Source organism: Eurosta solidaginis, chromosome 1 (assembly GCF_040869045.1).
Source record: "Eurosta solidaginis isolate ZX-2024a chromosome 1, ASM4086904v1, whole genome shotgun sequence".
Classification (NCBI taxonomy): domain Eukaryota; kingdom Metazoa; phylum Arthropoda; class Insecta; order Diptera; family Tephritidae; genus Eurosta; species Eurosta solidaginis.
In genome coordinates this window covers 256,605,208-256,834,869 of record NC_090319.1, presented here as the reverse complement: position 1 = coordinate 256,834,869, position 229,662 = coordinate 256,605,208, and the positions used below count along the sequence as shown (strand labels likewise).

Here is a 229,662-nt window from a genome sequence, read left to right as displayed (position 1 = left end):
TTTTCAGCCTCACAAGATGCCATTTTTGTACTATCAGATATTTTTGAACGCATTTTACCAAATTTGAGTCGACATAAGTTTACGATGATTTTTGGCACTTTTTTCGTTCTAGTTTGTAAATTTTTTGTATATTAAATAACGACATCATATCGCTTCGGTTAAAATCGAATTAAAATTTATTTTGATAACTGCAAGTGTTTCTACGAAAACGATAGAAATTTTTTGATTAACGTGTAACTTAACGTGAGAGCAAAAAAAGTTAGAGTGTAAAGACTCGTATCAAGTCATCTTAGACAGAAAAATTAAACTTATGTATATACTCTTGAAAATCTAAAAATCGATATTTTTATTTGTGAAAAGTGCTGCAAGGCATAGATTCTTTTTCACGTCACTTTGTGATACATTTGAAGTTGAATAATATTGTAACGAATTTACTTGCAAATCCTCTTATTTGCCCTTTTGCTAAGTTCGTATCACTAAACTGTTGAATAAATAACTCCAATATTGAATAATGGAAAAATGGCCTTTATTAAAGTACTTCACAATAACACTTATGTTTTGCAACTAGCTGGCTTAATAACCAAACTGATAGCTTAAATGAAACTGACATTCAAAATAATACTGCTATTGCTCGCTAGATAGCGTCTTAACCGAAACTCCCTAGAGGCGCTATCCGTTGATGCTTTTATACTCTGTGATTTCCTCGTGGCATCTTCTAGGCGCTTCCAGAATTGTACTTAGTTAGTTATAAATTTCTCAGCTACAACTACAGATGTATAATTTCTCATTTGAGTAATACTTGCACAAATTATTGCCCTCTCTTGTGACAACTCAGATAAGATATATGGATGTGTTTGTGCATTACTTCCCCGCTGCTCGTATACGTACATATGTGTAGACGCAATTATTGATTCGTTTATGTAGATACATAATGATTGAATTATTGATGTGAATTCACGTCACTGCTTAGCATCGGCCTAGAGATGGCAGCACCCCTTAGTTTTGCTAATATTCGTAACACTGCCCTCCACCTAAGTCTGATCGTCCCGATCAGACAAATATCTCGATCTAAACGCTGCTAGCATCGCCAAATGTACCACTCTTCTATTTCGTGATTTCCCAATGGCTTGTATGCGGTAGATGACATCACTGATCGTCTTCACAACTCTGTACGGGCCTTCCCAACTGCACCGATATTTGGATGGAACACCGCCGGTGAGGGTTGTATAGCAGTACCAAATCCCGGAAACCTTCCGAATTATTTTCCTTGTCGTACCTGTGTTTCATCTTACAACTCATTATCCTGGATCGTTCCCTCGCACTCTGTCGCCTTGCCAATGAAGAACTACTTCGCTGAGCTTGCGCTTGACGGATTGGCTTCGCATAATCAGTATCGTTCCCACGTTTCACAAAAGTAGTGCGCTCTGGCTTGAAACTACCCTCGCATTGTTTCTGGGAAATTCGTTGCTTCGGTTTTGTGCGTCCATTAGGTTTTGTCAATGCCAGTGTTTCTCTCGCAGGTACCTTCGGTTTTGATTTATTTGGCCCATTCCTTCCATCAACCCTTTCCCGATCTGCTGCCTTTGACTTTTGCGGTTTTTGTCGAATCTCTTTCACCAGCACTTGATTACTGCTGAACCCTTTCTCCAAACTAAAGTTGAATAAGCGCGAGGGAAAAAGTTTACATCAGAAGAAAATTGAATATGAAGAAGCTAGGAGAAGGATTTTTTGTGAAACTATAAATAGTAATAGGAAGAAAAGAAATTTTAAGAAAATAGAGAAAATGCGGGAGAAGAGGAAATATTTTAAGCGGCTGAAAAATAAAATAATTGCCACCATAGTCACCGTGAAAGGTGATAATCGATTTTTTGCGAAAACTACTATAGGAGGTCTTGAAGTCCTGGCTCTCTTGGACTCAGGGGCGAGCGCCAGCTGCTTAGGAAAGGACTCAGCTGCACTCCTTCGGGGAAAGGAAGCATTGATTATGCCAATCAAGGGCCAAAATATCCGGACCGCGAACGGGGAGGAAACCGCTGTGGTAGGGGTAATAAAGTTACCTGTGGTTTGGGATAATGCCACAAAAGATTTGGAATTTTTGATAGTACCAGGCTTGCAGCAACAGGTTTATCTCGGCATAGATTTTTGGCAGGAATTTGGTATGAGTGTGGTGAGCAAGGGTGTGAGTGCGAATGCGAATGTTGCCAGTGTGGCGGAGCCCGTGCCCGCCGAGGGTGACTTGTCTTTCTACGCTGTGCAGCACATTTTAACGCCGGAGCAAGATGCGAGGTTGGAGCGTGTAAAAGCCCAATTCCCGTCCTTCGCGGTATTAGGGTTAGGCCAAAAAGATAAGGAGGAACACGTCATCGTGGTGGTTGACGAGAATCTGCCAGCAAAGCAGCGCCATTACCCGATTTCACCAGCTATTCAAAAACTAATATATGCTTAGCTGGACAGGATGCTGAGCATGGGTGTCATCGAGGAGTCCAACAGCAGTTGGAACTCTTCAGTCTCTCTGGTGATCAAAGGGACCAAAAACCGTCTGTGCCTCGACGCCCGCAAAGTCAATGAAAGGACGATAAAGGATGCCTACCCATTACCCTACTTCGACGGAATACTTAGCCGATTACAAAGTGCAAGATTTATTTCCGCGATCGATTTGAAGGACGCTTTCTGGCAGATTATTCTGGAGAAGAAGTCAAGAGAAAATACTGCTTTCACTGTCCCTGGCCGGCCCCTATACCATTTCACGGTCATGCCTTTCGGGTTGTGCAATGCAGCACAACGAATGTGTCGTCTCATGGACAAGGTCACTCCGGCCGATTTACGTGAGTGTGTTTTTGTTTATCATGACGATTTGTTGGTGTGTTCCGAAGATTTGCGCGTCATATGTGTCTGTTGGAAAAGGTCGCTCGGTGTCTTCGCGAGACTAAGCTAACAATTAATGTAGAAAAAAGCAAGTTTTGCTTTAAAGAAGTTCGATATCTAGGGTACGTAGTCGGGGATGGTTGCATCAGAACAGACGCCAACAAAGTGGCAGCTGTGAGGGACTTTCCAGTTCCGAAAACCCCGAAGCAACTACGACGGTTCCTGGGTATGTCGGGCTGGTACCGACGTTTCATACAGGACTATGCGACTATTGCAGCCCCGCTGCACGACTGCCTCAAGAAAGACAAAATCAAAAGGTTTGCGATGACTGACGAAGCAACGAAATCATTTGAAATTTTAAAGCAGAATTTGGTTTATGCACCGGTGCTCACACATCCATACTTTAATCGTTGCTTTTATATTCAATGTGATGCATCAACGGATGGAGTGGGAGGGGTGTTGTTCCAACTAGACGATGACCAGAACGAAAGACCGATTGCCTACGTTTCGGCAAAACTAAATAAAGCGCAGAAAAACTACAGCATAACAGAACTGGAATGCTATGCTGCGATCGTGAGTGTTAAAAGATTCCGACCTTACGTGGAGGGAACCCCGTTCACCTTCATAACTGATCATGCCAGCCTCAAATGGCTCATGAATCAGAAAGATCTTTCTGGAAGGTTGGCAAGGTGGAATTTGAAACTCCAGGGTTATGACTTCGATATTCAACATCGAAAAGGAGCACAAAACGTGGTTCCCGACACACTCTCACGAATGCACATGGACGAAATCCTGACGAATGACCGAGTCATAGACGTATGTCACGATTCACCGTGCTTCGAGTCGGAGGAGTATACGGAGTTGAAAAAGACGGTGACCGAGAACAAGGACAAGTTACCAGATTTATGCATATCGGACGGTTACGTTTATAAACGGACGCAATTCTACAGGAGGGACGATCTCCTAGCGGACCAGACCTGGAAACTCTGGGTACCGTCGGAATTGCGACCGGAGCTGGTAGAGTCGTCTCACAGCTCACCGTCCGCTGGACATGGCGGTATACATAAAACTCTATCCCGACTACGTCAGAAATATTACTGGCCAGGAATGGTCACAGATGTATGCGCTCATATACAAGATTGTGAAACTTGCAAAACTAACAAAACTCAAAATGTGTTTAAACAACCCATGATGGAAAAGCAAAAGCTCACAGAGCGACCTTTCCAGCGTCTTTTTATTTATTTTATGGGTCCCTATCCTCGTTCTAGTGATGGTGACGTGTATGTCTTTGTTTGTCTAGATCACTTTACTAAGTTTGTGTTTTTAAAACCTATGAGAAGGGCCACTTCAGCTGAGGTTATAAAATTTTTAGAGAAGGAAGTCTTTCACGTGTTTGGTGTGCCCGAATATGTCCATTCGTACAACGGCAAACAATTCATCTCGGAAATGTTCAAAGAGTTTTTGGAGAAGTACGGCACGACACACGTGAAAACTGTATTTTATTCACCTCAGGGTAACGCTGCGGAAAGAGTCAACCGATCTGCGCTACAGATAATTAGATCCTTCATAAAGGGCAATCAAAAGAACTGGGACAAATGCGTCAGCGATGCCGCATTTGCACTACGCAGCGTTACTCACTCAGCTATCAACATGTCACCATACTATGCCACTTTCGGTATGCCTATGATACAGCATGCTGCATCATATGAGCTATACCGAAAGTTGGCGGCGTTAAAGATGGTGACGTGGAGATGGATACGGCTGGTGATAATATGCAGCTCATAAGAAAAAGAGTTATGAATGATAGAAGTCAAAAGGACTACGACACCAGAAGTAAGGATGTGAAGTTTGATATTGGACAAGTGGTATATCGCCGAAACTTCAAACAAAGTTCCCAAGCCGAAAATTACAACGCTAAGTTAGCTCCCAAACAAGTCAAGTGTATTGTTTTAAACGTTATAGGAAATTCAATGTATGAACTTGGCGACAGCAATGGGAAAAAGATCGGCGTATACCACGCTAAAGAAATTTTTTGAAAATAGTTTAATGTTTTTTTTTCTGTAGTGCCAGTCCTTTTTTTATATGTTATTTATTTATTAATTGACGTAGTCTATCTATTTATTTAATGACGTATTTTATTTACTAACTCATTGAAGTATGTAATTATTTTATTAAATTATTTGATTCTTCTTGACTTTTTATTTATTTGATTATTTTTGCATTTATTTAATTTATTTATTTGATTTATTTATTTATTTTACATTTTTTTTACCTACTCGACTATATGATCTGTGATATTTTTTTAATAAATTTTTTTGCCATCTGTGATATTTTATTTTATACAATTTTTTTTTTATAATTGTTCTGCTAACTGTGATATTTTATTTTATTTTATTTTTTTATTAATTTTTTATCTGTGATATTTTATTTACTATTAGATATGTAGAGTAGTATCTGTAATATAGGTTTAAGTAGCAGCATTAATTAGCCCAGTGATTTAGTTCGTAGCTAACCAGTACATGAGTTTAAAGGCGTGAAGAAAATAGGCCCGGCATTGAGTCGTGGGTCGAGGCCACACGTTGGACGCGGAAAATAATACTTTACATGCTGCGTTTGAATTCTTTACGCACAAGCTCCATAGTGCAGGCACCATCGGCGGTTGCGAGCCTGTAACGACAGCCTGTCTCCATACTGGCTTAAATGATTGGCAGTATATATGCGTCTATGTGTTTATGTGTTTTGTATCCAGGTCCGTGCCTTAGCCGCAATGTTGCCATTAACCTAATAACATTGTGTATTGACAACATTGTAGCTATAGTGAACACAATGTTGCAGCGGAAATAAGATGTTGCGCGTTGGCATCAGGTTGTTAGCAGCAGTCACTATGTTACTAACAACCTAGCAACATTGATGAATGCCATGCACCTATGTGTTTGTTTTGTTCTGTATTATGTATGCGGATGTGTATGTGTGTAAGGCTATGAGCGTGTGAATGCATCAGTGCGAGCGGTCAAGGCACGAACCAAATGTATCTGTGTAGGTGTTCGTTTTGTGGAGCGGTAAACGTGTGAATGTATGAGTGCCTGATTGTATAGATGGAAAATACGGGAAAGCCGAAAAGAAAATTTGGCATGTGATTGTAAAAATTTTCCGTTTCTGGGTAACGTTCCCTACCACGGCGGTGGCTATAAGAAGGGGAAAAATTAGTCAACGGGCCAAAGTCTTGTTTTAACAGTGTCCAGTGCAAGTCTAGTGGTGATAGTCAAAAGTGAAGTGCGCGCTTTTAAACGAAAGTGAAAAAAAAAGTTCACAAAGTTTGTAGTGCGCGAATTTGAAGGCATTTTTGAAAAATTTGGCCGCGTCGAAAGTTTCCGCGATACGTAAAAAGGGATAGCAGTTTCCAGCAAGCATATGTTGCGAAAGGTAAGACATGTCCACTCTGGTTTTTTTTGTTGGTACAGGCATGCTTGACGGGAGCTGGGTCTCCAACCTGGCCTATCTCCCAAGCAAGCCAAAAGAAAACTTGCATCGACATATATATCCCTGTATACAAATATATGTATGCAGACGAATATATAACTATGCAGACAAGAAATCCATAGGCAATTATGTATATGTACGGGTGCATAGATAAAATTTTTCTTAGGATTCCGATAATAAATTTCATTGACATCTCATTACAGAGCACGCAATTTAATCTCCGTTGGAAAAGACCCACTGGGCGCTGGTTTTGGCTACATACCGCCCGGCAACAACTATCACGTACTACACTACATTTTTAATTTGGTGGCGCACACTACAACAACAACCAATACAGCACTTATTATTGGCAACGTACGGCCGCAACAAGCACAACATCATCTTTTTTATATTAGCGGCGTAACGCCCAACAACAACAATATTACATTGGCGACATACCGCTCAACAACACCTACAAGAAATTGGCAACTTTTAGTATAGAAATTGTCACCGGCGGCATTGGGCCGCAACAACAACCACAGCCATCTCGGCAACAACTACCACGCACTACACTACAATTTTAAATTGGTGGCGCACACCAACAACAACAACAAATTCTTCGTACAAATTCTTCAAAAACACAATAAAAATTGTAAACATCGATATCAATTTTCACCGGCGGCATTGGGCCGCAACAACAACAGCCACTACACCATACACTACAAAAAAAAAAAAAACAAGTAAGGAATGCTAAGTTCGGGTGTAACCGAACATTACATACTCAGTTGAGAGCTGTGGAGACAAAGTAAGGGAAAATCACCATGTTTTAAAAAAAACCTAGGGTAACCCTGGCATGTGTTTGTATGACATGTGTATCAAATGGAAGGTATTAAAGAGTATTTTAAAGGAAGTGGGCCATAGTTCTATAGATGGACGCCATTTAGGGATATCGCCATAAAGGTGGACCAGGCCTGACTCTATAATTTGTTTGTACAATATGGGTATCAAACGAAAGGTGTTAATAAGTGTTTTAAAAGGGAGTGGGCCTTAGTTGTATGGACGCCTTTTCGGGATATCGCCATAAACGTGGACAAGGGGTGACTCTAGAATGCGTTTGTACAATATGGGTATCAAATGAAAGGTGTTAATGATTATTTTAAAAGGGCATTGGCCTTAGTTCTATAGGTGGACGCCTTTTCGAGATATCGCCATAAAGGTGGACCAGGGGTGACTCTAGAATTTGTTTGTAAGATATGGGTATCAAATGAAAGGTGCTAATGAGTATTTTAAAAGGGCGTGGGCCTTAGTCCTATAGGTGGACGCCTTCTCAAGATATCGAAATAAAGGTGGACCAGGGGTGACTCTAGAATTTGTTTGTACGATATGGGTATCTAATGAAAGTGTTAATGAGTATTTTAAAAGGGCGTGGGCCTTAGTTCTATAGGTGGACGCCTTTTCAAGATATCGCCATAAAGGTGGACCAGGGGTGACTATAGAATTTGTTTGTACTATATGGGTATCAAACGAAAGGTGTTAATGAGTATTTTAAAAGGGAGTGGGCCTTAGTTCTATAGGTGGACGCCTTTTCGGAATATCGTTATAAAAGTGGACCAGGGTTGACTCTAGAATGCGTTTGTACAATATGGGTATCAAACGAAAGGTGTTAATAAGTGTTTTAAAAGGGAGTGGGCCTTAGTTGTATGGGTGGACGCCTTTTCGGGATATCGCCATAAACGTGGACCAGGGGTGACTCTATAATGCGTTTGTACAATATGGGTATCAAATGAAAGGGTTAATGAGTATTTTAAAAGGGCGTGGGCTTTAGTTCCATAGGTGGATGCCTTTTCGAGATATCGCCATAAAGGTGGGCCAGGGGTGGCCCTAGAATTTTTTTGTACGATATGGGTATCAAATGAAAGGTGTTAATGAGTATTTTAAAAAGGAGTGGGCCTTAGTTCTATATGTGGACGCATTTTCGAGATATCGCTATAAACGTGGACCAGGGGTGACTCTATAATGTGTTTGTACGATATGGGTATCAAATTAAAGGTATTAATGAGGGTTTTATAAGGGAGTGGCCCTTAGTTGTATATGTGAAGGCATTTTCGAGATATCGACCAAAATGTGTACCAGGGTGATCCAGAACATCATCTGTCGGGTACCGCTAGTTTATTTATATATGTAATACCAAGAACAGTATTCCTTCCAAGATTCCAAGGGCTTTTGATTTCGCCCTGCAAAACTTTTTCATTTTCTTCTACTTAACATGGTAGGTGTCACACCCAATTTACCAAGTTTTTCTCTAAAGTTATATTTAGCGTCAATAGACCAATACAATTATCATGTTTCATCCCTTTTTTCGTATTTGGTATATAATTATGGCATTTTTTTCATTTTTCGTAATTTTCGATATCGAAAAAGTGGGCGTGTTCATAGTCGGATTTCGGCCGTTTTTTACACCAATACAAAGTGGGTTCAGGTAAGTACGTGAACTGAGTTTAGTAACGATATATCGATTTTTGCTCAAGTTATCGTGTTAACGGCCGAGCGGAAGGACAGACGGTCGATTGTGTATAAAAACTGGGCGTGGCTTCAACCGATTTCGCCCTTTTTCACAGAAAACAGTTATCGTCCTAGAATCTAAGCCTCTACCAAATTTCACAAGGATTGGTAAATTTTTGTTCGACTTATGGCATTAAAATTCTTTTAAAATTAATCCTAGACAAATTAAATGAAAAAGGGCCCATTTTGAAATTTTATTTTATTTTTGTATTTTGTTGCAACATATCATTACTGGAGTTGAATGTTGACATAATTTACTTATATACTGTAAAGATATTAACTTTTCTTTTAAAAGTTGAATTAAAAAAAAATTTTTTTTTAAAAAGTGGGCGTGGTCGTTCTCCGATTTTGTTAATTTTTATTAAGCAGACATATAGTAATAAGAGTAACGTTCCTGCCAAATTTCATCATGATATCTTCAACGACTGCCAAATTACAGCTTGCAAAACTTCTAAATTACCTTGTTTTAAAAGTGGGCGGTGCCACGCCCATTGTCCAAAATTTTACTAGTTTTCTATTCTGCGTCATATATTCAACTCATCTACCAAGTTTCATCGCTTAATCCGTATTTGGTAATGAATTATCGCACTTTTTCGATTTTTCGAAATTTTCGATATCGAAAAAGTGGGCGTGGTTATTGTCCGATATCGTTCATTTTAAATAGCGATCTGAGATGAGTGCCCAGGAATCTACATACCAAATTACATCAAGATACTTCGAAATTTACTCAAGTTATCGTGTTAACGGACAGACGGGCGGACGGACATGGCTCAATCGAATTTTTTTTCGATACTGATGATTTTGATATATGGAGGTCTATATCTATCTCGATTCCTTTATACCTGTACAACCAACCGTTATCCAATCAAAGTTAATATACTCTGTGAGCTCTGCTCAACTGAGTATAAAAAAATACAAGACGATTTTTGGCAAAGCAGACAATAGAGGAAGACACTAGCAACAACCACAAAAAAGCTGGTAACAACATTATTATATTTTTTGGGGCTAGATCACATACTTTGGCAACATAAACAACAACAAACACTGGCGTAGGGAAGAGCTTTTCAAACAACACATTTAGTCATATTATGAAATTTGTATATTTTGGATATATTATTACGTTTATTTAAATATTGGTATAAGGGTCATAATTTTGACAGGGAAAGGGCAAAATGGTGAGTTAATTTCGGGGCCAGGCATTTATTTTTCGAACATAGAATTTTTGAGTTTTACCTTAACTCCATATTTCAGGAGTTAATGGTGGCACTTTTGCCTCCATCACTTTTTCTCTTCGTTTCTTCATTTTCTTCTTTTTTTTAATTTTTCTACTTCAGTTTGACATTTAATTTTTCTTTGTATTTTTATATCTCCATCTTCTACCATATACACATTTTTCTTTTGCACATGGTTTCTGCTACCTATGGTAACACCAAATTAGAATCTTTAAATTTTCGAATTTTTGCCATTTTTTTTTTAAATTTTTTTTTGTACTCACTCTTTTATGATTATTGGCGATATCAATACCAGTATAATCCTTTTGTTAGCTTCACACCCAGAAATTATGCATTTGATAGGGTGCCTGCAGCACTAATACATTTTTCCTCGGCTAATATACTTTTTTTATATTTTTACATTTAATCATCGCGCTTGTAGATTTGATACTACCAAAGCACTCAATACTAAAGACCACTAGCGAGTGATCTTGGCTGAGTGGTTGAGTGTGGCTAAAGTGAGCGTGGCCTAGGGTATATATTGTGACGAATATCAGTGACACTAAGTGATACTCCCATCACTAATCTGATACTAAGTAAATAACTGCTCTTGCAAAAATAGAACAGGAATTAGCAAATCAGAAAAATAAAAACAGATTGCAACGAACATATGTACATGCATGAAAAACGTCACAAACGTACATTTGCACTTACATACGTACCTTTTGTTTTCATATACACATAAATTCTAATTCAATTTCATAATTGATCTTATGTTTACTTGAGCGGTTGCGGTAGGTCAGGGATTAGGGTTTTTGAATTTTTGTTTCTTTGTTTACACCTACATCATACTTTATTTGAATTCTGAATCGTTAGACTTTAAGATATGGGCTGGTAGGATAGCGCATGAGGGTTGGCTCATAAAATTGATTTTGTTCAGAAATAAGCAGAAATACTGATGTTTTTTCTCTTTACAAACAATTGTATTTAATCAAATTGAATTGAAATCTTATATTATTATTTTACGTTGTTTCTTTTAAAAATTAATTTTAAGCGGCTTCTTTTTATTTATAGCTTTGGGTTACATTCGATAGATTAGAAACCTTTAGAGTGGTAGGGAAATTATAACTGGCTTTAGCCAACATTCGTAGCATATATGTATGAATAGCATTTAACCTTCGTTTGTTTGAATTCTTTTGGGTATTGCGTACATTTCCCTAAGGGTGAATATCTACGTATTTGTAACTAACTTTGTAATTGCTTTGAAGAAGTTATAATTATGCGCTCCATGAGAAGTTACCGAAAAGTCGGTCGAAAGATTCCTCATGCCCTAACTGGATTGTCTTTATATCTCGATCCGGCTCTATCTGGAAATTTTTTGTTTTCTGAATATTACATCCTAGTAAGTCTTTGAGCTATGTGCAAAGTTTCAGGTTCCTCGGTTATCGGGAAGCCACGATATCAGTATTCCAAATCTCAGTTAAAATTTTTAATTATCTTGATTAGTGCGGAAATTTTTTCTAATTTGTTGCATTGTCACGTTAGCTTAACTATATGTAGGCTTTCAAGTGTCAAGCTTTATGGCAAGATTGCACACTTTCCGTACAGAATTTCTAGTCACGATCCCTGTCTAATCTTTTAAATTTGTGTAGCCTAGATAATGCATTTTAATAGGAGACTGCACTAAACTCAAAGTTTTAAGTCTTTAGCACACTGGAAAGTTTTTTAAAACTTGCTCACAAATTTTCCAAATTCGGACGACTCTTTTGATTTTCATGATCCAGGCGCAAAGCAGCGAAGTATATTTCAAAACTCAAGATCCTAGCTCCACGGGAAGAAACTCGTTCTATTGCAAGATTCTTCAATTTCGTACTGTAATTCGCGGAAAATATGAAGCGCAACTAAGATAAAGGAGGTAACAAAAATAATGGTGGAGGGGCAAAGTTTTTGTGCGAAACGTAAAATTTTTTAATGATAATAACTTCCTTAAGCACCAAAGCAGTAAAATTTCAAGTTTTTGTTAATCTGGTACAAAGAAACCGTTTGTTACAGCTTAAAGTCCTAATAAAAAAGCACTTAGATGTGCACCGAATCATTTCGAACTAGTTGTAAGACCTTTTTAAATAAATAATACTTACTATGCAAGGTTCGAATGGTGATTGTGATTGGTTATTGTTTTTTTAAATTTTCTATAAAAAAAAGACAATAATAATTACAACAAGTAAAGGAGTCTAAGTTCGGGTGTAACCGAACATTATATACTCAACGTGATCTTCAATTGTACATTTCATTTCATATAAATTACTTTTCTATATAACACGTGGCACCGCCCGTTTAAAAAAAATGTCGCCGTGTGTCGGGTGTAACCGAACATTACATACTCAGTTGAGAGCTGTGGAGACAAAGTAAGGGAAAATCACCATGTTGTAAAAAAAACCTAGGGTAACCCTGGCATGTGTTTGTATGACATGTGTATCAAATGGAAGGTATTAAAGAGTATTTTAAAGGAAGTGGGCCATAGTTCTATAGATGGACGCCATTTAGGGATATCGCCATAAAGGTGGACCAGGCCTGACTCTATAATTTGTTTGTACAATATGGGTATCAAACGAAAGGTGTTAATAAGTGTTTTAAAAGGGAGTGGGCCTTAGTTGTATGGACGCCTTTTCGGGATATCGCCATAAACGTGGACAAGGGGTGACTCTAGAATGCGTTTGTACAATATGGGTATCAAATGAAAGGTGTTAATGATTATTTTAAAAGGGCATTGGCCTTAGTTCTATAGGTGGACGCCTTTTCGAGATATCGCCATAAAGGTGGACCAGGGGTGACTCTAGAATTTGTTTGTAAGATATGGGTATCAAATGAAAGGTGCTAATGAGTATTTTAAAAGGGCGTGGGCCTTAGTCCTATAGGTGGACGCCTTCTCAAGATATCGAAATAAAGGTGGACCAGGGGTGACTCTAGAATTTGTTTGTACGATATGGGTATCTAATGAAAGTGTTAATGAGTATTTTAAAAGGGCGTGGGCCTTAGTTCTATAGGTGGACGCCTTTTCAAGATATCGCCATAAAGGTGGACCAGGGGTGACTATAGAATTTGTTTGTACTATATGGGTATCAAACGAAAGGTGTTAATGAGTATTTTAAAAGGGAGTGGGCCTTAGTTCTATAGGTGGACGCCTTTTCGGAATATCGTTATAAAAGTGGACCAGGGTTGACTCTAGAATGCGTTTGTACAATATGGGTATCAAACGAAAGGTGTTAATAAGTGTTTTAAAAGGGAGTGGGCCTTAGTTGTATGGGTGGACGCCTTTTCGGGATATCGCCATAAACGTGGACCAGGGGTGACTCTATAATGCGTTTGTACAATATGGGTATCAAATGAAAGGGTTAATGAGTATTTTAAAAGGGCGTGGGCTTTAGTTCCATAGGTGGATGCCTTTTCGAGATATCGCCATAAAGGTGGGCCAGGGGTGGCCCTAGAATTTTTTTGTACGATATGGGTATCAAATGAAAGGTGTTAATGAGTATTTTAAAAAGGAGTGGGCCTTAGTTCTATATGTGGACGCATTTTCGAGATATCGCCATAAACGTGGACCAGGGGTGACTCTATAATGTGTTTGTACGATATGGGTATCAAATTAAAGGTATTAATGAGGGTTTTATAAGGGAGTGGCCCTTAGTTGTATATGTGAAGGCGTTTTCGAGATATCGACCAAAATGTGTACCAGGGTGATCCAGAACATCATCTGTCGGGTACCGCTAGTTTATTTATATATGTAATACCAAGAACAGTATTCCTTCCAAGATTCCAAGGGCTTTTGATTTCGCCCTGCAAAACTTTTTCATTTTCTTCTACTTAACATGGTAGGTGTCACACCCAATTTACCAAGTTTTTCTCTAAAGTTATATTTAGCGTCAATAGACCAATACAATTATCATGTTTCATCCCTTTTTTCGTATTTGGTATATAATTATGGCATTTTTTTCATTTTTCGTAATTTTCGATATCGAAAAAGTGGGCGTGTTCATAGTCGGATTTCGGCCGTTTTTTACACCAATACAAAGTGGGTTCAGGTAAGTACGTGAACTGAGTTTAGTAACGATATATCGATTTTTGCTCAAGTTATCGTGTTAACGGCCGAGCGGAAGGACAGACGGTCGATTGTGTATAAAAACTGGGCGTGGCTTCAACCGATTTCGCCCTTTTTCACAGAAAACAGTTATCGTCCCAGAATCTAAGCCTCTACCAAATTTCACAAGGATTGGTAAATTTTTGTTCGACTTATGGCATTAAAATTCTTTTAAAATTAATCCTAGACAAATTAAATGAAAAAGGGCCCATTTTGAAATTTTATTTTATTTTTGTATTTTGTTGCAACATATCATTACTGGAGTTGAATGTTGACATAATTTACTTATATACTGTAAAGATATTAACTTTTCTTTTAAAAGTTGAATTAAAAAAAAAATTTTTTTTAAAAAGTGGGCGTGGTCGTTCTCCGATTTTGTTAATTTTTATTAAGCAGACATATAGTAATAAGAGTAACGTTCCTGCCAAATTTCATCATGATATCTTCAACGACTGCCAAATTACAGCTTGCAAAACTTCTAAATTACCTTGTTTTAAAAGTGGGCGGTGCCACGCCCATTGTCCAAAATTTTACTAGTTTTCTATTCTGCGTCATATATTCAACTCATCTACCAAGTTTCATCGCTTAATCCGTATTTGGTAATGAATTATCGCACTTTTTCGATTTTTCGAAATTTTCGATATCGAAAAAGTGGGCGTGGTTATTGTCCGATATAGTTCATTTTAAATAGCGATCTGAGATGAGTGCCCAGGAATCTACATACCAAATTACATCAAGATACTTCGAAATTTACTCAAGTTATCGTGTTAACGGACAGACGGGCGGACGGACATGGCTCAATCGAATTTTTTTTCGATACTGATGATTTTGATATATGGAGGTCTATATCTATCTCGATTCCTTTATACCTGTACAACCAACCGTTATCCAATCAAAGTTAATATACTCTGTGAGCTCTGCTCAACTGAGTATAAAAAAATACAAGACGATTTTTGGCAAAGCAGACAATAGAGGAAGACACTAGCAACAACCACAAAAAAGCTGGTAACAACATTATTATATTTTTTGGGGCTAGATCACATACTTTGGCAACATAAACAACAACAAACACTGGCGTAGGGAAGAGCTTTTCAAACAACACATTTAGTCATATTATGAAATTTGTATATTTTGGATATATTATTACGTTTATTTAAATATTGGTATAAGGGTCATAATTTTGACAGGGAAAGGGCAAAATGGTGAGTTAATTTCGGGGCCAGGCATTTATTTTTCGAACATAGAATTTTTGAGTTTTACCTTAACTCCATATTTCAGGAGTTAATGGTGGCACTTTTGCCTCCATCACTTTTTCTCTTCGTTTCTTCATTTTCTTCTTTTTTTTAATTTTTCTACTTCAGTTTGACATTTAATTTTTCTTTGTATTTTTATATCTCCATCTTCTACCATATACACATTTTTCTTTTGCACATGGTTTCTGCTACCTATGGTAACACCAAATTAGAATCTTTAAATTTTCGAATTTTTGCCATTTTTTTTTAAATTTTTTTTTGTACTCACTCTTTTATGATTATTGGCAATATCAATACCAGTATAATCCTTTTGTTAGCTTCACACCCAGAAATTATGCATTTGATAGGGTGCCTGCAGCACTAATACATTTTTCCTCGGCTAATATACTTTTTTTATATTTTTACATTTAATCATCGCGCTTGTAGATTTGATACTACCAAAGCACTCAATACTAAAGACCACTAGCGAGTGATCTTGGCTGAGTGGTTGAGTGTGGCTAAAGTGAGCGTGGCCTAGGGTATATATTGTGACGAATATCAGTGACACTAAGTGATACTCCCATCACTAATCTGATACTAAGTAAATAACTGCTCTTGCAAAAATAGAACAGGAATTAGCAAATCAGAAAAATAAAAACAGATTGCAACGAACATATGTACATGCATGAAAAACGTCACAAACGTACATTTGCACTTACATACGTACCTTTTGTTTTCATATACACATAAATTCTAATTCAATTTCATAATTGATCTTATGTTTACTTGAGCGGTTGCGGTAGGTCAGGGATTAGGGTTTTTGAATTTTTGTTTCTTTGTTTACACCTACATCATACTTTATTTGAATTCTGAATCGTTAGACTTTAAGATATGGGCTGGTAGGATAGCGCATGAGGGTTGGCTCATAAAATTGATTTTGTTCAGAAATAAGCAGAAATACTGATGTTTTTTCTCTTTACAAACAATTGTATTTAATCAAATTGAATTGAAATCTTATATTATTATTTTACGTTGTTTCTTTTAAAAATTAATTTTAAGCGGCTTCTTTTTATTTATAGCTTTGGGTTACATTCGATAGATTAGAAACCTTTAGAGTGGTAGGGAAATTATAACTGGCTTTAGCCAACATTCGTAGCATATATGTATGAATAGCATTTAACCTTCGTTTGTTTGAATTCTTTTGGGTATTGCGTACATTTCCCTAAGGGTGAATATCTACGTATTTGTAACTAACTTTGTAATTGCTTTGAAGAAGTTATAATTATGCGCTCCATGAGAAGTTACCGAAAAGTCGGTCGAAAGATTCCTCATGCCCTAACTGGATTGTCTTTATATCTCGATCCGGCTCTATCTGGAAATTTTTTGTTTTCTGAATATTACATCCTAGTAAGTCTTTGAGCTATGTGCAAAGTTTCAGGTTCCTCGGTTATCGGGAAGCCACGATATCAGTATTCCAAATCTCAGTTAAAATTTTTAATTATCTTGATTAGTGCGGAAATTTTTTCTAATTTGTTGCATTGTCACGTTAGCTTAACTATATGTAGGCTTTCAAGTGTCAAGCTTTATGGCAAGATTGCACACTTTCCGTACAGAATTTCTAGTCACGATCCCTGTCTAATCTTTTAAATTTGTGTAGCCTAGATAATGCATTTTAATAGGAGACTGCACTAAACTCAAAGTTTTAAGTCTTTAGCACACTGGAAAGTTTTTTAAAACTTGCTCACAAATTTTCCAAATTCGGACGACTCTTTTGATTTTCATGATCCAGGCGCAAAGCAGCGAAGTATATTTCAAAACTCAAGATCCTAGCTCCACGGGAAGAAACTCGTTCTATTGCAAGATTCTTCAATTTCGTACTGTAATTCGCGGAAAATATGAAGCGCAACTAAGATAAAGGAGGTAACAAAAATAATGGTGGAGGGGCAAAGTTTTTGTGCGAAACGTAAAATTTTTTAATGATAATAACTTCCTTAAGCACCAAAGCAGTAAAATTTCAAGTTTTTGTTAATCTGGTACAAAGAAACCGTTTGTTACAGCTTAAAGTCCTAATAAAAAAGCACTTAGATGTGCACCGAATCATTTCGAACTAGTTGTAAGACCTTTTTAAATAAATAATACTTACTATGCAAGGTTCGAATGGTGATTGTGATTGGTTATTGTTTTTTTAAATTTTCTATAAAAAAAAGACAATAATAATTACAACAAGTAAAGGAGTCTAAGTTCGGGTGTAACCGAACATTATATACTCAACGTGATCTTCAATTGTACATTTCATTTCATATAAATTACTTTTCTATATAACACGTGGCACCGCCCGTTTAAAAAAAATGTCGCCCCATTTCCTCTTACAATAAAACTTGACAAGTGAAATATCATTGATTCAAAACTATTTTTTGCCAAGTTATAGCTTATTATTCTAGTCTACGACCCTTTTAAATTTTTTTATATAAAAGTGGGCGTGGTCTTTAACCGATCCCGTCAATTTTTATTAGGAATCTTTTCTGCTATAAGGAAAATATGTGTACCCAATTTTATTACGATCTGTTAATTTTTCTTCGAGTTATGGCTCCCGAAACATAGACAATTGCTTAGTCATAAAAGGGGCGGTGCCACACCCATTTTCTAAAATTTTAGTGTTTTCTAATTTAATATTATAATTCAATTTAGAAAGTAAAATTCTATTGATACAAAGCTCTTTTTCGCTATGATATAGCTTATTATTTTCGTCTACGACCATTTTAAAAATCTTTTATATAAAAGTGGGCGTGCTCTTTAACCGATCTCGTCCACTTTTTTTAGAAATATTTCCTGCTATAGGGAAAATTTGTGTACCAAATTTTATTACGATCCGTTAATTTTTCTTCGAGTTATGGCTCCCGAAATATAGAAAATTGCTTAGTCATAAAAGGGGCGGTGCCACGCCCATTTCTTTAATCTTGAGGTTTCTCCTATTTATTGTTATTAATACACGTGAGAAATGAAATACCATTGATACAAACCTCTTCTTTGCAAAGATATAGCTTATTTTATTCATCCACAACCCTTTTAAAAATCTTTTATATAAACGTGGGCGTGGTCCTTGACCGATTTCGTTAATTTTTCTTCAAAGCATTCTTTATAGTAAAGGCAACCTCTCTGCCGAATTTTGTTACGATAGGTTTAGCGATTTTTGATTTATGAATAATAATATTTGTAAAATTCATTTTATCACAAGTGGGCGGTGCCACGCCCATTTAAAAAAAATTTTCCAAATTTTTGTCAAGAGTTTCAATATCAGTCTGTTTGTCAAATTTCAACATTCTAGGTGTATTATTTACTAAATAATAAGGTTTTTTGTGTTTTCCAAAATGATATGTATATAAAAAGTGGGCGTGGTTATCATCCGATTTCGCTCATTTTCAATACCAATCTATTCTGGGTCCAGATAAACTCGTGTACTCTAGTGAATATATCTCAATATTTACTCAAGTTATCGTGTTAACGGACATACGGACGAACGGACGGACATGGTTCAATTAAATTTTTTTTTCGATACTGATGATTTTGATATATGGAAGTCTATATCTATCTCGATTCCTTTATACCTGTACAACCAACCGTTATCCAATCAAAGTTAATATACTCTGTGTGCAAAGCACTCTGAGTATAAAAAATTATTGTTCTGGCCTTCAGCTCGTTTCGAACCTTGAATATTTTATCAATAGGCCGATAAAACAAAAACAATTGTAAGTAATACTTACGTTTCTGCTAGTCTTTCGATAGAATTAGACAGCATGATAAAGACTGCTTCCACGTTTTCAAAATGTTGTGTATACATTGGCATTATAGCGATAGTTGCATATTCTTTAGAAATATTCCCTTCCAAAATTTGATTATAATGTTGGCGGAAGAAATATGTCGTACAACCCATTACTCTTACCAATTTCTGCTTTACACTGTTTAAAGTTTCTTCATCAAAGCATTTCTTTAGTGTTTGATATAAGGCAATAATACCATTTCCCATCGCACTGGAATAAAGTGCTTCACGAAAATCTGGCATTGGTTTTTCGCCCGAGATTTTTAAATCGTCGAATAGCTTTTGTGTCAACTTTTCACAATCGAATAGATGATACTTACATGCCCAAATAATGACTTTATTGCGATTGTAAATACCGAGAATGGTGTCATTGGTCCTCGCAAATTCTAAATACTTATAATCAGTGTTCATGGTATTATTCAAATAACCTCCGAGATCGTTTTGTTGGCGCAACTTTAATGGAGATGAAAAGTGTCGTAAATTAGAAAACATTGCACACCAAGGCAAATAATCTCTTTCATTTGCTAAATACTCCAAAACCCGGAAAATTGTTTCACAGTCCATTTTGCCAACTCTAGCAAAATTAAACATATCATCTATTAGTTGCGCACGATTTGTGTTTGGTATACCACAACGTTCTAGTTGGAATAGAGCCTTTTGTATGTTAAATAAAGTTTTCTCATTATAGAACACCTGATAGAAGTTGGATTGCTGCACATTGAAGATAATCCATTCGATTGGATTCACCAACGAACGCAATCTTATTACTTTTGGGCAAATAAATTCGTACTGTAAGATTATGGAAATAGGGTTCGGTATCGGTGGCATATGTAATGGGAATGGTGTAGGTCAGCGTACTATTGCTGCCATCTATAGGGCGAAAGTAGAAAATGATCCAAATTAACTTGTGGTTTTGTTGGCCAGTGACTTTTCAAATGATTAAATAAATCTTTTGAAAATTTAAGATGTGATTAGTATTACTTTTTCATAAAAAAAAATGTCTCCAAATTTCCTCTTACAATAAAATTTGGTAAGTGAAATATCATAAAAACAAAACTGTTTTTCGCTTAGATATACTTATTATTCTAGTCTTAAACCCTTTTAAACATCTTTAATATAAAAGTGAGCGTGGTCCTTAATCGATCCCGTTTTATTACAAAAAATTTCTTGCCATACGGAAAGTCTGTATCCTCAGTTTTATTATGATATGTTAATTTTTCCTTCGAGTTATGGCCCTCGCAACACAGAAAATTGTTTGGTCATAAAAGGAACGGTGTCACGCCCACTAACAAAAATTTAAACTTCTTCCTTTTTTTGTCATAATTCTACTTGAAATGAAACACCATTGATGTAAAGCTTTTTTTTCAAAGCTATAGCTTATTTTATTCATCCACGACCATTTTGAAAATCTATTATATAAAAGTGGGCGTTGTCTTAAACCGATTTCGTAAATTTTTCTTCGAAGCAGTTTTTTTTAATAAAGGCTCTCTAAAATCTCCCTCTGTTATGAAACGTTTAACGGGTTTTATACTCAGTTGAGCAGAGCTCACAGAGTATATTAACTTTGATTGGATAACGGTTGGTTGTACAAGTATAAAGGAATCGAGATAGATATAGACTTCCATATATCAAAATCATCAGTATCGAAAAAAAATTTGATTGAGCCATGTCCGTCCGTCCATCCGTTAACACGATAACTTGAGTAAATTTTGAGGTATCTTGATGAAATTTGGTATGTAGGTTCCTGGGCACTCATGATCGCTATTAAAAATGAACAATATCGGACTATAACCACGCCCACTTTTTCGATATCGAAAATTTCGAAAAATCGAAAAAGTGCGATAATTCATTACCAAAGATGGATAAAGCGATGAAGCTTTGTAGGTGAGTTGAACTTATGACGCAGAATAGAAAATTAGTAAAATTTTGGACAATGGGTGTGGCACCGCTCACTTTTAAAAGAAGGTAATTTAGAAGTTTAGCAAGCTGTAATTTGGCAGTCGTTGAAGATATCCTGATGAAATTACTATATGTATGCTTAGTAAAAATTAGCAAAATCGGAGAACGACCACGGTCACTTAAAAAAAAAAATTTTTTTTAAGTCAAATTAAAAAAAACATTTAATATCTTTACAGTATATAAGTAAATTATGTCAAAATTGAACTCCAGTAATGATATGGTGCAATAAAATACAAAAATAAAAGAAAATTTCAAAATGGGCGTGGCTCCGCCCTTTTTCATTTAATTTGTCTAGGATACTTTTGATGCCATAAGTCGAACAAAAATTTACCAATCCTTGTGAAATATGGTAGGGGCTTAGATTCTAGGACGATATGTTGTGTTTTGTGAGAAAAATGGCGAAATCGGTTGAAGCCACGCCCAGTTTTTATACACAGTCGACCGTCTGTCCTTCCGCTCGGCCGTTAACACGATAACTTGAGCAAAAATCGATATATCTTTACTAAACTCAGTTCACGAAATTATCTGAAGTCACTTTATATTGGTATGAAAAATGGCGGAAATCCGACTATGCCACGCCCACTTTTTCAATATCGAAAATTACGAAAAATTAAAAAATGCCATAATTCTATACCAAATATGAAAAAAGGGATGAAACATCGTAATTGGATTGGTTTACTGACGCAAAATATAACTTTAGAAAAAAACTTTGTAAAATGGGTGTGACACCTACCATATTAAGTAGAAGAAAATGAAAAAATTCTGCAGGGCGAAATCAAAAGCCCTTGGAATCTTGGCAGGAATACTGTTCGTGGTATTACATATATAAATAAATTAACGGTACCCGACAGATAATGGTCTGGGTCACCCTGGTCCACATTTTGGTCGATATCTCGAAAACGCCTTCACGTATACAACTACCACCACTCCCTTTTAAACCCCTCATTTATACCTTTAATTTGATACCCATATCGTAAAAACTCATTATAGAGTCGCCCCCGGTCCACCTTTATGGCGATATCTCGAAAAGGCGTCCACCTATAGAACTAAGGCCCACTACCTTTTAAAATTCTCATTAGCACCTTTCATTTCATACCCATATCGTACAAACAAATTCTAGAGTCACCCTGGTCCACCTTTACGGCGATATCTCGAAAAGGCGTCCACCTATAGAACTAAGGCCCACGCCCTTTTAAAAACTAATTAACACCTTTCATTTGATACCCATATCGTACAAACAAATTCTAGAGTCACCCCTGGTCCACCTTTATGGCGATATCTCGAAAAGGCGCCCAGCTATTAAAATACTCATTAACACCTTTCATTTGATACCCATATCGTACAAACAAATTCTAGAGTCAGCCCTGGTCCACCTTTATGGCGATATCCCTAAATGGCGTCCAGCTATATAACTATGGCCCACTCCCTCTTAAAATACTCTTTAATACCATCCATTTGATACACATGTCATACAAACACATTCCAGGGTTACCCTAGGTTGATTTTCCTACATGGTGATTTTACCTTATTTTGTCTCCATAGCTCTCAACTGAGTATGTAATGTTCGGTTACACCCGAACTTAGCCTTCCTTACTTGTTAATTTATGATTAATCATATTTGTAAAATTGATGTTATCACAAATGGGCGCCAATTTTTCAAACATTTTTTTTTTAATTTTTATCAAGGGCCTGAATATCAGACCACGTCAAATTTCAACATTCTAGTTGTATTATTTACTAAATAATCAGTTTTTTTGTGTTTTCCAAAATGGTATATACATATATAAAAATATGTCATTTGATTTCGCCCATTTTAAACAGCGATGGACGATGAGTTACAAGGAACCCATATACCAAATTTTAAAAAGATATCTCAGTGTTTAATCAAGATATCGTGTGCATAGACAGACGGAAGGACATGGTTAAATTAATTCCTTTATTCATCCTGTTACGGTCAACCGTTATGTTACCAAAGTTAAAATACTCTGTGTGCAAAGCACTCTGAGTATAATAATAACTTTAAGGCTGACGGCAGAGTGGAAGCGAGAAGATTTGCTACAATATAAAGATAGAAAGTCATGAAAATTAAATCTTATGTAAAAATGTGAAAGATCTCAGAGTGAAACGTTTGAAGTTTGTAATATATATGAAAATAAAAATTGCTTTTCGCCCGGCATAGCTTATAGCGACCACTCTGTCGGCCTAATAGTCAAAGGTAATCAAAATCATATTTCATTTTGATAATCTATACTATAATAAATCTCTAGAATTTCGTGTCTGTACATCCAAGATTTCTAAAAAAAATGAGTGTACTTGACGTTTGGAATGTCGTAGGATCCATCGGCACCACTTTTTTCTGTTTGTCTGTTTGTCTGTATGATATCGATAATCTCGGAAACTAACGAATGGATTTTTATGAGACTTTCATAGATGGATAGCCTCTAATCCAGAAGGGAATCTAGAACTTATTTCATTAAAATCGCGTGAGAAACAAAAAAGATATAGTTGTTTAAGCTATAATTAAGCTACTTTTAAGGAGTTTTTTTTGAAAGAAGGAAAATGCACTTAGTTTCCAAACAAATATCAAAGAATGCCTTTGCAAAGTTTTTTTTTCAATTTCATATAAATTAAAAATCAAATTCATGAATAGATACAGTGGCGTACCAAAAAAAATTATTTCACGCTGCCATATTACGATAATCGGTTAAAATGAGGTTACCTAAAACCTCTAAATATGCGTACAATATGGGCATCAAACAATAGAGGAAGGTCACGGGTTTCATTTGAATTTTGTGATATTTCGATAAATTAATCGATAACTGAGTTATCGGTTAAAATGTATTTGCTCCAAAATCTTTAAATTTACCTACATTATGAAATACTTTTATCTAAGATTTTAAACCTTTTACACGCGTTAATAAGGGACTTAAACCTTTTGGTGCAATTCGGTTTATCTATTCGCTGACAGGTGGCGCAAAGTTTTCGTGTGTACTGCGATGCTTTGGTAGGTGTGCGATTGGTTGTCGTACACATACAATAAATAAAATTAACAAAAAAAAAAAATAAGGGCCACTTTAATATAAATACGCATCCCAAACAACGTCGGTTACCCTGCTAGTAATAAATAAATGAGATGGCTCTTGGAGAGTTTGAGAGAAAATCTCTATGGAAAATTTGTGGTCCTCTCCGAGAATAACACGAATCTCCATTTTTACAACCAAAACTTTATTTATAGATTTGGATTCCAATTAAGAGCGAAAAGGGGACCTGTACATAAAAACAACAATTAGAAATAATATATAAGATATTGAACAACATTTTTAAGAAAACTCTCATATTGCTTTATACAATTGTCTCGCTAATTAATTTTTCTCTAATATCAATAACAAAAAAAATTGTATAAAGCAATATGAGCATGTCTCGCTAATTAAATACAGTTAATAATATTGATATAACAGTGAATAGCGGAAGTACTGTACTACTATAAAAATCTAATTTTACTAAGCTCTAATAATTAAAAAACATATAGAATTAGTATGTACCTAAATGGTGAATAAAGGAATAGCAACAAAAGGCAATACTTACGGGCCGATTCTGAGCGTTACCGGTAAAATAGTCCCCAGAACATTATGTAACCGAAAATCGTTTCCAGTTCTTTTATTCGCGATTCTGGCCAAAGTGGTAACGCTGTCATCATCGAAAAACTCACCAATGTCTGTGGCGAAATTTAAAAGTTGGTTTTCTTCGCTTTATCCATGGCGGAACGATACAAAATGGCAGCATGCGACAGCTGAATAGAAACTTTTTTATTTGATTTGATACATCAACTTCCGGCGCAGTCAGATTTTGACATTCGTCCATCGAATTTACAAAAACAAAGTACATGGAATTTTTATTTATGTTTGTAGGTATGTCACCATGCAGTCACCTTGTATGGTTCCGCCATGGCTTTACCGAAAATGTGTCACTCGTAGATACGAGGTTAACAAATAAACGAAACGATGTGTATATATGTACATACATGCATAAGATTTTACGTAGTTATATTGTAATTTATTCTGTGAAAGTACATAATGTAAACAAATATATAATATATAGCAAGAGGCAAAACTATTTTACTATTATCTTTACTTATTTGCGCTTACAATTCTTTATTTTTCAGTTTTGCGTTTTTCTAAACAACAGCTGTTGTTTGGTTATTTCGATGTAACCACCTACTTTTGTGGGTAAAAAATTATCCGGCTACTTTCGCGGATAGAATACCAAAAGGGTGTAAAAGTTTCCACATGATTTCGTTACCGTGGTAAAGAATGTTGTTACCACACTAGAATCGGGGCGTTAGAGACCAATTGCAAAGCGAGCAGCCGGGCATTCATAAGGCTGAGTGGTTAAAGGCATCTGTCTTTACACTATTATACAGTATGAATGTTGGAGATTTTGAGTTCAGTAACCATCGCCGTTTGTAAACTTTGCAAATTTTCGCTAATATCAATAAAAAACAAGTAAGGAAGGCTAAGTTCGGGTATAACCGAACATTATATACATATTCAGCGTGAGCTTTAATTGTATATTTCATTTCAAATAAATTACTTTTCTACATAACACGTGGCACCGTCCGTTTAAAAAAAAATGTGTGCCCATTTCCTCTTACAATAAAACTTGATAAGTGAAATATCATTGATTCAAAACTATTTTTTGCCAAGTCATAGCTTATTATTCTAGTCTACGACCCTTTTAAATTTTGTTATATAAAAGTGGGCGTGGTCTTTAACCGATCCTGTCCATTTTTACTAGGAATATTTTCTGCTATAAGGAAAATATGTGTACCCAATTTTATTACGATCCATTAATTTTTCTTCGAGTTATGGCTCCCGAAACATAGAAAATTGCTTAGTCATAAAAGGGGCGGTGCCACTCTCATTTTTAGAAATTTGAAGTTTATCCTATTTATTGTTATAAATCCACTTGGGAAATGAAATACCATTATATTAAGCTTTTTTTTGCAAGGATATGGCTAATTTTATTCGTCCACGACCCTTTTAAAAATCTTTTATATAAAAGTGGGCGTAGTCCTTAACCGATTTCGTAAATTTTTTTTTCAAAGCATTCCTTATTGTAAAGGAAACCTCTCTGCCGAATTTTGTTACAATGGGTTTAAAGATTTTTGATTTATGATTAATAATATTTTTAAAATTGATTTAATCACAAGTGGGCGGAGTTGCGATCATTTAAAAAACTTTTTAAAATTTTTATCAAGAGTCCAAATATCAGTCCACATGTCAAATTTCAACATTCTACGTGTATTATTTGCTAAATAATGAGGTTTTTGTGTTTTCCAAAATTTTATATATATAAAAAGTGGGCGTGGTTATCATCCGATTTCGCACATTTTCAATACCAATCTATTCTGGGTCCAGATAAGCTCGTGTACCAAATTTGGTGAAGATATCTCAATATTTACTCAAGTTATCGTGTCAACGGGCGGACGGACGGACGGACGGACATGGCTCAATCAATTTTTTTTACGATACTGATGATTTATATCTATCTCGATTCCTTTATACTTGTAAAAACAGTCGTATAAACAGTGGTATAAAGCAACATGAGCAGATAATAAATTTGTTTGGCTTGTGAGGTCTTCATGTTTTGAAACTGCAAAAACTAGTGTGCCGTTAAACGCGAACTGCTTCATATATCTACAGCAGCGACCACAAAAAATTAGTTCTCGATAATTTAAGAAAAAACTCCCATGAACGGTGTTACTGACACTATTCAAACCAATCTTAGAAATTTTTTGGAAACAATTCAAAAGCTTTACTAAAACTCCCATCTTTTCATTTAGAGTTTTTTGAATTTTTTCGAGGAATTAGCTTCAAAGCCCAATCAATTTTAGTCTTACATAGTGTATGTTATAGGCCTCTCAAAACTATCATTGATTTTTCAAAATTTTTTCGACTTATCCTTGAAACTTTGTTCGATTAAATTTTGCTCACCATCTCAGCTTAAGCGGCCAAAGTGTTAGATTTAGGTAAGGTTGAACGGGCCGGTCCATGAGGACCTCACATAGACTGATTGAGTCCGTAGTATTACCAGAAGTTTGTTTTAACTACCAAACTGAAAAACCCTATCAAAAACCAGGGCCTATGTTATAAAATAACTCCGTCCTCTTGGCAAATACTAGAAGCTTCCTAGGATTTAAGCCACTTGCTGCTTCTAGATCTGACAGCTGTATCACTCCTAATAGCTGAAGTCTTAGCCTGGCAAGTGCAGGACACGAGCACAGAACGTGCTCGATCGTTTCCTCCTCCAACCCGCACTTCGTACATCTACTATCACTGACCAAGCCTAATTTAAAGGCATGTGACGCCAGAAGGCAGTGTCCAGTCAGAATACCAGTCAAGAGTCTACAGTCCTTTCTTGTTAATGATAGAAGGAACTTTGCTAGTCTAAGGTTGTAAGACCTACACATAATCTCCGACACTTTACAGCCCCGCGCTTGAACCCACGCCTTTCCCGCTTGGTCGATCATGTCCACCTCTCGCCTTCGCTTAACCTCGCCCAGCAAGCTTCAAGGGATGCGCCCTTTTTAGTTAGTTCGACCGCTTTTTCATTCCCATCTATTCCCATATGCCCTGGGACCCAATAGAGATGTGTGCTTATCCCTGTCCCGATTCTCTCCAGATACTGCTTACACTCTAACATGCATTTAGATGCTGTGCTATGCGAGATTATTGCCTTAATTGCTGCTTGACTGTCAATATAACTGTTAACACGGTTGCAGCTTAAGCTATTCTTTTCCAGGCTTTCTACTGCTTTGGTTACGGCTAATATTTCCGCTTGGAACACGCTACAGTAATCCGGCATCCTGTAGGATCTGCTTATTTCCGGATCAGCACAGTATATCGCAGACCCTACTCCTTCCACTACTTTGGAACAATCTGTGTACACATGTATCGCCTCGTCCGCCATTTGCGCACACTTGCGCCAACCGTCCACCTCTATTGTGGCCTTACGATTTCCCTCGAAGCTATACTAATATGGCCATATGGTCGGCGCTCAAGCTGCCCCGAGGCACCGAGCCTGGTTGCGGTTGTTAATGCCATGTTCTTTGCTACCAGGTCTACAGGTGGAATGTGCAGAATGGCATGCAGTGCAGCCGTCGGGGTTGTTTTCAGGGCTCCCGTAATGCTAAGCATCGATAGTATGCATACTCCACCAAACAAGAACTCCATAGTATAGAATGGGGCTTACAATCGCTGTAAAACCCCTATGAGAAAGAGAGGGCGATAAGCCACACGTACACCCCAGCATTCTTTTACATGCATAGAGTGCCGGGAGGCCTTCTTGATCCTCTCCTCCACGTTGAGCTTCCATGACAGCTTACTGTCTAGGATTATTCCTAGATATTTTATGCAAGGTTTTTCCTGTAAGGTCACCCCTCCTAACTTAGGCCTGGTCCAATTTGGGACCTTGTACCTCTTTGTAAACAAGACCATATCCGTCTTCTCCGCATTGACTTTCAACCCGATATTAGATGCCCAGGTATGAATATCCCGAAGCGCCCGATCCATCAAGGAACTAATCGTTGGAAGGCACTTTCCACTTATGACAATTGCAACGTTATCTGCGTAAGCCGTAAGCTTTACGGGTGCCTCATCGAATCGCCTCAGCAGTTGGTTGATGACCAGCGTCCAGAGCAGAGGTGATAGCACCCCTCCCTGCGGCGTGCCCCTGTCCACTGATTTCGTGGCCTCGTACAATCCCCATTGTGATGTAATCTTCCTGCAATTTAACATGCAGCTGATCCATCTGATTAAGGCGGGATGTACTTTAATGTAATTAAGACCATCCATAATCGCCCATTTAGAAACATTATTGAACACCCCGGCAATGTCCAAGAAGACTCCTAGAGCATACTCCTTATATTCCAGGGATTTCTCTATGCTTATTACCACCCTATGTAATGCGGTGTCTACCGACTTGCCTTTGGTGTACTCATGCTGTGTTGTGGAGGGCAGCTTTTCATCCACGTTGGAGTTTATGTAGGTTTTGAGCAGAAATGATGTTAAGCTAATGGGTCTATAGTCTTTGAGGTACACGTGACCGATCTTCCCCGCCTTTGGTAGGAAAGCTACACGAGCAGTTCTCCAAGAGTGCGGTAAATGATCAGCCTTATTATTTCAAGCCATTCCACGACCGCCATACTTGGAACTTGTAGCATGGCCGGGAATATACCCTCTGGGCCCGGCGATTTAAACTTAGAAAACGTTTTCACTGCCCATTCGATCTTTGTATCGGTCACCAAGCCCAGCACTACCCGCTCCGTGATCGAAGTGTGAGTGATGTCTGCTGGCTCTTCTAAACCGCCTTTCGATGGGAAATGTGTGTCAAGAAGCACATCAAGGGATTCCTCACTATTACTTGACCATTCCCCGTTCTCTTTCTTTATTAGTCCCTGGACTATGTTTCCCCTTGCTAGGAATTTTTTCAACCCTGCTGTTTCGCTGGAGCACTCTACGTCCGTACAGAAACTTTTCCATGAGATTCTCTTCGCCCTGAAAATTTCACGCCTGTAGATCCTCAGTAGATCCCTGTACTCGTCCCGACACGCTTCGCTTTCCGTGGTCTTTTCTAGCTTAAACATTTGTTTTACCTGTCTTCTTAGAAGACTCAGCTCATTGCTCCACCATGGTGGCTTTGCTTTTCCTCTGAGTCTTTTAAGAGGGCAAGCTTTGGTATACGCAGTCATAAGCGTCCTTGTTAGGAATTCATTCAAATCCTCCAGTTCCTCCACATTGGCAATTTCTTTGGGATGTCCCAGTTTTTTTTCAACCTATTTTTGGAATTTAGTTCAGTTCGTTGACCTAGGGTTTCTAAACGTTCCTCCCTTCTCTACCCTCTTTAGGAGGATGCTGAAGCTGATATACGCATGGTCGGAGAAGGATGGTCTATCAAGAACCATCCAATCATACCTTGATATATCACGCTCGGAGCTCAATGTAATATCCAGAACGTATGTAGGGACATTTCCCCTGTTGGCTATCTGCAAATTGGTTTGCAGGATGTAACAAATTAGCGATTCGCCTCTCTCGGTCGTATCTGCTCCTCTCCATGCATTGTGGTGCGCATTTGCATCTGCGCCTATGACCAACTGCCCTTTGCGCCCTTCCTCCTGTACTAGCCTTTTGCACTCCATCGGGGGAACCTCCGCAGCATGGGCCATGTAGCAGGACGCCAGGATACATGCCTGCTTATTCTTTTGCTCAACGGCCACCGCTACGAGGTCCTCAGTGGTGTAATTAGGCAGCATATATGAATGCAGCTGTTTCCTTACCATTACTACAGCTCGCACCCGTCCTTCCGTTTGCGCGTAGTAAACGCCAAACCTGCGCGCGCTATGTCCAGAAACCTTTCCTCCCGATGAGAGCCACGGCTCCTGGATCAGCGCCACGTCAAACGAAAGTACTCTCACGTATGTACTCTATGGAATACTCACAAACAAAGCGAGAGTGGGATCACCTACTCCTCTCCTAGGACATCGCAATGTTAATTGGAGCACATTTTTTGTATGAATACAGATTAGTTTTGGAACACTCCTATACTCCCAAAGGAATATTCCTTACATTATTTATGGAGTACTCGCGTTTTTTGTTGGGTAGTATACATAAAACCAGTGCGCTGTTGCATTTTATCAGAGTTGCCAAAGTAAAATTTTATTATTAGTTATTTGCAAGCAATATTTTACTCTTGGCAACTCTGTTCGATCGTCATCGTGTCGTGATCACTGTCGTTAAAAAACAAGCTATGATCGGCTGATGGTGGTCTGCAAACGCATTGCAAAGGAGTATTGTTAGAGTACTCCAACATGAAGAAAATGGAACACGTAATCCAACAATTTTTGCAGGGAAGAGTTTTGCTTGCATGAAGAGGAGCGATATACGGGGAATGCATGTTCAAAGGCAGCGGAGAATATTAAAAAATGTCAAAAGTACAATAAAAATCGAAAAGATCGCAATAGGGCTTCGAACATTTATAGGGAAGGAGATTTCGTGGTTGTTAAAAATGTCGTTAGTGATTCGGGAGCTTGTAAGAAAATGATTCCTAAATATAAAGGGCCGTATCGAGTATCCAAAGTTGTGCCCAATGACCGATATTTGGTAACTGATGTTGAAGGGCTCCGTGTTAGTCAGATACCGTACGAGGGTGTGTGGGAAGAGGCGAAACTGAAATCATGGTGGGTAAATAAAGACTTGGAAGCAATCGGGGCGATTGCAAATCAGGATGGCCGAATTGTGGCACTGTAACTTTAACTCTTCAACCTTTTATAAATGAATTGTGTATTCAAAGAGATTGTTTTAAGACAAGACTTCAAATGAAGAAAAAAAAAAGTCAGTCGAAAAAATAAAGGGTTCGAGTTGGAAACATATAAATATATCATGTTATTTATTATGTCGAAGGCTACTACAATTCTTTGTTTTTTGCGTTTTTACAAAGTAAGACCTGGCCTTTCAGGGAGTGTTTGAACTCTAAAAGCTGGTTAGAGTTTAACATTGCCACTTTGGTCGATAACATAAAATTAAGCTGCTCAACTTAAGTCAAGCGATCCAAGTGACAGGATTAAACTGTAGTCAATTGCTGCCGCATTCTAAACTCGCAGTGAAAAACCGAACCGAAATTTAACAAGTAAGGAAGGCTAAGTTCGGGTGTAACCGAACATTACATACTCAGTTGAGAGCTGTGGAGACAAAGTAGGGGAAATCACCATGTTGTAAAAGGAACATAGGGTAACCCTGGAATGTGTTTGTATGACATGTGTATCAAATGGAAGGTATTAAAGAGTATTTTAAGAGGAAGTGGGCCACAGATCTATAGATGGACGCCATTTAGGGATATCGCCATAAAGGTGGACCAGGCCTGACTCGAGAATTTGTTTGTACGATATGGGTATCAAATGAAATGTGTTAATGATAATTTTAAAAGGGAGTGGGCCTAAGTTCCATAGGTGGACGTCTTTTCGAGATATCGCCATAAAGGTGGACCAGGGGTGACTCTAGAATTTATTTTGTACGATATGGGTATCAAAAAAAAAGGTATTAATGAGTATTTTAAGAGGACGTGGGCCTTAGTTCTATATGTGGACACCTTTTCGAGATATCGCCATAAACGTGGACCAGGGGTGACTATAGAATTTGTTTGTACTATATTGGTATCAAATGAAAGGTGTTAATGAGTATTTTAAAAGGGAGTGGGCCTAAGTTCTATAGGTGGACGCATTTCGGAATATCGTTATAAAAGTGGACCTGGGTTGACTCTAGAATGCGTTTGTACAATATGGGTGTCAAACGAAAAGTGTAATAAGTGTTTTAAAAGGGAGTGGGCCTTTGTTCTATGGGTGGACGCCTTTTCGGGATATCGCCATAAACGTGGACTAGGGGTGACTCTAGAATGCGTTTGTACAATATGGGTAACAAATGAAAGGTGCTAATGAGTATTTTAAAAGGGTGTTGGCCTTAGTTCTATAGGTTGACGCCTTTTCGAGATATCGCCATAAAGGTGGACCAGGGGTTATTCTAGAATTTGTTTGTACGATATGGGTATCAAATGAAGTATTTAAAAAGGGAGTGGGCCTTAGATCTATAGGTGGATGCCCTTTCGAGATATCGCCATAAAGGTGGACCAGGGGTGACTCTAGAATTTTTGTGTACGATATGGGTATAAAATGAAAGGTGTTAATGAGTATTTTAAAAGGGTGTGGGCCTTAGTTCTATAGGTGGACGCCTTTTCGAGATATCGCCATAAAGGTGGACCAGGGGTGACTCTAGAATTTGTTTGTACGATATGGGTATCAAATGAAAGGTGTTAATGAGTATTTTAAAAGGGAGTGGGCCTTAGTTCTATAGATGGATGCCTTTTCGAGATATCGACATGAAGGTGGACCAGGGGTGACTCTAGAATTTGTTTGTACGATATGGGTATCAAATGAAAGGTGTTAATGAGTATTTTAAAAAGGAGTGGGCCTTAGTTCTATATGTGGATGCCTTTTCGAGATATCGCCATAAACGTGGACCAGGGGTGACCCTAGAATGTGTTTGTACGATATGGGTATCAAATTAAAGGTATTAATGAGGGTTTTAAAAGGGAGTGGCCCTTAGTTGTATATATGAAGGCGTTTTCGAGATACCTACCAAAATGTGGACCAGGGTGATCCAGAACATCATCTGTCGGGTACCGCTAATTTATTTATATATGTAATACCACGTACAGTATTCCTTCCAAGATTCCAAGGGCTTTTGATTTCGCCCTGCAAAACTTTTTCATTTTCTTCTACTTAATATGGTAGGTGTCACACCCATTTTACCAAGTTTTTTTCTAAAGTTATATTTTGCGTCAATAGACCAATAAAATTACCATGTTTCATTCCTTTTTTTGTATTTGGTATATAATTATGGCATTTTTTTCATTTTTCGTAATTTTCGATATCGAAAAAGTGGGCGTGGTCATAGTCGGATTTCGGCCATTTTTTACACCAATACAAAGTGAGTTCACATAAGTACGTGAACGGAGTTTAGTAAAGATATATCGATTTTTGCTCAAGTTATCGTGTTAACGGCCGAGCGGAAGGACAGACGATCGACTGTGTATAAAAACTGGGAGTGGCTTCAACCGATTTCGCCCTTTTTCACAGAAAACAGTTATTGTCCTAGGAGCTAAGCCTCTACCTTTGTTTTGTTCGACTTATGGCATTAAAAGCATCCTAGACAAATTAAATGAAAAAGGGCGAAACCACGCCTATTTTGAAATTTTCTTTTAATTTTGTATTTTGTTGCACCATATCATTACTGGAGTTGAATGTTGGCATAATTTACTTATACGCTGTAAAGATATTAACTTTTCTTTTAAAATTTGAATTTAAAAAAAATTTTTTTTAAAAAGTGGGCGTGGTCGTTCTTCGATTTTGCTAATTTTTATTAAGCAGACATAAAGTAATAAGAGTAACGTTCCTGCCAAATTTCATCATGATATCTTCAACGACTGCCAAATTACAGCTTTCAAAACTTCTAAATTATCTTCATTTAAAAGTGGGCGGTGCCACGCCCATTGTCCAAAATTTTACTAGTTTTCTATTCTGCGTTCATCGCTTAATGCGTATTTGGTAATGAATTATCGCACTTTTTCGATTTTTCGAAATTTCCATATCGAAAAAGTGGGCGTGGTTATTGTCCGATATCGTTGATTTTAAATAGCGATCTGAGATGAGCGCCCAGGAACCTACATACCAAATTTCATCAAGATACCTCAAAATTCACTCAAGTTATCGTGTTACCGGACAGACGGACGGACGGACGGACGGACGGACATGCCTCAATCGAATTTTTTTTCGATACTGATGATTTTGATATATGGAAGTCTATATCTATCTCGATTCCTTTATACCTGTACAACCAACCATTATGCAATCAAAGTTAATATACTCTGTGAGCTCTGCTCAACCGAGTATAAAAAGCATGACGTACTTAATAAATGAAGCACATGGATGTACAAATACATACATATGAGTAAAAAGTACAGGCCGTGTAGTGGAATTCACTAACTTATAATGATGCGATTTGTCGGGATTTTAATTAAGGATTTTGCTGCTTGCCTTATCGATTGTACTATTCACTAACTTAGTTTTAACGACTCGAAGTAGTTGACATTTAAATTTCGTTTTAATAGTAGAAAGGTGGCAGCATACCTTAACAAAACCTAAAAAATGCGATAAGCATAAAAGGAATCCCAAAAATAAACAAATTCCGTATACTAACGGTGGCGGCCACCGTGGTGTGATGGTAGCGTGCTCCGCCTACCACACCGTATGCCCTGGGTTCCCACCCCGGGCAAAGCAACATCAAAATTTTAGAAATAAGGTTTTTAAATTAGAAGACAATTTTTCTAAGCGGGGTCGCCCCTCGGCAGTGTTTGGCAAGCGCTCCGGATGTATTTCTGCCATGAAAAGCTCTCAGTGAAAACTCATCTGCCTTGCAGATGCCGTTCGGAGTCGGAATAAAACATGTAGGTCCCATCCGGCCAATTTGTAGGGAAAATCAAGAGGAGCACGACGCAAATTGGAAGAGAAGCTCGGCCTTCGGAGGTTATCGCGCCTTACATTTATTTTTTGTTTAACTGCTTCTAAAAGTCATTATTTTGCAGGTTTTTACCTACTTTATTTCATGTTTCTCGACATAACCAATTTCTCACATTAAATAGAATGGCGTTAACAAGTAATATCACTCAAGGAAGAAGCCGGAACACAGCAGAGTAGCTATTGTCAGATGGTGGACAATTGGGAGTACCACGAAATCCCCAAAAAAAAAAAGTACCCAAACACAAAATCCCCAAAGAAAAAAAATACGCAAACACATACATAATCCCCAAATTCAAAATCCACAAAATCAAAATTCCCAAAATCAAAATCCCCAAAATCAAAATCCCCAAACACAAAATCCCAGTGCTATGATAGACATCATGACCGTGTAAAAAATAGCAATATCTCTTTCCTCTTTCATTCATATTTATGTATGTATAACTATATATTCACGTTTTGGCAATACATATTTTTACTTATCCATATATAGGACTGCTAGTCGCTCTAATTCGAACAAGCTAACAGAAGCGGGTACTACGCAGAATGAACATCACCGTGCGGTAGCCACGGTTATACCACACACTCGGACTTGGCATGGCGTAGCCCAGGGTTATTTTTTATAAGCGCGACCGAAGACCGCCTATGCAGAAAGTTGGTATGGATTATTTGCCTTTTTTGGTCGCGGCGATTTTAAACCTAATTTGAATTTATTTCACACATAAAATGGGGATTTTGTGTCGGGGATTATGAGTTTGGGGATTTTGATTACGGGTATTTTGATTTGGGGATTTGGTTTTGGGGATTTTGATTTTGGGGATAACGTGGTAGACCCGGACTATTTGATAGAAACTCCTATATGATTGCAAAATTTACTTTTGCGGAAAACAAAGAGTGGTTGATAACATTTGTTACGCGATATGTACAGTAGAGCTGCAAAAGTATCGATATTCGGTATACTCGATATTTTCGATATTTAAAAGGGAGGGTATCGATATATCGCGATATATATCCAAATTTTTTTAAAGTGTAAAACGCCTACCCAATTTAAAAGCAATATCAGGTATATTTCAGTCATTTATGTAAATACAATTTATACATGTATATATATACATATTTCAAAAAAATTAACAAAAAGGAACGTTTTAAATATTACTTTTGTATATAAATAAAAACAAAACTAAAAGCTAATTCATTTCTTTCATAAAAAACTTTCTTAATATAAACAGTTTCACGGTTTTTATTGTTTTATTTATTACGGTGAGTTCAAAACATGCATAAAATTCGTTCATGATTTTATTTCAAGACATAATAGAAAATTGATCCGAATTAGAATAAATCAGAACAGATATAAATCAGCCATATGATCCGTTTTAAAACAATTTAAACTTTCTCAAAACTAGAGTTATTTATTGCTTAAAACTTGTATGCCAAGGTGTGTCAGTACATAAAATGCTAAATATAAAAAATTGGTCGTTAAATATAATAGAAAGTGCAATGCAAAAATTTTATAAGGAGCGACGAAGATTAGCACCCGTTAATTTATTTATATAACCCATAAGGGGCCAGGTTTTTAATTTATGAATATTACGATGGCCGTTGTGGATTTTTTGTTTCTAACGGTTTAGCATTTTATATACCGACATAGTTCTGTATACAAGTTTTATAACCACTTAATATTGCATTTTCTGAGGAAATTTAAAACTTTTCAAAAAGACCCGATTACTTTTCCTCTCATCCAGAACATTTTTTTATTTTGTCCTAAAATATAATCGTGAAGGGATTAATTGACTTCGAATTTTGGGAAAAATGTGTTCAAACTCTCCGTGATTAATACGACTAGTCTGAGATCTTAATCAAACTTTACTTTTTTTATATACGCATATATTATATATTTTTACTTACCAATATTTGATTTATTTAAAAACAGATTTCAAAAACATATCAAACACTAACCGCAAAATGAACTGGAATGAAAAATTTGAAATGAGTAATTCCAGCCTATAGTATAAGGGATTGTTACGACAATTAGTGAAATCGATAACTAAGTTATTTAGGTCGAGTATTTTCATGCGCCGAATTATTAATTACAAACATTTAGTTATACACTATGAAAGTCTCACAATTTTATTACATTCCAAAAACTTGTAAATTTTACGAATGGACAACTATCAGTTATGACAACTATCAGTTAGTTTAATTAAATGTCAACTTACTTCCCTAAGCTCCATATGTTGGTATGTAGTTAAATGGTTAGATGTCGTTCTCAAATTGAACATATGCCTCTAGTGTTCAACGGTAGAAAATTACCTTGGTGAGATATCTTTTTTCTACGGTGAGAAATCTTTCTAAAAGTAATCTGTGAGAAATTGCAATTATTCATTTCATATTTGCCAAAAATGTGCATTTAAATATATTTTGCTAGAATTTGCCACGGTGCCTTGATATTGCATTTCAATTTTATTAGCGTGTATGAAATTTTGAAAATTAAGTCGAATTATGTGTAAGATTTTTTTACGAAGATTTTTAACTTTAATGTTCTCCTGTAAAGTTTAATATAATATGAGTAAGGAGGGTATTATTTCGTCTAACTACCCCAACCCTAAATGGTAACCCAACTAAAAAATTACCCTATTGTAATGCGGAATGAAATACCTTTCGTTTGATACCCATATCGGCATATTTCATGCAATTTTTTTAGTTTCGAATAGGTGGCAACCCTAATTGGTAACCCTACTCAAAAATGTCCCTATTGTAATGCGGAATGAAATACCTTTCGTTTGATACCCATATCGGCATATCTCATGCAATTTTTTTTTAGTTTCGAATAGGTGGCAACCCTAATTGGTAACCCTACTCAAAAATGCCCCTATTGTAATGCGGAGTGAAATACCTTTCGTTTGATACCCATATCGGCATATCTCATGAAATTTTTTTAAATTTCGAATAGGTGGCAACCCTAAATGACAACCCTACTCGAAAATGTCCCTATTGCAATACGGAGTGAAATACCTTTCGTTTAATACCCATATCGGCATATGTAATGCAATTTTTTTTAATTTCGAATAGGTGGCAACCTTGTTAAACATTCTGAGTGGCAACACCTAGGCAGAAAGTCTTAGAAGGTGATACATTATTTCTGTGCCAAATTTAATTTAAATCGGCAACCCCACTCAAAAATGTCCCTATTGTTATGCGGAGTGAAATACCTTTCGTTTGATACCCATATCGACATATCTCATGCAATTTTTTTTAATTTCGAATAGGTGGCAACCCTAAATGGCAACCCTACTCAAAACATTTCCTATTGTGATGCGGAGTGAAATACCCTTCGTTTAATACCCATATCAGCATATCTCATGCACGTTTTTTTATTTCGAACAGGTGGCAACCCTAAATGACAACCCCACTCAAAAATGTCCCTATTGTAATGTGGAGTGAAATACCTTTCGTTTGATACCCAAATCGACATATCTCATGCAATTTTTTTTTAATTTCGAATAGGTGGCAACTCTAAATGGCAACCCTACTCAAAAATGTTCCTATTGTAATGAGAGTGAAATACCTTTCGTTTGATACCCATATCGGCATATCTCATGCAATTTTCTTTTTTAGTTTCGAATGGCTGGCAACCCTAATTGGAAACCCTACTCAAAAATGTTCCTATTGTAATGCGGATTGAAATATCTTTCGTTTGATACCCATATCGGCATATCTCATGACATTTTATTAAATTTCGAATAGGTGGCAACCCTAATGACAACCCTACTCAAAAATTTCCCTATTGTAATGCGGAGTGAAATACCTTTCGTTTGATACCCATATCGGCATATCTAATGGAATTTTTTTTAATTTCGAAAAGGTGTCAACCTTGTGAAACATTCTGAGTGGCAACATCTAGGTAGAAAGTCTTAGAAGGAGATACATTATCTCTGTGCCAAATTTAATTTAAATCGGTTGAGCAGTTCCCGAGATCGTTCGGCTATACAAACAAACAAGAATTGCTCGTATAAAGTTATGTACATATAAATTCACCTAAACTTCAAATTATATTATCTTCCAGTATTGTAAAGTGTTACTTCACGAAGAGAATGTTCATTTTCCAAATACTGCCGTATGGTTAAATCCACATCAAGTCTATTAGCTCTTGACAAACTAACAATATTTGATTCAAAGAACTGGAGCAAGTTATTTGATGACTCTGGCTTTTCGGTATATGTTGGCGGCTCTGAAGTTCCAATATCGTGAGTAAACGTACTTGTCGTGCTTAAAAGATCCAGTTCGTTTTGAAGGTCCCTTTCAGCTTGTTAGGCATTGACAGGAGAATGGAATCCTACCTTTTTATATCTGGGGTCCAGCAATGTTTCTAATTGAGGAATAGTGCGTTCCTCATACTACAAAAGTCTTTTGTTGACACGTTCGATCAAGAATGTACATGTTTTAGACTTCAAAAGTTTTAAGTGTAGCTTTTGAATTTTCCGATGTATGTAAAATTCCACATACAGCTGGAACCACAAAAGATATTGTTACTGTGGTATTTGATGACGACTGCATGGTGGCTTCGTGAAATGATGATAACAAGCCTTTTATATCCCGCAATATTGCGATTTCATCAGCGGTTAACGGTGCTGGTGCTTTCTCCGTGTTTAGGAGAACTTTGCCAATCGCATCCTTGGTTAACAAAATTCGATTGATCATTTCGTAGGCGCTGTTGCATCTTGTAGGCACTTGCTGTTTTAAGCTGTATTTTCTTTCTGTGTTTTGTGCCGCCTTAAATTTCGCATATGCAATTGTGCTGCTCTTAAAGTACGTGACAATGCGCTTGCATTTTGCTAAAACAATTTGAATACAGCCCAACAATAAACAATCTTGCACTACCAAATTTAGCGAGTGTGCGAAGCAGGGCAGATTTTCCTTTCGTAGAAGCTCGCATGCTTTCATCACTGACCTTGTGTTACTTACTTACGGTTGGACAATTAACGATGGAAACTAAACCATTATAAATAAATCAACGATAAACGATTTAGTTTTAAAAACACGGTAGATTTATTCAGTTAATTTTACAGAATCTTTTATTTTTCGTATTCACGACACGTACGACTATGTCAGGATGCGATTTCAAACTCTAACTCTCGTGTTGAATGCAGCGTTGTATTATGACGTTTTAGTAGTTGCCAGATCGTGTGACAGCTCGGCCAATTCTGACGACAAATCATCCCCGATTTCCGAGAACGAATCAGAATCGTCTAGCTCAGGGGCACTAGCGCTCCAACGCTTCATTTTGTCGGAAGTATAAACTGAACAGAACTTTTTATTTGTAATTTGCATACCAGGTACGTCGGCGATGAGATATCGATCATTACCCTAAGCTTTGGATACGATATACGGACCTCGATATCGTGGTTCTAATTTTCATGATTCACCAGTTGCGTTAGGTTCGTTTTCAAGCACTACTAGATCATTTTCATTATATACTGTAGGTTCAGAACGACGTCGATCGAATCTAGCTTTCCATTTGGCTCGTTCACTATTTATGTTTATTACGGCTTGTTGACGTTTATGAGACATTGGCATCGTAGATTTATCGTCGGTTAAGTCGTCTTGAATAGTAGCGAGTAATTGATTTTGAATTACATCCCGTAGATTAAAGTCAAGGACTAATTCATTTGGGCAAAAATCCTTAGTTGAATTGCGTTGAGAATTTATAGTCCACTGTAGTTCTATTAAATCTAAGTCCCAGTCTTTCGGGTTGTCGGTTGTAGTACGGATGAAATTTAAAATTGATTGATTGGCGCGTTCAATTTGCCCGTTTGCGCGAGGTGTTCGGATGGCTGTTTTATATGACAAATTCCGTTTTGGCTGCAATAGTTTCGAATGCTTTCGCGGTAAATGCGGTTCCTCGATCGCTAACGATTTGGCTGGGCAAACCGAAATAACTCGACATTTCATTTATTGCGTTTAATACGGAAGCGGTTTTAGTATTTCGTACGGTCTTTACAATTAGAAACTTCGAAAAAGCGTTAGAGATTGCTAAGACTTAAGTATTACCACGTTTACTGCGCACGAACGGACCCATATGGTCAATATGTATTAATTTGAAAGGTATAGGTTCTACTGTGCCAAAATGCATACGACCTTCAGTTTTACCAGCGTGGTGTTTTTGGTAACAACATTGTACACAAGCTGATATATAACTTTTCACATAACGTCTGAGATTTGGGAACCAATATGATTTTTGTATACGTTCAATTGTCTTTTCGAGAGCGGGATTACCGTAGTCACCATGACACGATTTTACGACATGCCAGCGTACGGATTTTGGTACAGCAAACACTGATTCACTAGATATTTACGGAATAATCTGAGATTTTTAAGTTCGAATTGGGTTTTTAGTTGGTTTAAGTGCGGAGATTTTAAGTCACTTTGAGAATACGGATATTTTCACATAACGATTTGACTTGTAATTGCATAGTTAATAGCCAATCTTGCTGATTTGCGGTTACGTTTACTACAAATCCGGCAGGTTCTATATCGGTTGGATTTTCGACTAAGAGTGTCTACGTGAGATAGTAAGCTACCATGACGATGGATACATTCGAAATTAAACTCTAGTAGCCTAAGCCACCAGCACCATTTTCGCGAGCGCGGAACAGTCGGTGATTAAACGGAAATTTTTTCCGAGAACATACATTCTAAATCGATTTAGAGTTTCTACCATAGTGTACCTATACAAGTGTGTTCACTAAGCGATAAACGTCAAAACTACAAACAGCCTCGCTCACCTGATGGAAATCTCAGGTCTAGAGTCGCATTTTTGGGCTCAACGACAACATTTTTGACTACCAATCGTATCGACTTTTTCAATTTTTCAATCATTCGGCGCATTCGGTAATGGTATCCATTTTGAATTCGCTGTCATTCCGAATCCAGCGAGTGCCTGTCAGAATGCTTGACAGATAAGTCAACACACTTGTACTTGTACACTATGGTTTCTACTACGGCAAGCGCTTCTAGCTCGTAGCTATGGTAGCGGCTTTCGGCGTCGGTACAATGACGGCTTTAATAAGCGACGGGTTTCCAGTTTTTACCATCATTTGATTGCAATAATATACCTGCGAGACCAACACTAGATGCGTCGGTATGTATTTCCTATTGTGCGTTTAAATCGTATAATACAAGTATGAGTTCATTAACAAGCTTTTTTTTTTAAAGTTTCGAAAGCTTGTTGTTGCGTGCCGCCCCATACGAAATTATTTATTTATCTTTTATGTAAGAGTCTTGTTATCGGTTTTGCGATGAGCGAATAATTCGGTACGAATTTTCGGAAGAATCCGGTAGGTCTTAAAAATCTTGCAACTTCGGTTACGTTTTTCGGCGGAGTAAATTCATTAATCGCGGATAATTTCCGTTTTCCCGGCGTTATACTGTTTTCATTAATTACATGACCCAAATACTCGATTTCTGTCTCAAGAAACCTGCATTTGTCCATGCGAAGAGTTAGCCCGTTTTGTTTTAAAATTTTAAGGAATCTCTCGAGTCGTTCGAGTCCTTCTTCGATCGTCTTACTAGGAGTGATAACGTCATCCAAGTAAGCTAGTGCTTCATTTGGCGGCATTTGAGAAATGATTTTGTCCATCGTGGACTGAAAAAGTGCGGGAGCGTTAACCAATCCGAACGGCATTCGGTTATACTCATAATGACCGTCGGTGGTTACAAAAGCAGTAAACTGTTTAGATTTTTCATCAAGTTCGATTTGATGATAACCACTACGCAAATCGAGTGTTGTATAAAATTTATTTCCGGATAGTTGGGCGTATTGTTCTTCCATGATCGGCATGAGATACGGTCTTTTTATTGTCACCTTATTAAGACAACGGTAGTCTACACATAATCGATGTTCGCCATTACTCTTCTCCACGAGAACTACAGGAGATGCATACGCAGATTCACTAGGGCGTATAATTTCGTTTTGTAATAGTTCATTTACGATTTGCGACACAATTTCGCGCTTAGCGAAAGGAACACGGTAAGGTTTAAGATATACCGGCGTATCGGTATTCAGCTCAATTGTCATTTTGGAAATACCACATTTTCCGATTTCGGCAAGATTATTTGCAAACACGCGGGAATATTTGTTTAATAGCTCTTCAAATTTTTTTCGATCCCTCACATTTAAATTATTAGTGATTTTAATGTTTCGAATTTGTTCGCTGCGACACTGATTCTTTTCTATAACTAAACGTTTGCCTCTTGAGCAAAGAACATCTCTACCCAGGAGTATCGGTTCACATAACAATTCATCGTCAGTTAGAAGTATATCTGTCGGAATTTTGTTATCATCAATTTCAATAACAGCGTTTAATTTTTCGGCACTCACGTATTGTCCACCAGCAAAGCTCTGTAAAATCGTTTGGTGCTACACCGGTTTTCCAAGTTCACTCGCGAAGGTTTTTCGGATCAACGTATGACTACTTCCAGGGTCAACAAAAGCAACGGTTTCAATTTCATTAACCTTGATCACTTTATTTATTTTATTATCGTGCATAAAGTTTTCTACTTTATTCACGGGATTGCTTATTTTCATTGAGCATTCGGCGGTTTTGTGTGTGGTACGTTTACATTTTTCGCACCGAGGTTTACGTTGGGGCTCTTTACAATTAATTGAGTAATGCCCCAATTTCAAAAAATTGTAGCACTTTACTTTTTCGAGTGATACCGGCTTTGATTGCACATCGGTTGCATTTGACGGCAATTTTCGGCTCTGTGGTTTGTCTTGCGGCACCTTATTCCCGATTTTAGGCGGAACATTAGGATAAACATTATAGTTCGTAATGTCACGGAGTAAATGTTGAGAGCGTATATAAATAATTTTCTTGCGAAGATCGGAATCGTTTATTCCATTTATTATGTGACGACATATGCTTGCCTCGGATAAGCCACCTTTGGCTCCTAGCGCTAGCATACGATCAAAGAGTATATATTTGTCAAGAGGCGTCACTCGATACTTTTGTTGTTGCCAAAGCAAATTACTCGATGTTTTCTCAAGGTAGTCGTTGGTTTTTTTTATCAGATGTATTTATAAAAACGCCTTCTATATATTTTCGTGGGGTATTTGTGTTTATTTTATTGATTGTATTAAATTAATTAATTAATTCTCTTTCCAAAAATCGTAATTATGCAAAGTCACTTTACCGCATAACTATATAGGATTCAATTAAAAAAAACTAAACAAAACTTCCTTGAGAATCACATTCGACATGACAGGGTTGCTTTGGCAACAACAAAGTATCGAGTGACGCCTCTTAACAAATATATACTCTTTGATACGATAATAATATTCTTGAGCGGATTCGTTATAACTACGTTTTGTCTGTGCCATCTTAATATGCACATCGGCTTCGTTTACAAGACACGGAAAATCGAATAGAAATTGATTCACAAATTGGGGCCACGAAAAAAAAATTCTTGCAGAGATTCGACCCAATACTTGGCAGATCATCGCATCTTTTGTTGAACGGCAAACAAAATTGTGTTTTCTTTCCAATTATATACGTTTTTAAGATTTTCGACGCGTTTATAAATTGCTTCTCATTCAGCGATTTATCTGACGAAGGGTCAAAATACGGTAAAAGTTATACTATATCGCGTACATTATCAAATGGATTATAATAATTCGGCATCGATGGAAAAACATTATGTCCTGGCATATACGGTGCATATGGATATCGTAGACTTGTATATCCCGCGGTTGTACTGGGTACATACGTTGACGGTTGCGAATGCGGATTCATGGTTGATTGCGACCCAAATGTTACATGTCTCGATCGCGAAAAATCTAAATCACCGAAACTAGTTTGATTTTGCGCGGTAGTCCACAAAGAACGTTGACTATTGAACATGATCGTTGGTATTTGCGTATGTGCGCACGTATATGTACAAGTCGATGTATGATTAGTTTGCGATGTTGTTTTCACCGCACTTATTGGTGGCGATGACATTGGCGGCTTAAAATTTTGCGCGAGTCGCGTGTTTCTATTTTCCGACACAAATTCTATAATTGTTTTTTCAAGCGATGCGATACGTTTTAACACTACAGTGCCATTATCGCTATCCGAGAAACTATTTTCTGTTAAACGTTCAATTAATTGTTTCTTAATACCGGTAGATGGTAATCCTGCCTCACGGCACTTCTTTTTCAATTCGCACACTTTCATATTTGTTAAAGGCATTTTCGTTTTTGTTTTGATCACTTCTCTCGTACAATTGACAAATATATTTTATCTTCGATTTTCGTTTCACACATATACTTTGGATTTGCGTTTCAAATGTTCGGAATTCAAATACATATGTATTTATTTCGTTATGTGTATGTACTATACGGCGTTATATGCGCACGACGATTACACACACTACACACGCTGAGTCCGATTATATACACGTTTGGTTTTTTCTAGAATGTTTGGACTTCTTATTGGAATTTAGATATATTCTCGTTTAGCATTTTATGTTCGGTTATACAACAAGAACGTTTTACGTATGTGTTTGTGGCAACTATAGCGGCTGCTACCACTTATAACGGCACTTTTCAGCGGAGTCTCAAGCTTAAATTCACCAACCCCTTCTGAAATTGTCACTTACTTACGGTTTGCTAATTAACGACGGAAACTAAACCATTATAAATAAATGAACGATAAACGATTTAGTTTTAATAACACGGTAGCTTTATTCAATTAATTTTACAGAATCTTTTATTTTTCGTATTCACGACACGTACGACTTTGTCAGGATGCGATTTCAAACTCTAACTCTCGTGTTGAATGCAGCGTTGTATTGTGACGTATGAGTAGTTGCCAGATCGTGTGACACTTGTGTTATCTGTGACAATCGCTGCTCTTTTTCACATATTTTCCAGGATTCGAAAACTTTTAGCAACGACGCAGAAATATTTTTGGCTGAGTGGTTTGTTTCTTCTAATAATGATTGCGTGGAAAAAACTGCTGATCGCAAAACAAAATCTTTGCATATAAAATGACATGTTACTGTGAGATAATTTTCGTTAGCCAGCGAGGTTCAACCGTCAGTCGTAATGGAGCAATGTTCGGTACTATCCAGAATTAGCTTTAATTTTGTTTTCATAGCTTCGAAACGATTTGTCCGCGACGGTAGCTTATAAAGTGGATGGAGGGTATATACAAAGTCACAAAACCCTTTGTCATTCACTATGGAAAAAGGTCGAACGTCTGCGGTGAGTAAACCTACTAGGGCGCTGTCAATAGCCTTTTTACGTAATGATGAATTTTCATATGTTTTTTTCATATAAAAATCAATCTTATTTTGCTAGCTTTGTGAATCTACACTTGCAGTTGGATGCGATCGTTCTAGATGGTGAAACAAATTGGACGTATTACCACTAGTTCTATAACTTTTTTTGCAATAATGACTTATTGCACAAGTATTGCTGATTTTGTTAAAATGGATCCAGATGCTTGACCTTGTACTTCGTGGCTTTTTGGCAACACAATTTTCGTCTTCCAACTCAATAGTTACGTTCCATTGAGACTTGAGCGAGATACGGATAGAAATTTAACATGCAAATGCAACAACAACGTTGTGATCCTCATATTTATCTGGTTCAATTTCTGATCCGTATAGCAGTTCTGTTCGTTTCGTTTTCTGTAGTAGATTTTTTGACAGCTAACCACTTTTGAGTTGGTAGCACTCATGGCTCAACTATATGGTTGGCTCATCTCTACAGCAACAACACACCTTTGTTCACATTGCCAAAATCAGCATGTAGGTGTTAGACGAATGGAATGGAGTGAAAACATAAAACTTAGCTGCATTTTTATGTAGTAAGAAAATGTTGTAAAATCGTTGGTTTCATTTTAAGTTTGCCATCTCCTTCTGACAATCCCTACTCCAGTGAAATGAAAAAAATAAAATCAGCTGGTGAGATGAGCGAACCATATAGTTGAGCCATTGTAGCCTGAACTAAATATGTGTACATTTGTGTATACATACAAGATTTCGCCATATTTAAAAGCAAAAACAATGACAGAGTAAACAACTTGAAGATGATGTAAGGAAAATAAATAGTTTGACTTTTAAATGCTTTTTAAATGTTAATAATTCTATCAGTATCTTAAAATTTTGTGTACGTTTCTACTTATTTTCAACAAAACAGATGTTTTTTATTAGTGCTGCCAGCTCTCATAAAGTTGATCCAGATCGTTCCAATGAGATTTGAGCCAGAGCCAGAGCTCGATAAACCAATGGAACGGCCCTAATGATGTTTTCTGTTGCTTATAGATTTACGTATACGAATAGATGTATGTATGTGTATTAACCTGGGTCCATTTGTATGACGAAAGTTAACCGATATCGCGCCATCGATTTTCCGATAGTATTTGGGCTCAGGAAAAAAAGTTCCACTACGCATACCCAAAAAAATAATTTTCGAGCCTGCAAAAAAAAAATGGCGAAAAGGTAAATTTTTCGACCAAAACACTCCCCAAAACCCCAAAAATATTTTTTTTTTCAAAAAACTGTTATCGCGTTGTGCTTCTTACATTCGACTTAACCTTCCATACAATGTATTTAATTGTATAAACCTTTTGCTTGCCATTGTGCGCATTAAAAATATAATAACAAACGATTTTATCTTGTTGCTTGCTAATAAGCGAATGAACTACATACATCTTCATTTCCAATTTGCCGATGCCTGCTCTACAACAAATTCACTACTTCTCAATAACTTTCTCTCTCAACTAAATATCATCTCTTTTCTATTCACAAATCATTGATCCCCTGCTGCTGCTTGAACATATAGCCTCTACTACACTCAAATCAAAGAATCATCTCTCTGTGCTTACATAGACTTTGGGAAAGCTTTCGATCGCATAAGCAGGTATATTGTATTACGAGAGCTAAAACGGTGAGAAATCGGTAAAAAAATATTTAATATTGTAAAACACTTTCTCCTTAACCGTACATTTTTTACTAGCGTAAATAACCACAAATCCAATCTCCACCAGTTCTTCAGCAGCATCCCACAAGGCTCGCTGTTATCGGTGATTTTATTCATAATTGCATTTAATGAACTAAGCTCCATTATATCATCATTCTCCCCTGTCAATCATTTCATCTACGCAGATGACGTCTTTATATTTTCCGATCTAAAGGATCTAAGGCGTCAACAATCGGACGTTGTATAGCATTAGCAAACGAACTGGACATTATTAATCCATCGACACCGCTTTCAATTGACTACAACCCCGTCTGGCAAATACATTCTTTCATAAACAGGCTGCATTCATACAACAAAAGCTCAACTAGTAACAGCGAATACCTCCAACTTTTCCATGAAACAACCGATCCGTATAAAGCTGAATGGGAGTTCTTATATACTGACGTAGAAATATAGCACCAGTACTACATTTGCAGTTGCTAGCGAACTTGGTGACACAGTTATTATCCCTACATACTGCTCTGTAATCACTGCTGAAGCCGCAGCATTGCACGAACCCGTAAAATTTGCTTCTAATGCAAGGTCTAAATATGTCATATGCACCGGCACCTAGTCAACGATCAAGGATCTGTTAAACGGGAACAACGACGACGTGCTGATTAAAAAAATTAGAAAGTTAATCTACGAAAATACTGGCAACCTAAAAATAATGTGGATACCAGGTCACGCAGGCATTAAAGGTAACGAAATAGCGGTTGGTAAAGCGAAGCTAGCTGCTAAACAACCATTGCACCTTTTCGACCACGTAACGGCCCTAGACTTTCTTAAAGCGGGGAACGCCTATACCCACACGATATTTGCAAATGAATGGACAAATTTCCAACATCGCTACAAACACTTTAACCCAACTGGCAGTAAACCTATCTATCCATCCGATTGCTCCTGTTACAAACTAAAACTTTATGTACGTCTTAGGATAGGCCATACTACTATGACACACAAACACCTTCTCAAGGGCACTGCTGAACCACCATGCACCTTTTGCAACTCTCCATCCGTAACTACTGCGCATAAAATCGACGACTGTCCTGGACTTGCTTCTCATAGAAGAATTGTATTTGGAGATACTAAACCATCAAACTACCTTAAATCGATCACTTTGGATAACATCTGCGCAATTTTCAAATTTTTCAAAATAGCCAACATTAAAGATATTTAAATGAAGTATACATATCCAACAAAGTAGCAATATTAATTTAGTAAAACTCATGTACAATAGCTTAGTTTAACATAGAGCCGATGGCCCAGGCAGCCAGTGCTTTACATAATGTAATAACTATTTATGGTTGTTTCTCTTTAAATAAATAAAAAATAAATAAAAAAAACATTAAAAACTCGACCGAAAAGTTTCCAAATTAGGAGACATTTTTAAAACACCACGATCCATGCGCCACCTAGCGAAAAGTTTTTCCACCATGTTGCATTTTCATCAGGTTCTGAAGTATGTTCCAAGCTTCAAGACTCCAGCCCCATGGAAACCTCTGAAAAATAACATTAAGAAATTGCCTGATGATGATTGCGGGGTAGTTTTTGTCAGCTCATGAACTCCTTAAAATTAAATCAAATTGACATTATAATTAAAACATAAAAAACATAAACTCATGGTCTTAATACCGGTTAATCTAGTTAGTATTTCCTGAATGGAAAAAAATCAAATGTTGCGACTGAAGGGGTGTAAAAATCGCACTTTACCTTTCCTAATTTTCCAAAAACTTTCCGGGAGTCACATTAGCTGTTCGGATAGTCAAGAGGTTGAAGAAATAAAATTTTAGTTCTTTTGTTTATTACAGCATCAGACGGACCAAACATTTTAAAGGCCTGGAGGATTTGCCAATAGGCTTGATGATAGGTTTTCATTGAGAAATTTCGGTACGTGTTTGTAAATCGATTTATGCCAAAAAGAGTAATATTTCTTTGAGTGATTATCTTTCGGTTAGAGTACCAAATATAGATCATTATCATCACAGAAAATTTTTTGTATATTTAAATTACTTTAAAGTTAAATACATATACTTGCGTCTTACAGATTAATTGTATGTATGTATATTCAATAACTAAGTATGCTAAGGGTAAATTTTACTATAAGAAAAGCCCAAAAACAGAACATAGAATAACAACTTGTAAGGTAAATGAATTTTTTGCAGCCCTGTTTATTTTGCGTAAATCCAAATAAGTTTTGAAGCTACCTAGCCTAGCCTTAGCCCAAGCTAGATTCTCTTCAACTGTCTTTTCAGATGCCTCCAATGTCGTCACGGAACTACCAAATTTTAATTTGTTCTTTTGGTTGAACATTGTCAAACTCTGCTGTTCACTCTCCTTAGTAAAACGTGAAGCCATGTCGGAAATGGCTGAAGCAACCTTGGAATGGTCACCCAAACTGCAAAATAAGATTTAAAAATATCAATCCACTTAACGGTACCTACGTTATATATTTCCGAAAGGAAATACTTACGAAGTAGCAAGCTTCTCAAAGTTATCGGTGACCAATTTAAAGACTGGTGCCACATTTTCGTTGTTAGATGTGTATAGGCTGCTGAGTGCAGATGCCTTATCCTGCCGACGAATATCATCGCTTATGATTGCCCAAAAGTATTTCTCTATTAAATCAATATTCTTCACACACCCTAATGAACTTATGATAAGGGTTTTCTCGGTTGCAGAATTGCTTTTTAAAAATTTTTGAAACAATGTATCATAATCACTTTCATTACCATAACGCAAAGCATTACAATACACAACCGAACGAATATTCACAGGCACTGCAGTCGTGTCAATTTTGGCAAAATGTTTTTTTGATTTTTCAATGCAATCTACATTACCGAACTGACACGACCATGATAAGATTTTATCTCGGGTGTAAATATCCGATGCAGTATCGGAAGTGAGCTCATCGAAACCAAGTTCCTTGTACGCCTTATCAGTAAGTTCAAGAATGTATTCGGCAAAGCTTTGAATATCACCACCGAAACGAATGTGGATATATGAATAACCACTAAAGGCCGAGCTCCACGGCACGTATTCGATTTCAGTCGCTAAATACTCGAGTATTTTGAGGGCTAAGTCATATTCTATGACATTAGCGCGCGCTAAGTTGAAAAGATCATCAACTATTTGTGCACGATTTAGTAAGTGGATACCACCCCAGTTATCAGAAGCTAAAGCTTTTTTGATGGCAAGCCAATTACTTTCATCATAGTTGACGCGGTAGTAACCAGATTGTTGTATATTAAAAATTACCCACTCGACTTTGCTATCCAAAGAAAATTTTTCCTCCGATTTTGAGGGATTCAAATAAAACTTAGGAGCTGTGGCCCTGAAGTTTTTAGCGTTACTGGTCGTATAAGATAGGGGAACAGTGTAAAGTAAGGAAGTATCAGAAATTTCCTGATCCCTTAGTAAGAAACGTTCCTGTTTAATGCTGTAAAACTTTTTATCATCAGACAGTTTTACTGTTATAAGAGGATAGCCAACTTGTTTTGTGAATCCATTGAAAACGGCTTCGGCAAATTGTTTAGTATCTTCAGGCCAATGTTCAAACCAAACTTTGAACAAATTCGCTGGTACGGTGTTCTTATATTGGCTATGAAAGTAGAGGAAAATGTGTTTAGTATATGGCGCAAACTTTCAGCTCGAACTTATATTATATATATACTTTTTCTTGAGATATGCTTGTAACGAAGCTTTGAAACTTTCTTCACCCATTGCATATTTTATCATGCGGATAAAAGTGGCTCCCTTACTGTACGTAATACTGTTGAACATACGGTTTATGTCAGCAGCTGTATTAGTATTTTCATCGCTCATGGGATTGGTGCAGTTTGTAGAGTCCATTAACATCACTGATTGAACTTGATCGAACACAAATTGTTGATCCAAGCCCAATTTGGTTTCAACCTGTTTGATTCATATAAATTTTATTTTCAAATATAAAGCACCGACGTACAAATTACTTGCGAAAAACATACCATAGCTGATCCAAAATATTGAAAGTATCGTGCGAATCCTTCATTCAACCAAGTGTAACTCCACCAATCACAAGTCACCAAATCACCAAACCACATATGAGTCTGTTCGTGCGCTATTAAAGCGGCAATGGATTGCTTAGCATTAAGCGTTGTAGAGCTAACATCGTAAAGCAAACCTCGCTCCTTGAAGCTCAAAAGACCCCAATTCTCCATAGCACCAGCGGCAAAATCGGGAATGGCTGCCATATGCATTTTATCAATGCCCATATTATAATAATTAATACCAAAGTAGCTTTCTAATTTGTTTAAAATTTTTTGACCGACATTAAAACTATATTCCGTCTGATCGTAGTACTCTGGACGCGAAATTACACCAAATTTACCGTTATTTCGTTGCGTGAACTCGGAAACGATAAATGCCAGTAAATATGTAGACATGCGTGGTGTTGTTACGTATACGTCGTCTTGATAATCTCTGTAATATGAGTAGAAAATTGAAGTAGGTGTATTTATTTACTAGACTGAATCGAAAAAAGTTATGAAATTATTCCCATAAATTTCAAGGTTATGTCATTCCTTATATGTTTAATACCATCGTACCTTGCAAACATTGTCCTGCCCAAAATTTGGCTTGCCTACTTTTAGAAGTTGGTTCTCTCTTATCCTTATCTCCCTCTATCAATTTCTCGCCTACTTTATCTTCAATTTTTCCTTAATATTACCATCCGCCAATTATTCTCTTTTCCTCCATTCCCATCTCAACCTACTTCACCCTTCCACATCCATTCTCACTCCAATCTCACTCTTAGTTCTAATTCCACTCCCATACCAAATCCCAATTCCACTCCCACTCCCATTATCACTCCTCACAAGCGTCTATAAGAGCGAATAGAGAACATCCTCTAGTGTCCACAATTGACTCTGTTGTTGATCCTATTTCCACAGAATTTTTTTTCTCTTACACATGGACAGCACCAAGCGAATGATCCTAGGTCTATTGTCCTTGAAAACCTCTAGTTCGATAGCCTGATGCGTCTTGTAATCAAAAGCTCCTGAGATGTCTATAACGGCACATATGGATATGCTTTTAAAATTACGTTGTGAAAAGATTATCCGTGGATTTTCCTCTCTGGTAGAAAAATTGACTCCTACACATGGGTCAATATGACGATGGCGGTTGCTCGCGTTTTGCCGGTTTTGGTATAAATACGACTTTGACTTTTGCCTATCTCTTTGAAATGCGGTCTAACAGCGGAAGATTTTATAAAATATATTCTTGCTATTTAGTCAGAAAGATGAGTTGTAAGCAAAAGTTTGCGCGCCTCTGGCGGTGCTTAGTGTAGCTCCCATCAGGTTTTTTCAAAGTGCCTATAGTGTTTCTGTGACCCATCGCAAGAGATTTTTGGAGTCACACTGCTGTCGGAAGGTAGTTAATCCTCGCATATTGTTCACTTCAAGTAGCCCTCTGAGGTGTTGTGGTTGTTATTATTGTAGCAGTGCTTCGCCTTATCGAAAAGGCGGGACCCTTCGCAAATCTTCATCAATATCCTCTAACGGGAGCGCGAGGAAGCTTCCTTCAACAGCGTTGGATCAGAGGCATTCGGCTTTTGGAAGAATTGGTTACACATTGCAATTGAAAAGATGATTTGTGTCATGTGCGGATAAGTTCAAAGAGGTGCATACATTGGATATGTCGGGGTTGTTAGGTTGTGGAGGTTTATTTCCATAATTGCGAGTTGCAGATATTTGTCTTTAAGAACGGAGTTCTCTCGGAAATTGCTCCCATAATAGTCCGAACACTTTTGTGGTTCTTTGAGGGCTTTTTCATGCTGATTTTCTTCATACGGCTGAATTCTTAAGTGCCACATTTCTTCACTGAGCTTACGGAGACGACTCCTAAGTTACGGTGAGGTGAGGCTTCTTTAATCAGATGTCTGTAGGGATGCCCAGGTTAGTGGAAATCCAGCAAAAACTGTTTCTTCAGCATTTTTTCTCTACTTTAGAGGGATTATTTCTCTCCTTTAGGGAATTATTCTCGCCTCACTGGGTAGATCGTAATATGGAGACATAAGAAGACATCCCGTGGCTGTTCTGAGAGCAGTGTTTTGATAGGTCTGAAGTTTCCTTCGGTGTGCTTTTTTAAGCCTCGGGTACCATATTAGGGACGTGTAGGAAACAAGCGATCAGTCAATTGCTTTATAAGTGGTTATGAGCGTTTCTTTATCTTTGCTCCAAGTACTACCGACAAGAGACTTGAGGGTCATTTTACGGCCCTGTATTTTAAGTTTGGTGCAGCTGAATGCTTCCAAATATGTAGGTACTGATCGAACGTTACAGCCAGTATTTTTGGATGTAAGATAGTCGGTTGCGTAAGGTCACCGACATGGATGTTCAATATGGTCGACATTTGCTTTGTTTACTTTGTAAATAAGGTCGCCGAGGATGTAGCCGTTGAGTTTGTCAGATTTCGCGAGGTGAAAAAACTGGAAGGACTAGGGAGATAGTTGTTGATTTTAAAGCATAGCTCATCAATAGATGAGGTCTTCTTAGCTCTTTGTTGTATGACATTTGAGGGGTTCTGTACGGATCGTAATCGCCCTCAACTCCTGCTTTATTGAACAGCTTCTTATCTTGGCATCTTAACTATCCAAGTATTTTGTGGTATCTAACTTGGTTATTTCTACGTAATGATATTTTAAGTTATTTGCGCCAGCTAATTGAGTTTTAAGCGTTTAATGTAGTCTTTCTGTTTCACCGAGCTTTGAAGAAACGATTTTTAAAACTTGTTACATCGATTTGGGTTCCTTTGTGAAGTCTTGTTGAATATTAATCGTTTTTCTAAATATCAGAGTGGTAAGGAATATGCATTGCGATTATATGTGTAATCGATTACTTTAATCATAATTCGCATTTGTATAAATCACGACTACTGTAGTCATTAACTTAGGTAACAGCGATTATAATTGTAATGACAATCTAAATCACCATATAATTATAATGGTTATTGCTTATATAGTAGAAAAACAGTAACTAAGGTTATCAAATTGCTTTTTTGCTTTAGTCGAGGGACGCCTCTGCAAGGAGAGCGACAGTCATGATGGCAGAAAAAATTTATTAAAATGTATACACTGCTCAAAACTTACCCGTAATTAATCGTCTTCGAAATGCGGGTATTACTAAATGTATTATAGTGCCTCGGACGTCTGATTGTTAAGTCGAAGGTGGCTTTGAACTTTGGCTCGTCGAATGAGGGGAAGGCACGGCTTGCCTCATTCGCTTCGAATTGTGTAGCGCCGATCCATCTGTATGAAGAAATTAATCATCTTTAATATATCATTCTTAATACAGGTATATCACAGGTTTTATTGTAAACAGATTTAAATCAAAATTTCCATTATTCGAGATTTTATGATACCCCAATACAGCCTACTTGTGATATTATGTTTACATACATACATGGAATACTCCTAGAGGCAAAAAATCGGCATTGTGGTTTTTGACTTTCATTTTTGTAATGAAGCTGTATGAAAAAACAAAAATATAGCTTTCCCAGGTATAGGGTGTTTGTATTGGGTTGAGTTTGTTACATTACTTTTATTTAGTTTTAAAACTATATTACTTTGAACTTTTGTTATTTAACTTTATATTAAATTTTTATACTCAGTTGAGCAGAGCTCACAGAGTATATTAACTTTGATTGCATAACGGTTGGTTGTACAGGTATAAAGGAATCGAGATAGATATAGAATTCCGTATATCAAAATCATCAGTATCGAAAAAAAATTCGATTGAGCCATGTCCGTCCGTCCGTCCGTCTGTCCGTTAACACGATAACTTGAGTAAATTTTGAGGTATCTTGATGAATTTGGTACGTAGGTTCCTGGGCACACATCTCAGATCGCTATTTAAAATGAACGATATCGGACAATAATCACGCCCACTTTTTCGATCTCGAAAATTTCGAAAAATCGAAAAAGTGCGATAATTCATTATCAAATACGCATTAAGCGATGAAACTTGGTAAGTGAGTTGAGCTTATGGCGCAGAATAGAAAACTAGTAAAAATTTGGACAATGGGCGTGGCACCGCCCACTTTTAAATGAAGGTAATTTAGAAGTTTTGCAAGCTGTAATTTGGCAGTCGTTGAAGATATCATGATGAAATTTGGCAGGAACGTTACTCTTATTACTTTATGGCTGCTTAATAAAAAATTAGTAAAATCGGAGAACGACCACGCCCACTTTTTAAAAAAATTTTTTTTTTAATTCAAATTTTAAAAGAAAAGTTAATATCTTTACAGCATAGAAGTAAATTATGCCAACATTCAACTCCAGTAATAATATGGTGCAACAAAATACAAAAATAAAAGAAAATTTCAAAATGGGCGTGGCTCCGCCCTTTTTCATTTAATTTTTCTAGGATGCTTTTAATGCCATAAGTCGAACAAAAATTAACCAATCCTTGTGAAATTTGGTAGAGGCTGAACTCCTAGGACGATAACTGTTTTTAAGGAATTTAGCAGTTCCCGAAATGGATCTATACAACGAGCTTTGGCAGTTGTCTAAATTTTTTCTTTCTTCTATTCTAATTTAAAAAAAAATTTTTTTCAATTAAGAAAAAATTTATCATAAAAATTATAATGATAAAAAATTATTGTTAGGCCTTGAGCTCGATTCGAACCCGCGATCTTGAGAAAAAATCGATATATCTTTACTAAACTCAGTTCACGTACTTATCTGAACTCACTTTGTATTGGTGAAAAAAATGGCCGAAATACGACTATGACCACGCCCACTTTTTCGATATCGAAAATTACGAAAAATGAAAAAAATGCCATAATTATATACCAAATACGAAAGAAGGAATGAAACATGGTAATTGTATTGGTCTATTGACGCAAAATATAACTTTAGAAAAAAACTTGGTAAAATGGGTGTGACACCTACCATATTAAGTAGAAGAAAATGAGAAAGTTTTGCAGGGCGAAATCAAAAGCCCTTGGAATCTTGAAAGGAATACTGTACGTGGTATTACATATATAAATAAATTAGCGGTACCCGACAGATGATGTTCTGGATCACCCTGGTCCACATTTTGGTAGATATCTCGAAAACGCCTTCACATTTACAACTAAGGGCCACTCCCTTTTAAAACCCTCATTAATACCTTTAATTTGATACCCATATCGTACAAACAAACTCTAGAGTCACCCCTGGTCCACGCTTATGGCGATATCTCGAAAAGGCATCCACATATAGAACTAAGACTCACTCCTTTTTAAAATACCCATTAACACCTTTCATTTGATACCCATATCGTACAAACAAATTCTAGAGTCACCCCTGGTCCACCTTTATGTCGATATCTCGAAAAGGCGTCCACCTATAGAACTAAGGCCCACGCCTTTTTAAAATACTCATTAACACCTTTCATTTGATACCCATATCGTACAAAAAAATTCTAGAGTCACCCCTGGCCCACCTTTATAGCGATATCTCGAAAAGGCATCCACCTATAGAACTTTAGGCCCACTCCCTTTTAAAATACTCATTAACACCTTTCATTTGATACCCATATCGTACACAAAAATTCTAAAGTCACCCCTGGCCCACCTTTATGGCGATATCTCGAAAGGGCATCCACCTATAGAACTAAGGCCCACTCCCTTTTAAAATACTCTTTAACACCTTTCATTTGATAACCATATCGTACACAAAAATTCTAAAGTCACCCCTGGCCCACCTTTATGGCGATATCTCGAAAGGGCATCCACCTATAGAACTAAGGCCCACTCCCTTTTAAAATACTCATTAACACCTTTCATTTGATACCCATATCGTATAAACAAATTCTAGAGTCACCCCTGGTCCACCTTTATGTCGATATCTCGAAAAGGCGTCCACCTATGGAACTAAGGCCCACACCATTTTAAAATACTCATTAACACCTTTCATTTGATACCCATATCGTACAAACAAATTCTAGAGTCACCCCTGGTCCACCTTTATGGCGATATCTCGAAAAGGCGTCCACCTATAGAACTAAGGCCCACACCCTTTTAAAATACTCATTAACACCTTTCATTTGATACCCATATCGTACAAACAAATTCTAGAGTCACCCCTGGTCCACCTTTATGTCGATATCTCGAAAAGGCGTCCACCTATAGAACTAAGGCCCACACCATTTTAAAATATTCATTAACACCTTTCATTTGATACCCATATCGTACAAACAAATTCTAGAGTCACCCCTGGCCCACCTTTATAGCGATATCTCGAAAAGGCATCCACCTATAGAACTAAGGCCCACTCCCTTTTAAAATACTCTTTAACACCTTTCATTTGATAACCATATCGTACACAAAAATTCTAAAGTCACCCCTGGCCCACCTTTATGGCGATATCTCGAAAGGGCATCCACCTATAGAACTAAGGCCCACTCCCTTTTAAAATACTCACTAACACCTTTCATTTGATACCCATATCGTACAAACAAATTCTAGAGTCACCCCTGGTCCACCTTTATGTCGATATCTCGAAAAGGCGTCCACCTATAGAACTAAGGCCCACACCATTTTAAAATATTCATTAACACCTTTCATTTGATACCCATATCGTACAAACAAATTCTAGAGTCACCCCTGGCCCACCTTTATAGCGATATCTCGAAAAGGCATCCACCTATAGAACTAAGGCCCACTCCCTTTTAAAATACTCTTTAACACCTTTCATTTGATAACCATATCGTACACAAAAATTCTAAAGTCACCCCTGGCCCACCTTTATGGCGATATCTCGAAAGGGCATCCACCTATAGAACTAAGGCCCACTCCCTTTTAAAATACTCATTAACACCTTTCATTTGATACCCATATCGTATAAACAAATTCTAGAGTCACCCCTGGTCCACCTTTATGTCGATATCTCGAAAAGGCGTCCACCTATGGAACTAAGGCCCACACCATTTTAAAATACTCATTAACACCTTTCATTTGATACCCATATCGTACAAACAAATTCTAGAGTCACCCCTGGTCCACCTTTATGGCGATATCTCGAAAAGGCGTCCACCTATAGAACTAAGGCCCACATCCTTTTAAAATACTCATTAACACCTTTCATTTGATACCCATATCGTACACAAAAATTCTAAAGTTTCTCTTGGCCCGCGTTTATGGCGATATCTCGAAAGGGCATCCACATATAGAACTAAGGCCCACTCCCTTTTAAAATACTCATTAACACCTTTCTTTTGATACCCATATCGTACAAACAAATTCTAGAGTCACCCCTGGTCTACCTTTATGGAAATATCTCGAAAAGGCGTCCAGCTATAGAACTAAGACCCACGCCCTTTTAAAATACTCATTAACACCTTTCATTTGATACCCATATCGTACAAACAAATTCTAGAGTCACCCCTGGTCCACCTTTATGGCGATATCTCGAAAAGGCGTCCACCTATAGAACTAAGGACCACACCCTTTTAAAATACTCATTAGCACCTTTCATTTGATACCCATATTGTACAAACGCATTCTAGAGTCACCTTTGGTCCACGTTTATGGCGATATCCCGAAAAGGCGTCCTCCCATAGAACAAAGGCCCACTCCCTTTTAAAACACTTATTACACTTTTCGTTTGACACCCATATTGTACAAACGCATTCTAGAGTCAACCCAGGTCCACTTTTATAACGATATTTCGAAATGCGTCCACCTATAGAACTTAGGCCCACTCCCTTTTAAAATACTCATTAACACCTTTCATTTGATACCCATATTGTACAAACGCATTCTAGAGTCACCCCTGGTCCACGTTTATGGCGATATCCCGAAAAGGCGTCCACCCATAGAACAAGGGCCCACTCCCTTTTAAAACACTTATTACACTTTTCGTTTGACACCCATATTGTACAAACGCATTCTAGAGTCAACCCAACGAAATTCCGAAATGCGTCCACCTATAGAACTTAGGCCCACTCCCTTTTCAAATACTCATTAACACCTTTCATTTGATACCCATATCGTACAAACAAATTCTAGAGTCACCCCTGGTCCACGTTTATGGCGATATCTCGAAAAGGCGTCCACATATAGAACTAAGGCCCACTCCCTCTTAAAATACTCATTAACACCTTTCATTTGATACTCATATCGTACAAACAAATTCTAGAGTCACCCCTGGTCCATCTTTATGGCGATATCTCGAAAAGACGTCCACCTGTAGAACTTAGGCCCACTCCCTTTTAAAATTATCATTAACACATTTCATTTGATACCCATATCGTACAAACAAATTCTCGAGTCAGGCCTGGTCCACCTTTATGGCGATATCCCTAAATGGCGTCCATCTATAGATCTATGGCCCACTTCCTCTTAAAATACTCTTTAATACCTTCCATTTGATACACATGTCATACAAACACTTTCCAGGGTTACCCTAGGTTCCTTTTACAACATGGTGATTTCCCTTACTTTGTCTCCACAGCTCTCAACTGAGTATGTAATGTTCGGTTACACCCGAACTTAGCCTTCCTTACTTGTTATACTCAGTTGAGCAGAGCTCACAGAGTATATTAACTTTGATTGCATAACGGTTGGTTGTACAGGTATAAAGGAATCGAGATAGATATAGACTTCCATATATCAAAATCATCAGTATCGAAAAAAAATTCGATTGAGCCATGTCCGTCCGTCCGTCTGCCCGTTAACACGATAACTTGAGTAAATTTTGAGGTATCTTGATGAAATTTGGTATGTAGGTTCCTGGGCACTCATCTCAGATCGCTATTTAAAATGAATGATATCGGAAAATAACCACGTTCACTTTTTCGATATCGAAAATTTCGAAAAATCGAAAAAGTGCGATAATTCATTACCAAATACGCATTAAGCGAGGAAACTTGGTAGGTGAGTTGAGCTTATGACGCAGAATAGAAAACTAGTAAAATTTTGGACAATGGGCGTGGCACTGCCCACTTTTAAATGAGGGTAGTTTAGAAGTTTTGCAAGCTGTAATTTGGCAGTCGTTGAAGATATCATGATGAAATTTGGCAGGAACGTTACTCTTATTACTTTATGTCTGCTTAATAAAAATTAGCAAAATCGGAAAACGACTACGTCCACTTTTTAAAAAAAATTTTTTTAAATTCAAATTTTAAAAGAAAAGTTAATATCTTTACAGCATATACGTAAATTATGCCAACATTCAACTTTAGTAATGATATGGTGCAACAAAAAACAAAAATAAAATAAAATTTCAAAATGGGAGTGGCTCCGCCCTTTTTCATTTAATTTGTCTAGGATGCTTTTAATGCCATAAGTCGAACAAAAATTAACCAATCCTTGTGAAATTTGGTAGAGGCTTAGCTCCTAGGACGATAATTGTTTTCTGTGAAAAAGGGCGAAATCGGTTGAAGCCACGCACAGTTTTTATACACAGTCGACCGTCTGTCCTTTCGCTCGGCCGTTAACACGATAACTTGAGCAAAAATCGATATATCTTTACTAAACTCAGTTCACATACTTATCTGAACTCACTTTGTATTGGTGTAAAAAATGGCCGAAATCCGACTATGACTACGCCCACTCTTTCGATATCGAAAATTACGAAAAATTAAAAAAATGCCATAATTATATACCAAATACGAAAAAAGGAATGAAACATGGTAATTGTATTGGTCTATTGACGCAAAATATAACATTAGAAAAAAACTTGGTAAAATGGGTGTGACACCTACCATATTAAGTAGAAGAAAATGAAAAAGTTTTGCAGGGCGAAATCAAAAGCCCTTGGAATCTTGGAAGGAATACTGTACGTGGTATTACATATATAAATAAATTAGCGGTACCCGACAGATGATGTTCTGGATCAACCTGGTCCACATTTTGGTAGATATCTCGAAAACGCCTTCACATATACAACTAAGGGCCACTCCCTTTTAAAACCCTCATTAATACCTTTAATTTGATACCAATATCGTACAAACACATTCTAGAGTCACCCCTGGTCCACGTTTATGGCGATATCTCGAAAACGCCTTCACATATACAACTAAGGGCCACTCCCTTTTAAAGCCCTCATTAATACCTTTAATTTGATACCCATATTGTACAAAAAAATTCTAGAGTCACCCCTGGTCCACCTTTATGTCGATATCTCGAAAAGGCGTCCACCTATAGAACTAAGGCCCACGCCCTTTTAAAATACTCATTAACACCTTTCAGTTGATGCCCATATCGTACAAACAAATTCTAGAGTCACCCCTGGTCCACCTTTATGGCGATATCTCGAAAAGGCGTCCACCTATAGAACTAAGGCCCACACCCTTTTAAAATACTCATTAGCACCTTTCATTTGATACCCATATTGTACAAACGCATTCTAGAGTCAACCCAGGTCCACTTTTATAACGATATTGCGAAATGCGTCCACCTATAGAACTTAGGCCCACTCCCTTTTAAAATACTCATTAACACCTTTCATTTGATACCCATGTAGTACAAACTAATTCTAGAGTCACCCCTGGTCCACGTTTATGGCGATATCTCGAAAAGGCGTCCACATATAGTACTAAGGCCCACGCCCTCTTAAAATACTCATTAACACCTTTCATTTGATACTCATATCGTACAAACAAATTCTAGAGTCACCCCTGGTCCACCTTTATGGCGATATCTCGAAAGGGCATCCACCTATAGAACTAAGGCCCACTCCCTTTTAAAATACTCATTAACACCTTTCATTGGATACCCATATCGTACAAACAAATTCTAGAGTCACCCCTGGTGTACCTTTATGGAGATATCTCGAAAAGGCGTCCACCTATAGAACTAAGGCCCACGCCCTTTTAAAATACTCATTAACACCTTTCATTTGATACCCATATCGTACAAACAAATTCTAGAGTCACCCCTGGTCCACCTTTATGGCGATATCTCGAAAAGGCGTCCACCTATAGAACCCTTTTAAAATACTCATTAGCACCTTTCATTTGATACCCATATTGTACAAACGCATTCTAGAGTCAACCCAGGCCCACTTTTATAACGATATTCCGAAATGCGTCCACCTATAGAACTTAGGTCCACTCCCTTTTAAAATAATCATTAACACCTTTCATTTGATACCCATGTAGTAAAAACAAATTCTAGAGTCACCCCTGGTCCACGTTTATGGCGATATCTCGAAAAGGCGTCCACATATAGAACTAAGGCCCACGCCCTCTTAAAATACTCATTAACACCATTCATTTGATACTCATATCGTACAAACAAATTCTAGAGTCACCCCTGGTCCATCTTTATGGCGATATCTCGAAAAGGCGTACATCTATAGAACTTAGGCCCACGCTCTTTTAAAATACTCATTAATACCTTTTATTTGATACCCATATCGTATAAAATAAATTCTAGACTCACCCCTGGTCCACGTTTATGGCGATATCTCGGAAAGTCGTCCACATATAGAACTAAGGCCCACGCCCTCTTAAAATGCTCATTAACACCTTTCATTTGATATTCATATCGTACAAACAAATTCTAGAGTCACTCCAGGTCCATCTTAATGGCGATATCTCGAAAAGGCGTACATCTATAGAACTTAGGCCCACTCCCTTTTAAAATTATCATTAACACATTTCATTTGATACCCATATCGTACAAACAAATTCTCGAGTCAGGCCTGGTCCACCTTTATGGCGATATCCCTAAATGGCGTCCATCTATAGATCTATGGCCCACTTCCTTTTAAAATACTCTTTAATACCTTCCATTTGATACACATGTCATACAAACACATTCCAGGGTTACCCTAGGTTCCTTTTACAACATGGTGATTCCCCTTACTTTGTCTCCACAGCTCTCAACTGAGTATGTAATGTTCGGTTACACCCGAATTTAGCCTTCCTTACTTGTTTTATAATAAAATAGGGATCCAAAGCAAAATCTCAATTAGATCAAACTTAATGGCGAAAAAAATTGCAAAGTTTACTATGGAAGAGTATTAGTATAGTGCCATGAGAGTTGGTTTTCGTTTTGTATGATAAATGTCTGCTATTAGTTATAAAAACTTTCGAATAACCATATAGATTTCAAATCTAGAAATTATGAAGAGTCTATTGCTAAGAAACCCGTTTCATTTGGATGAGCAGTTCAATTGATATTAGGGCCCGACATTTATTTGTCCTAAAAAAAAAGTTCTAATTTTTCTTTTATTTGTAGATATTTTTGAAAAGGGCACGAAAAATAAAAAGGATGCATGATTCGTTATGAAATGACTATCTTCAGTCATCGAAATCTAACTTGCTCAGAAACTTTTGTATACAGCAAAAGGATTTAGTGTATTAATTTCAATGTAAATATGAGCCGTTTATTTTGAAAGTGGCATAAGCCATTTCCAACTCATGGTCTTAAATGCATTGTTATTTTTGAACGAATGCATATATAGATGGTTCTACAATTATAAAATAATAATAAGAATTGCATCTTTTGGATATTGGACTCTAAAAAACTGGAGGCGAGGAGAGACACAAACAAATTACCACTGAACCTAAACGACATGAAATGACTTATGCCACTTTCAAAATAAACGGCTCATATGTTTGTTCTAAATATGAACGGAACCGGATTCTAAACATGAATTTTCAAATTATTTGGATGCATCTTCTTTTTGCCATAGCCGCCAGTCCCTGCCTCATCTGGTACTACCTTCGTTTGGACTAAAAATATACATTTTTAGGTTAGCTTTGCTGGTCTATTTTGTTCTAGTTTGAACATTTTTCGTTCAAGTGTTTGCTATTATGGTAACAAAAATATTTTATTCGCGATATTAGAATCTACAAAAACCAACAACTTAATTGATTTTCTTTCCAACGCCCATTAAGTGCGGTTTTTTCAAATATACCGGATGCAACTCCTGTACAGGCGTTCGATATATGAGACTTGTAAAATAATTTTAGTTAAAATCATTAAAATTAATCCATCTAAAATAACGGTGGCCGCCGTGGTGTGATGATAGCGTACTCCGCTTACCACACCGAAGATCCTGGGTTCACGCCCAGGCAAAGCAATATTAAAATATTAGAGGTTTTTTCAATTAGAAGAACATATTTCTAAGCGGCGTCGACCCTCGGCAGTGATCTCAGTGAAAACTCATCTGCGGAGAAAAACATCCCACTCAGATTGAGTTATCGCCAAGATAACGGTACAAAACATAATTTTAGGTTGGTATTTGAGTAACGCAGAAATGGAATCGTCGTCACATGTATGCATCGACCAAATAAATTCACTGACCTCAACCCGATTGAGAACATGTGGAGTGACCTTAGAAGAAGATTGGCTTCCTTTTCATTTCAAAACTTGGATATGGCTTAGTGAATTTCTTCATTCACCTGATAATTTTGATATGTGGAAGTCTTTATTTAGTCCTATTATTTTAAGCCGTTATAAGCTACCGTTATGCGGACACAATTTATATAATGTCAGCTTTGCTCATCTAAGTAAACAATCCCTGTTATTGTTAATATTGTAACGAATTTAGTGAAACTCCGCGTATTTCACACCTTCTACTAACGTTCGTATCGCTAAATTGTTGAAATAATAACTCCAATATTCAATTATGCAAAATGGTCTTTATTAGAATAATTTCACAATAACACTTCTACTTCTCGACAGATAGCGTGCTTAAATCAAACTGGTTACTGATTCTCAGTTTTACCTCCTTTTACACTCTGTGATTTCCTCGTTCGTATACTTCTAGGCGTTTCTAGAATTTAAACTAGTTACCAGCTATAAAACTACCAGCTGTATATACAGATGCACGTATAGCTTCTCATTTGCGCGTGTATATGTTAGTGATACTTGTAAAAATTATTGCCTACTTTTGTGAGCATCTCAGATAAGATATATGCATGTGTTTGTACATTTTCTCTCCGCTGCGTGTACGTGCATATATATACACATAATGACTGATTCGTGTATGTAGATACAAGTGACTGCTTTCTTTATTGTTTTTGTGGCTTTATTTACTTAGTATCAGATTAGTGATGTGAGCATCACTTAGTGTCACTAATATTCGTCACACTGCCCTCCACCTAAGTTTGATCGTCCCGATTAGACAAATATCTCGTTCTGACCGCTGCTAGCATCTCCAGATAAACCACCCTTATATTTCGTGGTTTCCCAATCGTTTGTATGCGGTAGATGACATCACTGATAATCTTCACAACTCGGCCCGTGCCCCAACTGCACCAAAATTGGGATAGAACACACTTCCGCCGCTGAGGGTTGTATAACAATACCAAATCTTCCTCAATAAACCTTCCGAATTTTTGTTCTCATCGTACCTGTGTTTCGTCTTACTACTCATTACCCTGGGCCGTTCCCTCACATTCTGTTCTTTGGCCAATGAAGAACTACTTCGCAGAGCTTGATCCTGGCGGATTGACTTTGCATCATCAGTATCGTCTTGACGTTTCACAACAGTCGTGTGCGCTGGCTTGAAACAACCATTGCATTCTTTCTGAGAAATAATTTCGTTCGCTTTCTGCATTCATTAGGGGTTGTTAATGCCAGTATTTTTCTCGCGGGCCCTTTGGTTTTGTTTTGTTTGGCCCATTCATTCCATCAACCTTTGCCCGCTTTACTTTCTTTGACTTTTGTGGTGTCTGTTGAATCTTCTCCACCAGCACTCGCTTACTGTTGAACCCTTTCTCCAAACTGAAGTTAAGTGATATATCCTGGTTCATATAGCGCATAATCCTTCTCTGCATATCGATCCTTATATCATGTGATGCTCACATCACCACTAAGAAGTCCCTCCCAATATGACTTCATCAACGATCTCCGCCACAACGAATTTTTGTAGAATCGTGACCTTTCCAATTAACACCCCGGACTTGGTTATACTCGCCAGTGACCGTACGGAACCTCCAGGTAATGTCTTTACTCTCCTGTTGACCAGATCAGATCGAATCAAGGAATGAGATGCGCCCATATCTACAGTCAGTACACATTCTTTGGCATCCACATTCCCTCTGGCGGTAAGACTGCTTTATTTCCTTCCAATTTGCGACACAGATATCACAGGCCATTCAAAAGCTGGAGCTAGCTCTCGATCTCTACATTTTACTCGCTCTTGCTCATCCCCTCCAGCCTTGTTATTAAGACCACCCATGCTGTTGAAACCACTAGGATAAAGATCGCAATGACGTGCAATGTAACCGGGCTTCCCACATTTGAAGCATTTGGTAACTCTTTGCCTCCGCTTTTGCGGTCCTTTCAGCGCCTCCAATATTGTGTTCAACCAGTCTGGCGTTTCTACCTCCACACGGCGTGCTTTGAACGCTAGCTTACACAGAAGAGATGCTGTTTCCTGAATCAGAGCATGTGATATCCTTTCTGTGAATGTAGGTTTTGGGTTTGCGTATGTCGCTGGCTTCGTTTCCACGTCCCGTATGCCATTTATAAAGCTCTGGATTTTTACCCTTTCGGTGTATTCCACGGGTGCGTCCGCATTCGCTAAATGTGCCAGCCTTTCAATATCCGTCGCAAACTCTTGCAATGTTTCACCAGGCCTCTGAAGTAACTCCAATGGTTTGTAAGATCTCAGCTGCAGGCCCTTTCAACGCCGTGAACAGTGCAGCTACTTTATCATCCGCATACCAGTTGTTCACTGCTGATGTCTTTTCAAATTGAAGCTTAAATACCTGGAAAGGCACAGAGCCGTCAAAAGATGGAGTTTTACCTTTGGACTACTCGCTAAAACAGCTGGAGGATTTAATTGCAACTCCTGTATATGACCTCTCAAAGCATCCACCTCGGCTTCGATATTTTCCTCAAACTGCGTTATTTTCTCGTCCATACGCTCTTCAAGTTTTGATGATATACGCGCCTCTTGCGCTTCGAGTTGTACTGTTATGCGTGACTCTTGCTCTTTCAGTTGTGTTTGCATCTCTGATGTACTCTGTGTCGACTTTTCTGAAATACGCGTTTCTTGTGCTTCAATCTTCGATATTATTTCTGACGTGTATGCGTTTCTGCATAAGTGTCTTGTGTTCTTCCATCTTAGATGTTATACGGTTCTCTTCCGATTCCAGTTGAGATGACATCTCGGTTGATATTTGTGACGACATTTGCTTCAACACTGCTAGTATCGCGTTAGTGTCAACACTTGCCAATGGATTCGGAGTCTCTATCTTCTCCTCCATTTTAGTCGCTGGCTCTTTCACATCAGGATAAAAGACATACTTGTCCACATCAATTCCTTACGACTCCGTTACCACTCGTAGCCGTGCTTGAAGTTCGATCTTATTGCCGGTTGTATTCAATCCACGGTCTTTCAACTCCTTTTTCAGGTGCTGCATCTTTAATTCACTTAACTTTGCCATGTCCGAGTTGTATTCAAAATTTTCGGAATTTATTCAACACTCCCACTTCTGACACCAACTGTAACGAATTTAGTGAAACTCCGCTTATTTCACACCTTCTACTAACGTTCGTATCGCTAAATTGTTGAATAAATAACTCCAATATTCAATTATGCAAAATGGTTTTTATTAGTCTACTTTCACAATAACACTTCTACTTCTCGACAGATATCGTGCTTAAATCAAACTGATTACTGATTCTCAGCTTTACCTCCTTTTACACTCTGTGATTTCCTCGTTCGCATACTTCTAGGCGTTTCTATAGCTATAAAATTACCAGCTATAACTACAGATGCACGTATAGCTTCTCATATGCGCGTGTATATGTGAGTGATACTTGCACATATTATTGCCTACTTTTGTGAGCATCTCAGATAAGATATATGCACGTGTTTGTGCGTTTTCTCTCCGCTGGGTGTACGTGCATATGTGTAGACATAATGATTGATTCATTTATGTAGATACAAGTGACTGCTTGCTTTATTGTTGTTGTGGTTTTATTTACTTAGTATCAGATTAGTGATGTGAGTATCACTTAGTGTCACTAATATTCGTCACAATATAGTAATGTTCGAATTGAAAGCCCGTGCTTGCCAACAGTGCGAACGAACATTATTTCGGTTCGGAGGCTGCATTTAATAAATCAAAATAGTGAAACGATGTCATGCCTTGAAACCACTGCTTTCCAGCCATCCAGGCAGTGGCTATATAGGCCTATCAGTAGAACATACAACGACATTTTACTGTAAGCAATATATTTTAATTTGACCAGACTGATTATCCTTGAAGGATTCTCAAGCTATCCCCAGTTGAGAACTACTAAATGAGATTACGTGCTTTGGTTAAGATGCTTTCTCCTCGTTTAAAGACCAAAAAAAAAAAAACCCAAGCATCACAAATGCGATAGAATGAATGAATAACAAGTATTTAAGGTCTCTTTGTGTTGGACGATAAATGTCGAGTTTCATTTAAAAAGTTAAAAATTCATTAATACTCTAATTTCTATATGCTAGAATTGTTCTCGAAGGCTTATGGGACAAGGAAATACATCTTGGAAAAACTATGGAGCATCTGTGCACTTCAACTAAAAGTTTCAAACAAGATTTGTGAATTTTTTAAGAGCCGCATACTGTAAGATAAATCTTGACAAACGACCATTTTTAGAGGGTTTTTTTATATATCTCTTAACAACTTTTTATGTTATTTACCTGGTAACATTATTGGAGTCCACATAGTAACTGCGGTAGAAGCCTATCATGTCATCGTTCATTGATCCATTATAGACGAAGTGTAAAAAATAGGTTTTACCCGCTACCAATTCTGTTGTTAAGTTGTATTGAATTTTACTTGTTACGCTATTGACTGTTCCGCTGCCCAAATCGACTTTTTTGGTATTGACGGCGGCCCAGTATTCACTCGTGGTGTAATTCAAATTCTTTGAAAGCAAAGTTAATGTTTTTGTATTAACGGTTGAATTAATTTTTATTGTAACTTCTCCATCAAATGTGAATCTTTTACTCCCATCGGTTTCTAGCAAATATGGCGTCAATTTGATGTTGTAATTCCATGGACGAGTTTCAAGTGGGAGCCGATAATCATTGCCATCAGGCCCAACTGCTCTTCCGGGTCGGAATCCTAAAAATACCACCAAAGTGGCAGCAAGGTATAGCCTGCACATCCTGAAATAAATAAATACATCAAACTTTTGAATACATGGCAACTCATCGCATATAAATAGCAATCAATTAGAATCTACTTAAGCCTAAAAATTAAAACCTGAAAGTAAAAGATCTCGGGCACATGCGAAACGTAACCTTGGTATTAGTCACGTTTGTAGAAACATGGCTTTGTAATATCGTTTGCTTACACATATGTAGCTTGTGGACTCTACTCGGGCGATTTTATTCAAATTTGAATTTCGATACATATATCGAACATAGTTTGGGAATGTCAACGCATTTGTAGACCAAGTTTACAAATCTCTGTCAAAAATACGTGTATAGACACTTCAAAAAAGCCGACTTGTTGGCAAGGCTGATTCTCCGGATTTTTTCGCTGCTTATGTGGTTCCCTCTAGACGAAGTCTAACAAAAGTACATTGTCTTGTCCTCATTCAGGGCATGATCCACTTTTTTCGTCCTTTTATCTTAACTGAAAAGTGATTTTTTTTCATTCAGCGACTGTTCAAGTGAATGTAACTGTAGACATATACGGAGCGTATTGAAAACATGAAAATAAGTCTGGCAAATCTTTACGAGCAGCTAGAAACCGCAATATCTTTGAGGGCATCGGTGGAGAAATTGCTAACAGAGGGCTAAGTTTAGAAACTGATTAGTCTAAATTAGAACTTGTTGGCAAGATGGATTCTCAATGGGATTTTTGGGGAAAATAAATTTGGCTGGCAGGTCTTTGAGGTCCTTGCCCATTCCATGAACATACCTCTATTTATTTCAATCCCTTTTGGAGGATTTAAGAAACGTAATCTGGTTTTTGAGTTAGATACATATACATAAATACATTATCCAAAAATATACTTTGATCTACAAGGGTTAATGAGCTTGTTTACTATTTTTTAAGTAAAAGCTCCTTCAAAAACAAAATATTTCAGTTGTAACTTCTACTTTGTTTGATTTGGCTTGATAATATATTGGAGAATTCCAATAAGGTCCACCATGAAACAATAAAGGTGGTCAAACTTTATTTTTATCACTTTGCATTGAATGTTTTCCTCTTATACTGGACATAGAAATATAATTTTTAAAAAGGCTCTTTAGGTTTTTCTAATTTAACCTTAATCAAGAAAACTTGGCGCGATTTTCCCCCGAAGGGATTATGGCCGAACTTCTCTTCCTATTTACGTTGTGCTCCTTTAAAATTTTTCTATAAATTGACGGGGTGGCACCTTCACGTTTTTTGGCGATTGGAATGGCAACTGCAAGGCAGATGAATTTTCACTTTCATGTCAGAAATACATTCGGAGTATTTGCCAAACCACTGCCGAGAAGCTACCCCTTTTGTAAAACTTTTAATATCTTTCATGAAAATGGAATGGTATATTAAGTTTGTCACCAATCTCAAAATTGTAAGTCCTTAAAAGAGAAGATATATAAGTATACCGAATTGATCGGAAAAACGAGCTGAGTTGATTTAGCCATGTCCGCCTGTCTGTCTGTTTGAAAGCAAACTAGTCCCTAAATTTTTGAGATATCGTGATAAAATTTGGTGAGCGGGTAAATTAAACTGTGCAATAAGACATTTGTTCGGCCGGCCGGATATATAGCATATATCCCCAATGCAACCGATTTTTCAGAAAAGAGGATTTTTGTTATATATTCCCAAATTTATCAGATTATAGCTCAAAATTTCACCATATACTTTCGTATGTAGCACATATTATTGAAAATCGATGAGATCGGTCATATATATAGCGCATGTCCCCAACAACCGATTATTTAGATAAGACAATTTTCCCAATTTCTACACCATTTTAACTGCTAGACGCTTCAAACTTTAGCAAATGCTTAATTTTACGTCATATACTGTTACGCTATGGATAAGATTATTGCTCAGTCCCGTCTTTTCTTGTTTCTAATTGAAAAAACCCTTTTTTCAAAATTTTTTATATTGCTTTGCCCGTGACTTGAACCAAGGACTTTTGGTGAGAAAGGTGGAGCACGCTATCACCACACTACGGCGGCTCTTATAGGAACAAAATATAACGTATTTTCTTGCTTTAGGTACGTTGTTCAACTTAGATCCGTGTATATCCTATGTACTTTCAGACATTCTTTGAACATAAAACAAGTAAGGACGGGACTATCTTCGGCTGTGCCGAAGGCTTCATACCTTTCATGAATGGGGCTGATAATGCAAAATACTGCAAAGTACTTTGAAAAATAACACCGCTACTGCTCGACAGATGGAATGCTTAAATCAAACTGATTATCGCGCCTCTACTGTTGCTGCTTTTATACTGTGCGGTTTCCTCGTTCACCAATTTTTAGGCGCTTCCGTTTCCAGAACTTACTAGTTAGTTATCAACTATAAAACTATAACTACAGATGCTCGTGTATAGCTTCTCACATGCGCGTGTATTTGTGAGCGTCACTTCCACAATTATAATTGCATACTTTTGGGAGCATCTCAGATAAGATATCTGCAGGTATTTGTGCGTTGCTTCTCCGCTGCGTGTACGTACATATGTGTAGACATAATGATTGAATTATTGATGTGCATACAAGTCAATGCTTAGCATCGGCTTAGAGATGATAGCATCCCTTAGTGCTGCTAATTTTCGTTACAATATATTAGAATATATATCACCAAGTTTCACGTTTTTATATTGGAAGTTAAGGAAGAAATGGCAAAAACCTTTCTATCTGAACGATTGGTTGTATGGGATATATATTATATAGCTACGATCGAAATGATTTTTTCATGAGATCCTCTATGATATATTAGAATAAATATCACCGAGTTTAACGTTTTTATATTGAAAATTAAGGGAGAAATTGCCAAAAATCTTTCTATCTGAACGATCGGTTGTATGGGATTTATACTATATATAGCTCCGATCACAGTGATTTTTTCAGAAATTCTTCTATGATATATTAAAATATATATCACCGAGTTTCACGTTTATAATTTCTAAATTAGGGGGAAATGGCCAAAAATCTTTCTATCTGAATGATCGGTTGTAGGGGATATAACTATATATAACTCCGATCTAAGTGATATTTTCAGCATATCTTCAATGATATATTAGAATATATATCACCGAGTTTCACGTTTCTAAATTGCGGCAGGAATGACCAAAATCATCTTATCTGAACGATCGGTTGTATGGGAGATATATGTTATAGTGGTCCGATCCTACCGGATCCGACAAAGGTCTAATATAATACAAAAATACATCCTTGTGCCAAATTTCATTGAGATATCTCAAAATTTGAGGGACTAGTTTGCGTTCAAGACGGACGGACGGACGGACAGACGGACATGACTATATCAACTAAGTTCGTCGCCATGATCAATTCGGTATACTTAATGGTGAGTCTATCTTCTATATTTCTCAACGTTACAAACATCGGACCAAAGTTAATATACCATTTCATGTTCATGAAAGGTATAAAAATAGTAGGTACTTTGTGTGAGGGCGCAAAGTTTCACGTTTTTTGTGGTCTGGATGTAAAAACTAAGACTACGAGTCACGTAGTTCAACAATATATGACGTAAACGTAAGTATTTGATGAAATTTGAAGCTTCTAGCCGAGTTTTTTTCATAGGTCTCTTTCTATTCTTTTGCGTATTATGTATTCCAAATATGGGCCATATCGGACCCCAAATACGATTTTTTTGATTATCTCGATCCTTGCGCCACCTGGCGGCGATTTTTTTCATACGCCGCTTTCTGTTCATGTATGTAATATGTGTTCCTAATATGAGCAAAATCGGACCACAAATACGATTTTTTTAATATCCCGATCCTTGCGCTACCTGGCGGCGATTTTTTCATATGTCTCTTTCTATTCATGTATGTGATATGTATGTGTTCCAAATATGAGCAAAATCGGTCCACAAATATGATTTTATTTTAATATCTCGATCCTTGCGCTACCTGGCGGCGATTTTTTTCATAGGTCGCTTTCTATTCATGTATGCAATATGTGTTCCAAATATGAGCCAAATCGGGGTACAAATACGATTTTTGAAATATTTCGATCCATGTGCCACCTATCGGAGTTTTTTTTCCTATTATTGCATTGCTATTGGGATCTGAACTATTTTCCCAGTTTGAAGCTTGTAGCTTATAGGGAACTTACTAAGATGTTAATTACAAAATTCGTGTCGGCCGGCCTGTCCAGTCAAGCCAAATAAAACCGTTTAAAACTCTCAGATGCTAAATAGGTTTGTGTACTTCTTTAGGAAAATAAAATAATTTTTTCATTAGCGTTAGACTAACATATTTTTTTGGTATATGTAGGATGAATCGTGTGTTGGTCTATGATTTACTTTTGTTTTTTCTATCTCGCCAAAATGAGGACATATTTGATATTCAAGCGGTGTACCAAATGTTAATTTACTTTTGGAAATGTTACAGAAATCTAACAGAAAATATGGAATCTTTAAAGTTTTGCATATTTTTTATTTTGTTCAACGGTTTTCTAAAATATTTTTTGTATGAGTATATAGGGGGATAGGGGGTATTCCATCCCATTTCAACCAATTTTGAACCCGACCCCTTTAGAATTGGCTGAAAGTTTTTCTTCTTTTCTAGCTTACGAAAGAAGTTTTTCAGAATTTTTTCAAATTTTTTCGTCCAACTCAAAAAAAGTTATGAATTTAAAAAAAAACACCGTTTTTGTTTTCAAAATGCTATAACTTTTTCAAAAATTGACCGTTTGGGATCTTTTTTTTTTAATTTGTTTTTAAATGTACTTTTCGGAAAAAATACAAAAAAATGTTTAAAGTTTTTTTTTCTGTAATTTTTCAGTTTTTCTAGATTTTTCGAATTTCGCCATTTTTTTTTCTCATAAAAAACTTCAATTAAATGCTGCAATCATCCTCACTAATCCCGGAGTGGGCCGATAATTTTTTTTTTTATTTAATTAAAAAAAAAAAACTTTAAACATTTTTTTGTATTTTTTCCGAAAAGTACATTTCAAAAACAAATTAAAAAAAAAAGATCCCAAACGGTCAATTTTTGAAAAAGTTATAGCATTTTGAAAAAAACACCATTTTTTATTTAAAAATTCATAACTTTTTTTGAGTTGGATGAAAAAATTTGAAAAAATTCTAAAAAACGTCTTTCGTAAGCTAGAAAAAGAAGAAAAACTTTCAGCCAATTCTAAAGGGGTCGGGTTCAAAATTGGTCGAAATGGGATGGAATACCCCATAGATATGACTATATAAGGATAATTCTATAACGAATTCTGCTTCCAAGATTTCCAATTTAAAGATTACTTAGGTTTAGTTTTTGTTTTCTACTATTTCATATGAAGTGACGGAAAAAACAGTAAAAACTAAATGCCTTGCATTTTTCTTTCATTTTCATTTATCAGCTTTTGAAATCGTCCACAGCTGTCAAAATATTTGTCGTTTCTACACGAAATGGTCAAAAGTGGAACGTCTCAGCCAATTTTCGTTGGATTTATTATATTTGTGAGTTTTTGAACACAAAATTATTTACGGCTTCTTAATGAATACCCTTTGCACATAGTGCAAGTAAAATAATTGAGAAAAGGTTTACTCAAAATGAAAAACTTTAGCGAAAATTCAAGGTCTTGGATAATTTTGAACTATTTCTCAGGTGTTGCCATCAATAAAACTAACATTTGGGCATCGTAAGAAGCACATATGTAAATCTGCTAATTTTAATGATATAAAATGGGGTGTTGATGAAAAATACGGTGTTGGCCCCTAACTGTAGATTTTAAGGATGTATTTCAAATTCCAAGTGCGCTGTTTTTATAACTCGACTAGACGTACAACTAAAGGTAAATATCGCACGTTTAATTGTATGCAGATGTAATTCTAAATTTAATTTTGTTGGGAAAACGTACACAGCTTCATTATAAAAATTAAATTCAAAGACCACAGGTCCGACCATTTTTGTGCCTATTTTATGTATGTGAACATAATCAGCCGTCTAATTTAGGGTATAATAAAATCTCAAAAAACGAAAAATTTGATTTACATCAGTTTACAATAAAACGTGCGATTGGTTTGGAAAGAGTGTATTTTCACTCTCACAAAGTGTTAGCCATTGAGAAAAATGTTACGCGTTCCTTCGTTACCTTAAATTAACTTACATAGAAAGTTGTGAAAAGATAATATAAAACAAGTAAGAACGGCTGTGCCGAAGACTTCATACCTTTCATGAATGGGGCTGAACAATAATCTTATCCCGTTCGTAATCTCCGAATAATCGGATGTATAAGATAAGAAATATATAGTGAACATATTTACATACCTTAACGATTCTTAAGATAAATATAAAATAAAAAACAGGTAGGTACTTTGTGTGAGGATGCAAAGTTTCAGGTTTTTTGTGGTCTGCGTGTAAAAACTATGACTACGAATCACGTATTTCAAAAATATATGACGAAAACGTAACTATTTGATGAAATTTGATGAATTTTGAAGATTCTAGCCGTAAAAAAGGGGTCAAAATGACAGTTTATATGAAGTATATAATATATATTCGACCGATCTCTATGATTTTTTCAGACAACAATATATGCTATATACGTAAGCATTTTGCGAAATTTGAAGCTTCTAACTGTTAAAACGGGGCAGAAATTGCGCAAAGTTTCTTATCTGAACAATCGGTTGTATGAGATATATACTATGTGTACCACCGATCTCAATGATTTTTTCAGACATCAATATATGCTATACACGTAAGCAGTTGGTGAAATTTGAAGCTTCTAGCTGATAAAATGGGGCCGAAATCGTAAAAAAAATATATATATACTATATATATATACTATATATACCATCATATATATATTATATATATCACCGATGTCTATGATTTTTTGACACAACAATACATACTATATACGTAAGCAATCGGTGAAATTTGAAGCTTATAACTGTTAAAATGGGGAAGAAATTGCGCAAAGTTTCTTATCTGAACAATCGTATGTATGGGATATATACCACCGGTATCTATGATTTTCTCAGAAAACAATATATGCTATACACGTAAGCATTTGGTGAAATTTGAACATATCTAAACGATTTTTAAGATAAATATAAAATAAAAAATAGGTAGGTAATCTGTGTGAGGATGCAAAGCTTCACGTTTTTTGTGGTCTGCATGTAAAAACTATGGCTACGAATCACGTATTTCAAAAATATATGACGTAAACGTAACTATTTGAAGAAACTTGATGAATCTTGAAGCTTCTAGCCGTAAAAAAGGGGTCAATATGACAGTTTATATGAAGTATATAATATATATACCACCGATCTCTATGATTTTTTCAGACAACAATATATGCTATATACGTAAGCAATCAGTGAAATTTGAAGCTTATAGCTGTTAAAATGGGGTAGAAATTGCGAAAAGTTTCTTATCTGAACAATCGGTTGTATGAGATATATACTATATATACAACCGATCTCTATGATTTTTTCAGACAACAATATATGCTATATACGTAAGCAATCAGTGAAATTTGAAGCTTATAGCTGTTAAAATGGGGTAGAAATTGCGAAAAGTTTCTTATCTGAACAATCGGTTGTATGAGATATATACTATGTATACCACCGATCTCAATGATTTTTTCAGACATCAATATATGCTATACACGTAAGCAGTTGGTGAAATTTGAAGCTTCTAGCTGTTAAAATGGGGTAGAAATTGCGAAAAGTTTCTTATCTGAACAATCGGTTGTATGAGACATATACTATATATACAACCGATCTCTATGATTTTTTCAGACAACAATACATGCTATATACGTAAGCAATCAGTGAAATTTGAAGCTTATAGCTGTTAAAATGGGGTAGAAATTGCGAAAAGTTTCTTATCTGAACAATCGGTTGTATGAGATATATACTATATATACAACCGATCTCTATGATTTTTTCAGACAACAATATATGCTATATACGTAAGCAATCAGTGAAATTTGAAGCTTATAGCTGTTAAAATGGGGTAGAAATTGCGAAAAGTTGCTTATCTGAACAATCGGTTGTATGAGATATATACTATATATACAACCGATCTCTATGATTTTTTCAGACAACAATATATGCTATATGCGTAAGCAATCGGTGAAATTTGAAGCTTATAGCTGTTAAAATGGGGTAGAAATTGCGAAAAGTTTCTTATCTGAACAATCGGTTGTATGAGGTATATACTATATATACAACCGATCTCTATGATTTTTTCAGACAACAATATATGCTATATAAATAAATATTCGGTGAAATTTGAAGCTTCTAGCTGTTAAACTGGGGCTAAAATTTGCGAAAATATATATATATATATATACTATATATATATACTATATATACCACCATATATATACTATATATACCACCGATCTTTATGATTTTTTCAGACAACAATATATGCTATATACGTAAGCATTCGCTGAAATTTGAAGCCTCTAGCTCTTAAAATAGGGCAGTAATTACGAAAAGTTCCTTATCTGAACAATCGGTTGTGGGGGATATATACTATATATACGACCGATCTCATAAATTTTTTCAGGCAACAATATGTGCAATATACGAAAGTATATGGTGAAGTTTGAAACTTCAATCTGTTAAATTGGGTAAGATATTACAAAAATCCTCTTTTTCTGAAAAATCGGTTGTATGGAGGATATATGCTATAGTGGTCCGATCCGGTCAGTTCCGACAAATGTCTAATCGGACACCCAAATACACCTGCTCACCAAATTTTATCAAGATATCTCTAAAATTGAGGGACTAGTTTGCATACAAACAGACAGACGGACAGACGGACATGGCTAAATCAACTCAGCTCTTCAACCTGATTATTTCGGTATACTTAATGGTGGGTCTATCTATTTTCCTTTAAGGACTTACAATTTTCGGTTTCGTGACGAAATTAATATACCATTTCATTTTCATGAAAGGTATAAAAAATATCGAATATCTACGAACTAGGGCTCTTGAAAAAAGTAGACTTATTCGGCTATTCGGTTAACCGAATAACCGGTTGTAACCGTTTGCACGGTTTTTAACAGAATATCGATATTCGGTTAATCGCCTAGTAGCGATTAATGGACTACTGGCTTTGCTGTGACTAGTCGATTGTTGCCACATATTCGGCTACCATTAACCGAATATTCCATTTGAAACTTTTTCACAATCACTTTTAAGAAATTTTGCACTCCTAATATATTTTCTGAATGGTAACAATGTGTAGTATACTGTATTTTCCATTCTAGCACAGTTGATGATGGTCAAAACATATGGAGTCAAGAAATTTACCTCAGGAGCACAAAATTTCTAGGAAGTGGATATCAAAAATTTTATTAAAGAGTATTTGGTAATTGGTAACATTTGGAATTTCCTTCAGTTACTTATAACTTATTTTTCAAGATATAGTTACCAGCATGAAAGTTTTAATATAAATATTTGTTGATATTTTTTTCAATCTTATCAAAGGATTTAAAGTAAGAAAAATAAAAAATTAGTTGAGCATTTGCAAATAGAAAAATGTATACATTTAAGTTTCAGGAAGCTGTTATAAAAATGTTTGCCTTCTTACGCTTCCTTCAGTGAGACAAAAATAGCCAAACGAATTTGGAAATGCTTTTCTTTTGTGGTTTCTTCCGAATTGATGAATAATAACAATAGTTTACAAGATTTCAGGCAGATGCTCGACCTAAATACTTGTAGAGCTCCGATTTATTATTTTTATACCCAGCTGTACTTGTACACAGGGTATTATAGCTTTGATTGGATAACGGTTGATTGTGCAGGTATAACGGAATCGAGATAGATATAATAAAATAAATGTAAGGCGCGATAACCTCCGAAGAGATCTAAGGCCGATCTTCTCTTCCAATTTGAGTCGTGCTCCTCTTGATTTTCCCTACAAATTGGCCGGACGGAACCTACATATTTTATGCCGACTCCGAACGGCATCTGCAAGGCAGATGAGTTTTCACTGAGAGCTTTTCATGGCAGAAATACACCCGGAGCGCTTGCCAAACACTGCCGAGGGGCGACTCCGCTTAGAAAAATATTCTTCTAATTGAAAAATCTTATTTCTAAAATTTTAATTTTGCTTTGCCCGGGGTTTGAACCCAGGATATACGGTGTGGTAGGTGGAGCACGCTACCATCACATCACGGTGGTCGCAATCGGGATAGATATATACTTCCATATATCAAAATCATCAGTATCGAAAAAAAATTTGATTGAGCCATGTTCGTCCGTCTGTGCGTCCTTCTGTCCGTTAACACGAAAACTTGAGTAAATATTGAGATATCTTCACCAAATTTGGTACACGAGCTTGATGGACCCAGAATATATTGGTATTGAAAATTAGCGAAATCGGATGATAACCACGCCCACTTTTTATATATATACAATTTTGGAAAACACAAAAAACCTGATTAATTAGTAAATAATACACCTAGAATGTTGAAATATGGCGTCTGGACTGATATTGAGACTCTTGATAAAATTTGAAAAAATTGTTTAAAATGGGCGTGGCACCGCCCACTTGTGATAAAATCAATTTTACAAATATTATTAAACATAAATCAAAAATCGTTAATCCTATCGTAACAAAATACGGCAGAGAGGATGCCTTTACTATAGGGAATGCTTTGAAGAAAAATTAACGAAATCGGTTAAGGACCATGCCCACTTTTATATAAAAGATTTTTAAAAGGGTCATGGAGGAATAAAATAAGCTATATCTTTGCAAAAAAGAGCTTTATATCAATGGTATTTCATTTCCCAAGTGGATTTATAACAATAAATAGGAACAACTAGAAGAAAAATTACTTCAAAATAGAACCACATGTATGCATATGTATTGCTGCGCAGCCTTGTAACAGTATTAAGCACACAAAACAAACAACAGCATTTCAAGTGTACAGCTGGGTATGTATGTTCGGCTTCGCCCGAACTTAGACTTCCTTACTTGTTATATATGGATCCAATGTTTCTTCAATAGCAAAAAATAATATTTGAATAACAGTTATAGTTGACAGGTATATAAACTCATAAAATCTCACAAATAGTATGAACTTAAAGAATATGAAATTATTATTTCATACAAATTGATTAACAAATTATTTTTAAGGTTCTAAAATTATTGATTAAAAAACCTTGTACCCCTTTCTTAGTCTCAAAACGGAGATTACAGGCGTGAATGGTGAAAGAAATGCTCATCCCTAAATATTATAGTGCATTTGTGACTTGAAATATGACAGCATGAAAATTCCATAACCTTAATATTAAAAGCATGGGCGTAGTCAGGAAAAAAATGTGATGATGTAACTATGATTTCATTTAATAACTGCTTATGTCGGAATAACAAAGATTTGAGTTATTGATATGGTGGCATGTTTAATTAAAGATCGGCGTGTGTTTTCAGTCGCTTAGCTCCTAAAGCCGCTTTTCAAACTGTATACATACCTTCCGAACCAGGATCTAGATTATCTTCGTTTTAGTTCTTAACTCCTAATCGGTAATTAAATAACTTTCCTGTATGAATTTATCCCTTCGATAATGGGTCAATATCAACAAATTTGAGAGAAAGCCGATAGTTTATATATAAGTAATTAAATATTTAAATTCCTCACAATTTTTATGGATTTAAGCATTGTAGTAGCGCTTCGCAAACATAATAAGCATGAATTCCGCTGCTTATGTTCCCTTTGATACAGGTAAAAATGTGGGAGAATGTCGCATCCGTAACCAAAAAGCTCTCCAAATAAATAGTTTGTTAAAAGTTAGAACAATTTTTTATAAGAAGATCATCAGCTCATAAGGATAGATTATTTATTAAGAACCAAAACAACAGGGTTTTCAATGCTAAAAAAATCTCGTTATAATTTGGGTATTTTGCGATCGATTTTTATGCAATTTTCCGGGGAACTAGAGGCTTCAAAGTATGACCATAGCTTAGAGCCCTATTGAAATACAATATTTAGGTTAAACAACTCTTCTCGAATAGGCCGCACAAGAATATTCATGCGTTCCTGAGGATGATTTCAGAGTGAAGTCGAGATTTCCATCGATTAAACGTTTTATACAAAACAAACAGTGTGTACTACTTTGTTGCCTCAAGCTCATTAAACTCAAATAAATTGCATTATTGCATTTGTATGACAATAAGGTATGCTAATCCGAGTTGATACACGAAATACACAAGACCATGGATACCACTAACATTAAAAATGTATCTTCCAATACAACAAAGAAACCCCGACAGAATTCGTATTATAAATTATTAAATTTTAAAACAAACTCAACAATTTCACTGTTTCACAATAATTTGTATATTTAGCAGGCAATGAATTTAAATAATAGTATTTATTTTTCACCAAAAAGCACAGACAAAAAAAAAACATCACAGCTTGACGTTTGAGTTGATTTAAAGAATTCACTATCATAGCGAAATTTCTGTACCACTTTCGTTTTTTTAATTATAAATTGTGCTTGTTCACAGTAAAAAACAAATGCTCTTATCAAAATAAGCAATAGACTTTTTTATAGAGTAAATGCCATTCGATCAGAGCATTTTTAGCTACCCGACAACAAATTTTGAAGATAGCTAAGATGGTTATCTTCAAAATTTGTTGTTGGTCTACATTGGGAATGATTTCGGCCTTCAATGGTGATAATGCATGACAAATTCAAGAATTTTAAATTATAATGAATTGTGGACGTATCGGTAAAAGCTGCCATCTCCACTTTTTTCTCAAAACGACTTTGTGATAGGTACTGATGGAATTTGAAATGTTTTTGCGCAAGTGTCAAAAGTGTATGTTTAATGTTCAAAATCTCTAAAAACTACTTAGGGTAAAACCTGCTAACTCTAAGAAGGTTATGGAAAACTGATAGCCTCATATATAGTATAGGTCCAGTTTTATACCCACACCAAATATTTTTGTTATATCTGTGAATCTGACTTAGTGGCGTTGCAAAATGTAAGGCTCTGTGCTAGTTTTTGGTTTGTAAAACACGGGTGCCTCCCCATAATAAGGGTCAATATAAAATTTCAGCAAAATCGGGGAACGTTTACATGGCTTATAGTATATTGACCCTTTATTACATAGAAAGTGGTGCTCACAAAAATTTCATTGACGTGCCGTTGTTGCTTCTATGTCACATATTGTAACGAATTTACTGCAAATCCTCTTATTTGCCCTTTTTCTAGGTTCGTATCGCTAAACTGTTGAATAAATAACTCCAATATTGAATAATGGAAAAATGGCCTTTATTAAAGTACTTCACAATAACACTTATACTTTGCTACTCGCTGGCTTAATAACCAAACTGATTGATAACTCAAATGAAACTACTATTGATTGATTGCTCAACTCAAACTGAATTACTTCTTACTCGCCTGCCCCGCTTTTATAGTTTACGCTGCATACTTCTAGGCTCTTCGATTTCCAGAACTTAAGCCCCCATTACTGATACTTAGCATTGACTTGACTTGGCGTAAACTTGGCAACTTAGCCACAATTATACTCCACTTGGCGCATACAATCTGGCATCATAATCAGCGTTGAAATTTATTTTTAAATAAATGTCAATTTGTATGACAAAATGTCAAAAGGAAATGGAAACAAACAAATGGCATCTCAAAATGTAAACGTCACTTAGAACTTACATAGAAAATCAAGTTTTGAGTAATCAGTAACATGCAATGTTCATTTTACAGAACTGTAAGTGACAGTTCTCAAGTCAAGTCAAGTGTATGCTAAGTATCAGTAATGGAGTCTTTACTAGTTATTTTCGGCTACAAAATCGCCAGCCACAACTACGTGCACAAATTATTGCTCTCTCTTGTGACAACTCAGATAAGATATATGCATGTGTTTGTGCATTGCCGCTCCACTGCTCGTATACGTACATATGTGTATACGCAATTATTTATTCGTTTATGTAGATACATAATGATTGAATTATTGATGTGAATGTGTTTCTCGAGTACACATAGGCGTATAAGTAAATGCATCTGTGTGTGACATCTCTCTGGGCTGCCTTATATATGTGTATACTTGATTTGATTATTGACGTAAATACTGCTTAGCATGGCCTTAGTGATGGTATAGCTTAGTGATGCTAATATCCGTGACAATATGTACATATTTGCGAAAGGTAACATTTGTCCCCAATTTATTTCGCCACTTTTGCGAAAATTGTAAAAAATGGATTTTGTCAACATGTGTACATACATACATTCGAAAGATTATACATAGAAATGTGGAGGTTCACAACGAAATTAAACACTTAAATCATAACTCGTTTCGAGAAAATTGGAAAAGAAAAGTTTATTTTACCATTGATACCAAACGAAAGTGGGTTTGTTTATTTCCTTTAATAAATATAAAACTAATGGGTTACTTTTATTATACCTTTCATGAAAATGAAATAGTATATTAATTTCGTCACGAAACCGAAAATTGTAAGTCCTTAAAGGAAAATAGATAGACCCACCATTAAGTATACCGAAATAATCAGGTTGAAGAGCTGAGTTGATTTAGCCATGTCCGTCTGTCCGTCTGTCCGTCTGTCTGTTTGTATGCAAACTAGTCCCTCAATTTTTGAGATATCTTGATAAAATTTGGTGAGCGGGTGTATTTGGGTGTCCGATTAGACATTTCTCGGAACCGCCCGGATCGGACCACTATAGCATATATCCTCCATACAACCGATTTTTCAGAAAAAGAGGATTTTTGTAATATCTTACCCAATTTAACAGATTGAAGCTTCAAACTTCACCATATACTTTCGTATATTGCACATATTGTTGCCTGAAAAAATTTATGAGATCGGTCGTATATATAGTATATATCCCCCACAACAGATTGTTCAGATAAGGAACTTTTCGTAATTACTGCCCTATTTTAAGAGCTAGAGGCTTCCAATTTCACTGATTGCTTACATATATAGCATATATAGTTGTCTGAAAGAATCATAGAGATCGGTTGTATATATAGTATATATCTCATACAACCGATTGTTCAGATAAGAAACTTTTCGCAATTTCTACCCCATTTTAACAGCTATAAGCTTCAAATTTCACCGATTGCTTACGTATATAGTATGTATTGTTGTGTCAAAAAATCATAGAGTTCGGTGATATATATAATATATATATGATGGTATATATAGTATATATATATTTTTTTTACGATTTCGGCCCCATTTTAACAGCTAGAAGCTTCAAATTTCACCAAATGCTTACGTATATAGCATATATTGTTGTCTGAAAAAATCATAGAGATCGGCGTTATATATATTATATACTTCATATAAACTGTCATTTTGACCCCTTTTTTACGGCTAGAAGCTTCAAAATTCATCAAATTTCATCAAATAGTTACGTTTACGTCATATATTTTTGAGATACGTGATTCGTAGTCATAGTTTTTACATGCAGACCACAAAAAACGTGAAGCTTTGCATCCTCACACAGATTACCTACCTATTTTTTATTTTATATTTATCTTAAAAATCGTTTAGATATGTTCAAATTTCACCAAATGCTTACGTGTATAGCATATATTGTTGTCTGATAAAATCATAGATACCGGTGGTATATATAGTATTTATCCCATACAACCGATTGTTCAGATAAGAAACTTTTCGCAATTTCTACCCCATTTTAACAGCTATAAGCTTCAAATTTCACCGATTGCTTACGTATATAGCATATATTGTTGTCTGAAAAAATCATAGAGATCGGTTGTATATATAGTATATATCTCATACAACCGATTGTTCAGATAAGAAACTTTTCGCAATTTCTACCCCATTTTAACAGCTATAAGCTTCAAAATTTCACTGATTGCTTACGTATATAGCATATATTGTTGTCTGAAAAAATCATAGAGATCGGTTGTATATATAGTATATATATCATACAACCGATTGTTCAGACAAGAAACTTTTCGCAATTTCTACCCCATTTTAACAGCTATAAGCTTCAAATATCACCGATTGCTTACGTATATAGTATGTATTGTTGTGTCAAAAAATCATAGAGATCCGTGATATATATAATATATATATGATGGTATATATAGTATATATATATAGTATATATATATTTTTTTTACGATTTCGGGCCTATTTTAACAGCTAGAGCTTCAAATTTCACCAATTGCTTACTTGTACAGCATATATTGATGTCTGAAAACATCATTGAGATCGGTGGTATACATAGTATATATCTCATACAACCGATTGTTCAGATAAGAAACTTTGCGCAATTTCTGCCCCGTTTTAACAGCTAGAAGCTTCAAATTTCACAAAATGCTTACGTATATAGCATATATTGTTGTCTGAAAAAATCATAGAGATCGGTGGTATATATTATATACTTCATATAAACTGTCATTTTGACCCCTTTTTTACGGCTAGAAGCTTCAAAATTCATCAAATTTCATCAAATAGTTACGTTTACGACATATATTTTTGAAATACGTGATTCGTAGTCATAGTTTTTACATGCAGACCACAAAAAACGTGAAGCTTTGCATCCTCACACAGATTACCTACCTATTTTTATACCTTTCATGAAAATGAAATGGTATATTAATTTCGTCACGAAACCGAAAATTGTAAGTCCTTAAAGGAAAATAGATAGACCCACCATTAAGTATACCGAAATAATCAGGTTGAAGAGCTGAGTTGATTTACCCATGTCCGTCTGTCCGTCTGTCCGTCTGTCTGTTTGTATGCAAACTAGTCCCCCAATTTTTGAGATATCTTGATAAAATTTGGTGAGCGGGTGTATTTAGGTGTCTGATTAGACATTTGTCGGAACCGACCGGATCGGACCACTATAGCATATATCCTCCATACAACCGATTTTTCAGAAAAAGAGGATTTTTGTAATATCTTACCCAATTTAACAGATTGAAGCTTCAAACTTCAGCATATACTTTCGTATATTGCACATATTGTTGCCTGAAAAAATTTATGAGATCGGTCGTATATATAGTATATATCCCCCACAACCGATTGTTCAGATAAGGAACTTTTCGTAATTACTGCCCTATTTTAAGAGCTAGAGGCTTCAAATTTCATAGAATGCTTACGTATATAGCATATATTGTTGTCTAAAAAAATCATAAAGATCGGTGGTATATATAGTATATGTATGGTGGTATATATAGTATATATATATAGTATATATATATATATTTTCGCAAATTTTAGCGCCTTTTTAACAGCTAGAAGCTTCAAATTTCACCGAATACTTACGTATATAGCATATATTGTTGTCTGAAAAAATCATAGAGATCGGTTGTATATATAGTATATATCTCATACAATCGATTGTTCAGATAAGAAACTTTTCGCAATTTCTACCCCATTTTAACAGCTATAAGCTTCAAATTTCACCGATTGCTTACGTATATAGTATGTATTGTTGTGTCAAAAAATCATAGAGATCGGTGATATATATAATATATATATGATGGTATATATAGTATATATATATAGTATATATATATTTTTTTTACGATTTCGGCCCCATTTTAACAGCTAGAAGCTTCAAATTTCACCAAATGCTTACGTGTATAGCACATATTGTTGTCTGAAAAAATCATAGAGATCTGTTGTATATATAGTATATATCTCATACAACCGATTGTTCAGATAAGAAACTTTTCGCAATTTCTACCCCATTTTAACAGCTATAAGCTTCAAATTTCACTGATTGCTTACGTATATAGCATATATTGTTGTCTGAAAAAATCATAGAGATCGGTTGTATATATAGTATATATCTCATACAACCGATTGTTCAGATAAGAAACTTTTCGCAATTTCTACCCCATTTTAACAGCTATAAGCTTAAAATTTCACTGAATGCTTACGTATATAGCATATATTGTTGTCTGAAAAAATCATAGAGATCGGTTGTATATATAGTATATATCTCATACAATCGATTGTTCAGATAAGAAACTTTTCGCAATTTCTACCCCATTTTAACAGCTATAAGCTTCAAATTTCACCGATTGCTTACGTATATAGTATGTATTGTTGTGTCAAAAAATCATAGAGATCGGTGATATATATAATATATATATGATGGTATATATAGTATATATATATAGTATATATATATTTTTTTTACGATTTCGGCCCCATTTTAACAGCTAGAAGCTTCAAATTTCACCAAATGCTTACGTGTATAGCATATATTGATGTCTGAAAACATCATTGAGATCGGTGATATACATAGTATATATCTCATACAACCGATTGTTCAGATAAGAAACTTTGCGCAATTTCTGCCCCGTTTTAACAGCTAGAAGCTTCAAATTTCACAAAATGCTTACGTATATAGCATATATTGTTGTTTGAAAAAATCATAGAGATCGGTGATATATATATTATATACTTCATATAAACTGTTATTTTGACCCCTTTTTTACGACTAAAAGCTTCAAAATTCATCAAATTTCATCAAATAGTTACGTTTACGTCATATATTTTTGAAATACGTGATTCGTAGTCATAGTTTTTACATGCAGACCACAAAAAACGTTAAGCTTTGCATCCTCACATAGATTACCTACCTATTTTTATACTCAGTTGAGCAGAGCTCACAGAGTATATTAAGTTTGATTGGATAACGGTTGGTTGTACATATATAAAGGAATCGAGATAGATATAGACTTCCATATATCAAAATAATCAGGATCGAAAAAAAATTTGATTGAGCCATGTTTCCGTCCGTCCGTCCGTCCGTCCGTCTGCCCGTTAACACGATAACTTGAGTAAATTTTGAGGTATCTTGATGAAATTTGGTATGTAGGTTCCTGAGCACTCATCTCAGATCGCTATTTAAAATGAACGATATCGGACTATAACCACGCCCACTTTTTCGATATCGAAAATTTCGAAAAACCGAAAAAGTGCGATAATTCATTACAAAAGACAGATAAAGCGACGAAACTTGGTAGATGGGTTGAACTTATGACGCAGAATTGAAAATGCGTAAAATTTTGGACAATGGGCGTGGCACCGCCCACTTTTAAAAGAAGGTAGTTTAAATATTTTGCAAGCTGTAATTTGGCAGTCGTTGAAGATATCATGATGAAATTTGGCAGGAACGTTACTCCTATTACTATATGTACGCTTAATAAAAATTAGCAAAATCGGAGAAGGACCACGCCCACTTTTAAAAAAAAATTTTTTTTTAAAGTAAAATTTTAACAAAAAATTTAATATCTTTACAGTATATAAGTAAATTATGTCAACATTCAACTCCAGTAATGATATGGTGCAACAAAATACAAAAATAAAAGAAAATTTCAAAATGGGCGTGGCTCCGCCCTTTTTCATTTAATTTGTCTAGGATACTTTTAACGCCATAAGTCGAACAAAAATTAACCAATCCTTTTGAAATTTGGTGGGGGCATAGCTTTTATGACGTTAACTGTTTTCTGTGAAAATGGGCGAAATCGGTTGAGGCCACGCCCAGTTTTTATACACAGTCGTTCGTCTGTCCTTCCGCATGGCCGTTAACACGATAACTTGAGCAAAAATCGACATATCTTTAATGAACTTAGTTCACGTGCTTACTTGAACTCACTTTATCTTGGTATGAAAAATGAAAGAAATCCGGCTATGACCACGCCCACTTTTTCGATATCGAAAATTACGAAAAATGAAAAAAATGCCATAATTCTATACCAAATACGAAAAAAGGATGAAACATGGTAAGGTAATTGGATTGTTTTATTGACGCAAAATATAACTTTAGAAAAAACTTTATAAAATGGTTGTAACACCTACCATATTAATTAGAAGAAAATGAAAAAGTTCTGCAGGGCGAAATAAAAAAACCTTAAAATCTTGGCACATATTACATATATAAATAAATTAGCAGTATCCAACAGATGACGTTCTGGGTCACCCTGGTCCACATTTTGGTCGATATCTGGAAAACGCCTTCACATATACAACTACCACCACTCCCTTTTAAAACTCTCATTAATACCTTTAATTTGATACCTACATCGTACAAACACATTCTAGAGTCACCCCTGGTCCACCTTTATGGCGATATTTCGAAACGGCATCCACCTATAGAACTAAGGCCCACTCCCTTTTAAAATACTCATTAACACCTTTCTTTTGATACCCATATTGTACAAACAAATTCTTGGGTCACCCCTGGTCCACCTTTATGGCGATATCTCGAGACGGCGTCCACCTATGGAACTAATGATTACTCCCTTTTAGAATACTCATTAACACCTTTCATTTGATACCCATATCGTACAAACGCATTCTAGAGTCACCCCTGGTCCACCTTTATGGCGATAGTTCGAAAAGGCGACCACCTATACAACAACCACCACTCCCTTTTAAAATCCTCATTAATACCTTTAATTTGATACTTATATCGTACAAACACATTCTAGAGTCACCCCTGGTCCACCTTTATGGCGATATTTCGAACCGGCATCCACCTATAGAACTAAGGCCCACTCCCTTTTAAAATACTCATTAACACCTTTCTTTTGATACCCATATTGTACAAACAAATTCTTGGGTCACCCCTGGTCCACCTTTATGGCGATATCTCGAAACGGCGTCCACCTATGGAACTAATGATTACTCCCTTTTAGAATACTCATTAACACCTTTCATTTGATACCCATATTGTACAAACGCATTCTAGAGTCACCCCTGGTCCACCTTTATGGCGATATTTCGAAACGGCATCCACCTATAGAACTAAGGCCCACTCCCTTTTAAAATACTCATTAACACCTTTCATTTGATACCCATATCGTACAAACGCATTCTAGAGTCAACCCTGATCCACCTTTATGGCTATATCCCTAAATGGCGTCCACCTATAGAACTATGGCCCACTCCCTAATAAAATACTCTTCAATGCCTTTCATTTGATACACATGTCATATAAACACATTCCAGGGTTTCCCTCGGTTCATTTTCCTACATGGTTATTTTCCCTTGTGTTGTCACCATAGCTCTCAACTGAGTATATAATGTTCGGTTACACCCGAACTTAACCTTGCTTACTTGTTTATTTTATATTTATCTTAAAAATCGTTTAGATATGTTCAAATTTCACCAAATGCTTACGTGTATAGCATATATTGTTGTCTGAGAAAATCATAGATACCGGTGGTATATATAGTATATATCCCATACAACCGATTGTTCAGATAAGAAACTTTGCGCAATTTCTTCCCCATTTTAACAGCTAGAAGCTTCAAATTTTACCAAATGCTTACGTGTATAGCATATATTGTTGTCTGAAAAAATCATTGAGATCGGTGGTATATATAGTATATATCTCATACAACCGATTGTTCAGTAAAGAAACTTTGCGCAATTTCTGCCCATTTTTAACAGCTAGACGCTTCAAATTTCACCATATGCTTACGTATATAGCATATATTGTTGTCTGCAAAAATCATAGAGATCGGTGGTATATATATTATATACCCCATATAAACTCTAATTTTTTTGCCCCCTTTTTACGGCTAGAAGCTTCAAAATTCATCAAATTTCATCAAATAGTTACGTTTACGTCATATAATGTTGAAATACGTGATTCGTAGTCATAGTTTTTACACGCAGACCACAAAAAACCTGAAACTTGGCATCCTCACACAAAGTACCTACCTGTTTTTATACCTTTCATGAAAATGAAATGGTATATTAATTTCGTCACGAAACCGAAAATTGTAAGTCCTTAAAGGAAAATAGATAGACCCACCATTAAGTATACCGAAATAATCAGGTTGAAGAGCTGAGTTGATTTAGCCATGTCCGTCTGTCCGTCTGTCCGTCTGTCTGTTTGTATGCAAACTAGTCCCTCATTTTTTGAGATATCTTGATAAAATTTGGTGAGCGGGTGTATTTGGGTGTCCGATTAGACATTTGTCGGAACCGACCGGATCGGACCACTATAGCATATATCCTCCCTACAACCGATTTTTCAGAAAAAGAGGATTTTTGTAATATCTTACCCAATTTAACAGATTGAAGCTTCAAACTTCACCATATACTTTCGTATATTGCACATATTGTTGCCTGAAAAAATTTATGAGATCGGTGGTATACATAGTATATATCTCATACAACCGATTGTTCAGATAAGGAACTTTTCGTAATTACTGCCCTATTTTAAGAGCTAGAGGCTTCAAATTTCAACGAATGCTTACGTATATAGCATATATTGTTGTATAAAAAAATCATAAAGATCGGTGGTATATATAGTATATATATGGTGTATATATAGTATATATATATATATTTTCGCAAATTTTAGCCCCATTTTAACAGCTAGCAGCTTCAAATTTCACCGAATACTTACGTATATAGCATATATTGTTGTCTGAAAAAATCATAGAGATCGGTTGTATATATAGTATATATCGCATACAACCGATTGTTCAGATAAGAAACTTTTCGCAATTTCTACCCCATTTTAACAGCTATAAGCTTCAAATTTCACCGATTGCTTACGTATATAGCATATATTGTTGTCTGAAAAAATCATAGAGATCGGTTGTATATATAGTATATATCTCATACAACCGATTGTTCAGATAAGAAACTTTTCGCAATTTCTACCCCATTTTAACAGCTATAAGCTTCAAATTTCACCGATTGCTTACGTATATAGTATGTATTGTTGTGTCAAAAAATCATAGAGATCGGTGATATATATAATATATATATGATGGTATATATAGTATATATATATAGTATATATATATTTTTTTACGATTTCGGCCCCATTTTAACAGCTAGAAGCTTCAAATTTCACCAAATGCTTACGTGTATAGCATATATTGATGTCTGAAAACATCATTGAGATCGGTGGTATACATAGTATATATCTCATACAACCGATTGTTCAGATAAGAAACTTTGCGCAATTTCTGCCCCGTTTTAACAGCTAGAAGCTTCAAATTTCACAAAGTGCTTACGTATATAGCATATATTGTTGTCTGAAAAAATCATAGAGATCGGTGATATATATATTATATACTTCATATAAACTGTTATTTTGACCCCTTTTTTTACGGCTAAAAGCTTCAAAATTCATCAAATTTCATCAAATAGTTACGTTTACGTCAAATATTTTTGAAACACGTGATTCGTAGTCATAGTTTTTACACGCAGACCACAAAAAACCTGAAACTTTGCATCCTCACACAAAGTACCTACCTGTTTTTATACCTTTCATGAAAATGAAATGGTATATTAATTTCGTCACGAAACCGAAAATTGTAAGTCCTTAAAGGAAAATAGATAGACCCACCATTAAGTATACCGAAATAATCAGGGTGAAGAGCTGAGTTGATTTAGCCATGTCCGTCTTACGTATATAGCATATATTGTTGTCTCAAAAAATCATAAGATCGGTGGTATATATAGTATATATATATAAATTTTCGCAAATTTTAGCCCCATTTTAACAGCTAGAAGCTTTAAATTTCACCGAATACTTACGTATATAGCATATATTGTTGTCTGAAAAAATCATAGAGATCGGTTGTATATATAGTATATATCTCATACAACCGATTGTTCAGATAAGAAACTTTTCGCAATTTCTACCCCATTTTAACAGCTATAAGCTTCAAATTTCACCGATTGCTTACGTATATAGTATGTATTGTTGTGTCAGAAAATCATAGAGATCGGTGATATATATAATATATATATGATGGTATATATAGTATATATATATAGCATATATATATTTTTTTTACGATTTCGCCCCATTTTAACAGCTAGAAGCTTCAAATTTCACCAAATGCTTACGTGTATAGCATATATTGATGTCTGAAAACATCATTGAGATCGGTGGTATACATAGTATATATCTCATACAACCGATTGTTCAGATAAGAAACTTTGCGCAATTTCTGTCCCGTTTTAACAGCTAGAAGCTTCAAATTTCACAAAATGCTTACGTATATAGCATATATTGTTGTCTGAAAAAATCATAGAGATCGGTGGTATATATATTATATACTTCATATAAACTGTCATTTTGACCCCTTTTTTACGGCTAGAAGCTTCAAAATTCATCAAATTTCATCAAATAGTTACGTTTACGTCATATATTTTTGAAATACGTGATTCGTAGTCATAGTTTTTACATGCAGACCACAAAAAACGTGAAGCTTTGCATCCTCACACAGATTACTTACCTATTTTTTATTTTATATTTATCTTAAAAATCGTTTAGATATGTCAAATTTCACCAAATGCTTACGTGTATAGCATATATTATTGTCTGAGAAAATCATAGATACCGGTGGTATATATAGTATTATATCCCATACAACCGATTGTTCAGATAAGAAACTTTGCGCAATTTCTTCCCCATTTTTAACAGCTAGAAGCTTCAAATTTCACCAAATGCTTACGTATATAGCATATATTTTTGCCTGAAAAAATCATAGAGATCGGTGGTATATATAGTATATATCTCATACAACCGATTGTTCAGATAAGAAACTTTGCGCAATTTCTGCCCCGTTTTAACAGCTAGAAGCTTCAATTTCACAAATGCTTACGTATATAGCATATATTTTTGCCTGAAAAAATCATAGAGATCGGTGGTATATATATTATATACTTCATATAAACTGTCATTTTGACCCCTTTTTTACGGCTCGAAGCTTCAAAATTCATCAATTTCATCAAATAGTTACGTTTACGTCATATATTTTTGAAATACGTGATTCGTAGTCATAGTTTACATGCAGACCACAAAAAACGTGAAGCTTTGCATCCTCACACAGATTACCTACCTATTTTTATACCTTTCATGAAAATGAAATGGTATATTAATTTCGTCACGAAACCGAAAATTGTAAATCCTTAAAGGAAAATAGATAGACCCACCATTAAGTATACCGAAATAATCAGGTTGAAGAGCTGAGTTGATTTAGCCATGTACGTCTGTCCGTCTGTCTGTTTGTATGCAAACTAGTCCCTCAATTTTTGAGATATCTTGATAAAATTTGGTGAGCGGGTGTATTTGGGTGTCCGATTAGACATTTGTCGGAACCGACCGGATCGGACCACTATAGCATATATCCTCCATACAAGAAAAAGAGGATTTTTGTAATATCTTACCCAATTTAACAGATTGAAACTTCAAACTTCACCATATACTTTCGTATATGGCACATATTGTTGCCTGAAAAATTTTATGAAATCGGTCGTATATATAGTATATATCCCCCACAACCGATTGTTCAGATAAGGAACTTTTCGTAATTACTGCCCTATTTTAAGAGCTAGAGGCTTCAAATTTCAACGAATCCTTACATATATAGCATATATTGTTGTCTAAAAAAATCATAAAGATCGGTGGTATATATAGTATATATATGGTGGAATATATAGTATATATATATATATATTTTCGCAAATTTTAGCCCCATTTTAACAGCTAGAAGCTTCAAATTTCACCGAATACTTACGTATATAGCATATATTGTTGTCTGAAAAAATCATAGAGATCGGTTGTATATATAGTATATATCTCATACAACCGATTGTTCAGATAAGAAACTTTTCGCAATTTCTACCCCATTTTAACAGCTATAAGCTTCAAATTTCACCGATTGCTTACGTATATAGCATATATTGTTGTCTGAAAAAATGATAGAGATCGGTGGTATATATAGTATATATCTCATACAACCGATTGTTCATATAAGAAACTTTTCGCAATTTCTACCCCATTTTAACAGCTATAAGCTTCAAATTTCACTGATTGCTTACGTATATAGCATATATTGTTGTCTGAAAAAATCATAGAGATCGGTTGTATATATAGTATATATCTCATACAACCGATTGTTCAGATAAGAAACTTTTCGCAATTTCTACCCCATTTTAACAGCTATAAGCTTCAAATTTCACCGATTGCTTACGTATATAGTATGTATTGTTGTGTCAAAAAATCATAGAGATCGGTGATATATATAATATATATATGATGGTATATATAGTATATATATATAGCATATATATATTTTTTTACGATTTCGCCCCATTTTAACAGCTAGAAGCTTCAAATTTCACCAAATGCTTACGTGTATAGCATATATTGATGTCTGAAAACATCATTGAGATCGGTGGTATACATAGTATATATCTCATACAACCGATTGTTCAGATAAGAAACTTTGCGCAATTTCTGCCCGTTTTAACAGCTAGAAGCGTTAAATTTCACAAAATGCTTACGTATATAGCATATATTGTTGTCTGAAAAAATCATAGAGATCGGTGATATATATATTATATACTTCATATAAACTGTCATTTTGACCCCTTTTTTACGGCTAAAAGCTTCAAAATTCATCAAATTTCATCAAATAGTTACGTTTACGTCATATATTTTTGAAATACGTGATTCATAGTCATAGTTTTTACATGCAGACCACAAAAAGCGTGAAGCTTTGCATCCTCACACAGATTACCTACCTATTTTTATACCTTTCATGAAAGTGAAATGGTATATTAATTTCGTCACGAAACCGAAAATTGTAAGTCCTTAAAGGAAAATAGATAGACCCACCATTAAGTATACCGAAATAATCAGGTTGAAGAGCTGAGTTGATTTAGCCATGTCCGTCTGTCCGTCTGTCTGTTTGTATGCAAACTAGTCCCTCAATTTTTGAGATATCTTGATAAAATTTGGTGAGCGGGTGTATTTGGGTGTCCGATTAGACATTTGTCGGAACCGACCGGATCGGACCACTATAGCATATATCCTCCATACAAGAAAAAGAGGATTTTTGTAATATCTTACCCAATTTAACAGATTGAAACTTCAAACTTCACCATATACTTTCGTATATGGCACATATTGTTGCCTGAAAAATTTTATGAGATCGGTCGTATATATAGTATATATCCCCCACAACCGATTGTTCAGATAAGGAACTTTTCGTAATTACTGCCCTATTTTAAGAGCTAGAGGCTTCAAATTTCAACGAATACTTACGTATATAGCATATATTGTTGTCTGAAAAAATCATAGAGATCGGTTGTATATATAGTATATATCTCATACAACCGATTGTTCAGATAAGAAACTTTTCGCAATTTCTACCCCATTTTAACAGCTATAAGCTTCAAATTTCACCGATTGCTTACGTATATAGCATATATTGTTGTCTGAAAAAATGATAGAGATCGGTGGTATATATAGTATATATCTCATACAACCGATTGTTCATATAAGAAACTTTTCGCAATTTCTACCCCATTTTAACAGCTATAAGCTTCAAATTTCACTGATTGTTTACGTATATAGCATATATTGTTGTCTGAAAAAATCATAGAGATCGATTGTATATATAGTATATATCTCATACAACAGATTGTTCAGATAAGAAACTTTTCGCAATTTCTACCCCATTTTAACAGCTATAAGCTTCAAATTTCACCGATTGCTTACGTATATAGTATGTATTGTTGTGTCAAAAAATCATAGAGATCGGTGATATATATAATATATATATGATGGTATATATAGTATATATATAGTATATATATATTTTTTTACGATTTCGCCCCATTTTAACAGCTAGAAGCTTCAAATTTCACCAAATGCTTACTTGTATAGCATATATTGATGTCTGAAAACATCATTGAGATCGGTGGTATACATAGTATATATCTCATACAACCGATTGTTCAGATAAGAAACTTTGCGCAATTTCTGCCCGTTTTAACAGCTAGAAGCTTTAAATTTCACAAAATGCTTACGTATATAGCATATATTGTTGTCTGAAAAAATCATAGAGATCGGTGATATATATATTATATACTTCATATAAACTGTCATTTTGACCCCTTTTTTACGGCTAAAAGCTTCAAAATTCATCAAATTTCATCAAATAGTTACGTTTACGTCATATATTTTTGAAATACGTGATTCGTAGTCATAGTTTTTACATGCAGACCACAAAAAGCGTGAAGCTTTGCATCCTCACACAGATTACCTACCTATTTTTTATTTTATATTTATCTTAAAAATCGTTTAGATATGTTCAAATTTCACCAAATGCTTACGTGTATAGCATATATTATTGTCTGAGAAAATCATAGATACCGGTGGTATATATAGTATATATCCCATACAACCGATTGTTCAGATAAGAAACTTTGCGCAATTTCTTCCCCATTTTAACAGCTAGAAGCTTCAAATTTCACCAAATGCTTACGTGTATAGCATATATTGTTGTCTGAGAAAGTCATAGATACCGGTGGTATATATAGTATATATCCCATACAACCGATTGTTCAGATAAGAAACTTTGCGCAATTTCTTCCCCATTTTAACAGCTAGAAGCTTCAAATTTCACCAAATGCTTACGTGTATAGCATATATTGTTGTCTGAAAAAATCATTATGATCGGTGGTATATATAGTATCTATCTCATACAACCGATTATTCAGTTAAGAAACTTTGCGCAATTTCTGTCCCTTTTTAACAGCTAGACGCTTCAAATTTCACCATATGCTTACGTATATAGCATATATTGTTGTCTGAAAAAATCATAGAGATCGGTGGTATATATATTATATACCCCATATAAACTCTAATTTTTGCCCCCTTTTTACGGCTAGAAGCTTCAAAATTCATCAAATTTCATCAAATAGTTACGTTTACGTCATATATTGTTGAAATACGTGATTCGTAGTCATAGCTTTTACACGCAGACCACAAAAAACCTGAAACTTTGCATCCTCACACAAAGTACCTACCTGTTTTTATACCTTTCATGAAAATGAAATGGTATATTAATTTCGTCACGAAACCGAAAATTGTAAGTCCTTAAAGGAAAATAGATAAAAAATAAAAAAAAGGAAAATAGATAGACCCACCATTAAGTATACCGAAATAATCAGGTTGAAGAGCTGAGTTGATTTAGCCGTCTGTCCGTCTGTCTATTTGTATGCAAACTAGTCCCTCAATTTTTGAGATATCTTGATAAAATTTGGTGAGCGGGTGTATTTGGTTGTCCGATTAGACATTTGTCGGAACCGACTGTATCGGACCACTATAGCATATATCCTCCATACAACCGATTTTTCAGAAAAAGAGGATTTTTGTAATATCTTACCCAATTTAACAGATTGAAGCTTCAAACTTCACCATATACTTTCGTATATTGCACATATTGTTGCCTGAAAAAATTTATGAGATCGGTCGTATATATAGTAAATATCCCCCCCAACCGATTGTTCAGATAAGGAACTTTTCGTAATTACTGCCCTATTTTAAGAGCTAGAGGCTTCAAATTTCAACGAATGCTTACGTATATAGCATATATTGTTGTCTAAAAAAATCATAAAGATCGGTGGTATATATAGTATATATATGGTGGTATATATAGTATATATATATATATTTTCGCAAATTTTAGCCCCATTTTAACAGCTAGAAGCTTCAACTTTCACCGAATGCTTACGTTTATAGCGTATATTGTTGTCTGAAAAAATCATAGAGATCGGTTGTATATATAGTATATATCTCATACAACCGATTGTTCAGATAAGAAACTTTTCGCAATTTCTACCCCATTTTAACAGCTATAAGCTTCAAATTTCACCGATTGCTTACGTATATAGCATATATTGTTGTCTGAAAAAATCATAGAGATCGGTTGTATACATAGTATATATCTCATACAACCGATTGTTCAGATAAGAAACTTTTCGCAATTTCTACCCCATTTTAACAGCTATAAGCTTCAAATTTCACTGATTGCTTACGTATATAGCATATATTGTTGTCTGAAAAAATCATAGAGATCGGTTGTATATATAGTATATATCTCATACAACCGATTGTTCAGATAAGAAACTTTTCGCAATTTCTACCCCATTTTAACAGCTATAAGCTTCAAATTTCACCGATTGCTTACGTATATAGTATGTATTTTTGTGTCAGAAAATCATAGAGATTGGTGATATATATAATATATATATGATGGTATATATAGTATATATATATTTTTTTTACGATTTCGGCCCGATTTTAACAGCTAGAAGCTTCAAATTTCACCAAATGCTTACGTGTATAGCATATATTGATGTCTGAAAACATCATTGAGATCGGTGGTATACATAGTATATATCTCATACAACCGATTGTTCAGATAAGAAACTTTGCGCAATTTCTGCCCCGTTTTAACAGCTAGAAGCTTCAAATTTCACAAAATCCTTACGTATATAGCATATATTGTTGTCTGAAAAAATCATAGAGATCGGTGGTATATATAGTATATATCCCATACAACCGATTGTTCAGATAAGAAACTTTGCGCAATTTCTTCCCCATTTTAACAGCTAGAAACTTCAAATTTCACCAAATGCTTACGTGTATAGCATATATTGTTGTCTGAAAAAATCATTGAGATCGGTGGTATATATAGTATATATCTCATACAACCGACTGTTCAGTTAAGAAACTTTGCGCAATTTCTGCCCCTTTTTAACAGCTAGACGCTTCAAATTTCACCATATGCTTACGTATATAGCATATATTGTTGCCTGAAAAAATCATAGAGATCGGTGGTATATATATTATATACCCCATATAAACTCTAATTTTTGCCCCCTTTTTACGGCTAGAAGCTTCAAAATTCATCAAATTTCATCAAATAGTTACGTTTCCGTCATATATTGTTGAAATACGTGATTCGTAGTCATAGTTTTTACACGCAGACCACAAAAAACCTGAAACTTTGCAACCTCACACAAAGTACCTACCTGTTTTTATACCTTTCATGAAAATGAAATGGTATATTAATTTCGTCACGAAACCGAAAATTGTAAGTCCTTAAAGGGAAATAGATAGACCCACCATTAAGTATACCGAAATAATCAGGTTGAAGAGCTGAGTTGATTTAGCCATGTCCGTCTGTCCGTCTGTCTGTTTGTATGCAAACTAGTCCCTCAATTTTTGAGATATCTTGATAAAATTTGGTGAGCGGGTGAATTTGGGTGTCCGATTAGACATTTGTCGGAACCGACCGGATCGGACCACTATAGCATATATCCTCCAAACAACCGATTTTTCAGAAAAAGAGGATTTTTGTAATATCTTACCCAATTTAACAGATTGAAGCTTCAAACTTCACCATATACTTTCGTATATTGCACATATTGTTGCCTGAAAAAATTTATGAGATCGGTCGTATATATAGTATATATCCCCCGCAACCGATTGTTCAGATAAGGAACTTTTCGTAATTACTGCCCTATTTTAAGAGCTAGAGGCTTCAAATTTCAACGAATGCTTACGTATATAGCATATATTGTTGTCTAAAAAAATCATAAAGGTCGGTGGTATATATAGTATATATATGGTGGTATATAGTATATATATATATATTTTCGCAAATTTTAGCCCCATTTCAACAGCTAGAAGCTTGAAATTTCACCGAATACTTACTTATATAGCATATATTGTTGTCTGAAAAAATCATAGAGATCGGTTGTATATATAGTATATATCTCATACAACCGATTGTTCAGATAAGAAACTTTTCGCAATTTCTACCCCATTCTAACAGCTATAAGCTTCAAATTTCACCGATTGCTTACGTATATAGCATATATTGTTGTCTGAAAAAATCATAGAGATCGGTTGTATATATAGTATATATCTCATACAACCGATTGTTCAGATAAGAAACTTTGCGCAATTTCTGCCCCGTTTTAACAGCTAGAAGCTTCAAATTTCACAAAATGCTTACGTATATAGCATATATTGTTGTCTGAAAACATCATTGAGATCGGTTGTATACATAGTATATATCTCATACAACCGATTGTTCAGATAAGAAACTTTTCGCAATTTCTACCCCATTTTAACAGCTATAAGCTTCAAATTTTCCGATTGCTTACGTATATAGTATGTATTGTTGTGTCAGAAAATCATAGAGATCGGTGATATATATAATATATATATGATGGTATATATAGTATATATATATAGTATATATATATTTTTTTTACGTTTTCGCCCCCATTTTAACAGCTAGAAGCTTCAAATTTCACCAAATGCTTACGTGTATAGCATATATTGATGTCTGAAAACATCATTGAGATCGGTTGTATACATAGTATATATCTCATACAACCGATTGTTCAGATAAGAAACTTTGCGCAATTTCTGCCCCGTTTTAACAGCTAGAAGCTTCAAATTTCACAAAATGCTTACGTATATAGCATATATTGTTGTCTGAAAAAATCATAGAGATCGATGGTATATATATTATATATACTTCATATAAACTGTCATTTTGACCCCTTTTTTACGGCTAGAAGCTTCAAATTTCATCAAATTTCATCAAATAGTTACGTTTACGTCATATATTTTTAAAATACGTGACTCGTAGTCATAGCTTTTACATGCAGACCACAAAAAACGTGAAGCTTTGCATCCTCACACAGATTGTCTACCTATTTTTATACCTTTCATGAAAATGAAATGGTATATTAATTTCGTCACGAAACCGAAAATTGTAAGTCCTTAAAAGAAAATAGATAGACCCACCATTAAGTATACCGAAATAATCAGGTTGAAGAGCTGAGTTGATTTAGCCATGTCCGTCTGTCCGTCTGTCTGTTTGTATGCAAACTAGTCCCTCAATTTTTGAGATATATTGATAAAATTTGGTGAGCGGGTGTATTTGGGTGTCCGATGAGACATTTGTCGGAACCGACCGGATCGGACCACTATAGCATATATCCTCCATACAACCGATATTTCAGAAAAAGAGGATTTTTGTTATATCTTACCCAATTTAACAGATTGAAGCTTCAAACTTCACCATATACTTTCGTATATTGCACGTATTGTTGCCTGAAAAAATTGATGAGATCGGTCGTATATATAGTATATATCCCCCACAACCGATTGTTCAGATAAGGAACTTTTCGGAATTACTGCCCTATTTTAAGAGCTAGAGGCTTCAAATTTCAACGAATGCTTACGTATATAGCATATGTTGTTGTCTGAAAAAATCATAAAGATCGGTGGTATATATAATATATATATATATAGTATATATATATATATATATTTTCGCAAATTTTAGCCCCATTTTAACAGCTAGAAGCTTCAAATTTCACAGAATACTTACGTATATAGTATATATTGTTGTCTGAAGAAATCATAGAGATCGGTTGTATATATAGTATATATCTCATACAACCGATTGTTCAGATAAGAAACTTTTCGCAATTTCTACCCCATTTTAACAGCTATAAGCTTCAAATTTCACCGATTGCTTACGTATATAGCATATATTGTTGTCTGAAAAAATCATAGAGATCGGTTGTATATATAGTATATATCTCATACAACCGATTGTTCAGATAAGAAACTTTACGCAATTTCTACCCCATTTTAACAGCTATAAGCTTCAAATTTCACCGATTGCTTACGTATATAGTATGTATTGTTGTGTCGAAAATCATAGAGATCGGTGATATATATAATATATATATGATGGTATATATAGTATATGTATATAGTATATACATATAGTATATATATATTTTTTTGCGATTTCGCCCTCATTTTAACAGCTATAAGCTTCAAATTTCACCAAATGCTTACGTGTATAGCATATATTGATGTCTGAAATAATCATTGAGATCGGTGGTATACATAGTATATATCTCATACAACCGATTGTTCAGATAAGAAACTTTGCGCAATTTCTGCCCCGTTTTAACAGCTAGAAGCTTAAAATTTCACAAAATGCTTACGTATATAGCATATATTGTTGTCTGAAAAAATCATAGAGTTCAGTGGTATATATATTATATACTTCATATAAACTGTCATTTTTGCCCCTTTTTTACGGCTAGAAGCTTCAAAATTCATCAAATTTCATCAAATAGTTACGTTTACGTCATATATTTTTGAAAGATGTGATTCGTAGTCATAGTTTTTACATGCAGACCACAAAAAACGTGAAGCTTTGCATCCTCGCACAGATTACCTACCTATTTTTATACCTTTCATGAAAATGAAATGGTATATTAATTTCGTCACGAAACCGAAAATTGTAAGGCCTTAAAAGAAAATTGACAGACCCACCATTAAGTATACCGAAATAATCAGGTTGAAGAGCTGAGTTGATTTAGCCATGTCCGTCTGTCCGTCTGTCTGTTTGTATGCAAACTAGTTCCTCAATTTTTGAGATATCTTGATAAAATTTGGTGAGCGGGTGTATTTGGGTGTCCGATTAGACATTTGTCGGAACCGACCGGATCGGACCACTATAGCATATATCCTCCATACAACCGATTTTTCAGAAAAAGATGATTTTTGTAATATCTTACCCAATTTAACATATTGAAGCTTCAAACTTCACCATATACTTTCGTATATTGCACGTATTGTTACCTGAAAAAATTGGTGAGATCGGTCGTATATATAGTATATATCCCCCACAACCGATTCTTCAGATAAGGAACTTTTCGTAATTACTGTCCTATTTTAAGAGCTAGAGGCTTCAAATTTCAACGAATGCTTACGTATATAGCATATGTTGTTGTCATAAAGATCGGTGGTATATATAGTATATATATGGTGGTATATATAGTATATATATATAGTATATATATATATATATATTTTCGCAAATTTTAGCCCCATTTTAACAGCTAGAAGCTTCAAATTTCACAGAATACTTACGTATATAGCACATATTGTTGTCTGAAAAAATCATAGAGATCGGTTGTATATATAGTATATATCTCATACAACCGATTGTTCAGATAAGAAACGTTTCGCAATTTCTACCCTATTTTAACAGCTATAAGCTTCAAATTTCACCGATTGCTTACGCATATAGCATATATTGTTGTCTGAAAAATCATAGAGATCGGTTGTATATATAGTATATATCTCATACAACCGATTGTTCAGATAAGAAACTTTTCGCAATTTCTACCCCATTTTAACAGCTATAAGCTTCAAATTTCACCGATTGCTTTCGTATATAGCATATATTGTTGTCTGAAAAAATCATAGAGATCGGTTGTATATATAGTATATATCTCATACAACCGATTGTTCAGATAAGAAACTTTTCGCAATTTCTACCCCATTTTAACAGCTATAAGCTTCAAATTTCACCGATTGCTTACGTATATAGTATGTATTGTTGTGTCAAAAAATCATAGAGATCGGTGATATATATAATATATATATGATGGTATATATAGTATATATATATAGTATATATATATTTTTTTTACGATTTCGGCCCCATTTTAACAGCTAGAAGCTTAAAATTTCACCAAATACTTACGTGTATAGCATATATTGATGTCTGAAAAAATCATTGAGATCGGTGGTATACATAGTATATATCTCATACAACCGATTGTTCAGATAAGAAACTTTGCGCAATTTCTGCCCCGTTTTAACAGCTAGAAGCTTCAAATTTCACAAAATGCTTACGTATATAACATATATTGTTGTCTGAAAAAATCATAGAGATCGGTTGTATATATAGTATATATCTCATACAACCGATTGTTCAGATAAGAAACTTTTCGCAATTTCTACCCCATTTTAACAGCTATAAGCTTCAAATTTCACCGATTGCTTACGTATATAGTATGTATTATTGTGTCAAAAAATCATAGAGATCGGTGATATATATAATATATATATGATGGTATATATAGTATATATATATAGTATATATATATTTTTTTTGCGATTTCGGCCTCATTTTAACAGCTATAAGCTTCAAATTTCACCAAATGCTTACGTGTATAGCATATATTGATGTCTGAAAAAATCATTGAGATCGGTGGTATACATAGTATATATCTCATACAACCGATTGTTCAGATAAGAAACTTTGAGCAATTTCTGCCCCGTTTTAACAGCTAGGAGCTTCAAATTTCACAAAATGCTTACGTATATACCATATATTGTTGTCTGAAAAAATCATAGAGATCGGTGGTATATATATTATATACTTCATATAAACTGCCATTTTTGCCCCTTTTTTACGGCTAGAAGCTTCAAAATTCATCAAATTTCATCAAATAGTTACGTTTACGTCATATATTTTTGAAAGACGTGATTCGTAGTCATAGTTTTTACATGCAGACCACAAAAAACGTGAAGCTTTGCATCCTCACACAGATTACCTACCTATTTTTATACCTTTCATGAAAATGAAATGGTATATTAATTTCGTCACGAAACCGAAAATTGTAAGTCCTTAAAGGAAAATAGATAGACCCACCATTAAGTATACCGAAATAATCAGGTTGAAGAGCTGAGTTGATTTAGCCATGTCCGTTTGTCCGTCTGTCCGTCTGTCTGTTTGTATGCAAACTAGTCCCTCAATTTTTGAGATATCTTGATACAATTTGGTGAGCGGGTGTATTTGGGTGTCCGATTAGACGTTTGTCGGAACCGACCGGATCGGACCACTATAGCATATATCCTCCATACAACCGATTTTTCAGAAAAAGAGGAATAAGAGGTAATATCTTACCCAATTTAAGAGATTGAAGCTTCACACTTCACCATATACTTTCGTATATTGCACATATTGTTGCCTGAAAAAATTTATGAGATCGGTCGTATATATAGTATAAATCCCAAACAACCGATTGTTCAGATAAGGAACTTTTCGTAATTACTGCCCTATTTTAAGAGCTAGAGGCTTCAAATTTCAGCGAATGCTTACGTATATAGCATATATTATTGTCCGAAAAAATCATAAAGATCGGTGATATATATAGTATATATATGGTGGTATATATAGTATATATATATAGTATATATATATATATTTTCGCAATTTTTAGCCCCATTTTAACAGCTAGAAGCTTCACATTTCACCGAATATTTACTTATATAGCATATATTGTTGTCTGAAAAAATCATAGAGATCGGTTGTATATATAGTATATATCTCATACAACCGATTGTTCAGATAAGAAACTTTTCGCAATTTCTACCCCATTTTAACAGCTATAAGCTTCAAATTTCACCGATTGGTTACGTATATAGCATATATTGTTGTCTGAAAATATCATAGAGATCGGTTGTATATATAGTATATATCTCATACAACCGATTGTTCAGATAAGAAACTTTTCGCAATTTCTACCCCATTTTAACAGCTATAAGCTTCAAATTTCACTGATTGCTTACGCATATAGCATATATTGTTGTCTGAAAAAATCATAGAGATCGGTTGTATATATAGTATATATCTCATACAACCGATTGTTCAGATAAGAAACTTTTCGCAATTTCTACCCCATTTTAACAGCTAGAAGCTTCAAATTTCACCAACTGCTTACGTGTATAGCATATATTGACGTCTGAAAAAATCATTGAGATCGGTGGTACACATAGTGTATATCTCATACAACCGATTGTTCAGATAAGAAACTTTGCGCAATTTCTGCCCCGTTTTAACAGTTAGAAGCTTCAAATTTCACAAAATGCTTTCGTATATAGCATATATTGTTGTCTGAAAAAATCATAGAGATCGGTGGTATATATATTATATACTTCATATAAACTGTCATATTGACCCCTTTTTTACGGCTAAAAGCTTCAAGATTCATCAAATTTCATCAAATAGTTACGTTTACGTCATATATTTTTGAAATACGTGATTCGTAGCCACAGTTTTTACATGCAGACCACAAAAAGCGTGAAGCTTTGCATCCTCACACAGATTACCTACCTATTTTTTATTTTATATTTATCTTAAAAATCGTTTAGATATGTTAAAATTTCACCAAATGCTTACGTGTATAGCATATATTGTTGTCTGAGAAAATCATAGATACCGGTGGTATATTTAGTATATATCCCATACAACCGATTGTTCAGATAAGAAACTTTGCGCAATTTCTTCCCCATTTTAACAGTTATAAGCTTCAAATTTCACCGATTGCTTACGTATATAGTATGTATTGTTGTGCCAAAAAATCATAGAGATCGGTGATATATATAATATATATATGATGGTATATATAGTATATATATATAGTATATATATATTTTTTTACGATTTCGGCCTCATTTTAACAGCTAGAAGCTTCAAATTTCACCAACTGCTTACGTGTATAGCATATATTGATGTCTGAAAAAATCATTGAGATCGGTGGTACACATAGTATATATCTCATACAACCGATTCTTCAGATAAGAAACTTTGCGCAATTTCTGCCCCGTTTTAACAGTTAGAAGCTTCACATTTCACAAAATGCTTATATTGTTATCTGAAAAAATCATAGAGATCGGTCGTATATATATTATATACTTCATATAAACTGTCATTTTGACTCCTTTTTTACGGCTAGAATCTTCAAAATTCATCAAATTTCATCAAATAGTTACGTTTTCGTCATATATTTTTGAAATACGTGATTCGTAGTCATAGTTTTTACACGCAGACCACAAAAAACCTGAAACTTTGCATCCTCACACGAAGTACCTACCTGTTTTTATAGCTTTCATGAAAATGAAATGGTATATTAATTTCGTCACGAAACCGAAAATTGTAAGTCCTTAAAGGAAAATAGATAGACCCACCATTAAGTATACCGAAATAATCAGGTTGAAGAGCTGAGTTGATTTAGCCATGTCCGTCTGTCCGTCTGTCCGTCTGTCTGTTTGTATGCAAACTAGTCCCTCAATTTTTGAGATATCTTGATAAAATTTGGCGAGCGGGTGTATTTGGGTGTCCGATTAGACATTTGTCGGAACCGACCGGATCGGACCACTATAGCATATATCCTCCATACAACCGATTTTTCAGAAAAAGAGGATTTTTGTAATATCTTACCCAATTTAACAGATTGAAGCTTCAAACTTCACCATATACTTTCGTATATTGCACATATTGTTACCTGAAAAAATTTATGAGATCGGTCGTATATATAGTATATATCCCCCACAACCGATTGTTCAGATAAGGAACTTTTCGTAATTACTGCCCTATTTTAAGAGCTAGAGGCTTCAAATTTCAACGAATGCTTACGTATATAGCGTATGTTGTTGTCTAAAAAAATCATAAAGATCGGTGGTATATATAGTATATATATGGTGGTATATATAGTATATATATATATATTTTCGCAAATTTTAGCCCCATTTTAACAGCTCGAAGCTTAAAATTTCACCGAATACTTACGTATATAGCATATATTGTTGTCTGAAAAAATCATAGAGATCGGTTGTATATATAGTATATATCTCATACAACCGATTGTTCAGATAAGAAACTTTTCGCAATTTCTACCCCATTTTAACAGCTATAAGCTTCAAATTTCACCGATTGCTTACGTATATAGCATATATTGTTGTCTGAAAAAATCATAGAGATCCGTTGTATATATAGTATATATCTCATACAACCGATTGTTCAGATAAGAAACTTTTCGCAATTTCTACCCCATTTTAACAGCTATAAGCTTCAAATTTCACTGATTGCTTACGTATATAGCATATATTGTTGTCTGAAAAAATCACAGAGATCGGTTGTATATAAATTTGCGCAATTTCTGCCCCGTTTTAACAGCTAGGAGCTTCAAATTTCACAAAATGCTTACGTATATAGCATATATTGTTGTCTGAAAAAATCATAGAGATCGGTGATATATATATTATATACTTCATATAAACTGTCATTTTGACCCCTTTTTTACGGCTAAAGGCTTCAAAATTCATCAAATTTCATCAAATAGTTACGTTTACGTCATATATTTTTGAAATACGTGATTCGTAGTCATAGTTTTTACATGCAGACCACAAAAAACGTGAAGCTTTGCATCCTCACACAGATTACCTACCTATTTTTATACCTTTCATGAAAATGAAATGGTATATTAATTTCGTCACGAAACCGAAAATTGTAAGTCCTTAAAGGAAAATAGATAGACCCACCATTAAGTAAACGAAATAATCAGGTTGAAGAGCTGAGTTGATTTAGCCATGCCCGTCTGTCCGTCTGTCCGTCTGTCTGTTTGTATGCAAACTAGTCCCTCAATTTTTGAGATATCTTGATAAAATTTGGTGAGCGGGTGTATTTGGGTGTCCGATTAGACATTTGTCGGAACGGACCGGATCGGACCACTATAGCATATATCCTCCATACAACCGATTTTTCAGAAAAAGAGGATTTTTGTAATATCTTACTCAATTTAACAGATTGAAGCTTCAAACTTCACCATATACTTTCGTATATTGCACTTATTGTTGCCTGAAAAAATGTATGAGATCGGTCGTATGTATAGTATATATCCCCCACAACCGATTGTTCAGATAAGGAACTTTTCGTAATTACTGCCCTATTTTAAGAGCTAGAGGCTTCAAATTTCAGCGAATGCTTACGTATATAGCATATATTGTTGTCTAAAAAAATCATAAAGATCGGTGGTATATATAGTATATATATGGTGGTATATATAGTATATATATATAGTATATATATATATTTTCGCAAATTTTAGCCCCATTTTAACAGCTAGAAGCTTCAAATTTCACCGAATACTTACGTATATAGCATATATTGTTGTCTGAAAAAACCATAGAGATCGGTTGTATATATAGTATATATCTCATACAACCGATTGTTCAGATAAGAAAGTTTTCGCAATTTCTACCCAATTTTAACAGCTATAAGCTTCAAATTTCACCGATTGCTTACGTATATAGCATATATTGGTGTCTGAAAAAATCATAGAGATCGGTTGTATATATAGTATATATCTCATACAACCGATTGTTCAAATAAGAAACTTTTCGCAATTTCTACCCCATTTTAATAGCTATAAGCTTCAAATTTCACTGATTGCTTACGTATATAGCATATATTGTTGTCTTGAAAAATCATAGAGATCGGTTGTATATATAGTATATATCTCATACAACCGATTGTTCAGATAAGAAACTTGTCGCAATTTCTACCCCATTTTAACAGCTATAAGCTTCAAATTTCACCAATTGGTTACGTATATAGCATATATTATTGTCTGAAAAAATCATAGAGATCGGTTGTATATATAGTATATATCTCATACAACCGATTGTTCAGATAAGAAACTTTTCGCAATTTCTACCCCATTTTAACAGCTATAAGCTTCAAATTTCACCGATTGCTTACGTATATAGTATGTATTGTTGTGTCAAAAAATCATAGAGATCGGTGATATATATAATATATATATGATGGTATATATAGTATATATATATAGTATATATATTTTTTTTTACGATTTCGGCCCCATTTTAACAGCTAGAAGCTTCAAATTTCACCAAATGCTTACGTGTATAGCATATATTGATGTCTGAAAACATCATTGAGATCGGTGGTATACATAGTATATATGTCATACAACCGATTGTTCAGATAAGAAACTTTGCGCAATTTCTGCCCCGTTTTAACAGCTAGAAGCTTCAAATTTCACAAAATGCTTACGTATATAGCATATATTGTTGTCTGAAAAAATCATAGAGATCGGTGATATATATATTATATACTTCATATAAACTGTCATTTTGACCCCTTTTTTACGGCTAAAAACTTCAAAATTCATCAAATTTCATCAAATAGTTACGTTTACGTCATATATTTTTGAAATACGTGATTCGTAGTCATAGTTTTTACATGCAGACCACAAAAAACGTGAAGCTTTGCATCCTCACACAGATTACCTACCTATTTTTATACCTTTCATGAAAATGAAATGGTATATTAATTTCGTCACGAAACCGAAAATTGTAAGTCCTAAAGGAAAATAGATAGACCCACCATTAAGTATACCGAAATAATCAGGTTGAAGAGCTGAGTTGATTTAGCCATGTCCGTCTGTCCGTCTGTCCGTTTGTCTGTTTGTATGCAAACTAGTCCCTCAATTTTTGAGATATCTTGATAAAATATGGTGAGCAGGTGTATTTGGGTGTCCGATTAGACATTTGTCGGAACCGACCGGATCGGACCACTATAGCATATATCCTCCATACAACCGATTTTTCAGAAAAAGAGGATTTTTGTAATATCTTACCCAATTTAACAGATTGAAGCTTCAAACTTCACCATATACTTTCGTATATTGCACATATTGTTGCCTGAAAAAATTTATGAGATCGGTCGTATATATAGTATATATCCCCCACAACCGATTGTTCAGATAAGGAACTTTTCGTAATTACTGCCCTATTTTAAGAGCTAGAGGCTTCAAATTTCAGCGAATGCTTACGTATATAGCATATATTATTGTCTGACAAAATCATAAAGATCGGTGGTATATATAGTATATATATGGTGGTATATATAGTATATATATATAGTATATATATATATATTTTCGCAAATTTTAGCCCCATTTTAACAGCTAGAAGCTTCAAATTTCACCAAATATTTACTTATATAGCATATATTGTTGTCTGAAAAAATCATAGAGATCGGTTGTATATATACTATATATCTCATACAACCGATTGTTGAGATAAGAAACTTTTCGCAATTTCTACCCCATTTTAACAGCTATAAGCTTCAAATTTCACCAATTGGTTACGTATATAGCATATATTGTTGTCTAAAAAATCATAGAGATCGGTTGTATATATAGTATATATCTCATACAACCGATTGTTCAGATAAGAAACTTTTCGCAATTTCTACCCCATTTTAACAGCTATAAGCTTCAAATTTCACTGATTGCTTACGTATATAGCATATATTGTTGTCTGAAAAAATCATAGAGATCGGTTGTATATATAGTATATATCTCATACAACCGATTGTTCAGATAAGAAACTTTTCGCAATTTCTTCCCCATTTTAACAGCTAGAAGCTTCAAATTTCACCAACTGCTTACGTGTATAGCATATATTTATGTCTGAAAAAATCATTGAGATCGGTGGTACACATAGTATATATCTCATACAACCGATTGTTCAGATAAGAAACTTTGCGCAATTTCTGCCCCGTTTTAACAGTTAGAAGCTTCAAATTTCACAAAATGCTTATATTGTTGTCTGAAAAAATCATAGAGATCGGTCGTATATATATTATATACTTCATATAAACTGTCATTTTGACCCCTTTTTTACGGCTAGAATCTTCAAAATTCATCAAATTTCATCAAATAGTTACATTTTCGTCATATATTTTTGAAATACGTGATTCGTAGTCATAGTTTTTACACGCAGACCACAAAAAACCTGAATCTTTGCATCCTCACACGAAGTACCTACCTGTTTTTTATTTTATATTTATCTTAAAAATCGTTAAGGTATGTAGATCTGTTCACTATATATTTCTTATCTTATACATCCGATTATTCGGAGATTACGAACAGGATAAGATTATTGTTCAGCCCCATTCATGAAAGGTATGAAGTCTTCGGCACAGCCGAAGACAGTCCCGTTCCTACTTGTTTATTTTATATTCATCTTAAAAATCGTTTAGATATGTTCAAATTTCACCAAATGCTTACGTGTATAGCATATATTGTTGTCTGAGAAAATCATAGATACCGGTGGTATATATAGTATATATCCCATACAACCGATTGTTCAGATACGAAACTTTGCGCAATTTCTTCCCCATTTTAACAGCTAGAAGCTTCAAATTTCACCAAATGCTTACGTGTATAGCATATATTTTTGTCTAAAAAAATCATTGAGATCGGTGGTATATATAGTATATATCTCATACAACCGATTGTTCAGTTAAGAAACTTTGTGCAATTTCTGCCCCTTTTTAACAGCTAGACGCTTCAAATTGTACCATATATGTACGTATATATGTTGAAAACCTACTGTAGTTGAGAACTACACATGTGATATTTAAGTTTTCTCTTTCAACAACAATACCTTTGAGTTTCATGTATTTGAAAAATTTTCTGAAGTATTTGATGTAATTTTTTCTATCTTGAATAAATCAACGAATTGTTAAGACGTATAAACGTTTAACTCAAGTCTTTTATTTTACATCGGGCTTCCTGCAGAAATAAAGTTTCAACAGGTTATGGGCCCAGAGTCCGTGTCGGTGTAAAATTGAAATAAAATATTCGTATATATTCGCGTTTGTCGCATAGTCTCGTTGATTTAAAAATGGGTTCGCTATACCAGATTGAAAAATTAGACGATACAAATTACGACACGTGGTGCATTCAGATGCAGTGTGTCCTTGTACATGCGGAGATTTGGACCGTGGTAAACGGCGATTTTGCAAAGCCAGAAGATGCCGAATTATTGGTTAAATGGAAAGCCGAAAATGAAAAAGCCTTGGCTACGATGATGCTGTGTGTAAAGCCATCACAATTAGGTTATCTTAAAAACTGTACCAATGCCTCCGAAGCATGGCAAAAGTTAAAATGTGTATATAAGCCAAGTGGACCAATAAGAAAGGTGACATTATATAAAAAACTTTTGAATCTCAGTATGTCTGAAGGTACATCAATAGTACACCATATTCAAGAGTTTATGAATGTATCTGAAAAATTAGCAGAAGTAGGCATAGATTTGAACGAGGAACTTTTAGTTATTATATTGCTATCTAATTTGCCTGGAAATTTTGAAAATTTTGTTATAGCAATAGAAACTCGTGATTCTTTTCCAACGTTTGAAGTTTTGAAGGCAAAGCTGTTAGAGGAGTTTGATCGGCAGAATCAAAAGGAGAAGGGCAATGGAGTTGTAGCCAATCAGCAAGTTTTTCTCGCAAATTCTAAAGGAGAAAGCAAATCGAGAAAGAAACAATTTAACGGCAAGTGCATCAACTGTGGCAAGCGTGGACATATGGCGTCGAAGTGTAGAGCGCCGAAAAAGACTAGAAACGAGCAGAAAGAGCAGTGTTCATTTGCAACATTAGCAGCAGCAGATGTCACAGTTTTCAGCAGAACATCATGGTGTCTCGATAGCGGTGCCTCCACTCATATATGTAGTGAGCGAAATATGTTCGTCTCTCTCAGAGAAAGTAAAGAGAGAGTGATGTTGGCGACGGAAACTTATGTGGAAGCTGAGGGAATAGGCAGCGTTGAAATAAATAGGAATTGTAAAATTATTTTAAAAGATGTATTGTTTGTACCAACAATGATTGGAAATTTTATATCTGTTGGAAAAGCTATAAGTAATGGTGTAAGTGTAACTTTTACAAATGATTGTGCTATCCTAAAGAAACAATGCTGCTACATTTTGTTAAAAGCTGAAAAGAAAAACAATTTATACATTTTTGAAGTAAATACTCGAATTAAAGCACATTCGTGTTTTAGTGCAGCCGAAGAGAATGCAATGATTTGGCATAAGCGTTATGGGCATTTGAACTTTCAAAGTCTAGGAGAGTTGTCCAATCGAAAAATTGTCAATGGGTTGGATTTGAAAAGTATGCCAAAAAATATAAATTGTGACGTTTGCATGAAAGCTAAAATATGTGCGCGGCCATTTCCAAAGAACAGCGAGCATTCTTCGGTAAATTTGTTAGATTTAATTAATTCTGATGTGTGTGGCCCTATGCCCACTGTGTCTCTTGGTGGCGCACGTTATTTTGCCACTTTCATAGATGATAAGTCCAAGCGCATAAATAAAAATAAATGTAAGGCGCGATAACCTCCGAAGAGATCTAAGGCCGAGCTTCTCTTCCAATTTGCGTCGTGCTCCTTTTGATTTTTCCCTACAAATTGGCCGGACGGGACCTACATGTTTTATGCCGACTCCGAACGGCATCTGCAAGGCAGATGAGTTTTCACTGAGAGCTTTTCATGGCAGAAATACAATCGGGGCGCTTGCCAGACACTGCCGAGGGGCGACTCCGCTTAGAAAAATTTTCTTCTAATTGAAAAATCTTATTTCTAAAATTTTGATGTTGCTTTGCCCGGGAGTTGAACCCAGGGCATACGGTGTGATAGGCGGAGCACGCTACCATCACACCACGGTAGCCGCCAAGCGCATATTTGTTTATTTTTTGAAATCAAAAAATGAAGTATTTGAAAAATTCAAAACGTTTAAAAGCCTCGTAGAATGTCAAACAGAGAGAAGAATAAAAGTTCTCAGGAGTGACAATGGGACAGAGTACATAAATCGTGAGTTTGACGATTTTTTGAGTGCATGCGGCATACAGAGGCAGCTAACCGTTCCTTACACTCCTCAGCAAAACGGAGTTGCAGAAAGAGCGAGCAGGACGATTGTTGAAATGGCTCGAAGTATGCTTATACAAGCTGGCTTATGCGAATCTCTTTGGGCAGAAGCAGTTGCAACGGCTGTATATATACGGAACAGATCGGTTACAAAGCAGTTAGGTGATAAAACTCCATACGAGATGTGGACGGGGTTCAAGCCCAATGTTAAACATTTCCGAATTTTTGGTGCAAAATCATTTGGACTCGATAAGAGTCAGCACAAAAAGTTTAATGAAAGAGGCAAAGAGTATACGTTTGTGGGATATTCCTTGACAGCAAAAGCATATCGGCTTTACGATTTTGAACAGAGACGAGTAGTAGAAAAACGCGATGTAATTTTCGATGAAGGTGTATTGGGCAATGCAGGGAACGCACAACTGAAAGAGATAGATAGAGATCACGTATTAGTTGAAGTAAATGGAGCACAGAACAGTGGGCAAAATGAGGAAACAACGTTGAGTTCTGAAGAGAAAATAGTGGCACATGAGGCTCATTTTTAGGTGGAGCAATATGAAACAGCATCAGACAAATCAGATAGTCAAGCAAGTGCTGAAGAAAATGAAGACCAAGATGAATACGATAATCGTAGTGTCAGCGAGACAACTACTTATGCGAAACGCGGAAGGGGAAGACCAAAAGTGCTGCGCACAGGAAATCCTGGTCGGCCACGTAAAGAGTACCACTTAGTGAATTTGGCTGAAAGAGACACTATCACAATCCCACGCACGGTATCAGAAGCCTTATCAAGTGATGAAAGTCAAGAATGGAAACAAGCGATGGAAAAAGAGTATGACTCTCTTATATATAAAGGAACGTGGGTTTTAGTTGATTTGCCAGAAGGCAAACGAAAGATTGGATGCAAATGGGTTTTCAATTTGAAACGTGACCAACATGGCAATATTGAGCGTTACAAAGCAAGACTGGTGGCTAAAGGGTGCAGTTAGCAGTATGGTGTAGACTACCTCGAAACATTTTCGCCTGTTGTACGTTATGCAACCATACGTATGTTATTTGCATTAGCCGCGGAGCTAGAGCTGCATATGCATCAGCTAGATGTCTCAACCGCGTATCTCAATAGTGACTTAGAGGATGAGGTTTTCATGGCGCAACCTGAGAGGTTCGTAAGTTCGAGTCACCCTAATCGAGTCTTAAAGCTAAACAAAGCTATTTATGGACTAAAGCAGTCAGGCCGGGAATGGAATCATAAGTTGGATTCTATTTTGAAAAGTTTTGGTTTTGAAAGCTGCAAAACGGAACCGTGTTTGTACAAAAAGAATGAAGGCAATAAATACAATTTGATAGCAGTTTACGTCGATGATATAATTGTTGCTTGTTCGAGTGAGACAGATCTAGTGATGATAAAGAGAAAAATAGCAGAGAGTTTTGATATAGTTGACAAAGGCAGAGTTCATCATTTTCTTGGTATGGAGATTGAGCGCGTTGGCAGCGTTGGTGCTATCTCTGTTGGGCATACAAATTATGTGCAAGACTTATTAAAACTTTATGGCATGGAGCAATGCCGAGGGGATTCTACGCCACTAGATCCTGGTTTCACAACTAAATGTTGTATAGATGAGTGCGAGAGAGTAGACACTACAAAATACCAATCCCTTATCGGTATGTTGATGTATCTGGCTGTAACAACTAGACCAGATATTCTACATTCGGTTAGCAAATTGGCACAACGCAACCAAGAACCTCATATTGAACACGAGAAAGCGGCAAAGCATATTTTAAGGTACGTTTCGGTAACTAAAAACTTAAAGCTTCATTTCAGAAAGACTGGCAAGCAAGCTGAAGGTTTCGTTGACGCAGATTGGGGTAGTAGTGTAGAGGACAGGAGGTCATATACTGGTTATCTTTTCAAACAAACTTCAGTTGCATTAAGTAGCACAGAAGCGGAATATATGGCGCTTTCAGCAGCTGCGAAAGAGGCTGTGTACTTGAAAAAATTACTATGCGAAGTGAATTTTTACAGAGGCGAAGGTCCATTTACAGTATATGGCGATAATTTGAGTTCACATCAATTGGCAAAGAATCCGGTTTATCATAATCGGAGCAAACATATTGATATTAGGTATCACTACATAAGAGAAGTAGTTAAGAGTAATATTGTGAATTTAAAATATTTGAGTACAGATAATATGCCAGCTGATATAATGACCAAGAACCTTTGTAAAACGAAACATATTAAATTAATAGATTTACTTGGAATGAAAAATGATTGAAAATATAAAAACGTAATTGTTGTTGAGGAGAAGTGTTGAAAACCTACTGTAGTTGAGAACTTCACATGTGATATTTAAGTTTTCTCTTTCAACAACAATACCTTTGAGTTTCATGTATTTGAAAAATTTTCTGAAGTATTTGATGTAATTTTTTCTATCTTGAATAAATCAAAGAATTGTTAAGACGTATAAACGTTTAATTCAAGTCTTTTATTTTACATCGGGCTTCCTGCAGAAATAAAGTTTCAACAATATAGCATATATTGTTGTCTGAAAAAATCATAGAGATCGGTGGTATATATATTATATACCCCATATAAACCCTAATTTTTGCCCCCTTTTTACGGCTAGAAGCTCCAAATTCATCAAATTTCATCAAATAGTTACGTTTACGTCATATATTGTTGAAATACGTGATTCGTAGTCATAGTTTTTACACGCAGACCACAAAAAACCTGAAACTTTGCATCCTCACACAAAGTACCTACCTGTTTTTTATTTTATATTTATCTTAAAAATCGTTGAGGTATGTAGATCTGTTCACTATATATTTCTTTTCTTATACATCCGATTATTCGGAGATTACGAACGGGATAAGATTATTGTTCATCCCCATTCATGAAAGGTATGAAGTCTTCGGCACAGCCGAAGACAGTCCCGTTCTTACTTGTTTATTTTATATTTATCTTAAAAATCGTTTAGATATGTTCAAATTTCACCAAATGCTTATGTGTATAGCACATATTGTTGTCTGAGAAAATCATAGATACCGGTGGTATATATAGTATATATCCCATACAACCGATTGTTCAGATAAGAAACTTTGCGCAATTTCTTCCCCATTTTAACACCTAGAAGCTTCAAATTTCACCAAATGCTTACGTGTATAGCATATATTGTTGTCTGAAAAAATCATTGAGATCGGTGGTATATATAGTATATATCTCATACAACCGATTGTTCAGTTAAGAAACTTTGCGCAATTTCTGCCCCTTTTTAACAGCTAGACGCTTCAAATTTCACCATATGCTTACGTATATAGCATATATTGTTGTCTGAAAAAAGCATAGAGATCGGTGGTATATATATTATATACCCCATATAAACTCTAATTTTTGCCCCCTTTTTACGGCTAGAAGCTTCAAAATTCATCAAATTTCATCAAGTAGTTATGTTTACGTCATATATTGTTGAAATACGTGATTCGTAGTCATAGTTTTTACACGCAGACCACAAAAAACCTGAAACTTTGCATCCTCACACAAAGTACCTACCTGTTTTTATACCTTTCATGAAAATGAAAAGGTATATTAATTTCGTCACGAAACCGAAAATTGTAAGTCCTTAAAGGAAAATAGATAGACCCACCATTAAGTATACCGAAATAATCAGGTTGAAGAGCTGAGTTGATTTAGCCATGTCCGTCTGTCCGTCTGTCCGTCTGTCTGTTTGTATGCAAACTAGTCCCTCAATTTTTGAGATATCTTGATAAAATTTGGTGAGCGGGTCTATTTGGGTGTCCGATTAGACATTTGTCGGAACCGACCGGATCGGACCACTATAGCATATATCCTCCATACAACCGATTTTTCAGAAAAAGAGTATTTTTGTAATATCTTACCCAATTTAACAGATCGAAGCTTCAAATTTCACCATATACTTTCGTATATTGCACATATTGTTGCCTGAAAAAATTTATGAGATCGGTCGTATATATAGTATATATCCCCCACAACCGATTGTTCAGATAAGGAACTTTTCGTAATTACTGCCCTATTTTAAGAGCTAGAGGCTTCAAATTTCAACAAATGCTTACGTATATAGCATGTATTGTTGTCTAAAAAAATCATAAAGATCGGTGGTATATATAGTATATATATGGTGGTATATATAGTATATATATATATATTTTCGAAAATTTTAGCCCCATTTTAACAGATAGAAGCTTCAAATTTCACCGAATACTTACCTATATAGCATATATTGTTGTCTGAAAAAATCGTAGAGATCGGTTGTATATAGTATATATCTCATACAACCGATTGTTCAGATAAGAAACTTTTCGCAATTTCTACCCCATTTTAACAGCTATAAGCTTCAAATTTCACCGGTTGCTTACGTATATAGCATATATTGTTGTCTGAAAAAATCATAGAGATCGGTTGTATATATAGTATATATCTCATACAACCGATTGTTCAGATAAGAAACTTTTCGCAATTTCTACCCCATTTTAACTGATATAGCTTCAAATTTCACCGATTGCTTACGTATATAGTATGTATTGTTGTGTCAGAACATCATAGAGATTGGTGATATATATAATATATATATGATGGTATATATAGTATATATATATAGTATATATATTTTTTTTACGATTTCGGCCCCATTTTAACAGCTAGAAGCTTCAAATTTCACAAAATGCTTACGTATATAGCATATATTGTTGTCTGAAAAAATCATAGAGATCGGTGGTATATATATTATATACTTCATATAAACTCTCATTTTGACCCCTTTTTTACGGCTAGAAGCTTCAAAATTCATCAAATTTCATCAAATAGTTACGTTGACGTCATATATTTTTGAAATACGTGATTCGTAGTCATAGTTTTTACATGCAGACCACAAAAAACTTGAAGCTTTGCATCCTCACACAAAGTACCTACCTGTTTTTATACTTTTCATGAAAATGAAATGGTATATTAATTTCGTCATGAAACCGAAAATTGTAAGTCCTTAAAGGAAAATAGATAGAACCACCATTAAGTATACCGAAATAATCAGGTTGAAGAGCTGAGTTGATTTAGCCATGTCCGTCTGTCCGTCTGTCTGTTTGTATGCAAACTAGTCCCTCAATTTTTGAGATATCTTGATAAAATTTGGTGAGCGGGTGTATTTGGGTGTCCGATTAGACATTTGTCGGAACCGACCGGATCGGACCACTATAGCATATATCCTCCATACAAAACGATTTTTCAGAAAAAGAGGATTTTTGTAATATCTTACCCAATTTAACAGATTGAAGCTTCAAACTTCACCATATACTTTCACATATTGCACATATTGTTGCCTGAAAAAATTTATGAGATCGGTCGTATATATAGTATATATCCCCCACAACCGATTGTTCAGATAAGGAACTTTTCGTAATTACTGCCCTATTTTAGAAGCTAGAGGCTTCAAATTTCAACGAATGCTTACGTATATATGTTAAAAGTTATGTGTTAAAAGTTATGTTGAGGTGTTTCCCAAAGATCAATAAGTAAAAACACGAGTGTACTGTTCAACGTTTAATAAGAGACTCAAAGTGTCAAAAACAATAAAAGAGTGATATTATCTGACATACGCATTGTTACAAATTTAGGGTTGCTATTTTATGTATCATATTTCAACACCCCTCCTCAATGCGAATGTTATTCTTCTAAACTTAACAATTTCATTAAATCTGTATGTTTCTTCTTCGACAAATTTTTTGTTAAAATATCAGCTATCATGTTATTAGTTGATACATATTCTAACTTTATTTCACCTTTCTCAACAATCTCTCTAATAAAATGATATCTGATATCAATGTGCTTCGATCTAGCATGATGCACTGGATTCTTTGCCAAATGTTGAGCACTAATGTTATCCCCGTACAATATCGTTGGAGTTTGACCGTTACCACATCCAATCTCAATTATAATACGTCTTAAATGTAGTGCTTCTTTTGCTGCCGATGACATGGCCATGTATTCGGCCTCGGTACTGCTTAAGGCTACACAATCCTGTTTTTCTGACTTCCAGGAAATCGCCCCTCCTGCAAGGAAGAACACATAGCCGGTGTATGATCTTCGATCAATTCTGTTGGCGCCCCAATCGGCATCTGCGTAACCCTTCAACCCTTGACCGCATGCTCTATATCGCAACTTCATATTTTTGGTTGATGCTAGGTATCTTAAAATGTGCTTTATGCCCGCCAAATGTTCGCTATGTGGATCTTTGTTTCGCTGTGCCAACTTGGCTACCGAATGGAATATATCCGGTCTTGTCGAAAGCGCCAGCCACATCAGCGCCCCAATCGTAGATTGGTATAATGTCTGATCAACCCTAGTACAACGTTCATCATCACACGCTACTTGGTAACCAGCATCTAATGGTGTCGATGCTGACCTACATACTTCCATACAATGCTGCGTCAATAAATCTTTGATATATTGGGATTGAACAATGGTGATATCACCTAGTTCACCTTCACGCTCAATCTGCATACCCAAAAACATATGAAGGGGACCCTTGTCAATGCATTCAAAAATATCACATATATTCGCCTTGACCCTAGTCATGATTTCCTTCGATTGGCATGCTAGAAGCAGATCATCAACATAAACAAGGATTAAGCAAAGGTTACCTTCTATATCTTGTTTATACAAACAGCGTTCGCTCTCACACTGACTGAAACCTAAACTTCTCAACGCTTCATCTAACTTGAAATTCCAAGCTCTTCCAGACTGCTTCAAACCGTATATGGCCTTGTTCAATCTTAAGACTTTTGTTGGTTGACTTTCATCACGGTAACCTTGTGGTTGTTTCATGTATACGACATCATCTAGTTCGCTGTTTAAATATGCTGTGCATACATCCATCTGGTGTACATGTAGTTTCATCTCTGCTGCTAATGCCAATACCAACCGTATGGTCTCAAACCGACATACTGGAGAAAAAGTGTCCGAGTAATTCACTCCATATTTCTGTGAACACCCCTTTGCCACCAACCGTGCCTTATACCGCTCAATGCCACCATGTTCGTTGCGCTTTAGGGTATATACCCACTTGCACCCTACGATTGACTGGCCCTTTGGTAAGTCTACCAAAGACCATGTATTATTTCCAACCAACGAATCGTGTTCTTTTTTCATGGCGGCCTTCCATAAATCAACTTCATCGCTACTAATTGCCTCCTCGTATGTTTGAGGAACAAGCACCTCCTTAGTACTCATAGCATTTAAAACATTAAATACTTTTCGTGGACGACCTCGTTTACCATTACGCACGAGCTTAGGTCTACCACGCCCAATGTGCTCAACTTCTTCTTCAGCACTCGCATACATATCGCTTGCATTATCATCGCTACAGATTTCTTTATTATCATCGCTACAGATTTCTTTATCAGAATCTACATCACCAGCAGTACCAGTGTCAGCTTGAACCTGATGGTTATCAAAAAAATCGAATGTTATTTGTTCGTCGTTACACGCTTCCACGCTATGGCATTCATCAAATAATACGTCGCGTTTTTCAACCACCTGTCTAACATCAGGATCGTATAATCTATACGCTTTTGAAACCATTGAGTAACCAACCATTTTGTATTGTTTACCCTTCACTTTAAATTTGCTACGCTGCGTTTTATCTAATGCCACTGCTGTAGAGCCAAATACTCGCAAATGTTTTATTGTAGGTTTCTTACCACACCATGCTTCATATGGTGTCATATTATTTAATGCCTTAGTTGGCAATCGATTCCGCAAATACACGGCAGTTGCCACTGCCTCTGCCCATAGCGCCGCACACATACCCGAATGTGCCAATAAACACCTGGCCATTTCAACCAACGTGCGGTTTGCCCTCTCAGCCACCCCATTTTGCTGAGGAGTGTAGGGAACTGTTAATTGCCGCACTATGCCATGCTTATCAAAATATTCATTAAATGATTTGTTGACGTACTCACGTCCATTGTCACTACGAACTGCTTTCACTTTTCTGCCAGTTTGTCGCTCTACCATTGAGCAAAACGATACAAATTTATCAAAAACTTCATCTTTTGATTTTAAGAAGTAAACAAAAACTCGCCTTGACATGTCGTCAATAAATATTAAAAAATACTTCGCACCACCAAGTGAAGTTGTTTCAAATGGCCCACATACATCCGTATGTATCAATTCTAACAAATTCTTTGATTTGTTTTCTGCTGCACTTGGAAATGGTTGTGTGTGTATTTTGCTAAGCATACACGTTTGACACGATGGCTTCACAGAAAAATCTACATTTTCTAAACCATTTACAATGCACTTGTTTGACATTTCTTTCAAACTCGCATAATTTATGTGGCCAAATCTATTATGCCACATTACTGCGTCACTTTGAATAGCACCAAAACAACCACTTTTCTCATTACTCAGCATAAACAAATGCTTTGTTCTTTTTACACGCAAAATATCGGCGCCGTTTTTCTTAATTGTTGCAAATTCGCTGCCAAAAACTACTGCGCAGCCCATCTCGACTGCACGACCAACTGATATAAAATTGCCTCTCATACCAGGCACGAACAAAACGTCTTTTAGTGTCACAACATACATGTCCGTTTGTATTTTGACATCGCCTTTACCTTCTGCACGAATGCTGTTGTCACCGGCCAATGCGATCCACTCTGTATGATTCACAAAGTTCGAGAACAATTTTCGGTCGCAACACATATGCGCTGTCGCACCGCTATCTAAACACCACTTTCCTCTGTCGAATGTTTCGCAATCTGTTGCACCCAAAGCAGTGAAGGAGCTTTGTTGTTGCTGTTTAGCTGAATCGTTTTCTTTCGTAGATTTGTTTAATTTCGCCGAACAATTGCTTTTTATGTGGCCATTTTTTCCACAACGATAGCAAGTAACGTTGTTGTAATTGCCTTTTTTCTTCTCTCTGTTGCCGCTAGACGTCGACTTCGCTGCAAACGCTTGCTGTCCACTAAATTCGTTAGCTGTATGTTCATGCATGCTACCACGACGCTCGCCTTCTTCTAGAAGCTTCAATTTTAGCACGTCAACCGCTGGAAGATTGTCCCTCGTTTCCATCGCAATGACAAAATTCTCGAATTCTTTTGGCAAACTAGATAATAATATAATGGCAACCAGCTCTTGATTTAGCTCTATGCCCACTTCAGCTAGTTTGTCCATAATTGTGGTGAACACATTCAAATACGCCGCAACGTTTTCACCCTCTGACATTTTTAGGCTCAATAACTTTTTATAAAGTGAAACTTTTCTTACCGGACCACTTGGCTGATAAACTTCTTTAAGTTTTTTCCACGCTTCTTCCGACGTTTTGCAATGCCGCAAATAATTCAGTTGCGTTGGCTTCACGCTTAATGTGACCATGGCCAAAGCCTTCTCGTCGCGAGCAATCCACTTTGCCACTTCGTCAGCATCACCTGTGTCGTCTCTTTTGCACTCCCCTGAAGTTATTTTCCATAGCTCAGAATGCACCAACACACTGCGCATCTGAACGGACCAAGAATCATAATTCTTATCGTCCAGCTTCTCGATCTGGTACATCGAACTCATTTTACGAAAAAATATACTTTTTAACTTTCAATTGAACATGCGCTTACTGGGCCCATAACCTGTTAAAAGTTATGTTGAGGTGTTTCCCAAAGATCAATAAGTAAAAACACGAGTGTACTGTTCAACGTTTAATAAGAGACTCAAAGTGTCAAAAACAATAAAAGAGTGATATTATCTGACATACGCATTGTTACAAATTTAGGGTTGCTATTTTATGTATCATATTTCAACAATATAGCATATATTGTTGTCTAAAAAAATCATAAAGATCGGTGGTATATATAGTATATATATGGTGGTATATATAGTATATATATGTATATAGTATATATATATATATATTTTCGCAAATTTTAGCCCCATTTTAACAGCTAGAAGCTTCAAATTTCACTGAATACTTACGTATATAGCATATATTGTTGTCTGAAAAAATCATAGAGATCGGTTGTATATATAGTATATATCTCATACAACCGATTGTTCAGATAAGAAAAATTTCGCAATTTCTACCCCATTTTAACAGCTATAAGCTTCAAATTTCACCGATTGCTTACGTATATAGCATATATTGTTGTCTGAAAAAATCATAGAGATCGGTTGTATATATAGTATATATCTCATACAACCGATTGTTCAGATAAGAAACTTTTCGCAATTTCTACCCCATTTTAACAGCTATAAGCTTCAAATTTCACTGATTGCTTACGTATATAGCATATATTGTTGTCTGAAAAAATCATAGAGTTCGGTTGTATATATAGTATATATCTCATACAACGGATTGTTCAGATAAGAAACTTTTCGCAATTTCTACCCCATTTTAACATCTATAAGCTTCAAATTTCACCGATTGCTTACGTATATAGTATGTATTGTTATGTCAAAAAATCATAGAGACCGGTGATATATATAATATATATATGGTGGTATATATAGTATATATATATAGTATATATATTTTTTTTTACGATTTCGGCCCCATTTTAACAGCTAGAAGCTTCAAATTTCACCAAATGCTTACGTGTATAGCATATATTGATGTCTGAAAACATCATTGAAATCGGTGGTATACATAGTATATATCTCATACAACCGATTGTTCAGATAAGAAACTTTGTGCAATTTCTGCCCCGTTTTAACAGCTAGAAGCTTCAAATTTCACAAAATGCTTACGTATATAGCATATATTGTTGTCTGAAAAAATCATAGAGATCGGTGGTACATATATTATATACTTCATATAAACTGTCATTTTGACCCCTTTTTTACGGCTAGAAGCTTCAAAATTCATCAAATTTCATCAAATAGTTACGTTTACGTCATATATTTTTGAAATACGTGATTCGTAGTCATAGTTTTTACATGCAGACCACAAAAAACGTGAAGCTTTTCATCCTCACACAGATTACCTACCTATATTTATACCTTTCATGAAAATGAAATGGTATATTAATTTCGTCACGAAACCGAAAATTGTAAGTCCTTAAAGGAAAATAGATAGACCCACCATTAAGTATACCGAAATAATCAGGTTGAAGAGCTGAGTTGATTTAGCCATGCCCGTCTGTCCGTCTGTCTGTTTGTATGCAAACTAGTCCCTCAAATTTTGAGATATCTTGATAAAATTTGGTGAGCGGGTGTATTTGAGTGTCCGATTAGACATTTGTCGGAACCGACCGGATCGGACCACTATAGCATATATCCTCCATACAACCGATTTTTCAGAAAAGAGGATTTTTGTAATATCTTACCCAATTTAACAGATTGAAGCTTCAAACTTCACCATATACTTTCGTATATTGCACATATTGTTGCCTGACAAAATTTATGAGATCGGTCGTATATATAGTATATATCCCCCACAACCGATTGTTCAGATAAGGAACTTTTCGCAATTTCTGCCCTATTTTAAGAGCTAGAGGCTTCAAATTTCAACGAATGCTTACGTATATAGCATATATTGTTGTCTAAAAAAATCATAAAGATCGGTGGTATGTATAGTATATATATGGTGGTATATATAGTATATATATGTATATAGTATATATATATATATATTTTCGCAAATTTTAGCCCCATTTTAACAGCTAGAAGCTTCAAATTTCACCGAATACTTACGTATATAGCATATATTGTTGTTTGAAAAAATCATAGAGATCGGTTGTATATATAGTATATATATCATACAACCGATTGTTGAGATAAGAAACTTTTCGCAATTTCTACCCCATTTTAACAGCTATAAGCTTCAAATTTCACCGATTGCTTACGTATATAGCATATATTGTTGTCTGAAAAAATCATAGAGATCGGTTGTATATATAGTATATATCTCATACAACCGATTGTTCAGATAAGAAACTTTTCGCAATTTCTACCCCATTTTAACAGCTATAAGCTTCAAATTTCACTGATTGCTTACGTATGTAGCATATATTGTTGTCTGAAAAAATCATAGAGATCGGTTGTATATATAGTATATATCTCATACAACCGATTGTTCAGATAAGAAACTTTTCGCAATTTCTACCCCATTTTAACAGCTATAAGCTTCAAATTTCACCGATTGCTTACGTATATAGTATGTATTGTTGTGTCAAAAAATCATATAGATCGGTGATATATATAATATATACATGATGGTATATATAGTATATATTTATAGTATCTAATCTATATATATTATAAATGGGAAAGTTTGGATGTTAAGATGTTTGGATGTTTGGATGTTTAGATGTTTGGATGTTTGGATGTTTGGATGTTTGGATGTTTGTCCAGACGTTTGTCTTTGTGACTCAATAACGCAAGAACGGCTGGACCGATTTGGATGAAATTTTGCACACATATAGCCAATAGTCTAGAAGGATCTATTAGCTATATATTTTTCAAAAGGGGCGTGGTCCCCGCCCCCTAGGAACAGTTATAATTTAATTATTATATTTTTTCGTCTTTGCGACTGAATCACGCCAGAATGGCTACACGGATTTTGATGAAATTTGGGACACAGACAGTAGTCTACTAGCGAAATTTTTTTCGAACATGGAAAGAGGGGTGGCGGTCCCACGACCCTTCGAGAAATTATCTTTCATAATTTTTACACATTATAACTTTACGTATACTGGCCTTCACCAATATCACAGACTCAAGGGGTCAAATAAGTCGAGGGCTTACAAAGTAAGCAGTGACACCCTCCGCCCGCCCCCCTTTATCTCCCCCTCTGGTGTAAAATCCATAAATTGTTATAACTCAATCTAAATTTTCTCTTAAATCAATAGTTTTTGGTATCTGGTACATACAGAACGAGATCTAGACAATTTTGGAGGAACGATCAGTGGTCCTCTCCTCTACTCCCGCCATCCGCCCTCCATCAATTGTTTTTATTAGCACGCTTCTATTAGCTTTACCTGTATGTTTCTATCAAACTTTTTATTCGCTCCAATGCGCCTGCTGCCTTATTAACATGGTTTTATAATTAGCTTCACCTTATTTGTGATCCCGTAAGGGTCATATCGAGACCCTTCCGGGATCATTTCTGGATGGTTTTCGGGATCGGTCCGGGATTACGCCGGGGTAATTTCGGGACTTTTTCGGGACTATTTCGGGATCATTTTGGGACCCTTCCGGGATCATTTCTGTATAGTTTACGGGATCCGTCCGGGATCCCGTCGGGGTTATTTTGGAACATTTTCGGGACTATTCCGGAATCATTTCGGGACTATTTCGCGATCATTTGGGGACCCTTCCGGCATCATTTCTGGATGGTTTTCGGGATCCGTGCGGGATCTCGTCGGGGTCATATGGGGACTTTTTCGGGATCATTTGTGGGCTCTTCCGGCATCATTTCTGGATGGTTTTCGGGATCCGTCCGGGATATCGTCGGGGTCATTTGGGGACTTTTTCGGGATCATTTGGGGGCTCTTCCGGCATCATTTCTGGATGGTTTTCGGGATCCGTCCGGGATCCCGTCGGGGTCATTTCGGGACTTTTTCGCGACTAATACGGGATCATTTGGGAACCCTTTCGGCATCATTTCTGGATGGTTTTCGGGATCCGTCCGGGATCCCGTCGGGGTCATTTCGGGACTTTTTCGCGACTAATACGGGATCATTTGGGAACCCTTTCGGCATCATTTCTGGATAGTTGTCGGGATCCCGTCACGGTCATTTCGGGACTATTAGGGGATCATTTGAGGACCTTTCCGGCATCATTTCTGTATTGTTTTCGGAATCCTTTCGGGATCCCGTCAGTGTCATTTTGGGACTTTTTTGGGGCTAATACGGGATCATTTGGGGATCCTCTAGGGGTCGTTTCGTGACTTTTTCTGTTTTATTTCGGGATCATTTGGGGACCCTTCCGGCATAATTTCTTGATGGTTTGCCGGATCCATCAGGGCCATTTCGGGACCATTTTGGGATCATTTGGGGACCCTTCCGAGATCATTTCTGGATCCGTCCGGGATGCCGTAGGAGCCATTTCGGGATTTTTTGTTACTTTTCCGGGATAGTTTTTGGACCCTTCCGGGATCATTTCTGGATCTGTGCGGGATCCCATCTGGGTCATTTCCGGACTATTTCGGGATCATTTTGGGATCCTTCCGGAATCATTTCTGTATGGTTTTCGCGATCCGTCGTTGATTCCCTCGGAGCCATTTCGGAACTTTTTCTGGAGTATGTCGGGGTCATTTGGGGACTTTTTCGGGATCATTTGGGGCTCTTCCGGCATCATTTCTGGATGGTTTTCGGGATCCGTGCGGGATCTCGTCGGGGTCATTTGGGGACTTTTTCGGGATAATTTGGGGGCTCTTCCGGCATCATTTCTGGATGGTTTATGGGATCCGTCCGGGATATCGTCGGGGTCATTTGGGGACTTTTTCGGGATCATTTGGGGGCTCTTCCGGCATCATTTCTGGATGGTTTTCGGGACCCGTCCGGGATCCCATCAGGGTAATTTCGGGACTATTAGGGGATCATTTGTGGACCTTTCCGGCATCATTTCTGGATAATTTTCGGTATCCGTTCGGGATGCCGACGACGTCATTTCGGGATTATTTCGGGATCATTTGGGATACCTACCGGCATCATTTCTGGATGGTTTTTGGGATTCGTCCGGGATCCCGTCGGGGTCATTTCGGGACTTTTTCTCGACTAATACGGGATCATTTGCGGACCCTTTCGGCATAATTTCTGGATAGTTGTCGGGATCCGTTCGGGATCCCGTCACGGTCATTTCGGAACTATTAGGGGATCATTTGAGGACCTTTCCGGCATCATTTCTGGATAGTTTTTGGAATCCTTTCGGGATCCCGTCAGGGTCATTTCGGGGCTTTTTCGGGATCATTTAAGGATGGCTTTCAGGATTCGTCCGGGAACCCGTCAGGGTAATTTCTGGACCTTTCCGAGACTATTTCGGGATCATTTTGGGACCTTCCCAAGATCATTTCTGGATGGATTTCGGGATTTGTCCGGGATGCCCTCAGGATCATTTTGGGATTATTAGGTGAGCATTTGAGGACCGTTCCGGCATCACTTCTGGATGGTTTTCGGTATCCGTTCAGATTCCCGTCGGAATAATTGCGGGACTTTTTCGGGATCATTGGGGTCCCTTCCAAAATCACATCTGGATGGTTTTTGGGATTCGTCCGGCATCCCGTCGGGGTCATTTCGGGACTTTTTCTCGACTAATACGGGATCATTTGCGGGCCCTTTCGGTATCATTTGTGGATAGTTGTCGGGATCCGTTCGGGATCCCGTCAGGGTCTTTTCGGAACTATTGGGAGATCATTTGAGGACCTTTCCGGCATCATTTCTGGTTAGTTTTCGGGATCCTTTCCGGGTCCCATCAGGGTCATTTCGGGACTTTTTCGGCATCATTTAAGATTGGTTTTCAGGATTCGTCCGGTATCCGTCAGGGTAATTTCTGGACTTTTCCCAGACTATTTCGGGATAATTTTGGGTCCCTCCCAAGATCATTTCTGGATGGATTTCGGGATCTGTCCGGGATCCCGTCAGGGTCATTTAGGGGTGCGTTCGAGATCCCGTCAGGGTCATTTCGGGACTTCTTCGGGAATATATCGGGATCATTTCTGGATGGTTTATGGGGTCCGTCCATGACCCATTAAGGGTCATTTCGGGACTATTAGGTGATCATTTGAGGACCTTTCCGGCGTGACTTCTGGATGATTTCCGGTATCCGTTCGGGATCCCGTCGGAATCAATGCGGGACTTTTACGGAATCATTTGGGATTCCTTCCGGCATCATTTCTGGATGGTTTTCGGGATTTGTCCGGGATCCCGTCGGGGTTATTTCGGGACCTTTTCGGGGCTAATACGGGATCATTTGGGGATCCTCTAGGGGTCGTTTCGTGACTTTTTCTGTATTATTTCGGGATCATTTTGGGACCCTTTCGGCATAATTTCTGGATGGTTTGCCGGATCCATCAGGGTCATTTCGGGACCATTTTGGGATCATTTGGGGACCCTTCCGAGATCATTTCTGGATCCGTCCGGGATGCCGTAGTAGCCATTTCGGGATTTTTTGTTACTTTTCCGGGATAGTTTTTGCACCCTTCCGGGATCATTTCTGGATCTGTGCGGGATCCCATCTGGGTCAATTCCGGACTATTTCGGGATCATTTTGGAATCCTTCCGGAATCATTTCTGTATGGTTTTTGCGATGCGTCGTGGATCCCCTCGGAGCCATTTCGGAACTTTTTCTGGAGTATGTCGGGATAATTTAGGGACCCTTCCTGGATATTTTCGGAATGGTTTTTGAGATCCGCCCTGGAGCCCGTCAGGGTCATTTCGGAACCTTTTCGGGATCATTTTGGAACACCTTCAGGGATTATTTCTCTGTGGTTCTCTGGATACGTCTGGAATCGTGTCGTTTTCATTTTGGGTTTTTTTTGGGACTTTTCCGGGAACTTTTGGAGACCCTTCCGGGACATTTCTGGATGGTTTTCGGGATCCGTCCGCTATAGCGTGGGGGTCATTTCGTAGCTTTTTCTGGACAATTTCGGGATCATTTGTGATCCTATCAGGTTATCAGCTCATAAAGTTCTTTTTTTTACTCAATTACAAAAATAAAATGCATTAGACAGAAAAAAAAATTTTAAACAGATAACTTTATAAGCAGGCTAACGTGAATAGCCCACATATTTCATTTTCTCCTTGCGGACGGGGCCGCGGGTAAAGGCTAGTATATATTATAAATGGGAAAGTTTGGATGTTAAGATGTTTGGATGTTTGTCCAGACGTTTGTCTTTGTGACTCAATCACGCAAGAACGGCTGGACCGATTTGGATGAAATTTTGCACACATATAGCCAATAGTCTAGAAGGATCTACTAGCTATATATTTCTCAAAAGGGGCGTGGTCTCCGCCCCCTAGGAACAGTTATAATTTAATTATTATATTTTTTCGTCTTTGCGACTGAATCACGCCAGAATGGCTACACGGATTTTGATGAAATTTGGGACACAGACAGTAGTCTACTAGGGAAATTTTTTTCGAACATGGAAAGAGGGGTGGGGGTCCCACGACCCCTTCGAGCAATTATTTTTTAATAATTTTTACACATTATAACTTTACGTATACTGGCCTTCACCAATATCACAGACTCAAGGGGTCAAATAAGTCGAGGGCTTACAAAGTGAGCAGTGACACCCTCCGCCCGCCCCCTTTATCTCACCCTCTGGTATAAAATCTATAAATTGTTATAACTCAATATAAATTTTCTCCTAAATCAATAGTTTTTGGTATCTGGTACATACAGATCGATATCTAGACAATTTTGGAGGAACGATCAGTGGTCCTCTCCTCTACTCCCGCCATCCGCCCTCCTTCAATTGTTTTTATTAGCACGCTTTTATTAGCTTTACCTGTATGTTTCTATGTAACTTTTCATTCGCTCCAATGCGCCTGCTGCCTTATTAACATGGTTTTATAATTAGCTTCACCTTATTTGTAATCTCATAAGGGTCATATGGAGACCCTTCCGGGATCATTTCTGGATGGTTTTCGGGATCGGTCCGGGATCCCGCCGGGGTAATTTCGGGACTTTTTCGGGACTATTTCGGGATCATTTTGGGACCCTTCCGGGATCATTTCTGTATAGTTTTCGGGATCCGTCCGGGATCCCGTCGGGGTTATTTTGGGACATTTTCGGGACTATTCCGGAATCATTTCGGGATTATTTCGCGATCATTTGGGGACCCTTCCGGCATCATTTCTGGATGGTTTTCGGGATCCGTCCGGGATCCCGTCGGGGTACTTTCGGGATCATTTGCGTACCTTCGAGAGATAAATTCTTGATGGTTGCCGGGATCATTAAGGAACTTTTTCGGGGTTATTTTGGGTCCCTTTAGGCATCATTTCTGGATGGTCTTCGGGATTCGTCCGGCATCCCGTCGGGGTCATTTCGGGACTTTTTCGCGACTAATACGGGATCATTGGGGACCCTTTCGGCATCATTTCTGGATGGTTTTCGGGATCCGTCCGGGATCCCATCGGGGTCATTTGGGGACTTTTTCGGGATAATTTGGGGGCTCTTCCGGCATCATTTCTGGATGGTTTTCGGGATCCGTCCGGGATCCCATCGGGGTCATTTCGGGACTTTTTCGCGACTAATACGGGATCATTTGGGAACCCTTTCGGCATCATTTCTGGATGGTTTTCGGGATCCGTCCGGGGTTCCGTCGGGGTCATTTCGGAACTTTTTCGCGACTAATACGGGATCATTTGGGAACCCTTTCGGCATCATTTCTGGATGGTTTTCGGGATCCGTGCGGGATCCCATCAGGGTAATTTCGGGACTATTAGGGGATCATTTGGGGACCTTTCCGGCATCATTTCTGGATAATTTTCGGGATCCGTCCGGGATGCCGACGAGGTCATTTCGGGACTATTTCGGGATCATTTGGGATACCTACCGGCATCATTTCTGGATGGTTTTTGGGATTCGTCCGGGATCCCGTCGAGGCCATTTCGGGGCTTTTCCTCGACTAATACGGGATCATTTGCGGACCCTTTCGGCATCATTTCGGGATAGTTGTCGGGATCCGTTCGGGATCCCGTCACGGTCATTTCGGGACTATTAGGGGATCATTTGAGGACCTTTCCTGCATCATTTCTGGATAGTTTTCGGAATCCTTTCGGAATCCCGTCAGGGTAATTTCGGGACTTTTTCGGGATCATTTAAGGATGGCTTTCAGGATTCATACGGGAACCCGTCAGGGTAATTTCTGGACTTTTCTGAGACTATTTCGGGATCCTTTTGGGACCTTCCCAAGATCATTTCTGGATGGATTTCGGGATCTGTCCGGGATGCCGCCAGGGTCTTTTCGGAACTATTAGGTGATCATTTGAGGACCTTTCCGGCATCACTTCTGGATGGTTTTCGGTATCCGTTCAGGATCCCGTCCGAATAATTGCGGGACTTTTTCGGGATCATTTGGGGTCCCTCCCAAGATCATTTCTGGATGGATTTCGGGATCTGTCCGGGATCCCGTCAGGGTCATTTAGGGATGAGTTCGAGATTCAGGGTCATTTCGGGACTTCTTCGGGAGTATATCGGGATCATTCCTGGATGATTTTCGGTATCCGTTCGGGATCCCGTCGGAATCATTGCGGGACTTTTTCGGAATCATTTGGGATCCCTTCCAGAATCATTTCTGGATGGTTTTTGGGATTCGTCCGGGATCCCGTCGGGGTCATTTCGGGACTTTTCCTCGACTAATACGGGATCATTTGGGGACGCTTTCGGCATCATTTCTGGATGGTTTTCGGGATCCGTCCGGTATCCCGTCTTGGTCATTTCGGGACTATTTCGGGATCATTTGGGGTACCTTCCTGCATCATTTCTAGATGGTTTTCGGGATCCCGTCGGGGTCATTTCGGTACTATTTCGGGATCATTTGAGATACCTTCCGGCACCATTTCTAGATGGTTTTAGGGATCCGTCCGGGATCCCGTCAGGGTCATTTCGGGACTATTTCGGGATATCTTCCGGCATCATTTCTGGATAGTTTTCGGGATCCATCCGGGATCCCGACGGGGTCAATTCAGGACTTTTTTTCGACTAATACGGGATGAGTTGGGGACTCTTTCGGCATTATTTCTGGATGCTTTTCGGGATGCGTCAGGAATCCCATCGGGGTCATCTCGGGACTAATACGGGTTAATTAGGGGAGCCTTTCGGCATCATTTCTGGATGGTTTTCGGAATCCGTACGGGCTCCTGCCAGGGTAATTTCGCGTTATTTCGGGATCATTTGGGGTACCTTCCGGCATCATTTCTATATGATTTTGAGGATCCGTCCGGGATCCCGTCGGGGTTATTTCGGGACTTTTTATCGACTGGTATCGGATCATTTGGGGACCCTTTCGGCATAATTTCTGTATGGTTTTCGGGATCCGTCCGGGATCCCGTCAGGGCCATTTCGGGACTATTTCGGGATATCTTCCGGCATCATTTCTGGATAGTTTTCGGGATCCATCCGGGATCCCGACGGGGTCAATTCAGGACTTTTTCTGGACTAATACGGGATGAGTTGGGGACTCTTTCGGCATTATTTCTGGATGCTTTTCGGGATGCGTCAGGAATCCCGTCGGGGTCATTTCGGGACTAATACGGGATAATTAGGGGAGCCTTTCGGCATCATTTCTGGATGGTTTCCGGAATCCGTACGGGCTCCTGCCAGGGTAATTTCGCGTTATTTCGGGATCATTTGGGGTACCTTCCGGCATCATTTCTATATGATTTTGAGGATCCGTCCGGGATCCCGTCGGGGTTATTTCGGGACTTTTTATCGACTGGTATCGGATCATTTGGGGACCCTTACGGCATAATTTCTGTATGGTTTTCGGGATCCGTCCGGGATCCCTTCCGGGTCATTTCGGAACTTTTCCGGGATCATTTGGGGTATTTTCCGGCATGATTTCTGTATGGTATTCGGGATCATTTGGGGTCCCTTCAGGCATAATTTCGGTTATTTCGGGACTATAAGGGGATCATTTGAGGACATTCCGGATCATTTCTGGATAGGTTTTGGGATCCCGTCGGGGTAATTTCTGGACTTTTCAGAGACTGTTTCGGGATTATTTTGGGCCCTTCCAAGATCATTTCTGGATGGATTTCGAGATCTGTCCGGGATCCCGTCAGGGTCATTTAGGAATCCGTTCGAGATCACGTCAGGGTCATTTCGGGACTATTAGGGGATAATTTGAGGACCTTTCCGGCATCATTTCTGGATAGTTTTCGGAATCCGTCTGGGATCCCGTCGGGGTCATTTCAGACTTTTTCGGGGCTAATACGGGATCATTTTGGGACCCTTCCGGAATCATTTCTGTATGGTTTTCGCGATCCGTCGTGGATCCCCTAAGGACCCTTCCTGGATATTTTCTGGATGGTTTTTGAGAACCGTCCGGGAGCCCGTCAGGGTCATTTCGGAACTTTTTCGGGACTATTTCGGGATCATTTGGTACCCTTCAGGTATCATTTCTTTGTGGTTCTCTGGATAAGTCTAGAATCGTGTCGTTGTCATTTCGGGTTTTTTTGGACTATTCCGGGAAATTTTGGAGACCCTTCCGTGGCATTTCTAGATGGTTTTCGGGATCTGTCCGCGATAGCGTCGGGGTAATTTCGTGGATTTTTCTGGATAATTTCGCAATCATTTGGGGATCCTATCAGGTTATCAGCTCATTTAGTTCTTTTTTTACTCAATTACAAAAATAAAATGTATTAAACAGAAACATCTTTTTAAACAGATAACTTGATAAGCAGGCTAACGTGAATATCCCATATATTTAATTTTCTCCTTGCGGACGGGGCCGCGGGTAAAGGCTAGTATATATATATTTTTTACGATTTCGGCCCCATTTTAACAGCTAGAAGCTTCAAATTTCACCATATGCTTACGTGTATAGCATATATTGATGTCTGAAAACATCATTGAGATCGGTGGTATACATAGTATATATCTCATACAACCGATTGTTCAGATAAGAAACTTTGCGCAATTTCTGCCCCGTTTTAACAGCTAGAAGCTTCAAATTTCACAAAATGCTTACGTATATAGCATATATTGTTGTCTGAAAAAATCATAGAGATCGGTGGTATATATATTATATACCCCATATAAACTCTAATTTTTGTCCCCTTTTTACGGCTAAAAGCTTCAACATTCATCAAATTTCATCAAATAGTTAGGTTTACGTCATATATTTTTGAAATACGTGATTCGTAGTCATAGTTTTTACATGCAGACCACAAAAAACGTGAAGCTTTGCATCCTCACACAGATTAGCTACCTATTTTTATACCTTTCATGAAAATGAAATGGTATATTAATTTCGTCACGAAACCGAAAATTGTTAGTCCTTAAAGGAAAATAGATAGACCCACCATTAAGTATACCGAAATAATCAGGTTGAAGAGCTGAGTTGATTTAGCCATGTCCGTCTGTCCGTCTGTCTGTTTGTATGCAAACTAGTCCCTCAATTTTTGAGATATCTTGATACAATTTGGTGAGCGGGTGTATTTGGGTGTCCGATTAGACATTTGTCGGAACCGACCGGATCGGACCACTATAGCATATATCCTCCATACAACCGATTTTTCAGAAAAAGAGGATTTTTGTAATATCTTACCCAATTTAACAGATTAAAGCTTCAAACTTCACCATATACTTTCGTATATTGCACATATTGTTGCCTGAAAAAATTTATGAGATCGGTCGTATATATAGTATATATCCCCCACAACCGATTGTTCAGATAGGGAACTTTTCGTAATTACTGCCCTATTTTAAGAGCTAGAGGCTTCAAATTTCAACGAATGGTTACGTATATAGCATATATTGTTGTCTAAAAAAATCATAAAGATCGGTGGTATATATAGTATATATATGGTGGTATATATAGTATATATATATAGTATATATATATATTTTCGCAAATTTTAGCCCCATTTTAACAGCTAGAAGCTTCAAATTTCACCGAATACTTACGTATATAGCATATATTGTTGTCTGAAAAAATCATAGAGATCGGTTGTATATATAGTATATATCTCATACAACCGATTGTTCAGATAAGAAACTTTTCGCAATTTCTACCCCATTTTAACAGCTATAAGCTTCAAATTTCACCGATTGCTTACGTATATAGCATATATTATTGTCTGAAAAAATCATAGAGATCGGTTGTATATATAGTATATATCTCATACAACCGATTGTTCAGATAAGAAACTTTTCGCAATTTCTACCCCATTTTAACAGCTATAAGCTTCAAATTTCACTGATTGCATACGTATATAGCATATATTGTTGTCTGAAAAAATCATAGAGATCGGTTGTATATATAGTATATATCTCATACAACCGATTGTTCAGATAAGAAACTTTTCGCAATTTCTACCCCATTTTAACAGCTATAAGCTTCAAATTTCACCGATTGCTTACGTATATAGTATGTATTGTTGTGTCAAAAAATCAAAGAGACCGGTGATATATATAATATATATATGATGGTATATATAATATATATATATAGTATATATATTTTTTTTTACGATTTCGGCCCCATTTTAACAGCTAGAAGCTTCAAATTTCACCAAATGCTTACGTGTATAGCATATATTGATGTCTGAAAACATCATTGAGATCGGTGGTATATATAGTATATATCTCATACAACCGATTGTTCAGATAAGAAACTTTTCGCAATTTCTACCCCATTTTAACAGCTATAAGCTTCAAATTTCACCGATTGCTTACGTATATAGCATATATTGTTGTCTGAAAAAATCATTCAGATCGGTTGTATATATAGTATATATCTCATACAACCGATTGTTCAGATAAGAAACTTTTCGCAATTTCTACCCCATTTCAACAGCTATAAGCTTCAAATTTCACCGATTGCATTCGTATATAGTATGTATTGTTGTGTCAAAAAATCATATAGATCGGTGATATATATGATGGTATATATAGTTGTTGTTGTTGTTGTTGTTGTAGCGATTAGGTTACTCCCCGAAGGCTTTGGGGAGTGTTATCGATGTGATGGTCCTTTGTCGGATACAGATCCGATACGCTCCGGTAACACAGCACCATTAAGGTGCTGGCCCGACCATCTCGGGAACGATTTATATGGCCACATTGAACCTTCAGGCCATCCCTCCCTCCCCACCCCCAAGTTCCATGAGGAGCTTGGGGTCGCCAGAGCCTCGTCTGTTAGTGAAACGGGATTCGCCGCTCGAAGGTGAGGTTGACAGTTGGGTTGGAGAAGCTATATATTGCGCTACACAACCCCTTGAATCCCATGGTATATATAGTATATATATATAGTATATATATATTTAAACAAGTAAGGAAGGTTAAGTTCGGGTGTAACCGAACATTACATACTCAGTTGAGAGCTATGGTGACAACATAAGGGAAAATAACCATGTAGGAAAATGAACCGAGGGAAACCCTGGAATGTGTTTGTATGACATGTGTATCAAATGAAAGGCATTAAAGAGTATTTTATGAGGGAGTGGGCCATAGTTCTATAGGTGGACGCCATTTAGGGATATAGCCATAAAGGTGGATCAGGGTTGACTCTAGAATGCGTTTGTACGATATGGGTATCAAATGAAAGGTATTAATGAGTATTTTAAAGGGGCGTGGACCTAAGTTCTATAGATGGACGCCTTTTCGAGATATCGCCGTAAAGATGGACCAGGGGTGACTCTGGAATGCGTTTGTACGATATGGGTATCAAATGAAAGGTGTTAATGAGCATTTTAAAAGGGAGTAATCCTTAGTTCCATAGGTGGACGCCGTTTCGAGATATCGCCATAAAGGTGGACCAGGGGTGACCCTAGAATTTGTTTGCACAATATGGGCATCAAACGAAAGGTGTTAATGAGTATTTTAAAAGGGAGTGGGCCTTAGTTCTATAGGTGGACGCCGTTTCGAGATATCGCCATAAAGGTGGGCCAGGGGTGACTCTAGAATTCGTTTGTGCAATATGGGTATCAAATGAAAGGAGTTAATGAGTATTTTAAGAGGGAGTGGGCCTTAGTTCTATAGGTGGACGCATTTTCGAGGTATCGCAATAAAGGTGGACCAGGGGTGACTCTAGACTTTGTCTGTACGATATGGGTATCAAATGAAAGGTGTTAATGAGTATTTTTAAAAGGGAGTGGGCCTTCGTTTTATAGGTGTTCGCCTTTTCGAGATATCGCCATAAAGGTGGACCAGGGGTGACTTTAGAATTTGTTTGTATGATATGGGTATCAAATGAAAGGTGTTAATGATTATTTTAAAAGGGCGTGGGGCTTAGTTCTATAGGTGGACCCCTTTTCGAGATATCGCCATAAAGGTGGACCAGGAGTGACTCTAGAATTCGTTTGTGCAATATGGGTATCAAACGAAAGGAGTTAATGAGTATTTTAAGAGGGAGTGGGCCTTAGTTCTATAGGTGGACGCCTTTTCGAGATATCGCCAAAAAGATGGACCAGGGGTGAATCTAGAATGCGTTTGTACGATATGGGTATCAAATGAAAGGTGTTAATGAGTATTTTAAGAGGGAGTGGGCCTTTCTGGAACAGGGGTGACTCTAGAATTTGTTTGTACGATATGGGTATCAAATGAAAGGTGTTAATGAGTATTTTTAAAAGGGAGTGGGCCTTCGTTCTATAGGTGTTCGCCTTTTCGAAATATCGCCATAAAGGTGGACCAGGGGTGACTCTAGAATGAGTTTGTACGATATGGGTATCAAATTAAAGGTATTAATGAGAGTTTTAAAAGGGAGTGGTGGTAGTTGTATATGTGAAGGCGTTTTCCAGATATCGACCAAAATGTGGACCAGGGTGACCCAGAACATCATCTGTTGGATACCGCTAATTTATTTATATATGTAATACCTGCCAAGATTTTAAGGGTTTTTTATTTCGCCCTGCAGAACTTTTTCATTTTCTTCTACTTAATATGGTAGGTGTCACAACCATTTTATAAAGTTTTTTCTAAAGTTATATTTCGCGTCAATAAAACAATCCAATTAGCTTACCATGTTTCATCCCTTTTTTCGTATTTGGTATAGAATTATGGCATTTTTTCATTTTTCGTAATTTTCGATATCGAAAAAGTGGGCGTGGTCATAGTCGGATTTAGTTAATTTTTCATACCAAGATAAACTGGGTTCAGATAAGTACGTGAACTGAGTTTAGTAAAGATATATCGGTTTTTGCTCAAGTTATCGTGTTAACGGCCATGCGGAAGGACAGACGGACGACTGTGTATAAAAACTGGGCGTGGCATCAACCGATTTAGCCCATTTTCACAGAAAACAGTTAACGCCGTAAAATCTATGCCCCTACCAAATTTCAAAAGGATTGGTTAATTTTTGTTCGACTTATGGCGTTAAAAGTATCCTAGACAAATTAAATGAAAAAGGGCGGAGCCACGCCCATTTTTAAATTTTCTTTTATTTTTGTATTTTGTTGCACCATATCATTACTGGAGTTGCATCTTGACATAATTTACTTATATACTGTAAAGATATTAAATTTTTTGTTAAAATTTTACTTTAAAAAAAAATTTTTTTTAAAAGTGGGCGTGGTCCTTCTCCGATTTTGCTAATTTTTATTAAGCGTACATATAGTAATAAGAGTAACGTTCGTGCCAAATTTCATCATGATATCTTCAACGACTGCCAAATTACAGCTTGCAAAATTTTAAATTACCTTCTTTTAAAAGTGGGCGGTGCCACGCCCATTGTCCAAAATTTTACTAAATTTCTATTTTGCGTCATAAGTTTAACTCATCTACCAAGTTTTGTCGCTTTATCGGTCTTTTGTAATGAATTACCGCACTTTTTCGGTTTTTCGAAAATTTCGATATCGAAAAAGTGGGCGTGGTTATAGTCCGATATCGTTCATTTTAAATAGCGATCTGAGATGAGTGCTCAGGAACCTACATACCAAATTTCATCAAGATACCTCAAAATTTACTCAAGTTATCGTGTTAACGGACGGACGGACGGACGGACGGACGGACGGACATGGCTCAATCAAATTTTTTTTCGATCCTGATTATTTTGATATATGGAAGTCTATATCTATCTCGATTCCTTTATATATGTACAACCAACCGTTATCCAATCAAACTTAATATACTCTGTGAGCTCTGCTCAACTGAGTATAAAAAAAAAAAATATATATATAGTATATATATATTTTTTTTACGATTTCGGCCCCATTTTAACAGCTAGAAGCTTCAAATTTCAACAAATGCTTACATGTATAGCATATATTGATGTCTGAAAACATCATTGAGATCGGTGGTATACATAGTATATATCTCATACAACCGATTGTTCAGATAAGAAACTTTGCGCGATTTCTGCCCCGTTTTAACAGCTAGAAGCTTCAAATTTTACAAAATGCTTACGTATATAGCATATATTGTTGTCTGAAAAAATCATAGAGATCGGTGGTATATATATTATATACTTCATATAAACTGTCATTTTGACCCCTTTTTTACGGCTAGAAGCTTCAAAATTCATCAAATTTCATCAAATAGTTACGTTTACGTCATATATTTTTGAAATACGTGATTCGTAGTCAGACCGCAAAAAACGTGAAGCTTTGCATCCTCACACAGATTACCTACCTATTTTTATACCTTTCATGAAAATGAAATGGTATATTAATTTCGTCACGAAACCGAAAATTGTAAGTCCTTAAAGGAAAATAGATAGACCCACCATTAAGTATACCGAAATAATCAGGTTGAAGAGCTGAGTTGATTTAGCCATGTCCGTCTGTCCGTCTGTCTGTTTGTATGCAAACTAGTCCCTCAATTTTTGAGATATCTTGATAAAATTTGGTGAGCGGTTGCATTTGGATGTCCGATTAGACATTTGTCGGACCCGACCGGATCGGACCACTATAGCATATATCCTCCATACAACCGATTTTTCAGAAAAAGAGGATTTTTGTAATATCTTACCCAATTTAACAGATTGAAGCTTCGAACTTCACCATATACTTTCGTATATTGCACATATTGTTGCCTGAAAAAATTTATGAGATCGGTCGTATATATAGTATATATCCCCCACAACCGATTGTTCAGATAAGGAACTTTTCGTAATTACTGCCCTATTTTAGGAGCTAGAGGCTTCAAATTTCAACGAATGCTTACGTATATAGCATATATTGTTGTCTAAAAAAACCTTAAGATCGGTGGTATATATAGTATATATATGGTGGTATATATAGTATATATATATTTTTTTTTTCGCAAATTTTAGCCCCATTTTAACAGCTAGAAGCTTCAAATTTCACCAATTGCTTACGTATTTAGCATATATTGTTGTCTGAAAAAATCATAGAGATCGGTTGTATATATAGTATATATCTCATACAACCGATTGTTCAGATAAGAAACTTTTCGCAATTTCTACCCCATTTTAACAGCTATAAGCTTCGAATTTCACTGATTGCTTACGTATATAGCATATATTGTTGCCTGAAAAAATCATAGAGATCGGTTGTATATATAGTATATATCTCATACAACCGATTGTTCAGATAAGAAACTTTTCGCAATTTCTACCCCATTTTAACAGCTATAAGCTTCAAATTTCACCGATTTCTTACGTATATAGTATGTATTGTTGTGTCAAAAAATCATAGAGATCGGTGATATATATAATATATATATGATGGTATATATAGTATATATATATAGTATATATATATTTTTTTACGATTTCGGCCCCATTTTAACAGCTAGAAGCTTCAAATTTCACCAAATGCTTACGTGTATAGCATATATTGATGTCTGAAAACATCATTGAGATCGGTGGTATACATAGTATATATCTCATACAACCGATTGTTCAGATAAGAAACTTTGCGCAATTTCTGCTCCGTTTTAACAGCTAGAAGCTTCAAATTTCACAAAATGCTTACGTATATAGCATATATTGTTGTCTGAAAAAATCATAGAGATCGGTGATATATATATTATATATTTCATATAAACTGTAATTTTGACCCCTTTTTTACGGCTAAAAGCTTCAAAATTCATCAAATTTCAGCAAATAGTTACGTTTACGTCATATATTTTTGAAATACGTGATTCGTAGTCATAGGTTTTACATGCAGACCACAAAAAACGCGAAGCTTTGCATCCTCACACAGATTACCTACCTATTTTTTATTTTATATTTATCTTAAAAATCGTTTAGATATGTTCAAATTTCACCAAATGTTTACGTGTACAGCATATATTGTTGTCTGAGAAAATCATAGATACCGGTGGTATATATAGTATATATCCCATACAACCGATTGTTCAGATAAGAAACTTTGCGCAATTTCTTCACCATTTTAACAGCTAGAAGCTTAAAATTTCACCAAATGCTTACGTGTATAGCATATATTGTTGTCTGAAAAAATCATTGAGATCGGTGGTATATATAGTATATATCTCATACAACCGATTGTTCAGTTAAGAAACTTTGCGTAATTTCTGCCCCTTTTTAACAGCTAGACGCTTCAAATTTCACCATATGCTTACGTATATAGCATATATTGTTGTTTGAAAAAATCATAGAGATCGGTGGTATATATATTATATACCCCATTTAAACTCTAATTTTTGCCGCCTTTTTACGGCTAGAAGCTTCAAAATTCATCAAATTTCATCAAATAGTTACGTTTACGTCATATATTGTTGAAATACGTGATTCGTAGTCATAGTTTTTACACGCAGACCACAAAAAACCTGAAACTTTGCATCCTCACACAAAGTACCTACCTGTTTTTATAGCTTTAATGAAAATGAAATGGTATATTAATTTCGTCACGAAACCGAAAATTGTAAGTCCTTAAAGGAAAATAGATTAAGTATACCGAAATAATCAGGTTGAAGAGCTGAGTTGATTTAGCCATGTCCGTCTGTCCGTCTGTCTGTTTGTATGCAAACTAGTCCCTCAATTTTTGAGATATCTTGATAAAATTTGGTGAGCGGGTGTATTTGGGTGTCCGATTAGACATTTGTCGGAACCGACCGGATCGGACCACTATAGCATATATCCTCCATACAACCGATTTTTCAGAAAAAGAGGATTTTTGTAATATCTTACCCAATTTAACAGATTGAAGCTTCAAACTTCACCATATACTTTCGTATATTGCACATATTGTTGCCTGAAAAAATTTATGAGATCGGTCGTATATATAGTATATAAACCCCACAACCGATTGTTCAGATAAGGAACTTTTCGTAATTACTGCCCTATTTTAACAGCTAGAGGCTTCAAATTTCAACGAATGCTTACGTATATAGCATATATTGTTGTCTACAAAAATCATAAAGGTCGGTGGTATATATAGTATGTTAGAGCATACTAATTAAAGACCCTATATTAGCAACTCAACTACATAACAGTTCTTTTCCAAATCTTCTCTCATTTGTGCCGCTATATCAGGCCACCTAATATTCACTTAATATGTACATAAGATTTTATCCATCATACATTACATTAAACGTGCTTAAACTAAACGGTCGTGTGTTTTATTTCCTCGGAACCCTTTTTTCTACTCATATTGGTTATGGGCCCAGAGTAAGGCTCCTTCATAAAATACACGTTGTGCAAAAAATAAATAATTAGTTTAAATATATGTGATTATCGTTGGTCGATAAAATGGCGAGTGCAATATCGCAAGTTGATAAATTGAATGGCGAAAATTATGCAGTTTGGTCCGTCCAAATGAAAAGTCTTTTGGTGACATTAGACTTATGGTACGTCATTGAAAATTTAAGTAGCAGCACAGCAACGACAGAACAGAAAGCAGCTTGGTCGGCGGATGATAAAAAGGCGCTAGCGACAATAACACTTTGCGTGAAACCATCAGAGTTGTTACATGTGAAATCGTGTGTGACAGCGAAAGGTGCGTGGCTGAAGTTATCCGAAACTTATCGAGCGAAAGGGCCAGCACGAAAAGTGAATCTATTTAAGAAGTTGGTTCGATTTCAATTTGAGCGCAATCAAAGTTACGGCAGTCAAGTAAATAAATTTTGCTTAATAGCAGAAAGCTTGAAGGAAATAGACGTTTCAATTCCCGACGACATCCTCAGCAAAATGCTACTTTGCAGCCTTCCGGATGATATGGAGAATTTCGTTGTCGCCATCGAAAGTCGTGATGAATTACCCAAGGTGGACAATTTAAAAATGAAAATCTTCGAAGAAGAAGAACGGCGTAAAGGAAAGGTTAGTGAAGGTGAGCAAGTGGTGTACGCAGTAGACGACAAGAAAAACAAGCGCCAGTCAAAGCGAAAGCCGTGGAATAGTAGGAACAATAACAACATAAAGTGCTATGGATGTGGTAAGCGAGGGCATGTGCGATCACAGTGCAAAATTGCATCAGCAAATACGGAAGTAGTGTTCGGCTCATATGGCAGCAACTCAACAGGCAATACCAAGGAGTGGATTCTTGACAGTGGAGCATCGTCGCATATATGCAACAACAAAAGTGAATTTTCGTCGTACAGAGAGCATTCTCAGAAGGTAATATTAGCATCTGGAGAAAGCGTTTTAGCAAAAGGTATAGGTAATGTGCATCTTAAATCAGCTCACGCTGACATTATACTAACCGAAGTACTCTTTGTGCCCGAGTTAAAATCTAATTTTTTGTCTGTAGGCAAAATTATTTGTAATGGAAACTCAGTAAAATTCACTGAGAACACAGCTTGTGCTTATACAAAACACGGTTATTTGATTTGTTTAGCTGAGAAGCGCTATGGTATATTTGTTGCTAAATTTATACAAGAAGAATATGCGTATATGAGTTGTGAGAAACCCAATGATTTTGATTTATGGCATCGACGATATGGTCATTTGAATGCGCGTGACTTATATGCATTGTCCAGTAAAGAAATGGTTCGCGGGTTAGATGTTAAAATGCCCAAAGATTTCTCTTGTGCAACTTGCGCTTTATGCAAAATTTCATGTAAACCATTTTGTTCATACCGCACTGTTCTAAGTAAAAGTAAATTAGCAGTAATACATACGGATATTTGTGGGCCGATGCGAAATACTTCGCAGGGTGGATCGGTATACTTTATTACTTTTATTGATGACTTTACACGGTACGTAAGTACGTATTTTTTGAAGCATAAATCAGACGCACTGAATGCGTTTAAAGAATTCAAATTAAAAGCTGAAAATGAAACTGGTTGTAAAATCAAAATTTTGCGTAGCGACAATGGTAGGGAATACCTAAGCTCTGAGTTTAATTTATTTTTGAAGCAAAATGGAATAGTTCACCAAACGACCGTAGCATACACACCCCAGCAAAATGGGATTGCTGAAAGGGCAAATAGAACATTAGTTGAAATGAGTCGTTGTATGCTAGAAGAGTCAAAATTGCCTAAAAGTCTATGGTCTGAGGCAGTGAATACGGCAACTTATTTAAGAAATCGCGCTCCTACAAAAGTTTTGCAAGGCAAAACACCATACGAATGCTGGTTTGGTTGGAAACCATCGGTTTCACATCTAAAAACGTTTGGTTGTGATGCAGTCGCATTACAAAAGCAGCATAATGTATCGAAATTTGAGCCAAAAGGGCGTAAATTGATTTTTGTTGGTTATTCGAACCAAAGTAAAGCATACAGATTATATGATAGTGAGCGCAGAGTAATAGTGACTTCTCGTGATGTTAAATTTTTCGAGAAATCTCTCCCACAAAGTCAATTGTCTCTGGATTATCCAACGTCAGCTTCTAATGATGAAAGCTTTACTACACATGTTGTTGTAGACGAATATGTGCATATACGAGACCGTAGCCAAGACATTGTTAGTGTAGATGAAAGTCAAAATAGACAATCGGAATGTATTCAAGGCGGAAATAATGAAATGATACCTAGCAATGCAAGTGATGGAAAATGACGAATGCACGGGAAATATTCATAATGAAGCTCAAGAGAGTACATCAGATGAAGCAGAGGCGACAAACGTTGATGGAAAGAGGAAAAGAGGCAGGCCGAAATTGAATAGAACTGGAAGGGTTGGTAGACCAAGAAAAGTCTTTGTGATGGACGAAAACGCCGCTCACGAAGTCGTAAATTCAATTGTTTGCGATCCAATTTCAGTCAAAGATGCACTTGAAAGTCCAAATAAAGAGAAATGGTGGGAGGCCATGAAATCAGAGTACGACTCTTTAATTAAGAATGAAACATGGCATTTAGTTGACAAGCCCGAAGGTAAAAATGTCATTGGCAATAAATGGGTTTTTTCAACGAAGCGGAGGTGTGATGGTAGCGTCGAAAAATATAAAGCGCGTTTAGTTGCGCAAGGTTGTTTTCAGAAGCGCAACGTTGACTACCACGAAACGTATGCACCTGTCGTAAGACATTCCACAATAAGATTAATTTTAGCTATTGCGGTACAGTATAAATTACTTGTAAATCATATTGATATAGTCGCTGCTTATTTAAATGGTTCTCTTAACGAAGAGATATATATGTACCAACCCGAAATGTTCGTACAGAAAGATCAGCCAAATAAAGTTTGCAAATTGAAGAAATCGCTGTATGGGCTTAAGCAAGCAGGCAGACAGTGGAATAAGAAGTTTAATGAAATTTTGTGTAGTATAGGTTTCCATAAATGTTTGTCAGACAATTGTGTTTATATTATGTCGAAAAATGGAGAAATTGTTATTGTGGCTTTATATGTTGATGACATGATGTTAGCATGCTCAAATCAATCAACAATGAGTGACGTAATAACGCAATTAAAAATGTTTGTTGATATTGTGGACCGTGGCCCAATTTCATTCTACCTTGGAATGGAAATAGAAAGAGATGGTTTGAGAGGTCCAATTACTGTTCATCCAAGAAAATATACAACTGAACTTCTGAAAACTTGGAATATGACAGAGTGTAAACCAAGCTCAACGCCTTTTGCTATTGGAACTGAATTAGAGAAATGCACGAATGAAAATTGTAAAGAGGTTTATGATGAAAAAACTGTTCAGTCGCTTATTGGTGGTTTAATGTACCTGGCGGTGATATCAAGGCCGGATATTAGTCATACGTTATCTAAACTGTCGCAATTTAATAACCATCCACATAAGCAGCACTTTATAGCAGCAAAGCACATTCTTCGTTACCTCAAATATACGGCTAATGCGAATTTTACATACAGCAGAATGGATCGAACACTTTCTTGCTTCACTGATGCTGACTGGGGATCCAACATTGTTGACCGAAAATCTTATAGCGGTTACATTGTTTTTCTTGCTGGGGGCCGATTGCTTGGGAATCAAAAAAGCAAAATACGTTTCACTTAGCTCAACAGAGGCTGAATATGTAGCCATGTGCGAGGGGGCTAAGGAGGTAATTTTTTATCGTCATCTGTTAACACAGCTTGGCTTAACAGAGTATTGTAAATCTGCAACGGTCATTAACAGCGATAACCAGCGAGAAGAATTTCTTGTTCGTAATCCAGTTACTAAGAAGAGAAGTAAACATATAGATATTAAATACCATTATCTTAGAGAAAAATATGAGTCAAATGATATTGATATAATGTATGTGCCATCGGCAGAAAATGTTGCCGACTTGTTAACAAAATGTTTACCTAAGAACAAACATACGAATTGTTGTAAATTACTTAACTTAAAATTGTAACTTGAAAATATTTTTGTTATTATTCGAATTTAAATCGATCATATGTCTATTATATATTATGATATGTATTTATGTATTTGTGTTGAGTGGGAGATTGTTAGAGCATACCAATTAAAGACCCTATATTAGCAACTCAACTACATAACAGTTCTTTTCCAAATCTTCTCTCATTTGTGCCGCTATATCAGGCCACCTAATATTCACTTAATATGTACATAAGATTTTATCCATCATACATTACATTAAACGTGCTTAAACTAAACGGTCGTGTGTTTTATTTCCTCGGAACCCTTTTTTCTACTCATATAGTATATATATGGTGGTATATATAGTATATATATATTGTATATATATATATATTTTCGCAAATTTTAGCCCCATTTTAACAGCTAGAACCTTCAAATTTCACCGAATACTTACGTATATAGCATATATTGTTGTCTGAAAAAATCATAGAGATCGGTTGTATATATAGTATATATCTCATACAACCGATTGTTCAGATAAGAAACTTTTCGCAATTTCTACCCCATTTTAACAGCTATAAGCTTCAAATTTCACCGATTGCTTACGTATATAGCATATATTGTTGTCTGAAAAAATCATAGAGATCGGTTGTATATATAGTATATATCTCATACAACCGATTGTTCAGATAAGAAACTTTTCGCAATTTCTACCCCATTTTAACAGCTATAAGCTTCAAATTTCACCGATTGCTTACGTATATAGTATGTATTGTTGTGTCAAAAAATCATAGAGATCGGTGATATATATAATATATATATGATGGTATATATAGTATATATATATAGTATATATATATTTTTTTTTACGATTTCGGCCCATTTAACAGCTAGAAGCTTCAAATTTCACCAAATGCTTACGTGTATAGCATATATTGATGTCTGAAAACATCATTGAGATCGGTGGTATACATAGTATATATCTCATACAACCGATTGTTCAGATAAGAAACTTTGCGCAATTTCTGCCCCGTTTTAACAGCTAGAAGCTTCACATTTCACAAAATGCTTACGTATATAGCATATATTGTTGCCTGAAAAAATCATAGAGATCGGTGGTATATATATTATATACTTCATATAAACTGTCATTTTGACCCCTTTTATACGGCTAGAAGCTTCAAAATTCATCAAATTTCATCAAATAGTTACGTTTACGTCATATATTTTTGAAATGCGTGATTCGTAGTCATAGTTTTTACATGCAGACCACAAAAAACGTGAAGCTTTGCATCCTCACACAGATTACCTACCTATTTTTATACCTTTCATGAAAATGAAATGGTATATTAATTTCGTCACGAAACCGAAAATTGTAAGTCCTTAAAGGAAAATAGATAGACCCACCATTAAGTATACCGAAATAATCAGGTTGAAGAACTGAGTTGATTTAGCCATGTCCGTCTGTCCGTCTGTCTGTTTGTATGCAAACTAGTCCCTCAATTTTTGAGATATCTTGATAAAATTTGGTGAGCGGGTGTATTTGGGTGTCCGATTAGACATTTGTTGGAACCGACCGGATCGGATCACTATAGCATATATCCTCCATACAACCGATTTTTCAGAAAAAGAGGATTTTTGTAATATCTTACCCAATTTAACAGATTGAAGCTTCAAACTTCACCATATACTTTCGTATATTGCACATATTGTTGCCTGAAAAAATGTATGAGATCGGTCGTATATATAGTATATATCCCCCACAACCGATTGTTCAGATAAGGAACTTTTCGTAATTACTGCCCTATTTTAAGAGCTACAGGCTTCAAATTTCAACGAATGCTTACGTATATAGCATATATTGTTGTCTAAAAAAATCATAAAGATCGGTGGTATATATAGTATATATATAGTATATATATATATATTTTCGCAAATTTTAGCCCCATTTTAACAGCTAGAAGCTTCAAATTTCACCGATTGCTTACGTATATAGCATTTGTTGTTGTCTGAAAAAATTATAGAGATCGGTTGTATATATAGTATATATCTCATACAACCGATTGTTCAGATAAGAAACTTTTCGCAATTTCTACCCCATTTTAACAGCTATAAGCTTCGAATTTCACTGATTGCTTACGTATATAGCATATATTGTTGTCTGAAAAAATCATAGAGATCGGTTGTATATATAGTATATATCTCATACAACCGATTGTTCAGATAAGAAACTTTTCGCAATTTCTACCCCATTTTAACAGCTATAAGCTTCAAATTTCACCGATTGCTTACGTATATAATATGTATTGTTGTGTCAAAAAATCATAGAGATCGGTGATATATATAATATATATATGATGGTATATATAGTATATATATATAGTATATATATATTTTTTTTACGATTTCGGCCCCATTTTAACAGCTAGAAGCTTCAAATTTCACCAAATGCTTACGTGTATAGCATATATTGATGTCTGAAAACATCATTGAGATCGGTGGTATACATAGTATATATCTCATACAACCGATTGTTCAGATAAGAAACTTTGCGCAATTTCTGCCCCGTTTTAACAGCTAGAAGCTTCAAATTTCACAAAATGCTTACGTATATAGCATATATTGTTGTCTGAAAAAATCATAGAGATCGGTGGTATATATAATCTAATCTAAGATCTAATATCTAATATCTAATATATATTATAAATGGGAAAGTTTGGATGTTAAGATGTTTGGATGTTTGGATGTTTGGATGTTTGGATGTTTGGATGTTTGTCCAGACGTTTGTCTTTGTGACTCAATAACGCAAGAACGGCTGGACCGATTTGGATGAAATTTTGCACACATATAGCCAATAGTCTAGAAGGATCTACTAGCTATATATTTTTCAAAAGGGGCGTGGTCCCCGCCCCCCAGGAACAGTTATAATTTAATTATTATATTTTTTCGTCTTTGCGACTGAATCACGCCAGAATGGCTACACGGATTTTGATGAAATTTGGGACACAGACAATAGTCTACTAGCGAAATTTTTTTCGAACATGGAAAGAGGGGTGGGGGTCCCACGACCCCTTCTAGAAATTATTTTTCATAATTTTTACACATTATAACTTTACGTATACTGGCCTTCACCAATATCACAGACTCAAGGTGTCAAATAAGTCGAGGGCTTACAAAGTAAGCAGTGACACCCTCCGCCCGCCCCCCTTTATCTCCCCCTCTGGTGTAAAATCCATAAATTGTTATAACTCAATCTAAATTTTCTCCTAAATCAATAGTTTTTGGTATCTGGTACATACAGAACGAGATCTAGACAATTTTGGAGGAACGATCAGTGGTCCTCTCCTCTACTTCCGCCATCCGCCCTCCATCAATTGTTCTTATTAGCACGCTTTTATTAGCTTTACCTGTATGTTTCTATCTAACTTTTTATTCGCTCCAATGCGCCTGCTGCCTTATTAACATGGTTTTATAATTAGCTTCACCTTATTTGTAATCCCGTAAGGGTCATATCGAGACCCTTCCGGGATCATTTCTGGATGGTTTTCGGGATCGGTCCGCGATTACGCCGGGGTAATTTCGGGACTTTTTCGGGACTATTTCGGGATCATTTTGGGACCCTTCCGGGATCATTTCTGTATAGTTTACGGGATCCGTCCGGGATCCCGTCGTGGTTATTTTGGAACATTTTCGGGACTATCCCGGAATCAGTTCGGGACTATTTCGCGATCATTTGGGGACCCTTCCGGAATCATTTCTGGATGGTTTTCGGGATCCGTGCGGGATCTCGTCGGGGTCATATGGGGACTTTTTCGGGATCATTTGGGGGCTCTTCCGGCATCATTTCTGGATGGTTTTCGGGATCCGTCCGGGATATCGTCGGGGTAATTTGGGGACTTTTTCGGGGCTAATACGGGATCATTTGGGGTACCTCTAGGGGTCGTTTCGTGACTTTTTCTGTTTTATTTCGGGATCATTTGGGGACCCTTCCGGCATAATTTCTTGATGGTTTGCCGGATCCATCAGGGTCATTTCGGGACCATTTTGGGATCATTTGGGGACCCTTCCGAGATCATTTCTGGATCCGTCCGGGATGCCGTAGGAGCCATTTCGGGATTTTTTGTTACTTTTCCGGGATCATTTCTGGATCTGTGCGGGATCCCATCTGGGTCATTTCCGGACTATTTCGGGATCATTTTGGGATCCTTCCGGAATCATTTCTGTATGGTTTTCGCGATCCGTCGTTGATTCCCTCGGAGCCATTTCGGAACCTTTTCTGGAGTATGTCGGGGTCATTTGGGGACTTTTTCGGGATCATTTGGGGCTCTTCCGGCATCATTTCTGGATGGTTTTCGGGATCCGTGCGGGATCTCGTCGGGGTCATTTTGGTGACTTTTTCGGGATCATTTGGGGGCTCTTCCGGCATCATTTCTGGATGGTTTTCGGGATCCGTCCGTGATATCGTCGGGGTCATTTGGGGACTTTTTCGGGATCATTTGGGGGCTCTTCCGGCATCATTTCTGGATGGTTTTCGGGATCCGTCCGGGATCCCATCAGGGTAATTTCGGGACTATTAGGGGATCATTTGTGGACCTTTCCGGCATCATTTCTGGATAATTTTCGGTATCCGTCCGGGATGCCGACGAGGTCATTTCGGATTATTTCGGGATCATTTGGGATACCTACTGGCATCATTTCTGGATGGTTTTTGGGATTCGTCCGGGATCCCGTCGGGGTCATTTCGGGACTTTTTCTCGACTAATACGGGATCATTTGCGGACCCTTCCGGCATAATTTCTGGATAGTTGTCGGGATCCGTTCGGGATCCCGTCACGGTCATTTCGGAACTATTAGGGGATCATTTGAGGACCTTTCCGGCATCATTTCTGGTTAGTTTTCGGGATCCTTTCCGGGTCCCATCAGGGTCATTTCGGGACTTTCGGCATCATTTAAGATTGGTTTTCAGGATTCGTCCGGGATCCGTCAGGGTAATTTCTGGACTTTTCCCAGACTATTTCGGGATAATTTTGGGACCCTCCCAAGATCATTTCTGGATGGATTTCGGGATCTCTCCGGGATGCCGTCAGGGTCATTTTGGGACTATTAGGTGATCATTTGAGGACCTTTTCGGCATCACTTCTGGATGGTTTTCGGTATCCGCTCAGGATCCCGTCGGAATTATTGCGGGACTTTTTCGGGATCATTTGGTGTCCCTTCCGGCATCATTTCTGGATGGTTTTTGGGAGTCGTCCCGCATCCCGTCTGGTTCATTTCGGGACTTTTTCTCGACTAATACGGCATCATTTGCGGGCCCTTTCGGCATCATTTCTAGATAGTTGTCGGAATCCGTTCGGGATCCCGTCAGGGTCTTTTCGGAACTATTAGGTGATCATTTGAGGACATTTCCGGCATCATTTCTGGATAGTTTTCGGGATCCTTTCGGGGTCCAGTCAGGGTCATTTCGGGACTTTTTCGGGATCATTTAGAGATGGCTTTCAGGATTCGTCCGGGAACCCGTCAGGGTAATTTCTGAACTTTTCCGAGACTATTTCGGGATAATTTTGGGACCTTCCCAAGATCATTTCTGGATGGATTTTGGGATCAGTCCGGGATGCCGTCAGGGTCATTTTGCTATTAGGTGATCATTTGAGGACCTTTCCGGCATCACTTCTGGATGGTTTTCGGTATCCGATCAGGATCCCCTCGGAATCATTGCGGGACTTTTTCGGGATCATTTGGGGTCCCTCCCAAGATCATTTCTGGATGGATTTCGGGATCTGTCCGGGATCCCGTCAGGGTCATTTAGGGGTGCGTTCGAGATCCCGTCAGGGTCATTTCGGGACTTCTTCGGGACTATATCGGGATCATTTCTGGATGGTTTATGGGATCCGTCCATGACCCCTTAAGGGTCATTTCGGGACTATTAGGTGATCATTTGAGGACCTTTCCGGCATCACTTCTGGATGATTTTCGGTATCCGTTCGGGATCCCGTCGGAATCAATGCGGGACTTTTACGGAATCATTTGGGATTCCTTCCGGCATCATTTCTGGATGGTTTTCGGGATTTGTCCGGGATCCCGTCGGGGTTATTTCGGGACCTTTTCGGGGCTAATACGGGATCATTTGGGGATCCTCTAGGGGTCGTTTCGTGACTTTTTCTGTATTATTTCGGGATCATTTTGGGACCCTTTCGGCATAATTTCTTGATGGTTTGCCGGATCCATCAGGGTCATTTCGGGACCATTTTGGGATCATTTGGGGACCCTTCCGAGATCATTTCTGGATCCGTCCGGGATGCCGTAGGAGCCATTTCGGTATTTTTTGTTACTTTTCCGGGATAGTTTTTGCACCCTTCCGGGATCATTTCTGGATCTGTGCGGGATCCCATCTGGGTCAATTCCGAACTATCTCGGGATCATTTTGGAATCCTTCCGGAATCATTTCTGTATGGTTTTCGCGATCCATCGTGGATCCCCTCGGAGCCATTTCGGAACTTTTTTTGGAGTTAGTCGGGATAATTTAGGGACCCTTCCTGGATATTTTCTGGATGGTTTTTGAGATCCGCCCGGGAGCCCGTCAGGGTCATTTCGGAACCTTTTCGGGATCATTTTGGAACACCTTCAGGGATCATTTCTGTGTGGTTCTCTGGATACGTCTAGAATCGTGTCGCTCTCATTTCGGGTTTTTTTGGGACTATTCGGGGAACTTTTGGAGACCCTTTCGGGGCATTTCTGGATGGTTTTCGGGATCCGTCCGCGATAGCGTTGGCGTCATTTCGTAGCTTTTTCTGGATAATTTCGGGATCATTTGGGATCCTATCAGGTTATCAGCTCATTTAGTTCTTTTTTTTACTCAATTACAAAAATAAAATGCATTAGACAGAAAACAAAATTTTAAACAGATAATAAGCAGGCTAACGCGAATAGCCCATATATTTAAAATTTTCCTTGCGGACGGGGCCGCGGGTAAAGGCTAGTTATATTATAAATGGCAAAGTTTGGATGTTTGGATGTTTAGATGTTTGGATGTTCGGATGTTTAGATGTTTGGATGTTTGGATGTTTGTCCAGACGTTTGTCTTTGTGACTCAATCACGCAAGAACGGCTGGACCGATTTGGATGAAATTTTGCACACATATAGCCAATAGTCTAGAAGGATCTACTAGCTATATATTTTTCCAAAGGGGCATGGTAGCCGCCCCCTAGGAACAGTTATAATTTAATTATTCTATTTTTTCGTCTTTGTGACTGAATCACGCCAGAACGGCTACACGGATTTTGATGAAATTTGGGACACAGACAGTAGTCTACTAGCGAAATTTTTTTCGAACATGGAAAGAGGGGTGGGGGTCCCACGACCCCTTCGAGCAATTACTTTTTAATAATTTTTACACATTATAACTTTACGTATACTCGCCTTCACCAATATCACAGACTCAATGGGTCAAATAAGTCGAGGGCTTACAAAGTAAGCAGTGACACCCTCAGCCCGCCCCCCCTTTATCAACCCCTCTGGTGTAAAATCTATAAATTGTTATAACTCAATATAAATTTTCTACTAAATCAATAGTTTTTGGTATCTGGCACATACAGTTTATAATTAGCTTCACCTTATTTGTAATCCCGTAAGGGTCATATCGAGACCCTTCCGGGATCATTTCTGGATGGTTTTCTGGATCGGTCCGGGATCCCGCCGGGGTAATTTCGGGACTTTTTCGGGACTATTTCGGGATAATTTTGGGACCCTTCCGGGATCATTTCTGTATAGTTTTCGGGTTCCGTCCGGGATCCCGTCGGGGTTATTTTGGGACATTTCCGGGACTATTCCGGAATCATTTCGGGACTATTTCGCGATCATTTGGGGACCCTTCCGGCATCATTTCTGGATGGTTTTCGGGATCCGTCCGGGATCCCGTCGGGGTACTTTCGGGATCATTTGCGTACCTTCGAGTGATAAATTCTTGATGGTTTCCGGGATCATTATGGGACCATTTCGGGGTTATTTTGGGACCCTTTAGGCATCATTTCTGGATGGTCTTCGGGATTCGTCCGGCATCCCGTCGGGGTCATTTGGGGGCTCTTCCGGCATCATTTCTGGATGGTTTTCGGGAACCGTCCGGGATCCCGTCGGGGTCATTTCGGGAATTTTTCGCGACTAATACGGGATCATTTGGGAACCCTTTCGGCATCATTTCTGAATGGTTTTCGGGATCCGTCCGGGATCTCGTCGGGGTCATTTGGGGACTTTTTTGGGATCATTTGGGGGCTCTTCCGGCATCATTTCTGGATGGTTTTCGGGATCCGTCCGGGATCTCGTCGGGGTCATTTGGGGACTTTTTTGGGATCATTTGGGGGCTCTTCCGGCATCATTTCTGGATGGTTTTCGGGATCCGTCCGGGATCTCGTCGGGGTCATTTGGGGACTTTTTCGGGATCATTTGGGGGCTCTTCCGGTATCATTTCTGGATGGGGTTCGGGATCCGTCCGGGATCCCGTCGGGGTACTTTCGGGATCATTTGCGTACCTTCGAGTGATAAATTCTTGATGGTTTCCGGGATCATTATGGGACCATTTCGGGGTTATTTTGGGACCCTTTAGGCATCATTTCTGGATGGTTTTCGGGATCCGTCCGGGATCCCGTCGGGGTTATTTCGCGAATTTTTCGCGACTAATACGGGATCATTTGGGAACCCTTTCAGCATCATTTCTGAATGGTTTTCGGGATCCGTCCGGGATCTCGTCGGGGTCATTTCGGGAATTTTTCGCGACTAATACGGAATCATTTGGGAACCATTTCGGCATCATATCTGGATGGTTTTCGGGATCCGTCCGGGATCTCGTCGGGGTCATTTGGGGACTTTTTCGGGATCATTTGGGGGCTCTTCCGGTATCATTTCTGGATGGTTTTCGGGATCCGTCCGGGATCCCGTCGGGGTACTTTCGGGATCATTTGCGTACCTTCGAGTGATAAATTCTTGATGGTTTCCGGGATCATTATGGGACCATTTCGGGGTTATTTTGGGACCCTTTAGGCATCATTTCTGGATGGTTTTCGGGATCCGTCCGGGATCCCGTCGGGGTCATTTCGGGAATTTTTCGCGACTAATACGGGATCATTTGGGAACCCTTTCGGCATCATTTCTGAATGGTTTTCGGGATCCGTCCGGGATCTCGTCGGGGTCATTTGGGGACTTTTTTGGGATCATTTGGGGGCTCTTCCGGCATCATTTCTGGATGGTTTTCGGGATCCGTCCGGGATCTCGTCGGGGTCATTTGGGGACTTTTTCGGGATCATTTGGGGGCTCTTCCGGATCATTTCTGGATGGTTTTCGGGATCCGTCCCGGATCTCGTCGGGTCATTTGGGGCCTTTTTTGGGATCATTTGGGGGCTCTTCCGGTATCATATCTGGATGGTTTTCGGGAACCGTCCGGGATCCCGTCGGGGTCATTTCGGGAATTTTTCGCGACTAATACGGGATCATTTGGGAACCCTTTCAGCATCATTTCTGAATGGTTTTCGGGATCCGTCCGGGATCTCGTCGGGGTCATTTGGGGACTTTTTTGGGATCATTTGGGGGCTCTTCCGGCATCATTTCTGGATAGTTTTCGGGATCCGTCCGGGATCTCGTCGGGCTCATTTGGGGACTTTTTCGGGATAATTTGGGGGCTCTTCCGGTATCATTTCTGGATGGTTTTCGGGATTCGTCGGGGTCATTTCGGAACTTTTTCGCGACTAATACGGAATCATTTGGGAACCATTTCGGCATCATATCTGGATGGTTTTCGGGATCCGTCCGGGATCCCATCAGGGTAATTTCGGGACTATTAGGGGATCATTTGGGGACCTTTCCGGCATCATTTCTGGATAATTTTCGGGATCCGTCCGGGATGCCGACGAGGTAATTTCGGGACTATTTCGGGATTATTTGGGATACCTACCGGCAACATTTCTGGATGGTTTTTGGGATTCGTGCGGGATCCCGTCGGGTAATTTCGGGAATTTTTTCGCGACTAATACGGGATCATTTGGGAACCCTTTCAGCATCATTTCTGAATGGTTTTCGGGATCCGTTCGGGATCTCGTCGGGGTCATTTGGGGACTTTTTTGGGATCATTTGGGGGCTCTTCCGGCATCATTTCTGGATAGTTTTCGGGATCCGTCCGGGATCTCGTCGGGGTCATTTGGGGACTTTTTCGGGATAATTTGGGGGCTCTTCCGGTATCATTTCTGGATGGTTTTCGGGATCCGTCGGGGTCATTTCGGAACTTTTTCGCGACTAATACGGAATCATTTGGGAACCATTTCGGCATCATATCTGGATGGTTTTCGGGATCCGTCCGGGATCCCATCAGGGTAATTTCGGGACTATTAGGGGATCATTTGGGGACCTTTCCGGCATCATTTCTGGATAATATTCCGAATCCGTCCGGGATGCCGACGAGGTCATTTCGGGACTATTTCGGGATTATTTGGGATACCTACCGGCATCATTTCTGGATGGTTTTTGGGATTCGTCTGGGATCCCGTCGGGGTCATTTCGGGACTTTTTCTCGACTTATACGGGATAATTTGCGGGCCCTTTCGGTACTATTTCTGGATAGTTTTCGGGATCCGTTCGGGATCCCGTCAGGGTCTTTTCGGAACCTTTCCGGCATCATTTCTGGATAGTTTTCGGGATCCTTTCGGGGTCCCATCAGGGTCATTTCGGGACTTTTTCGGCAACATTTAAGATTTGTTTTCAGGATTCGTCCGGGAACCCGTCAGGGTAGTTTCTGGACTTTTCCGAGACTATTTCGGAGTCATTTTGGGACCTTCCAAAGATCATTTCTGGATGGACTTCGGGATCAGCCAGGGATGCCGTCAGGGTCATTTTGGGACTATTAGATGATCATTTGAGGACCTTTCCGGCATCACTTCTGCATGGTTTTCGGTATCCGTTCAGGATCCCGTCGGGACTTTTTCGGGATCATTTGGGGTCCCTTCCGGCATCATTTCTGGATGGTTTTTGGGATTCGTCCGGCATACCGTCGGGGTCATTTTGGGACTTTTTCTCGACTAATACGGGATCATTTGCAGGCCCTTTCGGCATCATTTCTAAATAGTTGTCGGGATCTGTTCGGGATCCCATTAGGGTATTTTCGGAACTATTAGGAGATCATTTGAGGACCTTTCCGGCATCATTTCTGGATAGTTTTCGGGATCCTTTCGGGGTCCCGTCAGGGTCATTTCGGGACTTTTTCGGGATCATTTAAGGATGGCTTTCAGGTTTCGTCCGGGAACCCGTCAGGGTAATTTCTGGACTTTTCCGAGACTATTTCGGGATCATTTTGGGACCTTCCCAAGATCATTTCTGGATGGATTTCGGGATCAGTCAGGGATGCCGTCAGGGTAATTTTGGGACTATTAGGTGATCATTTGAGGACCTTTCCGGCATCACTTCTGGATGGTTTTCGGTATCCGTTCAGGATCCCGTCGGAATCATTGCGGGACTTTTTCGGGATCAATTGGGGTCCCTCCCAAGATCATTTCTGGATGGTTTTCGGTATCCGTCCGGGATCTCGTCGCGGTCATTTGGGGACTATTTCGGGATCATTTGGGGTACCTACCAGCATCATTTCTGGATGATTTTCGGTATCCGTTCGGGATCCCGTCGGAATCAATGCGGGACTTTTTCGGAATCATTTGGGAACCCTTCCGGCATCATTTCTGGATGGTTTTCGGGATTTGTCCGGGATCCCGTCGGGGTTATTTCGGGATCATTTGGTGATCCTCTAGGGATCGTTTCGTGACTTTTTCTGTATTATTTTGGGATCATTTGGGGACCCTTCCGGCATAATTTCTTGATGGTTTGCCGGATCCATCAGGGTCATTTCGGGACCATTTTGGGATCATTTGGGGAACCTGTCGAGATCATTTCTGGATCCGTCCGGGATGCCGTAGGAGCCATTTCGGGATTTTTTGTTACTTTTCCGGGATAGTTTTTGGACCCTTCCGGGATCATTTCTGGATCTGTGCGGGATCCCATCTGGGTCATTTCCGGACTATTTCGGGATCATTTTGGGATCCTTCCGGAATCATTTCTGTATGGTTTTTGCGATGCGTCGTGGATCCCCTCGGAGCCATTTCGGAACTTTTTCTGGAGTATGTGGGGATAATTTAGCGACCCTTCCTGGATATTTTCTGGATGGTTTTTGAGATCCGCCCGGGAGCCCGTCAGGGTCATTTCGGAACCTTTTCGGGATCATTTTGGAGCACCTTCAGGGATCATTTCTGTGTGGTTCTCTGGATACGTCTAGAATCGTGTCGTTGTCATTTCGGGTTTTTTGGGACTATTCCGGGAACTTTTGCAGACCTTTTCGGGGCATTTCTGGATGGTTTTCGGGATCCGTCCGCGATAGCGTTGGGGTCATTTCGTAACTTTTTCTGAATAATTTCGGGATCATTTGGGATCCTATCAGGTTATCAGCTCATTTAGTTCTTTTTTTTTACTCAATTAAAAAATAAAATGCATTAGACAGAAAACAAAATTTTAAACAGATAACTTGATAAGCAGGCTAATGCGAATAACCCATATATTTTAATTTCTCCTTGCGGACGGGGCCGCGGGTAAAGGCTAGTATATTATATACTTCATATAAACTGTCATTTTGATCCCTTTTTTACGGCTAGAAGCTTCAAAATTCATCAAATTTCATCAAATAGTTACGTTTACGTCATATATTTTTGAAACACGTGATTCGTAGTCATAGTTTTTACATGCAGACCACAAAAAACGTGAAGCTTTGCATCCTCACACAGATTACCTACCTATTTTTATACCTTTCATGAAAATGAAATGGTATATTAATTTCGTCACGAAACCGAAAATTGTAAGTCCTTAAAGGAAAATAGATAGACCCACCATTAAGTATACCGAAATAATCAGGTTGAAGAGCTGAGTTGATTTAGCCATGTCCGTCTGTCCGTCTGTCTGTTTGTATGCAAACTAGTCCCTCAATTTTTGAGATATCTTGATAAAATTTGGTGAGCGGGTGTATTTGGGTGTCCGATTAGACATTTGTCGGAACCGACCGGATCGGACCACTATAGCATATATCCTCCATACAACCGATTTTTCAGAAAAAGAGGATTTTTGTAATATCTTACCCAATTTAACAGATTGAAGCTTGAAACTCCACCATATACTTTCGCATATTACACATATTGTTGCCTGAAAAAATTTATGAGATCGGTCGTATATATAGTAAATATCCCCCACAACCGATTGTTCAGATAAGGAACTTTTCGTAATTACTGCCCTATTTTAAGAGCTAGAGGCTTCAAATTTCAACGAATGCTTACGTATATAGCATATATTGTTGCCTAAAAAAATCATTGAGATCGGTGGTATATATAGTATATATCTCATACAACCGGTTGTTCAGATATGAAACTTTTTGCAATTTCTACCACATTTTAACAGCTATAAGCTTCAAATTTCACCGATTGCTTACGTATATAGCATATATTGTTGTCTGAAAAAATCATAGAGATCGGTTGTATATATAGTATATATCTCATACAACCGATTGTTCAGATATGAAACTTTTTGCAATTTCTACCCCATTTTAACAGCTATAAGCTTCAAATTTCACCGATTGCTTACGTATATAGCATATATTGTTGTCTGAAAAAATCATAGGGATCGGTTGTATATATAGTATATATCTCATACAACCGATTGTTCAGATATGAAACTTTTTGGAATTTCTACCCCATTTTAACAGCTATAAGCTTCAAATTTCACCGATTGCTTACGTATATAGCATATATTGTTGTCTGAAAAAATCATAGAGATCGGATGTATATATAGTATATATATGGTGGTATATATAGTATATATATATAGTATATGTATATATTTCGCAAATTTTAGCCCCATTTTAACAGATAGAAGCTTCAAATTTCACCGAATACTTACGTATATAGCATATATTGTTGTCTGAAAAAATCATAGGGATCGGTTGTATATATAGTATATATCTCATACAACCGATTGTTCAGATATGAAACTTTTTGCAATTTCTACCCCATTTTAACAGCTATAAGGTTCAAATTTCACCGATTGCTTACGTGTATAGCATATAATGTTGTCTGAAAAAATCATAGAGATCGGTTGTATATATAGTATATATCTCATACAACCGATTGTTCAGATAAGAAACTTTTCGCAATTTCTACCCCATTTTAACAGCTATAAGCTTCAACTTTCACTGATTGCTTACGTATATAGCATATATTGTTGTCTGAAAAAATCATAGAGATCGGTTGTATATATAGTATATATCTCATACAACCGATTGTTCAGATAAGAAACTTTTCGCAATTTCTACCCCATTTTAACAGTTATAAGCTTCAAATTGCACCGATTGCTTACGTATATAGTATGTATTGTTGTGTCAAAAAATCATAGAGATCGGTGATATATATAATATATATATGATGGTATATATAGTATATATATATAGTATATATATATTTTTTTTTTACGATTTAGGCCCCATTTTAACAGCTAGAAGCTTCAAATTTCACCAAATGCTTACGTAAATAGCATATATTGTTGTCTGAAAAAATCATTGAGATCGGTGGTATACATAGTATATATCTCATACAACCGATTGTTCAGATAAGAAACTTTGCGCAATTTCTGCCCCGTTTTAACAGCTAGAAGCTTCAAATTTCACAAAATGCTTATGTAAATAACATATATTGTTGTCTGACAAAATCATTGAGATCGGTGGTATACATAGTATATATCTCATACAACCGATTGTTCAGATAAGAAACTTTTCGCAATTTCTACCCCATTTTAACAGCTATAAGCTTCAAATTTCACTGATTCCTTACGTATATAGCATATATTGTTGTCTGAAAAAATCATAGAGATCGGTTGTATATATAGTATATATCTCATACAACCGATTGTTCAGATAAGAAACTTTTCGCAATTTCTACCCCATTTTAACAGCTATAAGCTTCAAATTTCACTGATTGCTTACGTATATAGCATATATTGTTGTCTGAAAAAATCATAGAGATCGGTTGTATATATAGTATATATCTCATACAACCGATTGTTCAGATAAGGAACTTTTCGTAATTACTGCCCTATTTTAAGAGCTAGAGGCTTCAAATTTCAAAGAATGCTTACGTATATAGCATATATTGTTGTCTAAAAAAATCATAAAGATCGGTGGTATATATAGTATATATAGTATATATATGGTAGTATATATAGTATATATATGTCTATAGTATATATATATATATATTTTCGCAAATTTTAGCCCCATTTTAACAGCTAGAAGCTTCAAATTTCACCGAATACTTACGTATATAGCATATATTGTTGTCTGAAAAAATCATAGAGATCGGTTGTATATATAGTATATATCTCATACAACCGATTGTTCAGATATGAAACTTTTTGCAATTTCTACCCCATTTTAACAGCTAGAAGCTTCAAATTTCACCGAATACTTACGTATATAGCATATATTGTTGTCTGAAAAAATCATAGAGATCGGTTGTATATATAGTATATATCTCATACAACCGATTGTTCATATAAGAAACTTTTCGCAATTTCTACCCCATTTTAACAGCTATACGCTTCAAATTTCACCGATTGCTTACGTATATAGCATATATTGTTGTCTGAGAAAATCATAGAGATCGGTTGTATATATAGTATATATCTCATACAACCGATTGTTCAGATAAGAAACTTTTCGCAATTTCTACCCCATTTTAACAGCTATAAGCTTCAAATTTCGACGATTGCTTACGTATATAGTGTGTATTGTTGTGTCAAAAAATCATAGAGATCGGTGATATATATAATATATATATGATGGTATATATAGTATATATATATAGTATATATATATTTTTTTGCGATTTCGGCCTCATTTTAACAGCTATAAGCTTCAAATTTCACCAAATGCTTACGTGTATAGCATATATTGATGTCTGAAAACATCATTGAGATCGGTGGTATACATAGTATATATCTCATACAACCGACTGTTCAGATAAGAAACTTTGCGCAATTTTTGCCCCGTTTTAACAGCTAGAAGCTTCAAATTTCACAAAATGCTTACGTATATAGCATATATTGTTGTCTGAAAAAATCATAGAGATCGGTGGTATATATATTATATACTTCATATAAACTGTCATTTTGACCCCTTTTTTACGGCTAGAAGCTTCAAAATTCATCAAATTTCATCAAATAGTTACGTTTCCGTCATATATTTTTGAAATACGTGATTCGTAGTCATAGTTTTTACATGCAGACCACAAAAAACGTGAAGCTTTGCATCCTCACACAGATTACCTACCTATTTTTATAGCTTTCATGAAAATGAAATGGTATATTAATTTCGTCACGAAACCGAAAATTGTAAGCCCTTAAGGGAAAATAGATAGACCCACCATTAAGTATACCGAAATAATCAGGTTGAAGAGCTGAGTTGATTTGGCCATGTCCGTCTGTCCGTCTGTCTGTTTGTATGCAAACTAGTCCCTCAATTTTTGAGATATCTTGATAAAATTTGGTGAGCGGGTGTATTTGGGTGTCCGATTAGACATTTGTCGGAACCGACCGGATCGGACCACTATAGCATATATCCTCCATACAACCCATTTTTCAGAAAAAGAGGATTTTTGTAATATCTTACCCAATTTAACAGATTGAAGCTTCAAACTTCACCATATACTTTCGTATATTGCACATATTGTTGCCTGAAAAAATTTATGAGATCGGTCGTATATATAGTATATATCTCCCACAACCGATTGTTCAGATAAGGAACTTTTCGTAATTACTGCCCTATTTTAAGAGCTAGAGGCTTCAAATTTCAACGAATGCTTACGCATATAGCATATATTGTTGTCTGAAAAAATCATAGAGATCGGTTGTATATATAGTATATATCTCATACAACCGATTGTTCAGATAAGAAACTTTTCGCAATTTCTACCCCATTTTAACAGCTATAAGCTTCAAATTTCACCGATTGCTTACGTATATAGCATATATTGTTGTCCGAAAAAATCATAGAGATCGGTTATATATATAGTATATATCTCATACAACCGATTGTTCAGATAAGAAACTTTTCGCAATTTCTACCCCATTTTAACAGCTATAAGCTTCAAATTTCACTGATTGCTTACGTATATAGCATATATTGTTGTCTGAAAAAATCATAGAGATCGGTTGTATATATAGTATATATCTCATACAACCGATTGTTCATATAAGAAACTTTTCGCAATTTCTACCCCATTTTAACAGTTATAAGCTTCAAATTTCACCGATTGCTAACGTATATAGTATGCATTGTTGTGTCAAAAAATCATAGCGATCGGTGATATATATAATATATATATGATGGTATATATAGTATATATATATAGTATATATATATTTTTTTTACGATTTCGGCCCCATTTTAACAGCTAGAAGCGTCAAATTTCACCAAATTCTTACGTGTATAGCATATATTGTTGTCTGAAAAAATCATTGAGATCGGTGGTATATATATTATATACTTCATATAAACTCTAATTTTTACCCTCTTTTTACGGCTAGAAGCTTCAAAATTCATCAAATTTCATCAAATAGTTACGTTTACGTCATATATTGTTGAAATACGTGATTCGTAGTCATAGGTTTTACACGCAGACCACAAAAAACCTGAAACTTTGCATCCTCACACAAAGTACCTACCTGTTTTTTATTTTATATTTATCTTAAAAATCGTTAAGGTATGTAGATCTGTTCACTATATATTTCTTATCTTACACATCCGATTATTCGGAGATTAAGAACGGGATAAGATTATTGTTGAGCCCCATTCATGAAAGGTATGAAGTCTTCGGCACAGCCGAAGACAGTCCCGTTCTTACTTGTTTATTTTATATTTATCTTAAAAATCGTTTAGATATGTTCAAATTTCACCAAATGCTTACGTGTATAGCATATACTGTTGTCTGAGAAAATCATAGATAAAGGTGGTATATATAGTATATATCCCATACAACCGATTGTTCAGATAAGAAACTTTTCGCAATTTCTACCCCATTTTAACAGCTAGAAGCTTCAAATTTCACCAAATGCTTACGTGTATAGCATATATTGTTGTCTGAAAAAATCATTGAGATCGGTAGTATATATAGTATATATCTCATACAACCGATTGTTCAGTTAAGAAACTTTGCGCAATTTCTGCCCCGTTTTAACAGCTAGAAGCTTCAAATTTCACAAAATGCTTACGTATATAGCATAAATTGTTGTCTGAAAAAAATCATAGAGGACGGTGATATATATATATTATATACTTCATATAAACTGTCATTTTGACCCCTTTTTTACGGTTAAAAGCTTCAAAATTCATCAAATTTCATCAAATAGTTACGTTTACGTCATATATTTTTGAAATACGTGATTCGTAGTCATAGTTTTTACATGCAGACCACAAAAAACGTGAAGCTTTGCATCCTCACACAGATTACCTACCAATTTTTATACCTTTCATGAAAATGAAATGGTATATTAATTTCGTCACGAAACCGAAATTTGTAAGTCCTTAAAAGAAAATAGATAGACCCACCATTAAGTATACCGAAATAATCAGGTTGAAGAGCTGAGTTGATTTAGCCATGTCCGTCTGTCCGTCTGTCTGTTTGTATGCAAACTAGTCCCTCAATTTTTGAGATATCTTGATAAAATTTGGTGAGCGGGTGTATTTGGGTGTCCGATTAGACATTTGTCGGAACCGACCGGATCGGACCACTATAGTATATATCCTCCATACAACCGATTTTTCAGAAAAAGAGGATTTTTGTAATATCTTACCCAATTTAACAGATTGAAGCTTCAAACTTCACCATATACTTTCGTATATTGCACGTATTGGTGCCTGAATAAATTGATGAGATCGGTAGTATATATAGTATATATCCCTCACAACCGATTGTTCAGATAAGGAACTTTCGTAATTACTGCCCTATTTTAAGAGCTAGAGGCTTCAAATTTCAACGAATGCTTACGTATATAGCATATGTTGTTGTCTGAAAAAATCAAAAAGATCGGTGGTATATATAGTATATATGGTGGTATATATAGTATATATATATAATATATATATATATATTTTCGCAAATTTTAGCCCCATTTTAACAGCTAGAAGCTTCAAATTTCACAGAATACTTACGTATATAGCATATATTGTTGTCTGAAAAAATCATAGAGATCGGTTGTATATATAGTATATATCTCATACAACCGATTGTTCAGTTAAGAAACTTTGCGCAATTTCTGCCCCTTTTTAACAGCTAGAAGCTTCAAATTTCACCAAATGCTTACGTGTATAGCATATATTGTTGTCTGAAAAAATCATTGAGATCGGTGGTATATATAGTATATATCTCATACAACCGATTGTTCAGTTAAGAAACTTTGCGCAATTTCTGCCCCTTTTTAACAGCTAGACGCTTCAAATTTCACCATATGCTTACTTATATAGCATATATTGTTGTCTGAAAAAATCATAGAGATCGGTGGTATATATATTATATACCCCATATAAACTCTAATTTTTGCCCCCTTTTTAGAAGCTTCAAAATTCATCAAATTTCATCAAATAGTTACGTTTACGTCATATATTGTTGAAATACGTGATTCGTAGTCATAGTTTTTACACGCAGACCACAAGAAACCTGAAAGTTTGCATCTTCACATAAAGTACCTACCTGTTTTTATACCTTTCATGAAAATGAAATGGTATATTAATTTCGTCACGAAACCGAAATTTGTAAGTCCTTAAAAGAAAATAGATAGACCCACCATTAAGTATACCGAAATAATCAGGTTGAAGAGCTGAGTTGATTTAGCCATGTCCGTCTGTCCGTCTGTCTGTTTGTATGCAAACTAGTCCCTCAATTTTTGAGATATCTTGATAAAATTTGGTGAGCGGCTGTATTTGGGTGTCCCATTAGACATTTGTCGGAACCGACCGGATCGGACCACTATAGCATATATCCTCCATACAACCGATTTTTGAGAAAAAGAGGAGTTTTGTAATATCTTACCCAATTTAACAGATTGAAGCTTCAAACTTCACCATATACTTTCGTATATTGCACATATTGTTGCCTGAAAAAATTTATGAGATCGGTCGTATATATAGTATATATCCCCCACAACCGATTGTTCAGATAAGGAACTTTTCGTAATTACTGCCCTATTTTAAAAGCTAGAGGCTTCAAATTTCAACGAATGCTTACGTATATAGCATATATTGTTGTCTAAAAAAATCATAAAGATCGGTGGTATATATAGTATATATATATATAGTATATATATATATATTTTCGCAAATTTTAGCCCCATTTTTACAGCTAGAAGTTTCAAATTTCACCGAATGCTTACGTATATAGCATATATTGTTGTCTGAAAAAATCATAGAGATCGGTTGTATATATAGTATATATCTCATACAACCGATTGTTCAGATAAGAAACTTTTCGCAATTTCTACCCCATTTTAACAGCTATAAGCTTCAAATTTCACCGATTGCTTACGTATATAACATATATTGTTGTCTGAAAAAATCATAGAGATCGGTTGTATATATAGTATATATCCCCCACAACCGATTGTTCAGATAAGGAACTTTTCGTAATTACTGCCCTATTTTAAGAGCTAGAGGCTTCAAATTTCAACGAATGCTTACGTATATAGCATATATTGTTGTCTAAAAAAATCATAAAGATCGGTGGTATATATAGTATATATATGGTGGTATATATGGTATATATATATAGTATATATATATATATTTTCGCCAATTTTAGCCCCATTTTAACAGCTAGAAGCTTCAAATTTCACCGAATACTTACGTATATAGCATATATTGTTGTCTGAAAAAATCATAGAGATCGGTTGTATATATAGTATATATTTCATACAACCGATTGTTCAGATAAGAAACTTTTCGCAATTTCTAATCATTAATTAAACTGTCATTTTTGCCCCTTTTTTACGGCTAGAAGCTTCAAAATTCATCAAATTTTATCAAATAGTTACGTTTACGTCATATATTTTTGAAAGACGTGATTCGTAGTCGTAGTTTTTACATGGAGACCACAAAAAACGTGAAGCTTTGCATCCTCGCACAGATTACCTACCTATTTTTATACCTTTCATGAAAATGAAATGGTATATTAATTTCGTCACGAAACCGAAATTTGTAAGTCCTTAAAAGAAAATAGATAGACCCACCATTAAGTATACCGAAATAATCAGGTTGAAGAGCTGAGTTGATTTAGCCATGTCCGTCTGTCCGTCTGTCTGTTTGTATGCAAACTAGTCCCTCAATTTTTGAGATATCTTGATAAAATTTGGTGAGCGGGTGTATTTGAGTGTCCGATTAGACATTTGTCGGAACCGACCGGATCGGACCACTATAGTATATATCCTCCATACAACCGATTTTTCAGAAAAAGAGGATTTTTGTAATATCTTACCCAATTTAACAGATTGAAGCTTCAAACTTCACCATATACTTTCGTATATTGCACGTATTGGTGCCTGAATAAATTGATGAGATCGGTAGTATATATAGTATATATCCCTCACAACCGATTGTTCAGATAAGGAACTTTCGTAATTACTGCCCTATTTTAAGAGCTAGAGGCTTCAAATTTCAACGAATGCTTACGTATATAGCATATGTTGTTGTCTGAAAAAATCAAAAAGATCGGTGGTATATATAGTATATATGGTGGTATATATAGTATATATATATAATATATATATATTTTCGCAAATTTTAGCCCCATTTTAACAGCTAGAAGCTTCAAATTTCACAGAATACTTACGTATATAGCATATATTGTTGTCTGAAAAAATCATAGAGATCGGTTGTATATATAGTATATATCTCATACAACCGATTGTTCAGTTAAGAAACTTTGCGCAATTTCTGCCCCTTTTTAACAGCTAGAAGCTTCAAATTTCACCAAATGCTTACGTGTATAGCATATATTGTTGTCTGAAAAAATCATTGAGATCGGTGGTATATATAGTATATATCTCATACAACCGATTGTTCAGTTAAGAAACTTTGCGCAATTTCTGCCCCTTTTTAACAGCTAGACGCTTCAAATTTCACCATATGCTTACTTATATAGCATATATTGTTGTCTGAAAAAATCATAGAGATCGGTGGTATATATATTATATACCCCATATAAACTCTAATTTTTGCCCCCTTTTTAGAAGCTTCAAAATTCATCAAATTTCATCAAATAGTTACGTTTACGTCATATATTGTTGAAATACGTGATTCGTAGTCATAGTTTTTACACGCAGACCACAAGAAACCTGAAAGTTTGCATCTTCACATAAAGTACCTACCTGTTTTTATACCTTTCATGAAAATGAAATGGTATATTAATTTCGTCACGAAACCGAAATTTGTAAGTCCTTAAAAGAAAATAGATAGACCCACCATTAAGTATACCGAAATAATCAGGTTGAAGAGCTGAGTTGATTTAGCCATGTCCGTCTGTCCGTCTGTCTGTTTGTATGCAAACTAGTCCCTCAATTTTTGAGATATCTTGATAAAATTTGGTGAGCGGCTGTATTTGGGTGTCCCATTAGACATTTGTCGGAACCGACCGGATCGGACCACTATAGCATATATCCTCCATACAACCGATTTTTCAGAAAAAGAGGAGTTTTGTAATATCTTACCCAATTTAACAGATTGAAGCTTCAAACTTCACCATATACTTTCGTATATTGCACATATTGTTGCCTGAAAAAATTTATGAGATCGGTCGTATATATAGTATATATCCCCCACAACCGATTGTTCAGATAAGGAACTTTTCGTAATTACTGCCCTATTTTAAAAGCTAGAGGCTTCAAATTTCAACGAATGCTTACGTATATAGCATATATTGTTGTCTAAAAAAATCATAAAGATCGGTGGTATATATAGTATATATATATATAGTATATATATATATATTTTCGCAAATTTTAGCCCCATTTTTACAGCTAGAAGCTTCAAATTTCACCGAATGCTTACGTATATAGCATATATTGTTGTCTGAAAAAATCATAGAGATCGGTTGTATATATAGTATATATCTCATACAACCGATTGTTCAGATAAGAAACTTTTCGCAATTTCTACCCCATTTTAACAGCTATAAGCTTCAAATTTCACCGATTGCTTACGTATATAACATATATTGTTGTCTGAAAAAATCATAGAGATCGGTTGTATATATAGTATATATCCCCCACAACCGATTGTTCAGATAAGGAACTTTTCGTAATTACTGCCCTATTTTAAGAGCTAGAGGCTTCAAATTTCAACGAATGCTTACGTATATAGCATATATTGTTGTCTAAAAAAATCATAAAGATCGGTGGTATATATAGTATATATATGGTGGTATATATGGTATATATATATAGTATATATATATATATTTTCGCCAATTTTAGCCCCATTTTAACAGCTAGAAGCTTCAAATTTCACCGAATACTTACGTATATAGCATATATTGTTGTCTGAAAAAATCATAGAGATCGGTTGTATATATAGTATATATTTCATACAACCGATTGTTCAGATAAGAAACTTTTCGCAATTTCTAATCATTAATTAAACTGTCATTTTTGCCCCTTTTTTACGGCTAGAAGCTTCAAAATTCATCAAATTTTATCAAATAGTTACGTTTACGTCATATATTTTTGAAAGACGTGATTCGTAGTCGTAGTTTTTACATGGAGACCACAAAAAACGTGAAGCTTTGCATCCTCGCACAGATTACCTACCTATTTTTATACCTTTCATGAAAATGAAATGGTATATTAATTTCGTCACGAAACCGAAATTTGTAAGTCCTTAAAAGAAAATAGATAGACCCACCATTAAGTATACCGAAATAATCAGGTTGAAGAGCTGAGTTGATTTAGCCATGTCCGTCTGTCCGTCTGTCTGTTTGTATGCAAACTAGTCCCTCAATTTTTGAGATATCTTGATAAAATTTGGTGAGCGGGTGTATTTGAGTGTCCGATTAGACATTTGTCGGAACCGACCGGATCGGACCACTATAGTATATATCCTCCATACAACCGATTTTTCAGAAAAAGAGGATTTTTGTAATATCTTACCCAATTTAACAGATTGAAGCTTCAAACTTCACCATATACTTTCGTATATTGCACGTATTGGTGCCTGAATAAATTGATGAGATCGGTAATAGTATATATCCCTCACAACCGATTGTTCAGATAAGGAACTTTCGTAATTACTGCCCTATTTTAAGAGCTAGAGGCTTCAAATTTCAACGAATGCTTACGTATATAGCATATGTTGTTGTCTGAAAAAATCAAAAAGATCGGTGGTATATATAGTATATATGGTGGTATATATAGTATATATATATAATATATATATATTTTCGCAAATTTTAGCCCCATTTTAACAGCTAGAAGCTTCAAATTTCACAGAATTCTTACGTATATAGCATATATTGTTGTCTGAAAAAATCATAGAGATCGGTTGTATATATAGTATATATCTCATACAACCGATTGTTCAGATAAGAAACTTTTCGCAATTTCTACCCCATTTTAACAGCTATAAGCTTCAAATTTCACCGATTGCTTACGTATATAGCATGTATTGTTGTCTGAAAAAATCATAGAGATCGGTTGTATATATAGTATATATCTCATACAACCGGTTGTTCAGATAAGAAACTTTTCGCAATTTCTACCCCATTTTAACAGCTAGAAGCTTCAAATTTCACAGAATACTTACGTATATAGCATATATTGTTGTCTGAAAAAATCATAGAGATCGGTTGTATATATAGTATATATCTCATACAACCGATTGTTCAGATAAGAAACTTTTCGCAATTTCTACCCCATTTTAACAGCTATAAGCTTCAAATGTCACCAATTGCTTACGTATATAGCATGTATTGTTGTCTGAAAAAATCATAGAGATCGGTTGTATATATAGTATATATCTCATACAACCGATTGTTCAGATAAGAAACTTTTCGCAATTTCTACCCCATTTTAACAGCTATAAGCTTCAAATTTCACCGATTGCTTACGTATATAGCATATATTGTTGTCTGAAAAAATCATAGAGATCGGTTGTATATATAGTATATATCTCATACAACCGATTGTTCAGATAAGAATCTTTTCGCAATTTCTACCCCATTTTAACAGCTATAAGCTTCAAATTTCACCGATTGCTTACGTATATAGCATATATTGATGTCTGAAAAAATCATTGAGATCGGTGGTATACATAGTATATATCTCATACAACCGATTGTTCAGATAAGAAACTTTGCGCAATTTCTGCCCCGTTTTAACAGCTATAAGCTTCAAATTTCACCGATTGCTTACGTATATAGCATATATTGATGTCTGAAAAAATCATTGAGATCGGTGGTATACATAGTATATATCTCATACAACCGATTGTTCAGATAAGAAACTTTTCGCAATTTCTACCCCATTTTAACAGCTATAAGCTTCAAATTTCACCGATTGCTTACGTATATAGCATATATTGTTGTCTGAAAAAATCATAGAGATCGGTGGTATATATATTATATATATGGTGGTATATATAGTATATATATATATGTATATATATATATATATATATTTTCTCAAATTTTAGCCCCATTTTAACAGCTAGAAGCTTCAAATTTCATAGAATACTTACGTATATAGCATATATTGTTGTCTGAAAAAATCATAGAGATCGGTTGTATATATAGTATATATCTCATACAACCGATTGTTCAGATAAGAAACTTTTCGCAATTTCTACCCCATTTTAACAGCTATAAGCTTCAAATTTCACCGATTGCTTACGTATATAGTATGTATTGTTGTGTCAAAAAATCATAGAGATCAGTGATATATATAATATATATATGATGGTATATATAGTATATATGTATTTTTTTTGCGATTTCGGCCTCATTTTAACAGCTATAAGCTTCAAATTTCACCAAATGCTTACGTGTATAGCATATATTGATGTCTGAAAAAATCATTGAGATCGGTGGTATACATAGTATATATCTCATACAACCGATTGGTCAGATAAGAAACTATTGCGCAATTTCTTCCCCGTTTTAACAGCTAGAAGCTTCAAATTTCACAAAATGCTTACGTATATAGCATATGTTGTTGTCTGAAAAAATCATAAAGATCGGTGGTATATATAGTATATATATGGTGGTATATATAGTATATATATATATATATTTTTTCTCAAATTTTAGCCCCATTTTAACAGCTGGAAGCTTCAAATTTCACAGAATACTTACGTATATAGCATATATTGTTGTCTGAAAAAATCATAGAGATCGGTTGTATATATAGTATATATCTCATACAACCGATTGTTCAGATAAGAAACTTTTATCAATTTCTACCCCATTTTAACAGCTATAAGCTTCAAATTTCACCGATTGCTTACGTATATAGCATATATTGTTGTCTGAAAAAATCATGGAGATCGGTTGTATATATAGTATATATCTCATACAACCGATTGTTCAGATAAGAAACTTTTCGCAATTTTTACCCCATTTTAACAGCTATAAGCTTCAAATTTCACCGATTGCTTACGTATGTAGCATATATTGTTGTCTGAAAAAATCATAGAGATCGGTTGTATATATAGTATATATCTCATACAACCGATTGTTCAGATAAGAAACTTTTCGCAATTTCTACCCCATTTTAACAGCTATAAGCTTCAAATTTCACCGATTGCTTACGAATATAGTATGTTTTGTTGTGTCAAAAAATCATAGAGATCGGTGATATATATAATATATACATATATGATGGTATATATAGTATATATATATAGTATATATATTTTTTTTTGCAATTTCGGCCTCATTTTAACAGCTATAAGCTTCAAATTTCACCAAATGCTTACGTGTATAGCATATATTGATGTCTGAAAAAATCATTGAGATCGGTGTTATACATAGTATATATCTCATACAACCGATTGTTCAGATAAGAAACTGCGCAATATCTGCCCCGTTTTAACAGCTAGAAGCTTCAAATTTCACAAAATGCTTACGTATATAGCATATATTGTTGTCTGAAAAAATCATAGAGATCGGTTGTATATATAGTATATATCTCATACAACCGATTGTTCAGATAAGAAACTTTTCGCAATTTCTACCCCATTTTAACAGCTATAAGCTTCAAATTTCACCGATTGCTTACGAATATAGTATGTTTTGTTGTGTCAAAAAATCATAGAGATCGGTGATATATATAATATATACATATATGATGGTATATATAGTATATATATATAGTATATATATTTTTTTTTGCAATTTCTGCCTCATTTTAACAGCTATAAGCTTCAAATTTCACCAAATGCTTACGTGTATAGCATATATTGATGTCTGAAAAAATCATTGAGATCGGTGTTATACATAGTATATATCTCATACAACCGATTGTTCAGATAAGAAACTGCGCAATATCTGCCCCGTTTTAACAGCTAGAAGCTTCAAATTTCACCAAATGCTTACGTATATAGCATATATTGTTGTCTGAAAAAATCATGGAGATCGGTTGTATATATAGTATATATCTCATACAACCGATTGTTCAGATAAGAAACTTTTCGCAATTTTTACCCCATTTTAACAGCTATAAGCTTCAAATTTCACCGATTGCTTACGTATGTAGCATATATTGTTGTCTGAAAAAATCATAGAGATCGGTGGTATATATATTATATACTTCATATAAACTGTCATTTTTGCCTCTTTTTTACGGCTAGAAGCTTCAAAATTCATCAAATTTCATCAAATAGTTACGTTTACATCATATATTTTTGAAAGACGTGATTCGTAGTCATAGTTTTTACATGCAGACCACAAAAAACGTGAAGCTTTGCATCCTCGCACAGATTACCTACCTATTTTTATAACTTTCATGAAAATGAAATGGTATATTAATTTCGTCACGAAACCGAAAATTGTAAGTCCTTAAAAGAAAATAGATACATTAAGTATACCGAAATAATCAGGTTGAAGAGCTGAGTTGATTTAGCCATGTCCGTGTGTCTGTTTGTATGCAAACTAGTCCCTCAATTTTTGAGATATCTTGATAAAATTTGGTGAGCGGGTGTATTTGGGTGTCCGATTAGACATTTGTCGGAACCGAACCGGATCGGACCACTATAGCATATAGCCTCCATACAACCGATTTTTCAGAAAAAGAGGATTTTTGTAATATCTTACCCAATTTAACAGATTGAAGCTTCAAACTTCACCATATACTTTCGTATATTGCACGTATTTTTGCCTGAAAAAATTGCTGAGATCGGTTGTATATATAGTATATATCCCCCACAACCGATTGTTCAGATAAGGAACTTTTCGTAATTACTGCCCTATTTTAAGAGCTAGAGGCTTCAAATTTCAACGAATGCTTACGTATATAGCATATGTTGTTGTCTGAAAAAATTATAAAGATCGGTGGTATATATAGTATATATATGGTGGTATATATAGTATATATATATAGTATATATATATATATATATTTTCGCAAATTTTAGCCCCGTTTTAACAGCTAGAAGCTTCAAATTTCACAGAATACTTACGTATATAGCATATATAGTTGTCTGAAAAAATGATAGAGATGGGTTGTATATATAGTATATATCTCATACAACCGATTTTTCAGATAAGAAACTTTTCGCAATTTCTACCCCATTTTAACAGCTATAAGCTTCAAATTTCACCGATTGCTTACGTATATAGCATATATTGTTGTCTGAAAAAATCATAGAGATCGGTTGTATATATAGTATATATCTCATACAACCGATTGTTCAGATAAGAAACTTTTCGCAATTTCTACCCCATTTTAACAGCTATAAGCTTCAAATTTCACCGATTGCTTACGTATATAGTATGTATTGTTGCGTCAAAAAATTATAGAGATCGGTGATATATATAATATATATATGATGGTATATATAGTATATATATATAGTATATATATATTTTTTTTGTGAGCTCGGCCTCATTTTAACAGCTATAAGCTTAAAATTTCACCAAATGCTTACGTGTATAGCATATATTGTTGTCTGAAAAAATCTTTGAGATCGGTGGTATACATAGTATATATCTCATATATTGTTGTCTGAAAAAATGATAGAGATGGGTTGTATATATAGTATATATCTCATACAACCGATTGTTCAGATAAGAAACTTTTCGCAATTTCTACCCCATTTTAACAGCTATAAGCTTCAAATTTCACCGATTGCTTACGTATATAGCATATATTGTTGTCTGAAAAAATCATAGAGATCGGTTGTATATATAGTATATATCTCATACAACCGATTGTTCAGATAAGAAACTTTTCGCAATTTCTACCCCATTTTAACAGCTATAAGCTTCAAATTTCACCGATTGCTTACGTATATAGTATGTATTGTTGTGTCAAAAAATCATAGAGATCGGTGATATATATAATATATATATGATGGTATATATAGTATATATATATAGTATATATATATTTTTTTTGCGAGCTCGGCCTCATTTTAACAGCTAGAAGCTTCAAATTTCACAAAATGCTTACGTATATAGCATATATTGTTGTCTGAAAAAATCATAGAGATCGGTGGTATATATATTATATACTTCATATAAACTGTCATTTTTGCCCCTTTTTTACGGCTAGAAGCTTCAAAATTCATCAAATTTCATCAAATAGTTACGTTTACGTCATATGTTTTTGAAAGACGTGATTCATAGTTATAGTTTTTACATGCAGACCACAAAAACGTGAAGCTTTGCATCCTCGCACTGATTACCTACCTATTTTTATACCTTTCATGAAAATGAAATGGTATATTAATTTCGTCACGAAACCGAAAATTGTAAGTCCTTAAAAGAAAATAGATAGACCCACCATTAAGTATACCGAAATAATCAGGTTGAAGAGCTGAGTTGATTTAGCCATGTCCGTCTGTCCGTGTGTCCGTCTGTCTGTCTGTCTGTTTGTATGCAAACTAGTCCCTCAATTTTTAAGATATCTTGATAAAATTTGGTGAGCGGGTGTATTTGGGTGTCCGATTAGACATTTGTCGGAACCGACCGGATCGGACCACTATAGCATATATCCTCCGTACAACCGATTTTTCAGAAAAAGAGGATTTTTGTAATATCTTACCCAATTTAACAGATTGAAGCTTCAACCTTCACCATATACTTTCGTATATTGCACGTATTGTTGCCTGGAAAAATTGCTGAGATCGGTCGTATATATAGTATATATCCCCCACAACCGATTGTTCAGATAAGGAACTTTTCGTAATTACTGCCCTATTTTAAGAGCTAGAGGCTTCAAATTTCAACGAATGCTTAAGTATATAGCATATGTTGTTGTCTGAAAAAATCATAAAGATCGGTGGTATATATAGTATATATATGGTGGTATATATAGTATATATATATATATATATTTTCGAAAATTTTAGCCCCATTTTAACAGCTAGAAGCTTCAAATTTCACAGAATACTTACGTATATAGCATATATTGTTGTTTGAAAAAATCATAGAGATCGGTTGTATATATAGTATATATCTCATACAACCGATTGTTCAGATAAGAAACTTTTCGTAATTACTGCCCTATTTTAAGAGCTAGAGGCTTCAAATTTCAACGAATGCTTACGTATATAGCATATGTTGTTGTTTGAAAAAATCATAAAGATCGATGGTATATATAGTATATATATATATATATTTTCGCAATTTTTAGCCCCATTTTAACAGCTAGAAGCTTCAAATTTCACAGAATACTTACGTATGTAGCATTTATTGTTGTCTGAAAAAATCATAGAGATCGGTTGTATATATAGTGTATATCTCATACAACCGATTGTTCAGATAAGAAACTTTTCGCAATTTCTACCCCATTTTAACAGCTATAAGCTTCAAATTTCACCGATTGCTTACGTATATAGTATGTATTGTTGTGTCAAAAAATCATAGAGATCGGTGATATATATAATATATACCCCATTTAAACTCTAATTTTTGCCCCCTTTTTACGGCTAGAAGCTTCAAAATTCATCAAATAGTTACGTTTACGTCATATATTGTTGAAATACGTGATTCGTAGTCATAGTTTTTACATGCAGACCACAAAAAACCTGAAGCTTTGCATCCTCGCACAGATTAGCTACCTATTTTTATACCTTTCATGAAAATGAAATGGTATATTAACTTCGTCACGAAACCGAAAATTGTTAGTCCTTAAAAGAAAATAGATAGACCCACCATTAAGTATACCGAAATAATCAGGTTGAAGAGCTGAGTTGATTTAGCCATGTCCGTCTGTCCGTCTGTCCGTCTGTCTGTTTGTGTACAAACTAGTCCCTCAATTTTTGAGATATCTTGATAAAATTTGGTGAGCGGGTGTATTTGGGTGTCCGATTAGACATTTGTCGGAACCGAACCGGATCGGACCACTATAGCATATATCCACCATACAACCGATTTTTCAGAAAAAGAGGATTTTTGTAATATCTTACCCAATTTAACAGATTGAAGCTTCAAACTTCACCATATACTTTCGTATATTGCACATATTGTTGTCTGATAAAATTGCTGAGATCGGTCGTATATATAGTATATATCCCCCACAACCGATTGTTCAGATAAGGAACTTTTCGTAATTACTGCCCTATTTTAAGAGCTAGAGGCTTCAAATTTCAACGAATGCTTACGTATATAGCATATGTTGTTGTCTGAAAAAATTATAAAGATCGGTGGTATATATAGTATATATCTCATACAACCGATTGTTCAGATAAGAAGCTTTTCGCAATTTCTACCCCATTTTAACAGCTATAAGCTTCAAATTTCACCGATGGCTTACGTATGTAGCATATATTGTTGTCTGAAAAAATCATAGAGATCGGTTGTATATATAGTATATATCTCATACAACCGATTGTTCAGATAAGAAACTTTTCGCAATTTCTACCCCATTTTAACAGCTATAAGCTTCAAATTTCACCGATTGCTTACGGATATAGCATATATTGTTGTCTGAAAAAGTCATAGAGATCGGTTGTATATATAGTATATATCTCATACAACCGATTGTTCAGATAAGAAACTTTTCGCAATTTCTACCCCATTTTAACAGCTATAAGCTTCAAATTTCACCGATTGCTTACGTATATAGTATGTATTGTTGTGTCAAAAAATCATAGAGATCGGTGATATATATAATATATATATGATGGTATATATAGTATATATATACAGTATATATATATTTTTTTTTACAATTTCGGCCCCATTTTAACAGCTAGAAGCTTCAAATTTCACCAAATGTTTACGTGTATAGCATATATTGATGTCTGAAAAAATCATTGAGATCGGTGGTATACATATTATATATCTCATACAACCGATTGTTCAGATAAGAAACTTTGCGCAATTTCTGCCCCGTTTTAACAGCTAGAAGCTTCAAATTTCACAAAATGCTTACGTATATAACATATATTGTTGTCTGAAAAAATCACAGAGATCGGTTGTATATATAGTATATATCTCATACAACCGATTGTTCAGATAAGAAACTTTTCGCAATTTCTACCCCATTTTAACAGCTATAAGCTTCAAATTTAACCGATTGCTTACGTATATAGCATATATTGTTGTCTGAAAAAATCATAGAGATCGGTTGTATATAGTATATATCTCATACAACCGATTGTTCAGATAAGAAACTTTTCGCAATTTCTACCCCATTTTAACAGCTATAAGCTTCAAATTTCACCGATTGCTTACGCATATAGCATATATTGTTGTCTGAAAAAATCATAGAGATTGGTTGTATATATAGTATATATCTCATACAACCGATTGTTCAGATAAGAAACTTGTCGCAATTTCTACCCCATTTTAACAGCTATAAGCTTCAAAGTTCACCGATTGCTTACGTATATAGATGTATTGTTGTGTCAAAAAATCATAGAGATCGGTGATATATATAATATATATATGATGGTATATATAGTATATATATATGGTATATATATATTTTTTTGCGATTTCGGCCTCATTTTAACAGCTATAAGCTTCAAATTTCACCAAATGCTTACGTGTATAGCATATATTGATGTCTGAAAAAATCATTGAGATCGGTGGTATACATAGTATATATCTCATACAACCGATTGTTCAGATAAGAAACTTTGCGCAATTTCTGCCCCGTTTTAACAGCTAGAAGCTTCAAATTTCACAAAATGCTTACGTATATAGCATATATTGTTGTCTGAAAAAATCATAGATTTCGGTGGTATATATATTATATACTTCATATAAACTGTCATTTTTGCCCCTTTTTTACGGCTAGAAGCTTCAAAATTCATCAAATTTCATCAAATAGTTACGCTTACGTCATATATTTTTGAAAGACGTGATTCGTAGTCATAGTTTTTACACGCAGACCACAAAAAACGTGAAGCTTTGCATCCTCGCACAGATTACCTACCTATTTTTATTTTATATTTATCTTAAAAATCGTTTAGATATGTTCAAATTTCACCAAATGCTTACGTGTATAGCATATATTCTTGTCTGAGAAAATCATAGATACCGGTGGTATATATAGTATATATCTCATAAACCGATTGTTCAGATAAGAAACTTTGCGCAATTTCTTCCCCATTTTAACAGCTAGAAGCTTCAAATTTCACAAAATTCTTACGTGTATAGCATATATTGTTGTCTGAAAAAATCATTGAGATCGGTGGTATATATAGTATATATCTCATACAACGGATTGTTCAGATAAGAAACTTTTCGCAATTTCTGCCCCTTTTTAACAGCTAGACGCTTCAAATTTCACCATATGCTTACGTATATAGTATGTATTGTTGTGTCAAAAAATCATAGAGATCGGTGATATATATAATATATATATGATGGTATATATAGTATATATATATAGTATATATATATTTTTTTGCAATTTCGGCCTCATTTTAACAGCTATAAGCTTCAAATTTCAGCAAATGCTTACGTATATAGTATGTATTGTTGTGTCAAAAAATCATAGAGATCGGTGATATATTGATGTCTGAAAAAATCATAGAGATCGGTTGTATATATAGTATATATCTCATACAACCGATTGTTCAGATAAGAAACTTTGGGCAATTTCTGCCCCGTTTTAACAGCTAGAAGCTTGAAATTTCACAAAATGCTTACTTATATAGCATATATTGTTGTTTGAAAAAATCATAGCGATCGGTGGTATCTATATTATATACTTCATATAAACTGTCATTTTTGCCCCTTTTTTACGGCTAGAAGCTTCAAAATTCATCAAATTTCATCAAATAGTTACGTTTACGTCATATATTTTTGAAAGACGTGATTCGTAGTCATAGTTTTTACATGCAGACCACAAAAAACGTGAAGCTTTGCATCCTCGCACAGATTACCTACCTATTTTTATACCTTTCATGAAAATGAAATGGTATATTAATTTCGTCACGAAACCGAAAATTGTAAGTCCTTAAAGGAAAATAGATAAACCCACCATTAAGTATACCGAAATAATCAGGTTGAAGAGCTGAGTTGATTTAGCCATGTCCGTCTGTCCGTCTGTCCGTCTGTCTGTTTGTATGCAAACTAGTCCCTCAATTTTTGAGATATCTTGATAAAATTTGGTGAGCGGGTGTATTTGGTTGTCCGATTAGACATTTGTCGGAACCGACCGTATCGGACCACTATAGCATATATCCTCCATACAACCGATTTTTCAGAAAAAGAGAATTTTTGTAATATCTTACCCAATTTAACAGATTGAAGTTTCAAACTTCACCATATACTTTCGTATATTGCACGTATTTTTGCCTGAAAAAATTGCTGAGATCGGTCGTATATATAGTATATATCCCCCACAACCGATTGTTCAGATAAGGAACTTTTTGTAATTACTGCCCTATTTTAAGAGCTAGAGGCTTCAACTTTCAACGAATGCTTACGTATATAGCATATATTGTTGTCTGAAAAAATCATAGAGATCGGTTGTATATATAGTATATATCTCATACAACCGATTGTTCAGATAAGAAACTTTTCGCAATTACTACCCCATTTTAACAGCTATTAGCTTCAAATTTCACCGATTGCTTACGTATATAGCATATATTGTTGTCCGAAAAAATCATAGAGATCGGTTGTATATATAGTATATATCTCATACAACCGATTGTTCAGATAAGAAACTTTTCGCAATTTCTACCACATTTTAACAGCTATAAACTTCAAATTTCACTGATTGCTTACGTATATAGCATATATTGTTGTCTGAAAAAATCATAGAGATTGGTTGTATATATAGTATATATCTCATACAACCGATTGTTCAGATAAGAAACTTTTCGAAATTTCTACCCCATTTTAACAGTTATAAGCTTCAAATTTCACCGATTGCTTACGTATATAGTATGCATTGTTGTGTCAAAAAATCATAGCGATCGGTGATATATATAATATATATATGATGGTATATATAGTATATATATATAGTATATATATATTTTTTTTACAATTTCGGCCCCATTTTAACAGCTAGAAGCTTCAAATTTCACCAAATTCTTACGTGTATAGCATATATTGATGTCTGAAAAAATCATTGAGACCGGTGGTATATATATTATATACTTCATATAAACTGTCATTTTGACCTCTTTTTTACGGCTAGAAGCTTCAAAATTCATCAAATTTCATCAAATAGTTACGTTTACGTCATATATTTTTGAAATACGTGATTCGTAGTCATAGTTTTTACATGCAGACCACAAAAACCGTGTAGCTTTGCATCCTCACACAGATTACCTACCTATTTTTATACCTTTCATGAAAATGAAATGGTATATTAATTTCATCACGAAACCGAAAATTGTAAGTCATTAAAGGAAAATAGATAGACCCACCATTAAGTATACCGAAATAATCAGGTTGAAGAGCTGAGTTGATTTAGCCATGTCCGTCTGTCCGTCTGTCCGTCTGTCCGTTTGTCTGTTTGTATGCAAACTAGTCCCTCAATTTTTGAGATATCTTGATAAAATTTGGTGAGCGGGTGTATTTGGGTGTCCGATTAGACATTTGTCGGAACCGACCGGATCGGACCACTATAGCATATATCCTTCATACAACCGATTTTTCAGAAAAAGAGAATTTTTGTAATATCTTACCCAATTTAACAGATTGAAGTTTCAAACTTCACCATATACTTTCGTATATTGCACATATTGTTGCGTGACAAAATTTATGAGATCGGTCGTATATATAGTATATATCCCCCACAACCGATTGTTCAGATAAGGAACTTTTCGTAATTACTGCCCTATTTTAAGAGCTAGAGGCTTCAAATTTCAACGAATGCTTACGTATATAGCATATATTGTTGTCTAAAAAAATCATAAAGATCGGTGGTATATATAGTATATATATGGTGGTTTATATAGGATATATATGTATATAGTATATATATATATTTTCGCAAATTTTAGCCCCATTTTAACAGCTAGAAGTTTCAAATTTCACCGAATACTTACGTATATAGCATATATTATTTTCTGAAAAAATCATAGAGATCGGTTGTATATATAGTATATATCTCATACAACCGATTGTTCAGATAAGAAACTTTGCGCAATTTCTGCCCCGTTTTAACAGCTAGAAGCTTCAAATTTCACAAAATGGTTACGTATATAGCATATATTTGTGTCTGAAAAAATCATAGAGATCGGTGGTATATATATTATATACTTCATATAAACTGTCATTTTGACCCCTTTTTTACGGCTAGAAGCTTCAAAATTCATCAAATTTCATCAAATAGTTACGTTTACGTCATATATTTTTGAAATACGTGATTCGTAGTCATAGTTTTTACATGCAGACCACAAAAAACGTGAAGCTTTGCATCCTCACACAGATTACCTACCTATTTTTATACCTTTCATGAAAATGAAATGGTATATTAATTTCGTCAATAAACCGAAAATTGTAAGTCCTTAAAGGAAAATAGATAGACCCACCATTAAGTATACCGAAATAATCAGGTTGAAGAGCTGAGTTGATTTAGCCATGTCCGTCTGTCCGTCTGTCTGTTTGTATGCAAATAGTCCCTCAATTTTTGAGATATCTTGATAAAATTTGGTAAGCGGGTGTATTTGGGTGTCAGATTAGACATTTGTCGGAACCGACCGGATCGGACCACTATAGCATATATCCTCCATACAACCGATTTTTCAGAAAAAGGGGATTTTTGTAATATCTTACCCAATTTAACAGATTGAAGCTTCAAACTTCAACATATACTTTCGTATATTGCACATATTGTTGCGTGACAAAATTTATGAGATCGGTCGTATTATAGTATATATCCCCCACAACCGATTGTTCAGATAAGGAACTTTTCGTAATTACTGCCCTATTTTAAGAGCTAGAGGCTTCAAATTTCAACGAATGCTTACGTATATAGCATATATTGTTGTCTAAAAAAATCATAAAGATCGGTTGTATAAATAGTATATATCTCATACAACCGATTGTTCAGATAAGAAACTTTTCGCAATTTCTACCCCATTTTAACAGCTATAAGCTTCAAATTTCACAGATTGCTTACGTATATAGCATATATTGTTGTCTGAAAAAATCATAGAGATTGGTTGTATATATAGTATATATCTCATACAACCGATTGTTCAGATAAGAAACTTTGCGCAATTTCTGCCCCGATTTAACAGCTAGAAGCTTCAAATTTCACAAAATGGTTACGTATATAGCATATATTGTTGTCTGAAAAAATCATAGAGATCGGTTGTATATATATTATATACTTCATATAAACTGTCATTTTGACCCCTTTTTTACGGCTAGAAGCTTCAAAATTCATCAAATTTTATCAAATAGTTACGTTTACGTCATATATTTTTGAAATACGTGATTTGTAGTCATAGTTTTTACATGCAGACCACAAAAAACGTGAAGCTTTGCATCCTCACACAGATTACCTACCTATTTTTATACTCAGTTGAGCAGAGCTCACAGAGTATATTAAGTTTGATTGGATAACGGTTGTTTTACATATATAAAGGAATCGAGATAGATATAGACTTCCATATATCAAAATAATCAGGATCGAAAAAAAATTTGATTGAGCCATGTCCGTCCGTCCGTCCGTCCGTTAACACGATAACTTGAGTAAATTTTGAGGTGTCTTGATGAAATTTGGTACGTAGGTTCCTGAGCACTCATCTCAGATCGCTATTTAAAATGAACGATATCGGACTATAACCACACCAACTTTTTCGATATCGAAAATTTCGAAAAACCGAAAAAGTTCGATAATTCATTACAAAAGACAGCTAAAAGACGAAACTTGGTAGGTGAGTTGAACTTATGACGCAGAATAGAAAATTGGTAAAATTTTGGACAATGGGCGTGGCACCGCCCACTTTGAAAAGAAGGTAATTTAAAATTTTGCAAGCTGTAATTTGGCAGTCGTTGAAGATATTATGATGAAGTTTGGCAGGAACGTTACTCCTATTACTATATGTACGCTTAATAAAAATTAGCAAAATCGGAGAAGGACCACGCCCACTTTAAAAAAAAAAAAATTTTTAAGTAAAATTTTAACAAAAAATTTAATATCTTTACAGTATATAAGAAAATTATGTCAACCTTCAACTCCAGTAATGATATGGTGCAACAAAATACAAAAATAAAAGAAAATTTCAAAATGGGCGTGGCTCCGCCCTTTTTCATTTAATTTGTCTAGGATACTTTTAACGCCATAAGTCGAACAAAAATTAACCAATCCTTTTGAAATTTGGTAGGGGCATAGATTTTATGACGTTAACTGTTTTCTGTGAAAACGGGCGAAATCGGTTGATGCCACGCCCAGTTTTTATACACAGTCGTCCGTCTGTCCTTCCGCATGGCCGTTAACACGATAACTTGAGCAAAAATCGACATATCTTTAATGAACTTAGTTCACGTGCTTACTTGAACTCACTTTATCTTGGTATGAAAAATGAACGAAATCCGACTATGACCAAGCCCACTTTTTCGATATCGAAAATTACGAAAAATGAAAAAAATGCCATAATTCTATACCAAATACGAAAAAAGGGATGAAACATGTAAGGTAATTGGATTGTTTTATTGACGCGAAATATAACTTTAGAAAAAACTTTATAAAATGGTTGTGACACCTACCATATTAAGTAGAAGCAAATGAAAAGTTCTACAGGGCGAAATAAAAGACCCTTAAAATCTTGGCAGGTATTACATATATAAATAAATTAGCGGTATCCAACAGATGATGTTCTGGGTCACCCTGGTCCACATTTTGGTCGATATCTGGAAAACGCCTTCACACCACTCCCTTTTAAAAATCTCGTTAATACCTTTAATTTGATACCCATATCGTTTAAACTCATTTAGAGTCACCCCTGGTCCACCTTTATGGCGATATCTCGAAAAGGCGTCCCCCTATAAAACTAAGCCCCACGCCTTTTAAAATACTCATTAACACCTTTCATTTGATACCCATATCGTACAAACATATTCTAAAGTCACCTCTGGTCCACCTTTATGGCGATATCTCGAAAAGGCGGACACCTATAGAACGAAGACCCACTCCCTTTTAAAAATACTCATTAGCACCTTTCATTTGATACCCATATCGTACAAACAAAGTCTAGAGTCACCCCTGGTCCACCTTTATTGCGATACCTCGAAAAGGCGTCCACCTATAGAACTAAGGCCCACTCCCTTTTAAAATACTCAGTAACTCCTTTCGTTTGATACCCATATTGCACAAACGAATTCTAGAGTCACCCCTGGCGATATCTCGAAACGGCGTCCACCTATGGAACTAAGGATTACTCCCTTTTAAAATACTCATTAACACCTTTATTTTGATACTCATATTGTACAAACAAATTCTAGGGCCACCCCTGCCCCACCTTTATGGCGATATCTCGAAACGGCGTCCACCTATGGAACTAAGGATTACTCCCTTTTAAAATGCTCATTAACACCTTTCTTTTGATACCCATATTGTACAAACACATTCTAGAGTCACCCCTGGTCCACCTTTATGGCGATATTTCGAAACGGCGTCCACCTATAGAACTAAGGCCCACTCCCTTTTAAAATACTCATTAACACCTTTCGTTTGATGCCCATATTGTACAAACAAATTCTAGGGTCACCCCTTGTCCACCTTTAAGGCGATATCTCGAAACGGCATCCACCTATTGAACTAAGGATTACTCACTTTTAAAATAATCATTAACACCTTTCTTTTGATACCCATATTGTACAAACAAATTCTAGGGTCACCCCTGGTCCACCTTTGTGGCGATATCTCGAAACGGCGTCCACCTATGGAACTAAGGATTACTCCCTTTTAAAATACTCATTAACACCTTTCATTTGGTACCCATATCGTACAAACGCATTCTAGAGTCAACCCTGATCCACCTTTATGGCTATATGCCTAAATGGAGTCCACCTATAGAACTACGGCCCATTCCCTCATAAAATACTCTTTAATACCTTTCATTTGATACACATGTCATACAAACACATTCCAGGGTTTCCCTCGGTTCATTTTCCTACATGGTTATTTTCCCTTATGTTGCCACCATAGCTCTCAACTGAGTATGTAATGTTCGGTTACACCCGAACTTAACCTTCCTTACTTGTTTATTTTATATTTATCTTAAAAATCGTTTAGATATGTTCAAATTTCACCACATGCTTACGTGTATAGCATATATTGTTGTCTGAGAAAATCATAGATACCGGTGGTATATATAGTATATATCCCATACAACCGATTGTTCAGATAAGAAACTTTGCGCAATTTCTTCCCCATTTTAACAGCTAGAAGCTTCAAATTTCACCAAATGCTTACGTGTATAGCATATATTGTTGTCTGAAAAAATCATTGAGATCGGTGGTATATATAGTATATATCTCATACAACCGATTGTTCAGTTAAGAAACTTTGCGCAATTTCTGCCCCTTTTTAACAGCTAGACGCTTCAAATTTCACCATATGCTTACGTATATAGCATATATTGTTGTCTGAAAAAATCATAGAGATCGGTGGTATATATATTATATACCCCATATAAACTCTAATTTTTGCCCCCTTTTTACGCCTAGAAGCTTCAAAATTCATCAAATTTCATCAAATAGTTACGTTTACGTCATATATTGTTGAAATACGTGATTCGTAGTCATAGTTTTTACACGCAGACCACAAAAAACCTGAAAGTTTGCATCCTCACACAAAGTACCTACCTGTTTTTATACCTTTCATGAAAATGAAATGGTATATTAATTTCGTCACGAAACCGAAAATTGTAAGTCCTTAAAGGAAAATAGATATACCCACCATTATGTATACCGAAATAATCAGGTTGAAGAGCTGAGTTGATTTAGCCATGTCCGTCTGTCCGTCTGTCTGTTTGTATGCAAACTAGTCCCTCAATTTTTGAGATATCTTGATAAAATTTGGTGAGCGGGTGTATTTGGGTGTCCCATTAGACATTTGTCGGAACCGACCGGATCGGACCACTATAGCATATATCCTCCATACAACCGATTTTTCAGAAAAAGAGGAGTTTTGTAATATCTTACCCAATTTAACAGATTGAAGCTTCAAACTTCACCATATACTTTCGTATATTGCACATATTGTTGCCTGAAAAAATTTATGAGATCGGTCGTATATATAGTATATATCCCCCACAACCGATTGTTCAGATAAGGAACTTTTCGTAATTACTGCCCTATTTTAAGAGCTAGAGGCTTCAAATTTCAACGAATGCTTACGTATATAGCATATATTGTTGTCTAAAAAAATCATAAAGATCGGTGGTATATATAGTATATATATGGTGGTATATATAGTATATATATATATAGTATATATATATATATATTCGCAAATTTTAGCCCCATTTTTACAGCTAGAAGCTTCAAATTTCACCGAATGCTTACGTATATAGCATATATTGTTGTCTGAAAAAATCATAGAGATCGGTTGTATATATAGTATATATCTCATACAATCGATTGTTCAGATAAGAAACTTTTCGCAATTTCTACCCCATTTTAACAGCTATAAGCTTCAAATTTCACCGATTGCTTACGTATATAACATATATTGTTGTCTGAAAAAATCATAGAGATCGGTTGTATATATAGTATATATCCCCCACAACCGATTGTTCAGATAAGGAACTTTTCGTAATTACTGCCCTATTTTAAGAGCTAGAGGCTTCAAATTTCAACGAATGCTTACGTATATAGCATATATTGTTGTCTAAAAAAATCATAAAGATCGGTGGTATATATAGTATATATATGGTGGTATATATAGTATATATATATAGTATATATATATATATATTCGCAAATTTTAGCCCCATTTTAACAGCTAGAAGCTTCAAATTTCACAGAATACTTACGTATATAGGATATATTGTTGTCTGAAAAAATCATAGAGATCGGTTGTATATATAGTATATATTTCATACAACCGATTGTTCAGATAAGAAACTTTTCGCAATTTCTAATCATTAATTATACTGTCATTTTTGCCCCTTTTTTACGGCTAGAAGCTTCAAAATTCATCAAATTTTATCAAATAGTTACGTTTACGTCATATATTTTTGAAAGACGTGATTCGTAGTCGTAGTTTTTACATGCAGACCACAAAAAACGTGAAGCTTTGCATCCTCGCACAGATTACCTACCTATTTTTATACCTTTCATGAAAATGAAATGGTATATTAATTTCGTCACGAAACCGAAATTTGTAAGTCCTTAAAAGAAAATAGATAGACCCACCATTAAGTATACCGAAATAATCAGGTTGAAGAGCTGAGTTGATTTAGCCATGTCCGTCTGTCCGTCTGTCTGTTTGTATGCAAACTAGTCCCTCAATTTTTGAGATATCTTGATAAAATTTGGTGAGCGGGTGTATTTGGGTGTCCGATTAGACATTTGTCGGAACCGACCGGATCGGACCACTATAGTATATATCCTCCATACAACCGATTTTTCAGAAAAAGAGGATTTTTGTAATATCTTACCCAATTTAATAGATTGAAGTTTCAAACTTCACCATATACTTTCGTATATTGCACGTATTGGTGCCTGAATAAATTGATGAGATCGGTAGTATATATAGTATATATCCCTCACAACCGATTGTTCAGATAAGGAACTTTCGTAATTACTGCCCTATTTTAAGAGCTAGAGGCTTCAAATTTCAACGAATGCTTACGTATATAGCATATGTTGTTGTCTGAAAAAATCAAAAAGATCTGTGGTATATATAGTATATATGGTGGTATATATAGTATATATATATAATATATATATATATATTTTCGCAAATTTTAGCCCCATTTTAACAGCTAGAAGCTTCAAATTTCACAGAATACTTACGTATATAGCATATAGTGTTGTCTGAAAAAATCATAGAGATCGGTTGTATATATAGTATATATCTCATACAACCGATTGTTCAGATAAGAAACTTTTCGCAATTTCTACCCCATTTTAACAGCTATAAGCTTCAAATTTCACCGATTGCTTACGTATATAGCATGTATTGTTGTCTAAAAAAATCATAGAGATCGGTTGTATATATAGTATATATCTCATACAACCGATTGTTCAGATAAGAAACTTTTCGCAATTTCTACCCCATTTTAACAGCTAGAAGCTTCAAATTTCACAGAATACTTACGTATCTAGCATATATTGTTGTCTGAAAAAATCATAGAGATCGGTTGTATATATAGTATATATCTCATACAACCGATTGTTCAGATAAGAAACTTTTCGCAATTTCTACCCCATTTTAACAGCTATAAGCTTCAAATTTCACCGATTGCTTACGTATATAGCATGTATTGTTGTCTGAAAAAATCATAGAGATCGGTTGTATATATAGTATATATCTCATACAACCGATTGTTCAGATAAGAAACTTTTCGCAATTTCTACCCCATTTTAACAGCTATAAGCTTCAAATTTCACTGATTGCTTACGTATATAGCATATATTGTTGTCTGACAAAATCATAGAGATCGGTTGTATATATAGTATATATCTCATACAACCGATTGTTCAGATAAGAATCTTTTCGCAATTTCTACCCCATTTTAACAGCTATAAGCTTCAAATTTCACCGATTGCTTACGTATATAGCATATATTGATGTCTGAAAAAATCATTGAGATCGGTGGTATACATAGTATATATCTCATACAACCGATTGTTCAGATAAGAAACTTTGCGCAATTTCTGCCCCGTTTTAACAGCTAGAAGCTTCAAATTTCACAAAATGCTTGCGTATATAGCATATATTGTTGTCTGAAAAAATCATAGAGATCGGTGGTATATATATTATATATATGGTGGTATATATAGTATATATATATAGTATATATATATATATATATATATATATATATTTTCGCAAATTTTAGCCCCATTTTAACAGCTAGAAGCTTCAAATTTCACAGAATACTTACGTATATAGCATATATTGTTGTCTGAAAAAATCATAGAGATCGGTTGTATATATAGTATATATCTCATACAACCGATTGTTCAGATAAGAAACTTTTCGCAATTTCTACCCCATTTTAACAGCTATAAGCTTCAAATTTCACCGATTGCTTACGTATATAGTATGTATTGTTGTGTCAAAAAATCATAGAGATCGGTGATATATATAATATATATATGATGGTATATATAGTATATATGTATTTTTTTTGCGATTTCGGCCTCATTTTAACAGCTATAAGCTTCAAATTTCACCAAATGCCTACGTGTATAGCATATATTGATGTCTGAAAAAATCATTGAGATCGGTGGTATAAATAGTATATATCTCATACAACCGATTGGTCAGATAAGAAACTATTGCGCAATTTCTGCCCCGTTTTAACAGCTAGAAGCTTCAAATTTCACAAAATGCTTACGTATATAGCATATATTGTTTTCTGAAGAAATCATAGAGATCGGTGGTATATATATTATATACTTCATATAAACTGTGATTTTTGCCCCTTTTTTACGGCTAGAAGCTTCAAAATTCATCAAATTTCATCAAATAGTTACGTTTACGTCATATATTTTTGAAAGACGTGATTCATAGTCATAGTTTTTACATGCAGACCACAAAAAACGTGAAGCTTTGCATCCTCGCACAGATTACCTACCTATTTTTATACCTTTCATGAAAATGAAATGGTATATTAATTTCGTCACGAAACCGAAAATTGTAAGTCCTTAAAAGAAAGTTGATAGACCCACCATTAAGTATACCGAAATAATCAGGTTGAAGAGCTGAGTTGATTTAGCCATGTCCGTCTGTCCGTCTGTCTGTTTGTATGCAAACTAGTCCCTCAATTTTTGAGATATCTTGATAAAATTTGGTGAGCGGGTGTATTTGGGTGTCCGATTAGACATTTGTCGGAACCGACCGGATCGGACCACTATAGCATATATCCTCCATACAACCGATTTTTCAGAAAAAGAGGATTTTTGTAATATCTTACCCAATTTAACAGATTGAAGCTTTAAACTTCACCATATACTTTCGTATATTGCACGTATTGTTGCCTGAAAAAATTGATGAGATCGGTCGTATATATAGTATATATCCCCCACAACCGATTGTTCAGATAAGGAACTTTTCGTAATTACTGCCCTATTTTAAGAGCTAGAGGCTTCAAATTTCAACGAATGCTTAAGTATATAGCATATGTTGTTGTCTGAAAAAATCATAAAGATCGGTGGTATATATAGTATATATATGGTGGTATATATAGTATATATATATAGTATATATATATATATATATTTTCGCAAATTTTAGCCCCATTTTAACAGCTAGAAGCTTCAAATTTCACAGAATACTTACGTATATAGCATATATTGTTGTCTGAAAAAATCATAGAGATCGGTTGTATATATAGTATATATCTCATACAACCGATTGTTCAGATAAGAAACTTTTATCAATTTCTACCCCATTTTAACAGCTATAAGCTTCAAATTTCACCGATTGCTTACGCATATAGCATATATTGTTGTCTGAAAAAATCATGGAGATCGGTTGTATATATAGTATATATCTCATACAACCGATTGTTCAGATAAGAAACTTTTCGCAATTTTTACCCCATTTTAACAGCTATAAGCTTCAAATTTCACCGATTGCTTACGTATGTAGCATATATTGTTGTCTGAAAAAATCATAGAGATCGGTTGTATATATAGTATATATCTCATACAACCGATTGTTCAGATAAGAAACTTTTCGCAATTTCTACCCCATTTTAACAGCTATAAGCTTCAAATTTCACCGATTGCTTACGAATATAGTATGTTTTGTTGTGTCAAAAAATCATAGAGATCGGTGATATATATAATATATACATATATGATGGTATATATAGTATATATATATAGTATATATATTTTTTTTTGCAATTTCGGCCTCATTTTAACAGCTATAAGCTTCAAATTTCACCAAATGCTTACGTGTATAGCATATATTGATGTCTGAAAAAATCATTGAGATCGGTGTTATATATAGTATATATCTCATACAACCGGTTGTTCAGATAAGAAACTGCGCAATATCTGCCCCGATTTAACAGCTAGAAGCTTCAAATTTCACAAAATGCTTACGTATATAGCATATATTGTTGTCTGAAAAAATCATAGAGATCGGTGGTATATATATTATATACTTCATATAAACTGTCATTTTTGCCTCTTTTTTACGGCTAGAAGCTTCAAAATTCATCAAATAGTTACGTTTACGTCAAATGTTGTTGAAATACGTGATTCGTAGTCATAGTTTTTACATGCAGACCACAAAAAACCTGAAGCTTTGCATCCTCGCACAGATTAGCTACCTATTTTTATACCTTTCATGAAAATGAAATGGTATATTAACTTCGTCACGAAACCGAAAATTGTAAGTCCTTAAAAGAAAATAGATAGACCCACCATTAAGTATACCGAAATAATCAGGTTGAAGAGCTGAGTTGATTTAGCCATGTCCGTCTGTCCGTCTGTCCGTCTGTCTGTTTGTATGCAAACTAGTCCCTCAATTTTTGAGATATCTTGATAAAATTTGGTGAGCGGGTGTATTTGGGTGTCCGATTAGACATTTGTCGGAACCGAACCGGATCGGACCACTATAGCATATATCCACCATACAACCGATTTTTCAGAAAAAGAGGATTTTTGTAATATCTTACCCAATTTAACAGATTGAAGCTTCAAACTTCACCATATACTTTCGTATATTGCACATATTGTTGCCTGAAAAAATTGCTGAGATCGGTCGTATATATAGTATATATCCCCCACAACCGATTGTTCAGATAAGGAACTTTTCGTAATTACTGCCCTATTTTAAGAGCTAGAGGCTTCAAATTTCAACGAATGCTTACGTATATAGCATATGTTGTTGTCTGAAAAAATTATAAAGATCGGTGGTATATATAGTATATATATATAGTATATATATTTTAGCAAATTTTAGCCCCATTTTAACAGCTAGAAGCTTCAAATTTCACAGAATACTTACGTATATAGCATATATTGTTGTCTGAAATAATCATAGAGATCGGTTGTATATATAGTATATATCTCATACAACCGATTGTTCAGATAAGAAACTTTTCGCAATTTCTATCCCATTTTAACAGCTATAAGCTTCAAATTTCAGCGATTGCTTACGTATATAGCGTATATTGTTGTCTGAAAAAATCATAGAGATCGGTTGTATATATAGTATATATCTCATACAACGGATTGTTCAGATAAGAAACTTTTCGCAATTTCTACCCCATTTTAACAGCTATAAGCTTCAAATTTCACCGATTGCTTACGTATATAGTATGTATTGTTGTGTCAAAAAATCATAGAGATCGGTGATATATATAATATATATATGATGGTATATATAGTATATATATATAGTATATATATTTTTTTTGCAATTTCGGCCTCATTTTAACAGCTATAAGCTTCAAATTTCAGCAAATGCTTACGTATATAGTATGTATTGTTGTGTCAAAAAATCATAGAGATCGGTGATATATTGATGTCTGAAAAAATCATAGAGATCGGTTGTATATATAGTATATATCTCATACAACCGATTGTTCAGATAAGAAACTTTGCGCAATTTCTGCCCCGTTTTAACAGCTAGAAGCTTCAAATTTCACAAAATGCTTACTTATATAGCATATATTGTTGTTTGAAAAAATCATAGCGATCGGTGGTATATATATTATATACTTCATATAAACTGTCATTTTTGCCCCTTTTTTACGGCTAGAAGCTTCAAAATTCATCAAATTTCATCAAATAGTTACGTTTACGTCATATATTTTAGAAAGACGTGATTCGTAGTCATAGTTTTTACATGCAGACCACAAAAAACGTGAAGCTTTGCATCCTCGCACAGATTACCTACCGATTTTTTATTTTATATTTATCTTAAAAATCGTTTAGATATGTTCAAATTTCACCAAATGCTTACGTGTATAGTATATATTGTTGTCTGAGAAAATCAAAGATACCGGTGGTATATATAGTATATATCTCATAAACCGATTGTTCAGATAAGAAACTTTGCGCAATTTCTTCCCCATTTTAACAGCTAGAAGCTTCAAATTTCACAAAATGCTTACGTATATAGCATATATTGTTGTCTGAAAAAATCATAGAGATCGGTGGTATATATATTATATACCCCATATAAACTCTAATTTTTGCCCCCTTTTTACGGCTAGAAGCTTCAAAATTCATCAAATTTCATCAAATAGTTACGCTTACGTCATATATTTTTGAAAGACGTGATTCGTAGTCATAGTTTTTACACGCAGACCACAAAAAACGTGAAACTTTGCATCCTCCATACAACCGATTTTTCAGAAAAAGAGGATTTTTGTAATATCTTACTCAATTTAACAGATTGAAGCTTCAAACTTCACCATATACTTTCGTATATTGCACGTATTGTTGCCTGAAAAAATTGATGAGATCGGTCGTATATATAGTATATATCCCCCACAACCGATTGTTCAGATAAGGAACTTTTCGTAATTACTGCCCTATTGTAAGAGCTAGAGGCTTCAAATTTCAACGAATGCTTACGTATATAGCATATGTTGTTGTCTGAAAAAATCATAAAGATCGGTGGTATATATAGTATATATATATAGTATATATATATATATATATTTTCGCAAATTTTAGCCCCATTTTAACAGCTAGAAGCTTCAAATTTCACAGAATACTTACGTATATAGCATATATTGTTGTCTGGAGAAATCATAGAGATCGGTTGTATATATAGTATATATCTCATACAACCGATTGTTCAGATAAGAAACTTTTCGCAATTTCTACCCCATTTTAACAGCTATAAGCTTCAAATTTCACCGATTGCTTACGCATATAGCATATATTGTTGTCTGAAAAATCATAGAGATCGGTTGTATATATAGTATATATCTCATACAACCGATTGTTCAGATAAGAAACTTTGCGCAATTTCTGCCCCGTTTTAACAGCTAGAAGCTTCAAATTTCACAAAATGCTTACGTATATAGCATATATTGTTGTCTGAAAAAATCATAGAGATCGGTGGTATATATATTATATACTTCATATAAACTGTCATTTTTGCCCCTTTTTTACGGCTAGAAGCTTCAAAATTCATCAAATTTCATCAAATAGTTACGTTTACGTCATATATTTTTGAAAGATGTGATTCATAGTCATAGTTTTTACATGCAGACCACTAAAAACGTGAAGCTTTGCATCCTCGCACAGATTACTTACCTATTTTTATACCTTTCATGAAAATGAAATGGTATATTAATTTCGTCACGAAACCGAAAATTGTAAGTCCTTAAAAGAAAATTGATAGACCCGCCATTAAGTATACCGAAATAATCAGGTTGAAGAGCTGAGTTGATTTAGCCATGTCCGTCTGTCCGTCTGTCTGTTTGTATGCAAACTAGTCCCTCAATTTTTCAGATATCTTGATAAAATTTGGTGAGCGGGTGTATTTGCGTGTCCGATTAGACATTTGTCGGAACCGACCGGATCGGACCACTATAGCATATATCCTCCATACAACCGATTTTTCAGAAAAAGAGGATTTTTGTAATATCTTACCCAATTTAACAGATTGAAGCTTCAAACTTCACCATATACTTTCGTATATTGTACGTATTGTTGCCTGAAAAAATTGATGAGATCGGTTGTATATATAGTATATATCCCCCACAACCGATTGTTCAGATAAGGAACTTTTCGTAATTACTGCCCTATTTTAAGAGCTAGAGGCTTCAAATTTCAACGAATGCTTACGTATATAGCATATGTTGTTGTCTGAAAAAATCATAAAGATCGGTGGTATATATAGTATATATATGGTGGTATATATAGTATATATATATAGTATATATATATATTTTCGCAAATTTTAGCCCCATTTTAACAGCTAGAAGCTTCAAATTTCACAGAATACTTACGTATATAGCATATATTGTTGTCTGAAAAAATCATAGAGATCGGTTGTATATATAGTATATATCTCATACAACCGATTGTTCAGATAAGAAGCTTTTCGCAATTTTTACCCCATTTTAACAGCTATAAGCTTCAAATTTCACCGATGGCTTACGTATGTAGCATATATTGTTGTCTGAAAAAATCATAGAGATCGGTTGTATATATAGTATATATCTCATACAACCGATTGTTCAGATAAGAAACTTTTCGCAATTTCTACCCCATTTTAACAGCTATAAGCTTCAAATTTCACCGATTGCTTACGGATATAGCATATATTGTTGTCTGAAAAAGTCATAGAGATCGGTTGTATATATAGTATATATCTCATACAACCGATTGTTCAGATAAGAAACTTTTCACAATTTCTACCCCATTTTAACAGCTATAAGCTTCAAATTTCACCGATTGCTTACGTATATAGTATGTATTGTTGTGTCAAAAAATCATAGAGATCGGTGATATATATGATGGTATATATAGTATATATATACAGTATATATACATTTTTTTTACAATTTCGGCCCCATTTTAACAGCTAGAAGCTTCAAATTTCACCAAATGTTTACGCGTATAGCATATATTGATGTCTGAAAAAATCATTGAGATCGGTGGTATACATAGTATATATCTCATACAACCGATTGTTCAGATAAGAAACTTTGCGCAATTTCTGCCCCGTTTTAACAGCTAGAAGCTTCAAATTTCACAAAATGCTTACGTATATAACATATATTGTTGTCTGAAAAAATCACAGAGATCGGTTGTATATATAGTATATATCTCATACAACCGATTGTTCAGATAAGAAACTTTTCGCAATTTCTACCCAATTTTAACAGCTATAAGCTTCAAATTTAACCGATTGCTTACGTATATAGCATATATTGTTGTCTGAAAAAATCATAGAGATCGGTTGTATATAGTATATATCTCATACAACCGATTGTTCAGATAAGAAACTTTTCGCAATTTCTACCCCATTTTAACAGCTATAAACTTCAAATTTCACCGATTGCTTACGCATATAGCATATATTGTTGTCTGAAAAAATCATAGAGATTGGTTGTATATGATGAAAAACGATTTGTTTAAACGCAGTGAATGAATTTTTATTGACTGAAAAAAAAATCTTATTAATTTTGTACAAAAGTCATATAGAAAAAACATTGCTTACTAAGATGTAATTATAGTATTGTAACTCAAGTACGAAAGTGCAAAGTATATAAGTACATTTTTTTAACACCCTTCCTCAATACAATAATTATTTTAAATTCAATGATTGTACAAATTGTAAATGTTTTCCTTTTGACATATTTTTTGTGAAAATATCTGCTAACATAGAATCAGTCGAAAGATAGTTCAAACAAACATCGCCTTTCTTTATGATTCCTCTAATGAAATGATATCTGATATCTATGTGCTTGCTACGTGCGTGATGTACTGGATTCTTTGCTAGTTGCTGAGCGCTAAGATTATCATTCAAAATTGTTGTTGGTGTACTTTCTTCGCCACATCCCATTTCTATGATTAATCTCCTCAAATGAATCGCTTCTTTGACTGCTGATGATAGCGCCATATACTCCGCTTCCGTGCTACTAAGAGCTACGCTGTGCTGCTTTTCTGACTTCCATTAAATTGGGCCATTTGCTAAACAAAAAACATAACCCGTATATGACTTGCGATCAGACTGATCACCACCCCAGTCAGCATCCACATAACCTATCAAAGCCTTTCCAGTAGCTTCATAGGTTAACTTTTTGTCGATTGTTGTGGCCAAATATCTCAAAACATGTTTCACTCCTGCCATATGCTCAATATGTGGATTTGTACAACACTGTGCAAGTTTCGCAACTGAATGCAAAATATCAGGTCTTGTTGTAAGTCCTAGCCACATCAACGCACCCACCGAAGATTGATAAGTCTTTAAATCTACCTTCTTACATGTATCGTTATTACACACAACTTGATATCCAGCGTCAAGCGGTGTCGCTGCCGGTCTACAGCTCTCAATACCATGCTCTTTTAACAGTTCCTTTATATAATACGTCTGGCTTACCATTATATTACCACGCTCACCTTCACGTTGAATGTCCATTCCCAAAAACGAATTTATAGGACCACCGTCTACGCTTTTGAATCTCTCGGTAATATTTTTTTTAATATGTAATAAGTCTTTTTTCGTTTGACTTGCGATGATAATGTCATCTACATAAACCAAAATTAGATTCAAATTTTGATTTCCGTGTTGTCGATATAAACACGGCTCATTGTTGCAAGGAATAAAGCCGATCTCACGCAGAGTGGTGTCCAGTTTCGCATTCCACTCCCTTCCTGACTGTTTCAAACCGTATATGGCCTTATTCAGTTTCAACACATTACGAGGATTATCGCCAATTCGGCGGTCTCAATATAAAATTGGAAACTGTCATTAGCTGCCTCTTTTTGCATATTCTCATTAAATAGAACATCTCGACTCTCAATTACCTTCTGCGTTTTAGCATTATACAGTCTATACGCTTTAGATACCATGGAATAACCCACCATTAACAAATTCTCACCTTTAGCATCAAATTTTCCTTTACGGACTTTGTTCAAAGCAACAGCCTTTGAGCCAAATATGCGCAAATGACCAACATAAGGTTTTCTTCCGTTCCAAATTTCATACGGGGTTTTGTTACCAATAGCTTTTGATGGACACCTGTTTCTAATATATGCTGCAGTCGCAACTGCTTCCGCCCACAACTTCGAGCTGAGGCCAGCATGAACCAGCATTGAACGCGCCATTTCAACCAATGTGCGATTTGCACGTTCGGCGACACCATTTTGTTGCGGTGTATATGGAACCGACAACTCCCGACAAATACCGTGTTGCTGCAAATAATCTGTAAACTCTCCATTCACATATTCGCGGCCATTATCACTGCGTAACACCTTAATGTTACGTCCAGTTTGTCGTTCCACCTGTTTCTTGAAAACCTTGAACTTGTCAAAAACTTCTGACTTAGCCTTCAAAAAATATACAAATATCTGCCTTGAATTATCATCGATAAAAGTAAGGAAATATCTGGAGCCACCTAGTGAGCTTACATTGATAGGGCCGCATACGTCGCTATGAATCAGCTCCAACAACTCTGTAGCACGACTCTCAGAACTTGAGAATGGCAAAGTATGTATTTTGCTTACCATGCATGAGTCGCAATGAACTTTCTCGCTGCTTTTAATTGATGGCATTCCACGAACCATATCATGCTGAACTAACTGACTTAAACTTTGATAGTTTAAATGACCATATCTGTTATGCCATATTTCTCGCTCACCCGTAATGGTGAACAAACGCTCTGTTTCACTTGAGATCACAAACAAATTTTCTTGTCTCATAGCTTTGAGTATAACCGCATTTGCTGCATTCTTCAGAACTGCATGATCGGACGAAAAAATTGCTATCAAACCATGCTGAACCGCCTTACTCACCGATATGAAATTCGCCTTGAGCTTTGGTGAATAAAGAACATTTTTCAAAACTATCTCTCTTTGCTTGTAAAACAATTTCACTTCGCCTTTGCCCTGAGACTCTATATACGTATCCCCTGCTAGCATTATTTTCTCCTTATGATCTGTTAACTTAGAAAATAAGGTTTTGTTATTGCACATATGAGATGTAGCACCACTATCAAGATACCAGGATGTCTTATCAAGAGCTTTTGTTTCTGCAACACCAACCATAGAAAATGAGGATTGTTCCCCTTTCTTACCTTTCTCACATTTACTCGCATAGTGGCCTTTTTTGCCACACTTAAAGCATTTACCAGTAAATTGGGACTTTTCTTTCGCCGATTTCTGATGTTTCTTTGCTGCATTCCTAGCACCAAACGCCTGCTGACTATTTTCAGCTTGAATATCAGTATGTTGACCTCTTCTTTCCGCTTCTTCCAAAAGTTTAACCTTAAGCACGTTATACTTAGGAAGTTCATCGCGCGTTTCGATGGCAATTACAAAATTTTCGAACTCCCTTGGTAGACTAGCTAGCAAAATGATCGTTTGAAGCTCTTCTTGTAAGTCAATACCAGTTTCGGACAATTTCCCTGTAACCTCCGCAAAAGAATTCAAATAACTTGACATACCTTCGCCTTCCCGCATACGTAGGTTCAGCAACTTCTTATATAATGCCACCTTTTGTACTGGCCCTCTAGGTTTATACACATTCTGAAGCTGTTCCCACGCCTGTGCCGATGTCTTCGCTTCCTTTAAATGTAGCAACTGATTAGATTTCACGCTTAAAACAATTGTTGCCAATGCTTTCTCGTCCAGCAACTCCCACGCCGTTTTCTCATCAGCCGTCATTGAATCTTCTAATTTGGTCTGTCCATTGACCACTCTCCAAAAACCGCCATGTACCAAAACGCTGCGCATTTGAACGCACCAGGAGTCATAATTCGAGTCATCCAATTTGTCGATCGAATAAAGTGACGAAGCCATTATAAAAATTCGCGATTTTATTTGCAACCGTACATATAGAAAAACTAGCACAATTCAGTATGCGGGTCTGGGCCCATAACCTGATGAAAAACGATTTGTTTAAACGCAGTGAATGAATTTTTATTGACTGAAAAAAAAATCTTATTAATTTTGTACAAAAGTCATATAGAAAAAACATTGCTTACTAAGATGTAATTATAGTAGTGTAACTCAAGTACGAAAGTGCAAAGTATATAGGTACATTTTTTAACAGTATATATAGTATATATCTCATACAACCGATTGTTCAGATAAGAAACTTGTCGCAATTTCTACCCCATTTTAACAGCTATAAGCTTCAAAGTTCACCGATTGCTTACGTATATAGCATATATTGTTGTCTGAAAAAATCATAGAGATCGGTTGTATATATAGTATATATCTCATACAACCGATTGTTCAGATAAGAAACTTTTCGCAATTTCTACCCCATTTTAACAGCTATAAGCTTCAAATTTCACCGATTGCTTACGTATATAGCATATATTGTTGTCTGAAAAAATCATAGAGATCGGTTGTATATATAGTATATATCTCATACAACCGATTGTTCAGATAAGAAACTTTTAGCAAATTTCTACCCCATTTTAACAGCTATAAGCTTCAAAGTTCACCGATTGCTTACGTATATAGTATGTATTGTTGTGTCAAAAAATCATAGAGATCGGTGATATATATATATATATATGATGGTATATATAGTATATATATATAATATATATATATTTTTTTGCGATTTCGGCCTCATTTTAACAGCTATAAGCTTGAAATTTCACCAAATGCTTACGTGTATAGCATATATTGATGTCTGAAAAAATCATTGAGATCGGTGGTATACATAGTATATATCTCATACAACCGATTTTTCAGATAAGAAACTTTGCGCAATTTCTGCCCCGTTTTAACAGCTAGAAGCTTCAAATTTCACAAAATGCTTACGTATATAGCATATATTGTTGCCTGAAAAAATCATAGAGATCGGTTGTATATATAGTATATATCTCATACAACCGATTGTTCAGATAAGAAACTTTTCGCAATTTCTACCCCATTTTAACAGCTATAAGCTTCAAATTTCACCGATTGCTTACGTATATAGCATATATTTTTGTCTGAAAAAATCATAGAGATCGGTTGTATATAGTACATACCTCATACAACCGATTGTTCAGATAAGAAACTTTTCGCAATTTCTACCCCATTTTAACAGCTATAAGCTTCAAATTTCACCGATTGCTTACGTATATAGCATATATTGTTGTCTGAAAAAATCATAGAGATCGGTTGTATATATAGTATATATCTCATACAACCGATTGTTCAGATAAGAAACTTTTAGCAAATTTCTACCCCATTTTAACAGCTATAAGCTTCAAAGTTCACCGATTGCTTACGTATATAGTATGTATTGTTGTGTCAAAAAATCATAGAGATCGGTGATATATATATATATATATGATGGTATATATAGTATATATATATAATATATATATATTTTTTTGCGATTTCGGCCTCATTTTAACAGCTATAAGCTTGAAATTTCACCAAATGCTTACGTGTATAGCATATATTGATGTCTGAAAAAATCATTGAGATCGGTGGTATACATAGTATATATCTCATACAACCGATTTTTCAGATAAGAAACTTTGCGCAATTTCTGCCCCGTTTTAACAGCTAGAAGCTTCAAATTTCACAAAATGCTTACGTATATAGCATATATTGTTGCCTGAAAAAATCATAGAGATCGGTGGTATATATATTATATACTTCATATAAACTGTCATTTTTGCCCCTTTTTTACGGCTAGAAGCTTCAAAATTCATCAAATTTCATCAAATAGTTACGTTTACGTCATATATTTTTGAAAGACGTGATTCGTAGTCATAGTTTTTACATGCAGACCACAAAAAACGTGAAGCTTTGCATCCTCGCACAGATTACCTACCTATTTTTTATTTTATATTTATCTTAAAAATCGTTTAGATATGTTCAAATTTCACCAAATGCTTACGTGTATAGCATATATTGTTGTCTGAGAAAATCATAGATACCGGTGGTATATATAGTATATATCTCATAAACCGATTGTTCAGATAAGAAACTTTGCGCAATTTCTTCCCCATTTTAACAGCTAGAAGCTTCAAATTTCACAAAATTCTTACGTGTATAGCATATATTGTTGTCTGAAAAAATCATTGAGATCGGTGGTATATATAGTATATATCTCATACAACCGATTGTTCAGATAAGAAACTGTGCGCAATTTCTGCCCCTTTTTAGCAGCTAGACGCTTCAAATTTCACCATATGCTTACGTATACAGCATATATTGGTGGCTGAAAAAATCATAGAGGTCGGTGGTATATATATTATATACCCTATATAAACTCTAATTTTTGCCCCCTTTTTACGGCTAGAAGCTTCAAAATTCATCAAATTTCATCAAATAGTTACGTTTACGTCATATATTGTTGAAATACGTGATTCGTAGTCATAGTTTTTACACGCAGACCACAAAAAACCTGAAACTTTGCATCCTCACACAAAGTACCTACCTGTTTTTTATTTTATATTTATCTTTAAAATCGTTAAGGTATGTAGATCTGTTCACTATATATTTCTTATTTTATACATCCGATTATTCGGAGATTACGAGCGGGATAAGATTATTGTTCAGTCCCATTCATGAAAGGTATGAAGTCTTCGGCACAGGCGAAGACAGTCCCGTTTTTACTTGTTTATTTTATATTTATCTTAAAAATCGTTAAGGTATGTAGATCTGTTCACTATATATTTCTTATCTTATACATCCTATTATTCGGATGCTCAGCCCCATTCATGAAAGGTATGAAGTCTTCGGCACAGCCGAAGACAGTCCCGTTTTTACTTGTTTATTTTATATTTATCTTAAAAATCGTTTAGATATGTTCAAATTTCACCAAATGCTTACGTGTATAGCATATATTGTTGTCTGAGAAAATCATAGATACCGGTGGTATATATAGTATATATCCCATACAACCGATTGTTCAGATAAGAAACTTTGCGCAATTTCTTCCTCATTTTAACAGCTAGAAGCTTCAAATTTCACCAAATGCTTACGTGTATAGCATATATTGTTGTCTGAAAAAATCATTGAGATCGGTGGTATATATAGTATATATCTCATACAACCGATTGTTCAGTTAAGAAACTTTGCGCAATTTCTGCCCCTTTTTAACAGCTAAACGCTTCAAATTTCACCATATGCTTACGTATATAGCATATATTGTTGTCTGAAAAAATCATAGAGATCGGTGGTATATATATTATATACCCCATATAAACTCTAATTTTTGCCCCCTTTTTACGGCTAGAAGCTTCAAAATTCATCAAATTTCATCAAATAGTTACGTTTACGTCATATATTGTTGAAATACGTGATTCGTAGTCATAGTTTTTACACGCAGACCACAAAAAACCTGAAACTTTGCATCCTCACACAAAGTACCTACCTGTTTTTTATTTTATATTTATCTTAAAAATCGTTAAGGTATGTAGATCTGTTCACTATATATTTCTTATCTTATACATCCGATTATTCGGAGATTACGAACGGGATAAGATTATTGTTCAGCCCCATTCATGAAAGGTATGAAGTCTTCGGCACAGCCGAAGATAGTCCCGTTCTTACTTGTTTTAAATTAATATGTCGCTTTAGCAATTAAAATATGTAAATGATATTTTTTGGTGCGAACAGTATGTTAATGTGTCGTTTTAATATAAATTTCCATACCAAAAAAGACATTAAATTTTTGTAAAAATTACTTATATTTCCTCCCGATTAGCGACATTGGTAGTTGGCTGATTATTACCTTATTAAAAAATAATGAAAATTTTTACTCTAAGATCATGTGCAAAGCCTAAGATATTAGACTCACAAAGTGGTTTATCTCTCTTACGAGAGATGACTTAAGGCTAACGATGGGCAAACTAACTGGACAATGCCTTCTGGCGTCACATGCTTATAAGTTGGGCCTCATCAGTAACAACAGATGTAGGAAGTGCGAGCTGCAGGAACAAACGGCTGAGAACGTTCTGTGTTCGTGTCGCACGTTCGCCAGGTCAATACCCCAGCTTTTAGGGGCGGCAGAGTTGCCAGATTTCGAGGCAGCAGTAATAATAGGTCTTAGAAAGCTTGTAGTATTTGCCAAGAGGACATGGTTATTCTATAACGTCCTGGCACCTGATTGGGTTTCTTCGGATTGGTCTTCAGGCAAATCTCGGTACTACTAGACACATTCAGTCTATGAGAGTTTTTTATTGACCGGCCAGTTGAACCTAGCCTATAATTTAATTGGAAAGTAGTTAGAAATAGTCCTACATAATGGTTCAAGTCAATGTAAGGAGGCTTTGTTAAGAAATCTGCAAGTGGAAGAATAACTTCCCTTTTTATACGTAATTCCTTAATTTATTTCTTTTTTCTATTGTAAAATTTTGTCAGATGGAGCTACCAGACTTTATTGCAGCACCTACGAAATGTTGTCTAAGGGTGTATGACATGATTTTGAATTACAAAATTTGGACAGAAAATCCCGACCAAACATGAAAATTTTAAATTTGTTCCCTATTATTACAGAAAATATGTCTGGCTTGTGGCTTGTCGAGATTTTATTGTGGCTGAGTTTTGACCTTTCAACCAAATCTCTTTCTGAAAATTCTTCGGATTAGGTCTTGCCTAGGCTGAAAATCGGGATTTAAGATATTCTCGCAAAAGGTATGGCGGTGCTGCGCCGGTTGTGATGACCCGCTCCCACCATATTAGTAGACGCTGGTAATTACGTACACTAAGCCTCTTGTTACACACGGACTCTGCTCGGCAAAAAGTCGACATAATTTGCAGTGTCAATACCGAGACTAGAATTACAAGCTGCGGTTTTTAGCTTACGGTTGGCAGGCTCCAACACTGCTGCGATGAGTGTTACAATACACACGCGGTTCTGATGTTCGGACTCAAAAGCCGTTATAAAGTAGATACGCAGAGATATCTTAATATTGTAACGAATGTTAGCAGCACTAAGCGATGCTATCGTCTCTAAGCCGATGCTAAGCAGTGATGTGAATTCACATCCATAGATCAATCATTATGTATCTACATAAACGAAACAATAATTGCGTCTACACATATGTACCATGTACGTATAGGAGCATCGGAGAGCAATGCACAAACACATGCATATATCTGAGATACTCCTCCTATAAGTATGCAATGAGAAAAACTATAAAATTGTACTTACAGCTGAGAAGTTTGAGAGCTGCTGGACTAGTAGATTCTGGAAGCGCCTAGAAGATGCGAAGGTTGAAATCAAAGAGTATAAAAGGCGGCAATTGTAGAGGCGCTGGAATTCAGTTTGATTTGAGCTGTCAAGCAGTTTCGACTAAGACGCTATCTAGCGAGCAAGAGCAGTATTAGTTTGAATAGTAGAGTTTCATTTGAACTATCAATCAGTTCGGTTATTAAGCAAGCTATTCGTTGCACAGTTTGAAGCCGGAGTCATTGGTGCCGTATGTCGTATCGCTGTATCCGTATCCCTAACGTAATCACCTGTTTATCGTTACGACGGTAAACCAAAACCGAATTGGTTGGCTACGATACGGTTACGACCTTAGCGGCACCAATAATCGATTGCATTGATTCTCATAAGGTTGGTCGAATCAGCTGTTATAAGGGTACCGATACGGTTACCGATAAAGCACCAATGTCTCCAGCTTGAGTGTTATTGTGAAGTACTTTAAAAAGGCCATTTTGCATTATTACATATTGGAGTTATTTATTCAACAGTTTAGTGATTTGAACTTAGCAGTGGATTGCAAATAAGAGGAATTGCAAGTAAATTGGTTACAATATTTTCAAGCAATACAACATGCACCGCATACGTGAAATACTCGAAAGGTCAAACGCAACTCCTATCAGGTTCATCCTACCTGATCAGGCTGTAGCTTTAAATTTATGTTTTATAGTTTCTCAGTCCTCAATCAATAAGTGTGGCTAGTTTGTGATGACCTGGTTACGGCAGAACGCGCAGAGCAAAAATACGACAACGCTCTCCTTCGTGATGAAGCTGAAAGCAGCTATCAACAAAGTTGTGGTACCCCTCTGCGACTATAAGACCACTCAGAAGGCCAAAACGTTGCTTTTAAGAGACACTCAGCTGAGTGAGGAGACAGTAGCCAGTGTTGCCGCGAACTTACAAAAAAATTAAACGATTTCCAAGCAAAAGATCTATCAAATGCGTCAACTGAAAATTGATCAATTAATTTTTACTTTAAACATGAACAATATCAACTTATTTAAAGAATGCGTACTAATTTTAGTTAGATGTATTTATGTATATGTGACCCGGCTTGTGAAAAGGTGGCTTATGACTAAAAAAAAATTATGCAAAAGAAAAACTACTAAGAAACTGAAGAAATTCATTGTTTATCTTTAACAGCTGTTTCTTTTCATATATTGTTGACGCCGTACCAAAAGCTTGAGTGAGCAGGTTTTTGGTTTTGAGTTCTTGGGCCCATTTTTATTTATTTTATTTGGTATCGGCGGCCACCGTGGTGTGATGGTAGCGTGCTCCGCCTATCACACCGTATGCCCTGGGTTTAACTCCCGGGCAAAGCCACATCAAAATTTTAGAAATAAGATTTTTCAATTAGAAAAAACTTTTCTAAGCGGGGTCGCCCCTCGGCAGTGTTTGGCAAGCACTCCGGGTGTATTTCTGCCATGAAAAGCTCTCAGTGAAAACTCATCTGCCTTGCAGATGCCGTTCGGAGTCGGCATAAAACATGTAGGTCCCGTCCGGCCGATTTGTAGGGCAAATCAAGAGGAGCACGACGCAAATTGGAAGAGAAGCTCGGCCTTAGATCTCTTCGGAGGTTATCGCGGCTTACATTTATTTTTTTTTTTATTTGGTATCACAACGGACCTTAATGCTGTCCAAGTAATTTTCCCTTACTAGGGCAGCTTTCCCCTGACCTAACCTAACTGTCTTAATAGCGGGATTGTGGAATACTGTGAAGATTATTCAAAATTATTAATCTTTATTGCCCATACTAGATTTTTATAGCTTCATGTTTCTGCGCGACAATGAAACTTAAAAAAATGTCTGCATTTTGCCACAAATTAACACGTTCAGACTTTTTTATACATTTTTTTAATACAAATTCAATCAATATAAGAAAATGTTAGAATTAAGGAATTTTGACTCAGGCTCTTTTAAATTTTATCGTTTGATGCAAATAAAAGGCTTATTTCATTTATAACATTATACCTTTAAATATTTACATAGACACGCTATCTCACACTAGCCTGAGCCGAAAGTTTAGGGTAGGATAACGAAATCAGTCAGAGTGGCCAGTCTTTCAAGTAAACTTTACATTACGGTCTTAATAGGTAAATAGGGAAAATCATCACGAAGCCACTAAAAATTTAATTCCACAAAAGCACTATATTCCCTGTAAACATGTGCTCTCTAAAGTAAGACGATTGTGTCAGCACTATCAGAACGATGGTGGTAAGCCAATTACTTAACAGTGCTCCCCAGGCATACATGTAATTACACTGCAAAACAGCATATAAACCCTTCCGATCCCCCTAAATATATGGAGGTAGTAATATAATTTTGCATTAAATAACTTCTTCAACTTAAGTATGCTACGTAAATAAAGCTCAGCAAATATTGATCCTCTCTTTATAGTTTTGATCCTTTTTCCCTACGACATTTGGTCCAGAAAAGAGCATGTGTGGCGACTGTGGATAAAGTAGCGATTTGTTAAATGATGAAGAGTTCTTTCAGTTTTATAATTGCCTGAACCCTTTCGTGCCCTTTGTGATTATCGCTCTATTCAAATAGACTGTTCAAATTTCATTATCAATTTTAATGTATGTCTTTTTATAGCCACTATAAGTAATAAACGACCAAAAATAGATTAAAAGTATGAGTAAATATATTCACAGTGAATAAATTCAGAGCACGATTTATTAGAGACTTTTTCGAGCCAATTTATTTACCTTATAATTCAAGTAACGGCAATGCTTTAAGTCCGCATTGCACCTTCAAGTGGCTGAACATCGCGAACTGATGTTAAATTGGGCCATCATAGACATTTATATGTACTCAAGCAAACTCACGGCATATCTACCGTATTAAAATATCTCCATTGTTACAGATAAATATAGATATAATTAACCTTATCGCAGCCATATGATGGGTAATTAAAATAATTAAAAGAAATTATAAACACACGAACATAATGCATATTTTAACGTCATATCTTGGGCGATTTTCTACAAAAACGAAGTTATAAGTTTTATCTAAGAAGTTATACGTACGTAAGAAAATCAGCAACGGATTTTTTGTGGTCAACAGCTTCACACATTTTTCACACTTACCTGACGAAAAGTAGAACTTTCGATTCGGGGCTGATGAAAACAACTTTTTAATTTGATCCTACAAATTCGTGTTACCTAGAAACGCCTTACATGCGAATAAATTCAATTCAGAGAAAGACGTTCTTCAAACCAAATTTTCAGATAAGGCGTTTTTGAAATAAATCGCTTATAAAACATATGCTCGACGACTTTAAAATCGTGCAGCGTGGGTCAGGCAGGAGTACATATATGTATAGCCATGCATACATAAAACCGTTCGCGGAAACTTCAAGGGACCCAAAACCTACTCCCTCTTCTTTTTCAGTAGGTGGATGAAATGCCTTTCATTACAAAGAGTCAGTAAACTTCTGAGTTAAATGTATAGAGATTAGAAAGAAAAAAGGAAGGGGGACAAGGAGAGGGCAAGGGATGCCTCCGTTGTAACCCTCTATAAAGATCCTTGCTCAACTTTGGACTTTACACGTTATCCAACTCTATGAGGAACAAAAAATTTGCATGAATAACATTCTGGTTTGTATTCAATGAGTTCATCAGCGGGACGTCATGCATGTCGTAAGATGCTAATAAAATTCACAGACTCGAGGGTTCGAGAGGTCCAAAAAGTCGTTCCCACAGAAGTCGTAAAGTAAAGACCTTCTCGTATGAATTAGGCAAAGGTTGCGCTTATTGCTTTTAAATGTGTGACAACATTTATTTGAAGCAATTTTTAGTTTGTCCGTCCTGTTGTCACGTTGTTTAAATTTTTCCCAACATTATTAAATAAAGACCTTCTCTTAGCAGTAATTCACCATATCTGCTATTTTACAAATTGCATTATTATACTCAGTTGAGCAGAGCTCACAGAGTATATTAAGTTTGATTGGATAACGGTTGGTTGTACATATATAAAGGAATCGAGATAGATATAGACTTCCATATATCAAAATAATCAGGATCGAAAAAAAATTTGATTGAGCCATGTCCGTCCGTCCGTCCGTCCGTCCGTTAACACGATAACTTGAGTAAATTTTGAGGTATCTTGATGAAATTTGGTAAGTAGGTTCCTGAGCACTCATCTCAGATCGCTATTTAAAATGAACGATATCGGACTATAACCACGCCCACTTTTTCGATATCGAAAATTTCGAAAAACCGAAAAAGTTCGATAATTCTTTACAAAAGACACCTAAAAGACGAAACTTGGTAGATGAGTTGAACTTATGACGCAGAATAGAAAATTGGTAAAATTTTGGACAATGGGCGTGGCACCGCCCACTTTTAAAAGAAGGTAATTTAAAATTTTTGCAAGCTGTAATTTGGCAGTCGTTGAAGATATTATGATGAAGTTTGGCAGGAACGTTACTCCTATTACTATATGTACGCTTAATAAAAATTAGCAAAATCGGAGAAGGACCACGCCCACTTTAAAAAAAAAAAATTTTAAAGTAAAATTTTAACAAAAAATTTTATATCTTTACAGTATATAAGAAAATTATGTCAACATTTAACTCCAGTAATGATATGGTGCAACAAAATACAAAAATAAAAGAAAATTTCAAAATGGGCGTGGCTCCGCCCTTTTTCATTTAATTTGTCTAGGATACTTTTAACGCCATAAGTCGAACAAAAATTAACCAATCCTTTTGAAATTTGGTAGGGGCATAGATTTTATGACGTTAACTGTTTTCTGTGAAAACGGGCGAAATCGGTTGATGCCACGCCCAGTTTTTATACACAGTCGTCCGTCTGTCCTTCCGCATGGCCGTTAACACGATAACTTGAGCAAAAATCGACATATGTTTAATGAACTTAGTTCACGTGCTTACTTGAACTCACTTTATCTTGGTATGAAAAATGAACGAAATCAGACTATGACCACGCCCACTTTTTCGATATCGAAAATTACGAAAAATGAAAAAAATGCCATAATTCTATACCAAATACGAAAAAAGGGATGAAACATGGTAAGGTAATTGGATTGTTTTTTTGACGCGAAATATAACTTTAGAAAAAACTTCATAAAATGGTTGTGACACCTACCATATTAAGTAGAAGCAAATGAAAAGTTCTGCAGGGCGAAATAAAAGACCCTTAAAATCTTGGCAGGTATTACATATATAAATAAATTAGCGGTATCCAACAGATGATGTTCTGGGTCACCCTGGTCCACATTTTGGTCGATATCTGGAAAACGCCTTCACACCACTCCCTTTTAAAAATCTCGTTAATACCTTTAATTTGATACCCATATCGTTTAAACTCATTCTAGAGTCACCCCTGGTCCACCTTTATGGCGATATCTCGAAAAGGCGTCCCCTATAAAACTAAGCCCCACGCCCTTTTAAAATACTCATTAACACCTTTCATTTTATACCCATATCGTACAAACATATTCTAAAGTCACCTCTGGTCCACCTTTATGGCGATATCTCGAAAAGGCGAACACCTATAGAACGAAGGCCCACTCCCTTTTAAAAATACACATTAGCACCTTTCATTTGATACCCATATCGTACAAACAAAGTCTAGAGTCACCCCTGGTCCACCTTTATTGCGATACCTCGAAAAGGCGTCCACCTATAGAACTAAGGCCCACTCCCTTTTAAAATACTCATTAACTCCTTTCGTTTGGTACCCATATTGCACAAACGAATTCTAGAGTCACCCCTGGCGATATCTCGAAACGGCGTCCACCTATGGAACTAAGGATTACTCCCTTTTAAAATACTCATTAATACCTTTATTTTGATACTCATATTGTACAAACAAATTCTAGGGCCACCCCTGCCCCACCTTTATGGCGATATCTCGAAACGGCGTCCACCTATGGAACTAAGGATTACTAACTTTTAAAATGCTCATTAACACCTTTCTTTTGATACCCATATTGTACAAACACATTCTAGAGTCACCCCTGGTCCACCTTTATGGCGATATTTCGAAACGGCGTCCACCTATAGAACTAAGGCCCACTCACTTTTAAAATACTCATTAACACCTTTCGTTTGATGCCCATATTGTACAAACAAATTCTAGGGTCACCCCTGGTCCACCTTTATGGCGATATCTCGAAACGGCGTCCACCTATTTAACTAAGGATTACTCACTTTTAAAATAATCATTAACACCTTTCTTTTGATACCCATATTGTACAAACAAATTCTAGGGTCACCCCTGGTCCACCTTTATGGCGATATCTCGAAAAGGCGTCCACCTATGGAACTAAGGATTACTCCCTTTTAAAATACTTATTACCACCTTTCATTTGATACCCATATCGTACAAACGCATGTTAGAGTCACCCCTGTTCCACCTTTATGGCGATATCTCGAAAAGGCGACCACCTATACAACAACCACCACTCCCTTTTAAAACCCTCCTTAATACCTTTAATTTGATACTCATATCGTACAAACACATTCTAGAGTCACCACTGGTCCACCTTTATGGCGATATTTCGAAACGGCATCCACCTATAGAACTAAGGCCCACTCCCTTTTAAAATACTCATTAACATCATTCGTTTGATGCCCATATTGTACAAACAAATTCTAGGGTCACCCCTGGTCCACCTTTGTGGCGATATCTCGAAACGGCGTCCACCTATGGAACTAAGGATTACTCCCTTTTAAAATACTCATTAACACCTTTCATTTGGTACCCATATCGTACAAACGCATTCTAGAGTCAACCCTGATCCACCTTTAAGGCTATATGCCTAAATGGAGTCCACCTATAGAACTACGGCCCATTCCCTCATAAAATACTCTTTAATACCTTTCATTTGATACACATGTCATACAAACACATTCCAGGGTTTCCCTCGGTTCATTTTCCTACATGGTTATTTTGCCTTATGTTGTCACCATAGCTCTCAACAGAGTATGTAATGTTCGGTTACACCCGAACTTAACCTTCCTTACTTGTCTTTTTGTTTAACTTATTACAAAATTCTTCTCCTCTTCAGTGCGGTGTTTATCTCGTCCTATTTAATAAATTTTATGACTAAATAACCTATATTATTGTTTTGACTTACTTAACATACAACTTAAAAACCCGAATGAACTATTTACTTTTTAAAATCCACAAATATCAACAAACACGATTCGATTCAATTATTTTTCCAAACTCTACTATAGATAATATTACACTGTGAATTAATTAAAAATGCTAGTTTTTAATCCAAGTTGAGTTTTCCACGGCGGACAATCGTAAGCTTTGGCCGATTTTCTAATCGCTATCCTTACTCATTTTCAGTGCCAGTATGTATATCTTATTATACATATTTCTTCTGTACTTGTGTGTTTCCCCCTGCGGCTTAGGGGTAGTAGAAAATGCTCAAGGTATATAGGTATACCGGGCGTGAAAGGCGACTATAAAATCGATAAAAACTGTACCGCGGGGAACATTCGTGACCTGTATATATTGTATCTTCAATACTAGTATACAGGTCTTGTCTCCTGCCTGGGGATTCGGATGCGGTGACTGTTATTTCATCTCGCATGTGTGGCTTTCTACCATGCAAGGGAGTTCAACTTTGAAGAAGTTTACAATAAAGCATAACGTAGCTATGCAGTCTTTTCTCCGATGAAGTTGACAATGAAGTATTCTCATCAGCGTATCGCGGTCTTTTCAGATTTGGAAGTTGATAGTAAAGCATTCTCTTCAGAGGAATGCGGTGTTCTTCGTTGGAAATAAAGTTTTCCCTTGTTCCACTTACAGGGGTAAAGAAGCTCCTTTACCTATTCTAATTTAAGCATGCATTTTTCAACGATTCTTCTGTGGAAGGTCAAAGAAAAGGTTTATTACATTCAATAATTGTGTGCTATACCTGTTGAGTAAAATGGTTTAGTTGGTTGTTCAAACCCTTGATACTTGTATTGAAATTTTGGAATTGTACCATGTAGCAGACGGGTTAGAAGAGAAAAGGGATTTTAGGATGCTTCATATTGGATATGGTTCATTCTTTTCTTCATTGGTTAGCTTAATTATGAATCTTTTTCTTCCGGGAAGTGGGTCAGTGGCCGATCTCTTCCAAAAAATCTTTTCCATGGTGCAATTTTCGAAGTTAATATTTGAAAAACTTTTCTTTCCGGGAAGTGGGAAATTGGCCGACAATTCCAAAAAATAGAAATTACGGTGCGTTTTTCTTGGAATTTGGTACAAAGGTACTTCCTTGACTAGCTTATTATTCTTTAAACTTTTCTTGCCGGGAAATGGACCATTGAAGACTAAATTGAAATACTCTTATTCACGCTGCGATTTGTTTAAAATTTAGTACAGGGGTTCATATTCGAGGTGCCCCCCATAATTTCAGAAGAAAACAAATCCAGAAACACATTTCATCAGAAAACAACAGTCAGAACCCTATTTTCATAAAGACAAAATTCAGAGGTCCAAATTCAGAACTCAAGTTTCAGAAATCAAATTTCAGAAAGATAAATTCAGTAGTCAAAATTCAGAAAGTAATCAGACGGCAGAAAGAACATTTAATTTTTCTCAAAACTCAGGAATTTTACTTATTTAGAGAGTACTAGCAGACCCGGCAGATGTTGTTCTGCCCTAAATTTGGCCTATCTGCATACATTTTAATAAGCTTCTTCCGTCTAACTTTGCCCTACCTCTCTACACTTTTTCCTAACCTTTTTATTCTCTCCTCCCTCCGTCTTTTTCGTTTCATCTCCATCTTCGTCTTATTTTATCTCTATCAGTCTCCTTCTCTCTTTTCTCTTCTCTCAAGTTTTTCTCCTTCTTCTTCATCTCTTATTGCCAGTCCCAGAGGGTGGTATGTATTTCGTTTCAGTCCCATTCCGAGTCTCAGTCCCGGTCCCACTCCGAGTCTCAGCCCCAGTCCTAGCCCTTATCCCAGCCCCCGTCCGTCTCTGGTATACTTCCCGGAAAAAAGCATCGTAAATACTAATATAGGTAAATTTATATGCGAAATTTCAGGCAAATCGAATAGGACGTATGTAAATGGGTATGTGGGTATTATTAATTCTTGTCTTTATTTCGGCTTCGCATGCATATTTATCAGCTTTGCCAGGTTGGTGCGACTAAATCGAATATCACAATGAACTTTAGAGCTCTCAGCAACAGCTTTCATTTGATATCCATAATACACACACATTCTAGGGGTATCCGGGTCCATGTTTTGTCCTATATCTCGATACCCTAGTCACTTAGCGGTGTAAAATTTACTCTGTATTATAGCACACATCAACAGCTTAAATTTGATACCCATAATGTAAAACACATTCTAGGTGCATCAGGGTCCGCGTTTCGGCTGTGTCTCGAGACCCTAGCCTCCCAGTTGTATGAAAATTATCCTGTACTATAGCACTCATCAACAGCTTTCATTTGATATCCATACTGTATAAACACATTCTAGGGGTACCCGGGTCCACGTTTTGGGTTATATCTCGAGACCCTAGCCTCCCAGTTGTATGAAAATTATCCTGTACTATAGCACTCATCAACAGTTTTCATTTGATATCCGTATTGTATAAACACATTCTAGGGCTACCCGGGTCCACGTTTTGGGATATATCCCGAGACCCTAGCCTCCCAGTTCTATGAAAATTATCCTGTACTATAGCACTCATCAACAAATTTCATTTGATATCCATGTTGTATAAGCACATTCTAGGGGTACCCGGGTCCACGTTTTGGGCTATATCTCGAGACCCTAGCCTCCCAGTTGTATGCAAATTATCCTGTACTATAGCACTCATCAACAGCTTCCATTTGATATCCATATTGTATAAACACATTCTAGGGGTACCCGGGTCCACGTTTTGGGTTATATCTCGAGACCCTAGCCTCCCAGTTGTATGAAAATTATCCTGTACTATAGCACTCATCAACACTTTTCATTTGATATACGTATTGTATAAACACATTTTAGGGGTATCCGGGTCCACGTTTTGGGCTATATCTCGAGAGCCTAGCCTCCCAGTTGTATTAAAATTATCCTGTACTATAGCACTCATCAACAGCTTTCATTTGATATCCATGTTTTATAAACACATTCTAGGGGTACCCGGGTCCACGTTTTGGGCTATATCTCGAGACCCTAGCCTCCCAGTTGTATGCAAATTATCCTGTACTATAGCACTCATCAACAGCTTCCATTTGATATCCATATTGTATAAACACATTCTAGGGGTACCCGGGTCCACGTTTTGGGTTATATCTCGAGACCCTAGCCTCCCAGTTGTATGAAAATTATCCTGTACTATAGCACTCATCAACACTTTTCATTTGATATCCGTATTGTATAAACACATTTTAGGGGTACCCGGGTCCACGTTTTGGGATATATCTCGAGACCCTAGCCTCCCAGTTCTATGAAAATTATCTATACTATAGCACTCATCAACAGATTTCATTTGATATCCATGTTGTATAAACACATTCTAGGGGTATCCGGGTCCACGTTTTGGGCTATATCTCGAGACCCTAGCCTCCCAGTTGTATGAAAAGTATCCTGTACTATAGCACTCATCAACAGCTTTGATTTGATATCCATGTTTTATAAACACATTCTAGGGGTACCCGGGTCCATGTTTTGGGCTATATCTCGAGACCCTAGCCTCCCAGTTGTATGCAAACTATCCTGTACTATAGCACTCATCGACAGCTTCCATTTGATATCCATATTGTATAAACACATTCTAGGGGTACCCGGATCCACGTTTTGGGCTATATATCGAGACCCTAGCCTCTCAGTTGTATGAAAATTATCCTGTACTATAGCACTCATCAACAGTTTTCATTTGATATCCATATTGTATAAAGACATTCTAGGGGTACCCGGGTCCATGTTTTGGGCTATATCTCGAGACCGTAGCCTCCCAATTGTATGAAAATTATCCTGTACTATAGCACTCATCAACAGCTTTCATTTGATATCCATATTGTATAAACACATTCTAGGGGTACCCGGGTCCACGTTTTCGCCTATATCTGGAGACCCTAGTCACTAGGGGGTATGAAAATTATCCTGTACTATAGCACTCATCAACAGCTTTCATTTGATACCCATAATGTAAAAACACATTCTAGGTGTATCCGGCCACGTTTTGGGCTATATCTCGAGACCTTATCCTCCCAGTTGTATGAAAATCATCCTGTACTATAGCACTCATCAACAGATTTCATTTGATATCCATATTGTATAAGCACATTCTAGGGGTACCCGGAACCACGTTTTGGGCTATATCTCGAGAACCTAGCCTCCAAGTTGTATGAAAATTATCCTGTACTATAGACTCATCAACAGCTTTCATTTTACATCCATATTGTATAAACACATTCTAGGGGTACCCGGGTCCACGTTTTGATCTCAAGACCCTAGACACGTAGCGAAAAAAGGTAGACGTTGGCCGATTCTCAGACCTACCCAATATGCTCACAAAATTTCATGAGAATCGGTTCAGCCGTTTCGGAGGAGTTCAGCCTCTAAAACCGTGACAGAAGAATTTTATATATTAGATTATGTATAGAGAAAAAGTAATACAAACTAGAATTTTAATTGTGTGCAACGGCGAGCATGAAATTAATTAAACTGTTTTCGCGTTTATATTTTTCAAATTAATTTGCAATATTAAACAAAATGCTTGTCGATATCTTGCCTTTTCTATATGGCTCGCCTCTAGCTGAAATTTCCAGAAGTTTTGTTTCTGTTATTGCCTGTGCGTTTTTTATTTTATTAATGAAATTAAATATGTTGGGCACTTCAATTGGCTTTGTGCTACCCGTCGATGGAATTATTTGTTCGGGCTTTACCCAATTTCGTGATATTATACATCTTCCATAAATCGATTGGATATAACGCCTTCTTTCAACGTGGCTGTGTTCTAGGAAGTGGCAGTCCAATATATTGTTACGAATATTAGCAAAACTAAGGAGTGCTGCCATCTCCAGGCCGATGCTAAGCAGTGACGTGAATTCACATCAATAATTCAATCATTATGTATCTACATAAACGAATCAATAATTGCGTCTACACATATGTACACATTCCGACGAGCACCATTTACATACAAGGCAGCGAGAGATGAGATGTCACACACAGATGAATTTACTTATACGCTTATGTGTGTGCGGGAGACTGTAAACTACAAACTCACATATGTACATCTGAGAAGCGCTAAAAAGTAGACAATTGTAAACAAGTAGAAACTATATGAGAACTATACACACACGAATATAGTTGGTAAGTTCTGGAAATGGAAGAGCCTAGAAGTATGCAGCGTAAACTATAAAAGCGGGGCAGGCGAGTAAGAAGAATTCAGTTTGATTTGAGTTGTCAAGCAGTTGCGATAAAGACGATATCTAGCGAGCAATAGCAGTATTATTTTGAATAGTAGAGTTTCATTGAGCTATCAATCAGTGTGGTTATTAAGCAAGCTATTCGTTGCACAGTTGAGTGTATTGTGAAGTACTTTAATAAAGGCCATTTTTCCATTATCCAATATTGGAGTTATTTATTCAACAGTTTAGTGATTCGAACTTAGCAGAGGATTGCAAATAAGAGGATTTGCAAGTAAAATTCGTTACAATATGTTACCTCGAAATAACTCTATAAGTTTTCTATTTCGGATTTATATTCCGTTTCTTCGCTATCCACCTGAAATTCCTTTCAAATATCAATCCGGAAGCATCAGCTACCATTTCCTCTGGAACAAATGCAGGAGCTAATAAATATTTCAATCTCATCGTACAATTGCGCAACTTCTATAATTTGTTTGCAGCTCTAATGATTACAATGATTTCCAAAACTTTTTGGACTAGTGCAAAATTCAGAAAGTAATCCCACCGACAAAAAAAAAAAAAAAAACATTTAATTTTGCGCAAAATTTAATGTTTTTATGTTTTTTTTTTTGTCGTCTGATTCCCTCACTAGGGTAGGCATCTTGCAGTTGGTGTGAGGTCTTAACCGAACTCCATAGCGCCCGACTATGAGACGGAGCGGCTTAGGACTGGCATCTTCGCCATTTCGCCTAATAGGAGAGCAGCGGGATGCCGATGACCAAGAACCATTGAACGATTTGCAGCCAGGGGATATATTCGGCTGAATTCGAATAGAGCCTTCCCGATACCGGGCTACCCTGGGAAGTATTGATGACCTTACCACATTAAGAGGCGCTGCTGTGGCGGACGCCTCTTTCACCGTATTTAATACTGGAACCCTGAGCCCGCCTTTTCCGGCAGGTGGTCGTACGACCAAGATGAATGACTCAATATCTAATCGAGAGATTGCGGTGGCTGGAGGAAGTGGTTGCAAACCTCCAAAGGCAAGGCATAGACGCGCGCTTTGAGGTGGTAGATAAAGAGCAAATCACCATGGTACCAAACGTTAAAATATGGATACCATGCGTGATGAAGTCGGAGGATACGCTGCAACTGCAGAATCAGAATCCGAATATACAGACACCTGATTGGTAGGTACTTACTGTATCTCGGCCTACGGAGGAAGGTCAGTTCTACATCTTCCAAATAAACAAATAAGCGGAGCTTATATTGTGCACGCAGCTCGGCAAAAAGCTTGAGCTTAATATGCGATTCAGGAAAAGAAGTTCCGAGGATAACATTCATAAAACGCTAGAAGTGGGCGAAGTCGAAAAGGACCTCAAAAGCCCTAGAGAAAAGGGACAAGTGGAGGACGCCGACGTCACCACGAAGGTGTTAGAAGACGACCAACATCCAAATGGTGCTGCGAATCGCACAGAGGAACACCCAGCACAGCATTTACGACTCGGGTAAAGAAGTTCCGAGATAAAAATCGTAATTAGAAACAAGTTTGAGAGGCTGAAGAGGGTATCGAAAGCCTTAAACCAAAAGGGCAAGGGGAAGACGAAGACATCCAGACGAAGGTGTTGGTTTGGGAAAAACATCCCAGTGGTGCTGCGAGTCTTACTTATAAACCTCCAACACAGTAAAATGGCATAGAGCGAACTCCTCCTAAACTTTGAGGAAGGTTCGTTTGACGTGGCGCTAATCCAGAACCCGTGGCCCTCATTGGGAGAAAAGATTTCTGGGCTCATCGTGTGTGGATTTGGCGCTCATAGGCGGCGACGCAAATGCGCACCACAATGCGTGGGGAGGAGGATATACAAATGAGCGAGGTAAATCTCTATTTTGTTACATCCTGCAAACCAATTTGCAGATAGCCAACAAGGTAAGTGTCCCCACATACGTTGGTCCAACATCCAGCAATGTTCTTGATAAAGGTATGAATGGATGGTTATTGCTACACCATCCTTCTCCGACCATGCGTATATCATCTCCAGCATTCCACTGAAAAGGGTAGAGAAGGATGGAACATTTAGAAACCCTAGGTCCACGAAGTGAATGAAATTCCAAAAACATGTATAAACAAAACTGGGACATACCAAAGTGGTTGCCAATTTGGAGGAAATGGAGGAGTGCAATGATTTCCTAACAAGGAAGTTTATGACTGCGTATAACAGAGCTTGTCCTCTAAAAGATTCAGAGGATAGACAAAGCTGCCATGATGGGGAGATGAGCTGAGTCTTCTTAGAAGACAGGTAACAGAAATGTTAAAGCTGGCAAACACTGCGGAAAGCGAAACGTGCCAGGACGAGTAAAGGGATCAAAGGGAGCGTGAAATTTCCAGGGCGAAGAGAGTCTCATGGAAAAATGTCTGTACGGACATAGACCCCTCCAGCGAAACAGCACGGTTGAAAAAGTCCTAGCATGGGGATACTAATAAACAAAGAGAACGGGGAATGGTCACGTTATTATTGTAGCAGTGCTTCGCCTCATCCAATAGGTACGACAAATCACAAATTGCCATCAATATCTAATGGGAGTGCAAGGAAACTTGCTATTTCAACAGAGGTGGCCCATAATGGGAGGGATGTTAGAGGCGTTGGTTCCACATTACAATTGAAGAGATGATTGGTGTCATGTGGGGACACGTTAAAAGCAGGACATACATTTTGTATGTCAGGGTTGATTCTGGAGAGGTGAGAGTTTAAACTGTTCCAGTACCCAGATAGAAGTTGAGCTAGAGTGACGTGCGTTTCCCTAGGGAGAGTGCGTTCCTATTCTGCTAGTTCTGAGTATTTTTCTTTATGTACTGCGTTCGTCGGGCAATTCGTGACATAGAGGTCCGACGCCTGTTTGTGGATATCACTGAGGACCTGCTTGTGCTTTTTTGCTTCATATGGCTGTGTTCTCAGATTCTGTACTTCCTCATAATGCTTACGGAGATGACTCTCTAAGCCTCTGAGAGGCTACCCTCATCAATCAGATGTCTATTGGGATGCCCAAGTTTCTGGCTATGCAACAGAAACTGTTTTGGGAATTATCTCGCCTCGCTGTGAAGGTGGTGTTCTTGGGACATAAGAAAACAGCCCGTAGCGGTTAGGCGGAGACGCCTAGCATGAATCGGCTGGCCAATTGCTTTGTAAGTAGTAATGAGCGTTTCTTTGCCTTTACCCCAAGTGCTGCCGGCAAGAGATTTGTTGATTTTATTACCGCTCTGGGTTTTCGGAACAATTGCGGTTGCATGCTCTCCAAAATGTAGATCCTGATCGAGCGTCACACCCAAGATTTTAGAGTGCAAGACAGTTAAAGCAACAAATGAGATGCCTGCAAGAACGGTCAAGGCATTTGTCAGAACGATAAATGATACCGGCTTGTTTGACAGCAAGTCATACCGCCGAAGGGGACCTCGCTTGGGAAATGCTTCCTAAGGTATTTGGGTGTTCCATTTTCTGGGACTCCAATCCTGTGCCACTGATGTTCCAATTAGATTTAAGGACTTAGAAGAAATATAATTCAGTTACCAAACCAATTTTTTTTGAACTCATTTCAGAAATATTTATTAGTTTCCCACATCTCTTAATATGAAATAAAAAAGACACAATTTTTTAACTCTTTTAAAACCTGACGTTGATCAAACGTAATGATCAGGGCCCCAAAATCCATCAAAATCCATTATTAAACCTAAAATGGGAAATCCATTGTAGAATTTTGTCTCTTCATAAAAAATAGCGATATTACTTAAAAAAAAAACAGCTCTTAGACGACGAAATGACGTGATGGATACTTATTCGTAATTAATTCAAATATGTTATAAAGCTAAAATAATTATGTACGTGCGTATATACAATTTCTATGTGGTTATTACAAAGCACTTTTAATGTAACAAGCGCCCAAGAACCACACATAGAAGTAGAGCCAGAAGGGCAACAGAATTCGTTGCAGCACCGTTGGATTTGCGTAGCTGCAAATAGTTCTTGAAGCTACCCAGCCTATTTTTGGCCCAAACTAAATTTTCTGCCACCGTCTTTTCAGCTGAGTCCAATGTCGATGCTGAACTACCAAATTTAGATTTGTTCCTTTGATTAAACTCCTTCAAACTCTGCTGTTCACTCTCTTTGGTAAAACGTGAAGCCATGCCGGAAAGGGCTGAAGCCACCGAGGAATAGTCACCCATACTATAAAACGACAATTAAATATATTTAAGCACTTAAAATTAGTTCCATTTTTAGCTTCAGATAAGTAGTACTTACGAATTAGCAAGCTCCTCAAAGTTTTCTGTAACCAATTTAAAGACTGTCGCGACATTTTCGTTGTTAGAAGTGTATAGGCTGCTGAGTGCGCTTGCCTTATCCTGGCGCCGAATGTCATCGCTTATAATTGTTTTAAAATATTTCTCAATTAGTTTGGTATCCTTCACACATCCCAACGAATTAATGATCAGGGTTTGCTCAGTTGCTGAATTGCTAGTTAAAAACTTCTTAAATAGTGTATCATAACTACTTTCATTGCCATAACGCAAGGCATTACAATACACAACCGACCGGACGTTCACAGGTACGGCAGCTGTGCCAATATTGGCAAAATGCTTCTTTGATTTCTCGATGCAGTCTGTGTTACCGAATTGACAAGCGAATGACAAGATCTTGGCGCGAGCATAAATTTCTAATGCAGTGTCGGTAGTGCGCTCATCGAAACCAAGCTGCTGGTACGCCTTTTCAATAAGTTCAAGAATATATGCGGCGAAGCTTTGAATGTCATCACCAAGACGGATGATAACATACGAATAACCACTAAAAGCTGAGCTCCACGGCACGTATTCGATTTCAGTTGCTAAGTACTCGAGTATTTTGAGGGCTAAGTCATATTCTATGACATTAGCGCGCGCTAAGTTGAAAAGATCATCAATTATTTGTGCACGATTCAGTGAGTGAATGCCACCCCAGTTGCTTGAGCTTAAAGCATTTTTGATGGCGTGCCAATTACTTTCATCGTAGTTGACGCGGTAGTAACCAGATTCTTGTATGTTGAAAATTATCCATTCGACGTTGTTGTCTAATGCAAACTTGACTTCAGACTTCGTTGGATTTAAATAGAACTTAGGAGTTGTGGACTTAAAATCTTTTTCGTTGCTGGTCGTATAAGATATTGGAACTGTGTAAAGCAGGGAATTGTCACAAATTTCATGATCTTTGAGCAAGAAACGCTTCTGTTTAATGCTGAACGAGTTTTTGTCATCGGATAATTTAACAGTTATAAGAGGATAACCAACTTGTTGTGTAAAGCCATTGTAAACAGATTCTGCGTATAGTTTAGTTTCTGCAGGCCAATGTTCTTGCCAAATTTCGAGCAGATTTGCTGGAACGGAGTTTTGGTATTGGCTAAAAAAAGGAAAAATTTATTTTTAGTACCTTAAGCGCAAACATGTAATCCCAAATATTCATGTTATATAGGTGTATAGGTATGTACTTTTTTTTCAGATAGGCCTGTAGTGAGGCTTTAAAATTTTCTTCGCCCATTGCATGTTTAATCATGCGAATAACACTGGCACCTTTATTGTACGAAATGCTGTTGAACATACGACTCAAATCGGTAGGTGTGTGAGTGTTTTCATCGCTCATGGGATTGGTGCT

The 229,662-nt window shown here is 36.2% G+C and overlaps 2 protein-coding genes across 9 annotated transcripts in view; both read right to left on the bottom strand.

Moving 5' to 3' along the window:
- Positions 1–50,350: 50,350 nt before the first annotated feature.
- Positions 50,351–214,434, bottom strand: LOC137242148 (membrane alanyl aminopeptidase-like). 7 transcript variants are annotated; one of them, XM_067769527.1, is made up of 7 exons: positions 214,376–214,434; positions 69,994–70,464; positions 55,498–55,656; positions 52,355–52,829; positions 52,042–52,283; positions 50,842–51,969; positions 50,351–50,766 (listed from the first exon to the last, which is right to left on the bottom strand). In XM_067769527.1, exons 2-7 carry the CDS (start codon positions 70,461–70,463, stop codon positions 50,469–50,471), a joined length of 2,772 nt encoding a protein of 923 aa, XP_067625628.1. In that variant the 5' UTR covers position 70,464; positions 214,376–214,434; the 3' UTR covers positions 50,351–50,468. The 7 variants fall into 7 exon arrangements, with proteins under 7 accessions (XP_067625628.1, XP_067625639.1, XP_067625657.1 ...); XM_067769538.1 differs by lacking the exon at positions 214,376–214,434 and adding an exon at positions 82,854–82,966; XM_067769556.1 differs by lacking the exon at positions 214,376–214,434 and adding an exon at positions 82,925–82,933.
- A 13,127-nt stretch (positions 214,435–227,561) lies between these two features.
- Positions 227,562–229,662, bottom strand: part of LOC137242132 (membrane alanyl aminopeptidase-like) — a 67,444-nt gene continuing 65,343 nt past the window's right edge. For both annotated transcript variants that reach the window (XM_067769504.1, XM_067769507.1), the window contains exons 5-7: positions 229,499–229,662; positions 228,283–229,410; positions 227,562–228,207 (exon numbers count right to left, since the gene is read on the bottom strand). The exon at positions 229,499–229,662 is cut by the window's right edge and continues 78 nt beyond it. In XM_067769504.1, the coding sequence (XP_067625605.1) occupies positions 227,907–228,207; positions 228,283–229,410; positions 229,499–229,662 (1,593 nt within the window). In that variant the 3' untranslated portion in view covers positions 227,562–227,906. The remainder of the gene's footprint in view (positions 228,208–228,282; positions 229,411–229,498) is intronic.

What these genes read in the sequence shown, in the direction of transcription:
- LOC137242148 (XM_067769515.1), bottom strand. Translation starts at nt 82,908, where the DNA reads ATGATAGTGAATTCTTTAAATCAACTCAAACGTCAAGCTGTGATGTTT. An exon ending in AATATTTTGGATCAGCTATG is followed by an intron (nt 52,284 to 52,354) that starts GTATGTTTTTCG and finishes TGAATCAAACAG; the next exon opens with GTTGAAACCAAATTGGGCTT. An exon ending in CAAGCATATCTCAAGAAAAA is followed by an intron (nt 51,970 to 52,041) that starts GTATATATATAA and finishes CTACTTTCATAG; the next exon opens with CCAATATAAGAACACCGTAC.